The sequence below is a fragment of the Barbus barbus genome, assembly GCF_936440315.1.
Source record: "Barbus barbus genome assembly, chromosome: 37".
In the NCBI taxonomy this organism is placed as follows: domain Eukaryota; kingdom Metazoa; phylum Chordata; class Actinopteri; order Cypriniformes; family Cyprinidae; genus Barbus; species Barbus barbus.
The window spans coordinates 13,719,968-14,008,325 of NC_136715.1; the positions used below are offsets into that span (position 1 = coordinate 13,719,968).

Here is a 288,358-nt window from a genome sequence, read left to right on the forward strand (position 1 = left end):
CTACTCCTTACCTCAACTACTGGGCAACAGGGGTCAGTAGTGAGCAGGCGTGGGAGCGCAGCGTTCATCAACACTCTAACAGGGTGCTGCAATCCGTAAATAAGCGATCCGCTGAGAGCGGAACACTGGCTGCCGGGGCTGTCTGGCCACGTCCCCCTGGAGTTAAACTGACATGGTGTCTGGAAAGCTGTCACACATGAGGCCCTTACTACAGGCGTGACTCCTGACTGCTGAGTGAGACAAAGAGATACAAAGTAACAAACTAGCCTGGCAGGTTCCATAGTCAGCTCTCTCTTCTTACTGCAGCAGTTACATCTAATGAATACATTAACATGACACACGGCACTGCGCCACATGTGCAAGTCCTACTTTTTCTGAAACGTTATTTGGATTAGTGTTCTAAAAGTGAAAGTGACACGACATACGGCCAAGTATGGTGACTCATACTCAGAATTTGTGCTCTGCATTTAACCCATCCAAAGAGCACACACACAGCAGTGAACACACACATCGTGAACACACACCTGGAGCAGTGGGCAGCCATTTATGCTGCGGCAACCAGGGAGCAGTTGGGTGTTCGGTGCCTTGCTCAAGGGCACCTCAGTCGTGGTATTGAAGGTGGAGAGAGCTCTGTGAAAAGAGTGTTAGACTATGTGGAAAAGCTGCAGCGCATTGAAATAGATATTGAATGATATTTATATGATATGGTGTTTTTATACTTCATTTTTAGCTGCTGCCACGTTCTTCTTTTTCTGTCTTTTTCCTTTTTCCTTTTTTTTATTTTATTATTATTATTATTATTTTATTTTTTTTATTTTTTGGGGGCCATGAGTTATTAAGAATTAATGTTACGCATTGACGGAAATACGCGCGCTGAATCTTTTTGGCGGGAGCTGTTGCCATGGTGAATCGTAATTTCGGCGCTCTGCTAATCATGACTTTTCATAGTCGTGGTGCACGCGCTTAACTCAGAGTCAACCTACTTAGAGTTGAGTAAACTAACTCAGTTCAGCTGTTCTGTAACCGAAAACTCAGAGTTTCCCATCTCAGAGTAAGTCAACTTAGAGTTCAAGTTTAAACTCCGAGTTGGTTGAACCTCCATATTGAAACGGGCCCCTGGGGCCCCCTCTGAGTTGACCATAGCAACAGCTCCCGCCAAAAAGACAGTCAATGCATAGGCTAACCAGGTTAGGCTCACAGAGTAGGTTACCACGGTAACTGACTCTGAGTATAACCCAGCTAACAAAAATACATAACTGTTATGTAATCTGGTGATCAAAGTTACGTTGTGGCAACCGGAAAAGTGAAAGGTGCGTATACGTCGCCACAACGTAACTTTGTGACGTTGCCAGTTTGTAACTGCTATGTCGTGGCAACATCGCGGATCAATAGCTGTGTGCTGATAATCAGTTGGTAATTTTGTATAATTATTTATTTTCTATGGGCGGACATGCAGTAGTTTAACCTAATTTATGTCCTCATGTGCCCAAACTAATTTAAAGGCTGTTTCAACAGCTGTGAATGATGAATACAGCACAACGCACAAATATGAGCAGTAAAATACACCCAAATTATGAATAAAAACATAGGATATGCAGCGAAATATGAATGAAAGCATTCAGGACGTTCCGTGCTCAGCATCATTATAAACAGATATGCTATGGTAGCATAATATTTGCTAGCAGACATTTCAAATAAATCTTTAAAATATTGAAAATGTTTATAAAACAGAACAATGACCAATTGTAACCACATTTGAACATATTTCACACAAAATTTTTAATTCTATCATTAATTACTTACCCTCATGTTGCTCCAAACCCATAAGACCCTTTTGTGCAGAACACAAATGAAGATATTTTTAACAGCCTTGTGTACGCAAAAACAGCAACAATAAAAATATTATGTCTTTACTCACAAGTTATGTATATCCAATGCATTTTCACAAAAGCAGCATGAGATGGCCAGTTCTCACGCCAACACAACATTGATGCATCATGGTGCTCTCGTGAACATGTTATTTTGTAAATAAAAATGCAATGTTTTTTGTGCACACAAAACATCAGAATCAGAATCAGAATCAGAATGAGCTTTATTGGCCAAGTATGTTTACACATACAAGGAATTTGTTGTAGTGACAGAAGCTCCACAGTGCAACAGAAAGACAGCAACAGGACAGGACACAGATAATAAAAGAATAATGTACAAATGACCAAATAGGCAATGTACAAAGCAGCAAAAACACAAAATATAATATAGACAACTATGTATGTACAGGTCAAGTAATTGCAAATTAGAAATGAGAAAATAAAAATAAAATAAGTGAGTGTGGTGAATGGATAATGTATTATAGTTGTGTGTTCCACATTTATTGTTCAGTGTTCATGAGATGGATTGCCTGAGGGAAGAAACTGTTCCTATGTCTGGTCATTCTGGTGCTCAGAGCTCTGTAACGTCGACCAGACCAGGTAACAGTTCAAAGAGGGAGTGTGCTGGGTGTGAGGGGTCCAGAGTGATTTTACCAGCCCTTTTGCTCACTCTGGATGAGTACAGTTCTTGGAGAGTGGGGAGGGTTGTACCAATGATTCGCTCAGCAGTCTGGACTACCCTCTGTAGTCTTTTGAGGGCAGATTTGGTAGCTGAGCTGAACCAGACAGTTATTGAGGTGCAGAGGATGGATTCAATGATGGCAGAGTAGAACTGTTTCAGAAAGTCCTGTGGCAGATTGAACTTCCTCAGCTGGCAAAGAAAGTACAACCTCTGCTGGGCCTTTCTGACAATGGAGTCTATGTGAATATCTCACTTCAGGTCCTGGGAGATGGTGGTGCCCAGTAATCTGAATGACTCCACTGCAGTCACAGTGCTGTTCATGATGGTGAGTGGGGGGAGAGCAGGGGGGTTTCTCCTGAAGTCAACAATCAGCTCAACAGTTTTGAGCGTGTTAAGCTCCAGGTTGTTAAGACTGCACCATACAGCCAGCTCCTTAACCTCCTGTCTGTAAGCAGACTCGTCACCGTCCTGGATGAGGCCAATCAGTGTGGTGTCATCTGCAAACTTCAGGAGCTTGACAGAGGGGTCTTTAGATGTGCAGTCAGAGTCTTTAGATGTGTACAGGGAGAAGAGCAGTGGGGAGTATACGCAGCCCTGAGGAGCTCCAGTGCTGATGGTTCGAGTGCTGGATGTGAATTTACCAAGCTTTACTAACTGCTGTCTGTCTGTCAGGAAGCTGTTGATCCACTGACAGACGGAGGTGGGGACGGAGAGCTGGGTTAGTTTATTCTGAAGGGTGTCTGGGATGATGGTGTTAAAAGCGGAGCTGAAGTCCACAAACAGGATCCTCACATAAGTCCCTGGTATGTCCAGATGCTGCAGGATGAAGTGCAGTCCCATGTTGACTGCATCATCCACAGACCTGTTTGCTCTGTAGGCAAACTGCAGGGGGTCCTGTAAGTGTCCAGTGATGTCCTTCAGATAAGCCAAAACCAGTCTTTCAAATGATTTCATGGCTACAGACGTTAGAGCCACAGGTCTGTAGTCATTAAGTCCAGTAATTTTGGGTTTCTTTGGGACGGGGATGATGGTGGAGCGTTTGAAGCATGAGGGGACTTCACACAGCTCAAGTGATCTGTTGAAGATCTGTGTGAAGATGGGGGCCAGCTGATCAGCACAGGATTTCAGACAGGCTGGTGACACACCGTCTGGGCCTGGTGCTTTCCTTCTTTTGTTATTCCTGAAGACCTGGCACACATCTTCTTCGCTGATTTGAATTGTAGGTGTGGGGGAGAGGAGGGTTGCTGGAGGTGTTAATGGTTGTGTGGAGAGGTGTTCAGGGCGGGTGTGTGGTAATTTTTCAAAACGACAATAAAACTCGTTCAGGTCGTCTGCCAGGTGTTGATTCTCCACAGTACTGGGGGATGGTGTCTTGTAACTGGTGGTATCCTTCATTCCTCTCCACACTGAAGCAGGATCACTGGAAGATCATTTTTTCCTGAGCTTGTCAGAATAATTCCTCTTTGCCACTCTGATCTCCTTTTCCAGTGTGTATTTGGCCTGTTTGTACAAGATGTTATCCCCTTTTCTGTAAGCATCTTCTTTGGCCTGACGGAGCTGTCTGAGTTTTGCAGTGAACCATGGTTTGTCATCGTTGTAGATTAAACGAGTCCTGTTAGGAATGCACATATCCTCACACAAACTGATATATGATGTTACAGTCTCTGTGAGCTCGTCCAGATCGGTGGCAGCGGCTTTAAAAACAGTCCAATCAGTAAGGTCGAAACAGGCTTGTAAGTCCTGCTCTGTTTCATTAGTCCATCTTTTAACAGATCTTAATACAGGCTTTGCAGACTTAAGTTTCTGCCTGTAGGACGGAATAAGATGAACAAACAGTGATCAGAGAGTCCTAAAGCTGCTCGTGGAACAGAGTGATATGCGTCCTTTATTGTTGTGTAACAGTGATCCAATATATTACTGTCTATGGTGGGGCATGTGATGTGCTGTCTGTATTTTGGCAGTTCGTGGGAGAGATTTGTTTTATTAAAGTCCCCGAGAATGATTAAAACAGAGTCCGGGTGTTGTTGCTCACTCTCTGTGATCAGATCAGCGAGTTTCTGTAAAGATGTGCTCACGTGTGCTTGCGGTGGAATGTAGACACTCACGAGAAGGAACGAGCAGAACTCCCGCGGCGAATAGAACGGCTTGCAGTTAATGAAGAGCGTTTCTAGATCTGAACAGTACATCTTCTTTAACACAGTTACATCTGTACACCACCTCTCATTGATGTAAAAGCACGTCCCGCCGCCACGCGATTTCCCCGTTGATTCTGCATCCCGATCTGCTCTGATCAGCTGGAAATTAGGCAGATGAATCGCGCTGTCCGGTATGTCGCCATTTAGCCAGGTTTCCGTAAAACACAGAGCAACAGAGTTAGAAAAATCCTTGTTTGTCCGGGAGAGCAGAAGGAGTTCGTCCGTTTTGTTGGGTAGAGAGCGGAGATTCGCCAGATGGATGCTAGGCAACGCCGTTCGAAATCCGCGCTGAAGAAGTTTCACGAGCGCTCCAGCTCTCTTCCCCCACCGCCTGCGCCTCCTGTAGCATTTGACCAGAGCTACGGCTCCGCCAACTACAATGTCCAGCAAAACGTACGAAAAATCTAAATCCGGTAAAAGATTTTGTGGTGTGTTCTGCCGAATGTTCAGCAGGTCATCCCTGGTAAAACTGATCGTATTTGAAAAACAAAAAACAGGAAAAACGAACAAAAACAGTACAAACACTGGAGAGCAACGCACAATAGCGGCCATCAGCAGCGCCATCTTGGTTGATACATTGATACATCTTGGTTGAAACATTCACATCACTTCATAAATTGAGGTTAAACAACTGGGGCCTGTACCATGATGGTGGCTAAACAACCTCCGGGTTACAGGATTAGTTTTTTTGAGTTGACAAAGCCAAACCAGTCCAATCCGGCTTTGTTGGTACCATGAAGCTGATCATCAACTTCCTCTGTCAACTCAGGCTTGATCCTGAGTTAATGGAGTGCGTGCACATGAATGTGTGACATCAGTAATGAGCAGCCAATCACATGCCTTGAAACTGTGTTTCACTTCTCATGAGAGAGTCAGTGCGATTCACTACCAAAGATTAAAAGATTGAACAATATGAAAAATTTAAACACATTTACACAGCAAGATGAAACGATCAATCCATGAAAGAGGAAAACTTATCTTACCATATAAGTGCAAGTAAAAGTTGTAATATTTATAGATATAACAACACTTAAAAATCTAAACTCATATGTAGTCATGTTTACAGCTATTGATTCTAAAACGCATTTATATTGCATATTATCTATATGTTTATATTAATTTAAAATAAAAGCTTAATAATTACTATTAAATTAAGCTGGCTTGTGTAATGGATTAAGGGTATAATAATTATATAAATTGTATAATATAATATAATATAATATAATATAATATAATAGCTTTAGAAATGGTAAACGTGGTGTAGCAATAACAATGAAAAAACATAGATTAAAAACTAAGGCGTATAAATAGAGTTTCCCTGATTTCAGGGTTAACATACTCAAAGTTTTCACTTAACCTCCTTTCTGAAACGGGCCCCTGCTGTCAAACTGATGATGTTTTCTTGATTTGCTGGTGCTTTTTCTATTTGCATGTGTTTTCTGAAGTTGCAGCGCGTTGAGCTCTTTCAGCCATCGTAGTTTTATTATACAATTATATGTATGTCATTAAAGGAATTAATTAATCTGAGAACCATATCATTAAAGGGATGGTTCACCCAAAAATGAAAATTTGGTTATTAATTACTCACCCTCATGTCATTCCAAACCTTTAATACCTTTGTTTTTCTATGGAACACAAATTAAGATATATCTGATGAAATCCAAGAGCTTTCTGACCCTAAATAGACAGCAACGCATCACGTTCAGGCCCAAAAAAGTAGCTAGGACATCGTTAAAAATAGTCCATGTGACATAATTTTTTGTGCAGCATCATGGGTAAGGTTTTTTATTTTTTTGCCACAAATTCAGCTCTTAACATGATGTTTTTTAATATAAGTTTAAAGAATGCAAGCAGACAGCTTCAACAAAAGCATGCAATCAATCAACAACCTCATAGTTCACAGTACAGTAGGTCTGTCTTTAAAGCTTTATAAGTTATCGTAAAAAATCCATTTCCCTACAGAAAAAAAATTGAGTTTTTACTTCCGAAACCCAATGTTGCACTTTATATAAATCAGTAGGTAATTTGCTCTGTAATTTTCAGACAGACATATTCCATTTAGATGTAATTAAAATGACAAAGCATCACTATAAAAACTGCTCTGTCAGGTAAAAATAAAATTCTTTAAGCGGTAACAATGGTTTAAAATGGTTTGATTTTAATCAGTCAATGTATTTAATAAGTCTGAATCATTACATTACACAAACAAAAGTACATTTTATAGGTCAGATCAGGTAAAAATAGCTCTTTAAAAATAACCTCCTCAGGGAAGACTGTTTCTCTCTCATGAGTGCTTCAGTCTAATAATAATCTAAATATGTTCTCTATAGTCCAGTTGCGCACATATCTTACAATGCCTAAAATGGATCTCATCTCTCTCGCTCACTCTCAAACCCTTCATCATACACACACGGCTATCAATGGGAAATCATCGACAGCACTCCAGCCAATCTGGCGGCTGGGGAAACCCTAGTAGTGAATAAAAGCCTAATGGAGTGGACCCTTTAAAACACAAAGCATCGTCATTTGGGGAAAAATGAGCAATATCATCCTGGTGTTTGAGTTGTGTGCCTGTTTAGACTCACTAGGCTTCCTGTGGTGTTGATAATCTATTTGTGTGTGGTGCTGTGCCCATATCCAACAAAGCGTGTGAAATGTGTTGGTGCTGATGAACTCTGGGTATGTTGATTAAAACCACACAATACTCACCTTCATCTTTCCCACTCCTCCCATTTCACAGCCCTTATTTATTTCAGACGGATCACAAATGCCCTCTCTACTCACACCTTTCCCCCAGCACATTGGTTCCTGCTTGATCTCATTATAGCGGCAGCACTCATTCATTGATCTGCTCTCTGTGCTGGTTAAGCAAAGGTCAGAGTGGAGACTGTATGGACAGGCCCTTCACTGACCTGTCTACAGCTGTTCTCGCTTTCAGAAAAGTGCTAAGATACACTGGCAAAGAATCTCCACAAATAATTTACATTATACATCTCATATATATTGTCAAACAGTAACTGAAATAAGTGATGTTGCTGTTAACTTCTTAATGTATTATCTTGTGTTTGCTGAAATGGCTCAGTTTGATCCATTTTGCACTTTTAATGTTTTACAACAGTTTGACCTTTCTAAAATGGCAAGAAAGGTAAATTGTAACAGGGTCATACAGTTATGAAAACTATTTAAATGTTCAAGAAACTGTCTAAAGCAGAGGTCTTCAACCCTGTTCCTGGGGACCCACTATCCTGAAGAGTTTAGCTACAACCCGAATCAAACACACCTGAAGCAGCCAATCAAGCTCCTCAAGACTGCTTGAAAATTGCAGGCAGGTGTGTGTGAAGCCGGTTGAAAATAAACTTTCCAGGAGAGTGGGTCTCCAGGAGCAGGGTTGAAGACCTCTGGTCTAAAGCATTGGTCTTAAACTCAATTCCCGGAGGGCCACATCTCTGCACAGAACCGCTCTAACCCTAATCAAGCACACCTGATCCAGCTAATCAAGGTCTGCAGGATTACTAGAAACTCTTCCAAGCAGGAGCTGGTTGGAGCTAAACTCTGTAGAGCTGTGGCCCTCCAGGAATTGAGTTTGAGACCACTGGTCTAAAGGATATTCTAATTTAGCTTACATGAAAGAATTTGCCTTTCAAAAATTTGGGATAAGTAATATTATTAATATTATTAATGTTTTTTAAAAAAGTCCCTTACGCTCATCAAGGCTGCATTTATTTGATCAAAAATACAGAAAAAAAGTAATATTCTTATAGTTTAAAATAATGGTTTTCTATTTTAATATAATCAAAATTTAAATTTATTTCTGTGATGCAAAGCTGCATTTTCAGAAGTCATTACTCCAGTCTTCAGTGTCACATGATCCTTCAAAAATCATTCAAATATACTGATTTATTATCAATGTTGGAAACAGTTGTGCTGCTTAATATTTTTTTTTGAATCTGTGACATTTTTTTCAGGATTCATTGATGAATAAAAAGTGAAGAAATAACAGCATTTATTCAAAATATAACTTTTTTGTAACAACATAAGTGTTCACTATCACTTTTTAGCAATTAAAAATAAAAAATAAATAAAAAATGTACTGACCCCAAATAAATGCTGTTCATTTTAACTTTTGATGAAACAGAATTCTGACAAATATATCACAAGTTCCAAAAAACATTAAGCAGCACATCTGTTTCCAACACGGATAATAAATCAACATATTAGAATGATGTCTGTAGCATCATGTGACAATGAAGCTGAATTTTTAAACTTTTGAAAATTCAGCTTTCCATCACATGAATAAATTATGATTTAAAGTATATTAAAATAGAAAACTGTTGTTTTAAATTGCAACAATATATCACATTATTACTGTTATTTTCTGTATTTTTAATGGCAGTCTGTGTCAAAGAATCAGTGTTTTTGAATTATTTCTGAGGGATCATGTGACTGAAAATATAAGTTAATAATAAGAAAATATAGTTAATCTTAAAAAGAAAACAATTCACATTTTAAATGCGTATTTTACTACAATTGTATTATTTTTACTTTTTAGCAAATAAATAAAGAGACCTTTTTCAGTTTCAGAAATCATTCTATATTGATGATACTTTGATGAGTAACATTCACAAGAACATAATTTATTTGAAATAGTGTTCTTTTGTTTGCAGCTATGTAAAAGTATTGACTGTCTACACATATACATACACTTTAGGTAGAATCTGCATTCAAAACAAATCAGAAGATCGCCATATTTTGTAAATTAGATATGGAATTCAGATTAGATCTGGACTATTTAAACTGAAGGACATTTTTCATGATGTGCCCTTGCTCTGCCTTGAGGTAACTGAACTACACTTGACAGATTGAATCTGCAATCGAAAGTGAGCATCTGAGCAAACCCATTACATATTTATATTTTTCAGCATTTGGCATGCAAATCCTGCATTACCATTACTGGAGGAATCAAATTACAGTCGATCTCAGACAACTACATGTGTGGAAGTGAAGCTGTGATTAAGCTTCCCAGATGAAGTCAACTACACAAAGGTAAACAGATACATTCTGTGAAGGAAATCAAAGCACAATGAATAACCATTCAACCACCAACAGACATTAAACTACACATCAGCCTCCCTTTACAACACCAAGGGCTGTAATTCTGCCATGCGGCCTTTCCTTTTTATGGGGAACTGTTTAATATATGGCAGCCATCCCGACTTTGATGAAAGAGCGAATCCATTATTGTCATTGTCTTATTTTGCGTTTGATCATTTTGCAGTGTTTTGTGAGAATTCCAGAGTGAAGGCACATGGTCATTAGGGTAGAAGGGTCTACTGGACAGAACATGGAAGTTCAGACTTTGGTTCCCATGGAGACCACATTCTCTGAAAGAGATGTGGAACCAAGAAGGAATTCCATGGTGCCATAAAATGAGCCAGGCTACTCTTAAAAAGGGAGGGAAAGAAATGTCCATTCACAGGCAACCATCAATTACACTTTTATAGGCTGTCCACCTTTTGCTAAAGCTGCCAGACGACATTGGCAATGGGCTGGAGCTGCAGTGGGCACCCTGTTTTTACAGGTATGTATGTGTGTATGCTTACGTGTGTGTGTATTCCTTTGTGTCGAATGGGGAAAAGGTCACTCTTGTAAGAGGTAGATGGCGAATAATCCTTTCTAAATCACAGCTTTGCTCAGAGGGTCAGAGAGAAAACAAGTTAGCTGTAGTCATGTAGATTTTCTTATCCCAACTTGATTTGTGGCTGCTCTCTGTCAGTGTAATAACGTCCACAGTGTTTTCTATTCTAGTCACTTGCCTGGCTCTTTTGTGCATTTACATAGAAATTGCATTGGCCAATTTTTTTCTCTCTATTTAATGGCACACTGTTTGGTGCTGCTGCAGGAGTCTAAAGGCGTCTGGGATGATGGTAGTTGGAGTGCACTCTAAGAAAATTCTGTAAAAATAAGGCTCAATGTACTGTGTTAATGTAAATAATTTTTGGTATTGATTTTTTCAGTTTTTTTTAAGTCCTGGCGGAAAATTTCAGATTTTACAGTGTGGGGTACATTCTTTCTATTACTATGAGAGTACATTGCTATTTATATTTAAACAGAGCAATTGTTGTTAATTATCCCTTTTAATCATTAGAAATTCATTATGCAAAGTACCAGCGCCATGGGTGCAGTTTCTGGGCGCACTTTCTATTCTTACAAAAACATTGCTGATAAAGCAGTGCATATGTGAAAAGTACTTCAATGAAATATGCCACTAGAGCTGTCATCCATAGTCCAACAGATGATTTGATTCCAATTCAATTTAGATTCTTATGGGTATGATATGTTTTATTTTTCTTATACATGAAATTCTCTCTCCCATTTTATAGGCCAGTGTTTGGGACTGAAATACCAGCATCTTGCTAATTATTTATTAAAAGAACCGTTTGTTTCAGAAATCTGACTACATTGTTGCCACTGCATGTTTGATTTGTAAGTTGTAAGCTTGTGAATCACACACTGTTTGTTTTAGAGTCATTTTTTTCACGACTTGGTGTACACTGGGTCATGCTGTGTATTTTTAATTCAATAAAAAAAAACAAAAAAAAAAACAGCTCTTAAGAGTTATTCTTTTGGAAATATGACTTTGCTGTGCAGCCTGTAAGGATGACACAATAGAAAGATGTTTTTTACCATAATTTTGCGATACATAATCTTTTTTCACATTCAATGTAGGCTGCAAACCAACATTTATAACATATGTAAACCTGGGGCAGTAGCACGGGTATATTTGTAGCAATAGCCAACAATACATTGTATGGGTCAAAATTATACATATTATTTTTCGTTTATGCCAAAATCATTAGGATATTAAGTGAAGATCATGTTCCATTGAGGTATTTTGTAAATTTCCTACAATAAATATATCAAAGCTTAATTTTTGATTAGTAATATGCATTGCTAAGTTCTTGCATTTGGTCAACTTTAAAGGAGATTTTGTCAATATTTAGATTTTTTTGGCACCCTCCAGATTTTCAAATAGTTGTATCTCAGCCAAATATTGTCAGATCCTAACAAACCATACATCAATGGAAAGCTTATTTACTCAGCTTTCAGATGTATAAATCTGTATAAATGATTTATAAATCTCAGTTTCACAAAATTTACCCTTATGACTGGATTTGTGCTCCGGGGTCACACATGTTGTAAAAAATGAATTTATTTGTAATGGCACTGAAGATTTGGTATTTGTTGAAAATCAGTACAGAAAACATAAATTTTATGCAATAAACTACAGGGCCCAAATTACAAACACACAAAAAAACACTGCAAATAGGCATAGTAAATTTTGATCTTGTGATTTTAGAATCAAATTTTAAGATTTTTTTTTTTTTTAATGAAACTTTCATAGCAAAATCACTTTTGTAAGTTGTAACTAAATCGTTTTTCTGAAAGACGCAGTGCCACTTTTTTGGAAGTGATAAGATCAAGACCGAGAGTATGTGAAGCATTTTATTAGATCATAATGTTAGGTTGTCATCCCCACGGACGTTCCACCTGTTACAAAATGCAAAAAGCCACATGCTGATTGGAGCAACACCCAGTTTGCCTGGTGTGCTCACTAGCACAAAATAATCACAGGGCGGGACCGACATGTCCTCGCCAGCTCTTCTGTCCTTCTGGAGGCACAGACACACATATGCACATGCGTACATACTCTCAGACACACATATGCACATGCGTACAGTCTCTCAGGATAGGCATGCGATGCCGGGGGAGTTGCTGAAAGGTCATAGCGGATAATTGTGTTAGTTCCTACTGTGCACCTCAATGCCACTGAGGACTGATGAAGAACAGAGCACTGCCAGAGCACGCATGCTTATAGGGCTCAGAGTGTGACCAGTTCTCATTAGCTTTGCGGGTAGGAAGAGAGACAGAGAGGAAAGAAGATATGGACAGAGCAGAAGGGAATTAAATAAAGAGATTATTCATTTACAAAACAGCATGGAGGTCAAAGTAAAAGAATAGTTCATCAAAAAACTGAAAATTCTGTGATCATTTACTCACCCTCATGTTGTTCGAAACATGCGTTGTCATCATCTGCCAGAGCTTTCAAGCTTCAAGGATGCAAATACACAGTCAAAGTAGGCTATACGACTCATGTACGATGTTCCAAAAAAAGTCATCTGAGTTTTAATTTAATTCATTTATTCACTGGTAATATTCTAATTCAAGTTATTATTCACTGATAATCTGCCAGTGTGGTTTTGTGATTCACTGAATATTTATGGGATTGTTCACAAATCAGACCTCTCAAATAAAGCAATGAAAAAGGGGTAATACTTTATTTTAGGGATCAGTTCTTAAAATAAAGTGTTACCGCTTGACATTATTAACTAGTTGCTCATTAGCATGCGTATACTAGCAAATTGGCTGTTTATTAGTACTTATAAAGCACATATTCATACCTTATTCTGCATGACCATATTTAGATCCCTTAATTCTACTCCATACCTAAACTTAACAACTACCTTACTAACAATTAATAAGCAGCGAATTAGGAGTTTGAGAGAAAACTTCAATTAATATTGAATGTGTTCCCTAATCGAAAGTGTTACTTTTAAAAAAAATCATTAAATTAAAATTAAATTATATTTATAAAATTAAATAATGTCAAAATACAATAAAATGTAAATTTCAGAGAAAAGACAAGACAAGAAGAAGAAAACAGAAAAAAACGAAATATTGCCTTGGCAAATAAAACAGTTGAAGTCTTCAAAGTACTAAAACTAGAAAATTTAAAATTAAAATAAAGCTTAATAGAAAAAAAAAAAAAAATATATATATATATATATATATATATATATATATATATATATATATATATATATATATATATATATATATATATACACTGTATATAAAAAAATGACCAAAGTGCATATTACTAAAACTACAATTAAAAATTTAATAAAAAATAAAAAAACTAATAAATCTTTCAACATTAATAAACAATAGTATAAAAATACTGTTCTGCAAAAGAAAGTCATACAGGTTTGGAATGACATTAGGGTGAACTGTCCCTTTAAATCAGCTGAATTTTCCACCTCTCTGAGCTCACACATGTGAGCCTATATCTTGCATCCTCTCTCCCTGCTTCTTGTTGTTTTCACTCTCCTTTATCTCACCCCCTCTCTCTCCTTCTGTCTATCTCCCTCCCTTTCTTGCGCTGCTGCAGTCAGTGTTCACACGTACAGTAACTCAGCCTTAGTCACAACCAGCCTCCTCTCACCCCACCCCTTCTTACTGGCATGTTCTATTTATGCGATTTGCGTGCAAGCTTGTGTCTTGGTGTGTGAAATGTGATATAATTTTAATCATACTAATTAGAAACTACGCCAACATCACCCATTTTAATTCATTCTCTCAATTTGAACAAAACCATGGTGGCAGATTGAAGGGGGAGATCTAGCACCTAAAACCAAGCAGAGAGAATATGCACAAAATAGCTTCATTTTGGGAACATGGTGGGAAAATTTCTCTTCACAAACTGCACATTTGTGCTTGTGCCCGATGAATATCTCTAAACAAAAGCAAGGGGGAAATCCTAGAGAAAATGCCCAGAATGCTGGAGTGAGCACTTTTCATTGTTTTGGTCCTATCAGTTTGTCTTGAGGGTGGAATCAGGTGTCAGACCGATGACTGTGTGAACGCTGCAGAGAACTGCAGGCGTAAACTTCAAACTTTTGTTGACACCTCAGGAAATGGTATTTTAAATAAGCTTCATGTTGTTAAATCCAGGGGTCAAGGTTTGGCTGGTTAGCATGGGCCAATTAGCCCCTGGTAGATGCTGTTAATACATCTTATGTAGACAAAAGACTTCTTTTTCCTGTGGTAAAATAAGGAGTGTCACGATGCTCATTTTGTTTTTTGTCCTACCTGTAATGACTTGAAAACACATCCTCTAGGATGAGCATGTTTTTCATTTCTGAATTAAAATGTCAAAAAGATCAGGGTGATACTACTGACCCTGTATCACAATAAAGAAAAAGGCTTATTGAAAGTAAAATTGAGTAAAAGTAATTAAGTCAATACCCAGGAATATTAATGAAAATGTACTACATTAATGTATAGTGTTCTGCTAGTGCCATTTTTGAGGGCTCTCAAAAGTGTGAAGTGTGAAACGAGTTATGCTCTTATCGAGGAACTTCCATTAATATGAATGGGAATGCTTCCAAATAGCTTTCTCCTGGTATTACAGACTTCCTTGTGGTAAATCATACTGCAGTATATGTGGGGATTTGCATATCGGTTTTGGCTATGAAGGAAACAGTTGGGAGAGCTTTGTACGCAGCCATATACATAGCATCTGCAGCTGGTGGACAGGATGACACATTGAGTTGTGGTGCCTCAGCCTGAAGTAATAGCAGCACATGGGCCGTTAATCTGGGGATGTCATCAACAAGAGCAGGCTGGACTGTCCATCAGACTTTGCCCCTCACCAGCGGAAGCATCTCGTTCCAAGAACTCATGGAAGGATTTATATCTGCAGTGGTGTTGGAGGAGATTACGGAGAGGCTTTTCTAATTCCCCATCCTTCATATCAAGCCTAGGCTTCCAGCAGGGCAGAAACCAGCCCATATCATCTACTCGCTGCATGGTTCACAATGCTAATAGATAATAGATTTCTCTGTTCTTTTTGTATTTAGCATATGATTTTCTTTTTTTACTTGATTGCTATATTTATCCATAGTTCCCCATAGTGTACTAAAACAAAAATTACAGTTTGTAAAGGCCACAGCTTTCACTACTGTAATGTATAGAGTAGCAATTCTGTTCCTTGAGAGATGTTAAGAGGAACAGACTTTGATCATAATAACAAACAGCTGGTGATGGCCGCTCTGTTCCTAACCCTAATGAGCTGTCTCTGTAGCCAGAATTTGAAGGCATCACAGTCACTGTTCTTATTCAAAGGGTGTTTCAAAATATAACTTAATTAAGCCTCTGAATCCCCCCCCCCCCCAATTCTATGGCACATCACATACTTAAAGGGACAGTTCACACAAAAAATTTAATTCTGCCATTAATTACTCACCCTCATATCATTCCAAACCATATTCGGAACACAAATTAAGATATTTTTGATGAAATCCGAGAGCTTTCTGACCCTGCATAGACCGCAACGGAACAACCACGTTCAAGGCCCAGAAAGGTAGTAAGGACATCGTTAAAATAGTCCATGTGACATCAGTGGTTTAACAATAATTTTATGAACATATGAGAATACTTCTGTGCAGAAAGAAAACAAAAATAACAGCTTTATTCAACCATTTCTTCTCTTCCATGTCAGTCTTCGATGCGCGTTCACGACAGTACCATCACTCTTAGTACATCGTCTGCATATTCTGGTTCAAATAAGGCTGGGCAAAAATTTGCAAGTCATCATCTCAGTCGAAATCTTGTTTACAACATGTTTACGAAGACTGTTTTATGTACATCGTCTTCTGCTTGCAAACAAGGCACAGCACAAATGAGAAAAATACTGAATTGAAATTCCTGGGTATAAACTGTACTTTAACTAGAAAAGTAAAGTTAGAGACTTTGAAGACTGACTTCACAAAGCCTTGTTAGAAAGTTTTTGAAAAAGTTGAAAATCAACTTTACAGATAGATGGAATGATAGAAAGAACAATAAATAGAAGATTTCAACTTCTTGTTGGGTATGGTCAAATTTAATTAAAATTCCAACTTATTAATTGAAAGGTAGACAGTTCCTTCATTCTGAATCTGTGCTCCAATGACTTTGTTTCCATCGCGCATAGAAGGCAGCTGGCTGTGTAGGCAGAGCACAGCCGGGCAGCTCTCTGGGTTTTGGAACAGAGCTAATAACAACCACAGGAGATCTTTCAAAAGTATAGAATGTGTCAAACAATATACGTAAGACGATAGTGTTTTCTGGATGTATGTGCACGTATACAATATTTGTGCATGTTAGCCTTTGTGTTTATATACATTTTTGTGCGAATACTAACATATTTTGAGCACTAGACATATTACTTTGCACTCCTGTCTAGTGTTTGTTTAGTTTTTGAGTGTCTGGTGTTTTATTCATAGTACGAGGATACAAGCGTGCTCGAGAGAGAGAGAATGAATATATTATCATGAAAAAATGAAAACAATATCTCATTATGGTCATAAGAGGACCATGTATATATGCTACTGAATCCAAATCATATCTATCTCCTGAGATATTTACTGTTGTGTGAAGTGCAGGAGGCATCTTTTGATCTCTGTGCTTTCTCAAAAGATACACTGTGGTGCTCTTTAGATGGTGGTGGAATAGATTCGATTTAGATATAAATGTAAGGTTGATCGCCCCATCTGTTAGTGCTGCTACTCTGTCCTTATCACATTTCCCTGCTTTAATTTGGAAAGAAACACAGCTTTGTTATTTTGACATCGTGCTGCTGTAAAGTTGACAACAGTGTTTGAATCATGGAGGCTTACAGCTGAAGCAATTTGTCAAAAATACTGCAGGAATCTGAGCAAAATTCAGAAGTAAAATTTTATAGCAACAGTTTGGACAGGACCCTTTTCTATTCTAACATGACAGTGCCTCTGTGTATAAGGCACGGTTCAAAAAGACATGATTGATTGAGTCAGTGTGGAAGAACTTGACTGGTCTGCAGAAAGCCAAGTCCTGATCCCAGCTGAACACCTCTGATGTGATTTTAAATGCAGACCTTGAGCCAAAAACTCATCACCAAACACCAATGACTTGTACATAAGGGCACTGTCATTTTAGACACGTCCAAAACTGTTGCAACAGAGATGGAAATACAATTTTTAAATACATGAATTATGTTTCCATCTTTGTTGCCACAGTTTTGTTAGTGCCTTTTTCTGTTCTAAAGAAGGGGGTGTCCCAACACTTTTGTCCTTATAGTGTCTATACAAATCATTGGTGATTGGTGATGAGTTTTTGATTGTCGTCATCAGATTTTTCAAATGGACAGGTTGAATTTGTTTCAGCGCCATAGAACATCTACTTGTGTTATGGTTTTGACCTTTGCTTCCAAAACCCGATATAATGTCACAAATTATTGTGAGAATCTAGAGCCTTGCATTCATTCTGAAAGAGATGTAGGGAAGAATAAAAATGAAGTTAATGGGCACAGAAAATGAATTAAGTATTAGAAAAAAGAAAGGAGAGAGGAGGGGGAAGAGTCAAGGAGAGCAGTGTGTTAAGCAATCAAGCAGAAAATGGAGGAACCGATTTATGCACTCTTCCCTTTTCACATACCATTGCTCTTAATGAAGAAAGACCCCATTTCATCAGGTCAAAAGCTACATTTTACTTCTTGATGACTGCGCCTTTTGTGCTCCAAAGGCATTTTCTTCAGTCCCATAAAAGGTACATTATTTTTCATTTAAGCCAATGAACCAAACTGCTTTGATAACTTCACAGGCTCTTTCCATTACATTCACTCTGTGTGGGATCCACCATTTTGTCCAACTCACCATATATTTGTTTGGAAAAGTTCCAGCAGTATGTAGCTGTTAAAAATTTATCAAAGTGTATTTATTATTAATATGTAGTGAGTTAATTATGGATAAACATTCCTACAGAAGGCCTAATGATATTCAGTTGTGGTGATAATTAAGAAGGTTGTCGATTCTCTTTGACTGTGTCCTCTTTGGTGTTGTTGGGCACCTGCCGTGAGGAGTCTTCGCGCCTGCCAGTGAGAACCTCCATCCATCAGCTACATTGGCATTTTCACAAATGTCATTCTGCTTACGTTCTGCTTCTTTTCTTGCCTGTCTTTCCAGTTTTTTCCACCTCTCTCCCCCTTTCCCTTGTTTATCTTTTTTTTTTTAAACCAACACACACAAACACGCATCTTCAACAGAATGACATTTTCCTGCAGTAATCAATGAAGAATAATGTTTTTTGTTTTGTTTTTGCTCTTTTAGAGTAAATCATGCATGCCAGCGTTTGTAGACAGACCCTATTAAATAGATGCTGCAGTATCTGTTTAACACTCTCCATCTCTTCAAATGACAAAATAAATTGCAATCAAATACAGCTAAAAAAAAGAGAAAAAAAAGGCCATCAGGCATAAACTCAGGACCTCTTGCTCTTAAAACAAATTAACAACCCTCTGAGTCACAACAGCTCATTCTATGAGGTAAAACTATAGCCGAAATCCTAGAATTACTCCTGGGACCCTCTCTCGATGATAAGTTGCATTCATGTCAGATGGAATGTCTTTACGAGTTAAGTGCACATAAATGCCACCATAAAGATATCATTACCAGTAAGCAACTGCTGATTTTCCTTTAGTTTAGTAGTTTAGCCTTTGAGTCAGATTTGAAGAAATATTTTATTTAGCAAGGATGCATTAAATTGATTGAAAGTGACTGTAAAAATTGCAGTTCTTCACACACAAAATGCAGCTGAACTTTTGAATTTTATGTTCGTTGAAAATTTTGAAAAAAGAAAGTACTGGTATCACAGCTGGCACAAGAATGTTAAGAAGTTTTCAACATGATGATAATAATATAATAACAATAAGCATTTCTTTAGCACCAAATCAGCATATTAAAATTATTTCTGAAAGATCACGTGACACTGAAGACTAATTCAACTTTACCATCATAGGAATAAATTACATGAGCACGGTCTCATGAAAATGTGTATAAATAGTATTATTTGTACAAAAAACCCCCGAAAACTCGTGGTATTGATATGCAAAAATGGACTTCGGCGTATATGTGATATGAACGTGTTTGGCGTGCATATAATATGCAGTTTTTGCGTGCAAATGATACGAAATTTGTTGGCATGCATATGATACGCTGTTTTCGCTTACATATGATACGCATCTACCCCACAACCCTGGCTAATCCCATTGCGTGGCATATGCACGCCAAAGTTAATTTCTGCATATCAATACCACAAGTTTTCATTTTTATTTGGCGTACTATTTATACGCACTTTCATGAGATTGGGTTATCACATCGCATCATAATTTCCAAATACGAGGAAAAACTTAAAAAAGGGTTAGTTCACCCAAAAATTCTGTCATCACACCCTTATGTCATTCCAAAACCATAAGACCTTTGTTCATCTTTGGAACACAAATTAGGATATTTTTGATGAAATCTGAGAGCTCTCTGATCCTCCCATAGACAGCAAGGATATTACCATGATCAAGGCACAGAAACGTAGCAAGGACATCGGTAAAATAGTGACATCAGGGGTTTGATCTTAATTTTATGAAGCTAAAGGAATACTTTTTGAGCACAAAGAAAACAAAAAAAAACAATTTATTCAACAATTCTTCTCCCCAAGTTATCCGAGGGTGAGAGAGCTCTCAGATTTAATCAGAAATATCTTAATTTGTGTTCTGAAGATGAACAAAGGTTTTACGGGTTTGGAACAACATGAGGGTGAGTAATTAATGACAGGAACCAGGAACACAAGTGCAGAGTAGTCATCAATATTAGATTAAACGCCATTCTGTAAAATAGCAGGCAAGTTTAGGGTTACAGCCTTCCCTCTTGAATCCAAACATTTCAAACAGCTACTTTACCCTCTTCTCCTGTTCCTCCCTTCTCATTCTCATTCTCCTCTCCTCTCTCCACCCTCTCTTTCTGCACCACTTCACACAGACCTGCTCGCTAGCTATCCGGACACATAATCAATAGAGCGAATGCCAGGGAAAGAACTACTACATGGATTTCCAATGGGCTGCCAATGGCGTAGAGGAAAAAATAGATGGACAAAGACAAAATATGAGCACCAGAGCAGCACAACCACACATGCTCACCTTTCACTCTAATTGGGTTGAAAGGTAAACCGAGCTGCTCTCTTCTCTTTAGGGAGCAGTGGTATAGAGGTAAAGATATGAATACTATAGCAACAAGTGAAACTGGAACTTGTTCTCAGAGTGTGGTGCTCCATGAAGCTCTGCAGACTATAAACAGCCCTCAACAAACGGTTCAGTTCATCTCAAGAAGAGTTTCCTGCTCATTTAAATTGGTGTTGAAATAGTTTCTTCCATCAGGATGGTTTATATTATTGCATTGTGTTGTGGTTGGATGAATAGTTGCCAAACCACAAGTCCTGCAAGTGTCTTACCTGTCAGAGGCTAATGTGGATTATATGACTCATCAAGACTATTTAAATGGTTTTTAATGTAGACCGTGAGTTGTAGATGAGTTGTATTCCCACCACAAGGCAGATTTGAGATTGTTGATTGATTTGGTTGAGTAACATTCTCTTCTGACATGAGAGAACGTCAGAGAAGGGGAAAATAAGGGCAAGCAGATATGATCTGTTCCACCTTTGGATAGAACAATGCATGTATTTATGTATTTATATAAGCAACACCGGTCCGTGAGACTGTACATTTAAACTCAGCTTTAATATAAGAATCTTAAAGTCTACTAAAGAGGGTAAAATGAGGGGTTAATGCAGCCTTAAAAAAGAAATCACCAGGTTAAATGGGGTTTTTTTTTTGAAGATGTCTTGAAGATGATCAAGTTGCCATGAATCATAATCTGCCATTATTGAAATAATTACCCTAATTAGATTTCAGTTGCTTAAATAGAAATGCATACTTGTGACTGTTAAAAAAAGTAGATTCTACATAGTATCAATGTAATCCAGATTTACTATATTCGTCATGTTGTGGTTGTCACAATTTTGTATGATACTGTTGATGGAATAATTGGTAATACTTTATTTTAGGGTCTCTTAACTAGTTGCTTATTAGCATGCATATTAGCCATTTATTAGTAGTAATTAAGCACATATTAATGCGTTATTCTACATGACCTTATTCTGCATTACTTATTCTATCTTACTAACTATTAATAAGCAGCAAATTAGGAATTTACTGAGGGAAAAGTCGTAGTTAATCGTGAATAAGTGTACCCTATTCTAAAGTGTTACCGAATGATTAATTCTGGATAAAACTGGCAAGCGATGACACCATGTTATTTATACCCCAGTGCATGGACTGAACTACAAACTAGTTCCATTTTTAACTTGCATACTTGCAAAATATTATATAATCAAGAAAATAATTTTTCAAAAAGTAATAATTTTAATGTAAGTCAACATGTCACATTAAGAGAAGTGCTTTATGTATTTAAAGTTGTGGAACTGAACCATTGCATGCTCACTTTATTACACACAAAATTGCATGTTAAATAATAAGTGATTCAAGGTTCAGTATTGTTAACTGTGGATGTGATTTCAAAAATCGCTTGATATTTATGAATACGAAGTGCATCCTCATTATAAATTTACAGCAGTCTGATACATAAAAATCCAGCATATGCTTGGCTCCCACAGGCTTAGCTGGCGCCTTGAAGTGGAACTGCTGAACAAAATGTGTAGGTCCTTTTAATCTAGGTTGGGGATGAATAAATCTCTCTTTACAATTAAAAAGAGCAGCTGAGATTTGATTTCAACATTAAAGCACCCTAATCATTTATAACAACTTGAGCAAATGTTGAATTTTCATATTGTGCTTCATAGCTCTTTAGATACTAGATGCATTAAGCTGAGTATTCATAATATTTGAAAGGAAGGTGAATTGATTGCCACCTGATCAGTTGCTAATAAGACTTTAATAACAAATCAATACAAAATGCACACTGTGGTTTCTACAATCAGCTACACTATAGAAGTTATATCTCACAGGTAATTAAAAAAGAAATGCACAATGATAAACACACAACAGGGGGTGAAAACCTTTTGAACACAGATTTTAAATGAGCTCCCTTTTTCTTGCTCCACTGCTTGGCTATAATGATCCATATTTTCCTAGACCCAAAATGAAAGACTTCTTCCCCCAAGGCATTAGGCATGCAAATCAATTTATGCCGTATTTCTTTTATTGAGACAGCACAGCAATTTGAACTTAAAGGGGTGGTGTTCATGACAACAGACTGAACAGGGTCTCACAGTTTCTTTCTATATGTCATTGAGGCTTAGGATATTCATTTTTGATGGTGCTGAGGGAAAACCCTAGAAAACAGTGTAAATGGGTTCTGCATGCAAATGCAAGCGTTTAAAGGTAGAAAATGTGTGTCCAGCATCATCAGTTACCTGAGAACACTGTGCACAGAGGTTAAATAATATCAAGAACGGGGTTTCCTGAGGTATTATAGACAGCTGTCAAGCTACTATTTTGAATGTTTTTCATTACATATATATATATAGCATGACGGGGGTTTGTTTGCTTTTGTAAGTTAGTTCATTCTTTTTTGGCTTCGTCTTCATTTTGGACATAATCTGCCCTTTTGAGTGACCTCATTCCTAAAACATAGAGGCAGCTATACATGTATAGTCATGTAGACCTATTTATACATTGTTTCGCCATTGAAAATAAATCATGTCAAATTTTATGTTTGTTTTTTTGTGTATTAATTGTCTATAGATTTCTTATACAATTATGTCTTAAATTGTCTATAAATCCCATTTAAAAGACCCCTGATGTAAAGTTATACAGAGGAATAATGGTAACAAATTGTTCAAAACTAGCATGAAATCAGAATCTTTTAGCCAAATACTTTTAACCTTAATACTTTTAGCTAATGTCAAGAATCCATCTTACTTTTTCATCCCATTTAATCAACTGGCTTCATTCTGGTTAGCATGTAATGCCTACATTAGATTACAGGTTGACTGAATGCTATTTCAAGTTGACTTTACGCTTTAGACACTCCAAGAGTGTTTGAAAAAAAAAAAAAAAAGTTTTTGTTTTTATCATCTAAGAGTGAGACAGAACTTCTGTTCACCTAAATGATCAATACTTGCCAGTGTTAGATGTCAGCTGACATATTTTGCATTGATTTGTCCATTGGGCTTAATTCCCCCCATAGCTGATGCACATTGTGTCATCTAAATAAAAGTTGCTATTTAAAATACAGACTGAATAAATAAACTGACTAAGATCATCTATTTTATGGTTATATGTATCTTTCTAGCTCTGTTATACAATCACCTGAAGGGATTCCCAGCAGCTCTCATCTCTCTTGTTATCGTCATACCTCGGCAAGCGTTGGACCAGCTCCAGGCTCAAGGGACGATGACTCCCCTCCCCATGCTGACTCAGTCTGTTTCCTGGCAGGCTCGTTCTCTCTCTCTCTCTCTCTCTCTCTCTCTCTCTCTCTCTCTCTCTCTCTCTGGCACTGAGTGTCAACAGTTGGACATTTGGAAGCAAAACAGCTTTAGGACAACAGTGGGGCGCTGCGGACAATGTGACAAATACAGACTTCATATTGAGCTGCAGATTGCAGCGATGTTGAAAAGTAGATATAGTAGTATAGTAGAAGTAGATACCGATAATATTTATAAAAAATGACAGGGGAACCAAATGATCCTACAAAGCTTAGGGGCAAGTTCACTCGCTGGTGAGGTAAACTAGTTAGGTGCCATTTGCAGAGAAAAAAATCAATGCGTCACCAGAGGGGTCAGATTCTACAAAAGGTGCACCTGTAAATGGGTTTATTAATGTGAGGATTCATGAGCCAAAAGCACTAATGTAATTCAATAAATCCAACACTGCTGAATGCTAATGTCTGCCTTCGTCCAGTAACAATTTGCACTGTCACTTTTATCTAATTTTAAGCTTGAGAAGTAAACAGATGTGTACTGAACCGACTATTCTCTTTTGAAGTATACCCTCTGGTTAAAATTATCCAGTATACAACAGTGCGAGCAGTATTCGCTGACATTTCTGTTGTGTATAGCATACAAAGGAGTTTTATTTGCATCCATTTATTTATATTTTTTCTCAAGCTTACGTTTTTGTCTTGTAGAGACATGTTGTGCTCTACTGGAGCATGATTTTATATGAGCTTCATATGATCACAAATGTCAAATAAACAAAGCCATCCATCGGAACGCAATCTCCAATTAATGCCCTCGGTTTACTGCCTTTCGATCAAAGACATTGCGGGAGTAATTAGAAAATCTCATTTGCGGCTCACACATCAGCCTTGAGACTCACTCACTGTGGTGATGAATGGCCGCAGCCCTTTCAGGCCAGTGAGTGTATAATGAACGCCACAGGCGTGCAATGTGTCAAAGTAATTGATAGTCTGGATAACTGTCACTTCGCCTGTTCTCCGAGATGCCCCTGGTTTGTATCTGGCACGGAGTCATGGCATTACGGTTTCTCACACCTTCATGCTTACTGCAAGGCATGGCTAGACTTGAACTGAACTCTGATGAACACAATACAACTTGTATATGTTGGCTGTTTCATACGTATCACATTCATCTTGTTCTGCTTGTTCATGAAGTAAAATGCACCATTCAATAGGTTGAGCAAGATGTTTAGTTTATGTCTACAAGTCATCTATGTGTTAGTTTAGATTAGTTCACTTCCAGAATAAACATTTCCTGATAATTTACTCATCCCCATGTCATCCAAGATGTTCATGTCTTACTTTCTTCAGTCGAAAAGAAATTAAGGAAAACATTCCAGGATTTTTCTCCATATAGTGGACTTCAATGGGACCCAACGGGTTGAAGGTCTGCAGTTTGAAGGTTGAATGCAGTTTCAATGCAACTTCAAAAGTTTCTACACGATCCCAGCTGAGGAATATGTGGCTTATCTAGTGAAACGATCTGCCATTTTTATTATACACTTTTTAACCACAAATGCTCATCTTGCTCTAGTTCTACAATGCATGTCCATGACTTCACACATTATGTAATCATGTTGGAAAGGTCACACGTGATGTAGGTGGAAGTAAATCAAACGGCCTCAATCAAAAAAGGTAAAACAACGATGTTGGACAATTTTGAAGTCGGATGGAGTTCGGTACTACTTCTGTCTACGTCACGCGTGACCTTTCCAGTGTCATTACATAATGCGTAAAGTCATCACACAAAGTTATCACGCAAAACTTGACACAACAGGTGCGTGAACTCATAAATTTGTTCTTAACTTTGTTCTAATGAGTGAGTGCATTCCTGCAGTTAGTTGCATAAAATGTGCACAAACTATTTATATATAAGGGCTTTCCATAGCAACCTCACTCTCTCTAGCTCACTGGCCTGAAAGCATGCATTAAAAAAAGTTCAAATTAAATAAGTTAAATAAAAATTCAATAATTTAACAACACAATTGCATATTCATGGTTCTTTGATGTTTGTTAATAGACACATGCAAGTAAACAAATGAAATGATAAATCTCTCTTTTTAGTATGTAGGCTATTTTATTTAGTTAGTTTACATTTTCTATGATTTAATTCATTAGTAGCTTTTCATCTTCAACTTACAAACCCCCTGCAGTTCCTTCACGGACCTTAGTTTAAGAAACCCTATAATAAAGCACCATGGACAAATAAATAAATATGATCAACAGATCCCTTGGTGTTCCTCTTCCACAAAACATATTTTTGACTCATCCCGTTCATTTATTTGCAATGTCACAAGTTTGTTATTGGCTTACAATTTTGGTCCAGTAAAATTGTCCAGTAAAACATCTCTTCCCTCTGATACAATCTTTAACTCACTAGCAAACAGCAAACTCAAGGTTCAAGCCCAGAGGGCAATTTTTAGTGCAGCATCAATTTTGTTGACATATCTTACAAAACACACAAATAAAACAAACAGCAAAACACAACATTCTGACATCCTACAAACACAGTAAAGCAAACCATTTTCTGAGGTCTATTAGAGAAATCTGCAAGAGAAATATAGCTTCTGGAGGTCATTGTATATTCAGTTACCTCTGGATTTTGTGGGCTTATGAAGGCCTGTGAATTACTATGACTGGACTGAGAGAGAAAGAGTGGACACATATCAGTGTGTTTGGAATTGTGGGATTTTCTGTCCGACCTCAACAGCATTATGCCATACACTCTTGCGCCTTATCAGTAGCCTTCAGAAGCTGAACTTCCACTAAGCACATTAATCCACAAAGAGTGTTTCTCTCGCTCCTCTTTCTTTCGGTGTAAACACGAGAGAGACTGAGCCTTCTAAGAAACTCTTTCTGTAACCTCTTCTCCTCTCTAACTATCTTTCATGATGTACAGTTACAATAGAAGCGCTCTTTGTAAAGCAGGCACTCCTTTTCTCGCTTACACCTGAGGGCATCATTCTCCACTCTCAGACCAGTTCATATGACTAGGGTGATCTGCCAAGAGAAAATCATCAACACTAATCACGCACCAATGTTAATCTGTCATCATATCTGCAATAGACAGTGACCGTAAAACTGTGCAGTATTTATATTTATGACTATAACATACACCATGACAACTGGAGCAAACAGGGCAGCGACACAGTGGGCTTCCTGTGAGGCACTGAGCCTAGCATGCGATTCAGAGCATGCCATTATTTTGTTAGTCATGCATACAGGGCCACATGGATCACAGCTGTTAACAAGTTCCAGTGCTTGTGGTAACCCCCACAATATACTCTGTTACACAGACCTGAGCAGAACCATAAAAGTTTCATTTATATTATTGATCTGGTGCAACAGACAGAAGGTGAAGCGTGAACGGTGTGAAAACATTAAGACAGTATCGACAGTGCACAGCTAGAGACAGGAAATAAACATTAAAGATGCATGTCGACATGATCTACCCACATTTACCAGTACTTTAAACAAATACAGCACATTTTTGTACCTTATGACTAAAAAACAGATGCAAAAATATCATATTTTTAGCGACAACTAGTAGATACCTTTGATAAATTATTATTAAATTAGCCTAGCATGGAAAGGAGCTAGTTTAAAATACATCAAATATAATATGCTTAAAAAAGAGATTTTAGTCTGCCCCACCAAGGTACTGACCTTTTCGACTAAAAAATAAAACCATATAACGTAAGACTTTTGACATAATTATTATTAGGAAATTAATACATTTTCTATATTTTCTGTTGTAACGCCCAACAATTTTCATTTTAAATTCTGCAAATATTATAGTATCTATTATAGTACCCATATTTACAAACTCAAGCTTCAACACTGATACTGTAAGAAAAATGACTAAATAAATATTTTACTTTAATTTATGGTAAATGCTAACATTTGGTCCCAAACTAGCAACTATTGAACAACAGTTTCATTTAAGTTAAATATACAAGTTGTTTTATTTATATTTTTATTTTATTTGCTAGAATCACTTTTTTTTTTTTTTTTTTTTTTTTAACCATTGATTGAAATTTACAAAAAAGAGCCACAATTTTGAATCCCAAATTTTGGTAAAAGGGTTGCCAAAATGGCACGTTTTGAATATAGAGTGCTGCTGAGGTTATGAACCATGTAAATATGTGAAAAAATAGTAAGTGCATGATGGAATGGCAGAATGTAAGCACTGCACAGCGGCAGAGTCTTATTAGCATATAAAGGAGCTTGTGTTCTTGTGTCCCTCTGGCTGATATTGAGCGAGTGTTTTTTGGCTTACTCCCTCTGCACTGTGAACTTATGTTTAAAAGTAATTCTGCAGTAGAATTCTCTCCGAGCAGCTCCGTGAGAAATAGGCCACTGGCAAACTCAAGCATGTAAATGGTTTGGGAGGTACATTACATTTGTGAAAGAAAAGCACGATTCATGAAAATGATTGGAACCTATGTGTTTGTGTACTCAAATTTTGCAGTCGAGGCCACAGGCTGTTGTGGGTTTCGCAAATGGTCAAACAAGCATGCTTATCTGTTTTTCACGTGGATTTGGCTAATTGAACTTGTTTATATTTATGTATAAGTTCCTCATTTGCAAACATGCATTTTACATGTTTTGAATGCGGTATGGTTTTCCTAACTGCCTGTATCCTGGGCTCTGATGCTGCCGACTGCATGCGGACTGAAACTACACCGGTGTTTGAAGTGAAAGCCAGGGTACAGGATTGTACGTGTGTGTGTGTGTGTGTGTGTGGCTTGCATGCTAATGATGAGGCAGTGGTACCAAGCGTGGGAGAGAGGGAAAAAGGTCTAACACAGCCCACGTTGGTGACGTTACTCAAGAGAGGCTTTGCAGCAGCAGAAACACAATATCACACTTTTCTTTTAGGATTACTGATTTCAGAAAACATATAATTCAAACCAAATGTACCGTATTGCAAACACATTTTTCTTCAGCTATAAACCAGAGGATTTGATTCAGAATTGACAAATTATGATTGATATTCAGTCGTTTAGCCTGACTTGCCTAAGCAGTGCTTCGCGACAGCAACAGAGAACCATCATGTCAGAAATAGATGGATTCACTTGGGTCCCATCTAAGAGTGAAAATCTATATAGATGGATTCTCTTGAGTCTTCTCGCATTTCATAGTCCCAATCACTTCAATTTAAAGGCAGAATATGACTATAAGATTATCCATATGGAAGATCTATTGGGTCAGAAATGGAAAAGGTTACTCTCTTACTAGCACTAATGGTCACTTTTGTTTTCAGCAACTCATAAAACGAGAGCTAAGCTTGTCATAGATCACAAAAAATGTCTGTGCCTTTTCCTGACTGAAACATGACGGAAATAGTCCTGCACTCTTCTGTAGCTATAGTAACGCTAAAGTATCCAAATTCTTTTGTTCTCGTCGTTCCAAAACACATTCCTCTGAAAATGACAGTCATTATCAAAATGGCCCATAATTTTGTATTACTGCTTTAAAAAATGCAAGGTATTTCATATGTGAAGGATTTCTAATGCCAAAATATTTATTTACAATGTACTCAGTTTGTCTCTACTCATTTCATGAAATTGATAAATCATTAAAAAAAGGTATGTTTACGGCCAACATTATGGCCAAGAAGTTTTTTTTTTAAATTAGTAAATAAAACAAAGATCACTGGAGTTGTTCTTCGAGTTAATCAACTTTAAATTTTCATGCTTAATTCAAAGTTTCTTGCCATTTCTTTCTCCTTGTTTGTGAAATTTACTAGCTATTTAAAATGTATGACAACAGTATAATTTTGTACATGAACTTATGAGCTCACGCTTATGCTCATGACATGGATGGGTGGACAAACGCAGGGGCATAATTGTGGAGTCCTGCTGGTAGTGTGTGATGAGGTGCACTTGACACCCGTTGGAACTGATAAGAGAGGAGCGTACAAATTATTAAATTAGTCCCCGAAACACTGTCCCGACTGTAATCACTCGCTCATTTTCAGCCACACTGTTGGTGTTCTTCTCACGGTAGTTTGGCACTCAACAGTCACTGAACTGAAGAATGAGAGTGCATCAACTTAAAATTAGTGTTCGGCATCCTCACAAGGAAAGACTCAGAGACACTGTGGGATATAAAAGGTGGTGTTATGTGCAGAAGCTTACAGTGGGCAAACAATTATTTGATCCCCTTCTGATTTTGTATGTTTGCCCACTGACAAAGAAATCATCTATAATTTGAATGGCTTATTTTAACAGTGAGAGACAGAATAACAACAACAAAAAATCCAGAAAAACGCATTTCAAAAGAGATATAAATTGATTTGCATTTTAATGAGTGAAATAAGTATTTGACCCCTTCAAAAAACATGACTTAGTACTTGGTGGAAAAACCCTTGTTGGCAATCACAGATGTCCGACGTTTCTTGTAGTTGGCCACCAGGTTTGCACATAACTCAGGAGGGATTTTATATAAGCGGCATTCTCCTTCAGCAACGACCATTTCGTGCTGATCGACGAACCCGAAGCAGCTCGCTGTTGACACCTCACTGCGGATTAGAGCTGACTCACCGTGCTTCGCTGCTGATCCTGCCTGCTCTCCGAGCCGCTCAGTGCCGATGCAGATTTAGCTCGTCCCCTGCCACCATCCTCAGAGCCTAAAATAGCAAATTTCTACTAAAAGAGCCCGAGGCATTGTTGCAAATGCCGTGCCGTCACTGCATTGCGTGCAGAACTTCTCTACACACCGATGACAACCATTCAGAGTGTGTTTCCTGCCTGGGGAAGCCCCACGTGGAAGCCGCTCTGACCGAGATGGAATGTTCACTGTGTGAACATGAGTCTCGCCTCTCTGCGCGCTTGGATTGCTTTCTTTTCAGAGTGACTCTGCCCCTCGCGCCCTCCCATTTTCTTCCACCCGGGGACCTGTGAGGAAAAAACAGCGGGGTAGAGTGGTTCAGCGAGCACACGCCGGCTCAAACTCCACGTGCCGTGCCCTCGCCACGCAGAGAGGAATCCCCTGTCCTCTTTGAGCATCAGGACCAGCGTCCCTCAGCTGATGCGAGCGACATGGTTTCATTTGGTGTGATTGAGTACGAGCTGTTAGATGACAGCATGTCTCTAACTGCGTCAGATGCAGAGGAGATCTCGGCCTCGACTGTCATCCCGACCCCTTGCCATCTGCGGATCCCGGCGACACCAAAGTGGGGATGGACACCTAACTTTTCCGTGTCCTCTCTAAAGCGGTGGAGGAGCTGGGACTGGAGTGGTCTCTACGCCGGAGGAGCCCACTCGTAGCCACTCGTAGGTTCCTGCCGGGGCGCCATCAAGCCCCTCGCCAGTGAGCCTCGCCTTTTTTTCCTGAAGTCCATGACGAGCTCACGAAATCGTGGCGTGCTCCCTCTTCGGCTCGCCTTCGTACGCCCGCTTCATCCGCATTCTCCTCAGTGGACGGCGCTGAAGAGAAGGGCTATGATAAGTTGCCGCCTTTTGACGAATCGGTGGCTGCGCACCTCTGCCCGGCCACTGCCATAGGATGGAAGGCGAAAGTCACTCACCCCTCCAAGCCATGCACGACGACGTCTGCCCTCGCCGGACGAGCGTGCTCCTCTGCTGGGCAGGCAGCTCCAGCTCTACACTCCATGGCCATGCTCCAGGACTTTCAGGCCAAACTCCTCCAAGTTACGGATGAGTCTGGACCTGACCCCACAGCCTTCAAAGAGCTGTGCCGTGCTACAGACTTTGCCCTGCGAGCTACAAAACACACAGCACAAGCCATCAGGATGTCAATGGCCATCTTAGTGGTGCTGGAGCGCCACTTATGGCTAAACCTCACAGAAATAAAGGAGGCTGACAAGGTTCCTTTTCTCGACTCGCCGGTCTCCACTTATCCCGAGTGTCAAGTTCCCTCACGGCAACCCACCACTCAATCCAATCCAACCCCTCGCCACACGGGTTGAGGCCTGGCAGGCCATTCCCGGAGTGTCACACTGGGTTTTGGGATTATAAAACGAGATTACTCACTTCAGTTCATTCGATTCAGCAGCGTGGTGCCCACCTTAGTGCAGAGCACTAAGACAGAAGGGAGTCTGCATTCTGAACTACCTCGATGACTGGCTCATCCTAGCACAGTCAGAGGCCGAGCTAATGTCACACAGGTCCCTCCTTCTCAGCCACTTAAAATGCCTGGGACTCAGCATCAACTTTGCCAAGAGCTACCGCTAGTTCCACCCCATGCATGGCATCCCGAATGCCAACGTATCAAGGTGAGCCAGGCCTGTGTAATAGCTCTAACCCCTTGGAACAAACCCCAATGTTTCAAGCAGGGCGTGACCATGGGCGTAGTTTACAGAAGGAAGGTTGGGCAAACCGGCCTTCGGCTCTTGGTCGGACACAAGAGGCTCGGCTACACATCAACTGCCTTGAGATGACGGCAGTATGTCGTGCCCTTCAGACCTTCTTACCGGACCTGAAGGGACACCATGTGCTAGTCCGCGCAGACAGCATGACAGTGGTTTCCTACATAAATTGCCAGGGGGGGGCTCACCTCGAAACGCCTTTACGAGATGGTGAAACACCTCTTTGAATGGGCACATCTCAATCTGCGGTCGCTGAGAGTGACATGTGCCCGGCGTATTGAACCAAGGAGCAGACATGTTGTCTCTGAGCAATGTCCCCTCAGAGGAGTGGATGCTCCACCCACAGACGGTTCAGATAATCTGAGAGATCTTTGGCCAGGCAGAGGTCTATCTCTTCGCCTCAAAAGACAACTGTCATTGCCCAATCAACTTTTCGAAGAGCGAGGACGCGTTGGCTCACAATTGGCCCAACCGCCTCCTGTATGCCTTTGCACTAGTCGCCCTGATCCCCCATCTAATCAGGCGAGTCAGGGACAACAAGCACAGAATCCTCCTAGTGGCCCCGCTTTGGATGAACCAGCTTTGGTTCTCTGAGCTGTCGCAGCTGTCGATAGCAGCCCCATGGCCCATTTCCATGAGACGGGGCCTTCTCTCTCAGGCGAACAGGACGATCTGGCACCCAAGATCCGACCTGTTATGGACACACCGCAGAGCTCATGAATTTCTGAGCCTCAAAATCAGCCTGGCACCACATATAGTTGTATTGCCGGCAGCCAAAGGTTAGAGCAACAATTCTGACTGCAGGCCAGAAAAAATATTCCTCTGAGAATGTCATACTTCGAAGTTGAGTCAACACTGGAGATTGGGAAATATTTATAAAAAACAAAAACTTTTTACAGAAAAACACTAGATGCCTTATGGGCTACTAGTATTGATTCTGAATAATGCATTCAATCACAAACGACAAATACTTTATTCAGCAAAATTACACCATATTCACAGTTGTGAGTCATTTAAAACTGAACTGAAAATTACTTATAAATTTCTGATAAAATAAATAAATACCTGAAATCTAATTCACTTTGGATGAGAGTAGCAAACAAGAATGCAGAATTGCGAACATTTAACTGTATTCTTGTTTTTTCCCGTTAATTCATCATTTAATTTGGACTTCTTAAATCTTGAACATGCCTGTAAGTCTGAAGGTTCCAACTTTCAGTTTGTTGTGGCCAATACAAATTCCAACTAAATTGAAATTCTAACTCATCCCACTGTAAGAAGGTCAAAGTGAATTTTGCACATTAAAAGAATGGTCAAGAATGATAATTTGCTGAAAATGTATTCACCCTCATACCATCCAAGATGCAGAGCAGTTTGTTTCTTTATTGGAACAGATTTGGATAAATTTAGCATTACATCACTTGCTCTCCAATGGATCTTCTGCAGTAAATGGGTGCCATCAAAATGAGAGTCCACACAGCTGAGAAAAACATTCTGATGGCACTCATTCAATGCAGAAGATCCATTGGTGAGCAATGATGTAAAGCTACAAATCTTTTCCAAAATCTGCTTCAGTCAAGAAACAAACTCCTCTACATCTTGAATGGCCTAAAATAAAGTAAATTTTCAGAAAATGTTCATATCAATTTTCATAGCAAATAATAACATCTAATTATATTACTATTATAATTACTGAATGTTTTTGTGTCCATACCTTTTATTATTATACATGATTTACATTTTATATCATCACTTTACTAGATCTCATTTCTTGAGATAAACCTCAGCAAACATCCTGATATGCAATCATTAATAGGTCAAAGCGTGCATAGCATGTTGCAGGAGAGAAATATAGATTGCCTGTCAGAGTAGCCATGGAGACTACTTGCCGCACATGTTCCTGGGTCTGCATACTTACACCCACTTGTACACCGACAATTATAAACTGTATAATCACAACCATTGGCTCAAAATGTCTTTACTTGATTGATAAGGAATGATATAATGGGTGTTAGTGAAATCTGATGTATCTGTCAAAATCTAGATCAAAATCAAAATGTAATCTGACAAAAAATATGATCAGGGCCGTAGCTGGGGTTTGCGGGGCCCCGGTGCAGGTTGTGCCATGGGCCCTGTTTGAAATTGTGTAAATAGCACAAATAAATAAATAGAACAAAGATACAAATTAAACAATGTTTAAGTTCTTTCAAGTTTGTAAGTGTCCAGGTACAGAAACTGAATAATCAAATGTAAAAATAGCATTGCATAGTCTTCACTGTATAAATTAATGGATTAATTATTTTTAAAACTACAAAGTAAAGGGCTGTGAGTGATTTTCTCCCATTTATTTTCTTGGATTAACATTAAGGAAACCAACAGCTGCTAGTAGGCTAAATAGGGCGCAGTCATTTTAAGAGACAATGCATCCAATATAAAGATACACATTCGATTTCTTACGCAACTGTTTACTTTCACTTAACACATAACTGACCATTTTTTCGAGGATACTCACAAAGACAGGTATTGTGGATAATTTTGTATGTATTTGTCAGTTCAAGAGCAAGAAGAGGCAAAACTCAATGCTGTGTTCAATGTCTTTTTAGGCTGGCCTCGGTCAGTCGGTTGAAATGCCCCAGTTTGAAGAAAATCCGCACACTCTCAAACATCAAAAAAGTCACAAGTGAGAGGAAAGCATATTGAACAATTTACTGGATAAAAACACGGCAAACGTTTCGGTCACATGTTGACCATTTTCAAACGTTTGCCGTGCTTTTATCCAGTAAATTGCTCCATATGCTTTAATCTCGCTTGTGACTTTTTTGATGTTTGAGAGTGTGCAGACTTTCATCAAGCTCTTTACCTTTTGGGAAACTTTTTTTGGTCTACGCACCTCAGTTGGACAATTTTGAAGGCGCGGTGAGTCTCTAGCTGCTCCCCTATAATCGTCACCACCATTCACCCCACTAGTGACGGCCCTGTACATTTACAATAAAGTTTAATTTATTAACATCAATTAGTGCTTTAATGAACAGAATTTTTTTTGCATTTATTATGGTAAGGTCTAAGTGAATGGCAGTTTTGAATAATCATAAGTAACATACATATTGCTCGATGTTAATTCATGTTTGCTCATAATAAATTAACTAGCTTTATTCTAAAGTGTAACCAAATACAAAGCATTATCCAAAAATTGGTGTGAAGTGAGGGTGCGCACTTCATGCCCATTGGAACTGATAAGTGGAAGCTTTAAATTAGGAAATTAGTCTCTGGCACACTGTCCTGACTGTGACCAATTACTTTGGTGTGAAGTCCCTAGGTCCATTGCTACCTATTAGCAGATAATCTGATTCAGAGTGACATACATTTTTCATGTACATACAGCGGGTAAAATAAGTATTGAACGCGTCACTATTTTTCTCAGTAAATATATTTCTAAAGGTGCTTTTGACATGAAATTTTCACCAGATGTCGGCAACAAACCAAGTAATCCATACATACAAAGAAAACAAAACAAATAAGTTAAGAAATTAAAGGGATCCTATTATTCTCTTTTACAAAGTCTTCATTTTGTTTTGGGGGTGTACTAGAACATGCTCTCATGCTTTCTGTACTGTTCTCTTTATACGTTTTGCTTACCTAGCGTGTAATATAAATAAACAGCAAGCCAAACTCTGTTCAAGAGCCAGGATATGAGCACCTTGCTCCTTTAATAGCCCAATGTGTGGTTTACACAATCAAACTCTGCGGCCATTGAACCAAGTAAAACTGTAAATTAAATTAAATAAATATAGAAAATTAATTGTTAAAATTGTAACAAACTTATTATCAGTTTAACAAGTAAAATGTATAGGATACATCGCTAACTCAGAAGCAAGTTAGGAGCATTTCAGAAAATGATGGTTTACATCTCGCATAACACTAAAACCCATCAATTAAATCAATGTGAATTCTACTTACTTCACTTTAGGCCCGTAGTATTGCATCTTGTTGACTTTGATATCCCAGCACTCCACGCTACCTTTGCTCTGAAAAGACTGATTTCAAAAACATATGCAAGTATGAGTTTCAAATTAAAAAACGTGAGGATCAAATATCAGTCTGTAATGGTAAATAACATCAGAAATGCTCCTCGAGCCACTTTGTTTACCGGGGCTTCGGCTGCATTTGTAAACTTAATTAGCATCACATGTGCTCGATGAAACTGACTAAGCGGATCATAACAAACGATTAACACAAAGTTTAAAACTATTGTAATGTAATGAATGGCTGTGTTTGTCTTAACGTTACCTTTTATGTAGCTCGAGTGTCGGTTAGATCTGCCAGCCGTCCTCCTGGTTTAAAAGACAAAAATCACCAGACTTGTTTGTCTGTGTCCGACTGAGAAAGAATATCACAAAAAATTATTTTGTATTTTCCCACTGACAAACTGTGGTGTAAAACACTGCATATTTAACACTTGCTGTTGATAACTTTGATGTAATGGCGTGTTAGTTCCTCTTTGCATTAGCGTTGCTGAGCTGGTTAAAATAATAAGATACGAAAATAAATCATAAACGTTCAAAAGTACTTTAAATAGGAATAAAGAAGCTTGAAATTCTTACCTGTTTCTGTTTGGTGACTCTGAGTGAATGAGCTCAGCTGTGATTGGACGGGCTGAAGTCACGCGACTGACTAGAAAACGGCTGCGGGTTTTGAATCTTTTTAGGAAACACATTAAAAACATATCTATTTTTCCATAGCATAAGTAAAAGTTATTACGTTAAAAAGGCTTAATGTGATATGCAATATGAAAGATTTATGTACACTGAAAAAATCATATTTTTTTAAGCTAAGTGGTTGCAAACAATTTATTTTAGCTACATTTAAATAAAAATGTTGAAAGTTAGTCAACTAAATTTGTTTATTTAAATGTAGCTAAAATAAATTGATTGCAACCACTTTCCTTAAAAAACAAATTCAGTAAATTCAATGAATCACTTTTTCCCGAGTAAAATAGTAAATATTAAATATATTTACTATTGTTTATGTATTTATTTGATTAGCTTTTAATTAGTTGGAATAACCTACAGCCCTATATTATGGAAGCCCGTTCCCGCCACCTTAAGAAAAAATATAATTCTGTAAGTCATTATATTGAGAAACTTTCTCGTAATAATGACTTAGTTTCTCGTAATAATGAGATACTTTCTCATAATTATGACTTAGTATCTTGTTATATTGAGAAACTTTCTCGTAATAATGACTTAGTATCTCGTAATAATGAGATACTTTCTCATAATTATGACTTAGTATCTTGTTATATTGAGAAACTTTCTCGTAATAATGACTTAGTATCTCGTTATATTGAGGAACTTTCTCGTAATAATGACTTAGTTTCTCGTAATAATGAGATACTTTCTCATAATTATGACTTAGTATCTTGTTATATTGAGGAACTTTCTCGTAATAATGACTTAGTTTCTCGTAATAATGAGATACTTTCTCATAATTATGACTTAGTATCTCGTTATATTGAGGAACTTTCTCGTAATAATGACTTAGTTTCTCGTAATAATGAGATACTTTCTCATAATTATGACTTAGTATCTCGTTATATTGAGAAACTTTCTCGTAATAATGACTTAGTATCTCGTTATATTGAGGAACTTTCTCATAATTATGACTTAGTATCTTGTTATATTGAGAAACTTTCTCGTAATAATGACTTAGTATCTCGTTATATTGAGGAACTTTCTCGTAATAATGACTTAGTTTCTCGTAATAATGAGATACTTTCTCATAATTATGACTTAGTATCTCGTTATATTGAGAAACTTTCTCGTAATAATGACTTAGTTTCTCGTAATAATGAGATACTTTCTCATAATTATGACTTAGTATCTTGTTATATTGAGAAACTTTCTCGTAATAATGACTTAGTATCTCGTTATATTGAGGAACTTTCTCGTAATAATGACTTAGTTTCTCGTAATAATGAGATACTTTCTCATAATTATGACTTAGTATCTCGTTATATTGAGGAACTTTCTCGTAATAATGACTTAGTTTCTCGTAATAATGAGATACTTTCTCATAATTATGACTTAGTATCTTGTTATATTGAGAAACTTTCTCGTAATAATGACTTAGTATCTCGTTATATTGAGGAACTTTCTCGTAATAATGACTTAGTTTCTCGTAATAATGAGATACTTTCTCATAATTATGACTTAGTATCTCGTTATATTGAGGAACTTTCTCGTAATAATGACTTAGTTTCTCGTAATAATGAGATACTTTCTCATAATTATGACTTAGTATCTCGTTATATTGAGAAACTTTCTCGTAATAATGACTTAGTTTCTCGTTATATTGAGAAACTTTCTCGTAATAATGACTTAGTATCTCGTTATATTGAGAAACTTTCTCGTAATAATGACTTAGTATCTCGTTATATTGAGAAACTTTCTCGTAATAATGACTTAGTTTCTCGTAATAATGAGATACTTTCTCGTAATAATGACTTAGTTTCTCGTTATATTGAGAAACGTTCTCGTAATAATGACTTATTTTCTCGTAATAATGAGAAACTCGAAATAATGACTTACTCCGCGCATGCGCAATGCACGCTAGTGACATCTGCTGGTCAAAGCCATGCCGGAACACCGCAAACATCGCTTGTTCTGTAATCTAAAGCTGTATAATCTATCATTAAATAACGATTTCAGATAAATTATCTGCATGTAGTCTTGTTAATTTGTAGCACGTACCAGCAAGTTACTCTGCCACATAGTTACGGCTTCAAACATTCCAGACTAATATTTCAGTTAAGAAATACAGGCATTTTATGAAGAAATGAAAACCATTACGTATATAAACTTAATTTATAGATGTCTATTTCATTGATCTATTAGTTTTACTAGCTGTCCCTTTCATGCATCACATGCTTCATACAGTAAGCCATCTCATTTCAAAAGCACAAAGCATCATGTTCGTTACCACGGCAACCGCTTTGTCTTCAGCATCCCACACCGCTTCTTGCAGGACAAACGTTTAAAGTGAAAAATGCTTAACGTGGCTTGAAGTACAAAGACAGATTGAACCAAATTCAGTACATAACTTAATGATCATGCATACTGTATATACAGGCATTCAGGTGGACCCAAAATATGAATGCAACGCAAAATAGCAACTCTTATGCAGCATTTTTGAAAATGCTTAACATGCAACTTTGGGTGTTGTATTCAAATTCTGGGTTCTTATGCTTGCCTGTATGCATGATCAATAATACTGTATCCTGAATTAGTCATTGTACTTTAAGCCACATTAAGCATTTTTCCCATTCACATGTCCTGCAAGAAGCGGTGTGGGATGCTGAAGACCAAGCGGTTGCCATGGTAACGAACAACTATGCTTTGTGCTAGCTAGAGGAGATTGGGCTACTGTATAAACATTGTGGGCTTATGCATGTGATGCATGAAAGTGACAGCTGATAAAAACTAACAAATCATCGAAATTAACATCTATTCGTTAAATTTATATGTGTAATGGCTTTCATTTCTTCATAAAATGCATGTGATTTTTGTTGGAATATATTCCTCTATATTTGAAGCCATGAACTTCATTGTCTGGCAGAGTAACAAAAGACTACATGCAGATAATTTATCTGAAATCGTTATGTAATGATAGATTATACATCTTTAGATTACAGAACAAGCAATGTTATTATATTTTTTCTTAAGGTGGCGGGAACGGGCTTCCATACTATACTCTATAAACATATTTTCACCAAAAAAATCTTTAAAAAGTAAATAAAAGATAAAGGTTGTTTCCAGTCTGTTCAATGCAGTGATGTTTGAACGGGAAACCTGATATATATATATATATTTTTTTTTTCAGTGAGCAGAGTTCTTTATCATTCCTGTAATAACACATAACAAAAAGAGAAACAATTATGTTGTACAGTTAAGTGATGGAACATTCTGTGAAATTATGACCCTGGTGGCTTTCAAGTGTGAGGATGGGACATCTTCTGCATCCACCACAAACAGATTCTGTGTTTTAGCTAAAGAGCGTGCATGTAAGAAATTCTTTTTAGAGATGTTCAGCTATATATATCCTGAACAGTTACATAGTGTCTCATAATATATTTGCTGTCCATCCACAATCACTCAAATGGAAATGTGTAATTATTAGGTCTAAGAACAAACTGTATGTCATTCCACTTCCAAACAATACTGAAAGAAACTAAAAGCTAATTCCTGGGGAACTACTTCTGCAGCTTTATTCAGATATCAATGCCAATTGATTTTCAGCTTTATTTCTCCATACAATTTATAATTATATGTTATAATAATGCAGTGATATAATGTTAATGCAGAGTGAGTGAACTTCAGTTTTTGGCCTTGCAATATAGACAGTGTTTACTTGACTGTACACTTTACAATGCATTCACTTTATTTATTTGCTATATTTATTTGTTTTATTACTTTATGAAAGCAATGTATGTCCAAGTACTGAAGTGAATTCCAAGCATGAAGAAGTAAACTTAAAAATTACTCAAAAATGTGACTTAAAACATACTACAACTTCAGGTTATTTAATAATGTACTTTGAAAGTATACTTCAATGCATTGTTACAAGGATCATTTTCAGCACACAGTTAAAAAGTATTCATAAAATATATTTAAGTAAAGTGCAATAAAAAAAAATACTTATAAAAAAATAAACAGAACTTTCAATTCAAGTATATTTTTGTAAAATATATTGTTTAGAAAATATACTAAATTACAATTATTTTAAAGTGTGTTAAAAGTTGTATTGTGAAAATAGTCAAAAGCATGCTGCTAATATACTTTCTGTATATTTCAAAATAGTAATTTTTTTGTTAGTATATTTGCAATGTACTATTAAAACAGGGAATATTTTAATAGTTACAAATACAATAAAGTATACTTTTTTCACTAGGGTTATGCCACTGATATTTTTTTAAGTTGTAATACGAAGGGTTAAAAAATAATCACAACAATAAAATAATGAACTTTAAAACTTTTAAAATGATTTATTTTGGCAAAGATTTTATGAATAAAAACCATAGCAAACAATATATTGTAATACATGTCTGTCCCCTCAGCGCCCCTCTGTTTCTATCATTCAGGATGTGCCTGAAAGTGTCCTGCCTGCTTATTCAAGGGGACTGGGCAGGTCAAAAATTTTGGACACATTACTCTTTTTAATGTTGAAATAAGTCTCTTATGCTCATCAAGCCAGCATTTATTTGATCAAAAATACAGAAAAAAATGCAATATTGTGAAGTATTACAATTTAAAATAATGGTTTTCTATTTTAATATACTTCAAAATATAATTTATTGCTTTGATCAAAGCTGTATTTTTTCATGTATTTTATTTTCATGTCACATGATCCTTCAGAAATCATTCAAATATACTAATTTGATACTCAGTTATTATCGATGTTGGAAACAGTTGTGCTGCTTAATTTTTTGGGAACCTGTGATATTTTTTTCAGGATTTATTGATGAATAAAAAGTTAAAAAGAAAAGCATTTATTTATTTAGCTTTGCCATCACAGAAATAAATGATATTTTAATTACAATTTCAAAAGTTAAAATATTTTTTCTTTATGAATATACTGTAAAATGTAATTTTATTATTATTATTATAATTTTATGTATTCCTGTAATCAAAATTGAATTTTCAGCATCATTACTCCAGTCTTCAGTGTCACATGATCCTTCAAAAATCATTGTAATATTCTTATTTGCTGCTCAAGAAACATTTCGGATAATTATCAATGTTGAAAAACAGTTACGGTAAGCTCCTTAATATATATATATATATTGTGAAGCATTCGTATAGTTTGTATTTTTTATCTTCTATTTTTTAGTTTGTATAGGGTAATATTTATGTGAAGCATTCGTATAGTTGTATTTTTTATCCTTTATTCTTTTAGTTTGTATAGGGTAAATACTTATATATAGTATACTTATAGTTAAATCTGTCAGTAGGTTAGTAGTGTATAGGTTTATAGTGTTTTTTTACTTCATTGTTGTATGTCTGTATTTATGTAGCACCGTGGTCCTGCGAGGCACGACATTTCGTTCCACTGTATGTCCCCACATGTAGCTGAATGACAATAAACGCTCAACTTGAACTTGAACTTTAACTTGATATGCAGAAACCATGATATACAACCATTCAAATGTCTGGTGTGTGTGTGTGTCTATGTGTGTGTTATTTAATAGAAAAGACTGTCTTTATTTAGCAAATAAGCATTACATTTCTAAAAGTAAAAACATTTATAATATTGCAAAAAATATATTTCAAATAAATTATTTTGAACTGTCTATTCATCAAAGAATGTTTCCAGGAAATATTAAGCAGCAAAAACAGTTTTTGTTACGACTAATAATAATAATAATAAGAAGAACCATTACTGATAACTGAGCACCAATACAAATCCCGCACTAAATTAACATGTGATTTCTGAACTATGGTATACTAAAGACAGCAGTAATGATGCTGAAAATTCACAGTAATTAATTACAATTTAAAATATATTCAAATAGAAAATAGTTATTTCACATTGTAATAATATTTCACAATATTACTTTTTTTTTCTTTTTTTTTTTTGATCAAATATATGCATGCAGCCTTGAAGGTTAGCACTTAAACATTAACATTGCTAGCCCAACACTACCATGCAACAATTTTAAACAGTAAAATGGAATAGTAGCAGTTAAAATGACTAACGTTTAAATTAAGTAATTAAGTTCAAATTTGATGAAGGCCTCCCTTCCGAAAAAACGAAATGTGTTGTGATTGGTTAGCTTTCCCAGTGCGTTGTGATTGGACGTGTTTCAGTACTGCCCCGCCCCTTGCCAAAGCCGCGTGTTAGACCTCGAGGATACCGCAGAACCTTTGTACGCACGGGCATCGCAAGACATATTAGAGTGGTAACGTTATTGTTGTTGTTTTTTATTTTGGCTAAATCACGTTTTAGATAGGATGTTAACAATCGCTTAAAAATAACTGCATTTATTATGTACATATAAGTGCAACGGTAAAATGTATTATGTTTATTGTTCTTTAATTTTAGCATTATAACATGAATTGCAGTGAAACTCTTATACAGTTGAATTTATTTACACCATAGTCCAGTGTTACCCAGGCATATATATGCAAATGACTTTTCTGCCAGCAGGTAGCGCTGTTGCAGTGGTAGAGATAGAGGTTTCCCCGGTAATGCTGGATACAAAGCAGAGCTTTGAGATTTTGAAACGTGCAGTGCTCATGTTTATTCAACGAAGTCAAAGCCTATTGGAAAATCTATTTGTGGCGGTCAGTTTTGATATTGTGGCGGGCGCCACAAATAAATCAACGTATGGGAAATAATCTCATAATTTGAAGTGTAAATTCTACAGATTACATAATTTTGCTGTCAGCAATTTATAAAAACGTTTTCGTAATTGTAACATACATATTTACGTAGGCTACATAATTATTCAGGTGCATGTGTATTAACTTGCGAAAACTTTGAAAAGCAGCACTTGGTCGTCGTCTTGTGTGATGCACTCAATCAAGCGTTCTAACCACGACCTTGCCCCCCAACCACCCCCCACCCATTCCGCTTTGAGATATCACAAACAACGCTGTAGTCCAAACGTGCCGTTTGTTGTAGTTCTTGAAAAGGGACTTGTAACTTTAAGATTTAGTAACTTTGTAGATCTTTTTTATGCCCAAACATACACACTGCACTCTGATTAAAATGAAAAAAAGGAAAAAGCATAACAGGACCCCTTTAAGTTATGTGCAATAAAATGGAATTACACAGGGAAAAAGTATTGAACACGCTCACTGAAATGCATTTAATACTTTGTACAAAAGCCTTTGTTGGTTATGACAGCTTCAAGATGCCTCCTGCATGGAGAAACTAGTCGCATGCATTGTTCAGGTGTGATTTTGGCCCATTCTTCCACACAAACACAAACAGGCTTCAAATGTTGAAGGTTCCGTGGGCCTCTTCTATGAACTCTGATCTTTAGTTTCTGATCCTTTTAGTTCTTTGATTTTCTATTGGATTCAAGTCAGATGATTGGCTGGGCCATTCTAGCAGCTTTATTTTCTTTCTCTGAAACAAATTGAGAGCTGTGTTTGGCATTATAGCTGAAATGTCCACCCTTGTTTCATCTTCATCATCCTGGTAGGTGTTGGGACTGAACCAGCTAATATAGGGCAGGATTGCTTTCTAATTACTGATTGGCTTTCCATGCCTTTTTGCACCTCCCTTTGTTCATGTGCTCAATACTTTTCCCGGTGTCATTCCATTTTATTACACATAACTTAATTTCTGAATTTACTGTTTTGTTTTGTTTGCATGTATGGATTACTTGGGTTGTTACCGACATCTGGTGAAAATTTCATGTCAACAGCACCTTTAGAAATACATTTACTTATTTTACCTGCTGTACATCGATTGCAGTGACTCTTCTGCTGAAGGGTCAAGTGTTTAACACAAGGATATAGTTCACAAAGGTTTAGACATATCAAGCGTAGCGTTAGTTCTGGCAGGTCACGTTAGTCAAGCTCGCATCAGCAGACTCTCAGCTGATCCCCATCTACCTATAGAAATATGACACCTATCTAAGCATCCATATGTAAGGTATTATCAGCAGTTTTCGCATTGCTCAATAGCTAATTACCCTCCTCCATCCCCAACTCCTCCTCTGTCAGTCAGGATCCATCCTTCTGATTCTCTTTTGAATCAGACTAATAAAAAAATGTATACATAAAATTAATGAATTTTAACATATCTGCAATACTTTTGTTGGTTCTGTTCTGTTTACCCTGGGGGATTATTGCTGCTCTCCCTGCTCTCATCCACGCTAGGCTGCATGGATGCGCAGGGAGTTCTTGCCCAGAACAGAACCATACCGCCAATCGAAACTGTATGCTAATAGTCAATCAATCATTGACAATAGTGGTCCTGACAGAATTATATGATCCCATTCCTCATGAGTAACCCGTACTGAAATCTGCAGAATTCATGTTAGCAACCCAGATTCTTTATTCGCTTGGCAACAACTACCCCTGTGTATGTTTAATAAAACATTTTCACAATAGTCCCATGGTATCCCATAAAACTGTAAAATGACTTCAGTAGACTACAATACACTTTCATATGAAAACTGGATTTGAGAAAGGGTGTTAATGGAGACCTTGAAGCTTTCATGCCACATGGATGACACTCTTTGGGGTGTTAATCTGGGTCAAAACTAATATGTGTATCTATGTGCTTCACGCTGTGCTGCTTTAGTGTTAGAAGCATGAATTTGTTAGGCAAATAAAAAGTTGCCAAGAAAAACTGGAATGAATATGGCAGTATATGGTACTTTCAAGATTTCAAGGTTTGTGAAATAAATCTAGAAGATAAATCCCTCAAAAACAGAAGCACTATGAAAATAAAGATACACCTACAATAGAGAGACTGCAAATGTGTACATTTTTCTTTGAAAAAATGTGCAGAGATAATATACATTCTATTTGTGTGACTACAGTATGTTTACATTATGTAAAGCCATTCAGTATGTGCTAAGTGCTGTTGAGAGTGATTTGATGGAAACTTTAGTTCTAAAAGCTGACAGGTCTGCTTCATCAACCAGCTGATCTAAAACCATCATAGATACATTAGCAAAGAGCAGCTAAATGCCATGAACTGTCCTGTAGACATCGATGTATCTTTAAATCTAAGGAAACGGTTTCAGAAAACATTTTCAAAGCTAAGCTTTTTAGTTTTTCTTGGCAGCTTTCTTCAGTAGGGTGCCAGCTATAGTGAGACAAATCATGCCACAGCCTGTATGTGCATAGCGGAGGCAAAACCCTAACACCCATGAGCCCTGATTTCTGAAGACTCTCTCTAGAGAAAATCATAAATAATAAAACAAACTACAGTGCTTTGACACTGACAGATAAACACTGTGTCTGCTTTCTGCATCCAGCCTTATATTTGACACTGTGCATGTAAATTCTAACTCACTGACAAAATATGTAATGTGGGTCAATGACATGCTCAATTATTTTTTCATCTATTAATTTAATAAAAAATACAATAAAAATACAGTTCATGCTTTAAAGGGACTTGAATACACCTTATTTATAATGCAAATGCTTTTCTTTTTAGGGGCAGTCGTGGCCTAATGGATAGAGAGGTGGACTTGTAACCCAAAGGTCACTACTGAATACCATGACTGAGGTGAGGCACTGAACTCCCAACTGCTCCCCCTGTGTGTGTGTGTGTGTGTGTTTGTGTTTATGAGTGTGTGTGTGTGTGTGTGTGTGTGTGTGTGTGTGTGTGTGTGTGTGTGTGTGTGTGCGTGCGCGCGCACATACCTGACCCTGCAGAACCTCACTGTGTGTCAAAGTCAGTAAGTCTGGAATTTTCAATTTCAGCAGGCAACTATTTTTACAGAAACATTATTATTCCAAGCCACAATTACTCATAACAATACAATTACAAATGATTAAGCTTATAAGTTTGTTGTTTTACACACATGCACACAGACATTATTTCATACACAACATAATCGTGAGATGCATAAGAAATCTATAGACGCACTCATAACAACAAAAGACAATACTTTATTGAACCTTTTCTGACAAGAAGTGTGCGTTGCAAACGCGAGCATTTTGACGGTCGTTTCTGTCCAGTCCTCTGGTTTTATCGCGTTTTAATCACAGTCGTCCGTTTTTGTCTGGCAGCAGGTAAGCGATAAAATTTCAAATCAGAGCCTTTACTGTGTCGATTCTGGCACCCAACATCACAACAAGACTATATTTAAAGCTCCTTATGTTGCTGAATCTGCGCTGGTTTGAATGGGCCGCCTCCAGTTCTCCCTCTGTTTTGCCTCCAGCTTGTGCTGTGACGTAATCGTGACGTCGACTCAAAAAGGGTCTATAGTAATTAAGATTAAAATGTGTGTATACTTATGTATATACAGTAAGTATATACTGTATGTACAGAAAATATTTTGAAATTGTATTTAATGGTTACACCACATAAGTGAATAAACTAATCAAACATGAATACAAAAAGTACATTACTAATAACTTAATTTAATAAATTGGCACGTTTTACATTAGGCTTTGCATGTGACATTTCCTATGGAAACGCCAGTATACGTGTATGAAGAATTTCAGTAAACCAAAAATTGCCCAATCAAATCATTTAAATATTATAATTTTAGGCAGCCAAATTAATATTGCAATAAACCCACAGCAATAAAAAAACACCAAGGGAACATCATGGTAGAAAATACAGTGTTCATTTCAACTGCTCTGGATTTTATGTTCTGCTGTTCAGTACTTATGATCCTGCACTGTTACAGCACATTTTCTCTGTCTAATATTTCACAAATGAGGATGTAAAGGCAATATTTTAAAACACAAAGGAAAATTAAAATTGAGAAAAGCCGTTAAGGCTTCAGGCATTATCTCTCAGTCTGCAAGGACACATCTCATTTACCGTTTGCCTTCACTCTGCAACACTAAAATTTGAAAAGCAACCCAGACTATTTCTTCTCACTTTTCTCGGATTCCCGCAGCTTCCGCAGATCATAACAAAAATACACCCACTACTTTTATATTTTCATATTTGGGTTACTTAGAAATCTACAAAGATGTTTTTGAACTGCTCTCATCAACACGTTTGTCCTTTGGTGCATCTTAGAATCATTTGGGTGCTTTAATAGCGCAAGCAAAAGCAGGCTGTTTATTTGAGAGCTCTGTCTAAAAGACTCCATTAGAGATGAATATCATTACTATAACAGAGCGAAGACTGTTTGTCTTAATTGTTTATTTAATTGACCTTGCAGAGCTGGTTCATGAGACCTAAAAGTGGCAAGACTATTTTTGTGGCACCATAAGGTTTGGATGAATCGTCTTTTAGCCCATTAGCAGTGACGGGACATACATCATAAGAAAGCATTGCACTCGTCACTTTAAAGACAATCTATGACCATCTGCGCAGTGTGGCTGTACTGTGGCATTCATACATCATAATCCATCCCGTGTGTTTGGTTGGAGGACAATCAACGGTTTATTCTTGGCTGCCGGCTGCATTCTCTAACCTTCTGCCATCTACTGCTGCCACAACACCACTTGTATCAAATGTAAATATGCCATTCTGAAGTCAGACCCATGAGTTATAGGAGCAAAAACAAGACACGCATCATCCTTTGGGATGTCTCCCTACACTTCACACCATACATGTCAAGTTTCTGCTTTCCAGGGGGAACATTTGTGTTTTTGCACTTTCTTAATGTAGTCCTTCAGTTTTGTTGATACTCTGTCTGCATAAATATTGGTATTTAAAATAGTCTTGAGTAAGGACGTGAAGTGTAGACAAACAAATAACAGAAAATCAACATTACAATATGCCATTGAAGAAACACTGATATTAGTTTTGCAACTCTCTATTCGGCCTGTTAAAGTCCGTGTAAAGAGAATTCTGAGAATTATTTTTAAACACATTACAAATGTTAGAAATGCATTGCTGAAACACATTACAAAGACTCTGAACTATGTAGTACTGAATTGTGTTCGGGATTTTTTTTTGGGCGGGGCTAAAACGGTGGCTCGATGACGCAATGGAGCCACGAGCGTTAATAACGCCCCTAACGCTATAATAACTGTTGAGAGGTCAAGTTCTTAGTTTGTCTTTTTGAATGTCTGTGATGTTAGATAATACAGATTCTAGGCAGGGACGGTTCTAGGGTGAATGGATACCTGGTTCTTAGCCCAGATACATCAATATGTGGCAGAATACATACAATTTAAAAACATGGAGAGTTCACAATTCGCATCTAGAAACGCGAGCTGTACCGCTTTCTCTTCTTTCAAAGCGCAACGGAGCTTGCGCTCTCGTGGTGTTTGCCGTTGCTAAACAACCATGAGCCGCGCTCGCCTTGACGACGAGGAGGTTTTCAACTCACTGCAGCGCTGACGCGCGTTGAGCGCGCTTGCCGCACGTCTACAATTAAATAACGCTCAAACATGTATGGCTGTATAAATCCAATTAAGATACTAGAGGTAGTATCAGTAGCATCCATTCATGTTGTAGCGTATTTGACAGTTGAGAGAGACGGCAGCTCTCCCGCGACTGGGCGTGGTTTCAGCGCCGACAGCGGACACGCCCCCAGCGTTTGAGACCAGAGTCCTGCTTATTCTTCAAAGATTTTAATAACTTATTTTAGTTACTTGGCGGGTTTTTTTTATCATTCAATTTTTGCTGGGTGGTTAATGACACATTTTTCTGTTGTGTGACAAACTCAGAACACATATTTTAATATCACTTTACACGGACTTTAACTTCTAAGCGGTGCCTCAAGATGCAAGGAGAAGATGATTAGGACACATAGTTTTAGTTCTTCTTGACATCTGAATAAATTATAACTTTGCACAGTGTTGCGTGACTGATGTTGCAATATCATCAACCATGGGCATAATATAAAATCTTAATATAAAGTCTTAATATAAAATCATCAAAAGTAAATGTCTGTGCTGCACCAGTGCAACATTTTGACCTCTTGGTTTTCATTAGGACTGAGTTGTTGAAATTTGTTGAATATAATTTTGGAATAATGATATCAGTGAGAAGATTTACTCTTTTTAATCTATTTTGGTTGCATTGTGCCCTACCCTACGTGACATCTGAATTTCATATTCAATGTGACATTCAGGTCTAGCTGCTTCAATTCCCATCTTCTCTTAAGCATTCATTTTAAATTCTTAGCACTTTCATCTCAGAAAGGCAGAGGTTTTTCTTTTTAAACAGGATTACAGCTTTTCTATGTAAACCAAACAGTGGCAATAATTGTGAATCTCATAAGGCCTCAGCCTCATTATATAGTGCCACAGTCACAGAACTTTCCAAGGAATAAAAACATCTATGAATGTGCAGTCACGCTTTTAAGAGTATGTAATAATGACATAAATATAGGTAACCATGGCTACCAAACAGTAATGTGCCACCTTTGGGCTACTGGTTTAGTGAGGAAGCCAGTAGTTTCAAAATATTGATGAGATCGCATGTCTAGCTAGAATAAAAATGCTGTTTGTTCACCACTATGTAGGCCAGTTTGACTACAGTTCTCTTGTATCATGTTTCAATTCTCAGTTATCACGCCCTTACATTAGAGTCACAAAAAAAGAAGTGTGAAATGTGAGAGTTTAAAAAAGCCTACCTCCCATTCTCTTTTTGAAATATGTATTTTGAGCATCTGCCAAATAGGTCTTTCCAATGCCTAAAACTGTGTTGAAATAAACATACTAAATCCAAAATTAGATTTTTGTCTTTCTTCCTTTGCATTTATATTTAATAGACATTGGCAAACCAACTTAAGATACATTTCCGTCATCTACTGGACTGGAGTGATGTGAATTTTGAAGCCGCAATGCAAGTTGCTATATAAGGACTACAACTGCCCTCTGACTTCTCAAACTGGTAAACACACATACTTGTGGTAGTTGTAGTCCTTCTGTAGAAACTTGTAAGAAACTTTTTTTCAATAATTACAGATTTAAAATTCACATCTGAAGTATGTTGCTAATTTATGTTCTAGAACAAAGAAAGTGTTATTAAGTAGGGTCAAGCACAAAACTTTCTTATTATTATTTTATTCAATAAACTCAAAACTGCTGTAAAAATCTAAATAGTATAAAAATAAATAGGCTAAAAAAAGTCCTGCCTGGAAATGCTAAATCTCTTTTGATTTTAAGCACTACAAGTTAAACGGCTCTATTTTCTAGCCAGCACCGCTGGCTTTATGACTAAAGTCTATGACCCAGAGTCTTTTCCAATCCTTCTGTAAATATTTAAATCGTGTAAAAATATCCCTGCGCAGCTCCAGTGTCGTATAGCTACATATCTGGCTTTACAATTGACCCTGTCTAGCAACAAGAGGTGTTGGGAATTCCAGAATCTGACCATTCATTTGCTTCAGTTTTCCTTATGATCCACCTTAAATGACTGATCCCACACAAGTCCCTCCCTCTCCGCCGCAGCTCTCCCAACCCTTTCAGCCTGAATCTCTATCTTCCCTCTTTCGATTTCCAGCCTCGGCAACCAGTGATTTAAACTGTCTCTTTCGTTGCGCGGTGAAAGGTTGCGTTTATCCGCACTTTTCCCAGCGGTTAAACGGGGATTAAAGAAATAGAGCAGTTAACACGTAGAAAACAAGATTTAAAACCAAACAAAACTTGGATCTGTTGCGTTTGCGTTCCGTAACCATAGCGGAACATACCTCAATCCCTCTTGTGATTATTTCCTCTTTTCTCTGGACGAGAAAAGGCTGTTGGATTGGCTTCGAGCAGACTTCTTACTTCTGAGCGGCGTGATATAAGAAGTGTATACGTGTTTTTAGCCTAAACGCGGAGGTCACATTTTACATGTCGGAAAAGTGAATAACTTAATCCCATCCTGCTGGTTGCCTGGCACCAATTCTAAAGTTAGTTTCCAGATGCAGAGTAAACAAACACGGTTTTCAAGCGAAGAAAGACATTGCCTATCCGTGCAAGCGTTTATTTAGAGACCCTTTGCGTCTTTCTTCATTGGGAGTTTTGAGGAGCAGGGGTTGTTTCTCGATCCACTGAATGAGGAGGAACGTCCCATGTGCGGCTTGCACTCTTTCTGACAAACCTTCAGCCTCAAGGTAGGTTTATTTTTCCTGTTTTATTCTATTCATTTCCTTCTCTTTGATTTCCCTATCCACAGGTGTGCGTGTGCATGTTGCATCTTGTAAATGTTCATCAGAGCCACGCCGTATTTGCTCAGGAGACCGGTTTTTGCCTGTTGCAAGTAATCTTTTCTGCACAGCTTTTCAGTGAACGATTTAATCGTTTACAGGTATTACACTAGTTCACATCGCTTTTTTTGGTATCCCAGTACCGTGTTATAACTGCCTATTTCACGTAAACGCTACACTTATCGTTATTTATGCATGTATTGGCGTATTTTAGTGCCATTTCATCATTGCTGTCAGCGCAGTCACATAACGTTGAGGTGTGCAAACTACTGCTAAATAGGGGCTTTTAATGGGCAGAAATAAACGGGTACATTTGATGTGAAGAGTAAAGAGGCTCTCTTGCTGATTGATAAAGAGGTAATCAGTCGATCCCTCTGACGTCACCCCCTCGGGTAACGTCCACCGCGCCTCTCTCGCGCCTCTCTGGGTGTGTCCTCGCGCTATTGCGTCGAAGGGGAAACCCTGCAATTTCTACTCAGTGAGGAGCTTCGATTCTCTGACCTGTGAGGAGAGCAAAACCTGCCCAGTTGTGTCAGAAAGAGAGGAACACGAGGCACACAAGCTTTCTGGTTTGTCTATGAATATTAAATCAAGATTCATGTGCGATATCAACGGTTTGAAGTTCTCCGTCACCTTCAGGTTAGCCTCCGCAGGATGAGGAGATGATAAAGCGGCGACTGTAGTCGTGACAACGTCTCGAAACGTGAAGAAATAAGCTTTAAAATGTATTAAGCCTCCTTATACCATCAAGTTTTAGTATTAAACAAGTAATTCACCTATAAATGAAGGTTTAGCAGAACGTTAGGGACGCCTCAGTATTGACCTCCATTGGATGCCATTCTGACAAACATCCTTTGTGTTTCGCATAAGAAAATTGGTCAAAAAGGTTTTACACAGCATCAGTGAGAAATTATTTCATTTTTGGATGAACTATTCGACGTTGAAGTTGGTGTTGTATATTTTGTGTAAATGGTAATCTCGAGGGCCTTTTCTTAGGACTTTTGACCAAAGGTCAGGTTGTTTATTTTTTAGGTTTCAACATGTTTTCCCCCTGGCAAAAATGTTATCTAGATTTTTTGGATGACTGATAGTCCTGTGACAAATCATAGCAGTTAGTTTACAATGTCACATTCACAAAGTCTCCTTGTGTGGAAACTGGAAAGCCACCTTTTAGTTTTATGGCCCACAGGGGATGTTCACTATGGAATTATTTTTGTGTCTTTATTATTCAAACAAAAATTCTGTATTTGAGAGCAAAACTAATTATTTTGTAATTAAAAATTAAAAGTTTGCAAAAAAAAAGTATTCTTAATGTTCAAAATTAAAGTAATTGAAGGAAAAATAATTTGCAGTGCGTGTAAATCTTTAAAAAAAATTTTTTTTTTTCGTGCACTTCAAAAACTTTTCATCACTAATCCACAAATGTTGCTCTCTTTCCTGACTTCTTTTTTTGCGGGTCTAAAACTTTTGTTTGCGAGTTGAAAAGTTTTGCTTGCGAGTGAAGCTGTGTGTCAGTGGGCGGTCTCATACGCACCAGGAAAAGGCCCTTTTCTATTGGCCACTCTCGATTGAAGTGACAGGTTGACCACGCCCACTGCGCTTTCACGCCACTGACGCCAGTCTGACAGAAGAGGAGCAATGGCCAGCAACCGCTCCTTTACTGGGTAAGTTAACTAATTTAACATCTTATATTCAGTGACTAGTGAACTGAATTATTCTCTCTTCTCATGCTCCCCCACCTAAATACATAACGTTAGCTAAGCCTGTCTGTAGTTGGTGATGGCCAATAGAAAAGGGCCTTTCATCCTGGTGCGTAGAGACCGCCCACTGACACACAGCTTCACTCGCAAGCAAAACTTTTCAACTCGCAAACAAAAGTTTTAGACCCGCAAAAAAAGAAGGCAGGAAAGAGAGCACCATTTGTGGATTAGTGATGGAAAGTTTTTGAAGTGCACAAAGAAAAATATATATTTTTCAAAGATTTACATGCACTGCAAATTATTTTGTTTTCAATTACTTTAATTTTGAACCTTAAGAAGACTTTTTTTGCAAACTTTTATTTTTTAATTGCAAAATAATTAGTTTTGCTCTCAAATACAGAATTTTTGTTTGAATAATAAAGACACAAAAATAATTCCATAGTTCACAAGCTAATCTTCTGTTAGTTGTGAGCATTATTTATTTTGTGGAAATTTATGAGAGATGTTTAGTATGCCCATAGAATAATCAGAAAAGAAAGGTCAGTCATTATCAAATATGCTGTGATCACATTTAATCTTATCCCTGCAGATCCACTGTAATCCAGGAGAATCCATCCCAAGGCTGAAGGACTGTTGTTAACCAAATGAGAGTGATTGAAACTCTCAGAGAGCACGGTGTCATGCGATAGATTTGCAAACAGTAGCCTACACTCTTTGCGTGTTTAAATGTGGAGCGTTGTGTGTGTTTGTGCAAATACTGCTCATGTTTCAGGGGAGTTTTAGTAATTGCGAAGAACCTTCTTGAGGACATGAGTAAGCAGATATAACTTCTGAACAATACCACTTGTGTACGTGTTCATGTGTGTGGGTGTGCTTGTACATGCTTTAAACTTTACATAACCTGTAGGGTGGGGGTGTTTGGAGCTATCGAGAAGTTTTCTTCTCTAGTGATTACTCCAGCCAACTGATGCAATTTATTGTTGTGCATATCAAGCTGTTTACCCTGCAGAGCATCTGTTCCCTCTAATTAGGGGAGAATTGTACTGTTCAGCCTGCCTCCTCAGACATGATCTTGGGCGCTGGTGGTAACATCAGCCTATACAGTGACTGGTCTCCCTGGTGTGACTACTGGCTATAAATGGGAAAGCTATATCTACTAGCTCAGACTGTTGTGCCGAAAACACGCCTAGAGGCACTTAATGAGCTGTGGGGGATTGTTTAGTGTGAAACAGTAAGGGGGATGTACCTGTTGAATTGGGCTAAAATGGAAAATAAGGCCTTTGCTAGTAGGAGTAGCAGCTTCATGCATGCTTTTGCATAATGGTGAAATTTCTAAATATCCACTGGTAAGATTTCATGGAAGAAGCTGAAAGAATGCGTTGTAGGCTGTGCGATTTGGGGAAAATATCTAATTGCGATATTTTTGACATATTGCGATTTGATTTGCGATTTTAAATTTGCAAAGTCAAGCTTCAGCTTAATATCGTCAATGTGCAGCACAGTATGCGTATCGTTACCCTGCTAAAAAATCTAAACAAAAACAATGGAAACCATCACAGAAATTCTTACAGTTTCCATAAAAACCATTACAAAATGTTTTGTTTTGGGCATTATTCCAATAGGATTTACTGTTGTTCTATTGGTTGCCATCTGCTAGATTACATCCCACCAATAGAATGCATCAAATACTATTAAACCAATGCAATTCCCATCATAACCCTTAAATCAATTACAGTTTCTGTTGTGTTTGGGAGGGGTGTACTGTTTTTTTTTTTTTTCTGCAGGGAAGATTATAATGGTATTACTACTTTTACAGAATTACTGAATTTCACAGGAAAGATTTGTTTATTTTTTTTTTATAAATAAAGAACTGTATTTCTTTAGTCAATTATTAAAGTAGCCTATTACATGTTACACGGGCTGATTCATTCATTTTTAAGTATTTGGGATTTTAAGAACAAGTGGGAAATGTGCTGAATGTTTCATTTCATCCAAGTGAAATTGGCAAGTTATTTACATTGGTTTTAAACGCAGAGCCAGGCGTGAGTTGATGCAGATTGCGTGCGTGCGTAAGGCCTCGTACATATTGCCAGATGCACTCGTGAGAGACTTGCGGAGCAGAACCGGGCGCGAGACCGTGAGTATAAAAGAGCATTACGAGACAGGCTGCGTGTAAACGGCTCGTCCGTGAGACGCAGGAGACGTGCAGCGAGTATGAGAAGCATTCAGAGACACAGGCTGTGTGCGGTCTTCTGAATTGGCGAACATGCATCATAAACTTATTTCAAATTAATCTGTTGGGGAGATAAAATGTGTAAGCGCACGAAGTGCATGAGCATGTAGCAAAAGAGAATTTGAGTTTTTCAAAAACCCTAAAAGTATTAAAGTTTCAAGGACTAGAGTGAATGATTCGACCACCAACTCCGTGTCCAGCTCCACCACCGGCGACCCTTATGTTTGTGAATGTTATGTTTGTGCTGTGGGATCTGTAGGTTGTGGCTTACAAGCGGAAAATGGAAACATTTTTTTTGTTGTTCTCAGCGATACGAGTCTTCACCTTCTCCCCAAACAGCTTATAGCTACTTGTTAAAATAGTTCAGTTTTGTATGTAATGGAAAAGTGATTAGGCTATGTTTCGTTTTTTTTCTTCATAAAGTTAATTTAGAAAAACCTTGGGAGCATTTTTTGTTAGTTAAATGTTTTTTTTTCTTTCTTTTAAGCAAAGACCAAGCGACCAGCTTCAGCAGTGAGTTGATCGCCTATGTTTGATTAATTTAGCCTTATCAAATCATCACGACTTGACTAAAATGAAATCGATAGACAGGCCTATAAAACAGTTCAAGCATATCACGCAGTGTTAGTTTAAATGTTTAACCTATATAAACGTGCGCTGTTAGACGCGTATCCAACAGTTTGTGTGGAGAGTGGAAGCTGAAGCGAGTTTTAGGACACGGAGCTGGTCACTTGGATTTTTTTTCTTACAAAAACAACTTAAAATACGCTGTGTAATTTTTGCTCATAAAGTTAAGAGTAATATATAATTTGGAACTGTAAAGGGTGTACTTTTATTTGTGTGCATTCACAATATCAACATTGTGCTTTTATAAAATAGGAAAACAGAGAATGCGCTTTCTGCCGGTCTTGAACAAGAGCGCTTCAAGGGGAAGTCGTGGCCTAATGGTTAGAGATTTGGACTCGTAATCCAAAGGTTGCGGGTTCGAGTCCCCGGCCGGCAGGGATTGTAGGTGGGGGAAGTAAATGTCCAGCGCTCTCTCCACCCTCGATACCACGATTGAGGTGCCCTTGAGCAAGGCACCGAACCCCCAACTGCTCCCCGGGCGCCGCAGCGTAAATGGCTGCCCACTGCTCCGGGTGTGTGTTCACGGTGTGTGTGTGTTCACTGCTGTGTGTGTGCACTTTGGATGGGATAAATGCAGAGCACGAATTCCGAGTATGGGTCACCATACTTGGCCGTATGTCACGTCACTATCACTATTCAATGATGAACCGAAACTCGGCAACTCGAAACTGGCTCACAGATATGATAAACATATCTATAGAAAGCTTTAAATTACTACTTTAAAACGAAATAATTCAAAGCAAAGCAGAAACTCTTCATTAGCCTATGTAATCCGTTAAGATGCATATGTTTCTCTCTGCGCGTCCAATGAGGAGATTACGAGTCATTATTTCCCCATCACCGTCTAAAATATAAAAATAAGGGAAAGCCTAAAACAGGCCCGATTATAATTTGCATTTTATTTTATAATTGTATTCAATAATAATAATAAAAAAGTATGTGATATTTGTCCTTGAAATTTAAAGGATTTGCTTTTGTCTGACTGATAGGCCTGTGAGAATTATTTATTTGCCTATCTTTTTAATCCATGCAGCAAATGCTTTAAAAACAGCTTTAAAATGACTATTGCATTCCAGATGCTTTTAAATAACTTTTCACTATACATTTTAAGGGCTTTTAAGCTTGAATGTAGTTTGAATGTAAAACATTGTTATGAATTCATAAAACACCTTCCCGTGCCCCTGCCTACTAATAATAACATCTAAAAATGTATCTTTTATTCTCCAGTACTGAAAGCAGAACCGATAAGGGAGCTCTTGATATGCATTTGCAAATTACCTTTTTGTTCGTTGTCTGTCATTTCGAAGCTGAAGTTACATACGTTTTTCTTTAGTTTTAATTTGCCTAATTTTTAATCTGACCCCTTTTAAAAGGTAGGCGTTTACACAGTTGGCTAGAGCAGTGCTGATTGGGGAGAACGGAGGTGCGCTCACTCTGTTGGTTAATAAGACTGCCACTCAAGGCTGGCAGTCGTGCATATGATCTGGAACAGAGTAATTTCGCGTCCACATAGCAGGCTTTGCGATTAGCAAATCGCAACGTCTCAAATCGCGATTTCGATTAATCGCACAGCCCTAATGCGTTGTATTTTGCAATTTGTCTAAAAGGAAATCAAGCCTATTTTTAGGCACCCTTGTTTAATTACAAGTGATTACTGCTGCCCCTCAAATTCTAATTAGCATTGCATGTTTAAAGGTTTTATAATTTCCAAACCCATTGGAACCCAAATTTTTAATTGAATTCTCATTACAATTTATTTTTGTAAACCAGCATAAATTTCTGCATTGAGAATAGTAGGGGGTGCTTTAAAGTTGGATGTTGTAATCGTCTTCCATATTGTGATGTATATCTAAATAAAATGGCTTTTTAAACCGGCGGTTTCTCCATTAGGGCGATCGGGCGACGCACCACCAAAGCGGGAAAGGGAGGATTTTTTTTTTCTTTCACATACCTTAGCTTTCACTCCTCTATTCTTGAAATATAGTCCAATCAGGGTCGAGTCACGTTCTGTGTAGTACCGCCCCTTTTTGGGCGATTTCTGTCAGACTGAGAATCGCCCCGAGTGTTCCCATAGACTTCCATAGAAAGATTTTTTTTTTTCTTTCAAACTGCAGGCACCGCAATGCAATCTCTATGGGTTCCGAGAGGGCTAGCACTAGTGTGCTTTCATCATCATGCATAACCTTAGCTTGTGCAGCGATTGGTCGGAACAAACATACCGCTAGTAAGAAGAAAAATTAAGTCAGGACTAGTGTATATGGCCTAAATAAAGCAAACCAGTATCTTACCAGTGAAGGTTTGATGGATGACGATTGTAATGGAGGTAAAGACTATTATAGTCAGTGACATAGCCTACATGAATCGTAACTTATATTATTAGAAGCGTGCAAGTCCGTTATTATTAGTGTGCAAATAAACAAACCGTGTATGTGTGCTCTCTGATAGCTTTATGAGCACATTTCAGTATGATCGCATGTCTGGCAAGCATTTTATAAAAGACCCTCGCTGAAGAAGCGTGTTTTTATATAAGTTTGCTATGTACAGTGGTGTATAGGCATCAATATTCACTCTGACAGAGGAACTGTACACTGGTCAGTCATGTTGGGTGTGGTGATCTGAAAGCAGCTCAACAAATTCATAATGTTTTATATATATATGTATATATTTTAATTTGTGTTTTGCTCAGTTTAATAATTCTGAATACAGATCCGGGTATATTTATATAACTTTAAGGCGTCTGGGATAGTGGTCTGTTGGCGTCTCTGTGTGGTCCTACTTGGTACTGCAGCTTGACTTGTAGTTATTTATATATGTATAGAAAATGGTCTAAACAAATGTAACATTTATCTTTTCACAGATTTTGCTGTTGCACTGTATACATCAATTTTTAATTATTAAAATTAAAAAAAAAAAATTCACTTTTTGAAAAAAGCTTGCAGAAGATATAGTTTTGTGAGAATCATCCTCAATCTTGAATTTGGTAAAACAATTTTCTTTATTTAAAATGTTTCATGTCTTAATATTTTTCCTTTTGTTATACTGGGATAAATCATATCGAAATGCATGCTAAAATTTTTGGATGTGGCACCCCACCTAGAAAATTTTCCACCAGCTGGCACTGTTTTTAAATGCTAAAAAATGTGTGGCAGGTAGAGGGCTGCATTGGGATTGGGACCCGCCAACTCAAATCTCGCGGGAGCGGGCGGGTTTGAACTTTGCTGCGGGCGGGAATGGGCGGCTAAAAAAAAACACTGCGGGATCGGGAGGTAGCCTAGCGACATGATGTCATTGTCAACAAAATCAAAGTACTTGAAGTCTAAAGAAACGCGCGGTAGCCTAAGCGTTTTAGATGTCCCCGATAGCCCAGGCTATATTCATCTTCCCTACCAGTGCGTCAGAATACATGCAGGTCAGGGAAAGAAACAAACATGAATCTCTTTAATAATAGCAATACAATACGTTTTTTTTGTCCCCACGGGACGGGAGAAGACACAAAATCAATGCATCTCTATTATCGTGCGGGAATAAATTCTCAGAGTTTTGCGGGTGCGGGCGGGAGTGGACATGCATATTGCGGGAGCGGGTGGGAGTGTAACACACACGTTGCGGGAGCGGGCGGTAATGGTCAGAAATTCGGCGGGCGCGGGCGGGAGCGGGATGAAGAAAACAGTCCCGCGCAGGGCTCTAGTGGCAGGACCTGGTTTAGTCCATTGGGAGTTGATTGGATTGTTGGATCGTTGTTTGCTAATTGCTATGATCTCATGTGAGCTGTAGATTGCTGGAGGGGAGAAATGATTGTCCCACCTTTGCGCTAGTGCACACAACATCAAAGTGGACAAGAATTGGTTGTGAGAAGAGGACACTTAGGGCCTGTTTTTAGGGACACATCAATGTGTCTTCGCAAAACGGATATAAATCCGTTTTTCAGTTCCCGTGCTATATGCAAATTTGACGTCAATGGAAGCAATAGCTATGCACTGCATTTAATTCATTATCAGCTAATTTCAATATCAGAGACCGCAACAGGAGAGAGTGCGGCACCAGCACTGGAAAGATAGGTTATTCTTACTACTTTTAATTAAGATGATTGTGTGTTGCGCCTCTGCGACTTACTTTCAGTTTCATTCGCAGCAGTTTGCATGACGGATTTCTGAGGAGATACTCAGCTACTCATCCGCGGTGATGCTTGTTGCATTAGCGATTTCATATGTGACTATAATATGCCATATAGCCTATAAAACACTCTCACAGGTTTATTATTTTAATATTTTGGGTGGAGTAAAATTAGCATATGTGGTTTCAGCAACCAGATGCATTTACACTTGTCCAGTTTCGTCTGGAATGCGGCCCAGACCACCTCCTGAAGTGGTTTGAGCGATCGGATTTATATCCGTCTCGAATGCGTTTGCGGAGGGCAATTACATCTGGTCTTTTTACGATGGGATAGCTATCAGATCAGAGAAAACGCATGATGTGACCAGGTGTAAATAGCCCCTTAATTATCTTTGTTAAAGTTTGTGAGGTCATATGAATAAATAATGAAGTGCATGGATAAATAATTAATAATAAACAGTGCAATAATATTCAATATAAAAATAAGAATTGTTAATTCGCTTTGATTTTATGGCAAATTTAATATCACAATGCCATAGACAATATAATTTATAGGGCTTTTGATCAAAATATTTAATAAATAATAAATCTTGTGTAATTAGCAAAATGCAATGACACTTCTAGCATGAATTATGCAACAGTGCACTTCTCTTGGTGATTTGCTTGTGATATTTGATGAATGATTCAATTCTAAAGAAAATTCTGATGGAAGTTTTGACCAGACATTTTATTTCCTTTTGATTATTGGTTAAAAATTGATCCAGACATTTTCTTAAATGATTTTGTGAGATTGACGCACTAACTTTTATGTAAAACAGGCCGCCATTGAGACTTTAAATGAAAATATATGCAGTAATATATCTTTGGCAGCGGAATAAAAAAACAGTTTTTTTCCTTAGCATTTCTGTACAATTAGAGCAGACACTCTGTTGCCCTTCTATTTAACATTAACATCATTTTGGGTAAAAAAAAGTGGTTTCATGCATGCTGCTTTTCATTCCCTGCCAGCAGTATGTTACAAAGATTTCTTTTGCATCGTTTTCCCTGTAGTTTGTTTGTATTTAGGACATTAGCACTGCTAAATTGGAGAACATTTGTACCAGGGTTAAGTGTGGCAGTGTAATGATTACAGAGGTCAGGTGATTCTTAGCATCTGCGTGTTGTTTTCTTCTCCCCTGTCAGACAGCATGGCGTGCATGCTCAGGTTTGATGGCAGCACGACCAACGAGCCTTTCAGGGATGCCGTGATTCACATTGGCTTAGCTTGGGTGAAATGGTGAATGCGCAAATAAATGCATAAATAAGTAATTTTGCATTAGCGGTGGGGTTTAGTGGAGTGTGGATGTGAGGTTGCCCTACATGCGGTGGCAGGAGAAAGATCTCTGCTGACTGAGATAAAGAGAGGGGCCTCCCTGTAACAGATGCTCATGCTCGTTTGTCTGGAAAAACAAACATGCTTTTTTATTTGTACGTTCCAGTCACAGCGAGCTTCAACATTTGTGTTGATATCACTGGGAGCTAGTGAAGGATGGTTTCAGCCCCCCTCCCAAATCACCCATTCTCAAACTTGTAGTCTAAAGAGCTCTCTTGCTTTTTCATCTCGTTTTTTTCTCTTGCCTGCATTCACTCACTGCATTACTTTCTGTCTGTCTGCCTGTCTTTTCTGTTTCTATTTATCTTTCACCCTCCCACTTCTGTGTGATTTTTAAAGCAATACTAGGGGTGTGTTTGTGTGTACAATGATGTTTGAGTGTGCGTGATTGCTGGTGATTCAACAGTCTTTAACTGTGTTTGCAGTTGCATCAACATTAGCTAGTAAGCGAAGAGAGTGTGTGTCCTTAAGTGGGTGTTTGTGTACATGACAGATACCATTACCGGGTACCTGTGTGGGTTTCCATAGAGGATGTGTTTCCAGGCTCCGCTTCTGCTCTGCATGTAATCACAGTGCAACATATTGGCTGCTTGGGTAGGTACTGCATTACATAGCAAAGTGGTTGTCGTTCTTATCCGATGTAGTATGCCTGATCAAATCAGACCATGCAGCCTCACCTTAAAAGCTGTGCAAAATCTTTTGAATCTCCCCAAAAAGAAAGTGAAGACAGACACATGTTTGGGGTTGGTCTTTTTTTAATTTTTTTTTATCAAATTAATATTTTTATCCAGCAAGGAAGGATATATTTCATTTATCAGACATGACTGTAACGAAAATGTCTTTACTGTCACTTTGATCAATTGAATGTATTTTTACAAAAAATTCTGTTTAAAATAAATGCTGTTCTTTTGAATTTTCTATACATCAGACAATCCCGAAAGAAAATGTATCACTGTTTCCACCATAAGCAGCACAACTGTTTTCATCATTGATAATTAGGGCTGGGCGATATTGCCCCCCAAATTATCACAATACAATTTTTCATATCAGTTCATATTTCATTATCACAATAAATGTCACATTTTTGTTTCTTTCAAGTTTAAAGGCAGATCTTCTCCTGAGTGAAAGTTGAAGATTTTTTCTACATCAAAATATGCTTGAGTAAACTTGATTGTTCATGGCACAGTGAGAGACCGATCAGCGAGTAAATGCATCTGGACGTACTGTGCTGCCATTTGAGCCGAGCTGATAATTGGTCCCTGTGGTGTCACTTTTCGTTCTGTTTTTGGCGCATTAACAGTATATCGAAGATTTATAGAACATTTGTTATTGTTCTATTGAGGGAAAAATATTATTTATATAATATTATTGTGATAATTATAATTTTATCGCCCAGCCCTATTGATAAGATATGATTCTTGAGCACCAAATCAACATATCAGAAAATTCACAGTTTGTCCTCATTAAAATTACATTTTAAAATGTTATATACTGGGGTACTATTTTTACTGCATTTTGATCAAACAAATGCAGCCTTGGTGAGCATAAGTGAAATTTTACTGACCCAAAAATATTTGAACAGTAGTATGTAGGGCTGGGCGATAATTCGATAACGATAATTATTGCGATATAATTTTCCTCGATAAAACGATATGAAGAGTTCGATGAATGTTTAATATAATGTTTATGCGCCAAAAGCAGAACGAAACTGCGTGACTCATTTGAATCGTGCCACATGGACCCTTTATCTGCTCTGATCGCAATTCAAACTGCTGCATGGCGCAAGCTCACTTGAGTAGATGCGGTTACTCGGTCACATGAGCACCTAACAGCGCTGTGAGATCCAATGTGAAACGCTTGAATTCAGCGAAGAACACAAATGACTTTGTGATTGTTCTGTGAAAAGTGAAAAAATTATTCTGTGAAAGTTTAAAGTCAAACAGGAGAAACACTGTGTGCAACGAGACAGTCACACATCGCCATTATTTACCATGGATTTACTGTAGTAACACTCACTGCACCATGGTGGCAGAAATGTGGGACATTCACATTGAATTTTATTACAGGAGTATTGATATATAATTATAGTATATATGTGTGGTTAAAGGGATAGTTCACCCAAAAATGAAAATTCTGTCATCATTTACTCACCCTCAAGTAGTTCCAAACCTGTATGAATGTCTTTGTTCTGCTGAACACAAAGGAAGATATTCTGAAGAATGTGGGAAACAGAGCAGTGCTGGGGCAACATTGACTTCCATAGTATTTTTTTTTCCTACTATGGAAGTCAATGGTGCCCCAAAACAGCCTGGTTAGAAACTCTCTTCAAAATATCTTCCTTTGTGTTCGGCAGAATAAAGAAATTCATACAGGTTTGGAACTACTTGAGGGTGAGTAAATGATGACAGAATTTTAATTTTTGGGTGAATTATCCCTTTAAGATATAGTATGTGTGCATTTATACTGAATGTTTTTAGACTACTGTTTTTCATACAAATAGGCTACCTAAAAACAATATAGTTATATTTTTACCATGGTATTGAGGTGCTATATGTGTGGTTTTAACTGTGCTTATCATGATTTAAATGTAGGGTGGAGTTAGGGGGTGTGCCCGAAGCGTGAATCCCAGGGTTTCCTCTGGGTCTTAAGAAGACTTAAAATGTCTTAAATTTAGTTGTATCAAATTTAAGGCCTTAAAAAATCTTAAATTGTACAAGAAAGTCTTAATTATGATTTCAAGAGGTCTTAAATTTGGAGACGGAAAGACAAGAATTGCGATATGGTTGAATGTGACGATTAAACTTCAAAAGGCTATGATTTCATTAAATAAACATGAGCGCTGCAAGTTCAAAGTCCGGTGCTGTGCTGCTTTGTGTACTGCCTTTACCGGGAAAACCGTTATATTTCAGCCAAACACGACACCTGCTGGCAGAGAGTGAATCTAACATAGGTTAAACTAGTGCGCGTACGAGTTTCACTGCACGATTCAGTCTATTTAAATACATTTAGAATCATCACATAATTTAAGATATGGGGGCAGAAAATGTATAGCCTATATTTATATAATTTCATACAGTTAATATCACACGAAGAGTGCCATTTTTTTCCTCCAAAAATCCGCATGATTACAAATGTGATATTGATTTTATGCAACAGTAAACAAGTTAATATTAAGACACTTACGTTTTAGACACCATATTTCCTGCTTTTGCTCTATTTCTACAACAAAAATAATTCCAAACACAACCACAGCGCTATTTGCCTCTCTGAGCAGCATGATGGGGATTCGTTCCTGAATGAATCAAACATTCAAACGTTTAAATGATTCGGTTCAATATTTATCAATATTATTAATACTTTTGATGTCAGCTCAGCTTAATACTTGATGCCAGCTCAACATCGCAATGTCTATCAGCCATTGGCGATGGAGGATAACATCGTCTATCGGCCCAACCTTACTCTGCATCCTAATTCAAGCTACTATCAAATGTGCATTTCTAAGAGACAAAAAAGTGATTATTATTATTAATAATATCAGACAACCCAAACCTGTTTCTTGATTTGAAACGATATCACCCATTAGAACATGCAGAAACTAAGAAATACATTTTTCTATTTAGATATTTACTTTAAGGAAAATTAATGGTCTGATTTCTACAACTTTCACTTTGGAGCAAAAATCTGGCTTTAAACTTGAAAGAAATAAAGACATTTATCATGATGATTATCGATATCGACTGATATGAAAAAAATTGCTGTTATATTGGTGCTGTATCTTATAATTCACTGAGAGGAACTGGCCTTAGCTCAATTAAACAGCAGCCTTCCTGGCTTTATCAGAATGATAGTGCTGCTCCTGCTGCCCACGCAGCAATGGCAGTTACATAACGATCACTGATGTCTCCCTGCGCAACTGTTAGAGTCAATCGACAGGTCCCATGTTCAACCTCCACTGCTGGCCTTGTACCGTGGGCCATGGTGGGTGGCATAGTCAATAATTTGAGACTGGGTGGAAGATCGAATGGGGAAAAAAATTGACAACAGCGACAAAGGCTTGTAGAGACAATTCACAACCAGGCAGCTTACAGAGATTCCATTCAGTGTGTTGCTTTGAAATGCATCTGAAAAAATGTTTGGAAATGTATTTGAAATGCATGTTCCCACTTGTGGTATGTTTAAGAAAGTGAATGTCCTAATTGAATGGTGTATTAGTCTGGGGTAGGCTAGATAGTGATATGGCCATCTGTACTAACAGCCACAGATGTGCAAGAGCCTCAGAAGTAACACTCTTCAAGGGCAACTGAAACAGCCAAAGGCACTCTGTGTATTTATACTGTCTGTAATTGCAGGCCCAAACTGATGTGTCGGATTTAAGTCCGGACTTTGATTTGGCCTCTCCAAAACTTTAATTTTGTTTTTCTTGAGTCATTCAGAAGTGGACCTGCTGGTGTGTTTGGGATCATTGTCCTGCTGCATAACCCAAGTGCCCTTGAGCTTGAGGTCACAAAGTGATGGCCGCACATTCTCCTTCAGGATTTTCTGATAGAGTGCAGAATTCATGGTTCCATCAATTGGAACTCTCCCATGGATGGCATTTTTCGCAGTCTCTTTCTAATTGTTGAATCATGAACACTGATCTTAATTGAGGTTAGTGCGGCCTGCAGTTCTTTTAGATGTTGTTCAAGGTTCTTTTTAGTTATGTAACAATACCATTTTTTCAGATTCGATCCCATCCAGAAAATTCTGAGTATCACTGATTCCGATCCTATACCAGCGCAGTTTTTTTTTTTTTTTTTTTTAATCAATGTTGAATTTCTATACTTCTGTATGTTGACCTAATCACAATCTACTAAATAAGACAAATACATTTTAATGGAAAAAAAAATCGAATCATATTTTATATTATAATCGCATAAATATAATCTCATAATCCTGAGTATCGGATCGATGCAGCCCTAGTTCTTTTATGACCTTCTAGATGAGTCATCATTGCGCTCTTGGAGTAATTTTGGTTGGCTGGCCACTCCTGGGAAGGTTCACCACTGTTCCAAGTTTTCTCCATTTGTGGATAATGGCTCTGACCGTGGTTCGCTGGACTCCCAAAGGCTTAGAAATGGCTTTATAACCCTTTCCAGACTGATACATGTCAACTATTTTGTTTTTCATCTGCTCTTGAATTTCTTTAGATCGTGGCATGCTGTGTTGCTCTTTAAGCATGCTTCACTTTGTCAGACAGGTTCCATTCAAGTGATTTCTTGATTCAACAGGTCTGGCAGTAATCAGGCCTGGGTGTGGCTAGTGAAATTTAACTCTGCTTTCTAAAATAATGTGGTTAATCATAGTTCTTTCATGATTTAACAGGAGTGGGCAATTCATTTTTCACGTATGCCAGGTAGTTTTGGACAGGTTTTTTCCCTTAATAAATGAAATCATCATTTAAAAATTGCATTTTGTATTTACGTGCATTATCTTTGTGTAATATTATAATTTGTTTGATGATCTGAATCTTTGAAGTGTGACAAATATGCCAAAAAATAAATAAAACAGGAAGGGGGCAAAAACCTTTTCACGGCACTATGTACAAAATGATGCAAATTTACAGGGGAAATCAAACCAAGTTACATGCTAACCAGTATATGTAACTCCACTTGTGGATGTGCTCTTACCTTAATAATCGTAATAATAATAATAATAATTGAATAATTGTCTTATAGACAATTTCAATAAGTCTTTCTGCAATTGAAACACTGATTGAGTGATTACATGAGATGTTCATTCATGTTTATTTCACATTAAAACTAGTAATAAAGAGGAAGGGATGATCACTCACTCACGCTACACGCTGCCGTTAAATGCGCTGCTGCACTGTAACGTGCACACACGGAAATGTATTGACGACACTTCTGTGATTTCTCAATAAAATGGCTTCGAAACTGAAAGGTTCAAGCATATGTTTAATAACTAAATCCCACAGCTTCACTAATAGTAGAGCGACACTGCCAGATAGAATTAATTCACACACACAGTCGCTCTCACTAATGCATTCATTCATATGAATGCAATCTTTACTATGCTACTTATCTGTGTCTGATTTAGAATAAATATAATTGAATATAAATATAATGACCGAAAGACAAAAGAACTGATAAAAATAAGGTATTATAGGAGTAATAGCCATGTGGGCAGTGCTGTGTCATATGCCAAAGCTGTGCACAAGGTGTTTGTCACAGCTCCAGACTTATTCATTCATTAATGACGTCATCAGCAACTAGTCGACATTTATTAGAATGCATGCATATATATATATTTTTTTATATATATATATATATATATATTATTAGGCCGTGGAAATGGCTATTAAGCCTATAAGTACTTGTCTGCACTAGTGGTAATTTAGTGTCTTTTTTATTTTTAAATCAGTGTTTGCTTTCCTCCATTATGAAGCTTTTATGAATAACTTTCAAATTCTGTAATACTTAAAGCTTTGAAGTAGAGCCCTGAAGACTGTTTTCTTCATCCCGCTCCCGCCCGCCGAATTTCTGACCATTACCGCCCGCTCCCGCAACGTGTGTTACACTCCCACCCGCTCCCGCAATATGTATGTCCACTCCCGCCCACATCCGCAAAACTCTGAGAATTTATTCCCGCACGATAATAGAGATGCATTGATTTTGTGTCTTCTCCCGTCCCGCAGGAAAAAAAAAAACGTATTGTATTGCTATTATTAAAGAGATTCATGTTTGTTTCTTTCCCTGACCTGCATGTATTCTGACGCACTGGTAGGGAAGATGAATATAGCCTGGGCTATCGGGGACATCTAAAATGCTTAGGCTACCGCGCGTTTCTTTAGACTTCAAGTACTTTGATTTTGTTGACAATGACATCATGTCGCTAGGCTACCTCCCGATCCCGCAGTGTTTTTTTTTAGCCGCCCATTCCCGCCCGCAGCAAAGTTCAAACCGCCCGCTCCCGCGAGATTTGGGTTGGGTCCCGCGGGACCCGGCGGGTCCCAATCCCAATTCAGCCCTCTACTTTGAAGTGCTGGGAAAGGTTGTATGAAGCATTTAAAAACACCTGAAGACATTAGACCATTTCTGCCACAAGTTGTTCCTGTAGTTATGTTAAATCAACGGTGAATGGTGGAGATTTGTGTTTATTGAACGATGTTTTTCCTGGTTTCCACATCAGTGGCATTTGTTCTGATATGCTTAGCTTTAACAGAATTCTGCGCCGAACTTGAATGCTTCTCATAAGATTTGATTCTGCGGCGAATTCGACTACTTTCTTCACTGTATCTCCCAGTGCTGTGTCGCGTGATTGAGAGCAGCCCGGCCCGAGCAGACAAACGGTCTGCGCAGAGTAGCCCAAACAAGTAGCGCAGATTTGTTCCGCGTTCGTTTGTCTGATGTATGTCTTGTAAATCGGTCATGATGAAACTTTCTCTCACTGAATGCACGTTGCGATGACGTCACGGGATGCGTCTAAGCCCAAAATTTGCGGGAAAATCTGCAGAAATTATGAAAATTTGCAAGCTCTTGCGAAAATTGCGGAGTTTGCTTGATCTTGTAATAAATTCAGCAATCGCAAAATCCTGGAGGGACCGAGTAGTGTAACTAATTACTGTTGCTGGAAAGTAATAAGTAAAGTAACAATATTACTTTTGAAAGGAGTAACTAGCAATGAGTAATATATTACATTCTTTGAGTTACTAACCCAACACTGGCTATTGTTGTTCATTAAATGTAGGGATGTATCGGATCGGCTCCAATACTGGCCTTTTCTGTCGGATTGGGTATCGGTCAGACAAGACCGATCCAAATCTGATATTGTTCGTATACTATTGTGTGTTATTGTTGAGCCCCACGAAAGGCACAAAAACATAAAGCACAACGTTTTTGTGCACACTATTTCAAGTGTTCTGAAGCTGTTCCATAGTTCAATGTGAGGAACAGATGAATGTTTAAGTCGTTAAATTCAAGTTTACTTAAACTCTTCTCTCTGCTGCGGCTTCTTTCTGTCCTATCTATCATATGTTGCTGCCTTCATTACTGTACTATACATTTAAAAGAAATGTCTTTTAATTTTATAGTATATATTTATTTATATTTAAATGCATTTACTTGTTTTTTCATGGATGTATTTTACAGCAATACAAAGAACAATGTGTAACATTTAAAATAATTAAGTTGTTTATATGTAGTAGATTGTGATTAACACACAAAAGAGTGACGATCAGGTAAACACAGAAGTATAGAAATTCTACATTGATTAAAAAAAAAAAACTGCCCTGGTATCGGCAGATACTCCGAATTTTCAGGATCGGATCGGTTTTGAAAAAATGGTATCGTTGCATGTCTAATTTAAAGTGACATTTAACAAAAAAAGGCAGAGTTGTGCTTATTGTCACGCTTTATCGTCGATCGCTACTTTCCGGCATACCACCATGCCTATCAAGTAAGGGTACTGTTGGCAGTGGAAATGCTCCGTACCGCTTGGTGGAAACGAGCCATGCTTTCAGATGGAGCAGCATTTAATACACAGAGCCGTAGTTCACTGACAAGCTACGCAATATCGCGTTAATTATCGGCAATGTATCGCATGCGATTATGAACGCGATATTGCGTAGCATGTCAGTGAAATACAGCTCTGTGTATTAAATGCCGCTCCATCTGAAAGCAGGTGATGGAGATTTACTACTAATCACAGAGCCAGCTTTACTGATGAGATGTGCATGATCATCGCATTTGATTATTTGCACAGCCCTAATTGTAACCTAACAGAATTCAGGTTAAAGATGTGGAGGGTGGTCCTGGATTGAAGAAAAACTTGCTTATCCTTGCTTCATATATGATTTTTATAAATCTTTGCTGTTCTGTTTTTTGTCTATGACAAGGCAACATGTTATTTACAGACTTTTACTCTTATTATTTTTGTTGTTGGTGGTGGTGGTGTTCTTTGCCATGCTTTAGTTGTTTGTGCTTTAGAGATGCCTGGCAGAGGCACAGTTCTAATTTAGTTGCTGGGCGTTGTGCCAAGTGGGAAACTCTTGAGCATGATACCTCCTATGGAGGCCCTCCCTGATCTCTTTTGCGGGGTTACAGTGTTGGGATCTGTGTGAACTAAAGTCCGCCTTCTGACCAGTGCAGCTTGTTGATGGCAGTAGAAGCCTGTCCTCGCCTAGCCTCTCGTTAACAAAGCAGTTATGCTGCAAAACATGGCAAAGATGTCATATCATTAATTTTTTTTATCAATTGTTTTCCCTGGGGTCCACAGAGTTAGTATAACTTTTTTTTTTGTGCCAAAATAGTCTCATTTTATTTTTTTCATAACCTTTTTACACTTTACACTACAAAATAGCATGGACCATTTTTTCTTTTTTTTTTTGCTGTGCCTTTAAGACTAATGTAACAGTGCCTTTGCAATCCCTGCAATACATCGTGACAGAATTATAAAACAATCTGAGCTGAAATATGAACAAAAATGATCAGGGACTTAAAACTGTTTAAAAAAAAATATTCTGAAGGATATGTAGAGGTGCAGTATATCAGTATATAATTTAAAAGTGAGCTGTTTTTGCTGGTCAAGTTTGGTATTTATTTATTTATTAGTAAGTAAGTTTTTGCATTCTTCAGTCAGCGTTTTCATAATTATGGAAATTCTTTTTTGTTTTTTTTTTTTTTTGTTTTTTAAAGGGCTTTGAAAATACCAAATATGGCTATAAAGTTTGACTATCCTCAGGTGTGTGAAACTTTATCTGTCTCTGTCATCAAAACCAGAATTGTGTGAGACTGTTTTGTTTTGTTGATCTCATGCTGTTCCTTATGATGGATGCAAAATACTGTGTCATGCCTTCTCACAGCCTGGCCATGACGTACATTGCCACATCATGTTTCTCACAGAGATGGAATAGCTTGTTTGGTTAGTGGATGAGGGTGTGGCACATACACATTGTTCTTTTCAGTGTTTACAGAGGACATTTTCCTTTGAAACCTCATTGTTTGACAAATTGATGACAGGTAATCTCCACAGTAACAGTTTTTTTTCTTTCCAAAATTCAGCGGAGTGATGAATGGAATGTTTTTTTATTTTCCAAATTTTTTTCTTTCATCATATGATTAGCCACTTTCCTCTTGTGGTATTCGGGAAGTTTCGCGTCTATCTTAGCTCTGTCATGGGTGGAAACTGTTGTGATGTTGTTCCATTCAGTGTGACACACCCAATATATTCATGGTTTGGTAGTGAATGTAGAGGTTGTGGACAGCACAGGGAGGGTAAAATGGGTCAAATATGCACAATTTTCCGAAACCCACACACTGGTTCTACACACAAGAACCCTGAGTATTCAAGACAGGCTGTAGTAAGGACCATGTGAGTCTCAAGATTCTGTAGAATGCGTGCTCCTTCCCAACTTTTTCCACTGCTGCGTAAGGCCTACTGTTAAAGTGGTTTTGTGTGTGACCAGCAGCATAGGAGAATGTGGTAAGATACGCCTAGCGTTGGACAAGAATTTCTGTGTTTTTTCATTCCTCATCACCACTGAAAAAAAGGGGCTTTACAACAAATTCCATTACCCCATTAAAAAAAAGCCTCTTTATGGTTCCCAAATGTTCAGTGTTTGCGCAGAAGTGGTCAGACGTGCATATGCTAGCATCTTGTGACGTGCATTTGTGCAAGGGGAGCATCTCTGAGGGAAAAAGGCACCCTGTTCTCAACCAGATGGTTTATTTCAGAAATCTGAGCATTTATAACCTCTCCACCAAATTTGTGAAACCCTTTCCAATTCATTGTAGTGCAAATGATACATGTTTCATGTAGTTTTGTGTTTAATCTTATGCAGTGGAGCAAAATGTCTGCCAGAATGTGGACTGCTTTGAACTGAATTTCCTACAGGGTCATTGGCTGACATTGGGTGCGTCTCTGTGGTCAAGCTTCCTATCAGCCAATTTCCCTGCAGATGTCAAAGACAAACCCTGAAATGGATGGGAGCTCACGGGCTGCAGCTGGCCTTCAACTGAACAAGCTTAAGGTCTTTTGGAAGCTCCCTGCGGCTCAATCCCAAGTCATGACCGACATCAGATGTGTCAACTGTTGACCTCCTCCCTCTCAGGCGCCACTAGAGTGCATCTCCTCATGACAAAGTGGAGTGCCTTTACTATGTCAAAACAGACCAGACTTTCTTTGACAGCTATTGTGAAACTTTTCAATTGCTAAGCCATCACATCAAGCCAGCCTTTCAAATAAAGTCAGGCAGTGCTATTTAAAATGCGTATGCTATTATAAACCTGAAAAGAAATTCATAATATACGGATGCAACGATTACCGGTTTGACGACAAATCATGATAAAATTCCCCACTGTTACACCATATTCGATTACCGTGATTTTAACAACTCAGTCAGGATAAATAAATGCTATCCAGCATAAAGTACAGTTTTAAGTAACAGTCTCACATTTGCACATCACAGTAGTTTTGTTTTGTGTGAAAACATGGCAGAAAGCTGGGAGGTTTTAAAGTTATAAGGGAATTATAAAAATGAATATATGAATGAATGAATTATTTGATTGTAAATCTGAAGGTTCTGACTGTCTTCAGTAAAGATTCGATTGCATTTTGTTTTTATCTTCGTTTCATGTAATACCTCACAGGGCTTAGCGCTTGTCCGCTTGTCCGGGACAAGTGAATGTTTTGGTCGGGCAAGTGAAAGAGAAATGTACTTGCACAATCGGACAAGTAACTTGAAAAAGTCAATACCAAAAACAATAATAACTGCCTTTATTTATGATATAGCCTTTGTTATAGGGGTGTGCGATATATATCGTTTGAGATAATTACGTAATTGTTGTTTTATCGAGTGTACTGCAAGAATCAAAACACACAGTGCCCGCATACATTATGTAAAGTCGTCTAGGTTAGACTAGCTCACGTGCGAGTGCGTTCTTTCATGATTCAGTATTACCATGCATGAAGAATGATCAGAAAATTCAAGATATGGGAGAAGAAAATGTATATATTTATATAATTTCATATAGTTTCACACGAAGATCGAGTGCCTTTTTTTTTTTTTTTTTTCTAAAAACCATCATGATTACAAATGAACAGTGAACAGTTCAATAAACAAGAAGTTAACATTAAGAGACTTATGTTTTAGACTCCATATTTAGTGTTTTTACGTTATTTCAACAACAAAAAATAATTCCAAACACTGGATCTCTGAGCAACTTGACTGTGTTTCGTTCCTGAATGAATCAATCAATCATTTAAATGATTCGGTTCAATCGCAATGATTCACTTCTTAACAGTGACTTGATGCCACCTACTGGTGGTTTTAATTTCACATTTACAGTATTTTTACATTTTTAAAATAATTTCAAATATCAGTTTTCATCGTTTTATGAATCAAAACATTATTTATTCATTTGTAACTGCAGATTAAAGCATTCCATGTCCTTCAGAGCTGCATTAACAGTGGGTGTAAATATCTATTCCACTTCAGATGCCGTTTCTGTGTTTCCTCTACATTGTAAAGATGCATTTTGTTGATACTGATTTCATTTGTTTGGTAACAGCCCAAATGTCTTATACTAATCGTCTGATTAAATTGAACTCTAATTTAAAAAAAATAAAAATAAATAAAGTTTGAAAATTAATATATATATATATATATATATATATAAGCATTTTATTTTTAAGTTTAATATAAAATAATTGTATTTGTAATTAATACCCCCTTTTTAAAATATAACAGTATTATCACACTTTATTATTTTTTTTATTATTTTATTTAAAAAGAAAAATCTAACTAAATAAACTAAATGTGTTTTGTATAGCAACAATAAATAATTATATTTATAACTCAATTAAAATTTCTTTTTTTCTCTCTCTCTGGGCAAGTAACATTTATACTCGGACAAGTAAATGACAAATTTAACCACATTAGAATGCTTAATGTCAAGCCCTGCCTAATGAAAGTAGTGTTTTAATCGCAGTGCTGCTTTGTTCATGGAGGGAAATGGCTGTAATTCTGCTGTTCCAAAAGCACCACCTGCTGTCAGAGAGTGGATTTACAGAGACCTGCTTCTGGTTTGTTGAGGAGATGTGTGCTTAGTGATATGTGCTACTTTTCTAAGTGATTGGATGAAACGGATCAATTACCACTCACTTTTTTGTTCAGAAAATTTAAGAATCTAATAAGTTACTGTAGCCATATATGTTGCTGCTTTAGTGTTGAGTGTGTGGTGTTGGGTTTGCATTTTGGGTGTTGTCCATTGAGAGCATAATTCAAGCATATCTTTGTAGATAGGCCTGCTGAATGGAACAAAAGACAGAAGTCACAAGGGTGTGTGTCTGTCTGTGAGTCTCTCATCCGCTGATATTTGGTTTAAAAAGCCTCTGTCTCTGTGTAATAATTTGTAGCATAAAAGGGAGCCTCAGCAGGAGCTGCCTAGTCAGTGAAGATAATCCTACAAAGATTGCTGTGCGTTCGGATGGCTTTTCCCTCCAGAGCAAAATCAGCCTTACAAGCATAGGATATGACATCTGTAGACATTGTCAAGACTCCATCCATCCATCTCGGGCCCAAACAGACACGCTGAATTCAGAGAAGCTCAGCAGAGAAAAACTGGAAGGCAGGGAGGGTTGAACGAGAGCAGAGATGGGGGTGGGGAGATAGTTTTAGACAAGAACACATGACATTCCAGTTATTGGCAGAACTGTTGACGTGAACTGAGACACATTGATTGCACAGACAAATCCTAAGCAGTGTTGCAATGTGTTTAGACATGTTTTTGCTGGTGGTATAATTTTCACAAGCTGCAGTGGTCTCGAACTTGCTCTGCGTTGAGAGAGGGCATGTTAAGCTAGCGGAAGAGTAAGGGAAAGGCACATAGATGGAGTAGGAGAATGAAAAACATAGCTTTCGGGCTTGCATGTCACATTTTAGAGCAAAGCAAGCGATGTTTGTTCATCGCCAGTAAAGAGAGATGAAACTGCTGAGATGTCACAAATGGAATATTTTAGTTCTTGAAAAATCCAACGGAGCATCATGCACAATCTTTTTTCCATGATTCATAGCATTTTTTCTCATGATTATGAATGTTTTCTGCAGTATCTTCATTGTTGCCTTAGGACAGCTTTGGTCATTCAGTATGAGCCATCAACTGCTAAAATACCACTGTACTTGTAGAGAACCACTGATAGCACCCACTCCCTTATGAAGCAGTTTTGCCCATTAGTGGGACTCGTTTATGAACGTTGCATCAGTGCCTTCATTAAAAAACGTTATTGGACTACATTAAGTGATCATAATGACTCTGGGATTTGTTCAGCAGTGTTTCAGTGATAATCAGCATGTTACACTGAAGTGCAATTAGCAGAAAATGTCTGTAATTCCTGTCTGATTTTTGTATACTCAACTGTTTGTCTTCAGTGCTAAATGGTAGTGATTTGTGTTTGCTTTTTATAATGAATAACTTATTTTGCTATATCACTTATGTTGGGTAGATAAATTTGGAAAACCATTTATATCAGGGGTCCCAGAGTACCTGTGGTTAGAAGCCAGTTTGTGTTCTCTGGCAGGGGCCGGTTGAACGGAGTGCAGTTGTTCTTACAAGCGTGAGTTCTGAATTAAATATATTCACGCTATTATGGGTGCTTTTCATTGTTGTTTTCCTAATACCTAGTAGACTGTTCTGCATGTTTAGCAGAGTAACCATGCCTGAGATTGTATTGCTGCCATTTTTTTTTTTTCTTCTTGGATCAGATGGGTAGCAGTCCTGTGAAGAGACCAGAAGTGTCACACGCTGGCTTTGATATTATGGTTAGAAGATGTTAAATGGTCAGTTCACATGACATTTGTAAGTATTTTTTAATTGATTGATTTATTTTTCTCCAGATAGACAGGCTAAATGAAGTGCTTGGAATGCTGTGCATGTCAAAATGAAAACCAGGGTGTGCTGTCTACTGCTAGTTGATGCATTTCTAGTGTAGATTTCTTTATTGATTATAATGGAAGGGATCCAGTTTAGTCTTGTTGTAATGTTCTGCACACATTCTGGGTGCCTTTGGTACTCAACTTTGAGAATTCAACTGCCCCATAAACCTACTAGTAGTTTTGTGTCCAAAATGTACTTTAATCTGTGGGCACTCTCAGGTTTTGTAAATTAAAACATAACTAAAATAATTATAATTAATTCCAGACGGCAGTTCCAGGGTTCCTGCTCTTTTTAACCAATCAATTTACATGGATTTCCAGTTGTTTGTTACTGCGTAAGGATTAGGAATAAGGATTAAAAAAAAAAAGGTTTACTCACAATTTGTACCCAATAAAAGTGTGTAATGTCCATGGTGTTGTTTTAAGATTGTATTAATGTAAGTGATTTTTCCAGGTCTGAAAAATCATAAAATTATGTGGAATTTTTAGGCCTAGTTGTTATCTTGTTTTAATGATTTTATCATGTTTTATAAAAATTGCAAGTGTTTTTGCTGAGAACACATCTCCCCTAGAGGATCGTGGCCCCCTGGTTGAGAACCACTGATGCAGACATGCTTGTTTGGTCATGTGCATGTTTAACTCTCAGTATTTAATTATTATTTTTTTTTTGGTGGCTTCTTTGCCTCACGCCTTTCACAACCCCATAAATCAGCACATGCAAACTCACAGTTAGGCATCCGGAAGTCATTCCAGTGCATTTCAGTGTCTGTACTGACCCAACCCATGACCTGATTTAAAAAAAAACAAAAGCACAGACCACACAGTGAACACTGCTGTTAATTAACACAACTTGCCAATTAACAAAAACCCTGAAACATCACATCTGATGTTGCATTTCAAAGCACTTCACTTCAAAGCTCTCATAGTCGTCACTCAGGTGAGATGGCGCAGTGTCAAGCTGTTAGGAAAAGTGCCACACCGCAAACTAGGTCATGTTAGTTTATCCTTTTTGGTGAAATATGCAAGTCATCGTTAGTACTATTACCTGGGAGTTTAGAAGAGATTGGCCTTTAACTCGTATCCAAACACTTCCTGAAGTTCAGTAATGAATCCTTCAGCTGGTATTTGAGATCTTATAGCTCTTGAAGGCTTCACTATGCTCAGTAAACAGTTTCAGTTCCCATTTAATCAAATACTAAACATGCCTTTTATCTCTGCTTCTTGCCGAGGCTTGTTACTTGTGTGTGTTCAGTTAAGGGATAGCAGGAGTGCAAAGAAAGTTATGCAACATTCGTTGTGGCATTTTATTTTAAAGCTCAACTGCCGCTCAGCCCTTGCTCAGTGTGAATGTCAGCATGTGTGTTGATTGTTTTTTTGTTAATGAATCTGAAGTTCATCCACTCCGTCTGGCAGTCAATTTTCTGTAACAAGTACACATCAAGAAGGCACACTCTTGATGCAAAGGTCACAAGAGTGACAAGATGTTAATTCAATAAAAGCGACCGGGATGGCCGATCTGCACAGCGGGGTTTTTTTTTTTTCTTCTCTCTCTCTAGTGTCGAGCCTTGGATTGGGTTTAAACGTCCCAATTAGCATGGAGGTGGTTGACAAATATGGCTTTGGACAAGAAATATCACACAATCATTTCACTGCCTACATGAGAGCAGGGTGGTGTTTCTTTTCCAATGTATTTAAGTTTCCCTAAAGTCATTTGGAATTTTTCCTTTTCATGTCTCGCTTTTTTCCCCTTGGTCTGTAGGTAGTATTTTCCCACCTTCTTCCTTCTATCCTGAACATGCCTTCTCTCTTGCCGGCTGATTGTATGGAATAATTTTTAAATGGAGGCTGGGCCCATGCAGTCTTATAGGAGTGGCTATGGTATGAAAGCCAGACTGTAGAGAGGAGAAATGGAAAGGAGGGAAGGATGGAGGAAGAGAGAATGTTCTGGTGTGCGGAAAGTATTCCTCATCAGATTGTTAGGTGACAATTAAAAAAATTCTCACAACGGAGCTGCAGGAATATGTATTGTGTGCTTTGAACCGTTTTAATGGATAGTTTGGAATGGCATATGTCTGCTTGTCTTTGTGTCTGTTACTGTGAACTGCAAGACAGGACTGGAATGCCTGGAATTAAGGTTCATTTCAGTCTTTGGTTAGGTTCCGCAGAGCTGAACTCTTACATCAAATCCTCTCACGCACTTGTACTTGTATAAATTCCTATACAATTCCAGACTTGTTGAGTGGCATTCCAGGTGATTATGAGAGAATCCTGTAACGCAGATGCCAAAACATGCCTGTCTTGTTTAAAGGGGACATATTATGCCCCTTTTTACAAGATGTAAAATAAGTCTCTGATGTCCCAAGAGTGTATATGTGAAGTTTTATCTCAAAATACCCCACAGAATTTTTTTTATCGCTTGTTAAAATTGCCACTTTTAGGTTATGAGCCCAAACGCACTGATTTTGAGTATGTTGCTTTAATGCAAATGAGCTGGTGCTCCCGGAGAAGAGGGCGGCGCTTCAGGAGCTCAAGCTCCAGCATTAGCAGTGCTAGTCTTTGCAAATAAACATTCCCCTATTAATACAAGCCTGTTATCTTTACAGAAAACGTACTCTGTTTTAAAGTCAGATTATACTGTGCATAATAAATTTACGTTTATGAATTACACAGGACTTTAGCACTGGATAAAAATAACAACATGGCTGGTCTCATGCTATCACAAACTTTATAAGTCCCACTTCTGATTATGAGCTCGACAACTTCAAGACTCACATTGCTTTCAAATGCAACTTTTAACTACCAAATTCCTATTCACGATCATTCTGGTAGCGCTTGAAGGCAACATCAGTGAAAACGGGCAGAGACAATGATAGCTTTAGCAATTAGCCTTACAGAGTGCAAAGAAGCACTTTCAGAAAGGCAATTTGGAAAACAAACGCGTGATACTTACTTTCTCTGGAGCTGACATTTGCGCTCAAAGCATTGTTATTGATTTCTAAACATTTAGGGGACTTAAATGTTACAGATTTTTTTTTACGGGATGTTTCCTTTTGAAAATGAAATTTAACCACAGTGAGATTATGGCGACTCCTATGTTCATTAGTGCATCCTAAAACACAACACTTGTAAAGCCTCTTTGGCGCTAACATTGTATATATCCCCAGTAATGGCGGACCGCAGCTTCTCACTGTGTTTATGCTAATAGAGTAGAGAGCGTCACAAATAGGCAGGACTTTTTCCCTTCTGTGATGTGAACAGAGCGAAAATCTGAAACCGCTAGTTTCGGGAGACTGTTTATGATTTTATTGATTTTATTAAAAAAATGAGTGGGTGGATTTTTTATATTATTGGCTGATTGTTTTCACACACCGCAGCCACACAACTGTTCAAACACCTTATAAAATTAATTTTTACATAATAGGTCCCCTTTAAGAAGTGCATGAATGTCACCGCCAATTTGCTTATACTAATTATAATATTCTCCAATGAAAAAATACAAGGCTCAAAAAGACAGCACCAGTATTCTCAAGTCACCACAGCCAGCTGTTTTATTTCAGTCTTCAGACTGCATGTTCACACACCCATTTAATACTGAACATTTTCTGAGTTGCATGCACATACTTGTTGAAAAAACAGAAATGTTGGCAAGCTCATGTAGCGCTAGTCGTCCAGAGGCTGATGGGACACTAGTATTTGCCATGAATCATGCTCTGACTAACCCAGTGCAGTTGGTAATTGAGGGATCCCCTCCCTGTACACTCATCACTTTATTAATAGCTCACCTCCACCCCATGGATATGCCCCACTTCCCGTGACTCCAGAACAGGTGAAATGTCTGCCTTTGCACTTCCTTCCCGTTGCCCGCTGACTCTCTAACTGACATCTGATCAGTCTGACAACGTTGGGATAGACCACCTGCACTACTTGCTTTGTATGGACTGGCCATCTGTTGACTTCTGTGTGTATTTTGGATTTTCAGATGGTCTGGTGAGGCCAGTTTGAGACCAGAGCCTGTGTTCTGGGTAAACTTGACCAGCATTTGCTGACATTTCCGGTAAAGAGTATGCAAGATTGACTAAGATGCAACTGTACTGTTGTTGATATGTTTCACAATGACTTATTATTCAGTCACGGGGTGTTAGAAGCGGTAATTCCCTCTCTGCAGTATAGAGCTTAGCTTTCTCACATATACTCTTTGCTCATTTGCTTCTCTCAGCTTCAGTGACTGAAGTATTTATCAAATAGACATATGATCAGGGCAGTGGCACTGGTTTGGGACGGCTGCCCTGCAGTGTTCACACTGTGCAACTATTCTCGGTTTGTTTGATGTTGTTGACAGTCAGGGGGCTTGCGGGTGGGAAATACACACCGGTGGGCTGGTGACTAACCAGGGGAGTAGTTTGGACCACCATGTTTAAAAAAAACCAAAAACTACACATTACCGATTGTATACACATGATTTATACACATTCCCGATTGTAAAGCGATGCTGTCCCACATTTTGCATGAACATTTACATGGGCGTTTTCACTCTAATGCATAGCTATCCCCAATAGCTTTCCAAAAATATCACAACTGTTCACTTGTCTTTTAAAGGGATAGTTAATCCAAAAATGAAAATTCTGTCGCCAATTACTCTTTACCAAAAATCTGCCTTTAAACTTCATTGTGATAATTATCGATATTGACTGATATGAAAAACTTTATTGTGCTAATTTTTCTTTCCATATTTCCCAGCCCTAGCTGAAACCATAATGTATTTTATCAGTATTCATTGATGAATAGAATGTTTAGCCATTGACTGACCAGACCAAGTTGCTTTCTCATAATGGCCAAATATGAGGTGCTGTACCATGCATTAAGTAAAGTTATTTAATTTTCCTCTGTCAGCAGAAGCTTTTGAGGAATTCTCCTAATGATCGATATGAGATGGTGCAATCCAGAGCTCAAGGTTAAAAACATCTCTTAGTAATTTTGGATTTATGTTATCCTACAAAGAAAACTCGTAGCTGGAAGAAGCGACCACTACCGACTTACTACTTGATTTAGATGTATTATTTCTTACCCTCAGAACTAATCTCTGCAGCTGAGTGGAAAGAACTCAAGTTATCACAGAGTTGATTTCATTGATTATAGTCAGATGTTGATGCTCTGCTTCAAAGCGGACTTGCCCTGAAGAATACCCTGTTCCGTCCTCATAACGGGCTTCCTCTGAAACAAACCACACTCCCACATTCAGGCCTGATGCAGGTCACAAGCCTCATGAATTTGGCAAGATGCACCAGCGCTGTGTGCCTGCAGGAGTTGATGAACATGACTAATCTCCTCTGCTTCCCTTTTGCCTTTTTTGTACTTCTTATGTGGTTAATTTACAGAGGAGAGTATCCCACCAACAACCAGTGATGGTGTGCCTAGGTCCTCATCATCTGTGATATCAAAAGATGCCCAAAACATTGGCGCATGTCAGTGGCACAAACTATCATCTCTCCTGCTCTCAGCAGAATGGTGCTCATTTTCTCGAGGCCTGTTCTTCTGTCATTCAACCTTGTTTGTTCTTCCATCAGCCAGAGAATCAAGAGGGACCCGTGGCTCAGGTTGTATTATGTCTGTGGTTATAGGAGAAAAACAAGAAAGGACTTCAGTGTGAGAGCTTATTAGACGAGCTCTTGTCCTATTGTTGTGAAAATTAATACATTTTTATTTTGAGAGACCCTTGAATTCTGTGTAGACCTCTTCTCAAGGGCTGGGGAAGGGGTTTTTGTAGCTCTAGAAACAGAAACATATTGCAGACTCTAATGGCTGTTTTAATAAGGTTCATTACCACTAATGCTTCTAATGATTGTACATTACTTTCTCTTTTCACAGCATGTGCCCCTCTTCTCTTGCAAATGACAGGCTAACTTGTCTGGAAGGTCCATAGCTGGTGCATGAGGTTAAAATCTGTGTTACTCATCAGATGTGATGTGACAAAGTGACAAGCTTCTGTCTTATTCAGAGTTTTTGAAATAAATAGCTATGACTGTGATGAGCAACACTGTGTTTTGTCAGGAAGGGCACCACTACAGTTTCTGGGCCCTCTGAAAAGTTTATTGCCTCTGCTGGTTTAAATATCGATCCATTGCTGATTGTCAGCACCGGCCCCTAGTCTGATGATCTGCCCTGTTTGTCAGTCACTGGGTTTAAATTTTGCAGCATTGCCGATCCCACATTTAAAATATATTATTGAATTTAATATATAATATATCATTTAAAATATATTAAAGTTATTTTAAATTGTAACAATGTTTCAGAGTACCGTTTTTTTTTTTTTTTTTTTTTTTTTTTACCAAATAAATGCAGCCTTGGTAACGCAATTTTAATATTGGTGCATCCTAATCTCCGTACCACTCCTCATGCATAACATGGATGAGGAGATATTGATGATGGAAGCTGAGAAATGTTGGATGTTATATCAATTCAAGGTATTACACTTGGATGAGCATCATGGAAAACATTGATTGGGTCTTGTCACATGGCATTTTGGACCGATGAATTGCTTGTTGCTGAAATTTTAACATGTTGTGTATGGTTAAGACATTGTGTTAGACTGAGAAACAAATTCTTTTCTCAGCTTTACAGGCAGAGCGGAGTTCAGGATTGAAGAAACAGTTGGCGCCTTTGCCTTGTTTGCACCTGTATGCAATCCATCTCTCCCCTCCAACTACACCTCCACCCCCAGGCCTTTTGGCTGCTTTTATTTATTTATTTATTTTCTCTTCCATGTTTGATTTGTGCCTTTATTCTTGCGCTCTTGTGACATGATATCTCCTGCTACCCACGCTCAGCTAATGGTGGGTTTAATTGCTTTCTACCGACCTGCTTGTTTACACAAAGATTTGGTACAGCACTCGCTATCTGTGCTCGATGCCTCAGTGAATTCAGCATGTCGCTCATGAAATGATAAGAACACAAACGGCTCACTCTCTTCCTAGACACTCTCTGCATTCTGAATCTTTTGATGTAACTGTGCTCGGTTTTTTTTTTTTTTTCTTTCCTTCTCAACCAAACACCCTTAACCCCCCCCACATACACACACTCACTCTCTCTTTCTCTCCCATGTTTCCTTGCTTGTGTCTTTTAGGCGAGCTATGAGAGATTCTGAGATTGTGTAAGGGATTTCCTACTTCCCTTGGGTCATGTGACTGCAGACAGGGTGTGCCCTTTTCTAGGCAGCCGAGCTGTTTATGGCAATGAATCAGTGTTCATGCCAACCCCATCACCCCAGCACAGGCACACTCACAGTATGCACACAGAGAGAGATGGGTGTGGCCATTCCTCCCACCCCGTCCAGTCTACATAAACAGGATGTTGTCCATTTGTAGTGAAGGGAAGGTAAAAGAAAGTGAGTGCTGCTGGTCAGTACAAAACTTGCTAGGGCTTCTGGTTGTTGTTATTTTTTTTTTTTTAGTGTTACTATGCACTTGCTGGGGTGCTCGCTAGTGCATTGCTAACTTGTTGCTAGGGAATTCTTGGTATTTGGTGTGTGGTTGCATTCTCTAATCCTCACATAATGTTTCATATTTATAATTTACAGTTCAAAATTTGGGGTCAGTAAGATTTAAAAAAAAAAAAAATGTCTCTTTAATGCTCTCTAAGGCTGCATTTATTGATCGAAATAAAGTAAAAACAGTAATGTTGTGAAATCCTTTTACAATGTAAAATAAATTTTAAAATGCAATTTATTTTTATGATGGATTACTTTTCAGCAACTGCTACCCCAGTATTGTCACATTATCCTTCAGAAATCATTCTAATATGAAGATTTATCTTCTCCTCCTTTCACTTCTAATTTATATTATTTCAAGATTCTTATTTTAGGATTCTTTAAAGCAAGTTCAAGAAAGTTCAATTTATTTGAAATAGATTTATTTTTTTACATTATACAATATTCTGTACTGTCACTTTTTATCACTTTTATTCAGTATTTATATAAAAAAAGTTACTGACACCAAATTTTGAAAGGTGTGTGTGTAAAACTTCTATGCTATTTTGAGTAAATGTGAAATATAAAGCGAGCGAGAGAGTTTTAAACAAGGTTGAATTGAAGCTTAATGTGAGGGCTGTTTGTTGTAATTGAGCAAAAATACATTCCAGTTTCATAGGGAATGTGGTTGTACTCATTTACAAATAGTGCTTTGGCAAACATTTTTTCCTCGTTGAAGTCAGCCACTGTTTGTTGTTTTACAGCAACTTGGAGCATACTACACTCTTGTTCCTTGCCACATAGTTGCAGTAAACAACTTTAATATCCACCTTATTTGTTCCGTAGTTATGTAAAAGGCAAAAGTTTGTTTAGGATACAATTAGTCGCGATTTAATCATTTGACAGCACTAGAACACACTGGTTCACTGTAGTGCAAACAGTTTTACAGATTACCGCACTTTATTCTTCTCGTTATTTCCCTTCAGCGGCTAATGAACCAGAAGTCTCGCACATTCACAGAAAATGGTTTACTTCCACCCTGAAAAATAAGGTGAATTCTACTCCCTTGAATTATGGGCTACATAACTCAGTAAAGACTGTACAATGCCCTACTGTCTTAATGGCATGTCGCAACTTGGTGGTGGGTTACTTCCTTTCAGTTAATGTTTTTTTTTGTGTGCAGCAAGTGTGCGTGAGTCGGCTGGATTGTTGCAGAGCGAGCAGCTGGGTCCAGGGCTCTGCATTCTGCCGCTTTAGTATGCAAGGCAGGTGTGGCTGCAGTCAGAGGGAGGGTGGGCACAGGCCGACGCCTCGACACACAGACAGAGCGTTTCGCTCCCAGCCGCATCCGATTACAAACCCCCTATTACACACACACACACACACACTCACAACCCAGCACAATCATTGTCTGTCCTTTTTTTTCTTCCCTTTCTATACACCCCATCTGTCTGTTCAGCATACCTTCCTGTCTGTCTCACATACTGCTGTCTTCACCTCTCAGTCAAAATGTCTCAGTGTCTCTTGCAGTCGCTTTGCAGCCATGCATTCTAAAGAAAAAAAGACAATCCTTGTCTGCTTTGATGCACATCCACTATCATCCTTTTTTCCGATCAAGCTTCCTTGTTATCTATTTCAGCCACAGCTTATTTGGTTCTTGCGCTCCCTGTCAGGGACCCAGAGGCACCTGATGAATGAAAAGCTGAAATTTAGGAGCTGAGGGAAGCAAAGACGGATGACCTGTCTGTCCAGCAATGTACAGCCCCGGTTAGAAAGGGGAATAGGGATGACATCCACCATCGAGGTGCTATTGACCGGTCAACACTCGCTTTATAGGGTTAACAATTACTGTAGTCATTTCTGGGCATCTGTTGCTTTTCCAACATTACAAAATAAGAGTTCACTAGTTGCTGGCGTAGTTTGTTTATTTGCGCACCATTTGTCTCACTCTCCCCAGGGAGCTGCTGGATGTCTGTGAGCCATCCAAGCCATTTCCCTGATCCAAATAGATGTTTTTGTGTATTACAAACAAAGCCAATGCTCAAAAATAAATTGTCCTCCTTTTACTTCCTGTAAATGGCTTCCCCTCCGCCTTACCTGAATTGAACTTCATCCTTTCAGGGTTAATTTAATAGCTGTCTGCATCCGGTGCTCCGCCTTTAATTATTGGGAGTGCATCAGACTGTTTGATTCGCCCCTCCGGCATTGATGGCTTGGACTGGCCTACTTTGCTTCGTTGCATCTCCCTGTAGACATATTCAGTTAAAATAACAAAAAAAAAAAAAAAAAGGCTGAGACTTCCGTCTCACTCTCTACCACACACTTTTGATAGGTGAACTACATAGCTGCCTAATTTAATTCACTTCCTGATTAATGGCAGATAAAAACAACAACACTCGGTCTAAAACGATAAAGCAAGCATTATTGGGTTTTTGGTAATGGCTGTCCCTCGGCAGACATTTCAACACTGAAGAAGAGCATTATTGTAATTTTTAGACACTGACAGTATAAAACTGCTTTGTCTGCAGGGAACTGAGATGTTTTCTCTTCTTTTAGATGTGCACTAACTTGCATGTTTTACTCAAACTTTTGAGATACAATGTAGACTGATGACTCACTCTCATAAAAACCCGACAGACACAGTGAGAGGGTGGAGAGAGAGGAAAGAAAGAGACTGAAGAGGTGGCGAGGCAGTGCAGGGTTTGTGGTGTTGCAGAGCCCCGGTGGAGTGGAGGTGGATATGTGGCCTAAAGGCCTGTGCTGGCACCGCTGCTGCAGGACAGTGGAGGAAACAGATGTGGCCATAATTTACATCTGCTGCCTACCAGCGACTGCTTATACGCTTTAATCTCACAGCAATGCCTCGTTCTTATTTCCTTCCTCTCTCCCTTACTTTGGCATCTCACCCGGATGTCCCCACCTACTTTTGCACTCCCCTGTGTCTCAGCAGCCCCCCTCCATCACCACCGCAACCGCTCCCCACCCTTCATCATCCTCTCCAGCTCGATTCACACATTCAGCCTGAGCTCAGATGCTTTAATCCTCTCAGTGTCTTACCATCCTCCTCACACTCACACTGGGATGCGGAGTGTGAACTACTTGGTGCACCCTCTTTTCCATTTTACACTTCCGCCACCGCTGGGATTTTAAGCAGATGCCGACCTCTCTTTTTGTTTAACCGTGTGTCTGGTGACTGCTGCAGGGTGAAAATGCATTAATGTAGAGCATCACTACTCAAATGAGCTTCCAAATCTATTGTGACTCACTACAGTTTACTAATGAACTTTCTATAGGCAGTACTTTTTGTAGAAAATGTGGATCATTGCAAGAGGTCCTCCAGGACATTGTGTCGTCCTGCCAGAACATTATTCTGCTTTGCAGTCAGATGTTTGTAGCTTCATTCATCATGGAGGCTGCTGTCATAGTGAAGATGAACATAAATACTTATTTGTAGGAAGTGAGGTCACTCAACTCCTCCCTTGACATGTTGTTGCTGATGTTTTTTAAGTCAGACTTTCTATGCTGGATTTCCAGCATGTTTTTTTTTTTATGTGGAATTTGTGCCAAGGCATATTGATGAAAACAAAAAGGCTATGTCAGTATAATTGCGTAATCAAGAATGCTAATATATTTGAGTTTTTAAAAAAATACACGCATGGGTAGAAATTGATAAATCGATAAGGACTGAGTGTTAAATTCTAGTTTACTTAATTTTTCAGATTTATTTGGGTGTATTCTTGTTATTTGGTCTCTATTGCTTCTGTTTGAAGGCAATTCTCTGTTAATGCTGCAAATTGCGCAGGGCAATGTTTCAGATTTATTTTTAAAATATTCATTAGAAGAACTAGTCCATAAGAGTCATTCATTTTGTAAATCAGTCTACAATGCTTATGCTGTGTTTTTGATTAAAAAAAGAACAACAACAAAAACAGTATTGTGATCATTCATATAAAGAGAATAAATATTTAAGTTGTGCTCACGTGGACTGGCCCATAGTAGCCCTTTTCTTTTCACATATATTAAAAGCTGTCAACCGTGTTGTGACAACCTTTGGACCTGTTTGGTTGCACATTCACCAAATCTACACCCAGAACGAAAATGCTGGATATGTATGCCAGGCCTTGTTGCTCCAGCCTGTTGCAGTTTCATTTTGAGGCATGCAAATGGCTCTTTGGGCTGAGCTCATCCTCTAAATGCATTGTAGGAGAGCATTTAAAATGATTTGTTAAATGCACCTCAGGGACTGCATGATAAATTGCACTGTTCTTAGGCAAAAGTCAGTGCAACTGGACTCCACATAAAAGGTCTGTTCTCAGATTGATTTAGCAATATGACCTTGGCAAACGGGTAGTAGTTATCTTGTTGTATTTTTCATGGAATGTTGTACCACCCACTTGTGTAGTAGGATATTGTTGGAAACAGCCCTATTTTTCATTCTGGTTTTTCACAGGTGATGTCTCAGCGTAAAAAGGTGCCACGAGAATCTCAACAATGTTACATGGGCGATTAAAGGGTGGAGTGATTTGCATTGCTGTGTGGTTTTGGCACTGTGTCACTGGACTACACTGATTGCTTTACTACAGCTGGTGAAAATTGCAATTTGACAGCTTTATACTTCACCCTGGGTAGTGTTATTCAGTGCTTGAATTGAAGTATGCCTTTCCTACATAAGTGTGAAAGAGACCTTGTAATATCCTTGATTCACCGATTCTAGTGTAGAGAAACAAAAGAGCAAAAGCAGGTGTGGAAATGTTTGCCTTGGTTGCCGTTTTATTTAAAGAGTGTTTAAAGATTTCTGTTTTTTTTTTTTTTTTTTTTTAATTCACAGTCACATACTGTCACTTGAAATAGGCTTTTTATTTTGTCTTGTTTCAATTATTATTATTTTTTTTTGGAAAATAGCTATGCAAACACTAAGTATCATTTAACAGCATTTTTTTTTTACAGTGTAACAACTACTTGTAGTGCTGCCATATTAATCACAGTGTTGCGAGAAACATCTGAATTAGTGGTGTTTGCTAAGCCAAGCATCACTATTGCTATTGCTCATACTTGGGTTTAGGAATTTGAACAAACTCCTAAAACAGTTTATTAAACTTTGTTGTGTAACTCAGCCAAGGTGTTTGTGCTGCAGACATGAATGATGCCTCAATTCCTGCAGCTTGTTGAGGCGAGGTGTGCTATTGCTTTTCTAGTTGAGTCAGGAAGACTTCTCCATACCTTCACTACTCAACCAATTTAAGAACTGAAACTTGTGTAAATTCTGTACATATTTTAATAGAACAAGATTTTGTGCAATATGCAGACATTATTGAAGCAGGTGATTGGTTGATGGTCTAGGGCTGGTAAACATTGGGGTGAGTTTTTCAAGGTGTGAGTGCAGAAAAGGAATGAAAAGAAAGCTAGTTTAGCAGGATTAGAAACAGACTGTAGGAATTTATTGTGTGTCTGACTAAACAGATGAGTCTTCTGAGAATGTGTCAGAAGTTTGAGTCTCAGAGTTGGCTAGGTGGAGTTTTTCAGTCTTATGAACCTTGCCTGTAATAAGGCTGTGCAGCTGAGCCATTATTTGTATCTGTGACAATCTCAAAATTATTTGCATCTGTATTCGGATGGATCCGGAAGTGGGCCTGGCTTAAATATATGATTAAAATATATGAAAAAAATGTAAAATCACGTCGCTGAATAAATTAATGTGGCTGACTCGCAGCAGCTGCGAAACGCAGCCTCCACGCCTCTCCGCCATGTTGCCAGATCTAGTTATTATAAGCGTCGCTGGACTTGTTTTAATACTTAATGTAATTGCGTTAATAAAGTAATTAGGGCATTAATAAAGTGGGAAGATGAGGGCTGATGTTAGAGATTCTGTGTCCTATTTACAAAATACAAGATTTAAACTTAATTTGGTGCAGTTTTCAGGAGATTGTGTTTGTTTTTTGTAGCAATATCTGGCAACACTGCTTCGCCGACACTGACAGGCAGCAATCAAAAAAAGAGCACCGCGATAGTTTATTGCTGAGGAGACCACATTCGTTAGACAAACGCAATGATTACCATGATATTATCTGTACAAAACTGTGTCAAACGCTATCAAAGCAGTACTAGCCATTCTTATTGCACAAATCTTAACAACCGCAGACCTCACTAATGTAGTGGTGTTCCAGCAAACATGTGATGTTGAAACAAACAAGTCTGTAGAATATTTTTTCTGTTATTCGGATAAATTCATTATTCGTTTTGAAGCCATTATCCGTGCCTTTCCGAATAAGGTATTCAGCTTTGGGCACTTCCCTAGCCTGTAAGAAGATGCTCTTCCTCCTGTTGTCTTGGTACTATCAAATAATGAGAGTTTTGAGAACTCAAAGGGGATGGCTCACCTAAAAATAAAAATTCTGTCATTTATTCAAACGTTTGCCATTTCAAGTGTTTTTTTCAAATTCTTCTTTGTTTGAGAATTCATTAAAACATTTAAAACACATAAAAAATTTTAAGCAGCACAACTGTTTACAACATTGATAAGAAATATTTATTAAGCATCAGAACTGAATAGAATGATTTCTAAAAAATCATGCGACACTGCAAACTGGAGTAATGATGCTTAAAATTCAGCTTTGATATTACAGGAATAAATGACCTTTTCAAATAATAAAATAGAAAAGTTATTTTAAGTTGTACAAATATTTCACAGCGTTACCTTTTTTGATCAAATGCATGGAAAATTCAAGGTGATTATATCTGAGGTGGAAGCCCAAGCAACTACATAAGTTTTTTTTTTCCATTCCTGTTATCAGAGATGAACTTGGGTGGGTCCTCTTCAGCATGGCATGTGACATGATTTAGTTTTTTTTTTTTTTCTTCTCCACAGAAGCACTCAAACATTTGATGTGCTCTGCTAATCTGAAGGCTCGGTAATGGCCTCTCTCAATGCCTTGGGCAATGGATGACATTTGTTTGGAAACACTGTAGCTCTTGTTCATGTGGCATTTACACATTTCGACATTTACACACATCCGTTACATTAGTACTAATGTTAGAACTAAACTCAATAAGCTGTATTCTGACCTGACTAATGTGGTTTGCTCAAACACACACTTATACATAGAACATTGAATACATTTTTAAAATCAGAGCTCACTTAGGTACTTTAAACTATTATGAGACTGAGTGCCAGGGTTAAAATAATACTAAAGAGAGGTGAGAATAATTGACCTCAGCAGTTTAAACCTTTTGTCAGAATTGGGTCACTTTGATCAGAATACAACTACCATGGGCTGATGTCTCCTCCGTTAGGGGTTACACTGGTACAGTGAGTCTGAAGCTTGACCGACGCCGAAGGAAGAGTGGACTGTAATCCAATCTGGGTTAAAATCCACCTCAGGGCTTTCCACTATCCAGTGCTTCGCTTTTTATGGCTACCATCACTGACTGTACGAGTGTGATAGTGGGAAATTGGCCGTAGCGCTGGTAGATGAATCCCAGTCCAAAATTTCATCTCTGATCACTGCAAACACACATCAAAGAGTGACCTCTATTTTTCATATTTAGTGTGCATAAGAGTTGGAAGCTCCCCTATCTCACTTTAACACAGACCCCCTTATCACTTATTTTGAACCCAGTGCCCTCTCTTTTTCTCTTTCTACCTCTCTGTTATTTCCTCCTACCCCCGTCTGTGGGCTTGGAGACTGGCAGCAAAACAGTAAACACTTTAATTTGCTCCCAAACTATGGATTCCTCCGGGGTTAATTATTTATGTATGACTGCAATGGACAGAATCTGGGTCTGAGTTAAAACAATTCCATGCAAATGTCAACCTTACCATGAAAAAATGTAGTTTTTACCAAAAGAACAAAACCCTGTTTAAGTTGTGCGTTTAGGTCTGTATTTTACTGCATTAACGTGCTTTAATAGAAATTTTAAGGACATCGCTGTGCTTATCCGCCACATATGAGGGGTGGACCTATTGTAAAGATACATTTTCATTCGACTGTATTTCATATTTTCAAATGAGATATCAAAGACTGCCCATTTTTAAATTTGTCAACAGTAAGTATTTTGTAGAAAGATGGAGGCCTGTCTGAAAATTAAATACGCACACTTATGATTTTTGGATTTATAAGGTCTAGATTTATGACGTCAGGACGCTTCAGCGCTGTGTCACGTCCGTAACGTTTTAAAGATTAAGTTTATTTCATATAGTAATTATTAATGCAACTTGAAACTTTCTGTACAAAGCCAAATTATGGCCATGCTAATTATGATCAACAGCTCATCTCCATTATTTGCTCTTATCAACCATAATAATGCATTACGGAGTGACCGTTACGGACGGTTCATATTAACTCATATGCATACTGGCACGCATGTTTACCACGTTGCTGATGACTGGTAGCCTGTGAATGGCTATACTGTTGTGATCTGTTTCAGGTTTTCCATATCATAACATTTTAGAAACTAATTCATTGTAATATCTCAGAAATTGCATATTTAATGAGAACATCGCGGAGATTTAGACTGCTTTGCTATTTGGGTCAGAAATGCACAGGCGGACTGAAGGAAAAATCGCCAAAACTATTTTAAATGTCATATAATGTTCATTGTTAATATTATTTTATTTAAACTTTTTATGTGTTTCAAACAAACTTGTGTCGCTATCTGCGTTGCATTCATGCAGAGAGCAAGATTTTGTGTGTTCATGCGCATGCTGAGCTCACGCTCGAGATGCTGTGGGGTTACATCATTCTTATGTCTAAATAGTTTTTTCTTCATTACAAATCATTTGGTTTTATTTTCTATCATTGCAAGTTAAAATAATTCACTATGTTATGCAGATGCAAAATGCTAGACTGCGAATAAGATTAGCTACAGTTTCACATTTTATAAATATTTGAACAATATATTCAGCATATTTAACAACCTGTTTAGTATCTTTATTTAATGCATAAGCGATTTATTAAAACAAGTTTATGAGGCTATGCTCTAGACTACTATTCCTATTCAAGTGTTTGTGCGGAAAAGAATGCGCATGCATGACAGGGAGGTGCCCGCGCGATCACTTGCATTTTTTCCTGATAATGAAACAACTTATAATAATAATAATAATAATAATAATAAAAAAAGACAACTTAAAATTGGGGCGCCTCACATACATGAGAAATATATCTAAGTAAGGTCTACTTTTAAACAAACCAGTTCAAAATGAAATCAAATACTCTCTGATTAGGCTATGTAATCTGTGAATGCATTTCTCTCCAAAGGAACGTCCAGTGGAGATTTCGTGATTTCATCTTTGCAGCCGACAAGGACTCAAGAAACATTAGTATATTATTAAATAATTAAAATGTAAAAATTTTTTCATAATCGTTAGGCTATCGCCTGTGCTTTGTGGCAAACTCTGTGTGTGCTTGAACACAAAAAAACGAAAATTAAAATAAAATTGATATTTTATGCTTTGTGAATGACCAACTCTTCTCCATTCGGCAGATATTGTTGCTTCTGGTTTGTGCATTGTAAATCTATTGTAGTCTACGGACGCTTCATATTAAAGCATACTGGCGCGCATGTTTACCTCGTTGCTGATGACTGATAAAGGTCTACTGCTGTGACTAGTTTCAGGCTTACCGTATAACATTTTAGAAAGAAATCCATTTTAATAACATTTTAGAAATCACATTCTCTGCGAGAACTTGGTGAAGATAGCCTAAGCATTTGCATATAAATATGCACGGGCAGACTGTATAGCTGATGAAAGATCGCCAAATTTTTTTTTAAATATCATATAGGCCTAATGTTCATTGTCAATATTATCTTATTTAAACCTTTTATGTGTTTCAAATAACTATTGTTTGCTATCTGCGCTGCATTCATGTGTAGTGCAAGATTTTGTGTGTTCGGTGAGCATGCCGCAGTTAGGCCTATCTTTTTTTTATTATTATTTATTTATTTTTTCTGTCTAAATATTTATTTTTTCATTACAAATCTTGTTTGGTTCAATTTCGTATCATTGTATATTAAAACAAGTCACTTTGTTATGCAGATGTGACGTGAATCTGCAGTCTTATTCGCAGTCTATTTCATAAATATTTGTACAGTAGGCAGGCCTATTATATATTCAGCATATTTTACTTAACCTGTATTTTATCTTACACTGTAAAAAGTGATAAGTTGACTTAACTTAAAAAAATTGAGGAAACCCATTGCCTTAAAATTATCAAGTAAATAATAATAAAAAAAAAAAATAAGTTAAGTGAACCTGACAATTCACTTAAAAATATAAAGAAAGGGTTCAATATATTGGTAAAGAATACAATTTATGAGAATTTATATTTCAGGTTTTGACTGCGAATGTCACGTCCATAACGCTGGAATTACTCGTTAGAGATTCCCACTAGATGTGCAAACTAGGATCCTTTTATGGGTTGCATCTGTATATCTGTATATTGTTCAAGCGCATGAGGAAATTTGTAGAATTGGTGTGTGGGGAAAAGAAAGAAGTAGCTCTGTATTTCATAACATCTTGTCTTTTTCCCACTGTTTTATCACTATTCACAAGCACAAGGGGTTCTACTCATTTAGATGGTGTCAACATTTCCTGTCTGTTCTGTCACAAAATGTTCAAGCTTAGAAATTAAGCCATTTTTCCATTGATTTGCAAAATAATTTAAAGCCTGTCTGTTTCTCTCTCTATTTCAGTTTTTCTGTGGTGCGTCTTTGAGTCTACAGTACATCCCTTTAATGCCTTGCTCCTGCGATAGCATGTCCGACCTGGATCCTTCCCTTCAGAAACGCTTCCTCTGATGCTCGTTTGCTTTCAAGACAGTTATTCTCAGCGTTCCGACAAAAACACAAAAAGACCTGTTGAACTTGGGAGCACTGTAACACCTACCTGAAGCATTCCTGTATCACCCAGTCTTACGTTTACAAGCGGATCATCGGAAGTCTCACGTCCTGAGGCGTGACTGAAACTCGAGGAGTCAAAATGGCTAACAACACTGCAGACCACCCGCCGGGGAACTCGGTTGCCGAGGTCGACCACGAAGGGGACTTTGGCTGCACGACGATGCAGCTCCGCGAGCTGATGGAGCTCCGCAGTGGCGAGGCGGTCAACAAGATTGCAGAATGCTACGGAGACGTGCAAGGGATCTGCCGCAGGCTCAAGACCTCACCTATCGAGGGTAAGAAGCAGTCAAGATCTACACCTACACCTGCACGACCACTTGATGCAGTTGTTCCATATGCAGAAAGCATTGGTACATGTTGCAAAATCACTCAGACACATAGTCAATTGTTTATTTGAACTGAATTACATTACAGTTGTTTTGATAGTTTTACTGTATAGTTTATGTATATTAGAAACTGTTGCATATTTCAGCAAAGAAAGCTTTAAATATTTAGCTGAAAGGATCTCAACAGCATGACTCCACACCACCATACTTCACTGTAGGCATGGTGTTATGATTGTAGGAAGTGTTGTGCTTTACACCTGCTTTGGAAAAGATTTGACCACAAGTGTTTGACCACAACATTTGACCACAAGTTCTCTTCTTGCGTCACAGCTCGGTCATGTGGGCATTTGTGGCAAACTCCAGACATGCTTTGCACAGTTCCTTTAGAGTAATGGCTGCTTTTGTGCCACCCTCAGATACGTACCAGCGTTATGCAGAGCTTTTGAGATGGGTTGATTTATTTTGTTCTCTTCTACTGAGCTCTGTGATTGTTTGCTGCTTTGTGGTTTCATATCCAATCTGCTTTTCAAGAGGAAAGCCTTATAGGACAGGTTTTTCTGGGTATTGTTTTAGTAATTTGACGTTTCTGCTGCTGGATAATTCAGCGAAAAGTGTCCCCTTTTCGTCATTTAAGCATTTTTGTTGCTTTGTCCCAGACATTATTGGAATTTTCTTCACGTCTTAGGTTTTACAGCTGACCTTCAAATTCACTGCATAATTCATTTCTTTTGGGAATATTTTGGGTTGAATACAAGTTAAGCTCTCTTTATGCCACTTACAAAGTTTATATTTATTTATTTACTTATTTATGGATTTTTTTTATTTCTTAAATGATTTACTTTATAATTTATTTGCAATTTTTTTACTCATTTACTTGCTTGTTGACTGTATGCTTAATGAGAATAAATTTCTGTGGTAATTAACAGCATAACACAGAGGCTGTCAGTATCTTAAGTTTATCTTGAGTCTAACCCAGAATATACATTGCGTTATGTTTACTATGAGAACAGCCTTTTTGCCAACATGGAGGTGAAAGTCAACCAACAAACAAACAAAACACAGAATATTCTTTTCTTTTTTTCTTTTTTTTTTAAGCCATTACGACATGGTACTTTTTAGGCCTTTCTGACACATTGATTCATACAGATGGACAAGAAAGAGGGAATGGGATTGGAAAATGTTGCAAGCTGGATTCAAACTTGTCCCACCCGTATAAGCCTACAGCTTAATGTATGCTTACCACTAGACCAGGGGTAGGCAGCGTCAGTCCTGGATTGCCGATGTCCTGCAGAGTATCTCCAACCCTGAAAAAAAAAAAAAGACCTTGAGAGCTAAACTCTACAGGACAGCGGCACTCCAGGACCGACGTTGCCTACCCCTGCACTAGACCATGGCTGCAAATCTAGCTGTGACATTTTTTGGTCTCTTTTCTCCGTGTTAATTCAGGGGAATGGTAGATTCAGTTGCACATCTAAAGTATTTGAAGATGAAAAGCCACATTAAGTGTTACATTTGTACAGTATGATTTGAGTAATTATATCACTTGAAGTGACACTTGATGACAAGATAATTCTACACTCGGTATGCAGTCTTCTTTTGCTCCATGGCTCTGGAAGGTTGTTTACCATCAAACCTTGAACAGTTCTGTTGACTTAAGATACTTGCGTGGCACTGAAGGTGACATGGCTTATCTCAGAAAAAGCAGGACCATCATGCTGACCTTTGAAAGATATTCACATATGCTTACTGAATAAGTAGTCCAGTTTACAGTATGGCTCAACATTCCTCCTACCCAGTGACCTTGATATTGTAATATTTTATCATATACCAGTCTGTGACGACACCAAGGCAGTCTTATTTCACCTCCGTCAGCGCAAGGTGAGATTAGGCTTCGTTGTCGTCCCACTAAGCAAACATCAGCAGGCTTCAGCATATGGGCTCTGTTGGATCATTCTACCATTGAAATTTGCTCCACACCGTGTCCTTAATTACATTTTAGATCATCGCTCTGTTCCATTTAGTAATGAAGGGACAGCTGTACAGACTTCCCCACACAAGAAATGACTAATTTTATTGAAGGGGGCATAATTGTTTTCTCTTTCGCCTTTAAGTGGAAGAGTAGGTGGAAAAAGCAAAGTAGCATTTCTTTTAAAGGTGCTTTGGAGCTGTTTTGACATGGTTCTTGTCACATAGCCATAAACATGTTTTGTCTGGGGCGTGCGAGTCTGACTGCTTTTCGTGCAAAGAAAAGAGGCAAAAACATTGAAATTGACAGTAGAGGCGTATTAGCTTGGCACTGAACTCGATGTTAGCTCTTGTTGCATGCTTGGCTTATGAGGGAAAATGAATCATCACTTGTCTGCTGTAATATATTTTTCAAAATCCAAGCCTCTCTTTTTTGCATTACAGCATAACACAGACTTTTAAAAACAATACCATTATAGTCCATTCAAGAGTTAAAGGTTCAGCAGTCATTTATGTGTCCTCTTTATTGTCGATATATGTTGTGGCCTCCTAAGAAAACCCTAAATCACAAAAGACGTTTTTAACCTCATATCTCTGCCTTTAGACTTTACAGGTCCTACTCGACCGCTCCTCAAATTCCCCACTAAATCAATACAAGTTTTCATACCATGACTCTCAGTGGACCTTGTTCGACTATTTTTGAGAAATGTTGTCCGGTCGTATTGTTTTGGAGGGTATCCCTTGTTTATTTGGTTGAATGGCTAACATAGGCTTTTATCACTTCCTTTCATTTGTTTCCTGTTAAAATATACAATCTTTTGGCAGTTTTTTCAATCACGCCAAGGCCTGAACATGGACAACCTACTTATTTTGACTCTTGCAAAACAAGTTATGATAAAAGATTGATCTTTGAGGTATTGAGGTATGATATTTTAAGTAGGAAAATGTTGTTTATACTAGGTAGAATTATTTTTTTTTTTTATGTGCACTAACAGTTAGTATTATAGGAGACATAGTGTGAAGGTCTGGGAACTTTGGCCGCTTTGAATGACCAAGGCCTGCCCAAGAGGCCAGATGACTGACAGGTAAAGCAACCAATCATGGTTTCGTTTTGTGCCGCGTCACGTTTCGGGGCGTGGAAATGTTGCCACAATAACAAACTCTCGGACATATTTAAAAAATTCTATGCCGCGAACTTTAAATTTTTCACATACTTTTGAAAATTCAGCGTTTATTTGATCCTGATAAGCGTTTGTCATCACAGTTCTAAACACGATGGCTTTCTTCTTTCGTGAGGGAGTTTGGCGTCATGTCATCTTTGTTTCCAGGTGGAACGTTAAAGAACGCGACACACATGTCTCCCAGAAATCCTGTATAATCTAGCCAATCCAACGACGACTTCGAAACTCCTGAAGTGTTTCCAGATAAGTGTGCCATATGCATCAGATGTTTAGGCAACGTTCCATGGGCATGACGTCTGAGGCTGAGACTATAGGAGACATTACAGTTATAATCAAACTTACAGTTGGATCACAGTTGGTCTATTACGCTCACTATTGCTGCATTTATTTGATCCAAAATACAGTAAAAACTGTTTTTATTAGATATTTTAAAATGTTGTTTATTCCTGTGATGGCAAAGCTAATTTTTCAGCCATTATTCCAGTCTTCAGTGGCACATTCTAAGATGCTGTTTTCTTGCACTTCAACTTTTCTTATTATTAATGTTGTAAACAGTTGTGCTGCTAAATATTATTGTAGAAATATATTTGTAGAAACCATAATACTTTTTTTCAAGAATCTCAGATTAATAGAAAGTTCGAGAGAACAGCATTTAATTGAAATACGAATCTTTTGCAATGTTGTTTGCAACAATTTGCGTCCTTGCTGAATAAAAGTATTTACTTTTGAGCATATCATCAATGTATCAAGGCTATGATGTAACTCAAAAGTACGGTTAATATGTAAAGAACTTGCTCATTGAACATGTGGTACTGTGGACAAGGTCCTAGCTGGTTAACATGCCATTTGAATATAGCAAGTTGCCATGGCAGCAGAAGCATATCGCAGCCCGCTGTTAAGTCCAATTGCAGGTTTATATCTGCATATATTTACTTGGATGGTCAATTAATGTGGGTTAGGGCTGTAGCTATCGAATATTTTAGTAATCGAGTATTCTACCGAAAATTTCATCGATTAATTGAGTAATCGAATAAAAAGTACTTTTTCTTTATTAAAGAGCAATACTAAATATACAAGAGAAAATAAAAAGTCTCTTAAAATGAACAAGTAATTTGTTTCCTTTTTAGAAAAATTAACATTTTTATTGCTGAAATTGCATATATTAATAACTGTAAAAACTAAACCCATTTAGTGTATTTAATTGCCATATTACATTCAAAATATAAAAATCTATTTCAAATTACTTTAAAAAAGATAAACATAGCACAACCTAAAACTAAGGCATAAATCAAAATAATAGTAATAAAAAAAATGATAAAACCTAAACATTGTGCAACTTAACTTTCAAGTTTCAGCCTAACTAGCTCAGGCATGACTTGAGCCTTTGCTGTCTTCTTAGAAGGCTTTGTGGCTTTTGTAAGAGGCTAGTGAGAAGGAAGCTAATGTGGAACAAAAACAAGAGTCCCCATACACACAACATTTATTAACACATTTTTCAGCAACGTGAATTTAAAGTTATTTTGCGAATAAACCCTCTTAAATGTCTCTCTGCATACTGGTGTGTGTAATCCTTTAAAGGAGCATGTGGTTGCAAGCACAGTGCTCTGTATGTAGTTACAGTAAATGGCAGGGATGCACTGAAATGACAATTCTGGGCCGAAACTGAGAATTCTGGATGTGCTTGGTTGAAAACCGAAACTGAAAATGCTTTGTAATAATTATTAATTTTATTAAATAATATAAAGTAATTTTGTAAGACTTTTTAATTTAACAAAATTTTAATGACACAGAATTTGAAAAACAATAAAATAAAATAACCACACTTTTATTGAAAGAAAATTGGACAGAAAATATATTAATATTAAATATAATGTATTTTTATTCAGTTCTATGCAACAGAATCAGACATAACTACTGTTGTTGTTGTTGTTTTTGACTAATTATCCAAATAATATATAGTCCTGCAAACAGGGCTTTTCCTTTCTCAAAATGCGGTGGGGGTGGTACCAATCCTGATCATGTGCACACAATGTACCCACCCTTCAAGTGGCTGAAACAAACGCTTTGTACACGCAACATATTTTAGGTGTTATAATAATTATAGCTATAATTAAAGAAAATTGCATTATAAAGTTGTTTTGTTTTCTCTCACCTAATGTTTTATTGTTATTTATTCTTAAAATAGCCTTATGAAATATATTTCTGCTGCAATGTCTTCAAATTAAACCGGACTTTTATTTTTACGGGTTGCTGTGAATACCTTTAAATTTAAATTTGTGTGAATGTGATATGACCCTAGTTTTACTCGAATGAAATGGTGAAACGCTCATGAAGTGACTCCTTCAGAGCAGTTCTGGAGATGTTGTTCGTGTGTTTATGTCCTCATTTAGAGGCAGACGCTGAAATCACCGCCAGCGTCAGTGTGTGTGGTAAAGGAAAACGCGCGTCTCTACCATTCATTCATACAGAGATATAATCGCGTAATATGAGTTATAATGCTCATCAGATCGCGTAAATCAGTGGGAAATTAATAGAAATTATGATTCTGTGTAAAGAAATATCAAACAAACATGTATAAAAATATAAAAACCCTGGCAAAGCTATTATTATCAACGCATGTGAGCAGAGCAGCGAGGAGCAGATCAGTGAAGGAGATTTTACCAGCGTTGCCCAGTACAGCTGTACTACAGCATGTCACAGCACAGTAACGCTACTGCAAACAGGAACAAGTAGAAATTTCTTGTCAGCGCGTTATTTGAGCGTACTTAGCTTTTCCGGTGATCATGAACGGTAAATGAGTAGAATGCACATTGATAGAGCGGAATATTGAACGGAGAGTCACACGGCGCAGTGATGAGAGTGAAATCTGAACACTGCTGTGCTGTGCTGTGCGGCACGGCATATTTTTTTGGCGGCCGAAAATTCAGTGCATCCCTAGTAAATGGACTAAACGATTCTTCGAAGCACATAATTTTCCTCAATGATTTTTGTATTCGAGTTACTCGTGGAATAGTTTCAGCCCTAATGTGGATATTTTCTGCTCCTCTCTGAGTAGCCTGATGGATGCTTATGGCAGATACAATCTCCTCGGCGCTTTCCTCCCTTAGCTGTGATACGGCATGTGAGATTTGAGATTACAGCATGTCTCACATCCACCGTAATGTTATCTAGTTATATCTATGCAGTGTGCAGCACTATGATATGAAATCATTTCAGTTTCTGCAGATTTAATGAGACCTGTTGAGAGAGTGAAACTCAAGCAGCCTTTTCTTAGTCGTAATATGTTCAATAGGAATTAACCAACTGATTCTGTACAAAAACCTCCTGAGGTTCTTGCGTGCCAAGAGGAGAGTTGGAGGTGGTGTTTTAAAAAGGGCAGTGGAAGCAGGGGACAATGAAGTACCTTAAGTCTCCCATGCACACTGCAGGACCCCAGATCTTAACCATCTCCCTCCTTTTCTCCAGTGACTTGAGGATCCATCCATAGTAACTTTGTGGCATATTTTCTTTGTAGATTGCTGAATGAGGCATTAATGAACAAATATTTCTTTAGGACAACTTTTGTTTAACATGCCTTAGCATGAGTTGTGTTACAAAACAAGGCAGCGGTCACTAAAATCAAGAGTTGTGCACTATTCAGAGTGGAAATGCCTTTTAAAATCCTATTGAGTTCCTGAACTTAAATTAAGTTTATAAGTTTGAACTGAGGTAACGAACCAGATGTAGAATTCCAATTTGAATGTAAAGAATTCAAATTAAAATGATTTGAAATTTAAATAAATTCAAATAACTATTTTTTTTTTTTTTTTAAATCTTGGAAGTGTAAAGATTTACAGGCCAGATAGCATAGGTTGCGTAAGACTTTAACATTGTCCATCATTTTGACAGACAGGGTTGTAAAAATTCCGTCATAATCTATTATTAACCGTCATTTTAATTTTCATAACACATTTAATTGCTTTTCTTTTTGTTCACATTTTTATTTTTATTAATGAACAGGACGAGCATATAGGCTTATGCATTTATTTATTTATGAAGAGAACAGATGAACAGAGACTGTTGGGTATTCTGTAGTCTTAGGTACTACTCACCTGTGTGTAATCAAAGGCATAGCTGAGGCATGCCTTTGAGCATGCTGTAGTTATATCACCACACATGGGTAGTGTAGTACTGTCAGCTGTGTTTAACAGCTGACAGCTGACAGCTTGATTAGACCAAGATGGCGGCGCGAACACATCGCGAGGCTCAGCGTCTCACCAGTTTTTGCAATTTTGCAGTATTTTTCCTGCTCATCTCGGGTCTGTTCTCACTGAACAGCTTTGCCTTAACATCATACACCCGACAGGAGCTTTTGGATATCGGTCTGCACTTTTCCAACAATCTTATAACCAATCATCGACTCATCCCGGAGATCTCCAGAACACCCGAGGCAACGCACTCTGCTCGGCCGGGCGGAAGTGCTCACAGGAGGCGCCAAGATCGTAAACAAAGGCGGGGGAAGCGTGGAGGACTAAGAGCTAAGCTAAAGCTAACTCCGCACCGGCTCTCTTTACCCAGCATTTTCCTCGCTAATGTGCGGTCATTGGTGAACAAAATGGATGAAATACGACTTCGCATCACCCATAGTAAGAAACTTTTGGACTGCAATGTCATGATTTTCACTGAAACATGGCTACATAGCGACATACCCAATAATGCTATTGATCTAACCGGACGCTACACGCTCCGAGCAGATAGAACGGCAGATGACTCCGGCAAGACCAGAGGCGGAGGATTGTGCATTTATGTAAACAAAGCTTGGTGTACGAACTCTGACATTGTTGGAAAAAACTGCTCACCTAACCTAGAGTTTCTCATGGTTAAATGTAGACCTTTCTATCTGCCGCGGGAGTTCACTTCCACCATCATAACTGCAGCCTATATTCCCCCGGATGCTAATGCCAAGCTTGCTATGAACGAACTGCATGCGGCCATTAGTAAACAACAGACTGTACACCCGGAAGCTGCATTTATTGTTGCGGGTGATTTTAATCACTCCAACTTAAAGACAGTGCTCCCCAAATTCCATCAGCATGTATCATGCCACACTAGAGGAGAAAAAACTTTGGATCATGTTTACACAAACATCGCTGGAGCTTACATCGCGACTCCCCTCCCCCACCTCGGACAGTCTGATCACCTTTCTTTGTTTCTCACCCCCAAGTATTCACCCCTCATCAACTGTGTGAAGCCATCAGTGAAGACCATCAAAGTGTGGCCAATGGGAGCAGAGTGTACTTCAGGACAAGTTTCAACACACGGACTGGAGTATGTTTGCTTCTCAGGCTGCCAGTGGCTCTCACACGGACATTGACATCTATACCACCTCTGTACTGGATTTCATCAATACCTCCATTAACAGTGTCACAACAGAGAAACAGATCACAACGTACCCTAATCAGAAGCCATGGATGAACAAGGAAGTGCGGCTCTTGCTGAAAGCCCGCAACACTGCTTTCAGATCAGATGACGCTCAGGCCTACAGCATATCCAGGGCTAACCTGAAGAGGGGCATCAAGAAGGCCAAGCACTGCTACAAGCTAAAGATAGAGGAGCATTTTTTTCAACTCTGACCCCCGGCGCATGTGGCAGGGCATCCAGGTCATCAGTGACAACAAGCCATGCAACTCCACTCCAACGGTCACAGACGTCTCCTTCCTTAACGAGCTAAATGACTTTTATGCTCGCTTTGACAACAACAACAAGGAGACAGCCACCAAGATCACACTGTCAGGAGACCATCAGACCCTCAAACTCACCTCCACAGATGTCTGCACAGCATTGAGCCGGATCAACGCATACAAGGCTGCTGGCCCCGACGGCATTCCTGGACGTGTGCTCAGGACATGTGCAGAGCAGCTCGCAGGGGTCTTCACAGACATTTTCAACCTGTCACTCACCCAAGCAATGGTGCCAACATGCTTTAAGTCCACATCCATTGTGCCAGTGCCGAAACACTCCTCTCCAACGTGCCTGAATGACTACCGCCCTGTAGCACTCACACCCATTGTTATGAAGTGCTTTGAGCGACTGGTCCTGGCACACCTCAAGAACTGCCTCCCACCCACACTGGACCCACACCAATTTGCCTATAGAGGCAATAGAAGCACTGAGGATGCAGTAGGCACAGTACTGCACTCGGTACTCACACACCTGGAAAACAACAACACATATGCACGGATATTGTTTGTTGATTTCAGCTCAGCATTCAACACCGTCATCCCCTCCAAGCTGACCACTAAACTTGGAGACTTGGGTGTTAACACCTCCCTTTGCAACTGGATTATGGACTTTCTGACCAACAGACCTCAGCATGTTAGGTCAGGCCACACCTGCTCCACCACCATCACACTCAACACCGGCGTACCACAGGGCTGTGTGCTGAGCCCATTTCTCTACTCCCTCTACACCCATGACTGCAGGCCTGTGCATGGATCCAACTCCATCATCAAGTTTGCTGACGACACCACTGTGATTGGCCTCATCAGAGACAACGATGAGACTGCCTACACCTGGCTGCATGGTGTGCTGACAATAGCCTGCTCCTCAACACCAGCAAGACAAAGGAACTTATTGTCGACTTCAGGAAGAAGAAAAGTGGAACGCATGACCCCATCCACATTAACGGGATGGTTGTTGAACGTGTCCCCAGCTTCAAGTTCCTGGGAACCCACATCTCGGAGGACCTGACCTGGACCACCAACACATCCAGCCTAGTCAAGAAGGCTCACCAACGCCTCTTCTTCCTTAGAACACTGAAGAAGAACCACCTGTCTCCAATCATCCAGCGGAACTTCTACCGGTGTGCAATTGAAAGCATCCTGACCAACTGCATCACAGTCTGGTATGGGAACTGCTCAGCTGCTGACCGCAAGGCACTACAGAGGGTGGTGAAAACCGCCCAACGCATCACAGGGACACCACTCCCTGCCATTGAGGACGTCCAGAGAAAACGCTGTTTACGTCGAGCTCGCGGCATTCTTAAGGACTCCTCTCACCCTGACCATAGACTGTTTAACTTACTTCCCTCTGGGAGGCGCTTCAGGAGCCTCCGAACAAGGACAAGCAGACTCAGGAACAGGTTTTTCCCTACAGCTGTTTCCCTACTAAACTCTGCCCAATGATACCCCCCTCACACACCACTACAAACTCTTTACCCCTCCCCATCATTAAATCGATTAAAAAAACAAAACAAAAAAAACAACCAATCTACACACTGAGTACTATGTACTGTACATTTTTATTTCTATGCACTTCCAATGTTCATTGCACTAGTGTTTATATATCTCAATTTATAGCTTATTCATATCCATTTGTAATTATTTTCATAGTTTTTACTCATAGTGTACATACATTTACTGCACAATCCATCTGTATAGTATGTTCATATCACCCATCTGTATATCATACTGATAGTATTTAAAAACTTGTAAATTATGTCCATAGTACTACTGCCTTATCTGTATATTCTGTACATAACATATTGTAACATATTGTAGGCACTGTATATCCTGTACCTCTGCTTATTGCACTTCTGGTTAGATGCTAACTGCATTTCGTTGCCCTGTACCTTACATGTGCAATGACAATAAAGTTGAATCTAATCTAATCTAACACATTTTATCATGTTTAAAGCTAGTTTGCATATTTATAAGGATGAACTCAGAGATTTGTATTCATCTTTTTGAGGCTGTACACACAGAGAAAGACAAACACAATTAATATGCGCGCACATTTTATGGTTCGTCATTTGTTTTTGCCAAAAAGCAGCAGTGTATTGAGAGATTTCTATTCATAAATGCATTACTGGAATGCAATTAAGAACTAACAGTGCAAAGTATACATAAATGAAAACGGATTTGGAGGTTGTTTTCTTTAAGTGCATGTTGTCTGGGGTGTATTAATTGAGGGCTTTCTTCATGAGATGCGAGCTAGCTGGAAAAACACATTAAAATGACGTGCCTTTTTCTCGCCTTTTCTCCCCCTAGTTTTTCAACAACAAAAAAAAAGTTAAGGTTAATTGAAGACCAGTCTTGCATGACAAACTAAGACCTTTATTAAGCACACAACTCTTTAAATTCTCCTCAAAGTGTTCTCCACAGCAAGAGCGTTGTGTCCTGTTAGCATGGGCTATTGCTTTTATTCCAGTACACAGGCAAGTCGGGAGCCCTTACGTACCCATCGCATCATTAAGAGCTGATGAATGCTTCCTTAACCAGAGAGAAAGAAGCAGATTGGAAAATGTCCTTTCTTAACTATTTTGGTATACTTAAGCAACATGGGACCAAAGGCACCAGTCACAGTACTGTTAGATATGACATGACATTTATAATAAACTTCATTTAATTGCCCTTAGGTAGGCCAGAAAAGCATTTGAGATGATATCACACCTTGGAAATGTAAAAAAATATGCTGTTTTGTAATAGAAGTGATCCTTTCAAATAAGCTTCTATAGTGCCGTGCCTGTGGGGTGATATGATCAACTTTAAAAAAAAAAAAATGCTTTGTGATGTCATGTGGGAAAGGATTGCCTAGTTTGAATAACAAATTGATGTACATATATTTAAGCAGTTCAAAGACACAATGAAATAAGTCTCACACTGTGCAGCAGCAAAGAGATTTAGTGTAGTAGTTCAAGGTAAAACATTAAAATGATGCAATCAAGCTATGAATATGATACCTTTATCAAATGGTTATAAGTGGGCAATTAAAAGTGAAACGCACATGTCATGTTTTAATTCAAAACCTATCTATTGTGATTTTGTACTTTTAATTACTTGGTTTTTCAAGAGTTTTTAAAGAAATAAAAAGCCCATTCCCTGGGGAGCAGCAGAGAGATGAGCTGACAGGCGTTAAATATGAACTGATTTACCTGTCCAGTGTTGATGCATTATTTTAAAAGCAGAAAAAGCTTTTCCAAACCTTCCTTTAGTTGATAACAGAAAGAGATTTTAGACGGTGTTTATTTAGGTCCAAATAGATCCAGTATCTTCAATAAAAGTGTTAGAAAAATGCTCTGTATGACTTAAAGGGGTCATATGATGCTATTTTAAAGATCATTATTTTGTATATTTGGTGTAACAGAATATGTTGACATGCTTTAATGCTCAAAAAAACATTATTTTTCAATTACTGTACATTGTAGTTCCTCTATGCCCTGCCTCTCTCAAACGCGTTGTTTTCTACAAAGCCGCTCCTTACGACAAGCACAGTCTGCTCTGATTGGCCAACTGACCCAGTGCATTTTGATTGGCCGAACACCACAAGCACGCGCCGGAAATGTAACTCCCCTTACCATAATCGCGAGCTTCAGTTTTCAGTTAATTTTACCATCAGTTCAAGCCCGAAAAGGGAACAGATTTGTGTGACAGACACAGTGATGATGCTCGTATGTATTTGCAGTACACAAGCCGTGGTTAAGACTATTTCTGATGGGCTGTACACTCCGCTGTGATGTGACCCTGTTCCCCTCACACACACACACGACGCGTCACGCGCAAAACAATAGCAAATATTTAAACTAATAACAAAACATACTTGCAGTCGCTGATTCAGAAGCGCCAGATTGTCATAGCAAAGTCAGAAATGACCCTTTTCTTTTTTTCTTTTTTTAAATAGCCTTCGTGCACAGCCAGCCTTGTACTCTCCTAGGTTCGTGAAACTGTCGTCCATAAAACGCGTTGCACAAATTTGAACATTTGGGTTGTGCTGTTCTGTTGTAAATGCATCTTAGTAATGATTCCTAATTGCATCTACTTTCGGAAGGCCAAATAAAGTGCTTTTGCTTTCGCATAGAAGCACACAGCGTCTCCCTGACATGGCTACATCAACACTACTGCGGTTACTGAAACCACACCGCCTTCCTTTTGTGTGAACATTACGCAAATATTTCCACATCGTGACGTAGACATGTGGGGGCGTGTTTTAATGAGGCGTTTTAGCCCGGTCTGGATCTGCCTTCTCTTTTAGATAGAATAAATCCTTTTGTGGGAGACTTTGATCTTTGTAACTCTGCAGACCTTATACATGCACAAACAGCTACATAACACACTAAAGAAAAGGAAAACAAGAAATTGCATCATATAACCCCTTTAATACAAATGTATTGCTAGCATTTTGATAGCTTTATGTGAGGAAGAAAGCAAAATAAGTCATTCTCAGAGCAACACAGAAAATCTTCCCTTCCTATGTTCCTACGCATAGCTTAGACACATAAGATTCATTGTTTAATTTATTGACCGTGTAATTTTATAAACAAAACGTTAGTGGATTTGAAGTAAACTGCATAAGAAAGGAGGACATGGTGTGTTGTTCTGGTGTATTTACTGCTAGGCTGTGTGCTTCAGGTTGGCGGTTTTCTGAGAGAATGATGGCCATGTTGTTCAGAGAGAAAGAGAGTTGGTGTATCTGTAGGTGGTGTGACTGGCTCTCCTCCAGACAGCCACAGCCCTTATGCTGTCCATGTGTTCACGATCTTTCTCTCACCTGTCATCCTGGCCAAGAGAGCAAAACAAAATGCAGGATTTTTAAGGTGGAATTCAAGGTTTAAGGTTTGATACGATTTTCTTGCAGTAAATGCTAAAATCCAAAACAAATTGAGAGAAAATTTTCATTGAATAAGCAGACATAAACTATGCCAAAGTTTGGAGTCTGTTTGCATTTGTTGTAGATTAGAAAATTTTCCTAACACAGTCATCAAAATAAAAGATTTTTATTTGAATACATTTTACAATGTAATTTATTCTGATTAGTCAGGAGAGATGGCGGTAGCACGTAAGTGTTTGCTTAGTACTATTCTTCTGTTTCTGTTATTTATTTGCTGCTAGGAAGGATTATTTTGATTGAACAGTAGTGTACATTGTAAATGACTTAAGGATGAGTGAATGACGCATCTTTTTTTTTTTTTTTTTTTTTAATTTTAAATTTTTCTTTTTTTTTTTGCATTATCTGTCCAGTCACAAATTGGTCAATCTGGCAGTAACTGGGCACAATCTGTGCATCTGAAAATTTAAGAATTGAATCCCATAACACAGGCTGGACCAATACTTGTTAAAGTGATTGATTTATAATGTTCATGGCCGTCCTCTCCCCTTCCTCCCTATATTTGTGTGTTTGAACAAGAGTGATACTGCCCAAAGTGTTTGACGCCTCACATTGTTTTCATTTGTGGAGATGTCTTGTGACTGCAAATATTTGCTGACGACAACAACTCCAAACTCTTTCACGCATCTCCATTTCTGTTGCATTTATTGCATGCTAATTAAAACACCATATTCTGCAAACCAAGGCGAGTAGTGTAGTTTTATGAAGAATATGAACGGCTGCCCTATCTGTATGTCTTTCCCTCGAGTTGGAATGCAGCCTGTTGTGCTTGGTTGTCAGCCTGGCCCCGCTGAGCTCTTCGGCCCTATTAATGATCCCCTCCATTACCATCACAACCATCTCCCCTCAGCATCCTCTTTCAAAGCCTTTGCTTCAGTCACCTTGACACCAGCCCCCGGCAACAGCCTCCCAGCCATAGATGTGACTGCAGTTGTATGGAGGCAGTCAAATCTTGTTAGCCTGTAGCGTATAAACGCATGAATAATGTTTGGGTGCCTGTAGTTGATGATCTCTTGAATGGAGACCTCCATCTGTCAGTCCTTACATCACATTATTACGGTTGATTTTTTTTCTCTTGCTTTTGATTTTAAGGCATCACGATGGACAATTTCATCACACAGTTTGAGACCAGAGTGCTCCTCGACTTTCCATCCTTAGGCCACAATGGGACTTTTGTTTACCTGATTTGCATGACAGAATGCTCTCTTCCAAATTGAAACCATTCTGTTGACAGGGCCGGATGTCATCTTTGTTGACGTGAGTCAGGAGTTTTGTGGGAATACACCTGGTTTGTGTCCTGATTCCTCATGTTAATGTTGACGTGTATGAAAAACACCAGCCTAAATAAAGAACTCAAGATGATGTAGAAGATCCTCGAAATTCTTAAATAAATGCCACGTCGACTTTAAATTTCACACGGAGGGCCAGGATGCTTTCGGCCTAATTCCCAATCCCGTAAATGTCGACACACATATAAATCACTCACAGACCGGTCTGGAATGGACCGTTAGTACACCAAGACATAAATTGACGGGAGAAATAAAGAGAGGGGGCAATCTCTGGAAAATCAATTCTGACCTTCAGCTTGTTTAGAGTAGAGGGCAAACAGAAGGATTGCTTGATTACCAAAGAGGACCCCGTTGATTGAGAAATATTTGGACACAACGATGCTTATAAGCAGGCCCGGATGCAATCTACTGGCCATTTTAACTTTTTTGTTACTGATTTTTGTGGAGAATGGTTTTAAACCACTGCTTAATGCAGATGAGAGTGCTACACTAAAGGCAGTATGAAATTAAAATGTCCAGCTTTTTAATAAATGAATATGTAATGGACAAGTGGAAATCTGTTAAGTAAAAATGAGCTTGATAATTTACTCTCTCATGCCATTCCAATCTTTCATGACTTTCTTCTGTAGAACGTAAAAAGATTTTTCAAACTTTTTTTTTTTTTTTTTTTTAAGTCAGTGGGGCCCAAAACAATGTTAATATTTCAAAATAATAAATTTTCAGTTTTGGGTGAAGTATACCTTTAATAAGTCAATAAGGAACATCCTCCATATGGCCAAGCTCTTATTGTATCTATCCTCTGATTCTTGTGTAAAATCTCAGCTGCTAGCTTTCTGTTCTCTATTCCCCTGGTAGCCTTGCTGCAGTGTCAATCATCAACAGACTGGTCGGGGGGGTATAGACCGATAAGAGAGGAAAAACGACAAACTTGGTTTCTGTGCGAAATCCATTTAAAGACATTTGTATTTTGCCCAAACCCTCCCAAACCCCATGTACTAGTTTCTGGTTGATTAAAGCAAAGGCTAAAACTCATTCAATATTCTGGGTTTATCGGCTACAAGCACTCCAGGCTCTCAACACTGATTAATTGTTCCGCTGCTCTTATAAACCTTGACACACACATCCATGATAATCCACCTGAAATGCAGAAATATCTGACTGCTTTTAGTGTGTGTGTGTGTGTGTGTGTGTGTGACGACTCTTCCAACACCATCTACCACAGAAATCACTGATGAAAGTTGACATGGCATGGAGAACATTTTTGAATTCATAGGTGCCAGCCAGGCATGCTTAATTGTTTCCATATTAAATGAATCAGGGTGTGCGATTAGTTAACTTGCTGTCCTTGCCACTTCTGAGGTTGTTTTTTTTTTTAAGGATTGTTTTGAATTATGTATGCAAAAAAAAAGCAAATGGCACTGGCTACTATCAATACATCTCATTTGTCTGTGACCACTGTGGTCTAAAAGGCAAACAGGCTACAAATAAGGTGGCAGGTTGAATGTAGATTGGAAGGACTACTCGTTTCAACTCTGTACAGTTCAATCACCGATTCAAATAACTCCTTTGAAGGTATCAGAGAGAGAATTTTACTTCATATTGGTGACTCAGTGTATTTATAAAGCAGTGAGCCTTGTGTTCAGTAACAATTCAATTGCATAGAAATGTAGACCTGTTGCATTAATATTAATTCTGTTGAGTTACAGTAACATGCATAATCAAATAAAATTTCAGAGTCAAAACTATGCCTTTTATAATAGTAATAACTCTGTTTGTATATTTTGCAGGACTCTCTGGTAACCCTGCTGATTTGGAAAAGCGTCACGCGGCGTTCGGTAAAAACTTCATCCCCCCTAAGAAGCCCAAGACCTTTCTGCAGTTGGTATGGGAGGCCCTGCAGGATGTCACCCTCATTATTCTGGAGGTGGCAGCCATTATTTCTCTTGGCCTGTCCTTCTACCACCCACAGGGGGAAGGCAACGACAGTAAGTAGTTGCTTTAAACAGAGTTTTTAAGAAGTGTTTCAATATTGTTTGAATTATTTTCCTGCTCTCAAACTACCTATTAAAATTAAAAAAACTGAAATCATTAATTTACAGATGCTAATATGTTGCAAACATTTCAGATACAGACCCCCCCAGTAGTCAGTATGTTTAAAAGTTTGTTGGTGTTGGTAAGATTTTTCTAATGTTTTGAAAGAAGTGTCTTATGCTTACCAAAGCATTTATTTAATCAAAAATACAGTTAAAATGGCAATGTTTTTTTTTTTTTAAACAAAGGAAAATATTTGTTTTAATTAATTTTAATTTTAATTATTATATATATATTATTATAATGTTTCAAAATGTAATTTGTTCCTGTGACATCAAAGCTGAATTTCCTGCAGCCTTCAGCATCACATGAGCCTTTAGAAGTTATATTATGTTGATTTAGTGCTCAAGGAGTATTATTGTCAATGCTGAAAACAGTTGTGCTGCTGTGATGCACACAACTGTGATGCATTGTTTTTCAGGATTCTTTGATGAATGGAAAGTGGAAAGTGGACCTTTTTTGTACTGTCCAAAATGCAGTCTAGTGTTTTCATTTTGATTCCAACTTTATTGTTGGCTCAACATTTTGGCATCTTATGCTTTAATAATGGCCTCATTTGGGACTTTTGTTCAAAAGCACCGCTTTGAAAGCCGGATAACTTGAATTTGGCTGCAACTGCAGGCTTTTCCTATTACCCATATGGCTCAAACCACAAGGATGACCTTAGACAGTCATCAAGTTCTCCTAGAGGAAATTAGGTCAATAACGTGTAAATTTGCAATAAAACATTTTTCTGGCAAGAGGAAACTTTCCAAAGAGGAGACTCTGATAAAAACATGAGCATGTAGCTGCTGTTGTTATTGCTTGGACCCTTAATGGTCTCTAAAGGTTGTATGAACTTGTTTGAAGGTTATGTTTAGTTTAGATTGGCGCAATACTTTTTTTTTTTTTTTTTTTTTTTTTTTTATACACAGGATGTTGTAAGTGATTGATTTTCTCTTGGTGGTTTTATGTAATTCCAGGCTGTGGCCAAGCATCCGGGGGTGTTGAGGATGAGGGCGAGGCCCAGGCAGGCTGGATCGAAGGTGCAGCCATCTTGTTCTCAGTCATTATCGTGGTTCTGGTGACCGCCTTCAATGATTGGAGTAAAGAAAAGCAGTTCCGTGGGCTGCAGAGCCGCATCGAGCTGGAACAGAAGTTCACCGTCATCCGTAAGGGTCAGGTCATCCAGATCCCAGTGGCTGAAATCGTTGTGGGAGATATTGCACAGATCAAATACGGTGAGAGTTCACGACTGAGAACAGAGGAAATACGGTGTAAATTTGTTGATTTATCTCCACAGTGTGACGGAACTACAGTAGATGTGACACGTCACTGTATCCAGCGATCTCTGCCATATTTGTGTTTTATGAGTGCTGTGGCATTTAGTTTTCCCCCCAGAACCCTTTGCCTTTTTATTAAACCTAAGAGGCGAGTTCTTCATTGGATTCACCAGCGGTTTTGACGAATCATATGTGACTGCCAGTCTTCTCTAAGACACAAAGCATGGCTCATGACTCATGCTTACCGGCTTGCGTGAGTCACTGCGCTGCTGCTCATGGTGCCTGCAACGTGGGCGACGCGTGGGGTGTCCAAGAGCCACAGGAGAGATCTGTCGTCATGGTCGCCAAATCAGCCTCTGCTGCTCTCCTCTTGCTGAATGTGTCTTTCTCTTCCTCTGTCACCAAGTCATCCCACAGTCATTCACACCACATGTTTTTTTTCCATCAGGTGACCTTCTTCCAGCTGATGGTATCTTGATCCAGGGTAACGACCTGAAGATTGATGAAAGCTCTCTGACTGGGGAGTCTGATCAGGTCCGCAAATCTCTGGAGAAGGATCCTATGCTCCTTTCTGGTGAGATAGATTGCCGTTTTTCCTTGGTTACGTCCCCTTGTTAACTTTGGTTGTAGGGCGCAAAAGAGACCACAACCTTGGATTAAACATGAAAAAAAAAGTATTAGGATATCATTAAAAGCAAAAAAAAAAATTTTTTTAATATTTATTATTAATCATCGTTTTTTGCTCTCCTGTCAAATTATTATTCTGGTAATGTAATTTGTAATTTTGAAATTATATTAAATAACTTTTTGACCCCAATTCAGTGGAATAGACGTAAAGGCCCTACTCTTTTTACAAACCACTCAGCCGCTTTGCCTTTGTTTGAAGTGTTGTCATTTAGAATGTAAGCAGTCATTTAGCACATGCTTTTATCCAAAGCGACTTACAGTTTGCTACAGAAACAATCCCCTTGGAGCAGCCTTGGTGTTAAGTGCCTTGCTCAAGCACACAAACCACTTGTTAAGGAATGACGTATCAACCCTCTGACAATACTATTTATGGGTTCAAGACTCTACTCCATCTTAATTTGCAATACTCTCTCAACAGGTGTTGATGAGCACTATTCATTCATAGCACACCTTTAAGCTGAGCTTTTAAAAACTCATGGTTTACAGTACAGTGTCTGCGCTCATGGTATCCCAAATACCAATCAAGGTGAATTCTCCCCCTAATATATTATTTAGACCCGGAAACGTTGACTCATGATGTCAGACATAATACCTAACTTACCTACCTTGAGCTTTAGCCCCTAGTCCATACCACGTTACCGTGTTTTTTGTTTGTTTGTTGTTTTTTTTTAGTACAAAAATCACACAGTTTATTAATATTAATAAATGATAATTAGCTTTATCACTAACTTATGTCGAAAAATAAATTATTTACTTAATTTGAAGATGGTAATTGTGATTAATTCAGTTACTGCCAGCTTTTATTATGGTAGTTATTGCTATGATATTGAAATTGCTATCAAAAAAAATGAAAGTCCAGTCCACTGTTATGATGATGATGGGACTGTTGATTGGTATCATTACGGCTGTTCCTTCTGCTTTCTCTCAGGAACTCATGTGATGGAGGGATCTGGCCGAATGATGGTCTCTGCCGTGGGTCTGAATTCTCAGACTGGAATAATTTTCACCCTCTTGGGTGCCGGCGATGAGGAAGAGAAGAAGGTGAAGAAAGGTGAGAAATTAACATACTTTCATTCTCATTTGGATAACTCCCTTTTTCTTTGAGTGAGTAAACAGTCTACCTCTCTAGTTGGGAGGTTACCTACCATCAGCCTGCCAAAGGTAAGAGCTGTTCACATGATTTGCTGAATTGTGTTCCTCCCCCAAAGCTCCCGCTGCTCTAAAACCCTCTGCCAAGGTTTAAATTCGACTTTATTTTGGGAATAACCACAGTATGTCAGTGGAGACATGGTGTCCCTTGAATCACTTTCCACTCACTTTCACAACTCTTATCTTAACGTTTTTATTTGATATTATTTTTCTCACTTTTTCTATTAGCTCAGGCTTAGTTTGAGCTGATTATTTTTTATTGGCTGAATGTATTATTTAAAAGAGAAAATAGTTTTTGTAAATGTTACATGCATGACACTGACGTGATCATTATAATTGAACAGTCAAAGAAACAGTCGTGCCTGTCAAAGAAACAGTCGTGCCTGTCATGTTATTCCGCTTCCAATTTGGCATGTGGTATGTCCCTACTGCATGCACTGGCTCTCCTGGTCCTCCAGGGTATGTCCAAAAAAACCAAAAAACATCTACTGTCAGCTAACAATGTCTTTTTCATGTTTCTCTTTGTTGGGTCACCACATAATTCAGCAGTCAGACTGGTCTAAATGGTTTCTTCTCTCACTGCCTTAAAAGCTGAAAGAGCAGCTCTGAAACTGAATATTTTGATTTTTTGATTTTTGTTAGAATGACAATTGTGTCAGCTTTTAGTTAGATAATTGCTGTCATTTTTCCTTTCCACTGTTCCAAAAATATCTTTCTGTCCAATGTTTGCCAATGAAAATTGAGAGGACTGCTTTTTGGTTTTAGCCAAACCCTGTTGGCATTACCATAGTTTGTGATGTAAGCGAACAAAAAAAGGAAATTTATGAAACCGCTAAATCGTAATGAGGTTTTGTCAGTTGTATGCCACAGTCAAAAACAATGACCGAGCCGTCAGTGTACCCTGCATAAAGCCCCTCCAGTCCTTGTCTTTTTCTATAGATGACACATCCAGTCCCACATATACTCATGTAATGTAGTGTTACTTATCTAGTTTTTATTCTTTTGTTGTTGTTTTTCTTTTCTTCTTCTGTCTTTGGTTTATTTACTTTGAGCCATGTTATATCAGCCCTCCGCCCTCTCTCTCTCGTTTTAAACAGGTAAAAAACAAGGACCCCCTGAAAATCGCAACAAAGGTAACCTTTCCCACTGCCTCTCCCTTCTCCCCCCTCCCCATTCAGCAGCAAGTCTCGGAGTCTCGTGTCAGTCCCACTCACTCACTTGCTCACTTTCTCTATCTGTCTTTCACGCTGTTGCTTACCCCTTCCTGCTGAGCCCGGGGGAGCTTCTTGCCTCGCTTTACCTATCAAAGGGTGCAACTCTCACCTGCTGGAAACGGCACTAAGCAGCCAGAAGACTTTGCAATTCTACAGCTTCTCTTTATACAGAGTTTGTCAGTTGATTTAAATAACCTTAATGAATCTAAAATTAGTTTTCTTGAATTCGTTCTAAAATAAATATATATTTAAAAAAATACTGACACAGCGTTCACTTCCTAATTTATTTATTTATTTTCGTACGACATAGTGAGAAATGCATTGCAACAATTAAAGAGAGATTTTTAAAAATCTAGACAAACTAGTCAAAGTCGGTGACTAAAGTAGCTGATGGTTGGACAGCTAGTGGACCATCCTACCCCATCTCTATTATCTGCAATGTTTTCTGCTCGTACATAGTATTTTGGACACACTTTAGTATTTAATTTCCACCATAACTTCAAATGCTTTTAGTTTAAAGGACTGGGTTTGATAAACTCGGCATAAAACATTGTTTAATTTCATACGGGAATGCTTACATTAGCAACCCTAATGATTGCATGTATCAATTTTTCATTTGTAGATCTAAATTTTCACTAATGTGACATTTAGATGCCTCTCCTTTTCAGAAGGCAACTATCTCTATGTGCTTGGGTGGGTCATCATGAACATTTGTACTGTGTTTCAGAGTGTGCCCACTCTGCCCTAGCTGACCCCAACAACCCCTCCCCAGCCCAACCCCCTGTAGCGCTCGGGGACTGAGCATCTGCTCCAGACAGAACTGCTCATTTTGTCTGCACAGATCTCCTTCCTTTTGCCCTTGGTCTCAAGCACACAAGCTGGTATTGGTTTAACCCTGAGTATGTAAATGCAATGTCTTCCTCGGGTCTTTAAGTGTTAGCCAAAATGCTATTTTAGAAGATTTAATCATGTTCAGGTCAAGTCTGGATCAAGATACCATTTAATCAAGTCTTGCTCTATGGTATTGTCTTGTATGAAACACGCTTTTCACACTCTAATCAATTCTGGATGGATAAAATTAAGTCCAACCATTATAAAAAAAAAAAAAAAAATGATTGTCCTTTTTGTACTCTGAAATGCATAGAAAGAACAGAGTGTTATGAACAGGTTCTCATGTTGACTTATTGTTTATATGCATCCATGAGCTTTCGTACAGATGCACATTGCCCAGCACAATGTGTTCCCAGCCTCATAGGTGGTTTATGACGTGAATGTAATGCTTAGGGGCATGGCTTATGTGGGAGTTGCACCCTTGCAAAATGGACCGGCTGTGGATTGTTGTTTTTGTCCGTTTCTTTACTTTAGCTCTTTGTTTTTCTCACTGTTGCTTCTTTCTAGGGTGTGGCTCAGGACTTCATGCTGTCTTGTACACTCTTCTCTTGGTCAAAATTGGACCTTTTCTTTCTCCTTTACCCTCTTTCTCTGGTACCGCACTCTCTCTTTTGGGAGCGGAAAAATAAACCAGAATCTCTGATCTTTTTCGTCTTCCTCTTGGTCCTTGTTTTTCTCGTGGTGGTTGTATTTCTGGCTGTTTGGGCCGTTTTTCTGTTTTTAAGTTGATTGTAAATCACACTCTTGTTCGTCGTGCGTGCCTCTGTTCGTGTTGTCAGTCAGACAGTCAGTCCGTTCATCAATCCCCGATTCATGTGTGGTCGTTCTGGTCAGCTCTGTCAGTTCTGGTCAGTTGTTTGTTGTGACTGGTGGTCAGGTAGGCTCATGGAGTGTTTCTCAAACTCCACTACTACGGAGTTTCAGCCTGTTGCACGGCATGTTTGAGATGATACATAGGCTGACTGCAAAATGAAAATGACTTGGCCTCTTTGTATCTTTTAAAATGGAGACTTAATGGGAATGGTGGGTGAGGGATCAATGTCTATCCACAGAAAAGTGGCTGAATTGGATCTTCAACTCCATTAAGTTTCTATTTCAGTGGGAAATTGAGTAATATGTCATTTTATCCCTGCAAGTAGCATAATTGAATTAAAACTATCAAAGTTCCCAACACTTTTTTTTTTTACCTAGCAGCAGGTTTGCCTTGATAATGTCTTTTTTTGATAAATGTATAGTTCCAGTAGATATGTATCTATTCCAGTTTGGTGCAGTTAATTGTAGTACAATATTGCACGAGTCCAGTAAGTTGTTTTATAGTGAGTTGAACATAAACAGATGCAGCCTCCAGAGGAGCCATGATGGCGCACAGTAAAGTGACCATAAGAGAAATAAAAGGCAAATTTAATTTCAACTAATCAGCTAATAAATTAGAGAAGAGATTTTCATTGCTATTTTAAGAAAATATATATATAAAAAAGTTTATATTTTTTGAGGTTTACACACCTAATAGTTTATTTTATATTTATAATGGTATTATAAACGAGTAGCTCGTTGTCCAGTTCCAACATAGGGTCCTGTTTTATGGAAATGTCTTGTGTGCTGCTTGGGTCCTGCTCAATTCACCGTGCCCACCTTAACCTGCTGGGGAATGGCTCTGTGAATTTAGAGTTTTCTCTTTACCAGCCCAGATTCACTCAAGCAAAGTCAACTAACATTAAACAAGTGCTTCTGATATGGTTCTTCTATATAATTCTCTAGGAACCCACTGTATACTTGCCCTATAGCTGTTACTGAACTGCCCATTCTCTCCCCTCTTCCCTTTTTCCCCATTCCCCCTGCCTCTCATCTCCCTCCATCCTTTTTTGGCATGTTTCTCCCTTGTTCCCATAACCACTCCTTAAAAATCAACCTCCACAGCTAAGACCCAGGATGGCATTGCTCTGGAGATCCAACCGCTAAAGAGCGAGGAAGCTGCGGAATCAGAGGAGAAGGAGGAGAAAGAAGAAAAGGAGAAAAAGAAGGTCAACGTCACCAAGAAAGAAAAGTCGGTCCTGCAGGGCAAGCTGACTAGGCTAGCTGTTCAGATTGGAAAAGCAGGTTAGAAAACCGCACAACTGAGTGTCAAGGGTACCCGATAAACTCGTATACCATATACCATCTCTGTAATGGTTAAATATCACTTTCCCAACAGATTTTGTTTTATCATGCTTTGATTTTGTTGTTGATGTTTTGTTGCTTTAAACTTCAGTATCAAAAACAATGTTAGAGTTGGTAGGTTTGAGTATTTTTTTTTTTTTTTTTTTCCTGTGAATTATTTTCCTGTTTTCATTGACATTTATTGATTCACATTTTGAATCAACTAGATTGCTGTTAGGCTGAAATTATTCCTCCTAATATGTTGTGAAATTTAATGATTTAAAAGGCTCTAAGATACAGTATTGACATTTAAACATTTGTATACATATGTCTATTTTATGTATTTAGTTTAAAGTTATTTTCTAAACAGAGAAATCAAGAGAACTTTGTTTCAAATGATCTATAGCTACATCAGATGACTCTAAGATGACTGCCATATTTGCCATAGCAAACAAAGTGCAGCTTTAAAGCAAAATATTTATACTAATTAGCCATGTATTCAAAAGCACAGACATTTCTTCAGACGTCATTTCCATAAATGAGTTAATTTGGTTCACAAGGTTTGTTTTACTTACTGCCTAAAGAAACAGTGTCACCCAGTATGGAAACAGGCTTGTCCCTTTGGGCAGTGTTCCACCTAATTATTCTACTTCCTACAGTTACCCAATCAAATAACATTCAGATGGAGCACATCGGACCACAGCTGTTATGAACTCAAGTCAGGAGGCTTTGTTTCCCTTTGTGCCATATTGGTTTTGAAACCCCCTTCTCCTCCGGCAGGTCTCATCATGTCTGCGTTGACCGTCATCATCCTCATCCTTTATTTTGTCATTGATACGTTTGGTGTCCAGGGCCATGAGTGGAAGGCAGAGTGCACTCCAATCTACATTCAATACTTTGTGAAGTTTTTCATTATTGGTGTGACTGTGCTGGTGGTAGCCGTTCCTGAGGGGCTGCCTCTAGCTGTCACTATCTCTCTGGCTTATTCTGTCAAGGTGAGAGTCTCTGGTTTAGTTTGCCAAATCAAACCTGTAATTTGTTGATGTCTTAATGGTGTTCAGGTGGATATAAGTCAGTAAATGTTGCTTGATTCTTTACATTTGTGCTCATCTATGTTTAAGGGCTAAAGTACACTCCTTTCCCCAAGTATAACTGCATTAAGTCCTGTTTTCCTCAACAGAAAATGATGAAAGACAATAACCTGGTGAGGCACCTGGATGCCTGTGAGACCATGGGTAATGCCACAGCCATCTGCTCTGACAAAACTGGAACGCTGACTATGAATCGCATGACGGTGGTGCAGGCTTACATAGGTGACACACACTATAAAAGCGTTCCTGAACCAGAGGCCATTAATTCAGAGACTCTGGAGCTACTGGTGAACAGCATCTCCATAAACTCAGCCTACACTACCAAGATCCTGGTAAGAAATAGCCGTACGCAAATGAGATACAGATTAATAAATGAGCTGTTTTGTTTATTTATTAATTATAGGGTTGTCAAATTAGAATTCCACAGACAGCCCCAGCCAAAACACACTTACCAAGAGCAGACAGCACAAAATGACATTCATATAAGTCATGACATTCGTATGAGTCATTCGTATAAGGCATTTCCTTGAGTAAAGACGGCTAGACAGAGCATAGCAGAAAGGAACCAAACGCCAGGGGACTTGATGTACTGTGAAGGAAGTTGTACTACTTAGTGTGTTGTCTTAAATGTGGTGCAAATTACACTCGATGCAGAAAAACACAATGCCCATAGACATTAGTCCGCTTGTGTAGAGCAACAATTCTGAACCAGAGTTATTACAGTTAACGAAAACTACAGTCAACATTTGAAGTGGATCAAAACAGTTCATCAAAATTGTCCTAAGACAAGAACGTATTGTTTTGGTTTTAGGACAACTTTGATGAAAGGTTTTGATCCACGTCAAATGTAGACTACTATATTAAAAACATTTATGTTAACTTAAGCTGAAATAAAATATATTTGATGAAACGCTTCACAAAATTTAGAAAGGTTGCCTTAACAATTAACTTTGTTGAAGCACTAAATTTGGGGCACAAAAACTGGCCTAAAACTGAAATAATAAATTACCGAAACTGTAGACAGTAAAATAAAAAAATGACATTACTAAAAATTAATTGTTGTATATAAATAATCCTAAAATGACAGTAGTCTGAACTACTTCTTAGGCTTCATCAAACAGATTGACAACTCAAACCGTTAGCAAAGCATTGTTTGTCGTCAGTCAGAGAACAACTTATGTTCAAACAATATATGGACTTCTGCAGCCATTTATATGTCGTCATGTCTATTCAGTGCTTTGCTCTTCTGCCACAATGTTTCAGTTATTTAAATTTTGGGGTTTTGTCTCAGAAAACATCAATATGTGTGATTAAATGCAATTAATTTGATAAAATAATTGCCATATGTCATGTAATCAATTCCGTTTACTCACATTTTTTGATGGACAATATCTAATGTATAAATTGTGAACTTTTCTTACCTGTTATTTACAATCTAACTTTCTTTCCCATAGCCTTCAGAGAAGGAGGGAGGTCTGCCAAGGCATGTAGGAAATAAGACTGAGTGTGCCCTTCTTGGTCTGGTGTTGGACCTGAAGAGAGACTATCAGCCTATTAGAGATGAAGTTCCTGAGGAAAAACTTTATAAGGTTTACACGTTCAACTCCTCTCGGAAAAGCATGAGTACCGTACTAAAGAACACCAGTGGTCCCGGCTTCCAAATGTACAGCAAGGGCGCCTCTGAGATTGTCCTGCGCAAGTATGATAAATTCATTCTCAAGTTCTTAAAGGGGTCGTATCATAAGTAGTAAAATTTTACTTAATCTTTGTTTAGAGGTAAAGGAGTTTGATATAGTGAGAAACATGCTATAACTTTCAGTCCAAAAAATTTCTCCTCTGTTTTTTCCTTTGTTGCATCATCTTCCTGTAAAGCAAAATGTAGTAACTGTAGTTTGGAGTGATTTATTAAACTTTTCTCTTTTCTGTCAGGTGTTCCCATATCATTGATGCTTCAGGCCAGCAACGTGCCTTCAAGGCCAAGGATCGTGATGAGATGGTGCGGAAAGTGATCGAGCCAATGGCCTGTGTTGGGTTAAGGACCATTTGCATAGCCATGAGGGAATTCACAACAGAGCCAGACTGGGACAATGAAGCTGACATTTTGAATGACCTGACCTGCATCTGTGTTGTTGGCATTGAAGACCCTGTTCGTCATGAGGTGAGCGAAATTGTCCAGTTTTCTCTTGGCTAGTAGTGTTGCGCTTGTCCATAGTGCAGAAATTACATGCTTCACATGGGCTGGAGATTTGTATACTTCAGGCCTCCGTTCATATTGAGACATGACAAGCATTAGGGGGCGGCTTGTCAAGACTGGGGCAACCCACCACATTTCATGTAATGAAATTGTATTGACCGTGATTATCATGTGACGATTATTTGCAGAGTGTCAAGCACTATGTGAAAGTGTGGACATGAATAGCCTCATTGGTGGAGGGACAAACTGACCTAAATCCACTAAAGATGGTCAAATAAGTACATGACAGACGATCGTGCTGTTTTTGATTGTTATTGGATCAGTGCAGAATTGACGTCAGCTTCCCTCATATTAGGTGTCATATATAATTCTGTAATGGAACACATGACTGATATTCAGGTTAAAATGATTCCTGCAGGCTTTTTTGAGTGGTATGATCCATTTTATCTCTGTTCCCTTCTACGGTGTGATTAAAAATCATCCTTTCTATATGTCTACAGCTATATGGTTATTTTTATCTGTTAAGCATGTCAGCTTAGCACCAGCAGAGCAAGGGGTACAAAAAGAATAGCCGGTGAATTTTAGCCTGGGAATTTATCATGAAAAAGTCTGTCGTGAAAGTTAACAAAAAAGGTCAAGTAAATTTCCTTACTGAATATGTGTGTTTTTTCCTGTTGCTATGATCGTAAATATTTCATTGTGTAGAAATGAATTTTTGTGATTTCATATTAGATTATATTTAAAAGTCCTTGTCGAGTAATCATGAGTAATCATAAACAAATTGAAAAAGTCCTGGAAATTTAAATTTTTGTAAATTAAATGGTGCGTAGAACCGTTGCTGCTTGCTTGAATCAGTCATCGTCCTCTTTCCATTCACAGTACAGCCAGAAGCCCTGCTTTTAACCCAGTCTTAAATACTAGAGTCTATCTAACTTGCATAGTTGCTTCTCTTACAGTAAGCTCGCTTTGAGCTAATAAAAAAGCTTGTGTCTTATGGTTTGAGTTGATGACGAGGGCAATATTATGCTAAGGCATGACAGTGGCACTAGCCCATTTTCAGCTTTGAAATGAAATCGTGGAGCCATGTGGCGATAATGAGATGGGCTTGAATGTTTTTGTCTTAGTAAAAATGACTCTTGCAGTAATGATCAGAGCCATCTGTAGATTATTCAGTTTATTTCTGCTGTCGCAGGCGAGACGAGATTCAAGTCTAGAGTTTTTTTAATGCACACAAGTTTCTCTGAATCATACAACATGTTCTTTACATGCATCACTTGTGCAGCATTTCTATCCATGGAAACACTGGGAGGTTTTTAATTATCTTTAAATAAATGAGCTTATTGGTTCTAATTACGGGTATGGTGTGATTCATCGCAAGACTGAGTGTGGATAATTACATAGGACTCCAGCATACACACACACACAAAACCTCTGGATCCAGCCCCTTCATGTGTTAAGTCGTTTCGGTACCCCTTACCGCATAACACACACCATGAGCTGATAGGATGCCAAGAGTGATTGCAGTGTCCTCGTCTCTCGCTGATCTGAGGCCAGTAATGACACTGAGGGAGAAATTTGTCTTGCTTGTTAGTATATAAAAACACTTATTACATATGATTCATTACTGTTTTTTTTTTTTTAATGTGACGTTGTCAGATGTTGTGTTAATGAGTGAGCTAATAATTTAATAAACAACTTTAAATGATTCACTACAAGAATCCGCTCAAAATTGGTTGTTAATGAATCAGGCTACGCTAGTCATGAGTTTTTTTCCTTGCACCCGGTTAAAATGAAGTTAAAACCGTCATCTTAGTTTTCAGTCGGGGAAGTGGTTAAAGAGTCAGACTCGTAATCCAAAGGTTGCGGGTTCGAGTCTCTGGCCGGCAGGGATTGTAGGTGGGGGGAGTGAATGTCCAGTGCTCTCTCCACCCTCAATACCATGACTAAGGCACCGAACCCCCAACTGCTCCCCGGGCGCCGCAGCATAAATGGCTGCCCACTGCTCCGGGTGTGTGTTCACGGTGTGTGTGTGTTCACTGCTGTGTGTGTGCACGTTGGATGGGTTAAATGCAGAGCACGAATTCTGAGTATGGGTCACCATACTTGGCCGTATGTCACTTCACTAATTCACTAATCACTAAAAACGTTAATACAAAGATGGCATAGTCAACACATTATTTTACTGTACATAGTCCAGAAAACATTAATGTAATAATTTTAGTGACTATTATACAAAAAAAAAAAACATTGTCTAAGTTGTTTTTTTGAGTTTGTTTCATTGCCTGACTAAAAAAATGGGGGGAATTACATTATTAGCTGTTTATTTATCATATATTTTGCCGTTAAGTAATTGTTAAATCCTCTTGTATGGATTTTCTTACATAGCTTGATCCATTCCTATCCAGACTATTTTGCATTGATCTGTGTTTTATTTATGCATTTATTTATTTATGTTTTTTCCATTTATCAAATCTATTTATCCCCAGATTTAACACTGGAGTGGATACAGATATGGTAGTGGTTGTTACGCTACTCAGCATGCTTTGAATCAAGCTGTAAAGGATTAGCCCTTATTTTAATTTAGCTTTTAGGGAATCTATTCTTAAGATTCGATATTGATATTTACATGATTAATCGATATTAATCAAAACGTCTAACTTACACCTTGTTAACGATACCTCATTAACGACTTGTCCAGCAAGCGTTAAAATCAGTATGTTATCTCTTAACAATTCAGTGTTATTCCCGTGGCCACGATAATAACACAGAATTGATTAGGTAATTTTGAGCATAGGTCACGCAATCTTTGGCAAATAGTTTAAGACTTGAAAATCACTCAGCACCAGACAAAGATTCCTTTATAAAATCAAAGTTTATTTTACTACTCTACCATACTACTAAGCTAAATAACACAAAACAGAATACGTAAACACACACAAACACACACATCGCAGGCAATGAACTTGAAGAAAGCTTAAACCAGCACTCTTTTGCTAGTTACTGAAAACTTTGCCCTGAGGGAATTTCAAACAGAAAACTTGTCTGTCTCTGCTCTTAAATTACTTCAACCAGTTTCCAGCAGAATTACGGAGATTGGTTTGATATTACTTGCTTCAAGTTGAGTTTCCGTTCCTTTCCTGGTTGAGGGAACCCCGGGTGCTGATTGGCTGCTGATGTGTCGTCGTAGCGTGATGTCACGGGGAATACCCTCTTGCAATTGGTTGGTTTCTCTGTGGAGTGATGACGCTCTTAGGAAGTTTGTTTCCCTTTTGCTGTTTGATCCAATCACAAGTGTTTCTGTAGGGCGGAGCCCCGCCCCGCACGGCTCAGTTTTCCGTGAAGAATATGTCCTAGCAGATCCCTATAAGTGTTTTAATCACACATTATGATAAGTCAACTTTCATCCACACCAAATTATTGCTGATGCAACTAGCTTTCATTCAAACTCAAACAACAGGTATTTAGCATACACAAAGTACATACCTTAATTCTATATACTACATGGGTTAATGCATCGATTAACATGCTACCTTCTAACCAAGTATATGAAAGACATAAGATACAATGTTAGTATGTATTGTCTATTGAGTATATTGTTTTAATAGAAATAGGAATAAAGGAATATCTGTGGGCAGAGAGTCAATAAAAGTTTGGGTGTTCTTTGCACAAGGAAAACAAACGCATTCCTTTGGAATGCAGGGAGGACGAAAGGGGGAGCTGTCCGGGGGTCATGAGTATATCACGTTTGTGGAGATCTGGAGATTTCCTTAGCTCGGACGTCGGTTGTAAAACCGTCTCTCCTGGTTGATAACATAATTGAATTTATGCATTAATGGTCAGGAGATCAGGGAAGGGTCTGTGCTGGAGCCTTTCCAGATGCCAAGGTCTTCGTCCTGTTTCTGGTTGAATTATGCTTAAGTGATAAGAAACAACCGTGAAGTCCTGTTTTAAATACATTCCAGATTTTTCCACACCTATATCCTTTGTTTTAGGGGTCTCGTGAGACGTTAAGGAGCTGGTCGTTAATTAATTTTACAGTCCCAGATAGTGAAAAGAGCAAATTTCTCTGGAATGTGCTGTCCTGTTAATAGGTGTGTGTGTGTGTTCTTGTTTCGACAAAGTTCTACAAAGCCAAATAATGGTCCTTCTATTCTTCCCGTGTGCAGGTTCCTGAGGCTATCTCTAAATGTCAGCGAGCAGGCATCACTGTCCGTATGGTCACCGGAGACAACATCAACACAGCCCGTGCCATTGCCACCAAATGTGGAATCCTGCAGCCTGGAGAGGACTTTCTCTGCATGGAGGGCAAAGACTTCAACCAGCAGATTCGCAATGACAAAGGAGAGGTAAAGAGCTACAGAGCTTTATCTGCAGATGTCTAAGTGAACATGAAAAGTGCTTATTTCAGTGTTGCCTTTATCTTTAGGTTGAACAAGAGCGTCTTGACAAGGTCTGGCCCAAATTGCGTGTTCTGGCTCGTTCCTCCCCAACAGACAAACACACTCTGGTTAAAGGTAAGCTCTTTACCAATGGTTGGGTGAGCTTCTAGTCCACACTTTCACTGATAGCAAAGTGTTTGAAACCCCACTGGAGGGGAGCTGGTGTCTTCTCTCGTTATTGTGAGCCCTATGTCACTTATCTTTTGGTTTACCCTGAGGCAGTTCCTGTGTTGTTGTCTTTTAGGCATCATTGATAGCACAGTTGGAGAAACAAGACAGGTGGTGGCTGTGACTGGAGACGGCACTAACGACGGTCCTGCCCTTAAAAAAGCAGATGTTGGCTTTGCTATGGTAAATCATGCCCCCACTCCCACCCCCCCTATAATCGTACCACTGATGATTTTCTGACAAATACTGGTTTTATCCAAGCATTGTGCATATATAGTCTCAATTTTTTATTCTGTTTTAGACCACTTGGTTTTGCTTTTAAAATGGCTGTTTTGTCACTTTATTGTGAGAGACAGTTGCCAGATGAGTGTCCGGCTCGTTCGTTTTGGCAGCCAATGATATACTGTAGCATAAATAACTTTAATAACCGTAGAGGTTGCGTCCTAATCCCTGCCCAGTATCTCTTGCTCTGCACCAAGCCAGAATGCCTCAGGGCATCATTGCAACATGCTGTACTAGCTTATAAGTGGTTGACCCCTGCTTGTTGCTCAGATGACTCCACAACTTAAGCAATGATATAATTAATGTGCTTTCAGAAATTCATTTTATATGCAGTGAATTAAATCCAAGCAATTCATATTTCTCACTCAAACACTTTATATATCATCTAAATATATCATAGTGGCTGGTTCAAAAGCCAGTAGTTGGTGCAATTGTGCTAACTGACGATTGAAGGACATTAGGTTAGGATGAGGGCAGGCATAGTAAATTGTTTCATAAATAGACACCCTGAGGCTGTCAAAGATATGGTTTAATTTGGGTCATCAATTTACTGTGCTGTTTGCGCCCACATAACTTCCACTTTTGTCATTTCTCGGAAAATTCATTTATTTTAAATGTCTTAATATAAAACACATCCTAATCCAAGAAAAGGGCTAATTAAAATTCTTTTGATTTGTAGTTAGTTTTTCTTTTTCAACTTTCATTTTAACGAGAACCATTCCATTCCCAAGAATGAACCTGCATCTGCAGTTATTCATGAAGTAGACTGCTCTGATATTTATGAAGGCATTCTAAAAAGCAGTTGCTTTCTTTGTCTTACAGGGTATTGCAGGCACAGATGTTGCAAAGGAGGCCTCTGACATCATTCTTACCGATGACAACTTCACCAGCATTGTCAAAGCTGTGATGTGGGGGCGTAATGTCTACGACAGTATCTCCAAGTTTCTGCAGTTTCAATTGACTGTCAATGTGGTGGCTGTGATTGTTGCTTTCACTGGAGCCTGCATCACACAGGTAAATTTACATTGTTTGACTTAACTTCCTGGGACCCAGCAGATAGGTTTATGTTATCTAATTCTTTAGTGTTTTGATATAAGAAACATGAATCTTGAGGGGAGAATATCTAATAATAATTTTCATATTTTGACAATTTTGATATTTCATACTCTTATTTTGTCCTATTTAGAGCACATCAGGTCATTTATAAAATGCAAAAAATCAGGCTAGATCAGGGGTGGCAATTAATTTTCCCATGGGGCCACATGAGAAACTTGGGCGGTTGCAGAGGGCTGGAAGAATACACTTAACTCAGTTCTGCCCAATATATTTCCCAATATATCTCTTTATAAAAAAACAGTAAATGGAACATTACAATCATACAATGAAAATGTGGAGCGCACAATTATACCACTAGCTAATGAACAGTTTTGAAAAAAAATATATATATATATTTTTTTGCAGTGTTTCAAAAACTACCATCACAACTTTGAACAAAAAATTAAGTATTTCAAAGATTATGGACGTGACATTCGCAGTCAAAACCTGAAACATACATTCTCATACATGGCTTGAATTTTGGCGCGGGATTGTGGGGATCGCGCATAATTTAAACCATTCCCGCAAGTTTAACTTTTATAATGCGAGAAATTCCCGCACAAATATATTTGCTTCATCTCGGATTAAATACATCTACAGACGCGAAAAAAAATAAATCACTGGTTCAAACAGCCTGTCTTTTTTTTAAAACAGCGCTGCACCGGCCTTCTCTGTCGTTGAGTCCTGTAGCAGAGCATCGGCGTGTTCTCCGTGGCCCGCGTCGCACTGATTCACACAAGGCTGTGTAACGCGCTCTAATATTCTGTGTCATAATGAGTTGCTTGTGAAGATGTTATCGGCTTCCAAATTATATTATTTTAATCCCGAAATTCAAACATCAAATGCTGTTTTGCTCTTTATAGTGTGTGAGTGGATAGAGCGCGCCCGCCGACTCAACACAGCAGCAGCGAAGCGCGAGTAAATCATCATCTCCTTATCTTAAAATGCGCATTTTATCGAAAGTTAACATGAATGAACATAAGAAAATAGACTCCCGTTCACTGATCGTCATCATCTCTCACGTAACGACCCATGTTGCAATGGCGAGAAGACGGTGTATTTTGTATAAAGTTTTTTTTAAAAACAAAGAAATTGAACTGAAACTGGAATATACAAATACAGTGATTCTTAATATATAGTTTTAATACAGTTCTTAATGTCAATTTGAAAGAGAGCATGACAAATTTTTTTATAATTCTTTGAAAACCAAGATACATTAAAAACTGTAGACATAGCCTAAATAAATGAAGATGATTAATTTAGCCCGATGTGTCAATTTATTTGCCCCCAATAATCTTTAAATCCCCCCCCCCCCATGTGACCCATGTAAGGGGGGAGTTCCCCCCCAGTTTAAAAACCGAAACTCAGGCCCTGTATAAAATGTATTCATTACCAATAGCTATATTGAACCATATCTTTATATTTTTCTAAACCACTGAAAATAGAGTCCAGACATCAGTAAAGTATCCGTCTATAAACAATGAGGAAAATAGGATACACATGCGTTACGGACATGACAAAAAAAAAAAGACCCAAAATTTTGGGAGACAACGTATTTTGCAGACTTTCTGTGATTTACAATGCACAGCCCAGAAGCAACAATAGCCGGTCTGCAGGATGGAAAGGGTTGGCTATAGAGTGGGGGAACTATGACGTCACTCTGTAGGCGGATCGGCTGTTAGCATGAAACTGGTTCCCTCGACAAAAACCCAATAGGATTTCCCCATAGGCTTTTGGATAATCGCAAAAAATAAGCTCTGTGTTCAATCATAGTTCATGAAATTTACACGTTTTGACCATCGAGATAATCTTGACAAAGTAATACAAATTTTATGAATTTTGAAGCCTAAATACAAGCGCCAGAACTAAAAAGCTAACATTAGGCTATAAACGAACTACAGCACCTCTACAGTCGCTCTCCTTCAACGTCACCACCACCATGTTTCCGACCAATTTTAAACTTGTTTTTAGAAACATTTTCCATGATAATTATTTACTCTGGATGAATTTTAATCCAAAAGAGCACGAGACTGTAAAAGCGGGTTAGAATGAGTTCCTGCTCGGCGTGATGACGTTAAATGTCTCCGACAGCGCCTGTTGTCCCATTTAACAACTTGTTAGCAACCGTCTTTTTAAAGAAACGTAACAGCTTTAAAAAAATCACGAGTGGGGTGTAACTGGTGTGTTTTATGTCGTAGAATAAAACGTGAAAGTATATTGAGCCTGTGTAAACCACGGACCTTATTTAAGGGATTTAACCAAAATCCCATTCAAAAAACCCATTGACTCTGGGATGATGGAACCGGAAGTGCTAAAATGCTAACTCGCTTCCGGGTTTTCGCCTACAAAGTAACATCATAGTTCCACCACTCTATTCACACCATAAAATATAGCCTACATACTCTATTTACTTTTTTTATTAAATAAATTAGTTTTTGTTTTTAAGAGGAAAAATCAATGTTACGGACGGACAGCTCTCTGTTATAGACATGACAGTTCTGAAAGCGGAATTTATCCGACAATGGAAACGCGTAGCTAAAATGCTTTAAAAACTTTAACAGAGACGTCTAGCTGGTATTTAAAAGGGCTGCCCCAACAACTTAACTAGTTGTTCATTTAAGTCATTAACTAATCGCAAAGTTATATAATAGCTAATAATCCAATGAGCTTCAATATATTCAACGCTCAAGTACACGTATAAAGTTTGCCACCAAGCACAGGCAAAAGTCGCCTAATAATTATGAATGTGTTGGGGAAAAAGGAGATATTTAATTATTTATTAATTCTGGACATTCCTTTAGAGAGAAATGCAACCTTCATACAGATTACAACAATCAGGAAATATTTGTTTCTGTCAGGACTACTATCGTCAAAGATGATTGACAATTAGCGTATAGTTTGGATTGGCGGTATGGTTCTGTTCTGGGCAAGAACTCCCTGCGCATCCATGCAGCCTAGCGTGGATGAGAGCAGGGAGAGCAGCGATAACCCCCCAGGGTAAACAGAACAGAACCAACAAAAGTATTGCAGATTTGTTAAGAAGTTCAGTAATTTTATGTACACATTTTTGAATTTGTCTGATTCAAAAGAGAATCAGAAGGCTGGAATCAGAAGACTGACAGAGGAGTTGGGGATGGAGGAGGGTAATTTGCTAATGAGCAATGCAAAAACTGCTGATAATACTGACAGACCTTATATATGGATGCTTAGATAGGTGTCATATTTCTATAGCTAGATGGGGATCAGCTGAGAGTCAGCTGATGCGAGCTTGACTAACGTGACCTGCCAGAACTAACGCTACGCTCGATTTTGTTTTTAATTGGTTCGTTTAAAGGTAGACATTTTAAACTTTCTATAAATATAGCCTATTTCACATGTCTGTGAGGCAGCCGTACGCTGAGTTTCGGTTTTCTGATGTGCTCTAGCTTCAGAGATGGCAAAAAGCGCGTCCTGCTTTCATTATTTTACAAAAGCAATGTTTTGTTGTTTTTAAGAGTTTACAGAAATAAAATCAGTTTCAAACTGATTTTAAGTTGTTTCATTATCAGGAAACAAAGCTGTTGCCTTGAAAATAAAAGCAGTGCAGTTGTATTGCGTACACCTATTTGCGATTGACTTTTAATTCACAAATCACCTCATGCGGGCCAGTCAAGGATAGCCAGAGGGCCGGATGCGGCCCGGAGGCCGGTCTGGGCTAGATACTACAGGTAAAAGAAGTGCTGCTAATATAAATATAAGTATATGTAAATAGTAAATTAGTAAATAGATGTAATTGGTTTCTTTCCTTAGATATTAAGACAAAAAATTGTTATTTAAAACGTACTATATATTTCAGACCGATTTAAAAATCAAATGAGAGGAAGTTGTCCTGGCCAAATCACCAAAAATTTTGTCTTAAAAAAATATATATCATGACTTTAAAATTTGCATATGTAGTCTACTACAGAAGACAAAAATAAATTGCTGGGTTTCAGGAGTATAGACACAAGAGTATTTGGTGGTTGTGGGAGACAATTCATCATAATGTGCCATAATAACAGAACTATTTTATATTTACACAAACATTCTGAGGCTATTTAGTACTGGTGCCAGGCTTTGGCTAATATGGGGCCGACCAGACTTGTTTTGTCCCTGCCTAACTACATTACATATGACAATACTGTAGTGATGTCCTTTCTGTGGAGTCTCACTTCAGTTTGTTTTGTCTGCAGGACTCTCCACTTAAAGCTGTTCAGATGCTGTGGGTAAATCTGATTATGGACACACTGGCTTCTTTGGCTCTGGCAACGGAACCACCAACAGAATCGCTCCTGCTGAGGAGACCTTACGGACGAGACAAACCACTCATTTCCAGAACTATGATGAAGAACATCTTGGGTCATGCTGTTTACCAACTTGTCATCACATTTACTCTTCTCTTTGCTGGTAAGAGGCTTTATGTTGTCATTTTTTTGCTGGTAATAGGTATTCATGATGAAGTCCAAATAAATTTGGTTCAATAATAATAATAATAATAATAATAATAAAAAAAATTGAAAATAGAAAAAAACCCATAAGTTTTACCATGGAACGTCAGCATTGGATATTTTAGGGAAAACCTTCAAAAACTTCTTTTCAAATGCTTGTCTCAAATCTGAATGGATCTGAGTGTTTGTCTGAAAAAAAAAGCCAATCAGATTTTTCCATAGGCTTTTGGATTATCGCAAAAAATAAGCTCTGTTCAGTCATAGTTCGTAAAACTTGCACGTTTTGTCCATAAAGATAATCTTGAAAATAATATAATTTTGACGAATTTTGAAGCCTAAATAAAAGCGTCAGAACTAAAAAGCTAAACTTAGGCAATAAACGAACTACACCACCACGGTCGCCTGCCTTCAACGTCACCACCACCCCGCTCCCGACAACATTCTCAAACTTCTTTTTTACTTGTTTAGTGAAGAGGATTTACACTGTATATGAATTAATCCACGCTACATGAACCTTTTCATGTAAACTGAAATAAATACAAAACTAGAGCCAAACTGAAATGAGACATTAGTAATAAATAGTATAGTGAATAAATGAAATAATTTTAACAAAAGGACATTTGAAAGCACGTATTTCTGTACATTTTGAAATGAGGTGCATTAAAAGTCAATAAATCCGTGATTAATATTAATATTTAAATTAAAAACGTGTCTGCACATACTATTCAATAAAATTCTAGTGCATTAAATCTATTAAATAATAGCAGAGTGAGAGAGTTTTTGGATATGGTAAGATTAAACTTATTTTAGTGAATGAAGTACCACATTTCAGCTCTCATTTTGTTAGGGTGGTTACACAAATTGTATCATTGCTTCTAGAAAATCCTCAATCTATATACTTTAACAGCTTCATGTGGCGGTAAACATTTAATTTTAACGTGGCTTTAAGCACTGTGCATCATTAAAGGCGGGGTAAGCAATTTCTGGAAGCCAATGTTAATATTTAAAATCACCAAAACAAACACGCCCCTACCCCAAAAAGGGTCTTGCCCCTATTTTGATAGATCCGCCCCACATATACGTAGCCTACACAACCCAGGCAAGGATTAGTTCTGTGAAACATAAGCCACTTCTCCACCGAAATTACCTGGAACAGTATGTCCCATGAACTTTTTTCCCCCTGACCTGTTGCTGTCTGCGTTTCCATCGCGATCTAAACTACCGAGAAGCTTAGGCAAATAGTCTGGTGACGTAACGTTAGATCTGCACACGTTTCTTAATACCAAGTACGCAAATTTCGGACTTGCATCCTCGGTAGTTCAGACTTCACGAGTTAGACTCTGGAGTGTGAACTCCCGTGGACGGAACGACGCAAGTCCGGTAATTCTGCAAACAGCAGCGTACTTGATAACATCAGCTCGCTTTGGCTGCTCCAATCTTCCTCACTGTATTTACAGACGAAATATATCAACCACCATTGCCTCTTCTTTTTCATTTAAACATATTAATAGAACAATAGAATAAAGACCAAAGATTACCTGTTAGATTTACCCAAAACGAATTATGTTTATCCACTACAGAGACATCAGAGCCAGTGGCAAATGTCAGAAGGACTAGCCGAGGTTATGCTCCTCTCGTCAGGATACATGAGCACTGAGCGCCCGCTGACCGCGTGGAGCTCACGTCTCCGAAATCGGCGAAGCACATTTCAAATAGGCGCTGTTTTTATAAATAAACCACAGATTTGAGTTTTAAACAACTACATTCTTGCCTGAAATACACGCGTCCAGTGTAGGCAGGCTTTAGCTGTTGCAGCGCGGTGTGTCCGGTGTTCAGCCGTCAGTCTGAAGGTCTGGCTACGCGAGACTAGCTACACGTTTGTTTTGGGACTCGGCCTCGACTCGGTTTTCTAAAACGTTTTTTTAAAATTGCATACGCTGCCTTTTAAAGTTTCACTCTAACCACTTAAAGCCAGTAAATGTGGTGTTTTTACATAGAATAATCGTAATATGAGTTTACCTTATGGTACAAACCCAGAGTCTCTGTGTCAGTAAGCGATAAAATGAGCATCTGCCCTCCGAAGACTTGTCGCATTTCGGGGCAAAGCAAAAAAACATTGTCGAACAACAATATAAAATGCAGGAAACTATTCATTTGTTCTACAATTAATTGTATTAGAAATTACACTACAACTGGAAAATACTGTAAATTGATCAATTGTTCGGTGTGATGACGTTGAATGTATCAGAATGACAGCGCCTGTAGTCCCATTTAGCAACTTGTTAGCAACGCCTTTAAGCAACGTAACAGCTTAAAAAATCGCGAGTGTGGTGTAACTGGTGTGTTTTATATTGTAGAATAAAACCAAAATCCCATTCAAAAAAAACCATAGACTCTAGGACGATGGAACCAGAAGTGCTAAAATGCTAACTCGCTTCCGGGTTTTCGCCTACAAAGTGACATCATAGTTCCACCACCCTATTACGTACACTGTAAAAAAAAAAGAAAAAAAAAGTTGAGCCAACTTATAAGTTTAAGGCAACCAGCTTCAGCTGATTTTTGAGTTTTCTCAACTTATTTTTTAGGAAATTTCTCAACTTTTTGTTGTGTAAACTTAAAATAAGAAGTTGAGAAAAATCTGCTGAAGCTGGTTGCTTTAAACTTAAGTTGGCTCAACTTTTTTTTTTTTTTTTTTTTTTTACAGTGTACTGGTCCAAAAAATACCGGTTCTTGGTACCCATCCCTACAGTGCAATATAGATCACATCACAGACTACCTAAAGCATGTCACACTGCTTCAGGAGAGTTCACTCTAAACCTTCCCATGTTGTACTGCTGCCAAATGATTAGACAAGTTTATCACAAGTTTACAGTGCCCCTGGGTTAAGGAACAGCTGCACAGAAGACCCCATTCAGCAGTGTTTGAATACTCTGAATGTCTCAGTGGACATTACACTTGACTGTAATTTTTAATTTTAATTTTTTTTAACGAACAGTATCATGTATTTTTGGAGATCATATTGTGTTCCTCCTGACATACAATACTATGACTTTTTGAAATAGATATAAAACTTTCACATCACTTTTTTACAGAAAACTTTTTTCTCTGCCCAAAGGTGAGAAGATCTTCAACATTGACAGTGGCCGCAACACTCCTCTGCATTCCCCACCATCTGAACACTACACCATAATCTTCAATGTCTTCGTAATGATGCAGCTTTTCAATGAGATTAATGCCCGCAAGATCCATGGAGAGAGGAACGTGTTTGAGGGAATTTACAGGAACCCCATTTTCTGCAGCGTTGTTGTGGGAACCTTTGCTCTGCAGGTATTAAATTAAATTTAAATTAAATGTAGAAATATACATTACATAAAATTATCAAAGTGTCATCTCTCACAATGTCTTTATGAAATATGACTATACAGGTGCATCTCAAAAAATTGGAATATCGTGAAAGTTACTTTTTTTTTTTTTTTTTTTTTTTTTTTTACATTTCAAAAAGTGAAAATTTCATATATTCTAGATTCATTGCATGTAAAGTAAAACATTTCAAAAGTTTTTTTTTGTTTTAATTTTGATGATTAGAGCTTACAGCTCATGTAAGTCAAAAATCCAGTATCTCAAAATATTAGAATATTTACATTTGAGTTTCATTAAATGACCATCCCTACGGTATAAATTCCCGGGTATTTCTTGTTCTTTGAAACCACAATAATGGGGAAGACTGCTGACTTGGCAATGGTCCAGAAGACAATCATTTGCAGCCGTCTACCAGGAGATTTTGGAGCACTTTATGCTTCCATCTGCAGACAAGCTTTATGGAGATGCTGATTTCCTTTTCCAGCAGGACTTTGGCACCTGCCCGCAGTGCCAAAACCACTTCCAAGCGCTGACCAGTATTGAGTGCATAAATGAACATACTTTAAAGAACTTGAACATTTCTGTTTTGCAAATTGGTTGATTGATTGAAATTTTTTGATTGATCATGAGCTGTAAGCTCTAATAATAAAAAAAAGTTTACATGTAATGAATCTAGAAAATGCGAAAGTTTCACTTTTTGAAATGTTACAAAAAAAGAGAACTTTTTCACAATATTCTAATTTTTTGAGATGCACCTGTGTAATCTTCATAAAATGGGATAGTTTTGGCTTGTTCAAATCTTGTTGTAAAAAGAAAATGTTAATATGTGCAATCCTGTCACTGCATGTCGACTGAATTGTCTATTAATGTGCTAAGTTGTTGCTTGGCTACAATTAGACTCTTTCCACAAATAGGGTACAAAACTGGGGTGAAACTTTAGATTTTTTTTTTTTTTTTTTAAGAAAAAATTCCCCAACAAATGGTCAAATAAACTGCTTAACCTGCTGATTGTCACCCTCAAGATACAGACATTTGATGCATTACAGTGTTCAGTTGCATAAACACTGAACTAATCTGGTAATCAGTCTTACTTTTTGGGTTCAAATTAGACCAATCCGTTTTTACGTAACTGACTTGGAAAAAAAAAATCACCAGTCTTATAGAAACAATTAGACTACTAACTTGTAAGACTGGTCTGCGCAGTTTATGCAACCGGCCACTGATGTGTTTAAAGCTAGATACTTTTCAAGCAATGTTAATTTTATGTTATATAATAACGATCGTATCTAATGACTTTTAAATGTTTTTTTTTATTAAGAATTAAATTTTAATTGTTGCTGTTGCCATTTTATTATAAAAGTAATAATCCACCCAAGCCATATGTTGCAGCTATTTTCACTACAACTACACAGTTTTTAAACAGCACCCTTTAACCATGTAATCCAAGTAATCCAAACAGCACCCCTTAACCATGTTGAAATTGCTGTAACTCAGTCTCTCTTGGCTTACTGTATTGCTTTACTGCAGGATAGCTGGACTAATGGAATACACCTCGTTACAGATAATCATAGTGCAGTTTGGCGGGAAGCCGTTCTCTTGCACGGCCCTCACTATCGATCAGTGGCTCTGGTGTATCTTCATAGGAGTTGGTGAGCTGCTCTGGGGCCAGGTAAGGCAAATACTTACAGTATGTCGTTGTTCATCACTAATCGTTAAAAAAAACAGTGAGCTAGTTAGAGGAGCACATTTACAAATGACAAAGTGAGAAAGTTAGAGATCCACAAGCTTCAAAGTGATTAAATAATGAAAACATCACGGCAGAATGCACATGCGTGGGTGATCTGGAACATCTTTAGTTCTCTCTTCAATTCTTCTGGGAGGGCAGGGGAGGGGGAGGTGAAGCTGTGTATGATTTCAAACCTGTGGGAGGGAACGAGGGAGGTTGGCAGACACAATTCCAGAGTGCAGTTGCCGTCATCTCAAAGTTCAGCTCAGAAAAAGGGCGGAGAGCTGTGAGCTTTATCATCAACCAGGCAGCACAAGGTCGGTCCTCTGCCTCCATACCTACCATGCTTACGGTACGTTTAAAACTCTGTATGCAGGACTGATGCATCGTGTTAGGTCATCAAAAGGCCGGGGAAGTTATCAAGTACGGATAAAGCCTTTAGAGCCTGCAAGCCGTCTGCTCCTTCTGGCAGTTGCATCACACATAAGCCATTTCCTACTGGGTTTTTCAGCGAGTATTTGTTTGTGCATGTACATACGTGCAACCTCACAAACCAGATGCTGGGAACTTAAACATGGAGGAGAATCAGTGTGCATTCTATTCACTACGTATTAAGTTGTCTCGGTGATGTCTCATATCAAACAGCGTCAACAGAGGCACTTACAGAGGGGATTGTGCAGAAATAACTAAACTACTATAGGTGGTAGAGACTGGCATGTGTGTGTATCTGTATTGGGAATTCCCTTTTGAAACTTGCTTTAAAATTTAAAGAGGTTAAATTACTACTCTTTAAAACAAAGTATTTAGCTCCCAGAAAGGTTACTAATAAACAATATCTACATGTAAGCCATGGTTGGCTTAAATGTATGAAATTAAATATTGTAGATGTCTTTTGAAATGTATAACTGCATAATTTATTTCCTATCAGAGCAGTACTCATGTGGCGCAAAAATTATAAGGATCCCAATCCAAGTGGCGCAAAAATTATAAGGATCCCAATCCAAATGAAAACTTGAAGAGATAAATGATCAATTTAAATACGACTAGTAAAACTAGTTCTCTCTAGAACAAACACTAGACTGTGTTTGTTTGTTTATTTGACAAGTTTATAAACAACTGTACAAAATACATAGTATCCCATACACTTAAAAAAACTGTTGAGGATAAAAACACAAAACTAATCATTTCTATGCATAACTGCATATTATGTCTGTAACCCACACATTTGACTATCCTTGTTTTAATCACTCATTGTGTATGTCTTGCTTTTAATAAGTATTGAATGGCTTAAGCCTTAAAGGGTAATATTCATGTTTGGTATGTATGAGTTTGAAAATTCATGCTTTAAATGTTTCTTCCAATCAATTCTGCCAAATGTATCATGTTCAAAAGTATACTTTGCAAGAGCCTGTAAAGTTCGGACCTCTGACTGAACAGATAACATGTTGATTTATTAGTGGGGTGGAGAAACAAAGCAATACCCTGAGCAAGGACAGTATCTAATTGGTCAAGACGTCCAGATGGGACACTCTGAAAGCCGAGTTTAAAAACTCAGGACACCATCAAACTCTCTTCTTCTTAAAAATGCTCTCTTACAACCTCTTGGTCCTCTTCTTCTTAAAAATGCTCTCTTACTACCTCTTGGTCCTCTTCTTCTTAAAAATGCTCTCTTACAACCTCTTGGTCCTCTCTTTTGCCACCGCGTTTTGACGCTGCTATTTGAGCGTGCTCTGGCCCACGTGCCAGCTGCTACCACAATGAGAAGAAAACCACCTAGTCTCATTACCTCCTTTTATTTTTATTCTTTTACTTTAGTTTCTTTTCTTTCCGTGGAGTTTCGTGTTCTAATGTAAGTTTGCTGCAAAGTTCAGCTCCGACTGCACTCACTTCAAACTTCAACCAGACCAACTCCACATTTTCAGCCAACGCCCAAGGCCTCACTTCAAAGACAATTGAACTTCCAGCCAATCAGCAACTTCGGGGAACCCCTGTCTGCAACGACAAAGGAAACCCCTTAACACAGGCAATGCAAGCAAGTAACACCTCCAGGTTCTAACTGAATTGGTGTCTTTAATATAAATTTTAGCCTCATTGAGAAACTCAAAGCGAGGGTTAAATAAGTGAGTAAGGGTTGTTCAGGTCTATGCAATTGAACATATTGCTGTAAACTTGGGATTTCACATTTTCATTCTCTTAAACTCATCCTTTCCTTACTTTCTCTCTTTCTGCAACGTGTGAATGTGGGAGATTAGTTTGTCTTAGGTTTATATAAATAAAATCTTATTTATATTGAAAAGAGAAGTATCTTGTTACTGTGCTATTAAATAGTGTTTTCACTATATTTTGGATTTTAATATCCAGTGCAGAGTTTATACGGCTGGTTCAGTGATCAGCCGTAACAGTGAGTCTGTTCAAAATTCCCTATAAAATCATAAATGATTCCCTTTGAGCTAAATTAAACTATTTATTTAAATTACATATTAATATTACGTTTTTATTACGTTAAATCATACAAAATATTATTTTTATGGATATATTTTTCAGTTTGGTCATAGATGACTCTTTCCAATATCTTAGACATCGTGCCCAAAACAGAAACAGGCCTATAATTAACCATATTTAACTTACATCCCTTCTTATATACTGGCGTAAGTCTAGCACTTTTAAACTCCCTTGGTACCTTTCCTTGTTCAATTGATAAGTTTAAGATATATAATCTATAATAATAATAAATATAGAAGATACATAAGGGGCAATCACTCTAGCGGAGTCCCTAAAAATAAAATATAGCAGGAATATTATCTAAGCCAGAAGCTTTATATATTTTTAATTTATTTAGACATTTTAAAACCTCCCTTTCGGTAACTGGTCTCAACTTTAAAGAATGTTGAATAACTCCACGTTGCCCATAAAAAGATTTCACTTGCATTTCATTATAAATACCAGGCCACTCTGGAAGTTGGTTAGATAATGTATTAGCTAATGATATAAAATAAACCTTTCCTCCACCTTTAGATTAATCTTTGAAGACTTCACCTTTGCAGCATTCGTATAATCTAAAATCTTTAACACACCCCAACGTTTTTTTGGTTCATGTCTATTTTCATTTACCTTATTTTTAAAATAGTTCATTTTTGCTTCTCTTATGATATCGCTGACCATATTTCTTCTTAATTTATAAAGCTCAAAGCTACTTGCTTCCAAATCATTCTTAAACTTTTTAAAACAATCATTTCTTAATTTAATCCACCGTAATATATATCATTTATCCAAGGTTCTCTGATCTCTGTTTAATTCTTACTCTCTTATATGGAGCTACCCTATCCAGCACCTTACTAAATAATTCCTTAAAACGCACCCAAGCTTTATCAACATCCCTACAACCCAATACATCACAAAATAACTAGTACATCACAAGTACCAATGTAAGTCTTTACTGTCACTTGATCAGTTTCATGAATCCTTGCTAAATAAAAGTTTACTAACCACAAATGGCACCAAACCTTTGAACAGTAGTATATTAGTATTAATGTATTGGTGAATAGTTTAATCACAAAATTGGGGAAAATTTTGATGGTTAATCAGACAAGCTTCATGTTCTGTGTAGTTTGTACTCAAATTTCATTCACTAAAAAAGACTTTTTGCTTTTTAACATACAAAGAACTTGCGGTCAAATGCCATAACGATTTATAAAATCTTTGCATTTATTCACCACATTCCCAGCATCCTGTTCTCGGAAACCCATTCATAATCTCAACCGCTGTCCTAATGACTGCAGTTTCCATCACTTGACCCCATTTTTCCCCCTCTCTTCTCATTCTCCAGTTCATCTCTGCCGTCCCCACACACCGCCTCAAGTTCCTGAAAGAGGCTGGCCACGGCATCCCCAAAGAGGACATCGCCGAGGAGGTGCTAACTGAAGGTGCGGATGAAATCGACCATGCCGAGATGGAGATGCGCAGGGGACAGATCCTATGGTTCAGAGGACTCAACCGCATCCAGACTCAGGTAAACTGCTTTTTGCTTCTTCCTTCTTCCTTCCTGTCTCTTCCAGCAGGTGTGCCAAGTAGAAATGTAGAAATGGCTTAAATACAACAGCAGTGACCTATACACAACTCTGCCACTGTAGATGTTTAGAGAAAATGCCTTTGCTCTTGGGCAGCTTACTGTTTAAATGTGTGGTTTATTGATATTTTTGATCTGACTATTTTGATCCATTGTCAATATATTTAAGTTACTTTGCCACTTTGTTTCTTCACTTTAAATTTGTTAAAGAAAGAAAAAGAAAAATGTCAAGCAATTTTGTATTGATCCTCAATTTATAATTGGAATTATATTTTTATATATTTTTTTTTTTTATATTTTATAAATTATATAAACAGCAAGAGATTTGAAAAACTTACAGTAAATTATTTGTTTAGCTAAATAAAAGAATATAGTCTGTGGGGGTGACGTATTCAATCTATTATCAGAATTTTCTGACCTGCATAAAAAAAATGGGATGCAATCCTTTCTTGTATTTCATTGTTTGCTTTTAATTTGTTTGGAACAACAAATACATTTTTTGCCAGCTCCAAACAGCATGCACGTTGCTGAAAGCAGCATTATTAGTGAACATTCAAGATAGCCGGTGGTTGTTTTTGTGTAGACATCACCCTAGTGGCCTTCAAGCAACTCCATGGGTTCATTTGTGGAAAAGCTTAAGACTAAGCAGAGACTTGAGCCGCTTGGGTCTCCCAGGTTGAAAAGCAGCATGTGCCCTGGAGATGACACTCTTGAAATGCCAGTGGGGCAACCCATGTCTCTCTGACTATATGCACAACCTGCCTAGAGATAACTGAGCACTGTACTGCAACATTCGCTCGCTTTCATCAGAAGATGTGCAAGGAAACGACTGGGAACAGACTTTTTTTTTTTTTAAGATCTGTTGATGGAGGCTGTGTGGGAGGACCTCCTTTCACTTACCATTGCCTTCATACATGACGGTGTTGCAGCTCACAAACAATGAGTGGATTCAGTGAGAGCGTTCACAGATGTATTTATCTGGATCCTCCAGGAGTGTCTGTGTGTTGGTGGGCGATCTTTCTGAGAGGGCGTTCTGTGCCTATTAAGAATGTTCTATAGCAAACACTATGGTAAACCGCCCACCAAAGATTGTCAGTGTATTCCACAGGCACTGATTTATCCCTGTAGATTTGCTTCCTGTCACTTCTGAAAACAACATTCCAAAACATTTGGTTATTCCTTAATCTAATCGCCTCTAATTCACTTGTTGCACAAGTTGTTTTGAAGATGAGACAAAACATCTGTTTTGGAACACAAAGCATGTCAGTAATTAAACAAAAACAAGTTAATCATTTTTGTTACAATGCAAAAATAATTGTGTATAATTTGAGCATTTTAATGTATTTTTTAAAACAAAGATTATTTTTATTTATTTATTCCGTAGGTTTTGTGCTTAACACGAAAAAAGCTATTTGGCAATGGCACGAACCTTTTTTTAAATAAATTATTTTAAAATGTATATGATACATTTTTACGCAAATTTTATATATTTTTACTAGGCAAGACAAGTACTTGAGTATTTTTTAATTACATTTTATTTTAACTTGTTTTAATTTAACATTCTCCTATAGTATTCCCATATTAGCCTGAATTTTAACAGTCTTAAGTAGTGTACTTTCATTTTCATTGTATAGTCGTCTTTTGTCTTCTAAGTAAGTTAATTGAGCAGTAATGTGTGAAGGGGAGGAGAGTTTTAATGTGTGTGTGCCCTGGATACGTCCAGATCCCCTGTGGTTTCAGATCACCTTCCCTGCTAATTCTACCAGACTTCTCTCCAAGCCCAAATGAAAAAGAGGCCGAACAGTCTTCTCATCCTCATTCTCCTCCCCTCCTCTCACCCCTTCACTCTTATTCCTGATCACGAGCAGTTGAACTGACCGCAAAAACACTATTCAACTAATTAGCTTCTTATCTCTCCCCCTCACCCAAAGTCCCACCACCCCACTTTTAAAATCCTCATGGATTTCTATTTTATATCTGTCATGCATGGTTAGTGGTACACAAAGAAATAAATAATTGGCACATGTATGATTCAGACTCATCAGTACTTCATAGAGCTAGTTTCCTTTGTGCTCCCTTTCTTTTCACGGACGTCTTCACAGCATTTCCTTTCTCCTGGGAAAAAAAAATTGTTCTCCATATAAAACTTTCCTTTTTATCTTCATGTGCCAGCCCTTCTCCTGCCAGACTCACTCAGTACTAACTGAACTTTTTATTTGTGGGATAAGGGGATGTTCTCTTTTTCTCTTTCAAATAACAAATTTATCTGCTCTAACCTCACCTTTTGGCCCCTTGGTCTCTGTCTTTCTCTGTTTCCTTTTCTTCCTCTGTCACCCACCCCCATCCTCTCCCTGTTCTTTGCAGATGGACGTGGTTTATACATTCCAGACGGGCCAAACGGCTGTGCCTGGGGCCCTGCGTCGCCAGCCCTCCGTGGTCAGCCAGCAAAACGACGCAAAAACTGTTTCTAGCCCCACCCATGTAGGGATTTCCTCTTCCTCCCTGTCCGCCAACTCTGCTGCGGCTGCTGGGCCGCCCGCCCCTGCTTCCTCTTCTACTACAGGCAGTGAGTGCCATATAACACACAGGCAAACTAGCAGTGCTGTTGCATGATGGCAATGCTGAATGCTTTCATGGCCTGCCTGTTATCCTGCTGTAAATCAGTAACCACCCTTTTTTTAGACTGCTTTTCCTATCTCTCGTCCTCATTTTCATTCTTTTTTTTTCTTTTTTTTTTGTCTGTTCTCACAATCTCCCAACTAAAGCTCCTTCTACTCATTATTTCTGTCTCTTTCTCGTTCACTTTGCATTTCTTCCAATTCCTGAACTAGTGCGTCGTTTTTCTCTGCATGTGAGTTACCAGCGCCTGGACAATTTTAGATTTTTTCAGGATGGTCAGACATATCATTTCTTTCAGTAGGAGGAATTATTTTTATTTTATTATTTTCCTTTATTCTGTTTTATTTATAACCAGTTTACAGTAGCACTGTGTCCTTACTACCACTGACACAATGAAGGGTTAAACGATATATACCAATAAAAAAAATATCCTCCATGTAAAAGTTGTCCATCAACAATGACATACATCAAGACATTTTTTATGGATGCTAGTTACAATTTTTAATGCGTTTTGCTGTCTAATGCCACAGACGGTGCTATCTAATTGGTCAAAACAAATATGACAAGTAAATATCAACACATTTGGCCTACGATATATAACACCATACAGCAGAATTCATGAAACACAAGCAGAATAATTTCTGTGCAAAATGCTTGTAAAACATTTGCATAAATTGTTGCAATGAATTGTCACAGATTACTTAACAGAAAGAAACAGACTTTTTAATTCTGATTGCATTTCATGAATGTGTTGGAGCAAATAAGGTCAGTGTGCAGATATTTATAGATGTTTGCTGCAATTTGGGTTGGATGTGCACACTTTTCTATAATTTATTTTGAAGAAAAATTCAGTACAGCTCTAAATAGCTGCACTTTATACATGCTCTATGCTCTGTTTACGATTTTGTCACTGCACAGCATTTAGCTGTCAGCGATGAAAGAAAAATGACCTGAGATCTGAAACTCGACATGTCTCACCGAGTTGGGACGAAGCGTTAGATCTGAACATATGATCAGTTCAAGCCTGAAAACTGGTTTTAGTGCAGACATCAATTTACTCAATGAGCCTATTCCTATGCTAGAACAGAGTGGAGTTAAGTGCCACAGGACACAGTGTGCTACTCTGGTCAGTCATTTCTTTTTGATGTCCTTGGTATTTCCACAATTTTGATGCATCTCCACACAGCCTTTTATGTTTTTCATCTGCACGGCACGTTCACTGTCTGGTGAACCGCCGGACAGAGAGACAGATGCAGGCCATTCACGGTCCTTCCTGTTTTTTTCCCACTCATGCTTTGTACTTCAGTCACGTTACAACTCTTCCCTTCTCTCTCTTACTCTCTGCCTGTCTCTGGACGAATTCCAAATGAAGTTTTTTACGCCCTTGTAATAAAAGTGAGCAACTGAATTGCTTCACTGAGGACCCTTTAAAAGGCTGTTAGCAAATGGTGCATACGATAGAAGTAAATCTGAGGTTTTTAGACCTATTCGAGCTCTTATCTGGGATTAAGCATTCAGTTACTCTTTTTTTTTTTTTTTTTTTTTTTTGTACTAGTTAGGTTGATTCAGTTTTAATTTTATTTTAGTAGTTTAATAAACAGTAATTGTATTGTACCTTAAACACATTCTGTTTAGTTGACAAGGCAGCATTTTTAATGTATCTATTTCTATTTTTTATTCATTTATAAAATATTCATATTTTTTTTATTATCTTAAGGATTTCTTAGAAAAGTAACAGATTTATTTAGGGTGTAGCGATTGCACTTATGAGCCCTACACCCTTCTGAGTGCTCCCCATAGCGAGTAGGGGTCATAATGATGCTCCCTTTCCAATGTAATTCGCCCTCTTTTTCTCTTCTCCAGCGCGGTCTCTCTCGTTTTAACGCCAGGCCTCTCCCTCTTTTCACAACTGCTTTCACACACACTCTTCTCTGTCTGTCTTTCTCTCTCCTTCATTTGCAGCCCTACTCTCACTCTCATGCTTTCAGCGCCCTCATCACACCTTGTGTCTTCTGCTCTGACACGTTATACTCTGTCTCCATCTCTCTTCATTGATATTCTGGAAGGAACTATGAGTCATGGGCTGTTATTTCCTGCTTTCCTTATTTAGGTTGCATCAGTTGTGCTTTTTGCATTACACATCTGAAAGTGTGTGTTCATGCTCAAGGCAGATATAGGGTCAGAGGGTTCATTTCACCATAGATGGGAGCAATCTAAATATACAGACAGCTGGTAGGAAATTAAAGGTTCAATTAGGTTCAATCATTTTTCAAATAACCATGTGAAATTGGACAGATGCATTCCAGCTATATCCTGCCAAGCAGTGCATTAAAATGTTAACTGGGTTTTCTGCAGAAATGTGAAGTGTTCAGAGTGGTTTTTCGTGTCGATATGCAGTATTTAGGACGTAGGTAGGTGGTAGGCTCAAATCAGATTATATGAGAATTACAAAATATGTAATTAATTACTAGTTGTTGTAGTATTGCTTGCACATATGGTTATAATACTAGCCATAATAACCAATTATTATTGCCACCATACAAGTGAGCCCTTATAGTTTTGTACCATAGGAATATAATTTTAGGTCTACAGTCATCTTTTTAGTCATCCAAATTAGTGATTCAAGACGAGGTCTGTGAGAATTTATGAGGAGAGAGTAGATGCTTCACAAATGACTTCAGCCTGCTGTTCCTGCATTTTTCACAGGCTGATGGAATTTAGAAACTTAGCAGACATTCATTTTATACATTTGGTTCTTCTGATCACTTCCTCTCCCTTCTGTGTTGGTGCATTGGTATTTCATCTCTGCTATTTTAAACTAAGGCAGAAATAGTTAGATTAAAATAAAGGCTGTTGTCTTCCAGGACGCAGTGAGATCAGTTTCAGGTATCACAACACGATCTGACACGCAGCTTGGTTTTATGTGCATGGTTCACTGTGGCTTGGAGGAGAAAATCGGTAGAAAAAGCGTGACCGACATAGCTGCATGGTACAAGAATGAAAACCTGAGAAATAAACAGGGATTGAACAGACCAAGCCACTGCTGATTGGCTGAGCTAGCAGGGCAGAGGGTTCTTCAGACTTGTTTGTTACCAAGTAGAAAATCCTCCAGACCCTCGCAAAACAAGTTACTCCAATTCACATCTGTCTTTATGGTCGTTCTCAAGGTTGAAGCCATAAAAACTGCAATAGAGCAAGATTAGTTTCTGACGTTTTACCACACAGAGTCTCTGAGAGACCCAGAGCATATGTTTTGAAGAACTTGGATGCACATGCTATGCATTTTAATGCTATGTCTACTTGTACTCCTAAGAGTTTGTAAAACTCTAAAGTCGAGTTAAAAAAGCCTACCATTATACTGTTGTTGTTTTTTGGGGTTTTTTTAGTAAACATTTAAAAAAAAAATGGCTATGTGATTTCCACAATTCAAATTCATATCAAAATAAATGACATCAAGCAAAGGGAATGGTAACGTAACTACAGCTCTGAACAAGGATCCCTCTTATGCATGCACAATGGTCTGTCAAAACTCATTACCACAAACTGTTATGTTGGCATTCCTGCGTTTAAAGCAGCATACCTTTTAAAAGGACTCCGACGTCCTCTCTATTGGTCTGCATATTAAGTCTGTAGACTTTTATAACCATCAGACTCATTAGTAAGTGCTTTTATGAAGCATTAAAACCAGGAATTGGAATTGCGTTTTTATTATGCATGTGTGCGTGCATGTGTGTGTGTGCGCGTGCGTGTGCGTGAAATCTATGTTCTCTCCACCTGACAGTTCTTCTCTTCGCCTTGCCCTCTTGATTTCACCCCTTCACTGATCTTACCTCTCTCTTTTACAAAAGCAGAACACCTACTGGTAGGGGCCATTAAAGCAGAAAATGAAATTAAAATCACCATGAAAGTAGACCGTGAGACTACTTCTAAAGCCATGCCTTAGGTTTGTGTGAGGAACATTGATTTTTATGATGTTATTTAATTCAAAGAAAAAGTATTTGAAAATCCCATGAAGCATTGTGAATGACAATCAAAACAATGGGTAAATATAAAACAACTGACTTAAAGAGATTAATTGTATGTAAAACAATATATATTTTATATACTTTTATTGCAAAATACGCATTTGTTTGAAAGAATACAACAACTGACTTTGTCTGTTACTTTTTTGCAGAATCATGAGCAGTGTAGTTTTGACCAGGAACTCCCATGTTAAACATGATTATTTAAAAAAAATATGGGTTGAATGCTTCAACAGTTGTCTTTAATAGTTCAGAAGTGATTGTTCAAAATCAATTTCCCTGTAGAGAAAATACATGGGATCTTTTTCCTGGCAGTTGCCTTCTATTAAAAATGCACACTTTAGATGAGTTGAGGCACTTTTAATTTCCATTGCGATGCAACAATTAATTAATCAATTAAAATTCCTCAGCATTGCTTTTATTAATTCAAACAAAAATCAGCTAAAAGCAGTTCTGAAGTAAACTTTTTATAAACCCAGTTTGACGTTGCAGATGAAGTGTAGTGTCCTTTTTAGTGGCACTTACTGACTATAAATAGTCAGTTAATCCAGATATCATTTAATATTCACTGTAGTAATTCAGTGATCGTTTCTTGTCATGGTTGAAGAAAACCTTTGTAGGAAATCTTGAGTTAGCAACAGTAACTTCCCTTCTTTCCTTCCTGAATGTAATGTTATTTGGCACTTTTCATTTTTACTATGCCGCAGCGTTTTACACAATACTCTATTTCTGCAGTTGACCATTTCTACCAGTGTAGCACTCCGATTGCTGTATCACCCACCCCTACTCACAGGCTTTCATAAACCCAAAAGCGATGTTGAACATCTGCCATTTTTGGCTCCTAAATAGCTTTTTGAACAAACATTGGTTTGCATGTCCGTCTCGTCTTGCAGTGGTTCTGTGATTGTGGTCATTTAGTTTGAAATGTTTCGAAGCTTGTGATTGATATGGATGTGTCCCACTTACGGTTTTATGCTATGCCTGATTTCCTCATTAATTTGCCCCAAATAGGAAATTGCATCACAGTCGTGCTTTGTTCATTTTGTCCCCGTTTCTCTATTCAACAGTCTGTGCTGTTGTTTTTGTGTGTTTTATTTTTTTTGTTTGCTATTGTGGAAATGAAATCATCTCCCACCACTGACCATATTTTTGTTCCCCTCCAGATCCAGTGCATCCCGCTCTGAAGCAGACCCCGTGCCAATACGATCCCACTAATTCCTTTTTCTTTTTGTCTCCCAACTCCTCGCTGCAGATTAAGGTGGTGAACGCATTCCGTAGCTCCCTATACGAGGGCCTAGAGAAGCCAGAATCAAGAAGCTCCATCCATAACTTCATGTCCCACCCTGAGTTTGTACCCCTCTCCGAGGAGGAACCCCGCGTCCCCACGATAGACGAGGGCTGTGTAGAGATCGAGCACCTCCCCTCCTCTTCCAGAAACGGAGGTGGCGGCGAACCCCCGGGCCACTCTCTTCACAGCCATGAATTCTCTGTGTGAACATCCCATCGTTCTCCTGCCCCGAAATCATTGTTTTTTGTTTTGTTTGTTCTGTTTTTAAAACCTGTGCACCACTCCTCTGGTGGAGCCCTGCTGATGCACATCTGAGAGACAGCAGCACCTACAGCGGCCGATGGGGTGACTACGATCCCTTTCTCCTCTCCTCCTTCCTCCCCACCCCTCTGCCCCTCTTGACTTGCACTGTGTCGGCAGCAGCAGCAACAGCGCTCTGTAAGTACATGCGGCTGTGCTGCAGCCCATGTGACGCATGGCCTAACTTACACACTAGAGGGCGACGCTGCGGCAAACGCCCTCTCTCAGCCTGTCACTGGCATTTTTATCTCAGTTGTGATTTTTCTCATTTTTATATTGTCAAGTCTCTGGTCTTGTGTAATGCTGTAATCATTTTTGTTATTTGTCCCAGGACTCTGTTACATAGTTTTTTTTTTTTTCTTTTTTCTTTTTTTGCTGATACAGGCTATTATATTCATGCACTCAGTTGCTATTTGAATAGATTTCCCTCTCTTTCTTCTCTCTCTTAATTTTCTCTGTTTTAAGGTGGTTTGAAAAACATGGCAGTGAAGCTACCCATGTTGCTTTAGTTTTTAAAATGATTTTATTCTCTAATGGACATTTTAAGTGGTTCAGACACTACATTCATGCCATGTGTTCAGACATTGTCACATATGATGCTGTTAAGCTCATTTTGGGTGTTCGATCACTTTATATGTACAGATGTAAGGCTGCTATAGTGAACGTTAGCAGAATAAAAGGCTATAATAAACTTATTCGATAGCTGAGTTAAGAATACCTAATTGGCTCTTAAGGGGGCAGGGAGGGTCATCCTACACATCATCTCATCGAAATCACACCCAATGGGCATCTCTAGTCTCTTGTCAATGTTCATCTGCCCTGAAACGAATACCCAGCTAATTGACCAAGTACTTTATCGAAGGTACAGCACCTCATCATTGTGTGCATGTATCTGTATTTAGGTTCATCTGTGTCTGATTGTATGGGAATGGGAATTGTATTACTAACCTTTATGGGATATAACAACTAATAAGAGGATTTTCTTTTTTCTTGTTTCCTCTTTAGAAAAAAAAAATGCGATAGAGGTGATTCTGTTTGTGTGTACTTTCAAATCCAGTCTTTTTCCTCATCTCAGCTCTGCAGTTAGGTGTTCTCCTTGTTATCTAACATCAGGCTGTGCTCCACATAAGCTCCAAGTTACTCAGACGGCACTGGTAGAACTCCATCCCTGAACTTAGCCTGCGAGGGTAAGGATACTGCACGAAGTAAGCATGCTTTTGCTATTTAAAAAAAGAAAAAAGAAAGAAAACATACTCCAACACACAATAGCTTGTGGCAAGGGCCTCTGTTGGACCTTGTGAGCGCTGTTGAAACCTGGATGACAAACTAGATTGGACTGTTTTCATAAGAGTGCGGCCTCAACGACATGTGCTTTTTATCAGCCAAAACATACTACTGCCATAGACCGACCTTCCGCTCATACCAATCTAGGTTTGATGGATTCCTCAAATTACACCTTTTTCTACTTGCTCAGAGCCATATTTTATAGATTGTTCTTTTATATCCCATTGTTTTTGCAGTTTATTTTGTATTTCCAACCAAATTTGAAAAACATACGGAGAGTCACTGCCTAAAGAAAAAAAAAACCTAGATGGACCACTTTAATGTTTACGGAAAGGTTCCACAGCAGTCGGCTGATGCTGCAGTTCCCCCTACTGGCAGTTTTTGTTATTTCGCTTAAGTGGAACATGGTATGTTATTGTGGGGAAGCATGCATGAATTTCATATAAAACTCAATGTTTTGTTCCTTTTTTACAATTGTTCTGTATTTTTATATTAAGTACTTTTTAATATTTTGGGAAAATATATAAATATAGGTGTATAGGCCAGAGAGTTTGGTGACATGACAAATTAGCAAAATAAGCAGTTGAGTACATATTGCAGTTTATATATATATATATAAATATAAATATTTATGCCATGTTTGTAACCACATGCGGTGTCAGATTTAATGTCTGAGCTGAGAAAGTTAAGTGTTTACTGTAAAGGGGTCTGGTCGAGTTGTCAACAGAAGAGTGAGCATTTAATGGCCTTATCCCGAATAGCGTACTCCAAACCTGCAGCCCCAGATAGATGTGTAAAATATTATGATTTGCCTCCTAATTAGAATCTGTTGGACTACAGTGGGAAATGTTAATGAAAGGTTTTGAGGTTTTCGAACTCAACTTCTATGTTCTTTTAGATTGATAAAGCATAATTTATTTTCTGTGAGATTTCTGTATCACCCATTAAAGTGGCAAAGTGTCGGCTATGGAAAAAAGAGATTATTACAGTACGTATTCTCTGTGTTGTCATCATTTAACTTTGATTTGTCTTTGTGAAAACATTGTTGTCACACTCTAAAAAATGCTGGGTTAAATATGGACAAACCCAGTTGTTTTCAACCAACAGTTGGGTACCCAATCACTGGGTTTGTCCATATTTTACCCAGCATTTTTTTTTTTTTTGAGTGCATGCTTAGCTCTGGATATAAATGACGCATACATACTGTATGTTACACGAAATTACAAGTGTATTTGACTTGATGTGGAAGCAGTCGAACGGTTTCCAGATAGAGCTTTATATAAATTCTGCCAAAGGGTTGCTTTGTACAGACTTATGTCTTTGTTCTTGTTCATTTGGAATAACTTGCAACTGGATTTCATCCATATTTGGATATTTCTTTCTCATGAGGATCTAAAACATGCCCCCTTCACTTCTATTTTTTTCATTACTTGATAAGAATGGATGCAGAAAAAAAGGGGGAAACGATCAAAGCCATTGTCTTTAATTTTCTTTTCTGGTTCCCTTTAATACCTCTTTAGAACAATTTCTGTTTTTGCACATGTTTTTCTCTCTCGCATTGTGTAAACTGAGAATCGCTTCAAGGTGTCGTGCAATAACTCTGAATTTTAACGCATTACTACTCTGCTGAAGTTGTCTGACAGTTCTTGTTTGCTTGGTTGGGACGGGAGGAAATGATACACCACAGCTGTAAATAAAAGATTGTTTTAAAACTGGAATATAACATTAAGTTACAACCACTTATTTTGCATATATTTATTCCATTTACATCTGATGTTGAGTGAAATGACAATTGTATTTGACTGCGGGGAAAGCAGTCAATAGAACATCTGATTTCTGTAATTCATATGAAACAGTAATATATACTGATGTTATTTTTGTATAAACATAATATCATCGATGTGGCATGCATTACTTATAAACAAATTGGTGGTTCAAATCAATATGTACAACCTGGTGCGATTGATATTTTTAGTGTCCTGTGTAGCTTAAACCACGCTGTACTTGGGGGGGAAAAAAAATTGTAATTGTTCAATATATGTGTTCAATGTTCTGCATGATTACATATGGAATGAGGCATCCCCAAATGTTTACTTGTTACCAGAATGAATGTGACACACAAACACGCGCACGCACACTCACATCAGTAGACTGCGAAGGAAACACACACTGACTCGATGCAGTTTCAGAGAAGAATGTCGAAGAGATGAAAGCATCTCATTTCTTGTCTAGACGTCACGAGAGAGCACTACTCCATTAAATTTCCTAATTACTGGGGCGTGGGAATTGGGGGATGACTGCCAGAGTATGTGCTTGAACAATCTCTGGTCTTTTATTTTTCTCTGGTCAGTCGCACTTCGCTCTGGCTTGGTTTCATTACTTTTCTAGCCATAAGCAGTGGCTGTCGATTGAACTGCTTAATTGCTGAGTGGTACCAGCTTTGATGTTCCATCACCTTATTGTGTGGGTTACCGACTCCATCCAGACAGCTCTCTCTCATCCATGCATGATCCATCAAAGATGAAAGACGCTAGCGCAGTAAAGCTGAAGGACTTGCGTTTTCAAGGTAGGCAACAGTCGTACTTGAGTCCCCATTTCACTTTCCTGAAATGCACTGATTCCCTTTAATCTCTTTATTCCTACTCTTTTCCTCTATTTGAGGGCTTTGAGAGAAAGAGAGCATTGTTTAATAAACTCATACAAGCTAGGTTTAGTTATTTCAATTAGCCAATGAATGTGCAGTCATCAATCCAAAACCGCAGCTCTTTTTTTTATTAATGTGAAATACACTCTTAAAATTAGGTTATTGGTTTCTATGGTTCCATAACATCCATGGAACCTTTCCATTCCACAAAAGGTTCTTTGGATTAATAATGTTCTTCATACTAAGGGGCCGTTCACACAATGCGTCCATTCCACCACACTAATTCCCATTGTTCTTGTGTGTAAACTTGCTAGATGGTGTTATAAAAATGCAGTGCTAAAGTTAAAATAAGGGCCGGGTTCAACGACCCCTTTCATTTTCGCCATTCCACTGCATGTATCTCTCATTTTTCAAAGCTAAAACGCATTCTGTGTGAATGGCCTCTACAGAAGAAAATGATTCTTTTGAGAACTGTTCACTGAAAGGTTCTTCAGGAAAGCCAAAGTGGTTCTTTTATGGCAATCACTCTGAAAACCCCCCTTTGGAACCATTATTTTTAAGAGTTTAGATTAAAGCACATCATTACCATTTATTCTCATCATAAGCAAAATCATGCCATTAATGAATTCAGCTATTCAAATTAGGTTTCTGTTATTTTTAGTGGACAAGATCTCTTTGAAGGACAAGGGCTTTGCTTAGCGAGGGATAAAATGTTGGAAAACAATCTGTTTACAGTCACTTTACAGATACAGAAATGTAGTGTTTTGTGATTATAATTTTTCTTACATCTCTAGGATCACAGAAGTGCCAATGGACCACATGGACAACCTGCACCACTGTGTCTGATTGATTTAGTCCTGAGTAATTGATTAAAAATGAGAAAACTGTGTCTTTGATCATTGGTTTTGGGAAAGTGTGGTGGCCAACTGAAAGTGAATATGTTTTGCATTTGTTTTGCATAAATGAATTGAAAATGTCGACTGGTGAATTTAAAAAGCCCAATGTGTCCCTGTGTCATGTATGTGTTTACAGTCTCTTTAAGATGCCAGACAATATGTGCTCACCTAATGTAATGTAGTTTTAAGGGCTATAAGGTGACAGTAGGGGGATACACTGTTACCAAATCTTGTCTAATGATAAGTTGACTCAATGTTCTTGTTGGAAATAGTGTACACTTGATTTGTTTTCCATTGTCAGTGTGAGTTGAGCTCATTTAGATCCATGGTAAATTCATGTAAAATTGACCCAGCTGTGTCAATCTCAATGCTGCATGAATGGGAAAAATCACCATAAGCAGCTGAATTACCATTTCATTAATTGTCAGTGCGCACTTGGAGTAAACAGTTGAGTATGTTTTGGATTCAGACAACAAAGTATGTGCACGTGTGTGTGTGTTAGAAAATATCTTGATCTCACAGTCACGAACGGTGTCTGCAGTCAGTGTGTGTTTTAATTGGCGAAAGAAAAACTAGATTTTGTCGAGCCCTTTCATTTAGCTTTTGTGAGAATCGTTATCATGCTGAAATGGCAGTACTGCTTGCTTCGAACTATGCAACAGATTGATTGGATTAAAATATGATGAATTATTTATTCTTCCCTTAGCTGTCATAACAATGCTCTCTCTCTCTTTTCCTTTGTTTCTCTCTCTGCAAACTTTGTCGAAGTGAATTCAGACATGCCCATATTTCATTATTTATACTAACGCAAGTGTATTATCTATGTAATTCATGTGTGCGATGCGCACAGTCAAGTTTTCTTTACTTTTTTTGTAATATATGATCATGTGGAATGCCTTGTTCTTTGTCCTGTCGTTTAAATCTAAACAGAACAAAAATGAAAAAAGGATAATAAAGCAATTGAAGTCAACGTTATTATATAAACTATATATATATACAAATCTCTATATATAAATAAAGCCATTAGAATTTGAAATACAATGAGGCTCATGTCCTTGTTTCTTGTGATTTTTCTCTCTCTAAAATATGAGACACCAATATTTCAGGAGTTTATGACACTGAATAGGACACATGCTTATCCAATAACTATTTCCTAATTGGGTTTATGTATATGATATGCTTTATTTTATTTATTTTTTAAGATTAACTGTTTTTTTTATGTTTGTTTTTTCCCAAGGCATTGTTAGATGCCAGTGTTTCCTGTCATAGCTATGCAAAGATTTGGTTTCAAAAACAGTATCATAACTATTAAACTATATCTTATGATTTTAAATCTATATTTAACCTCAGATATCTCAAAGTAAAAAGAGATGCTGAAGTCTTTTTTTTTTTTTTTTTTTTTTTTTGGTGGTGGTGGTTGTGATTTAAAATTAAAGTATTATAATCTTAATTTTGAAAGTCTGACAATAATCATTTTTGAGTACTGTAAGGTAACCCTGCTTGGTTTAAATGCAAATGATTAACAGTTGAAAACATTAGAAATTTAAAAAAGTAATCATAAAGTAATGAAATGTAATCACATTTTAAATAGGGTCATTTTTAATGTGTAATTACATTTCAAAAGTAAGCTTCCCATCACTGCTTAATGACATATACAATACACCAAACATCGAAACAAAGATGCCCAGTAGACTTATATTTATTTACCTACAGGGGATTCGACCTCCGGGGGACGCATCCTTCTAAATGAGACACAGCTTATATAATCTAAAATAAGATGATCTTTATGATGTATGCAGCCTACAAATGCGATCTCCGGAGGATGGAGCCTTCTGTTTGAGAAACAGTCAATGAGAATATGACGTAACGCCGCGTTGAGTTCTGGGAAACTGCTTTGTTTATCCACCATACTTGCAGGATAAATGGGGTACCTCTCCTATTTCAATTGTCAAGAGATGTTCATCAGGGTTGCCCTGTCTCTCCTTATTTCTTATAGCTGCACAACTTCTTTTCTCCTCCCTTTCAAGAAGTGATCTACAAGGTATTACTGATGCCAGTAAGCATATACTTATTAGTCAGCTAGCTGATGACACTACTTTGTTTATTAAAGATAAATTACAAATTCCAGTCGCTATTGAACTCAAATGTTTTCAAAAGCTTCCAGATTAAAGCTGAATCTTGATAAATGTGAATTATTAGCTATTAAAACTTGTTCTTCTCCTTCTCTTTACAGTATCCCAGTTAAATGAGGACCTATCTTGGTGTGTCTATATGTAAGGATGATAAAGCCAGATGCAGGTTAAACTTTGACCCAGTTATTGGAAAAGCTAAAAGGAAATTCAGTTCATGGTTACAGAGGTTTATCATTAAGAGGCCGAACCCTCAAGAATGACTTACCCCGCTCTTTCTTTATGCGTAGATAAACCTGTATGTGCAGACATCGATAGAATGTTATTTGACTTTCTGTGGAAACATAGAAAATATTATGTCAAGAAATCTGTTGTTATAAATTTTTAGATTTTGCTTCTATATATACCTTTACGATAAATTGGTTAAAGCAGTATTTAACAAATCCTGATTCATTTTGGAATATTCTTCCTAATATTATTTTCTCTAAGATGGGAGGTCTTCCTTTCTTATTGTGATATAATTACAATATCACTAAGTTACCCCTTAAATTATCAAATTTTCATAAATAAGTGCTTTTGGCGTGGCATCTGATTTATAAACATAATTTTAGTCCTCACAGCTATTTTATTTGGAATAATGGTGATATTTTTATGAAAGCAAATCCTTATTTTTCCCAAATTGGATCAATTATAATATTATTCTAGTTTCTCAGTTATTAAACTATGATGGTTATTTATATTCTTATTCTGAATTCCTAAATAAATATAATATTCCTGTCACTCCTCGAGAGTTCTCCATTGTAATGGACGCTATTCCCTGTGGGGCCATAACGCTAGATCCCAGTTTTCTTTATCAGAGATTTGTCCCTTTGATACAGTGATTGGGAATATTTGCTTTTTATCTCCCTCTTCCGGTCGGAACAAAAGCATTAGACAACTGTTTCAGGCTGAGATAACTTCTCTCCCATATATTTTATCCCACTGGAATGGCCTATACGATAACATTCCATGGAAGAAAGTGTGGATTTTATCATCTAAATATTTAATAACTTATAAGGTTAAGGAGGTTTTTTACAAATTACGTCATCTTTTTTTTTTTACCCTGTTAAGCTTTATATGAAAAAAATGTTTCCAGATATTGATTCTTTATACTCCTTTTGTGAGGCTGAAGATGAATCTATGTCCCATCTTTTTTGGGAATGTACATATACTCATTTATTTTGGAAGGATTTTTGTATTTTTGTACATGCTCTTTCTTCACAGAGTTTCTTTTTGTTATATAAAGATGTCTTATTTGGTTGTCATAACTTTGCTAAAGAAGACGAGGACAAATATTATCTGATAAACTCTTGCAAAATTCTTTTTACACAAATGTAAGTTTCAAGGTGCCAAGCCCTACTTTCCTGTTTTCTGTAAGGACCTTAAATCTTACCTGGACACTCTTCTTACATAAAACAATTCCAAAGGTCTTAAAACTGTGTCATTGTGTCATTTGCATAATATTTTCATGATTTTGTAACTAATAACTGTAATGTATTCCTCATTGCACTCACCCCTGGCATTGATTATTATTATTATTTTATGTTCTTTATAGCATTTAATAAAAATAATTATCCGCCATACTTGCAGGATAGCGCTGCCTTTCCGCTATTGAGTTTAGGGAAGTATTTGTTTGTTTGTTTTCTGTCGTAATTGTGAAAAATGTCACAATTGTGCGTTGCATCGAGAATTGCAATAATAACTCAGATCATCGTTTTGAGAGAAAACTGGATAATGCACTGTTTTTTTTTTTTTTTTTATGTTTTTTGACTTTCTAAGAGTGGCTTAATGTACCAAGACCGTGATGAAGACAAAATTGTAAAGCAGATACTCAAATAAACTCAAAATGTGAACAAACGCGTTTATTTACGTTAAGCATTTCCTCTCATAAGAACACGCTTAATGCATCAAGACATTCTGTACACACCTTACTAATAAATCATAATATATGCAGAAAAACAGATGAGCCCAAAATATGAACATTAAATATCACCGTCTTAATCCATAAGCGCTTTCTACATTACGGTTTTCTAAAGGGAGGAAAACGTGTCGCGTTAATATTCTGGCTTTTAGCATCACTGTCTTCGTACATTAAACCAGCATTTTAAAATACAAGCTCATAGGGATTTGATTTTGCTAGTCATATGTTGAAATAAATATAAAAATTACAGTGAGTTCGTGACTGTTCGCTGAATGTGACTCACAATCTCTGATTCTCCTCCGTCACCATGGGAAAAAATAATATTTATAATGACAACAATTATACTTTGTCATTTAAAAGTTTGGCAGCTTCTCAGCTTCTCTTCCCTGCAAACGATACAATGAATAATGAACGATTATTGAACTTGAAGGCAAAAACAAAACAAAAGAATGAGCAGTGACCATGGGAACGGATTCTCTACATAGACATAAAGTTTCAATACTTGTTTCACAAAAATCACAATTATTTACATCAAAATTCAATTTGATCTTAAAAATTCGTTAGTAGGGTAAATCTCATTTAGAATCTCTTAGCTTTTGGAGGGAGGGGAAAAGATAAATAATTCATATATATATATATATTATATATATTTCAACCGTATTAAATACTTTAAACACATATTCCCGTATTTGTATTTATTTCTGAGGATGGTTAATGTTAATTGCAGTAAAGGTCACAGAAAAAAGGGAACTGCGTAAGGTCTGGCAACCCCGATGACGACATACACCACGTCAACTTCCACTGACTGCAACTGTTCAAAAAACCCCACACACCTCTCTCTCCCTTTCTTTACGCAAACGCTGATTTTTAAAAAAACTGGAAACCATGTAATCGTTCACAGATAACACGGTGAGTGTGAATGCACTACCAGCACGATCACGCGAGGTCTAGTTTAAACATTAACGTCTCTTTTGCTTCTAAATGTCGCGCGCTGATAGCTCGCGCACGTTAGCCTAGCATCCTTGTTTCAACCTCGGAAATTAACCCTGCCAACTATCACAGTTTACCTTGTTATCCAAATGCAAGAACTAGGATAATGGTAAGTAAAGTCATCCTGTGCGCGTGAAATGGTATTGAAATGCTTGCTTTTTATAGTTAGCTGACGGCTACATTGTGACGCTTTTAGGAAAATGCATTACCTTAATCTATTTGTTTTTCTTTTTTATCATAGCTAACACTCGAGTGCACTGTATATATATTATTAACATGCATTGTATTTCTATTGGGCTGTCAATCTCGATTTGAACGACATCTATGATGTCTTGGTAACGTTAGACAGCTCACTAGGTTTTGAAAGACAGCCTTTTGTTGATATAAAGACGTTGGCGTTGTTCTGAATATAAATATGCTTCCTCACAGCTCTTAAGTCAATCATGACCTCATTGTCATCACCATCATCTCAGTTAACGGGGTCAAGCTCTTCATGCAGGACTCTTCCAGGGGAAGGGACTCAGGTCAGCAACAGATAAGCACTTTCACTATATATTAAGTCTCATTCTTGAGGTTTCATAGTTAATCTACCCATGTAAAGCCTGACGTATGAAACGGTTAGAAGGAAAATCTTTTTGTTTTATTTGTTTGTTATTTTTAAGCAATGGAACTGTTCGTTGAGCAGGCCAAATCTATTTGTAAAAATGTTCATGCATATGTGTTTTATTTTTGTATCTTATTTGATAAGTCAGGCCTAGGTAGTAAGATATGAGAATATGTAGCTCTTATTCCTTAAAAAGTATGTGATTTGGGGGGATTCGGTTAGTAAAGTGAAATTCTGATAGTGATATAAATCAATGAGACTTTTATGCATATAAAATGCATGTAGTTATCCATTGTCTTTCTGTCTTTCTTATATTATGGCTTAAGATGCTTTATAAGTTAATTCCTCACAAGCCGGTTGTATCATATTTAGTATTAGTACATGATTTTTTCTAAAAAAAAAAAAGTATATAAATAATAATGTAGGGGTAATTCAGTACACCAGTCAGTAAATGTTCATTTTAAATTATTACTGACAAGTTATTCTTACGTTTACTTTATACAATTTCAAGATTTTCATACCTGAAAGTAGACATTTTTACACTTACTCTATTAAAGGCCTTTTACTTACTAAAAAAGTATTAATCTAAAAAGTAATTATCCATCATAGGGCTGTAGTAGGTTGTGCAACAGGTTTTGAAGCAAAGTTTTGATTATTTTGTAATTTAGAGGCTTTAGACGTTCATGTATAAAATATGATAAAGTAGGCTTCATACTGTTAAATATGTTGCTTTTTGATTCTGCAGGTCCACCCCAGAGCTCCTCTGCTCCAGATCCTGAGAGAAGCAGGTGCTCAGGAGGAGGTGTTTACCCTGAAGGAGGTGAGGAGCGTTTATGAGCTGACATCTGCTTATTGACGCATGCTTTGGATAAGAGTTTGAACAGCTTGATAAGGTACATTTAATAATGGCAGTGTTTTTAATTAGGTCATGCACTACCTGGGTCAGTACATCATGATAAAGGAGCTGTATGACAAACAAAGACAGCACATTGTTCACTGTCAAGACGACCCACTTGGAGAGCTACTGGAAGTGGGGAGCTTCTCTGTTAAGAACCCCAGGTGAGCTCATAACTACCAGAAAGGAGATTTACAGGTGCTGGTCATAAAATTAGAATATCATGAAAAAGTTGATTTATTTCAGTAATAAAAGTTCAAAAAGTGAAACTTGTATATTAGATTCATTCATTACACACAGACTGATATATTTCAAATGTTTATTTCCTTTAATTTTGATGATTATAACTGACAACTAATGAAAGTCCCAAATTCAGTATCTCAGAAAATTAGAATATTGTGAAAATGTTCAATATTGAAGACACCTAGTGCCACACTCTAATCAGCTAATTAACTCAAAACACCTGCAAAAGCCTTTAAATGGTCTCTCAGTCTAGTTCTGTAGGCTACACAATCATGGGGAAGACTGCTGACTTGACAGTTGTCCAAAAGACGACCATTGACACCTTGCACAAGGAGGGCAACACACAAAAGGTCATTGCTAAAGAGGCTGGCTGTTCACAGAGCTCTGTCCAAGCACATTAATAGAGAGGCGAAGGGAAGGACAAGATGTGGTAGAAAAAAAGTGTACAAGCAATAGGGATAACCGCACCCTGGAGAGGATTGTGAAACAAAACCCATTCAAAAATGTGGGGGAGAGTCACAAAGAGTGGACTGCAGCTGGAGTCAGTGCTTCAAGAACCACCACGCACAGACGTATGCAAGACATGGGTTTCAGCTGTCGCATTCCTTGTGTCAAGCCACTCTTGAACAAGAGACAGCGTCAGAAGCGTCTTGACTGGACTGCTACTGAGTGGTCCAAAGTTATGTTCTCTGATGAAAGTAAATTTTGCATTTCCTTTGGAAATCAAGGTCCCAGAGTCTGGAGGAAGAGAGGAGAGGCACATCATCCACGTTGCTTGAGGTCCAGTGTAAAGTTTCCACAGTCATTGATGGTTTGGGGTGCCATGTCATCTGCTGGTGTTGGTCCATTGTGATTTCTGAGGTCCAAGGTCAACGCAGCCGTCTACCAGGAAGTTTTAGAGCACTTCATGCTTCCTGCTGCTGACCAACTTTATGGAGATGCAGATTTCATTTTCCAACAGGACTTGGCACCTGCACACACTGCCAAAGCTACCAGTACCTGTTTAAAGGACCATGGTATCCCTGTTCTTGATTGGCCAGCAAACTCGCCTGACCTTAACCCCATAGAAAACCTATGGGGTATTGTGAAGAGGAAGATGCAATATACCAGACCCAACAATTCAGAAGAGCTGAAGGCCACTATCAGAGCAACATGGGCTCTCATAACACCTGAGCAGTGCCACAGGCTGATCGACTCCATGCCACGCCGCATTGCTGCAGTAATCCAGGCCAAAGGAGCCCCAACTAAATATTGAGTGCTGTACATGCTCATACTTTTCATGTTCATACTTTTCAGTTGGCCAACATTTCTAAAAATCTTTTTCTTTGCATTGGTCTTAATTGATATTCTAATTTTCTGAGATACTGAATTTGGGACTTTCATTAGTTGTCAGTTATAATCATCAAAATTAAAGGAAATAAACTTTTGAAATATATCAGTCTGTGTGTAATGAATGAATCTAATATACAAGTTTCACTTTTTGAATGGTATTACTGCAATAAATCAACTTTTTCATGATATTCTAATTTTTGACCAGCACCTGTAAATGGCAGAGAAAACAGAAAGATGCCTCTCATTTGTGTCTGGTTTTTCAGTTGTTGACAATATCTAGACAGGTAGTTGGTTGGCTGATGACCAATATAAATATATAATGGCCAATATAAATATATCACACCAAACACACATATGTTTACTTAAATTGCAGTTAAATAATGTACTGAATAATCATCTGAAAATGTACATTATCAGCTGATAAATTACCTTTGCAAATTGACACAAGGGGGCGCTAACACTTATTTACTCACTGACCCAAACCTGTTTGACTACTTTTGTGGAACACAAAAGAATGTTTGGAGAAATATCCATGCAATGGAAGTCAGTTGTGACCAAAACCAACATTCTTCAAAATATCTTTTATGTTCTGTAGAAGAAAGAAAGTCATGCAAGTTTAGAACAACATGAAAGGAGTAACTGGTGACAAGAGTTGTCTTTGTTTTTTTTGGATGAATTACCCCGTTAACAGCTCTGAATACATCAAGATAATTAACATATCAGGTATTTACGTCTTTCTTTTCTGCCTTTCATAGCCCTGTGTATGAGATGTTGAAGAGGAATTTGTTTATTTTGAATAATTCGGGTAAGTCCATTCGTCTTGTTGTTGAATTTGATCTCCTACAGATGCATATTTTGAATGATCTTGAATGACATGTCATGCTGTCATTTAGCCCTTTTACTCTCTTGCTTTCTGTCGTTTTGATTAGCCCCACCTTTCATTTTAAGGTGTGTATGTGTGTATGTCTGAATGTGATGTGTGTGCTACATTGGGTATGTAAAAACTTTTATGTTTTTCCCCCCAACTTTGTCATTGTATTATCAAGTTAGTGTACTGTGCAATCTTTATACAGAATCTTGACTTTACGTTAAATACTTGACTAGGTGAAATAAAAGATTAAATAAAAAACAAATATTTATTATAAACCCCATTTTCCACCACAGATTCAGGCATTACGTTTCGGCCAAGTGTGCTTGAGGTGTGCTTGGTGAATAAAGGGCAGGTTTTTTTCTTTTGTTTGTTTTGTTACTGTGTCTTATTTGAAATACAGATGCTGCAAAGAATCTTTCAGTCGGCAAGGATTCTAATGAGTCTCCAAGTGAAGATCCTGGTCAGGTAAAACTAAAGCATGGTGCACAGGAGAAACAGTGTCTGCTACTCCTTTTCATGGCAAACAATTGATCAGAAAATCAAATGAATCTTGATCATGATAAATCTAATTTATTGATTAATTCTGTTACTTGTGATTTCTTTGTAAAAGAAAGGCTGACAAAAGTGCTTTGTGCAGGGCATTTTGAGTAAAAAATGTGGTGTTTTTTTTTTTAGATGATTTAGGTCATTAAATGGGTGCTTTTTCAGCATACAATACTTACAGCCTTTTACATTTGTCAGCTTTTTCCATTTTTTTATGTGTGCTCTAATCAATGTTACTTGTATGCCCATAATGGTCTTCTCAAGCTTTCACATCTTTTCTTTACATTGTAGTTGCTCAGACTTTTGCTACAATGCAATTTTTGTGTGTAGAATTGCATCATGATCAGTAGCCTGTTTGCCACGAAGGAGAGGGCGGCAGCTGTCTCCGCCAGCCGTATCTGTACAGAGTGGCACCGTCTCTGTACTTCCCCACGGCCGGCTTGGTCTGGTGGTCCTTCCGGAGAAGCCACCAGCATGGGCCTGGCTGCTGGGGGACAGAGTACCTGTCTCTGTTTGTCACTCAGAGTTTCCTTCTCTGCATCGTTGCTTCTTTCGGAAGGACTGCAGCTTCCTTCTCAGTTCACTGGCCCTTTTCTCCCCTTTCCCCTCTGTCATACACCCATCCACATTTAACACCGTTGGCATGACGGTTTACGGTTGTGAGTTGGAGTTTGGAAAAGCAGTCTGGGAGGAGGTGCCTAGTACCGTCATGCGTTTGTGCTAATTTGTGCTAGACTTTAAATAGAAAGGCTTTGAGTGATTTGTTCTAATAATAACTTTAAAAGGTGTTATTTTGGATTGGGTTTTTTACTAGTAGTTACGCATTACTAGTATTATTGGTGAGATGTCATTTAGATACAAGGAGTCTACTTGGTTGTTGCTACTTTATTTGCACTTACAGTTGCAGCGGTGTCTAATATCTCCATTTGTGACCCATTCTAAGCAACCTTTTTAGAAACTTTCTATTTTTTTTCCCCTCCCACAACTTGTGAGTACTTAGCCTTTGTTGCCATACCCACGGGCGTCTGCTGTGAAGGAACTGCTGTCTTACCGAGTGTCATGTCATTACTGTAAGCTGATTCGATTTTTCCCTTACCGTGTAGGTTTCCAGTGGGTCGATTAGTTCTGGACCGGCTCTCATTGCTGGTAGTTCTAGCACTGATACAACGCAGAGCTGCTCGCAACGCAGGCCACGTGATCCTGATGAAGGTCAGCATGGACCACCAAACACATTTTAGACAATGTGTCTTTAGAGGTCATCATTATCCCTCATTTTTGCAATTGTAATTTGTATTTTAAGATCAGATATTGATCTATCCTTACAGACTCCTCAGACGGCTTGCCCAGGTCTGCTTGCAAACGGCCAAAGCTAGACTTTACTCTGGAAGAGTGGGACCTTTCTGGGTTGCCCTGGTGGTTTCTGGGTAACTTACGAAGTAATTACACTCGCCGGAGCAACGGTTCAACGGATATTCACACCAATCAAGTAAGAGGACACAATACCCAGAACATAATTCATACGGCCTTTATCATGAAGACAAACAAGAATGTAACCCCCCCCCCCCCCCCCCCCCCCCCCCCAAAAAAAAAAAAAACCTCCGTAGTCTTATTGGAGTTAAGTCATTGTAGTGAGACTGTCACACAACTAGACTGAGAGAACAGCTTTCTCCCGGACAGGACGAGGACACGGCCATCGTTTCTGACACCACAGATGATCTGTGGTTCCTGAATGAGGCAGAGAGCGAGCAAGTTAGTGTGGAGATGAAGGAGGCAGTGCTGGAGCAGGGAAGTGACGCGGAATCCCCACATGAAGAAGAGGAGACCGGGAAAGATGGTAAAGATGACAGGAAGGTAATGTTGTTTTTTCTTTATTGACCATTTCGTTTTAACATTGAGTCATCATAATCAGCTAAATGCAATTCATTTTCACTTTCAGATGCAAGAAGATCGGGATGATGACTCTCAGTGTTTAAGTGACGACACTGATACTGAGATCTCCACACAGGTATATGTATAAGAAAAATAGTACTTTTTCTGTTCTTTATTAGTGATCAACCATTTTTTTAATTGTTTTTTAATGGCCAATACCGATACTGACCTACCTACTTAAAGGAATAGTTCACCCAGAAATGAAAATTCTGTCATTTAGTTACTAGAGGTGTGCATCGGCACTGGTTTCACGGTTCAATTCGATTACGATTATCATGTCAATGATTCGATTCAATTCGATATCACGATTATATCAAATTTATTTTGTGCATTTTTATTAAATTATATAAGCATGCTACTTTTTAAAATAATTGTTAATTAATATATAATTAATTATTAAGAATTAAAAGTAAATATAGCTTCAAAACATACAAGCAAATATAAAGTAATAAAGGGACGAAAAGATGATTACAAGTGATGAACAAAAAAACACTTTCAGTATCTGGGAGTGCTTTAAGTATCACAAGTTTACGGAGTCCTCAGCATTATTGCCATTTGATTATTACTGATGAGATCATAGACACTGACAGCTTTAATAGACTGACTTCACACTAATGCACAGATCTATTTCCACATATCAGATGTTTTGGCCTGTTCTGAAAGACTGACTGTTTACATCAATTTCGTATCATAATGCAGTGCATTTAACCGGAGCCACGAGCTTCAGGACGAACAAACATCTTTCGTGCATCTATTACGTACTGCATTCCAAACGGCAGAAATAAGCATATCTAAAGTAAAAGACTAAAATAACAGCGAGTTGGAAGCACAAGCAATGCGAAGGTGTCTCACAGCGCATATTCTGTGCAACGAAGCCTGCCGCGTTTGTCTCTAGCGCGCACGCGGGAAAAAGCAGAGCTCAGATTTTAAAATAGAGCGTGCATTAACACTCGCGCGACAATAGGGCTGGGGGAAAAAAAATCCATCCATCGATGCATCGCGATTCTCTGTCCAACGATTCAGAATCGATTCTGAGCTTAGTTTTTAACCAGATGTGCGATGACGCTGAGTTTGCTTTAGAAACACCCGTATTCTGCTTGCTTCCAATTCCTCACACACACACACCACTCAAAGACATTCACGGAATTCATTGCACAGGATGCACTGAGAGACGCGCGCTTTGTTTGATGTTACACTTGAAGTGTGCGGTCTCGCCCGTCGGTATTTTCCTTACAAATGCTCTACGAAGTCATCATTTATGTGGTTGGGAATGCAGTGGACTTATATATTTAAAATATGAACCTCACTAACAGAAGGCTGCTTTCACTTTCAAATGCTGACGCGTGCTTTGTTTGTGTAGACTGCTCGCGCATGCGGCTGTGCGCGACTCCGTGGTTTAATGTATTATGACGCAAAATTAATGTAAACAGCCAGTTATGTTTTAAGGGATTAAACGGACAGAACAAACCACATTACTTATATTTCGAATGAGATCCATGCGTGAATGCAGCTTAATAGATCTCCCGCTGTCTATGATGTCATAGTAAAAAACAACAGAACCCTGCCCAACACAATAGAATATGTAATGGATTTAATGGTAAGTACATGAAGAATCGTTCTGGAATCGGATCGTGACTCCCAGAATCGGAATCGGATCAAATCGCGAGGTGACTAAAGATTCTCACCCCTACGCGACAAGCGTGTATGCGAATGACGTCGTAGGCTAATCGATTATGGTCCATTACGGCATCGATGCAGAATCGTTTACGTTCGCATCGCGATGCAACGATTAATTTTGACACCCCTATTAATTACTTACCCTCGTGTCGTCCCAAACCGGTAAGACCTTCGTTAATCTTCGGAACACAAATTAAGATTTTTTTTTATGAATTCTGAGTGCTCTCAGACCCACCCATAGACAGCAAGGATACTACCCAGGGCTCGCAAAATTTCTAAATCTCTGGTAGCCCTTCGGGCAGGTACTCTTAAGATTTTGGTAGCCCGAAAATTAATTTAACTAGCCCAAATAAAATAAAGACCATAAATGTAAATCAAAAACATTTTCTATACACACATATCAACGAATATCAAGGAAAGAGTTTTTTATTTACAAGGTATCTGCAGAATTCTTAATTTATTTAAGGCTATTTGAAAAATGATTTATTATACCATTTAACGTATTTAAAACTGTCTATGGCCTTAAAAACTCTTCAGTTTAGTTGTATCAAATTTAAGGACCCGTGGGAGCAATGTTCCCTCTATTTTTTTTCTTGCTGAGTAAAACTTCTCTATTGGGTGGACATTTCGGTCACCTGAGCAAAAGCATTCTTTATACCAGACCTGTACAGCACGCACACAAAAAAGTGTGTACATTTTAACTTCAATTAGCTATTTATATTTGATTTGACCCTCGATGTAACTAAATGATGTACATTTTAGGTTACCTGAGAACACATGTTTACTGAACAATACACTGCAGTTCAAAAGTTTGGATCAATAAAGTTTTTTAAAGAAGTTTCTTATGCTCATCAAGGCTGTATCTATTTGATAAAAACATACTGAATATTATTTCTCACAACAATATTGTGAAATATTATTGCAATTTAAAATAAATGTTTTCTATTTTAATATACTTTAAAATGTAATTAATTCCTGTGAAGCAAAGCAGTATTTTCAGAGTCACATGATCCTTTAGAAATCATTCTAATATGCTGATTTTTAATCAGTGTTGGAAACAGTTGTACTGCTTTTTTTTCTCTTTTTTCATATACTGTATTTTTTGGGACCTGTGATATTTAAAAAAAAAAAAGTTAAAAAGAACAGTGTTTAGTCAAAATATAGATTTTGTTACAATATAAACTATTCAAAATTGTGTTGTCAGAATCTTTTTCTTTCTTTTTTAAAGATACTTTAAATTTTTTTAAAGAAAGTTAAATAAACTTTATTCAGCAAGGATGTGTTAAATGGATAAAATTGATAATAAAGACTATTGTTAGAAAATATTTCTATTTTGAATAAATGCTGTTCTTTTAAACTTTTTATTAATCAAAGAATCAAAGAAAAAAGTAACACAGGTTCCATATAAATATGAAGCAGCACAACAGTTTCAACACTGACAATAAACCAGAATGTTAGAATGATTTCTGAAGGATCATGGGACACTGAGGACTGGAGTAATGATGCTGAAAATCCAGCTTTGACCACAGGGATAAATGCTATTTTAAAGTATAGGTATTAAAATAGGAAACCAATATTAGAAATTGCAATGTTTCACTATAATCACTGTTTTTTCTGTATTTTTTAAATGAATACAGCCTTGATGAGCAAGAGACTCAAAGTCAAAAACCTGATAAATAATTATCATTTAATATTATCATAACAAACTATTTAAACTGATAGAATAGAATAGAAACTGAAGCCAAACTTAAGCTGAGATCTGTAAGTTAAATATTAAAAAAATGTGAACATGAATTCTTCTATAGCTGTCTAAACATCGTTATGAAGTACAGTTTGTACAATACTCTTGTGTGTGACTGTTCATGTCTTTGTTACCGTTCTTTGCCCATCCTCCGCTATTTCCAGCACTTAATCGAGCCGCTCTTCTTTAATACATGAGGATGTTTTATTTCAGATGTCATTGGCTGTGTCCAAATTCAGGGTCTGCATCCTCCTTAGGATCCTTCCTACCCAGTTGAAGGAGGAGGGATCCTCCGACGTCCGCAAAACCCGGAAGTCGGTGTTTGTGAATTTGGACAGCCTACCCTTCTTTCAGTTCCCTCCCTTACCCGTTGCTCATATCCTGTCGCCTAGCAACCGTGACAGCGCCAAGCAAGAAGCGGGAAAATTGACAAACAAAGAGTTATTCTCCTCATTTTAATTCTTTTGGAAGAAATAAAGCAATTAAATAAATTAAATACTTTCTTTGCTCGTTGTCGGAGAGTTTTTTATATCAGACTACAAGACAGTCACATCCAGGTAAGCCATTATAGCCTATTTTTATTTGTTTTTAAGTATTCTACTAATTTCTCCTACAAATTCATTGAGCCGAAGCATAAACTTTAGCTTGTTTTGTCAGAGAAACTCCTCTCCCACTCCGCTACCGCTCGCTTCGTCCGCCATTACGCTCTGCCGAAAAGAATTATGGGATAGGTAGGACGGGAAAGGATCCACCACACCCATCCTTCCAATTCGGGGAAAAGGAGGACGTATTTGTGGGCCGCATTTGAAGGATCCTACGAATTTGGACAGCCTTCGTCGCGGCGCTGTGACGTAACATCCTTCAAATGAGTACTCCGAAGAATGCAGACCCTGAATTTGGACACAGCCATTGTGTTTGTGTTGTCTCTCGTGTTGAGCGCACCGTAACCATTGAAGTATTCAGTTTCTACAGCGACTCATTTGGTGCATATGGTTCTCTTTCTATGAAAACGGTTCTAACTCTGTCGTGACATCAGCTCTATAGTGGTTTGCCCGAGCATTGCTATTCTTTCCATTTTACTGGCGGCATTCAATCAAATGGCTTCCCAAATAATTTTTGTGTGCGTGAGGCACATTATTTCTTTTGAGCTGCCTTGGTGGAAGAAGAGAGCGGTCGCGCGCGCGCTCAGCTTAGAGGGAACACTGCGTGGGAGCCCTGTATTTAAGCTAGCCTGTCGGGCAGGGCAGTGATACATTTTGGTAGCCCGACTGGAAAACACAATAGCCCCGGGACGTCGGGCTAGCGATTTTGCGAGCCCTGCTACCACGATCAAGGTCCAGAAACGTAGCAAGGACATCGTTAAAATAATCCATGTGACATCAGTGGTTCAACCATAATTTTACAAAGCTATGAGAATACTTTTTGTGCGCAAAGAAAACAGAAATAACTTTATTCAACAATTCGTCGTCTACGCGTCACCCTTGCGCCGTTTTGGAGAGTATCCACTGAACGTAAACAACACTTTGATCTGAACGAAAATCGCGTTTCCGCGTGGTGCTGCATACGTTGTTTACATTCAGTGGATACTCTCCAAAATGGGCCCAGGGTGATGCAGAGGAGACGAATTGTTGAATAAAGTCATTATTTTTGTATTCTTTGTGCATAAAAAGTATTCTCATAGCTTCGTAAAATAACGGTTGAACCACTGATGTCACTTGAATTGTTTTAACAATGTCCTTGCTACAAGATAAATATGTAATTTATTCCTGTGATGGCAAAGCTTCAGCAGCCCTTACTCCAGGCTTCAGTGTCACATGATCCTTTAGAAATAATTGTATGCTGATTTCGTGCTCAAGAAACATTTCTTGTTATTAATATTATTTTAAGAAGTTGTGCTGTTGAAGTTTTTTTTGGAAAACAGTAAAACTCAATATTTTTCACGATTCTTTGAATAAAAATTTGAATAAGAACAGGATTACTTTCAAAACCATTTGCAACATTATAAATGATTTAACTGTCACTTTTTGCTTGCTGAATAAAAGTTTTATATGTACTCATCCCAAACTTTTGAACAGTTTTATATAATGAAATTAATATGTAAAGGGTAAGATTTAAAGAACTGTTTGTGTATATTTAAGTTTATCATCTTTATATTGTTCTGTTTATGTTCTAAAATAGTTAAATATACATGGAAGGCATATCTTATTCAAATGACCTCTTTTTCTGGCAGGATGCGTGGCAGTGTTCAGAGTGCCGCAAATTTAACACCCCTCTTCAAAGGTACTGTATGCGCTGTTGGGCTCTGCGGAAAGACTGGTACAAGGATTGTCCTCGTCTTGTGCACTCCATCTCTGTACCAGACATCCCTGCTTGCAGTTCACGTCCTGAGAGGGATGAAGACGAGGAGGATGATGATGGAATCGACATGCCTGACTGCCTTAGGACTGTGTCTGACCCCATCGTCCTCCCCTCACACCACGTCACTAGAAACATCCCCCCATCATCCACTTCCTCGCCTAAAGGAAAGGCTCCTTCCCAGCTTCACCACCACTTACAGGAGAGCTCAGAGGGAGACAGCCAGGACACGCTGGACATGGAGACGGAATGCCAACCAGAGGCCATACTGGAACCCTGCAAGCTGTGCCGAGTGCGGCCGCGCAACGGCAACATCATCCACGGCCGCACAGCTCACTTGATCACCTGCTTCCCCTGTGCCCGCAAGCTGCTCAAATTTCATGCTCCTTGCCCAGGCTGTGGCCAGGTTATACAGAAGGTCATTAAAACCTTCATAGCATGACTGAAACATCTTAAAGGCACGCATATATTATAAACACACTCGCATACTAGTTTTAAAAAATGTTCCCTTAAATGGAAGAAGGCAGGGAGACTGACAAACCATTTCTGGGCTAAAATGAAAGCACAGTGTATCTATGATGATTTATATTGTATGGTACAAATCAAGTATATATAATGTACAGAATGTAATTTAAAGAAACTGGCCTCGTATTGTTGGTTCGCCATTGTTTTGTTAGCTTAACAAAATGTGATCTCTGCATCTGTAAGGTGAAAGAGAGATTTAGCTGCCTTGATTTGCTACTGAGACTGGGAAGGTGCGAGTTATGGCTCAAATATTAACAGACCCAGAAGAAATGCATGGCTTTAGTATTTGTGCCTGCATGAAGAATTAAAATCTTAACTTTTACTACCATAAACAGAGAGGATAGTTTGCTATTGCGCTTTCAATGTACTTGACCATCTTTGGTTTTACTTTATTTAGAAGACTAGAATATATCCCCCCCCCCCCCCCCCCCATTGATTTCAGGCACTTAAAGACTAAAGCTCTAGGAATCATTGCTACGTGATATTTAGTAGGCCTGGTGAAGGGTTTTTCTTTGGACGTGCTTTAAGCAGATTATATGGCAATATTTATTTATTTATAAACTTTTGGTTGATAACATCAAATGGGGTTACATGTCATTCCTGTGCTATATTGAGAGAAACAGTTGTATTACAGATGTGAAGTATTAAACTTTTCTATTGTAGCTCCCATGCATGAAAAAAGTAGTTAGGCCAATGGTCATGGTTTTCACTTCCTAACCCTTCCTTTGGTTGCTGAAAATGCTCAGTTCTTTCCTTCCATTGTTTGTTTGTTTTTCTATACCTGAACAGATCTAGTGTATGATTTGAGGACAATTTGTGCTCTGTCTGTTCAGGCTTTTGCCTCTCATCCACACACGTGCCTGTTTTATGAAGGTTAAGGATCTGCCAGGTGAGGTGCCATTCATGGAAAAAGGTATTTTGAAAGCAAAGTCTACCATACTGCCATAATTTATTTATTTTTTTCTCAAAATGGTCATCTGTATTTTTAGCAGTGTTAAGTAAAATTTACCAGAGTTATATGGGATTTTAGGGTTATTATCCTCTGCTTTAATTAGTACTGTGTTGTTTCCTGTAACAAAGTGGATTCAGTCTCTGTTTTGTATCAAGCGTAGCAATTGAGGACTCTTTGACAAGGAACTCTATTGTCCTCAGCTATTAGATGGCGAAAGAGCTTTCACACACAGTAAACCAATAAGACTAGCTTTGCTTTTTTTCTAATACATGCTGTTATTTAAATTGAGTATGTCAATCTAAATTTATCTTGAACTTTTTTGTGTGGTACAAACACTGATGTTTCACTGCCATTATATGCCTCACAGTATGGAATCGAAAACAAATTCATCCTAAGCCAATGCAATTATATAATGAAGTCCATTTGGTTGTTTTATCCAAACCTGGTTTCTGCTCCGATTTAATCTTATTCTGAACAGTAATTTTTGTTTGTTTTAAACTGTAAAATAAATAATGTAACCAATGGAAATAAATGCTGTTTTTCAGTTTTACGTGCAGCTTCATTGCAGTATTTTCAGTTTATTTTGACAATGTATTTCAGAGCGAAAATCAACACTTTTGCACCAGTTGTTACTGTCATTTCAGTTACCAAAGAAAAAAAAGGTAAGTTTACTTTTTCTACCACAAGAGGGCAGTAACAGTCTTTCAGCTTGTAAAGAATCGTTTGAAATCATTTTGCTTTGATGCCTTTTGATTTTGGTCTTCGAATCTTTTGAAAAACCCTTCCTTTATTTAAACTGTTTATATTCTCAACATATAAAAGCCAGTTTGTTCATAATGCATATTGAATCCATTGTTCTTGTGTGTCTGTGATCATGTGAACTCTGCATGAAATTCTGCTTGTTTCTGTCTATCAGGCTTGTCCAATGGAAGACACAGTCCTGTAATTGGAAATCAATAACGGAAGTGTCTCGAGGGGTCAGTCTCATGCTGAGGGATAATTGGGTTCTTCCTTTAATCGCACCTCTAATCTCTCACTATCTCAGGTCTTCACCGTAAAGGGCCTACCATCAGGTTAGATCTGTTAAACTGACAGTAGTTGGTCATTGAGAGGTTCACACATAAAGGGCTCAATGTCCTCGTAGAAGGATGAGAGACCATTAAATGCCCTCAGTGTTTCAAGCTTCAGTTTTGCATGTTCTTTGTATTTGTCATGCATTTTGATCTCATGATGAAGAAAAAAACGCAGTTTGTGATTTATTTTCCTACTGTCTTTCTACGGTTTATTTTTTTACTTCTCCTTTACATGCTGTTTACACTGACAGTTTTAGTTTGTGTAGGCACCAGACTGACATTTATGTGTGCTCCTTTGTTTTTGTTTACAATATGTAGCTCTAACAAAGATGTGTTGATTGAGAAACTGGTATTGGCGATGCATGAAGGAATGATTTGACCACATGTGTCCAGGTTGCCTGCTAGCATTTTCAGGTTATTGCATTTTCTCTTTCTGGTGCAGCCAGGCTGAAATAGTCATCCATTGCTGTCATGTATACTGAGACAATAATGTGAATTTCATTAAGTAAGATTCCCCCAATGATAAATACTTATTAGAAATCCTGAAATAGCTTGATGCATTGACTGCTAATGGTACAGCTTAGCTCTGCATGTACAATGAGTCATATACCCATCACACAGGGGGAATGACAGCTCATTGTTTTCACTTATTATACTGTAGTTATGGCCAGACTATTTCAATAACTGAATGATTTTAAATGAAGTGGCAGTCACTTTTGTAGATGCGATGTGTTCAGTGCTGTCTAGATGCTCATTGTTTCATCAATATTGTGCGTTCACTGCTCTGAGCCTTTCTTCCAGACCGACTTTCTTTCCTTTCCAATAGAAGTCATTGACAAAATCTGTGTCTGTCCAATGATGTGGAACAGGAATTGTAAGATGTCTGGGGATTTACAACAATGCTGCTGCAGGTGATTAGAATCCACCTTTCACATATACAATGGCAAAAAAAAATATTGGATCCCCTGCTTTTGTATATTTGCCCACTGACAGAAATGGTCAGTCTATAATTTTAAGGGTAGGTTTATTTTAACAGTGAGAGACAGAATAACAACAAAACAAAATCCAGAAAAACACATTTAAAAAAAGTTGATTTGCATTTTAATGAATCAAATAAGTATTTCATCCCCTATCAATCAGCAAGATTTCTAGCTCCCAGGTGTCTTTTATACAGGTAAGGAGCTGAGTTTAGGAGCACTTTCTTAAAGGGAGTGCTCCTAATATCAGTTTGTTACCTGTATAAAAGACACCTGTCCACAGAAGCAATCAAGCAGATTCCAAACTCTCCACCTTAGCCAAGACCAAAGAGCTGTCCAAGGATGTCAGGGATAAGATTGTAGACCTACACACGGCTGGAATGGGCTATAAGACCATCGCCAAGCAGCTTGGTGAAAAGGTAACAACAGTTGGTGTGATTATTCACAAATGGAAGAAACACAAAATAACTGTCAGTCTCCCTCGATCTGGGGCTCCATGCAAGATCTCACCTCGTGGAGTTTCAGTGATCATGAGATCGGTGAGGAATCAGCCCAAAACTACACGGGAGGATCTTGTCAATGATCTCAAGGCAGCTGGGACCATAGTCACCAAGAAAACAACTGGTAACTTACTACGCTGTGAAGGACTGAAATCCTGCATTGCCCGCAAGGTCCCTCTGCTCAAGAAAGCACATGTGCAGGCCCGTCTGAAGTTTGCCAGTGATTGAGAGGAGAACTGGGTGAAAGTGTTGTGGTCAGATGAGACCAAAATTGAGCTCTTTGGCATCACCTCAACTCGCCGTGTTTGGAGGAGGAGGAATGCTGCCTATGACCCCAAGAACACCATCCCCACCGTCAAACATGGAGGGTGGAAACATTATGTTTGGGGGTGTTTTTCTGCTAAGGGGACAGGACAACTGCACCACATCAAAGGGATGATGGATGGGGCCATGTACCATCGGGGCCAGGGCATTGAAAATGGGTCGTGGATGGGTATTCCAGCATGACAATGACCCAAAACACACGTCCAAGGCAACAAAGGAGTGGCTCAAGAAGAAACACATTAAGGACCTGGAGTGGCGTAGCCAGTCTTCAGATCATAATCCCATAGAAAATCTGTGGAGAGAGCTGAAGGTTTGTGTTGCCAAACGTCAGCCTCGAAACCTTCATAACTTGGAGAGGATTCTTGGAGACGACTCTTTAAAATGCAAATCAATTCATTTTTTACTTTTTTTAAATGTATTTTCTGGATTTTTTTGTTATTCTCTCTCACTGTTTTTTTTTTTTCTCTCTTATACTTGCATTGTTGTATGTTTATCTTATGTTTAACTAGTATGTAGCACCGTGGCCCTGCGAGACACAACATTTTGTTCCACTATATGTCCACACATGTAGCAGAATGACAATAAAGCTCAACTTGAACTTGACTTGAAAATTAACCTACCATTAAAATTATAGACTGATCATTTCTTTGTCAGTGGGTAAATGTACAAAATCAGCAGGGGATCAAACTATTTTTTTCCCTACTGTGTTACTAAAACTTAGGGATCAATATGCTCACTATTCTTTATTTTTTTATTTATCATGCTGTCATACCGTATTTTATAGGAAATGAACAGTGACATAGCCTAATAAGTGCTGTAACAGACCCAAATCACGGCTGCATAGTTGAATTTTTCCAGTTGCCAAATATGTTAATGTAGTGATTACGTCCATTTCTGGTGCTATGGCATTTCTGCATGGTGTAGGAGTTGTTAGCGTGTCTCTAATAAGATCGGTCACAAACATGATCCCTGCACGAGCTAATGTGTAGCGTCATATTAACTCACTGTCATGCATTGTGTGCAACTCATTTCTTCTCCCTCTTCATATTTCGTCCATTTTCTCCGCTGCTAAAGAAACTCTTAAGCCTCTTAAAAGTCCTCGTCTGTACTCTAACAATTTTGGACCTTAAGACCTCTTTTAAAGGTTAAGATGCTTTCTGAATTACTTTTCTTTACTAGGATATTTTCTTTAATTTTAAGAGGAAACACATTTCTAAGAATTTTCTTAGAATTTTGTTACTTGGAGCAACTCTTAGCACTAAGATTTTTCATGAATACGGACCCAGTTTTCCCAGATAAAAACTGTGATTAAAAAAATGCTCATTTTGTTTTCTCTGGGTAAATAACAGCTAACTGATTTGGAACTGATTTAGATTGTGTTGATGATTAATTTTAGCATCAGCTGTCCTTTTAAAATGGATGAGTTAAAATGCAGAGCAAAATGTGGAGTGTTATTGTAGCTGTGGACCTCTCACACAGATGTATGTGCACGCTCTCATATCCCACCTAAAACAGCCCAGTTCTACTCCATTAACCAGTGTCACTTCCCATTTCTGGGCTCTCGCTCCCCCGTTCCATATTCCATTATCTTACTCACACGGTCTGCCTTTCTTCCTCTTATGGGGAAATCGATAGCCACACTAAATAGATTTCACAATCAATTTTTCTATCATCGTTGCACAAAACTGCTTCCTGGCTTTAAAAATGGGAATACTTTTAAGGAAAGGAAAAAGAGAGCAACAGGACGTTTAAAGTGCTTAAATTCCTGCTGGTCTTGTCTTGAACGACTGAGGTTAGGGTGTATTTTTCACTGTATGTAGTCTGAATTGCATCGGAAAAGTTTTAGGTGAATGGTGTGTGCACTATTGCAAGAAGTATTGCCATAAGCCAGTTTGCTGTCATGGCAGGTGTTTCTATATACAATACTGCTTAAAGTTTGGGGTTAGTTTTTTTTTTTTGTATTTTAATCTTTTTTAAATAAAAAATTACAACTTTCATTTCATCAAGGATACATTAACTTGATCAAAAATGTATTTCAAATAAATGCTGTACTTTTCAACTTTATCAACCCCCCCACCCCAAAAAAACCCCCACAATAATAATAAGCAATACAACTGTTTTCAACTCTGATAAAAAATAGTTTGAGCAACCAATCAGCATATTAGAATGATTTCTGAAGGATCATGTGACACCAGTGGCGGCGTTTCACAAAACCATAGGGTATGGCAGTGGCATAAATCGAAAGGGGTGGGGTGGGGTTTCAGTTTTGATAAAAAAAAATACCATGGCACATTAGTAAGCACTGAAATATAGGAAGAAAATATAGAAAAGGAATAAGCGTTTCTCTTTTAATAATTAAACACTGCGTCGTCAGAGTTGGTATGTGGCTTTATCAGACACTTGCACTTAACATTTGATGAAAATCAAGCTCAAATGGAGTTACGTGTTTTTGACCAGCAAATGACGGAGATCTGAGTTTTGTCTGTCATTACAACGGCAGCATCTGAAGTGCATCGCATTATACGTTTTCACCAACTTACAGGTTATTGTAGCTATATGGGCGCTTAGTTTTTCTTGTCATTTAATACACTTGGCCAAAATCTCATTATATAGACGATGAAGCGCTATATGCGCACACTTGCAAAGGATATTTAAAACGTACAAAAGTTGGTTACAACTAGATGGCAAAAGATAAGACTCTTCTCTGCTCTTCAAACAGACAAAAAACATTAGCCTTTACAGTGTTTTAGTGAAGAAAACGCTGTACTTATTCAAACATCAGTTACTTATTATTTACCCTTGCATTGTGAACAAGCCAAGATCCGACTCCAGGCTGCGCGCGCTGCGTTATACGAGGTTTTGCTGACAGTTTGAGGATCCATAGCTTTACAAAGTTTAGTGATAACGTCTTTTGAATGATTTTCATTGGTTAAATATTTCTAAACCCTCAAACAGACATAAGGAAGATCAATAGCAGTGATTTAAAACAATAATAACAAAATATATGTGTGACACTGGAGTAATGGCTGCTGACAATTCAGCTTTGTGTCACAGGATTACATTATATTTTAAAATATAGTGAAACAGGAAACCATTATTTTTAATTGTAATAATAATAATAATAATACTTTTTTTAAATTTATATATATAAAATAAATGTAGTCTGGGTCAATATAAAACTCTTACTGACTCCAAACAGCAGTGTAACTAACATGCATTCTTGCATTTCTTTGAGTTCATGAGAGCAACAGGTTTTTTTTAAACTGTGCCTTCTGATTGTTATTCAGTCGATTACTTTAAATGTTTATTGAATATTCCATCCATGACTGTATTTGAAGAGACCACATACGTAGACTGTGGGGGAAAAAAATGCATCTGATGTCATTAAAATTTCATTAAAAAATGTTCAAATTTGAAGCTGTGAAAAAAAGTGAAACTTGGAGGACTTCAACAAAACATTTGAAATAATATTTGAATCTTTTTTCTAAGTAAATATATCCTGATTTGTAACAATTGTTCTTAAGTCACCCTGTTTTTTTTTTGTTTTTTCTTCCATAGTTGGCCACTTTATCTGTGCAGAGATTGATGGACAGTCATTTTCAGGCAGCGTCTGTGTGCTTCCGCTTCATGATTATTTAACCAGCAGTGCCCGCTGGTTTGTCAATAAGTGAGTAATGATTCCTCAGCTGTGAAGTTTTTGTGCAGAATGTCCAATTATAAAACAGCTGTATCCTCATTAAAGAATTGTTTTTTTTTCATCAGGGTAAACCCGTAAGCTCGTGCATCACAGGGACTGTATATTTCTTTAAATGGAACATTTCCTTTTGTCAGTGTGCTATTTTTAATTCAGTAATATCAAGTCTAGCTAAAATGTTTTTGCAAGGGACTTACATATAAATATGTTTGACATTTTCCCTTAAGTTATATTACTATTAATCTTAATGGCTTAGCCAATTATAGGCAAATGTCACATTATATCAGGTGACCTGTGTACCATTTAATAGTGAATTATGTTTTTTGATTTGGGCTGAAACAAACCATTTTCAAGCTTGAGGCAATGAAATCAAGTGTACTTCAATCTCTCATTGATCAGGATATTGAATCGAGAAGGTCATTTATTAAATCGTTATTCAGCAAACCTACCATTTATGCACTTTGACTATAGATGCTGCAGTAGTGTTGTAGTTGAGCTTGCTTGGTTGTAATATTCCTTTGATCTTGCACTGTAAAAAGGTTTTTTTCCCCCTCCATTAAACGGCAAAGTTACGGTTCAGTGGTGCATTGAGCCTTATAGTTTGGCATTTCCAAGCTTGATAGATTCGAGAGGGTCCACTTGAGTGTGAAGGATGGCATTAAGTGTTACGAAACAGAACCCTGCCGTCCCACTTTCAGTATTTCTTGAAATAACTGTAATGTGCCATTATAGTCGTTCACAATTATGTATGATTTCTGTGGAGAAGCATAACGCTATTATGTTGCCTTCAATTCACTGCCCCCTGCCAAACATACGCGTCTCTCGCGCTTTTTTCTCTTCAGGCATCAATCACTTTCTCAAAGTTATGTTTTTAGACAACAGGCTCTTTGCGGTAATTGTGAAGTATGTAAGGAGGGCACTGGAGGGGGAGTACTGGGGGATGGATATACCACTTGCTGTTGAGAGGAAGAGCATCACCAGCCTGAGGCTTTTTTCTCACCGAATTTAAGAAGCCGAGGGCTGTTTTGCAAATCTCTAGAAACTGGAGTAACTCGTTGTGGTGATTCCATTTCAAAAGAATGAATATTTGTTCTCATTATAATTGGAGGATATATTGTTCCTGTTAACTCTAAGGCAGTTCTATGAAATTATGCCCCTTTTGGACCAATAGCATAACAACAGAAGGAAACATAACTCAAGACCCTGATTAAGAAAGAGCATGAATTAAAGGTTATATGCATTTTGGGTGATATATGACATCCATACCATTAAGAATGTTTACATGCACAGTGAAAAATTGTCCGTCCAATTGTCCACAATGTGTTTGAGAGATTAAATGCTTATCGCTCACTGTGTTATGGATTAAGCGCAAAATGATGAGGCTAATTTGCAGCCTGATTAATGTGTATACATGGGCGAAGCTGAGCTAAAAATTGTGTTGTCTTGAGATTTTGCAAAAACCAGAATGGTACTCTTTTTCATTTACATTATATCAGGTGACCTGTGTATCATTTAATAGTGAATTATGTTTTTTGATTTGGGCTGAATAATCATTAAAATAAGATGAATTATTGCTTTAGACTGACTGAAATCAAACTTTTAAAGTGCATGTAAACACACTTGGTGTCCTGCAATCGAGCAAACCTTGAGATCAGTCCAAAATGTTTTAATAATAGCTCAAAATAGAATTTAACACAGTCATCTAAATTATTTCAGAAAATGGTATGTTGAATAGGAAATTCAGATTGACTTATGTACAGCTTTGGGGTGGGGAAAAGACCAATGAGCAACAAACAATAATGAAAGAAAAACAACACAAAAACAAGACAGTCAAGTTAGAGAGAGATAGTCACTGAAACAGGAGGGAACATCAACCACAAACTTCCAAAAAAGAAAAAGAAAAACAAATTACTGTAAAATGACAGCCTGTAAAATTCCCTAATGCTGCTTTATTTCCTTTCCCGCATAAGAGGGGCACACTGGTGCCCTCTGACCCCTCTTTCACTGGGTATGTCTCTCATTAGTGTAGCTTTCCAGCAGTCAGAGCAGAGCTCATGTGCTGTTCATTGAATAGTCACCTGACAAACTGTTAAAGAAAAAGGCAATTTTTTCTCTTTTTACAGAAAGAAGAGTTGACGCTATCTTTCCATGAAGTATGTCCCATTAGCAGCCCACACTTTTCATCAGTATTGAAAGAGATGGGAGCTCTGACGTGCTTGCTTTGTACAAAACAGTGTGCATGTAGACGTGAACCTCTTTCTTGTCACCAAAGGTTTGCCGTCTTTGCTGGAAAGGATGCCATCATGGGGCTGTTCCACACATTTTCTCCATGACCCTCTCTTCTTTATTGACATATCTGAACAAATAGGCAGACGCATATGTCTAGGCAGTATGCCCATCAAGACTAGAACGTCTGTTCACTTGAGTTGTTTTTCTAAGCAATGGTCTGTCATATTTCAGGAACAAGGGGACCAAAATAGGCAAATATCCCATTCTGAGCATTTTAGGTCATAAGTTTGTGTCCCCTGTCAGATGTATAGATCAGTCCATTTTTGAGGGGGAAAAATATTTTTCTTTTATGCGCAAAAACATTCAATTTTTCTGGGATAGTCTTAACTTTGGAGCATTCTCTTGGGGTCCTTGTACAAAGCACAATTTAACACACTGTTAAAGAGAGTACATACAAGTTAAACAACAATTAAGACGCCTCCCTTTATATCAGCTCTTTTCATAATGCCTACTTTGAGAGTTTGGTTTTTCACCACAAAAACAAAAAGTGAGTTGTTGCCCGCAGCCTGCAAAATGCATTTCAGAAGACTTCAATTCTGTCTTCTTGAGTTCTTTAGAGGCTTCCTTGATATTTGTGTTCTTTGCTTTCCTGTGTCAAGTCAGTCTCTTCTTCAATATTAAAAATATATAAGCGCTTATCTTTCTACAACCATTTGGCCTGTTGTGAGACAGACTCGAAAAGTTGTGAGGTTGCATATAAACAGACTCTATATGAACTGTTATTTATGATTGGCAGCACAGCTTTAGTGTCCTAGTTTGATATACTGTATGTGGATATATGAACAAAAATGCTTTTAATGTACATATATTTGATGTATATTTTTGTTACAAAATAAATACAAATCTTTTTTTTTTTTTCTTTTTTTTTATACTATACTTTGAAACTGGCTCGCTGTTATGTGAAGCGTGTCTGCCACTTAAATGTCTAGTATTGTTTGTTTCAGAAGTTCAGTAGTTTTGACTGTCAGATCGGTAAAGTGAGCTTTGTGAAACTTATACTCCAGGGATTGTTTTTTTTTTGTCCATCCTCCTTGAACTCTTTATTCTGCTCAGCATGCCTCTTTTGTTAGCCCCTGAGCATCTTGCCCCAGTGAAGTATTTCTGAGTTCTTTCCCTCTGCCGTCTGAAAGGACTTTGTCTGGATCCTGCTGATTCAGGTATTTTACTAGTATTGGAGGAGTCATGAAAGCCTTTGCCTCCTGGGTCAGAATGGTGGTGTGGGGTTTCTCAAGCTCCAGCATGTGGTCTTTCCAACCGAATGAGGCTCCCCCATGACATGCTCTGGCCACAAATAAAAGGAGCAGAGCTGAAACTGCCAGCAAGACAGCTGGGGTCAGGTCTGGTAAAGGATCTGGCATGGATACCTCCTTGGTTCTTAGATGGACACACAAGGTATCATTTGGACCCATGTGTAGACAAACTTTGTAATGAGTGCCTGGTTGCAAATGGGTTAGGTTGAATTTCCTGGTGCCAGCTAGAACTCGAGTGCTGTGCCTATGATGGGCATCCAGACTGCCATTGGACACCCATGATAAATGTGCAGTAGGGACATTACGGCTTGCTTGCCAGGTTAGTAAGGCATACCTTTCTTTGACATCCTGAACTTCAAAGCTGTCCTCTGTCTTTAGAGTACTTCCACGGAGCAGTTCACCTCCCTCCACCTGTAGAGTCAAGCTTCTAGTATCAGCTCCCACTAGGTTCTGTGCGACACAAGTGTAAAATCCGGCCTCTTCAGCAGTGACTCCAAAAATCTCTAAAGTGCCTTCTGTGAGAACCTGATAACGCCTGTAGCTGCTGGATGGAGTCAGTCTCACACCTTGGGGAATGACCCAGTAGATACTTGGCTCTGGCTCTGCCAATGCTCGACAGTGCAAGGCTATATTGTCTCCATGTTTGACTTCAATGTAAGAGGGGAATGTGCTTGGGGCAATCAAGGGCAGGCAGCTGTCTGCCATCTCTCTGAATGAGACTTCTTTAACTCGTCGGGCTTTCAGCTCAGGAGGCTCAGAGCAGAATGTGGATTGAGGTTCAATGAAACGGACCGGCTTGTCATTGACGGCTCCCACCCAGCGGATCAGGCAGTCACAGCGAATGGGATTGGTGTGCAAGCTGATTTCTTGAAGGCTGGGCAGCGACCTTACTGTCTGGCTATGCAGGGCACTCAAGGCATTACTGTTCAGCATTAGACTTTCCATACTCGACAACTTTTGGAAGGCCTGAGGGTGGATATAGGAGAGCCGAGGATTGTTTGTGATCTCCAGTTTGGTCAGTTCAGGCAAGTTTTCCATTGCTGAGTGCTCAATAGAGATCAGCTCTTCCATGTTGTTTAAGCCAAGCTCTTTCAGGTGAAGCATATTTTGAAAGTCTCCCCTCTGCACTAGCTGAATGGGATTCTTGTTCAAGTCAAGGAACTTTAGACCCGGCAGCTTTTGCAATGCCTCCTTTGGAACTTTTATTAGATGGTTATCATAAAAGCTAATGCTCTCCAAATTTTTAAGCCCCTCTAGCGCTCTCTCTGAGATCTCACGCAAGCCCATGCCTGCCAGGACTAGACTGCGCAAAGAGCTCAGCGGTTTAAAATTTAGGCCCTGAATAGTGTCCACAGGGTTTCCACCAATCATGAGAACCTCCAATTGTGGCAAAGCATGGAACCAACGCCGGTCAATTACAACCAATCGATTAGAGTTGAGATGAAGCCTTAGAAGTTTATCCAGACCTTTGAAGGCCCCAGGGGTGATGCTTCGAAGCCTGTTGTGATTGAGGTACAACTCCTGCAACCTAGGGATACCAAAGAAAGCTGCTTCTGGGAGGTGTCTCAGCTGGTTTTCCTCCATATGTAGGCTGAGAAGAGCTGGCAGGTTAGTTATCCTTAGGTTGCGGGTACTGGTAAAGCTGTTATGGGAGAGATCCAACTCTGTCAGATTGACAAGGCCCTGGAGTTCACTCTGGTCGACAGAACTGATGAGGTTACTTTGCAGCCGGAGGGTTTGTGTCTCTTGAGGGAGGGAAGTGGGCAGCTGGATAAGTAGCAGGTCATTGCAGTCTACTGTAGGAGCCTCTCTGTACACCGACTGGGGAGAGTACCAGGGCTTGATTTGGCAGACACACTGGTGAGGACAGGGCACTCTCCAGGGCATGGACTGAATGATCAGGGAGCTTCCAACTCCGAGTAGCAAATGCGTGTGCAGAAGAAATATTGCAATCCGTCCCATTTTCATAATTAAACTGATATAATTTAATGCAGATTCACTGTGATGTAGACTATTCAGTCTCTTATTAATATCAGTCTCTCACTTATATCTTAAGTTCATGTGACAGGAGAACCAAGGGTTTAGTTGACTTTTGAAAAATAATTTGTCTCAAAGATGAAGCATGCTCTGTTTCTTCATATCCTGTCTTGTGAAGTAGTCACAGTATCTCAAAATCCCTTTTCTGTCTTCTTCAGATGGATGTAATTCTCTCCAGTGTCACTCTATTGATCTTACATCCTAGCACAGTAGAGTAGGTTTTATGATTGGTTTAGGAGCACACCTGGAAAAGGAAAAAAAAAATACAACACTTAGTCACAGGAGAGATTATTCAAGAATTATATCATGAAATTTCTTAACTACTTTCGTTAGATCAACGCATGCTGTGTATGGCGACTGCTGCTTTATTTATTCTGTCTCACTTTGTTTCCAACAACTTTGTTCACAATTGTCCTTTTTCAATAACCAAAAAACTTTACATGCCTCTCAGCTTGTATATTTCTCTTGTAAAGAGCTCCTCTAAATTTGTTCTGGGACATTCCAGCCGAATTTCACTTCAAGTCTCGTAGATGAAGGAAAATGACTACTGTGAAAATATGAGAGAAATGCAGGCTGAAATTTAGTGAGTCTAATTCATGGCATAGGATTTAGCTCTGCAAATAATCAGGGACATGGTATTACTCATATGCTGGACGCTTGTAAGGAATGGGGAAAATATGACATGTTTTTGGCTAAATTCACAAGACGTGGACTCAGAGGGGACATAAAAATGCATTAAGGGAGGAAACTCTGACTGTGGTCTAACCTACTTTGTTTAAACTTTGTGACACGGTGTGTAGAGGAAATCTTTCAGCTGTCTACTTTGGATTTAGAACTTCTATACTTTTGGAGAGGAGTTGAAACCTTTTTCGTACTTAACTTTCAGAACACCAGCTTGGGAGTTAATGCAGTATTATTATATTACTTTGAAATATTTTATTATATTATTATGCAATTCATGGTCTGGTTTAGTTCTTGTTATTAGTCTATGTTCTCACCTACACGCCATTCTGTATTTTGCTTCATTGGGTTTATGAGATCACATCACTTAAGTCTCGACAACATTACAGCAGTGATGCAATACTCATGTTTCAATTAGACACCACATTCACAATGTAGAATGACAGGTGTACTTGCTCTGATTGTAGCATCCACCCTTTTCCTCCCTTCCTCAAAGCTCTGCCACAGTAATCCATCCTTCTCCTGAATGCCCAATTAGTTCTAATGTTCTCTCTGTCTCTTTTTTGTCCCCCAGGGGTCTACCTGCCGGTTAAGAGACACTTTGTGCTTCCTCTCATATATGCGCTCTGGCGTGGAGGGATAGAAAAACGATCCTTAGCTATCAACAGGCCCATGTGAGCACAGCCCTGAGCTCTCCCCCACCAAGCCATCAGCATGTGCACTTCACCTTCAAGCTTCATTTACAAAGTGTCACCTTCTCAAGCAGAAGCTTGGCCCTCATGATGCACCCTGTTACCTTGGCCCAGCTGGTCCTGGGATGTGTTGTGTACCGTCAGTTCTTTGTCTGCGTCGTAATGAGTTGTGAGGGTGTCTTGAGTGCCCGTAATGTGAGGTGAATGAAGACGTTTGCATGTGGGCAACTGAACAATGCATTTGCTGAGGTTCACCAGCTAATCTGAATTTCGCTCTCACTTTGGGCAGAAAGAAGTGCACAAGGCAAGACAAAATAAGTGCAGGTGGCCAATGATGAGCACCTTCATTTACCTCCAAATGGAAACAGCTGTTGTGGTGCCAGGCAATAAGTGGTCCCATCTTGGAGGTACTATTTTTCGTCTCTAAATAAATGTGTGGCTGGGTAATGATAGTTTTCCTTATTCAGTTCAATTTAGTGCCACAAGCTTATTGATTCTGTCTCATTTGGGCATATTTCAGTTATAATATCCGTTTTGTTTATATATTAACATTATAACTGATTCTCTGAAATGGAGTTCATTCAAGGATATGTCTGACTTATTCCAATGTTAATTACTAAGTGATTCATTAAAAGGACTGGCTTAGAAGAATCATTTGTTTGTGACTGAAACTATCGTAGTTGTAGCTGTATGTTTTTGATTAATTAAAAAGCCTGCACAAATGAGAATTGATCTGACACATGCTTCTGTGTCACTCTGAAAGCTTCCAGTTCATAATAATAGTCTTTTGTTGACCTTAACAATGGATTGTGCAAGCTACTATCTTGGCAACAAAAATATAATGGCAAGACATGCTAAAAGACATTTTAACACCTGTCTGTGATTTGACCCATGAAACATAGAATCCTGTCACTATCTTGAAAAAGCTTTTTTCCTGTCGGGCTTTTTTCAAACCAAAATAAAACAGTGCTTTGTTTCGATTTAATCACAATTTATGTTCTTGATTTGCTTTGCAGATTACGGGGATTAACTGAATTTGCTGCTGTCAGTTTCCTCCAAGGCCTGATGTTCATTCATGGCATGAATGCTGATCTGGGAATATATGAGCCACCTCTGGCTGCATGCTGATGCCTGGATCTCTTTTGCCAAAGCTCCTCCTGTCCTCTCCTTCAACGACTCATTTCAGATCTTAACGGTGAGTGGAAAAGAAAAAAAGGTCTGTTTGCACTCTAGCAGTGAGGCCGATTTGCTAGGCTCTGTGAATAGTTCTTTGTGGTTAAACACACCTGGAAATGATTGCAAAGGTGGGTTCTCACATTGCATTAACGGCTGTTTTGTGTCGAACAGTATTTATGTTTGTTTATTCTGTGCCAAAGCAATAACTTCACACTTGCATTATTTATTTAATTCCTTTGCTTTTGCATGTTTTTGTCTCATTATAGTCCAGTAGATAATCCATACCATCACAAAAAAGTTTTGTCCTCTTGTATGACCATGGTTTTCTTCAAGACATTTTTCATTCAAACAAAAAATAGTGCATGCTCATTAATCTTTCATCAATGGACTGAATTGACTGGCAGTATTCATCATTTATGAAGCATGCTTCAGGTTATGAAATAAAAGGGAATATCTGAATCAATGTAGAATCCATAAATTGTTATGGGATTTTAATGCAAAGATGTAAATGGACCTCTTATCTTTTACCTGAATACAGAACACTCTGTGAAGAGTCAATGTGATGTCCTGTGCTGAATGGACCCGAAAGTCTGAAATAATTTAAAAACACTCAAAAAGAATACTTTACCACAAACTCCTGACCCTCAGATGTATTTGCATAAGTGTATAATATTTCTCAGAAATAAATGCCACTTGCTTATGTATTTTATTGTGCAGTGCAATGACTTTTATACGGTGCATAAGTGTGGCTTAAATGTCCAAATACTTTTGTAGGCCACTGAACATCAATTACAATGTTTCACGTTGCAGTGGTTGCAGCCACTGTTATCCTTGTAGCAGCACCTTTTATATAGAAAATACCTTTAACATAGTAGTTTGTCGTCTTGTGTGTTTTTCTGTAAGTGTGTGTCTGTAACATTGGAATTCAGTGAAAGGACTTAACTGTCAGTCTCCCTTTGCTTTCACCTGCACTGACCTTTCCAGGTTATTTTCTGCCAACTCTAATATCAAGCTCCGACAGCACAACCTGACTCTACTGCCACACATACTGTGTCTCTCTGCTTTTCAAAACGTCTGTTTGACCCTTCTAGCTTCCAGTGGCCATCACTTTACCTGAAGTCTATCAGCATCTCATTTTAAAGAGTTAAGGACACAGACATGCTGGTTATGACATCACAAAATTACATCATGGTCTCAAGTCATGAATGTTATGTTATTTATAAATTAGGTGATGCATATATAACATGATCTTTTACTGTTTTAATAGATCTGAAAATCAGAAGATAGATGCATTCTTATACCTAGCACTGGATAAATGCTCATGTTGGTCTGTTAGTAACATTTTCATTTTGACTGTGTGGATTCGGGTCCTAACCCCGTGTCTACACCAGATGCGACAAAAGACAGTACAATTCATTACAATGAGCGATGCAGCGCGACATGACAAATCACCGACAGTAGCTGATGCCTCGTTCCATTATGACGTACTTAAAGTACAAATGGTTTGCAACGGTCACTTTGTCATGTCCAGTGTAGACAGACTTTAGCTGTCGTGTCCGTTGTAGACATGGTGTAATTGGCCCTGATAGAACCTTTTCATTGTAAAAATCTGATAATGCAGCTGCACACGTTTTTGTTTGTTTGTTTTTTGCTGAGGGAACTGGAAAAGATAGATTGGAGTCTGACAGCTGTGTGCTCAATAGAACATATTGCTGCTGTTACTTTTCTCGACTAATAACAACCACACAGCATTACAAAATAATAAATTCCACCACTACTGTATATCGCTACTCATAAGACACGCTGATAAAATGAAACCTGCTACACAATCGGAGATGCTTGCTCTGTATTAGATGACAAAATCATAAATTCATAAAGTGGTGGGGACAAATCTTCCATGGCAAAATTTGTGTGGGCTTTAAATATCATCTATGCTAATGTCCTGTTCAAAATTGACCGGGTTTTCAATATTATCCAAAACTACTGCTTTTCGAGCATCTGTTTGTGTTTGTTTGGTTGCAAGTAATCCTTATTTGTCCCAGTCTTCGCAAGAGTTGTTTGTTTTCTATGTACGTGTGTGTGCACACACATAACTTATGCATACGCAAGCTTGGTTTATGGCAAAAAGTGAGATCCACACCTGGTTTCACTAACCCTTGAGACAAAGAAGAAAGCTTTTGAATAATAACAAGGGGAACAACACCTGAAGCTGCAACCACACAAGTTAATTGAATATTCCTCTTTCTTCTCAGAAGAGACTGGTACAAAACATGAAGAAGGGCCCTTGAGCGTGTCAGCATTGGATTTACCTAAGGCCGTCCAACGCTGGCTGCTGCCTCGTAAACAGCGACTTGGTTTGTGGTGACTCAAAGCCAGGCTAATCCGCCATTGCCACAGAAGGAATCTGATGGGGGATTTTCATCTTGTTATCTTTGCCTTCATCAGTGCGAGTCTGCCCTTCCAAGGCTTTGGGCAATTCCTCCAGGGAATGGAAGGGTGAGCACACTTTCATGACTTCAAAGGAACTTCACAGCCTGAAAGGGTCCTCACTGCCTTTTTTTTTTTTTTAAATAAAAAAGACACTCTGATAAGACCCACAACTTGGGATGAGGCACCTGAGCCCACCCGCTTTTGAAGAGAAATGAGTGGGCTGTTTTTTTTTTATAATGCTACATGGATGTCTTTGACTATGATGCATTTGTTCAGTTTCAGCTGTTTTTGAAAGTAAGAGCTCATCCTGTGCGAACAACCCCTAATAGTGTTTCGTAAGCCTCTTTGTGTAATTAGAATGCACCTGATGGAACACGGAGTCATTTAGACAGTGTATTAAACATTAGCTTTAAAGAATTGCGCACATTTTAGATTATGCTGGTTTGCTCATCAGATCACCTTCAAATCAAGGTGATGTAAATGTCAGCACATTTTATGCAAAAAAATAAAAATCCTCCACATTTCATATGCGACAGGTTAAATATATATTATAAGTGTATGACAGTCACACTTAACAGTCCATCAGTTAAAACCAACTGACAAGGCTGCATATTACCTGTATGAAAACTCATATGTCCATCACATTGCTCTTTATGAAGAAGTTTTTATATGCCACATAGATGTAAACTAGGATATGAACAAGAATTATTCCATCTTTACCGCAGCATCCCCCGCCTGCATCTCAGGAAAGTATCGTATATTCTCATTCACCTTCCTGAGGAATATTGACCTTTGTAATAATTAGATGAGTGCTGCGGCAGCGACTTGATAGCAGTGGGACAAGAAGCCGTTCACCCTTTACAGAGTGAAAGAATGTGTAAACTAGACCAGCCGTTAGTGTTTTGTGTTTAAATGCATCTTATGTTTTACTAATAAAAAAGTTGATATGTTTCTGTCTGTCTCTCTCTCTTTCTGTTGTTACTCTCTGCAGAGCCACCGTCATTTATTTCTTGGAAGGAGCTATTGCAGTGCTCGCTGCAGAGTTGCCATGGAGATCTGCCTCCGTGTTTCACAAGGTCAGTGTGAAAGTTGAAGGAGCTCTGCATAACAGGTTTGCTCCTTCACACATCCAAAACATTTGAACGCTTACTGATGTGTTTTGGTTTTAATGAACTGTCATACAAATGTAGTTTGATAAATCTTTTTAAGCATATTTATAGATGTCGGAGTTAGTTTTTTTTCTTCACATTTCTCTAACTTGAAGATAAACATGTTATTATAGTCATTATGAGACAGTTAGCAGATTTTGTCCATTTATAGCATTTAAAAGCTGTTCACGGGGGTCACAGGACATGAATTTTGTCTGTTACGGCACATTAATAGATTAGAAGCTGATTAAGTCCCCATTATAAAATTGCAGTTTTCAAAGTAGTTACAATTAAGTGAAGATTGATAATTTAATTTTTCTAAAATATTTGCTAGTAAAAGTATTTCTATTTGTGCCACATTAATGTTGAAAACACTTTTGCTTCATATTTTGTGGAAACCAGGAGTCACCTTTTTTTTTCAGGAGTCTTTTGTGAATAGTATTTGTTTGAAATAAAAATGTTGCAACATTATACATGTCTTTACGGTCACATTTGATACATTTTAAGAATAAAATCTAATGAAAATGCTCCCTTTGTAATTTTTTATGTTGATTTTAAGTTAACAGTAACCATACAATATATCATCTCACAGTAGCTTGATCCACATATGTGTCTACCTTGCTGAAACATTTAGATGTTCTGTGAAGGCCAGATTTCATGAAGTACTTCATACCTAACAACGTGTGAAGACAGAGAACTGACAACCTAAACTGCCATTTTTCATCAGAAGAACCAGTAGTATCCAAGCAGAAAAGAGGTAGAAATCTTGGATGGAGATGCAGAATGACAGTAGGGTTTATCAAACACGTGTTTTCCCCTGCAACTGTTTTAGAACAAAAAGATTTCAGGCAAAAAGTGGACAATTTATCCTATCAAAAGTACTATCACTTATATGAAAAGTAAAAATGTAAAACTGAACATTTTTCTGTAATTTTCTGGTTGATGAAACATGGGTTATAACTCTTCTCATCTCGTTCTAGTTCAAAGACATAGTGCTAAGTATTTGATTCTGTTACAAAAGAACGTTGGCCTGAGGTTTTTCATTAATGGGAAAGTCTTTCACACATGGAGTAAACATCAGCTCTTTATACATCTCTTGCTTTTCATCTTTTATATTTCAGGAAAGCCCTGCAGTGATTCCTGAATATGAATACTATGCACATTCTTGATCAGCATTTCTGTACTTCTTGGTTGTTTATTTATTTAATGTTGATTACAGTAACTCTTAACAAATGTGAATAGTGGCCATATGATGCACCGTGTATATCTGAAAATGTGTTAATGACTCTGATCTCATTTCATTCAGTCTGTAGTGTTATTGAGAGACAGATGGATATGCCAAAGAAAGTGAAATGTATATATAAAGGATAAATCAGGGGTTAAATTAAGCTGGAGTGAACCAGAACGGTGTTCAATCACCATTTAGTGGGTCTACTGGCTCAAAAAAAAAAAAAAAAAACCTTCCATTATATTAAACATTATGCCTCTAGTCGGTGGTTGTCAGTTTTCCATTCCAGTAAAATGGCAAAAAATGCCCCCATTTATGATACATCCACTGATTTGTAGCAGCAAGACAGAATATTGCTGCTAAATATTTTTGTAGAAACTGTGATACAATTTTTTTTTCAAGATTCTCTGATGATTGGTCAGTTCAAAAGAGCAGCATATATTTAAAATAATTTTTTAATGAATTGTAATACAAATGTGTTTTTATAGAATTTTTTTTTTTAGCATATTTATAGTCTTGTTTTTTTCACATCTCTGTAACTTTCAGATAAACATGTTGTTATGGTCCTTATGAGACAGCACATTTAGTCCGTTTACAGCATTTAAAACCTGTTCACGGGTTTTTCATAATCGGACATATTCTCAGAAAACAGGATATGCAAAAAAAAAAAACAAACAAAAAAACTTTTTTTTTTTTCAAGATTCTCTGATGAATAGTAAGTTCAAAAGAACAAGATTTATTAATATATATATAATATAATATATATATAATATAATATAATATATATATTTGTCCCATTATAAATGGGTTTACAGTCAATTTAATTTCTGAATAAAAGCAGCAATAAAAAAAAGACTTACAGACCTCAAACCTTTGAATGGATGTCAAAAACCAGAATCATATACACTACAGCAATACGCGTCATGTAAGCTTCAGTGATTTCACTTATTGCTTGTTAATATTTATATCAAAATCTCCATAATTTCTCTTTGTTTTTTCCCAGGACAAAGGCAGAACCGTGAGGAAAGGATAAATCCATCTCAAGCGTAAAGAAGGGGACAAATTAAACGAACAAACACTACGTGGCTGATACAATGTGAATTGATCAATCGAATGTGCAGCACAATTAAACAGCCATTACCAAGCCTCACCGAATGTGACACTTTCATTCTGGGCTGTTTGCAGATCTTTCAGAAGAAGAGGATATCCTCGTGCTACCTCAAGCGTCCTCTGAAACTAGCTATGTTTGTTAAGTCTTCTGGCTGGTGCCCTGCTGGTGGGAGGATGACTCATGCTCAGAATGACCTTCTGTCATACCGCCCTCAATAATATTGACAGAGGCTTGCCTGTGGTCCTTACATTCATCTTCATTAGCACTTGGCTTTAAGCATCAATGTCACTGTCTGCTCCTGGGAGGCCTTCACTGCTACCTCTGCCTCTGTCTGCGCCAATCGCCACATCTTTCATCCTCTTCCTACCATGGCTTAGTTTAGAGGGAACTCAATCAGACTATCATCCAAGACATGTTCGCCTGCAATCTGCCCTTTTTATCTCTGAAAACTAGGGCAAGGAGGAGGAAAACATTGATCTTGGAAGATAATTGCTTAAAGGGATACTTCACCTCAAAATTTGAATTTTTCATCATTTACTCGCCGTTTGACAAGCAAAGAACCGATGATGGATATTCTTCAGGGCCAAGATATTATTCAAATGAGTTCCAATGAAGAAACAAGGTCATACAGGTTGAGTAAATGATGACAGAATTTTCAAATAACTTTGTGTGTCAATTTTAAAAAGAGCAACACTCTATTTGATGTATATGCGTTTACATGGTTTGTTGCAGTTACGTTATCAGTATTTGTGTCCTATTCTGTGTACAGTCCATGTGTATGTGATCGTGTGCTGCACAGAAGGAGTCATCCATCCCCGGTAGTCAGCGTGGGACCTACAGTCTGTGACCACAGGCAGCAGGGCTCTGCCGCACATCTACGTTCCCTATCAGCTTCAGAGAGGTCAGAACTGAGAGAAGGGGTACGGATTATCTTTACTTCATGCTGGTAGACTCTCTTCCTCTTTACCTACAATCCCTTCCCTATTGCTGCTGTCACACCCAGAAAGACGAAACAGAAACGCTCTCCTTTGGTGCTTTAAATGAGCTGTGTGTACATCCAGGAAATGTGCACACCGCCGCCTGCCGTTCTAACATGAGCCTGCTGTGAGTTTAAACTGCTCTCTGATGACGGCTAGTCATCGTAGAGGAAGCACCCGGCAAGCAAACTCCATACATGTTATTATCTGTCCTTAATATAATGTTTTTATTAAAAATGAAAAAAGTCATAACAGTGCAGGAATGTTTTTAATGGGGTGGCACTTTTGCAATATATAATATACCTCTTTACCAATTCCAATTTGGTATTTCCCAAACAACTTAAGTATTTAGCAATAATATAAAACAATATTAGTAAAAGAAAGAGAAAATGACTTTGAAAGAACTATTTTATGCTCACCACTGCTGCATTTATTCAATCTTTTAGTCATGAAACTTTCTATACTAAAATGTGAAGACATTACGTTCATATTTTGGTTTTATAGGGTTAATTTTATTTTAGTCTTCTAATGTTTTTTGCACAAGTGAGAAACTTTAATATTATATCTTGTGTGACAGTTGGAAAAGTCACTTTCAGTCTCAGAAATAGTGAAATGCACTTAACACTTGCAGTGAGTTATTTATGATACTTTTCTGAAATGTTACTTTTCACACAGTTGAAGTTTGTTGCTTCATTTTTGACAATCCAAATAGGTAAACAGGATGTCATGTTTTGCTTACATCCTTTTTTTTACTTGTGTTTTTGTATTCTAGAACATTTTAAAAACACTTCACTGCAATGCAATGCAACATTGTGAAATACTGTGAAGGAAAAGAAAAAACAAATTGTGCTTGCTGGGTCATTCCACCACAAAGCTTCAGTCCCCACATTTCTCAAACAAACACATACACACAAAACACCAGACAGTTTTATATGAATGTTCAGCAGTTTTTTAGTTTTTATTCCCTGCTACTGCATTACTTTACAACTAGTTTTGGCTTCTGCCTTCCCATCTGATGTTATTCAATCTCTAAATATAGGCTACACAATGTCATTGCACCAGAGGCAAAATATGCATTAAATATGCAGAATAACATTAACCTGCTGAAGCTTTTTTTTCTGTGAGGGTCAGCAATGAACGAGACTGATCGATTGTTTTGTTTTTGTTTTTTTGCAAGTTGCCGGGTAAGTATTTATTTTTTCCTTACAAGCATAGCAGCATTGTAGATTGATTCATTTTAAGAGTGTTTCACCCTTCTTTGTTTCGCCTCCATGGTTTTTTTGCCAGTCATTTAGCTTGACGGATTTATTGCTGTGAGGTCTCAACTTCATCACCACCTATGAGCTTTACTTATATATATGCAGTGAAGCTTATATCCCTTCATCCACAACTTCACAAGCCCACTTTGTGCTCTTTGTTTCCATATTTATTTTCATTTTCGTAATAAAATCAGATGGTGCTTCCAGAAGCCACGGCCATCGATCGAGGCTGACACTGATGGATGACCTGTTTTTTTCCATTGTGCTGATGAATACACTAAAGCTCCTTATGGAGTTCAGTCTCAGCCCAGCAAAACCAATGGTCTCAGTGCAGGGGTTTAGGTTTGATTAACTAAAACCTCCTGCAGGCCAAGGAGAGCCAAACTCCTCCGCTACTGTGCAATGAACCCCAGTCAGCCATTTATTGACCTACACAATCTTTCAAACCCTTCAGGATGCTTGTGAGAGTTTGTGCATCTGTCTTGTTTTTACAACAATGACTGAAAACCACCCAATATATTTCACCTGCACTTTAAAATACGGCAGTCCGCATTTCAAACTCTAAGCTTGTATCATGTTTGCTTTGGGGGTTTTTTCTGGCCAGCTTTAGACTGCCTGTGCATACATGCCAGTGGCTGTGATATCCCTGGCAGTGTGTAGAAACACAATGTGGGTACAAGACAAAACTGGCTTGGAGAAGACCACTTTGGATGAGGACATATGAGATGCTTGGCTCATTCTGGATATCACAGTCTATGACTGAAACATGTTCTCAAAATTAAAGTGTGGTGCATTGATCTAATAATAAATGCATTGAATTGAATAAACTATCATAATACCCAATGTTTCACAAGAGCCATCTCAGATATCTCACAATTAAATTGTAATTGCAAGAGAAATTCTTTAAATTGCGAAAGTTCATGCTTCTGAAATTTGTGGATGATCCACAATTCATATTTTTATCTATCCACTTAAGCAAAGTGAGTCAATGCAGTTGTTTTCTTGCAGCGTATGTATTCCAGAATATAGGGTTTTATTGTGCCTTGTCCAGTGAGGATTATTTGTTAATTATATTTCGTGTGCCATTAACATACAGTGTTGTTGTTAATTTTAGGATCTGCCTTGATTTAAAGATGGTCTTTCTTTCCCTTTATTTTTTTAATAAAATGTTCAGTAAGTTTCAGTCACATAAATATGCATAATAGATTTGTATATTAACTGCTTAGCAATTGATTGTGTAAGTTTGTGACATATTATTATCTTTTGTGGATAAGTAGTAAATGTACATTCATTTCCTAAATGCACATTAATTAAAAAATTCAATTGTATTTTATTTATATATAATAAATCAATGTTCTTAAAGTAAAGCTGTGGTAAAAGATAAGATGGAAAAGCAAAGCTTAAACATTTAAAAGATAAAATTGTTGCTTCGGCAACTAACTGAAATAAAATATTTTAAACGTAAAACTGAAATTAAAATATAGCTGAAAATATCTGTATAAATGTCAACATATTACTATATTACTAAGATAATGTTATGTGTATATATAAAGAAGTAATAATATAACTAGTCAATCATTATGAGCCATTACTATTTTATAGTAGGACGTAACATGTTGAGGCTCATTAAAGCAGCATATGTGAGCCTGTAGAATACCCCATGTTTAGATGACGTGTTACTAGTGCTTGGAGGCTCCTGACTTCTTCTTTACCCTCTGTACTTTCCCTCCAGTAAATGACGCCCTTTTCTTTTTCAGTGCCCATTTGGAGTAGGCTACGGAGTGATGTGGCAATAATCCCAGCATGCAATATGGTCCTCTCTCACCTCCAGGCACTGACGCACAGCAGACACGTGCTATCACTAATAAACTTTTAATTAGCTTCAGAGGAGACAGCTTTCATTTACAACAGGGGATAGAATCTCAGAGAACTGCGACAGCATCACAAAAAGAGGTATTGTGCGATTGGAAATTTGCACTCATTTATCGCTTTATTTCCGATGCATCTTCAGAACATCACAATGACAATCAAGACCCCACCTTATGTTATTGTCTATTATTGATTAATTCGCTTTGTTTCTGTTGGCCAGAGCCAAGTTTTTCTCTCTCATAAATCTAAAATCACTGTGAACTGAAACCGAATCCTCCTTATGCCCTGAGAAAATCTCTTCATCAGTCCCCGCTGTGTTTGCTTGCTGCCCTCCTGGCAGTCTCTGTTTCTATGCCTCCTCTGAGACCAAGGGTGTGTGTTATCCTATCACCTAAGATAATTGAAATAAAGCCATCTATCAGCCTATTTTGGTAATGCTTTAAGGCTCAATTCTCTCTGGGCTGCCTTAAGGGGCAGATAGACAAGATGCTAGACTGAAGACTCACATTTGAGACAAAAAGCCATATTGTCAGTCGTCAAGCAGATGTTATATGATCATTGGCCATAACAGAAGAATGCTGCTCATTCAAGTAGTTATTTTCAATTTGTTTTGAGTTATCTCAGCTGTCTGAAATTACAAACTATCCATCCTGCATAGTGTGCAACATTTCCATTACTTGAAATAACAATGCTATCTCACGACCAATTCATACAGATTTTACGAGGTGGCTAATTCATACAACCTCACTCGTATGATTTTGTATGTTTTCTGTGAGGTGGAGGTTTTAGGGGTGGTAATTCAAATGAATTCCTATGAATTTGTCACCTCGTAAAATATGTATGATTTTTCACAAAACGTACGAATTCGTACATGCCAGGTCATACGAATTAGTCACCTCGTAAAATATGTACCAGTTGCCTTGAGATCGGGTTGGAAATAAAATAGAAGAAAAAAACTTGATTTCAGCTAGTTGCCAAAACATTTAGTTTAACTTGATGTACTAAAAAAGAATGCAATAGTATCATAAAGATTAGAGATTTTCCGATACCCCTTTTCCCTTCCCTTGGGTATGGGCTGATACCGAGTACTGATCCGATACCTGGGTGTGTATCTGTATATACAGCTAGCCTATATGTACTACTAGCCCTGTATGAATTGATAGAATTATTTAATAGTGTGCTTCAGACTTATCCCTTAATAAAACATGAACAAACACATACAGTGAACTAAAGTATTTTCATTATCTGACATACATTTGACAGTAATATTATTTTTCTTAAGTGAAAAAGAACTTCACTTTTCGCTTCACTTCACTTTTCTCAAAAGCTATTGGTCCTAAAGACATCAGACAAAGTGTGGACTGTTTAATGGGTATTCCCCCAAGGAATGAACATGCTTGTCTTTCTCAACAACGGAGGAGTGGTCGCTGGCATGCGGTGAATAGCGAAAAGTGTACAGAACAGGTTTAATCTACATCGTGTTCTTCGGGTTAAATTTGTTAATACTTGTACCACCCCTCGAAATTGCAGCATGGCATATGAGACATGTTGCCGTTTTACTGAATACTAAAATACTGCCAAACCGTGGACATACTGCTAACGTGTTTGTATTTCTTCTTCGCTAAGTAGTTGCTTGTGGCAACACAGCACAGCTTCCTGTGTTTGCATTCTGAGCAGCGAAGAAGATTTACAGCCAGCAGGCATAACTAGGTCTTGTTTAAGAAAATGGCATCGGATCGGTACATGGGTTCAAGTACTCGATACCGATGGCAGAATTTTGTGTGGTGTCGGTGGAATATCCAATACTAGTATCGGAATCGGAACAACCCTATTAAAGATACTAAAATAACACTGGTATCCACATTATATATTTTTTTTATTTCCAAATATTAATTTTTGTGATTTATACAGTGAATATTTAATTAAATGCTCTATATTTTATTCAAATGTTTATATTTTTTAAAATGTTTAATTAAAAATGCTAAAAATATTGTTTGTTGTTTGATTGTTTTTGGAAGTTGGGCATTTGCCTCCTTAGTATGCAAATTGTGATTCAGCCATGCATGGCTTTTTCCCTTCCTTTCTTTTTGACTGTCGATGTATAAGTTACAGAGGAAAAGATTCAGCACAGATAAAGGAAAAAGCCACAACATGGCAAATGTTTCCAAATGTTAATGCTTTTGGCTGTTGCATTTAGTGAAGACATGCCTTTGTTAATTAGATTGGCTCTTGAAGCTCTCCAGTAAATAACCTTCGCTTAGCTCACTGCAGAGTGATCTGCAAATGGGTCATCGATTGAGAAGCCTGACAGATAGTGGTCCAAACCCCCTGGTTAAAGACTGAGGGTCAGAGAGGGACCAGAAGATCTGACAACCCTTTGCCTCAGCCAAGGATGAATTAAGTTAGCTCTTCTAATCCAGGGCTCTCCAGATAGCAGCCTATGTGCTATAATGTTAATTAGAGTTAGCACATAAAAGCAGTGTCAACCCATGGGGGTCGATCTGTTCACTGATTGTTTGAAAAATCAATAATAATACCAGAGTGTGGGACTGGCTTCCATTTACTTTTCTCTCAGTCCTTTAACATCATGTTTGTGTGTAGAACGGCAACAATGCGTATTATACCAAGTACAAGCAAATAGGAACTGCATTTTGTCTTTTTAATGTATTCTGCAGTGGATCCCGCAGTATGCTAACAATAGCAGGCTCATAGAAACTAGAAGTGTCACTTATGAGTAAAACCACTTAGTTTTTTCCCGCTTATATTTATTTGATTTACTCCCTTGGTTGGTTTTCATAATGCATTAGATGGCTTGTGATGATGTGTGGTATTTCACGGCACCTGCACTAAGTAACTTCAGCGACTGGCAGTTAAAGGTTGACAAAAGCCTATGCTAGCCTTGGGGTAGTTGACGACTATAGCAGAGCGATTTAATTACGTATGTAGCTAATTAGCTTTCGTCTGCTCTGGCATACTTAAGTGTATATGATAATGGCTGATAAAAGGCCTGAAACATTATTCTGTTCTTTGAAAATGCATTTGTTGTCTCCCTTTTGAGTCAAGTGTTGTTTAATTAAGTGTATAAAAAGCGCAATAAAAATGCGACTGGATCTAAGCTTTAAAGATACGTTGTCAGTTCATGATATTTTTATTGTATTCATCAAGTCGTGATCCAAAGTCATACATTTTTTAAAAGGCTCATTGTTTGCTTTTCAGAACACTATTTACTGTTGTTTTTTCATTAACAGTATTAGGTCCTTTTCAGTGTCATGTGAAAAGCTGCAATGTAGCTGCACAGTGTAGTGCAATGTGAATATGCAAGTTTGGTTTATTTCATATACACAAATATTAAAGGAGTCATATTATGAAGTTGCCAATTTTTATTCGTCTTTTGAGATAAGATTCATTGTACTATTAAAATTATACTGTACATTTCTAAATTTACTGTAAATTGGGGGATAGTCATGGCCTAATGGTTAGAGAGTCAGACTTGAAACCCAAAGATTGTGGGTTCGAGTCTCAGGTCCGGCAGGGATTGTAGGTGGGGGCAGTGAATATCCAGCGCTCTCTCCACCCTCAATATCACGACTGAGGTGAGACCCTTGAGCAAGGCACCAAACCCCCAACTGCTCCCTGCCCACTGCTCCGGGTGTGTGTTCACAGTGTGTGTGTGTGTGTGTATGTTTGTTCACTTCTCACTGCTGTGTGTCTGCACTTGGCTAAAATGACGAGACTACAATAAGGTCAATAAACAATACCTGTTACTCTACAACAAGCAATATAATTGACGATAAAAGACAAGACTAAAATTTATTTTTAATTTAATATTTAATAATTTATTTTCTCCGAAATAAGGAGACAAAATATTATTGAGGATTGCTCTACAAGCTTCTATATGAGCTTTCATGTGTGTGGTTGCCAGATATCAAGAGTTCAAATCCACAAACCAGAGTTTCTCTGTTAAAAGGATACATTTTCTACCTGCTGTTTTGCATAATTTTTGCAATCTGGGGACCAAACAAAGTTTTCATTAACTAAAACTAGACTAAAATGCTCAGACATTTAGTCAACTAAAAGGACAAGGTTGAGTAAAAATGATAACTAAAAAGTACATTTGACACCAGGACTGAGACTAAATTAAAAATGGCTGACAAAATGAACACTAGTCCAATCAAAATGAGGTAATGAGGAACTAGGACAGATACTGTTAAATAAGTAGAATTAGGTCAAATTGTGTGCTTTTCCTGTTTTGTTGTTTTTTGTCTTTTTTTTTTTTAAAGCATGTTTTTCAAATCTGTCACAATGTTTCACAGGCTTTTTAAAGAATAGATCGGTTAAAACTATATTGGACTCATAAGTAAAAGTACAGTTTCTCATATTAAGGGGTTGTTTCTTAAAGGCACACACTGTTTAATTCTAACAGTCAGAAATAAGTTGGAAAATTGTCATGAAAACTAAAACAGGCACTCTGAGGTTGAAAAAGAGGTGCACTTTTCTGCTTCACAGACAGTAAATTATTTCCTGGCCCTTGCCTGACATGCAGCTTTCATTTTGATCATTTTTTGCGTCTCCAAAATCTGCTGATGCCAGTATAATTGCGAGCTCTCTCTGACAGTTCTGTTGCATTTTTGTTGCTGCTGGCTGTTAGGTGATTCGGTAGATTTCAGGGGCAATTATGAATTCATGTTCTTCCCTTCACAGTATATACCTTCTTGCTTGGTGCTGAAGTGATGCACAGTATCCCCTCTGAAATAGTGATGACGCGGCCTAAAGACATGCTGGCAAGTACATTGTTGTCCGAAATTGCTTTGCAATAAATCATGGCATCAATACCATTCATCTTCAGCTGTGCTCTAAACAGTTACTCTTGAGACTGCTTGTCACAGCCACAAGAAATCATGCATTTACTTCCATTTGGGGCTTTTAAATAGCTTTGGACATACGTGGTAATTGCATTTCATCAATGAAATGATTTATAGCCCCCATTAGATGCTGAATAAACACACCCTCTTTATATGTGAAACTAAAGCGATAGAACAGTAAACTAAGCAGAACTGAGACATTTATTTCTAACATATGAGTGTGTACGTGTGGTGCTAAACAGGCATGAATTTTCTTTCTTTAACAATTTAAAATGTTACATATTGTATCTGTTTTTCTGGACAAAAATGAGGTTGAGGAAATGACAGTTTTCATTTTGGGGTGAACTATCCCCTAACTTAGTAGTAACTATATTTTTATTTAGTTACTCCCCAAATGGCACAAATGCTTAAACATTTATCAATTAAACGTGTTCCAATATTTCTCCATTCATTTGCAGACAGATGCTCAATGGCTTTAACTGCCCCAGGACTAGCAGAGGAGATGAATTAGCAAAGGTGTCATTTCCTGTCTGTGCCATTGCCAAGGTCGCAAGATCACTCTCGCTGTTAAGAGAAGTACTGCTGGCTGTATGTGCTGCCCCGTCGGCCTAACTGGGCCAAAATTAAATTTGCATCAACCAGAAAATCCAATGCAGGGCTTACAGAGATTTCATCCCTCAAGGTGAAGGAGAGGTGAAGTGGGAAGATAGAGAGGGATGGTGGGGCAAGCAGAAAGAGATGGCATGAAGCCATCACTATCACCCAGTGGGGCTTTCTGAGGTGTGTTTACAGCTCTGTGTAGACATACATCCTCTGTGTGCGCACATGTCAGCTCGTGTTTTGATCTGAAATTAATGAGCTTTGCATTCTTGGTTTACCTTCAATACTATGCCCTGCTATTTACACACTATACATTTACAAATATCTGTGGACATACAGCTTGTGCTTCATATTCAAATTCTTTTGAAGCCATATGATCGTTTTGTGTGAGGAACAGACCCAAAATTAAGTCATTTTTCCCATGTAATTTTCCTGTCCACTGTAGCTCTTACACCTTTTCACTAAAGCTTGTTAAAGTTTAAAATAAAATAAGGTTGCACTGTTAGATATGATGTTGCAGCAGTGAAATATAAAGTCACATTTTGAGTTATAAAGTAAGAAATAAAGTTGTGTTTGTGAGATACAGTCACAGCACAAGATAAAAAGTGACAACTGGGAAATGCAAAATAAGTTGCATTTGTGAGATATAAAGTCACATCACAAGATTGGGAAATATGAAACAAGGTTGCATTGTGAATTATAATGTGTAAAGTATTGGGAAATATGAAACATTGAGGTCACATTGTGAATTATAATGTCACAACTGCGAGAAATGAAGTTGCGTTTGTGAAATTATGACGATATTAAGTTGTAAGTACAATAATTGTAGTTACAAATTTGAGATATACTGTAAAGTTGAAATAAAATAAAATCTCAATCATGAGATATAAAGTCAAAACGTACCTTTTTCTTTTTACAGAAGTGGCATCCATAGATATCTTTCTTCTATATTGGAATGGATGCAGATCCAAAAAAGAGATTTGTTTTTTGTTTTGTTTTTGTGAATAATGAACTCAATATCAGCCTATTAGCCTCACAAAGCAATCACATGGCTTCAGAAGACGTACAGCACACGTCATATGGATCACTTGTTTGGTGCTATTTTGTTATTTTATGGTGCTGTTTTGAGCTCAACAGCCTGGATCCCCATTTTCTTTTTGGGTGAACTATCCCTTTAAGGTCAACATGTCACATTATATATGACAAAGTGGCCCAATGTGACCCTCAATGCGGTGTATCAAGACATGCTGTTTATAAGACTCTGAAACAGACAAATGAGGAAAGGGAAAAGGATGGCCTGAAGTTGAGAAGAGATTGCAAAGATGAGAGAGAGAGAGGACTATAAATCAGACCCCCCCCACACACACTCAGAAAATGAGGGGGAAAAAACCAAGAGTGCAGCAGTAAAACCCACTGCTCAGCTTCAGTCATCTATCTACACAAGGACGAGGCTATTAGAGAGATGACAGAGCCATGGACTTGGGTGTAACCACTCTCTCCCTCTCTCTCAGTCCCCAGAAGTCTCTTCTGCAATGCTTATTCTTACCAGTAAACACTGTATAGGCCTTATATTGATTTAGGATATCATTCATTGAGAACAGATGGCACCACAGAAAGCCAGCAAGCCTAGTCATTACTGCATTCCCATCAAAATGCATCTGCTTCATCAGAAACGAGATGTCTTTGCTTATCATGTAACATCCATTAATCAGAGCTGAAGCAGCAAATGAGATGACTTGCACCCCTTTTGTAAGTACGACCTCGGCACGCATGGCCACAAGACCGTGACACATCGTCATTTGGCACATCTCCTCTGACAAGCATGCAATAATCTGACATGCAGGCCAGCTATGACCACACGGCCCAATTAAGCTTTGAATCGCGAGAATTAACAGAGCACGAGGACCCTCTGGCCTCGCCCCAAAACATGGTGACTGTAATTTTACCGAATATCCAGCAGAAGTGTTACGATGATGCAAAGCTGACATGCATACATTACTTATGTAAAGACCAGCTGTGATTTGGGCACTTCTGATGCATTTCTGTGGAACGCATCGAATACATAAACCAGCATGCACCGTAATAGCATTTAATGAGGTCTAAATTGGTCTGACATCTTCGAATAAGCTGATCCTATTAGCGACCAATAGCTTTTTAGTAGATGGAATTGGATTTTCTTGAGCAAAACAGTAAACCTTCTGAGAATTTTCAAGTCTTGGAGCTTGTAATATTGATAAGTCTCTGAGGAACGCAGGCTAAGAAGCCTACAGCCAACAATTTATTAAACATATTTGAATTAATGACGATGATTGAATTCATCTTTGAGTAAAGTGCAGTAATTCACTTTCATGAGATGTAGTGAGAGTTTGAGAGCATGTTGATTGGATTTGGGAGGAAGAGCAGCTGTACTGCATTGCCTCAGTGCTTGATTGTATGCTGTAGTCAGCTATGCTGTTGGCTAACTGTGGAGATAAAAGAGTGTAAGTGGTGATTAAAAGCATTAATCCAGACTCAGCAGGTCTGGGCATGAATATGAAAGGCCAATGCTGATATGTTTTGTAATGTAGCACAAAAATATATACTATTGACTATAATGATCGGCCTGTTTTAAACAGTAAAATGACTGTGGTAGGCCTACTATATGTAATTTATCATTGCTTTATAGCGGGTAATTGACCGAAAGATGCGTGAGAGGTAGCTGGAGGTTTCTAAAATATTAAATTTTTCTTCTGTAATGTAGTCTTTGCTCAAATACGGCAATTGCTATAAGCACTTTCTTTTTTTCTTTTTCTTTTTTGGTAACAAAACACATTAAATGTTTCTGCTACCTATTAAAAGATATTACTGAAGTAGATGATTCTTTAAACAGACAAAAATTCAGTGAAAGGCTGTCTCTGAACACCAATCAAATAGCTTAGCTAATCAGAAATGCTGTTTTTCTGTCAGTCATTCATGTTTCTGGACAACGGTTTGACTGACACTCTTTCAAAAGTTACTAATATGTGTACTTTAGGTACTAATATGTACCCTTTATGGGTACATAAAGGGATACCATTTGAAAGGGTAACGCTCCCAGTGACAGCTTTTTTGCATTTTCTTCTGAAAGTGTAAGGTGGGTTTTGGACAGAGGTTCATGTGTTTGAATGGATGGGGCAGTGCAAATTTTTGTCTCGAACAATTCAATCTATCCCTTGAGCTCAGTCTATCTAGGATCCCAGAAGATTGTTGTTTGTAATGTCTGCCCAAATAAAAACTAAAACATAAAACTGAATATTTGACAATGCAAAGTTAGGAGATTAATTTGCTAGCAGCAAGGTATCTGCTGCACAGTTAGCATGCAAAACTGTATGTTACAAAATGATGGAGAAATATAAAACTATTGATTTAAATGTTGATTATAGAAACAATATGATATTTATTTCAACATAAGCATATTATGCAAACAAAATTGTTCAATGGGATATTTCACCCAAAAATTAAAATTCTGTCATTAATTACTCACCCTCATGTCGTTCCAAACCCGTAAGACCTTCATTCATCTTCGGAACACAAATTAAGAGAGCTTTCTGACTGTACATAGCCAGCAACTACCATGATCAAGACCCAGAAATGTAGTAAGGACATGGTAAAATTTTACCATGTCCAGTAAGGACATGGTAAAATTCAGCCACATGATGTCACATGTGGCTGAACCACATGTGACATCAGTGGTTCAGCCATAATTTTACGAAGCTATGAGAATACTACTAATAATGTCGTTATTTTTGTTTTCTTTGTGCACAAAAAATATTCTCGTAGCTTCATAAAATTAAGATTGAACCACTGATGTCACATGGACTATTCCGTCAATTTTCTTTGTACCTAGATTTTCTTTCTGGAGCTAGAATGTGGTAGTACCCTTGCTGTAGTCTCGCAGACCTTCAGACTGACCGCAGAAGGTCTTATGACTGACAGATAAGGCAACCAATCACGTTTTGTTTTGTGCCGCATCATGTTTAGGGAAATGTGTGTAAAACTCTGACATATTTCAAAGATTCTATGCCGTGAACTTTACATTTTTCAAATACTTTTGAAAATCCAGCGTTTTAGTTGATCCTGATAAGCACTTGTCATCACAGTTCTAAATACGACGGCTTTCTTCTTTCGTGAGGGGGTTTGGTGCCCGCGGCATTTTTGTTTCCAGGCGGAACACTAAAAGAACGCGACACACACGTCTCCCGGAAATCCTGTATAATCTATCCAGTCCGATGACGACTTCGAAACTCCTGAAGTGTTTCCACCTAAGTGTGCTATATTCATCAGATGTATAGCCAACGTTCCATGGGTGTGACTTCTGAGGCTGAGACTACCCTTGCTGTCTATGGAGGGTCAGAGAGCTCTCAGATTTCGTCAAAAATATCTTAATTTGAGTTCTGAAAATGAACGAAGGTCTTACCCTTGTTACCCTTGGGACATATTATCAGGAGACATGGTGTTAGCTTTCACTGTTATGCTGAAGATATGCTCTATATTTCTTCACGGCCTTGTGAAACACACCAAATTGAGAAACTAATGGAATGCATGATCGATATAAAAAACAGAGGTGTTAATTATCGGACCTAAAAAGCCCACATGTAATAACCTATCTAACACTTGACGGCTGCTCTGTCAATTCTTCTTCATCAGTTAGGAACCTAGGTGTGCTGTTTGATAGCAATCTTTCATTTGAAAGCCATGTTTCTAGCATCTGTAAAACTGCATTTTTCCATCTCAAAAACATATCTAAATTGCTACCTATGCTAATGCATGCGTTTATGACCTCAAGGTTAGACTATTGTAATGCTTTATTGGGTGGTTGTTCTGAACGCTTGATCAACAAACTACAGTTGGTCCAAAATGCAGCAGCTAGAGTCCTTACTAGAACCAGGAAGTATGACCATATTAGCCCGGTTCTGTCAACACTGCACTGGCTCCCTATCAAACATCGGATAGATTTTAAAATCTTGTTAATTACTTATAAAGCCCTGAATGGCTTAGCTCCTCAGTACTTGAGCGAGCTCTTATCACATTATAGTCCTCCACATCCGCTGCGTTCTCAAAACTCTGGCCTTTTGATAATACCTAGAATATCAAAATCGACTGTGGGCGGCAAATCCTTTTCCTAAACTCTGGAACAATCTACCTAATACTGTTCGGGAGGCAAACACACTCTGTCAGTTTAAATCTAGATTAAAGACACATTTCTTTAACCTGACTTACACATAACACACTACTACACTTCTATTATTCAAATCCGTTAAAGGATTGTTAGGCTGCATTAATTAGATCAACCGGATCCAGGAACACTCCTCATAACACATGATGTACTCGTTACATCGTAAGAAGAATGGCATCTACGCTAATATTTGTCTGTTTCTTTCTTATTCTGTTTCTCAGTCCGTGTCCACTTCAGATGGTGGATCGGCGCCGGGAGATGATGTCTGCGGTTCTGATCGTCGGCGGAGGCCGGACACCTGGATGAGCCCCGGGGACATATCCCCAGTGAAGACCTCGACTAAAAATACAATAAAACTAAAAAATAAAACAAAATAACTAAAAATATAATAAAATACCTAACTACATAATACTATTATTGTTAGAAATTGCAACAATATAAAAATAGAAACATAATACATTTATTCATTAAAAATTGTAATTAAAATCAATAATATACAAATATGAAAAATTAATAAATACGTTTTAAAATAATAAATATTATAATATATATATATAATATAAACTATAAATTTACTTTAAAATTTAAACTATAAATTAAAATTATAATAAACAAATATATATTATAAAGGTAGACCAAGAAACAATAAATGCATTAAACTATACATTACAATTATAGCAAATGAATAAATCATATAAATGAAAAACTTCAAATAATGAATAAAACACAAATATAACACATACGTTAAATTATAAATTAAAATGCCCCATCGGGACAAGACCACGGGAATCAGATAAGCTGCTTGCACAATCTGACATGGCTGGGGTTGGAATTGAACTGTGGGGTTTCGCCTGGCCAGAGGAGAACTGGCCCCCCAACTGAGCCTGGTTTCTCCCTAGGTTTTTTTCTCCATTCTGTATCAGAGGGAATTTTGGTTCCTTGCCGCTGTCGCCTCTGGCTTGCTCAGTTGGGGACACTTAATTTCTAGCAATTATCGTCAATTTGATTTCACAGATACTATTTAAACTAAACTGAGCTAGACAATGACATCACTGAATTCAATAATGAAATGCCTTTAACTGAAAATTGAGTTTAATCTTATCATTATACATTACTGACACTCTATCCTCTAATTTGATACTGTTAAGTGCTTTGACACAATCTGTATTGTTAAAAGCGCTATAAAGGTGACTTAACTTGATTTGACTTACGGGTTTGGAATGACATGAGGGTGAGTAACAAATTACATAGTTTTTGGGTAGTAGTTGGAGTAGCATTTGAGTGGGTGGGCACTGAAGAGTTCTTTTGTCACATTTACTGATTGGTGTAGAATCATAGGTAATGAAGTTTTCCCCAGGAATTTCTGTTCCTAGATAATTTGAAATGTTAGATCAATGGCTTCAGCAAAAGCATACACCTCTGATTAACAAGTCATTTCACTTTAAAGGTTTATACGTTATCGTCTAAAATAACCAGACTGTTGCTCTCTATTTTCCAGCTCTAAACCCCTTAAACAGAAGTGATCAATAACATTATTTGTCCCCAAATCACTTTGGGGTTCCAAACTGACTTAACTCAATGCCCAAAGGAAGTATTCAGGACAACTCAAACAGAAGTTAGCAAAACTGGCTAAAATTGCTTATAGCACTGTTGCAAATCACATGAAATATTACTGATAAAATTTAAGTAATCTCAAAAAATGATATTGATCAGTTCTGTTTAAGGTGTTTGGAGCTGGAAATTGGAAGCACGGTGGCCTTCTGGCATGGTAGGAGGCCACATGGAATGTCACAACACCACTACGAGTTTGGAAAATGTCATCCTGGTTCATTTCAGGCGACAGGTCTGCAGGAGCTTTTGACTGCTTTGTTGTAAAGATCAAACGGCAAAGGAACAGTCCTGAGACTGAGTAACCCCAGCATGAAAGAGAGAAGAGCTTCACCTCGCTGTGACACTGTTGAGGTAAATCTGCTACTGCAGCATATCACATACACACATTTCCTACATTCGGCAGACTCGCCAGCCGTCACCTGGCTCACACAACATGGTCCGTGGAAGATTAATGAAGAAATCTGTCTGGGCCAGAGCAAGCGTGTTTATCAACTCACTAAGATATGAGGGCTAACCGTCAAAGGCTAATTAAACACAATTATTAATCATTACTGCACGTCGGGCTTTGCAGCAGAAATGTTCAACCAAGGCTGCTCTCGACAAGATGAATCAAATCCTTCCCACATCATGCTGAAATTACACAGAAGGCTGCTGGATTGCCGCACACGGCCCCTGTCTGAAGCCTCCAACATTTGACAGCACTACGTTTTACCATGACTGCCCAGTAATGAGCTGACATTCTCTGGAAGAAAGGAGATTAGTCTTAACTGCCACCACATAGAATGGTTTAAAGATAAAACTCTTTAAAACTAATATGACTTTTTGCATTTGAGTGGCAACACATTTTAAAATGTGCTCTGGAATAAAAAACGTGCCCTGCATTTATTTAATGGTAAGAAATCATTCTAATATGCTGATTTGATGCTTGTTATCAATAGTATCTGCCTGTTTACAACAACTCATAGCATGAAATAAACCTGAATGAGAAGTTATTTTGAAAGAAACTGGACTGCTTACTGTAATGTATCCACCAACATGTAATCACTGTTTCAAAGACCGTTCTGAATTAAGAGGTGTTGATGATTAATGATCCGTAATGTAAAGTCTTAAGACATTGATGTGTCACTGCTCTTTCAGTAAAATGGTTAACGCCCAGGGGTTATATTAGCCCAGAACGATCCAGAACAAGACTCAACTTGGATATGTTATAGTATAGAAGGAAAAATACACTTTGGTGTTTATTCAGCGAGTGCATTTGCTTTAGAAACGTACAAATTCATTATATTACATTATGCTTGCCTTTATTCAAGGGCAGATGTGGCATACTCGCCTGGAGCAACACAGGGCACAGCACATCCTTAACCCTGATGTATAATATGTATCTTTTGCATGCCATAAAAGCTGTAGGAATATGCGTCTATTTCCACACTTTTAGTTCTGCAGTGTGACTTGGCCGACAGTGTGTAATGGTACAGTTGATCAGACATTGTAACAGGCCGGCCTCCACTGAGTCAGCTTGCCTGTCCTTTCTCGTCGCCTTTAATCCCATCTTTTGGAGGAAAAGAAGGAAAAACCATTGGAGAAAAATCCATACCCATCCAGAAGGGCCATCCTCATGGCTTGTGCCTCAGAAGAGCCACAGGGATCGATGGCATTTGTGTAATTGGCTGGCCAAGGGTCTCTGGGACTCCTCACAGTGTAATTTCTGCTCTCTTTTTTATCTTGGGCAAATTGATCACCATGTCAGAAGATTCACCAAACAGAGTGCAAGAGGTGACAATTTGTTTCTTCAATGTGCTTCATTCCTTCATTCTGCACCGAGGGTGAATTTTGGAGGGTAGTGCTTTTAGAGAATGTGACTCAGAAAACACTATGATTTTAACCAGCCTCTACCTTCTGCAAATTCGCATCGATTAGAGCAAGATTGCAGGCTTTCAGTAAAAATAACATGTTTTAGCCAGAACATTCTTAACAGCAGCATCAAATTGGTTATGATGGTAAAAGCTTATAGATCGCATTTCATCAATCACAAGATGGAATTGTAAATTGGTTTTGCTGCACTTTTACTGGTTTTATATGTATGTATTTATTTACCATTCAGAAGTTCAGAATTTAAATTAATACTTTTATTAAACATGGATGCATTAAATTGAATAAAAGTGACAGTTTAGACATTTGTAATGTTAAAAAAATTCTGTTCCACATAAATATTGTTCTTTTGAACTTGATATTCCCTCAAAAAAATGTATCATGGTTTCTATAAAAAAACGCAGAAACTGTTTTCCACATTCATAATAATAATCAATGTTTCATAATAATAATTATGGTATAGTAATTGTAATTACATTAAATGAATAACACGTTGTATTATAATGATTATAATAAAGAATTTATTATTAAATTATAATAAATTAAATCATAATTATTAAAATGATCATTTGAAAAAATGATTTCAGTTATTTATGTTGAACAGTTATTTTAAATTGTAATATGTTATAAATGTACATAAATAATAAATTTAGCTTTGACAAGCATAAACAATATATAAAATCTACAAATGAATATATAGCTATATTAGTTATAAATGTTATATATTTTTTGCTCCCTATTCCTATTTTCCATTTCCTTTATCCACTATTTTCCACTATAAAAATTAAAAGAAGAGTTAAAGAGATTTCTAAAATGGATTTTGAGGTTTTATGGATAAATGTTTGTTTAGGAATCATACACCATGCCAAAGTGATCCCAAACTAACCAGGAAAATCAGATTTGTTATGCATCTACTAAACAAAATCACTTTCTGTGTTATTAAACTTTCCGTTTGCTCAGTCACACTTTTGATGCTGTTATTTGGCAATGATAGCCAAACCCTAGTCAATGTTCATCTGTTGTGCTAAGCAGCATTCATGTTAGAGGAGTTCTCATTGACTCTAGTGCTTATAGCTCTCTGTGCCACCTGCTAGCGTTAAGCATTGGAAATTTATTCAGTGCGATTTGAGTGGGACTCAACATGGAAATGAAGATGGCCAAGAAAAAAGGGGAGGTGAATGGGGGTAAGGCCGCTTTATGTCCGCAGCATTCAATTAAATGCAAATGTTCCTCTCCAGTGCTCGGTGAGAGGGGACACCTGAGGGCTCTCTCTCACTCACTCGATCTGCTTCTGTCTCTCTTTCTCTCACAGCGCTTTCTAGAAATGTCAAAGCTGTCACTCAGATGCTTCTCCATTCTCTGATCAGCTATTATGCGAAGGGACATTTGACTACTTTCCATTGGCCATAGAACAAAACATGCCAAAGGGAAGGTTTATAGAAATGTTAGCTCACAGAGGGGCTTCGTGAAGGCATGATGGGAGAAGGCCGAACGTTCAGAAGATTGCTGACTTAATAATGTTGCAAAGTGGAGTAATCCGATGGTAATATTTCCTATCTCACAGCATCCGCCCTGTTTTTTTTTTTATTTTTTTTTGTATGTGCATATTGTGTGCCACATAGATTAACCAGCATTACTAATATGCACAGTGCTGTAGTGTATGTGCTTTTTCAATCTGTTTTCCCATTTGATTACCCTGCTGAATAACTGCTGGCAGAAATGACGAACAGTCTGCTGACCTATTTCTCACTTTATTGAACCAATTCCATCAGCTCCTAGAAAACTTAAACTTGAAGAAAAATGGTTAAAACTTTAACGTAAAAGCCAATAGCTCATTTTCCATGCCTACTGCTTCCTCCTATATTATGGATGCAGTTTCTGGATTTAAAGAGGACACCAGTTTTAGTTCACCTTCTGTATGTGTGTGTTACAGGTGAACAAAACCTCGGGCACTGACCCGCCAGAACCTCACCGGTTAGTAATACTTTAACCATTTTGCTTTTAACCATGGCCTTCGTAGTAGGAATTTTTGATGAGGTCATAAGTCAGAAATGTAAATGGGAAGCTCTGATCTATATATGGAAGCTGAAAAAAAAGAAGTACTTTACACTATTAGGGTACAAAAATAGCACTTGTTTAAATAACATGCTTTTGAGTCTTTTTTTATTTTTATTAACAAATAGTCAGTGAAAGGGGTTGCTTATAACATTCTGAAAAAGCTGATTATTTAAGATATTTATTTATTAATATTATTTGTGTGAGAGCATTAAATATAATGTTTTGCTAATTAAAATGAATTAACAAATAACTTTTTACGATACTTATTGTAAAGCATAATATCAATTCAATAAATTGTCAAGATTCTGACAAAAACATTAATTGTTTGCTACAGTAAGAAAAGTCCTCCGCGCATTGTTACCGAAATTATTAAAAAGAAAAACTGAAATAAATTATATTTGATCTAATATTTTGGTGATTAAATTATCTTAATAATTAACAATTCATTCTTTATAATAATGAATCCAAAGCATAATATGAAAGATGAAAATGAGCCTGTATGGCTAAATATGGCACATTTACATGGAGTTGAATGCTCAGTTTAATTCATGTGCATTGTCCCTTTTTAAAAAAAAGAATATCAATCCAATAAGTTCTGTCAAAGTTATGACAAAAATAAATACAATTTTAATTGCTGGATACAGTCAGGAAGGTCAAAGACTTCTAAGAAATCAGTGTGGTTATTGCTAACTATGACAAACAATAATTGAAACAAAGCTGAAATTAAGCAAAATATAAATGTTAGATGAAAAACATAAGAAACCTGAATGAAAATCAGAAATGTAGAAACTAACTAAAATAAGTTAAAGTACTAAAATTATTTATACCATTTAACAAAGTGCCTCTTTCTTAGAGGACCGGGGTGCTGTGAATATGAATATGAATAGGAGCTGGAGGGTGTTTAATCTTTAAACAACCTGTAAATAAGAGGCAGCAAGGATCACAGTAAGATGCCTGGATTAGTTCATGATAAAGAGGGAGAGAGAAAAGCATGTGAGTCGAGACAGGAGTTGCTTTCTTATCATGGTGGCTTACAGAGCTGTGTATGTGTCAGTGTGTTTGTCCTCCTCCCCGTCTGCTGGTAAAGAAAGAAATAGCAGGCCTAAATAGCCATTAGTGTGCTAAGCTTGAGGGAGCTGCTTTTAAATATGCAGTGAGGAAAAGCCTCACACAGTGCTAAAACACGAAGGAGGGAGACTGGCAGCATCACTACAGCCTGATTTTGAGACCAAATCTTTCCCGCCATATGGTCCTACATGAATGGCATGAGTGCACATTTTGTCAGTAGCCTATGACTAAAAACTTTCTTTTAAACAGACAAATTGGGATACAATTATGCCTTATTTTAATTGCAATGCACTTTTCTGTTGCCATTGGGCTTTTTTTCTTTTTTTTCTCTAATATGTATACCTGAAGTTTTAGAGGGTTATTTCCAGAATACATTTGCGTAGCTTGCTAGGAAAAGTTTACATTATTCACTTCAGCAGCTTTATGTGTTAGCCTAGCATGAATGCTAATGCTAACTCTTTTGAAGTACATGTTTTCATTAATATATACATGCAGTCACAGGCTACGTTTTTTTCAGAATACATTTGCATATCTTGCTTATGAAAAGTTTATTTCAGTGGCTGTATACGCTAGCCTAGCAGGAATGCTAATGCTAGAAGTAATTGTTTTTTGCCGATTATACATGTAGTCAGAGGCTTCATTGTTTTTGAGACTTATTTCCAGAATACATCTTGCTACGAAAAGTTACTTCAGTGGCTTTACACTGTACATTAGCCTAGCAGGAACGCTAATGCTAACTCTCTAGAAGTCTTTGGTTAGTATTTGGTTTCTTTTCTCCTTTTTCTGAATGTATGGTACATTTCAATTGACAAACCTATGTATTCCTTTATTTTACAAAACACTTGCCTTTTACACGATAGGCCATTAAAGTGCCCGGCTCCTCAATCCTTTAGCATCCTTTTACATGTCCGGCCATAAAAAGGACAGTAAAATGCCCCGGCCCTGACCCTGCTTGTATTTGTCTACACATCAATAAAAGCTGGTTAGATCTCTGCCGACAGTCACATGGTACGAGCATTCAGTAAGATTTGTAGTTCATGCCCCCTGCAAAGAAAATGCTAACCTGTATTGCATCAGTTTACGTGTAGTCTTCTATCTTCCTTCCTTCAGTCTGACTGTTTTGCGTCTTCGCTCTAATTGCAGAAAGGTGTTTGGGAAATTATCTTGGCACAATCCCCAAATGACAAATTAGTTTGCATTAGTGTGTGGATCCATCCTGATCCTTCCAATTACTTCCTGTATGTAATCAGACTTATTACAGAACCCTGCTGTGTTTGAGGCGTTTTGCTATCATCTCAACATTCAAGGAGAAAATAAAGGTTTTGCGAAGTGTGGGAATACGCTGATCCAATTTTGGGCTTTTTATCGGCAAAGAGTCTCTGTAAATCAGAGGAAGTTTAAGAAGGGAACTGTCTGCTTTTAATAAATGGCCTGGCCATAACTTTTCTTTGGGAAACAAGCGTATTGAGGAACATAATTTAATTTCTCGTTTAAATGGCTCAATGAATCAGATAAGGGTAGCGCGCTCAGAGGCAAAGGATGGCACATGAAATTAAATGGAAGCGGAGGAAGGTGGGAGTGTAAAATAGGGGGACGTCAGCATCAGGCATGTCATTTAAATCAATGCACTACCTATCAACACCAGCACGCTTTGCAACCGCAGATGTATCGCAGTATCTCCCTTCATAGGAACTACTACACTTTCCTCTGTGGAGAACTGTAAAATCAACACTTTTTGATTAAAACTGGAACTCCACAGAATTGGAAAAGTCATCAAATTTGAAAACTCCCCTTTGCCTTTGGACATAAATTGATTATTTTTTGTTAATTCTTTTAGCTGCCAATAGGCTTGTCATGATACTTTTTTTTTCAAATATAAAATAGGATTTTGTTATTTGTATTTGATATGGTTGATGAAAATGGCTTAATATTTTGCATCAAAATACTTTAGTGTTTTGTATTTTTGTAGTTTTAAAATACTTTGCAAGTCTACATGATGACATCATAAAAATGCGGCCTCTGATTGGTGCCTACTCGGTAGTTTGCCCAGACTTATTATTACACTATTAAAGTCTATGTGTCCTCTATACTTCTGTGGCTCTCAATAGATTCAGTGGTTGGAGTTACATATCGATCATCTAATAATTGTTGAAATGCTAACATGTTTGTTTTCAACTTCCAAATATTCCAATGATTGATAAATAAATATTTGAATGCTTAATTTTGTACCCTAATTGAAGTAGCTGTTTAGTAGGATCATAATTTTGCACACCATTGCATGAATGACTGCCCGACATGTATATTATTATATTTATGATTAACAATCAAATTACTAACTCGTTGCTATGAAAAGAGGTGCCATCACTTGTCTTCTTATGAATTACATGTTTGTCATTGAGTCAGTGTTGCTGATGCAGGCCCTTCGTTACCAAACACCAAGTAACTAAATTAGCAAACAATTATGTTAACTGGTTGCATATGTCAGATTTATTGCATTGTGTACTTAATCAACTGAGTCTGTGTAATGATGAAAGGATAGATCAAATAGGCCAACTGATGGAAGGTTTACGAAGAAATTTCATGTTCCCTTGTAAAAGTATTTTTTTAAAATACAAAAATACAGTAGTTTATATTGATACATGGTGTGGCTGCTGTATTTTGTAGTTTATTTTTTAATACACTTAAAATTAAGGTATTTGGTATTTTATTTTAAAATACATTTTGGTGTATCTGTAACGTTTCCATCCTTTAAAGGAATCCAGGAAGCCAGAGATAAACAAAAGGTTCTTTTAACCTGTTACCCCCCCCCCCCCCCCCCCCCCCACACACACACACAATTTTGGGCCTCACAGGTGAAAATAACCTACCTAAATTAAAACGGTAACAGTTCCTGACAAAGTGTGCTACACAAACAAATTAGGTATCTTTGGAAAGAAGACACTCTAGGCTTTACTATCCATCATCCAGAGTTGATAATGCTCAAAAAGATAAAAAGTTATAGACACTGACGTGCCTTGAAAAATATTTTTCCACACTGAATGTTTTTTTATTTCATATACAAATACATGAAATAAGTCCTGAGGCAATCCAGAAAAGTAATGGATTGAAAGCCACGAGTTTATATTTCAAATTTGAAGAAGATACCATGAAAAATGAGATTCCTGCAATATTTTTTCTGAAACTATTTATAGTCCTCCCAGCCCCCCTGTTTGAGGAAAAATAACCACCAAATGTATTGCAGAATTATACAAACTATTTTAGTCATTATACATATTCCTGCATAGTTTTTCAATTATAAAATAATAGACAGAATTTTAGACATCATATAAGTGATTTATTTGAGCACTAAAAAATACAAAAATAATTATTTGAGTAATAAAAAAGGGGAAAAAATAGAAAAAAATGGCTTTGTATATAGTATGTATACTGAAGTATTCTGATTGCCAGACATAAACTGATATTGGCATACATGGTCATACAGTCAGTAATCACACGCTGATGTGCGTCCATACAGATGATAATCATACAGATGGGCCATATAATCTATAATAGCTGATCAATGAATCACAATGATAGCCATCATAGAGTCGGTAATAAACACGCTGGTGTGTGTCCATACATATGATAATCATGCAGATACGTACACAATACGTACACAATGCATACACAATACACACACACACATAGAAAAAAAAAAGAGTTTTTTATGGAAAAGCAGATCGCTAAGTTACGCCCCGCTCAGATGACAGCTGCGTCACAGCGTGCGTCACTTAGGAGAGAGCACCAAATTCAAATAAACTATATTCCGCTTATCTGAGACTTTTTTTCCGTGGACGGTCTCATTCTGTTTGTAAAACTGTATGCTACAGCACCGTGTTGTTTTTTTACCACCAAGATGCTGTTTTTGAGTGTAATTTATTCCATAACAGACGCGAACAATAACTCTCCCGAATAAATGAAATGCAAACAAAGGAATATTCATCCTTATTACAACATTATTGTTTCGCTGGACTAAAAGTGCTCGCTGGGATGTTGGCGCCCTGGAGGCTGGGGCTGAGCCAGGACACGGAGGAGACACGGGAAGCCTCCAGGGCAGGTCAGGTGACTCGGAGCGCCATGGCAGGACTGGAGACTTGGATGGCTATGGTGGATCAGGTGACTCAGGGAGCCATGGCCGATCAGGAGACTCAGGGAGCCACGGCGGGTCTGGATGCTCGGGGAACCATGGCAGATCACGAGACTCAGGGAGCCATGGCGGGACAGGAGACTCAGGAGGCCATGGCGGGACTGGAGACTCGGGAGGCCACGGCCTTATTTTTTCGGGCCGCCAAGACGGGTAGAGGAGTTCTGTGGCCTTGGCCCGGCCACACAGGCCGTGACACTATAGCACCCCCAAAAAAAAATTATTGGGGAAGTTCCCCTCTGGGAGCCATTGAGGAGGAGCGGGCTCTGTGGGGCGCTCTGGAGGAGCGGACACTTGAGGGCGCTCTTGAGGAGCGGGCACTTGGGGGCACTCTGGAGAAGTGGGCACTAGAGGGCGCTCAGGTTGCGCGGACTCTAAGGGGCGCTCTGGAAACACGGATTCTGGGGGGGGCGCTCTGGAAGCGTGGATTCTCGGGGGCGCTCTGGAAGCGTGGATTCTCGGGGGCGCTCTGACAGCGCGGATTCTCGGGGGGCGCTCTAGAAGCACGGATTCTCGGGGGCGCTCTGGAAGCGCGGATTCTCGGAGGCGCTCTGGAAGCGCGGATTCTCGGAGGCGCTCTGGAAGCGCGGATTCTCGGAGGCGCTCTGGAAGCGCAGATTCTCGGAGGCGCTCTGGAAGCGCGGATTCTCGGAGGCGCTCGGACAGCGCAGAGCAGGACAGAACCAGCGGGGACTCGGAAGGGCTGGACGAGACCAGCGGGGACTCGGAAGGGCTGGACGGGATCAACGGGGACTCGGAAGGGCTGGACGGAACCAGCGGGGACACCCAGGAGAACACCTGCGAGTAACAGACACTGGAGGGCACTTGCGAGGAGAAGGCTAGAGAGATACTAGAGGGAAACTGAGGACTTTAAAAGGAACCGGAACAAACGAGTAAACAAGATAATTAATTAGAACACAGGTGAAAAGACTAAACGATGATTAACTAATAACAGGAAACAAGAACAGGAAAAACCAAATAAGGGCAAAAGGGAACTAAACAGAAACAGACACGTAACAGTATCTTCGCCCAGCCCTGATCACATTCATGTTCTTTGAGTGTGCCGTTTCTGTTGTTTAATTCTGTACAGTTTTACAAATAGGAAGAATAATTGTTATATTACATTACATTATCAAATATGTAACCAAAACGTTGAAGTGAATGTACACTTCCATCCAAAAGTTTGGAGCTAGTAAGATTTTTATTTTTATTTTTTTTAAAGAAAGCTCTCATCAAAGCTGCATTTATTTAATCAAAATATATATAAAAAAAAGTAATATTGTGAAATATTAGTAATATACACTGCCCTCCAAAAGTTTGGAAACACCCCTGGCAAAGTGTGGTTTTGGACGATATCAGCATAAATCCTTATCATTTTTTGGTGCAAATGCATTAAAGTAACTTGACATTATCATTGAAGACCAGCAATAAAACATAATAATGGCAATATATACATGTCAAAGTCAAAGCCCCTTTGCCAGCTGTGATGCCTGGTTACTGGTTTAAACTTGGCCCAGGTTTTTCAAAGATTTTTGGGTTAGCACACCTTAATACTGTAGCTTCAACAATTGATTGCCAATTCAAAGTCAATGTTTGAATAAACTGAGAGCTCGGATGCCCAGATTATGCAAAGCTGTAATAGCTGCTAATGGTGGATATTTTGATTAATCGAAAATTTAAGTTTTTTCTATGTATAAACTGTTTATGTAATAAAATATGTTTTCGTAGTTTGTGTTGTCTCTCATCAGTGCAAAAGTATCACAAATTAAAAATTTGTCCAAAACCCCACTTTTGGAGGGCAGTGTAAGTGCTCCAGAATTTCTTCATATTGAAAATCATTGTGCTGCTTAATTTTTTTGGTGAATTTTTTTTTTCAAAATTACGAATTCTCAACGTTTTTTGTAACAATGTAAAATACGAATTTAACGATACTGAACTGTCACTTTTGGTCAATTCAATGCATCCTTGCTGAATAAAAGAATGAATTTCTTGTCTTTTAAGGAGATATGGCCTTATATCAGTGGCCACTGTGTCATCTTATAAGGCAGACAAGGAAATTAAAGCTGGCTGATTCACCTAAATATTTGATGAAAAATGAGATGCAGATGTTTGTCTCTGTGCTCCCTTGTAAAGTCCATTTCTGCATTTGTTCAATCATGCACAAACAGAGTTACGTAAGTTTGTTTACACTTTTGGCCCAGAAGCTTAATGGACATGCGTCTGATGGTCTGTGGGGATGTAAACACGCATTTGCTTAAGAAACAAGTGCTACTGCTCTTGCACGTAGAAGTCTCACTGAATGCGCAGCGACCCATCTCTTTCATTTCATCCATGCTCTTTGGCCACAAGGGGATGAGGGGTTGTGCAAGCACATGAGCGTGTGCGTGCGATGATGCTGATGGTGGTGATTAAAGGCTTCCATTCCTTTGGGAGATGCAGGGAGGAGTTCCACTTAGTCTCTCAGTGGGCACAGATGGCCCGTGGCAGGATGGATCATGTCACATGGTGCTGGGTGAAATGGGGGCAAGGTGTCCCCTCCCTGCTCTTCTCCACTTGTCGTGCGACCTGTCACCAGCCATCGATGTCAGGTGTCGCTGCAGGGATCGGACTGCTCATTAGGTTTGCCTCAATTTCCTCCACTTTCCTGCACCGAGAGGAACAACATTCAATTTGTGTCACTCATTAAGCGTTTTATTTCCACTGACACTCCGCAGAGGGTCACACTGCGAACCTGCTCGCAAAAATGGGAATTACTCGTCTTTATAAGAAAGATTTGTCTCGTTCCCAGAAGGAAATGCCACCCTCAATGCGAGGGGAATAGCATGTGCAAGAAGGTGAGAGCGTGTGGCCTCAAGTTGTTAACATTCGTTCATTCTGAGAGACCTAAGTATAACTGTCTGCCGTCTAGGGAGGCGTTTAGCACTGTCCACTTGGTTTTCATTGTGGTGTGAACATTTTTGCAGTGGATAAATTTAGCTGACTGGCTACCTTGGGGCCGCCAATGCAGCTTAAATCCTGTCTTTTGCTGTATTTGTGTGTCTTAAGCATGTCTTCAAGCAAAACCTTGTTTTAGAATTAGCACTCAGTTACAGTCTGATTGGTTACAGAAGGTTATTGTTTAATATAATAATATCTGGAGGCAGGTGGTGGGCTTTTTGTCAGTTTATAGACGCTATAAGATCAGCTGGCATATGTTAAGATGAGTTTATGTAAATGTCACAACATTTTAGTTAGACATTTTACGAAATATTCATTTGCAGAATATTTTGCAGTAATGCTTTTCCTGCTAAATGTCACCTACTATGGGGGAATTTATAATAAATACTACAATTATGTTTCTTCTCAGGAAATTAAGAAAAGCAATGGTTCACAAGAGAAAAAAAAAAAAATCCTTCTGATATCATAATACGCATAGCAACCTTGAAATGTGACTAACGCGGTAATGGAAAACTCGGCATGCCGAAGTGAGACTGGCCATCCAGCTTATGGATATCAGTGTGACCATTATGACTTAAATGGGCTTGGCTTGTGGGAATAATTGCGTTTCTATGGTTGAGCAAGGGCATGTCTGAATGTGGTCATAAACATGCATGTCTCCACTATGGCTCAAAAATAGGAGGGGATGTGAACGTTATGACGTGGACTAAAATAGCAGTTCTCAATAGTCATGCACGTGGCAGGATGGCATGTACGAATATTGTCATTCTGCGCCCTGCATATATAGGCAGAAAGATGCATGTTTTATTTAGGATAAGTCTGTACAAGTAAACTGCGTTTTATGCTTATACATTTAATTGCTGAATTTTGAAGTAGGACTACTTCCCATGAAGGAATGCAAATATATGCGTGTCTGTTCACCAGTGGGTGTTAAGAATTACTCTCTCTATGGAGGCCGTCACTGTCTTTTGCTCAACAGTAAGGATGGCCTGATGGTGTGTGATGGTTTCAGGCCACTTACAGGATGTGTTGCTTGCTGAGTTGACACGTTGTTTTAATGTCTTGAAAACTTTGATGATTTGCATGCAGTATGTCACTAAATCAAAGTTTATTTATTTATTTTGTTTGTTTATTTCAAATAAATGCCATTAACACCAGCATTTTTGCTAGAGCTAGTAAATATATTTGCATGGCAAGTAGACCACATCATGTCTGACCGAGCCAGCAGAAGACAAAAGAAATCACTGTCTTGAGCGCTGCTTTGCATAAGCCTTGATCTGCTATCATGTTGTCCTCTGTTTATGAGTCACTTCCTTTTAATTTAATATACCGGGGTACCTAATAAATAATTCAGCTGCATACCTTCTGATATTTCACAAATGCCTTGAGCCGTTGGAGCAGACGGCAGCCAGTCTCACTCTTCCATGTTAGGCCATTCTACAAGGAAAAGTCCATCTGTTCATTTAAGTCCTGGTTTGTTTCTGGAACTGGCACCTTAATGAATGTTAATGACAAATATTTTGAAAGCTGAAGGCCAAAAAATAAAACCAGGTTGCCATATCCACTCAAGAGTCCCACTTTTGTCTTTCTTCCCTTTTTCCTTTCTTTTGTTAATGCATTTCCAAGAAGATCAGTTGCTCTGACAGTGCAATCTTCTCACTCAGCCAGTCTGATGCTGTGATTAGCATTAATTGGGTCAAAAATGCAGCGATGACCCCGGCTAAGCTGCCTGTGAGAGCAATTAATGAGAAGAGATGCCTTAGTATTCATAAATGAGCTCGCTTGAGAAGAGAGGAATAAATTTTTCAGGACAAAGAAGACTGTTTTTTTTTTGTTTTGGTTTTTTTTTTTCTAGCGGCAGGCCTTTTTTAATTAACTGTTCTATTGCTATAGGCGAGCAAGGATATATTTAAGAATTTAGGGGAAAGTATGCATAATGTGGTTATTGAAGCAAGTTCTTTTGACTTCCTCATTAAGAAAGACACACATTTCTTTATTTAAAAAAAAATGTTTATCTCTGATCTGTGTGTCACATTGCTAAAGTATGTTCACACAAACTAAGCAGCCTTCATTTTTCTGTATGTCCAAATGAGTTCAGATGTAATCATTTCAAATGACAGTGTGAATCAGACAACAAGCATTGTGAGTTGAAAAGTGAAGTCATAAAAGATTTGATTCAACCAACAGCGAGAGTAAACAATTTTCTACAAAACAGCTCGAAATCGTTATTGCTTGCTGCAGTGCAGGATAAAATTAAAAACTCATTGTCAAATAAAAGTTTTTCAACCAGAGTGACGTATTCATTTCTACTTTGTTTTTTTCTTGACATTCATGCCTTTTGAGTCAGTGTAATGGGTGTGTTAACATCACACACTAAAAAATGACTTTTCAATTCCTTAAAAACAATGATTTACTGTCCTAATACTAAAAAAAGGGTCCCACTTTATATTAGGTGGCCTTAACTACTGTGTACTTACATTTAAATTAATCATTTGATACAATGCACTCATTGTGTACATACATGTTTTTACATTGTACTTATCTTTGTAAAAATACCTATATATATTTACATCTGTAATTAATTTCTGTAATTACATTTATAATTACACTGTTGACCCATCCCTTATACCTTAACCCACCCTTAAACCTACCCATACCACCAAACCTGTCCTTAACCTTACCCGTATCTCACCTCAATAGGAACAAAAGTGTTTTGCAATACAATACAAACACAATAAGTACATTGCACTTATTTTTTTGATGTAAGTACATAGTAGTTAAGGCCACCTAATATAAAGTGTGACCAAAAATTGTATTAAAAACATTTATTATTATTCAAATATATATTGAAACCATCAAATATTTTTAAATATACATACTAAAAGAGTAATATTTAATGACATCACATATTCTTTTTCATTGCAGAAAAAAAGAAAACGGTCCGATGAATAATAGTTGAAGTGACCCGAGGTTTTGCTCTTTTCTGGTAAGTCTACAGTGTACGAAAAATAAATTGTTGTGTTGAGCTACAAAATGAAATGTTAATGGCCAACTGTTTGATAAATCTGTTTGGTTTGTTTTACTGTCACAGTTTGCGTTCATCATCACGCTGCAAGATGGCAGACTGATGTGTTTGCTCATTCACAGATATGCCCTTGAGGCTTGTGAGCAGTGCTCTGTCTTCACCTCCTTCTTCAGATGTATCCGTACCACTCTCAGCACAAAACATGTTCATTTCTGACAGCAGTGTGTCCTATATGCTATTGCAGATATGATGCACAACATACTTGTTCTTATTTGTCTTTATGTAAGGTGCCTGTGAGGCCATGAATTCATATGAGCTACACAGAGGAGACATCACATCCCAGTCCTGTCTTTCACTTTGATTCAATTTGATTTCTTAGCTACTTTAGCTGATTTGTTTGTATATGTGCTTACAGAAATGCAGTGAACAGACAGAGCAGTGAGTCTGGGTGCATGTGCGGTGATGGGCTGTGTTGTGACAGTGCAATTTTTTCTTTCTCTTTGAGACAGATGTCTGTGATCTTTCCTGTCCTGAGTTCATCTGCCCTCTTCGGCGAGCACAAGAGGTGAAGTCCAGCAGCCCTTTTGACCCTATTACGCATATGCTCGTTCACATCCGCACATATACACGTGGCTCATTTGCTGTGCTGTTGTTTCCCAGCAGTCAGGAGTGAGCCCTTGCACATGGATGACTGAGCCAAGCCTGCTTTTTAGATAGAGAGAGAGAATAGGGAAGAGGAATGGAGAGGTGTACCTTAAGATGAATGTCTTGCCTGCTGTAATCATTCCATTCATTATTTTTTAGTACATCCCCTCCCAAAATTTCAACCAAACTAAACTCAACCTATTAGTACTATAAAGACATCTGTTATGCTCACCAAGCCTGCATTTATTTGATATAAATATAGACATTTTCCATTTTAATGTTTTATAATGCAATTTATTCCTGTGATGGCAAAGGTGAATATTGAATTTTTGTGTTAAATGTGATACTATTTTTGTTCCAGATTTATTTGATAAATAGAATATTAGTTTTTGAATAGAACATTTATTTGAAGTAGAAATCCTCTGGAACATTATAAATGTCTGTATATACAAACTCAAAACTAAAATGCTATCTTTTTACTTCCATGTTCAATAACCATCAACAGAATGAAATATGTGAAAATCATTCAGTTCCAGTATTGTTTAAAAAATGGGAACAGCTCTGAAAAGTTCTTTATTCCCAACCCTGGGGGAAAAAAGCCGCTGTGTCATCATGTACTACATATAAACTTTATATTTCTTTTTCAGGAGTTTTTCCAGTCTCCACATCAAATCCATTGCCCTGTGTTGCTATACATTTTTATTAAGGCCAGTTTAATAGGGATTATCTCAAATTGTTCACAGGCCAATCATGATAATAAAAGGGGATTACAGCAGCTAGATGGCAGGGATGTTCATGGAATAATGATAAGTTAAGCAAGACGTCACACGCACAAGTCTTAATTTGGTTTGAGGCTCTTGCGTGTCATTGTCAACCATATAGAACGCGAGCCATTTGCACATGGTAAACAGCACAAGACTGTTTCCATTGTGGCAGATCAATAAACATAATCGACCCTGCCGTTATAGTCAAATGGGCATGTCTTTGCAACAGCAGATATATCTGCTAAGCAGCACCTTGCCTGTCTCAGCTTCTTAATGTTGGAAACATCTGCCCTCATTGAAGACTCATCTGTAGGGGAACAGAGGGATGTGCTGCATACATCTTCTCCCATCACTCACCCTTTCATTCTCTCCCTTCCTTCCACGGTCTCGCCTCTGTATCTCTTTCTCGCACTCGGAGGCATCTGTTCTGTCACACCCTTCACCTCATTAGCGATGCTAACACGAGGAGGATTTAACAGATGTTTATGACAAACCAGCTCACATTTACCTGCAGGATGAAGACATTAAAAGACCTACAAGATCACAAAACACCTCCTAAAAGACCACACATGCCTCAAAGCCAGCACAAAGAGGTGGGATAGCGGGCCGAGGAGCTAGAGAGTTGAATTTGTATTTGCAAGGTAACCCTTAGAAATTGTTTGCAGCTGTATAGTCAGCCCCTAGTGTTTTCATTTTTATAAAGCAGAGCTGTGGCACCGATTCGCCCTTTGGTGGGAGCTCTTGTCTTATGCTCAACATGAAGTGGTTGTAAACAGTGTTCTGTCGGTCTGGACTTACACCGCTGTCACCTTTGAAAAACATTAGAATGGACTCTTTAAAAGGTGATCATGAGCGGACAGCAGTTGTCAAGTGTTATTCTGTAGGTGGAATCGGTAGGGAACATGTCAAGTAGGAGTGTTTGTGATTACGGTTTGTTCTCAGATTAACTGAACATATTTTCTTTAGAATCATATCTTTAGTATGATATGATCATATGTGTATAGAAAAATAGATGAATAAATGGATTGATAGTTTTTTTTTGTGTGTGTTAAATATTCATTTATTTATCAAAACACCATTTCTTGGCCAGTAAGTAACTCAAGAAGGAACCATTCCAACTGATTCAACAAATCAGCTTGACTCGAATCAGTAACCCATGAGTTTTAGACTAATTATGAATGAATTATAGCTCATGTGAGTCATTGGTATTTTAATAGGCAACTCTCCCTGTTTTCTTGCTACTTGTACATTATTTAGATTTAGAGTCACTGTTTGAATCCACTTTGGATCCATTTTTTCCTTTTCTAATAGAGACGGAGGGTATGAGCTGAGTTATAAATTGCCTCTCATTTAGATTGCCTTTGGATCTAGATGAGATGTGAAGCATGATAAAGGTTTATTTAGAATACATTAGATGTGAGCATTATGAAATCCAGACAACTGTGGTTTCAATGTGGATATGAGTTTAAGAAATTAAGTTTTCATAACAAGCAAAAGAACTTAAACTAAAAAAGAACATAATTTACTATCTACTGCATATAGAGCACATTGGGATTGTCAGGCTATAGCTAAATCATTAATTAGGCGCAATTCAAGGATTATTTCATGGTATTTTGAGCACTAAACTAAATTTCAAAAGCCATGCCTCAGAATTTATTGTTGTAGGTAAACATACTCTATTGAATTGGGTTAAGTTTGCCTCGTTAAAGGGATATATTGAGTAGTTTGGAACTATATAAAGCCACTAAATGATGAGGAACTGTAAAGATAATAATGTTTACAGTGATGCACTGTCAGAGACCGTAGAGCTCTCTCATGCAAGAAGTGTATATTTGCATTCAGCAATCATGCCCATACACAGCACTGAGGGCTAATCAACATTGCGATAAACAAACTATGCAATTATCTTTCCAGTCTAGTTGTCAGGACAAGTCATGTGTTTAATTTCTTGGTAAGACTTATTAAGAATTTATTCATTGATGTCTGGATGCATTTGAGCTGTCAGAATATTTTTCATCACAAATTGGATTGTGATTCACTGTCATCAACATCCCATGTCCAAAACTCATTTTAGGGCTATTATTTATTTATTTATTTTTAGGGTCACAGGGAAATATTATTGTATATAGCCTAATAAAAAAAAAAAGAAGAAGAAAAATAATTTATTTTAGTCAACGTTAACTTTTGTTAATGCACGTTCCTGGTCTCAGTTTGCACAATTCATTGGACTTTTTTTTTTTTTTTTTTTTTTTTTTCAAATGATATTATCTTTTAAAACATGTAGCAAATTGCCTCTGAAACTGAAACTGCTTTCATTTCCGACTGACGTCACTAAGTCCCTCGGTCCTTTTTATTTTTCAAACCCTCCTTTCCAACTTTTTTTGGCACTAATTTTCTTTTGCAAAGTAAAACAGGTTGCGATCTGCTTTTTATAGCTTTAAAAACGTGTACGTTTCCTTGGCGGTCACTCTAATAATTGGTTTAGTTAAACTCTTTATTTATCCACAAACAAGCAACAACCACACAAATATTCTTACGAAATACATATGAGCATCATCTAATGTATTTATCACACCCAATCTGTCCTCATTGCGCTCTCTCTCTCTCTCTCTCTCTCTCTCTCTCTCTCTCGGAGCCGCATAATGCACCGGACACCTGCCAACACTCTCACGTGTCGTTCCAGGAAGACACCCACACGCGCACGCTTCCTCCCCACACACGAAGAGGCAGAGAAGGATTAGCACCGTGAGCTGACACTCCTCAGAGGAAAGAGTGTGGAGGAATACAACAACAATAGGCTCGCTGTGGAGAAGCAGAGCAACTGCGACAGCCGCGCGACGCGCACATGGATAGCAACAGCAGGGAGGAGGAAGAAGAGGAGAGAAGAAGGAGGGAGAGTTACTAGATGCTGATCAGTTCAATGAAATGACAGATGCGTGCCCCCACATCCACACAAACGCGCACGCACACTGCGTTATGCTTATTTTCGCAAAGCTCTGGCTGTGGAATTTCAATGCGACATGAAGCGTCTCTCTCTCTCTCTCACTCACACACACACACACACACACAATCTCTCTCTCTCTCTCTCTCTCTCCTCGGCCAAGCTAATGTGTGAGTCAGTGCTACTCTATCCCGATGTGCTCTGCATGCTGACCATAACTGCCATGCAGCGTGGAAAAGTCTCGACCCGTCAGTGCAACGCACAACTTGAGCCGCGTTTCAAACTGTCGACACCAAATCTTGTGACACAACACCGCTCGATTAATTCTTAAATATCGAAGAATTACCCGCTTAGGTTAATTTCTGACAGGTTGTTCTCTGGTGGAATCATTGTCTGCCCTTTCTTGTGTCAACACCACTAGAAAAGCATCTGCAGTGCGCGTTCAAATGCAACGCGTAAAAATTTAGGTCTTCAGAAAAAATGATAAACTTCCCTACCGTTAAGAGATGGCCCATTTAAGTGTACATCTCGGTCTCTTCTTCCTCTTTTTCTTCTTTCTTTTTTGTTGTCGTCACGTTTTTTCTCGTTTTCCTTCTTGACGTTAGTCAATCAACCTGTATCCTCTCTTAGATTGTGTTTTAGCGCACCGCCCAGGGTCTCATGCAGACGCTTTGTACGCACCTGCCTTAAACTCAGCTCTATTTCTGACACCGTGTAGGCGATCTACAGAGGACGGATCTGTGTGTTCTCCGATCTCTCTCTCTCTCTCTCTCTCTCTCTCTTTTGTCTGTGTGTGGCTGTTGCTGTCAGTGGCTTGCGTACTTGAGCAAGAGAGGAAGTGGAGGCATCTCTCTCTCTCTCTCTCTCTGCTCTTACCATGCAGCCCCACCTCCTCCTTTTAGAAGTCTCCCATTCTTGCCCCCAACCCCTTTGCAGAGTGCTCTATTTTCCCTTCTCTCCTTCATTTCTTTCTCACAGTCAGAACAGTATATGAAACCTGTTATTATCACATTATATTATATATACCTGTTTTATCACTTGCCTCTTTATCGTGTAACTCAGCTGCAATAGTCACTTGCTAAGTCAAAAGTGCAGCTATAAGATGGTCTCCTGCCTCACAGCAGCCCTTGCATGTGAAGGACTGACTTTGATTTTGTTTGGTTAATGGAATGCTTTCATAGGGCTTGCAGACATCGAGTCACTGTTCCCATTTCCTGTGGACAAGGGATAACATATTTAATGGCCATATTGGATTGAGCACTACTGGGTTAGAGCTTTTTAAAAATCACTAACCTGGGAGCAAAATTGGTGTTTCTGTACAATCCCATTTGTGCATTTTTATACGATCTGCTCACGCCTCACTGAAGGTTGAGGTTAGGGTTCAGTTTTGTCTATCTATCTGTAGCAGAGGCCAGCGGGTAAGTGCTGTGCAGGTTAAACCTCACTCCCCGACCTCAAGTGGCAACTGACGCTAGAGGCCGTGGTCTTTAGCCTCCTTGTTAGAGCGCCCGCCTCCCACGCTGGAGACCACGGTTCGAATTCCGCTCAGAGCGGGGCGAGTAGGACCGCAACATATCTATCAAACTATCTATATCTGTCTGTCCGTCCGTCCAAACCTGTATGAACGTCTTTGTTCTGCTGAACACAAAGGAAGATATTCTGAAGAATGTGGGAAACAGAGCAGTTCTGGGACACCATTGACTTCCTACTATGGAAGTCAATGGTGCCCCAACACAGCCTGGTTACAAACTTTCTTCAAAATATCTTCCTTTGTGTTCGGCAGAACAAAGAAATTCATACAGGTTTGGAACTACTTGAGGGTGAGTATATGACAGAATTTTCAATTGTGGGTGAACTAATACCTTTAAACCTGTTCTGACTTAATTGTGCTATATCTTTTTTAATAATCAAACTTTTTTTTCCAGTGCAGAATTTCGTAATCACAAAAAATCCTGTAGACCTCCATTAAACATTTCTGATTTTTTTTCTTTAGGTAAGACTTTGTCAAGCCAATATTCAAAGCAAGTCTTAATGAATTTTCCTTTTCAAGATACTGTTATATCAGTATAAAGGCATGCCGACCAACTGTATGATTAAGCTTCAAATCCAGGCACTGGGTTAGTCTATATGAGCCATACGTAGCCAGTGCTACACAATATTTTCACCAGGAATGCTGTATTAAATTTGCAGTGTTGGGTGTAACGCGTTACTGTAATTAAATTACTTATCCACTGAAAAAGTAAAGTAAGGGATTACTGTTCATTTTTAGGTAATTTAATTACAGTTACTTATAAAGTACTTGCGTTACATACAGTAAATAATTTCGACAGTTCTAAAAGCAATATTGAATTTGAAATCTAAATTTACCGTCTAAAGATATTGAATGCAGCGGCTTTAACCCTCCGCGTGCGGGTGCGTTCACTTTCAGATTTTCCTGATTCACAGAGAAACCTTAAATACTCAAATCAGGGCCGGCACCAAGAGCGGGCATTCGCGGGCAGAGTTACGGTGCCCCCCACTTTCCATCCTCTCCCCTTCATGCTGAACGTGATCGTTTCGAAAGCGAAAGTGAAACCGGTAAAACAGCGCACATAAGAAAGCGATTGCACGCTTTAGCGAGCGTCAGAAACTGCACGCAATCACAGATTGCACGCTTCCCATCCCACCCCGACCCCCACCACACACACACACAAAACGTGATTTCTTGAAGTGTCTACTTGACACTTGAACGAATTCAAATTAAAAACTAATGTTTCTGATTATGCAATCCGTATGAAACTAAGGCAAGGTACAGTCTTTCCCGTGTCTGAGCTCATTATATGCAGTCACCTGCGCGCATATGCCCTCACCTAGATACAAAAAAAATGTAAAATATTAAGAAAAAAAAAATCATCTAATATTCATCATTTTTGAAAGAAGACCTGCTATGAGAAATTTACCTCATAAGAACAGCGCGATCTGACATTATTCAGCAGAGAAGATAATTTCTGTAATTTATTCTTTCCTACATTAGTTAACGTGTTATTTTGACATAAACCTGTACAAATTTTACTAGTTGGGCTTTTCCTCAACCTCTTGCCAAACTGAAATGTATTGTTTAACTTTTAAGCCTTTTTGTTATTCAGATATTTTGCAGAGTATTTCTATTTGTTAACCAAAGGTGGTTACATTTGGTGGTTTTCATAAAAATGTTTAAGTATTACAGTTGTTTTAAAGCTAAAAGGCTAAACTATTCTATGTTTGACTCGAATTGAAAGAATATAGAGTTTAATTTATATTAAGGTTTATAGGGATTTTAAGATGTAGCCTAATTAGCGATTTGAATAATTAAGTTACTTATTGAGTAACTAAGTTACTTTTCAGATAGAGTAATTAGTAAAGTAATTTAAATACAATATTGATGAAGTAATTAGTAACTGTAATTAATTACTTTTTGAAAGTAACTTACCCAACACTGTAAATTTCAATGAGAGAGTGGAGCCTATCTCAATTTAAAAGCATTTCACAAGTTTTCTTGTGATAACAACTTTTTATTGCCATCTCTGGCATGATGAATGTGTCTATGGCTTGTCGACAGGAATATCCATTATGCGGTGCTGTGACACAACGCTTGGATCCACGCTTTAGAAAATGCTCACATGACCAGCTTTGACATCAATTAAACAGTCTTACAGCTCAGGGGCATGTGGAGCAGCCAAACACTCGTCTCCGTGAGGACACATCACCCAGGAGGGCTGAATCAGAGCACGGGAGGGATCACAGTTCACTAAACGTGCTTAGCCCCTTTCTGTGGCCAAAATGGCACGATGATTTGTCCTGTGCCAATTTGAGCGTGAGTGCTTGATCTATAACCCATGCCTTGCCATCATTATTCTGATGTCTATTTGAATTGATGAGTGGAGGCAGGAAAAGAAAAGAGAACAGTGTGGTGGAGGGTGTAATATGAAGCGTGAGTCTGAAGAGTGTGGAAATTGAATAGCAGTGGATCCAGGGCCAAGCTCTTGAAGTGGCTGAGTTTTAACCCAGGGCTCTCCTATAACCATATGTCGTCTTGTTGCTTGCACAGATGCAGCTCAAACCAGTTATTATTTGACAAGTGCTACTGGCCAAAATTGACCAGCCTGGCCTTTTTGCCATTACATTTTAGAAGTGGTCAAGCGGCTGATCATGACTCTGTACAGGAGAAAATGATTTCTGGGGGCCAATGAGGCTAAGCTGCTGTCTGCGATCCTCACGGCTCCCATTTTCCATTGCTATCATCTCGAGCATGTAATTTCAAAACTTGTAACAACACAGTGGGCTTAGTAATCAAAGCTTTTACGGACGTAGCATGAACAGCAGATGAGGTTCCAATCTGTGCCAATTTCAGCACTTGGATATATATCACATAAAAACAATCAACAGAGCATTGTATATGACAGGCTGAGGCGACAATGACAGGGCAGAAAGCCATGCAGACATTAAATGAGAGATATGGTGCCCTAAGGAAGCAAAGCAGGCTATTTTTCAAATAGACAATTAAAAAGTGGGACTGAGCACGTCTTTGGAATACAGTTTTTCTTAATAGTCAAGTTGACCTTTGCTTCGCATGGGCACATTTCTAAATAGCTGACATGACAGAGATGAGAACATGGGTCATTTGCACAACAACAGTCTCAGTAAGCTATGGGAGAATAGACCTTTTTATGCAGAAGTGAACATCTTCAAAATACGCATATTTCCTGCTGTAAACAAAGTGGTGTAGAAAACATTTAACGTAGAAATTTCTAGTAAATTTCACAATTAATTACAAAGAAACAGCAACAACTAACACATTAAATGTGAAGCTTTGAAGTAGAAAGACTGAAATAGTATTTTCTTGTAAAACACACCAATAATTTTGGTTTTATTTACAACTTAACTACACCATTCCAAACTCTCGGGTTCAGTCTTAAATATTTATAGACAAATATTTAGAAAGAGAAAATTTTAAAAGAAAATTTTTTTTGAACAAAATTAACAAGTTTAGTGATGTGGACATTATCAAATGCGTATATTAGTTTGTGGCTAAACTTTTCCCTCATTTTTCTCTGCCTTTACAGGCATGACACAATAGTGAAAGTGTCTGGATTTGAATCTGCTCTCTCTGTTGACATTTGATTTTAAATTTTCTTCTGGGTTGGAAGGACAAGCGTGGCAGAGAGAGACTCCAGTGGCTGGAGAGCCCGCAACTTCTGCATGATGGATAAAGCTGCTTTTTCTCCAATCATCCTGGGTTGAGTGATGTTGGGTTGGGGTATAGGTTTGGTTCTGTGACTAAGATAAAAGAGCCATCTCATTTTAGTCATGACCCAGTTCAGATTGCATTTCCTCTCACTGAAGATGCATCCTGGGTTATGGCTGTTGATCGAACAGTGAGGAAGATGCTCTCGGTTTCACTTTCATTTTTCTTTTCTTTCAGACGAATACTGCAACCTTCTTGCTACATTGCAAAGATTATATTTTGATCCTGGCAAAGCTGAATCAATATACTTGTTAAAGACTTCTTATTGTGTATACACATTCACTGATGTCTGAAACTAAATATTACACTCTTCACACTTCAGATTTTGGGATGTTTCTCTATGTCTTTAAAAATTTCCATTTATCTGACACAGAAAGGAGATTTTGATTTTGTTTTTGGAACTTTTTCATATGTAAGTGATATTGTGAAAAAATATTCCTATTACAATTTAACATAACTGTCTATATATAATATATACACAAAGTTCTGGCATGAAACTCTAGATGCGCAGTCTGACAGATCTAACTCAGTATAACATAATGACATCATTACCACTATCAGCTGATTATCATCATTATCAGCTGATTGGTTCTCTCCTGTATCGGTAGCCTATGAGCTCGCTGCTCAACTGTTAAATACTTGGTGTCACGAATCCTGGCCATGCACTTCCACTCATTCACCACCAGAGGTCACCCGTTCACCACATGGACTTTTCACACTACACAACACATTGGACTCCATTTCCCACTATGCATTGCACAGATCAGCTGTCACCATTCACTCATCACACACACCTGATCACCATTTCACAATCACCATCACTCTATTTAAGCCTGGGATTGCTCTTGCTCACGGCCGAGTATTGTTAGCGTTTATCACTTATCTAGAGATAGCAACCTTACAGAGCCATTGTTATAGCCTTGCCTTGCCTTGTTTATCTTGCCGTGTCTGACCCTGCCCGTGTTTCCTGGATTTACCCCTTTGCCTTGACGTTTGGACTGTGTTCGCTCCCTGTTTGGATTATTGCTCTCGACTCTGGATTATCTCTCTGCCTTGCCCCTTTGGATACTGTTCGCTGATCATTGACCCACGCTTGCTCCACGGATTGCTGTGTCTTGCCTCTGCCATACCTGTTTGCCACTGTCTGACCCTGCCTGTTTTCTGACCATGTTTTTTAATAAAGCTTTGCATATGGATCCGCACGTCTCACGTCTCGTCAGCCCCGTAACAGAATACTCGGCCAAAAGAGGATCCAGCGGCTTTTCTAATAGACATTGGCCAGGTATGGACACTGCACGACTGTTGTTAACCCTCGAGCAGGGCTCGCGACCGCTCGAGGATTATATTCAGGAGTATTTAGACCTCGCCTATTTTTCTGATCTGCCGGACTACGCACTCATAGACTTTTTCTGTGAGGGCATTAATCAGCCGCTCAAGGCTCAGTTAATCCGTGAGGGTCCCCGTTCATCTCTTAGTCAGTTCATGGATTATGCTTTGAGGTGTGTGGGCTCTCCGTTCACTGTGGGTGTCGCGGAGGAACGCGGCACTGCACTCACTCACAAAATGGCGGCAGCAACAGCACCCCTTCACGTCTCCGCTGTCAAGCCAGAGTCTGCTCACGTCTCCGCTGTCAAGCCAGAGTCTGCTCACGTCTCCGCTGTCAAGCCAGAGTCTGCTCACGTCTCCGCTGTCAAGCCAGAGTCTGCTCACGTCTCCGCTGTCAAGCCAGAGTCTGCTCACGTCTCCGCTGTCAAGCCAGAGTCTGCTCACGTCTCCGCTGTCAAGCCAGAGTCTGCTCACGTCTCCGCTGTCAAGCCAGAGTCTGCTCACGTCTCCGCTGTCAAGCCAGAGTCTGCTCACGTCTCCGCTGTCAAGCCAGAGTCTGCTCACGTCTCCGCTGTCAAGCCAGAGTCTGCTCACGTCTCCGCTGTCAAGCCAGAGTCTGCTCACGTCTCCGCTGTCAAGCCAGAGTCTGCTCACGTCTCCGCTGTCAAGCCAGAGTCTGCTCACGTCTCCGCTGTCAAGCCAGAGTCTGCTCACGTCTCCGCTGTCAAGCCAGAGTCTGCTCACGTCTCCGCTGTCAAGCCAGAGTCTGCTCACGTCTCCGCTGTCAAGCCAGAGTCTGCTCACGTCTCCGCTGTCAAGCCAGAGTCTGCTCACGTCTCCGCTGTCAAGCCAGAGTCTGCTCACGTCTCCGCTGTCAAGCCAGAGTCTGCTCACGTCTCCGCTGTCAAGCCAGAGTCTGCTCACGTCTCCGCTGTCAAGCCAGAGTCTGCTCACGTCTCCGCTGTCAAGCCAGAGTCTGCTCACGTCTCCGCTGTCAAGCCAGAGTCTGCTCACGTCTCCGCTGTCAAGCCAGAGTCTGCTCACGTCTCCGCTGTCAAGCCAGAGTCTGCTCACGTCTCCGCTGTCAAGCCAGAGTCTGCTCACGTCTCCGCTGTCAAGCCAGAGTCTGCTCACGTCTCCGCTGTCAAGCCAGAGTCTGCTCACGTCTCCGCTGTCAAGCCAGAGTCTGCTCACGTCTCCGCTGTCAAGCCAGAGTCTGCTCACGTCTCCGCTGTCAAGCCAGAGTCTGCTCACGTCTCCGCTGTCAAGCCAGAGTCTGCTCACGTCTCCGCTGTCAAGCCAGAGTCTGCTCACGTCTCCGCTGTCAAGCCAGAGTCTGCTCACGTCTCCGCTGTCAAGCCAGAGTCTGCTCACGTCTCCGCTGTCAAGCCAGAGTCTGCTCACGTCTCCGCTGTCAAGCCAGAGTCTGCTCACGTCTCCGCTGTCAAGCCAGAGTCTGCTCACGTCTCCGCTGTCAAGCCAGAGTCTGCTCACGTCTCCGCTGTCAAGCCAGAGTCTGCTCACGTCTCCGCTGTCAAGCCAGAGTCTGCTCACGTCTCCGCTGTCAAGCCAGAGTCTGCTCACGTCTCCGCTGTCAAGCCAGAGTCTGCTCACGTCTCCGCTGTCAAGCCAGAGTCTGCTCACGTCTCCGCTGTCAAGCCAGAGTCTGCTCACGTCTCCGCTGTCAAGCCAGAGTCTGCTCACGTCTCCGCTGTCAAGCCAGAGTCTGCTCACGTCTCCGCTGTCAAGCCAGAGTCTGCTCACGTCTCCGCTGTCAAGCCAGAGTCTGCTCACGTCTCCGCTGTCAAGCCAGAGTCTGCTCACGTCTCCGCTGTCAAGCCAGAGTCTGCTCACGTCTCCGCTGTCAAGCCAGAGTCTGCTCACGTCTCCGCTGTCAAGCCAGAGTCTGCTCACGTCTCCGCTGTCAAGCCAGAGTCTGCTCACGTCTCCGCTGTCAAGCCAGAGTCTGCTCACGTCTCCGCTGTCAAGCCAGAGTCTGCTCACGTCTCCGCTGTCAAGCCAGAGTCTGCTCACGTCTCCGCTGTCAAGCCAGAGTCTGCTCACGTCTCCGCTGTCAAGCCAGAGTCTGCTCACGTCTCCGCTGTCAAGCCAGAGTCTGCTCACGTCTCCGCTGTCAAGCCAGAGTCTGCTCACGTCTCCGCTGTCAAGCCAGAGTCTGCTCACGTCTCCGCTGTCAAGCCAGAGTCTGCTCACGTCTCCGCTGTCAAGCCAGAGTCTGCTCACGTCTCCGCTGTCAAGCCAGAGTCTGCTCACGTCTCCGCTGTCAAGCCAGAGTCTGCTCACGTCTCCGCTGTCAAGCCAGAGTCTGCTCACGTCTCCGCTGTCAAGCCAGAGTCTGCTCACGTCTCCGCTGTCAAGCCAGAGTCTGCTCACGTCTCCGCTGTCAAGCCAGAGTCTGCTCACGTCTCCGCTGTCAAGCCAGAGTCTGCTCACGTCTCCGCGCTCCAGCCAGAGTCACACCACGTCTCCGCGCTCCAGCCAGAGTCACACCACGTCTCCGCGCTCCAGCCAGAGTCACACCACGTCTCCGCGCTCCAGCCAGAGTCACACCACGTCTCCGCGCTCCAGCCAGAGTCACACCACGTCTCCGCGCTCCAGCCAGAGTCACACCACGTCTCCGCGCTCCAGCCAGAGTCACACCACGTCTCCGCGCTCCAGCCAGAGTCACACCACGTCTCCGCGCTCCAGCCAGAGTCACACCACGTCTCCGCGCTCCAGCCAGAGTCACACCACGTCTCCGCGCTCCAGCCAGAGTCACACCACGTCTCCGCGCTCCAGCCAGAGTCACACCACGTCTCCGCGCTCCAGCCAGAGTCACACCACGTCTCCGCGCTCCAGCCAGAGTCACACCACGTCTCCGCGCTCCAGCCAGAGTCACACCACGTCTCCGCGCTCCAGCCAGAGTCACACCACGTCTCCGCGCTCCAGCCAGAGTCACACCACGTCTCCGCGCTCCAGCCAGAGTCACACCACGTCTCCGCGCTCCAGCCAGAGTCACACCACGTCTCAGCGCTCCAGCCAGAGTCACACCACGCCTCCGCCGAATTGCCAGAGGCTGATACCACAGATTCAATGTCAGTCCTTCGAGTTCTGATATCCAGTGTAATGGACCCACCACTGATGTCGGTGCGAGTGGCTGGCATTCCCAGGGCCTCAACCCTGGCTGTTACAGAGACCGTTCCCCTGACCTCAGTGCTTCCCATTATGGCGGTTGCCATTTTGAGTGTGTGGGCTGCACACTGTGCTCCTGAGGCCTCTCCTGTCCACGAGTCTGCTCCTGAGACCTCTTCAGTCCACGAGTCTGTCCTAGAACCTCCAGAGGAGGCGGCGTCCACTGCAGAACCACCAGAGGTGGCAGCTTCCGCTGCAGAACCTCCCGAGGTGGTGGCACCCACTCATGAACTCACTGTCTGCCCTGTCACGGCCACGGAGGCCGTCCCTGAACTCACTGTCTGCCCTGTTACGGCCACGGAGGCCGTTCCTGACCTCATGGTCTGCCCGGTCATGGCCATGGAGGCTGTTCCTGAACTCACTGTCTGCCCTGTCACGGCCATGGAGGCCGTTCCTGAACTCACTGTCTGCCCTGTCACGGCCATGGAGGCCGTTCCTGAACTCACTGTCTGCCCTGTCACGGCCATGGAGGCCGTTCCTGAACTCACTGTCTGCCCTGTCACGGCCATGGAGGCCGTTCCTGAACTCACTGTCTGCCCTGTCACGGCCACGGAGGCCGTTCCTGAACTCACTGTCTGCCCTGTCACGGCCATGGAGGCCGTTCCTGAACTCACTCTCTGTCCTGTCACGGCTAAAGAGGCCGTCTGTGAGCTCTCGCCCTGTCCTGTCACGGCTAAAGAGGCCGTCTGTGAGCTCTCGCTCTGTCCTGTCACGGCTAAAGAGGCCGTCTGTGAGCTCTCGCCCTGTCCTGTCACGGCTAAAAAGGCCGTCTGTGAGCTCTCGCCCTGTCCTGTCACGGCTAAAGAGGCCGTCTGTGAACCCTCGCCCTGTCCTGTCACGGCTAAAGAGGCCGTCTGTGAGCTCTCGCTCTGTCCTGTCACGGCTAAAGAGGCCGTCTATGAATCCTCGTCCTGCCCTGCCACGCCCTCTGTGATCATGCATGCTCTCCCTGTATTGTCTGTCTCTGCTCTCCCTGTGTTGTCTGTCTCTGTTTCTCCCAGATCTCAGACTCTGCCATGGTTTCCTGCCCAGTCTGCTTCCTGGCTAGGGTCTTCTGCTCGGGTCTGGTGGTCGTCTGCTCCGCCATGGGGGTCTTCTGCCTGGGTCTGGTGGTCGTCTGCCCCGCCGTGGTGGTCTTCTGCTCGGGTCTGGTGGTCGTCTGCTCCGCCGTGGTGGTCTTCTGCTCGGGTCTGGTGGTCGTCTGCCCCGCCGTGGTGGTCTTCTGCTTGGGTCTGGTGGTCATCTGCGCCGCCGTGGTGGTCCTCTGCTCTGGTCTGGTGGTTATCTGCCCTGCCGTGGTGGTCTTCTGCTCGAGTCTGGTGGTCTTCTGCTCCGCCCTGGTGGGCTCTGTTCCCGTCTGCTCCGCCCTGGTGGGCTCTGTTCCCGTCTGCTCCGCCCTGGTGGGCTCTGTTCCCGTCTGCTCCGCCCTGGTGGGCTCTGTTCCCGTCTGCTCCGCCCTGGTGGGCTCTGTTCCCGTCTGCTCCGCGCTGGTGGGCTCCGGTCACGTCTACTTCGCCCTGGTGGGCTCACGTGCCGTCTGCTCCGCCCTGGTGGGCCTCTGCTCTGTCGGTCCTGAACTGGCCTCTGGCTCCGCCCTGGTTTCCTGCTCTGCCGGTTCTGCCTCTGTCCCCGGTCTTCCCACTTCCTCAAGGACCTGGCCCTCCGTTCCCTCCCCCTGTTCCGCCTCCGCTCCACCACCCTCCTGGACTATATAGGAGCGTCTGGAAGCCGCTCCTTGGGGGGGGGCTATGTCACGAATCCTGGCCATGCACTTCCACTCATTCACCACCAGAGGTCACCCGTTCACCACATGGACTTTTCACACTACACAACACATTGGACTCCATTTCCCACTATGCATTGCACAGATCAGCTGTCACCATTCACTCATCACACACACCTGATCACCATTTCACAATCACCATCACTCTATTTAAGCCTGGGATTGCTCTTGCTCACGGCCGAGTATTGTTAGCGTTTATCACTTATCTAGAGATAGCAACCTTACAGAGCCATTGTTATAGCCTTGCCTTGCCTTGTTTATCTTGCCGTGTCTGACCCTGCCCGTGTTTCCTGGATTTACCCCTTTGCCTTGACGTTTGGACTGTGTTCGCTCCCTGTTTGGATTATTGCTCTCGACTCTGGATTATCTCTCTGCCTTGCCCCTTTGGATACTGTTCGCTGATCATTGACCCACGCTTGCTCCACGGATTGCTGTGTCTTGCCTCTGCCATACCTGTTTGCCACTGTCTGACCCTGCCTGTTTTCTGACCATGTTTTTTAATAAAGCTTTGCATATGGATCCGCACGTCTCACGTCTCGTCAGCCCCGTAACACTTGGCAGTGTTTGCTGTAGCAGTTAGCAGCGCACTTCAGAAACCCTCATCCTTCCCCAGTTCCACCTGTAGATCTTTTACGGAGTGATCATGTATGCTATGGGGTGATTCATATGTTATATGTGCAGCAGCACTATTTCTTACATGCTCACATCAGCATGTTGTGGATGTATTGGCAGTAGCAAGTCTCAGTACTTGCTCTGCCACAGCAGCAGCATAGCAGAGCTATTCTACCAAGACCAAATACATTAACATTATGTACATGACCATGCCAATCCCTCAGAGAGTTATGACAGAAATATATTTCTCTTTAGAAATCTTTGATGAATAGAGTGTGTAAAAGAACAACATTTATTTGAAATGCCAGTGTTTTGTAACACTAATGTATTTAATGTCATCTTTGATCATTTTATGTCATTGCTGAATCAAAAATTAATTTAAAAAATGAATGAATGAATGAAAATCTTACTGACCTCAGACTTTTAAATGGGGTGTATACATACTCTTTTTCTAGGGAGCAACTATTCAGAAATATTCAGTAGCTGTTTTGTAGTCCAGTCTGTAATGTATATGCCTACATATAAACCAATTTTAAAAAATAAAACTACCTTGAGAAATATAAGTGACAACAAGCTCCTCTACCCCAGACTGCTCTATTTGTCCGATTCGGCCCACAGCTTTACTGATCATGCCACTGTCGTTTTGCAGGGCTCATCTGCTGCCCCAAGGCATGTCAGCAGGCCATGCACTATTTCACAGACAGCACTTTAGTATCCTTCCAAAAGTAGCTTCCTCCATGTATTGCATGCACAATTACATGCATTCTATAAGCCCTGACAAATGAAACTGTGAAAGTAAAACCACATTTATGGCCAGCTAATGGTGATGAAAAAAAATGGTTCAAATGTTTTGTGGATATGAGGATATTGTACTGTTAACATCTTTCTGACAATGTTTTTTTTTTTGTTTGTTTTTTTTCCATACCTGGTCAGAAAATGCACACAGTGCAGTTACCATATGCATTACAGCATTTTTAGTGAGTTCAGGGTGTCACACATACTCATACTGTGCTACAGTAACTCAAGGGTTAGATTTTGTCAGCCGTTTGTAAAAATGTGATACTAATTTGCTCCTGTGAATCTAGGTGTTATCCAGCCTCACCTACAATAAGCATTACACAAAAAAGGTTGAGAGTGATCTGTAAATAGCCTATAGGCATATTACAGGTGATTGTGTAATAATCAACACAATGATCAGAATTCATCAAAAATATTCCTTGAATATTCTCAAAATAGTTTAATGTTTAATACACATCACATGCAGACCTTACACAGCAGATGTGGATTAAACATGACAGAACCTGTTGCATATGTATAATCCTATTATAGCATATTTATTTTTTATTATATTTATTTTTAATTATTTCTTATTTTAATTCATTATTATTATTATCATTATTAAGCATTGTGGAAATTAAAATAGCCTATTTCTTTCTAAAGACTTTTTTTTTTGCTTATCTAACACAATAATGACTTTAAATGATCTTTTGGAAAGTAATTTCTCAGCCAAAATTGATGTGTGGTTAATTTGCAATCAGATTGATTAATTGATCAGCACAGATTTAATCTCTTGACAGCCTTAATAATTATTGCATCTGACAACAGAGTTTATTTGTTGGTGCTGTCTGTAAATGTATTTTTAACGTGTGGTTTGCTTCACTTATGACTTTTCAGACTGTTCTTCCTCGCTTACTTACTTGTGTGGGCACACTTTGTTTTTTGGTCTGAACTTACAATTATTGTTTCTTTCTCTAAATTAGAAGAGCACATCAGTGTTTTTCATCACTTTCCCATTGTATTGCCGATCTTTTTGAAATGTGGTGATGTGAATAAGATGGATGGCATTTGCTTTGTGTGAATATGCTATTTTGTTTTATGCTAAATGTTTGTGCCATGCTAAATTTGTTCAGGAATGTGCAAGATTCTGTAGTGTGTTGTTATGCACAGAATGTGTGTTTGCACAAAAGAAGAACAAAGGCTGTGCAATTCCTGAATCCCGTAGGCACAAAATGTGATTGTCTCTACATCCATAACAGAACATTGAGAGCAATTATCCTTAAATTATTTACATGTTTACAATCGCTTGAGTGCTGCAAATATGCGGTCGATCTATATAGCAGACTCAGAGAGAACAGACACAAGGGTGCATTTTGCCTCCCCTGAGACGTGCTGCTTTCTTGATGTCAAACTAATGCCTCCTTTAAATGCGTATGGGTTAGTTTAGGTTGAGAGATGTCAAAGGACCCTTGAGTACATGGGTATTTGGCACATAAGGAGATATAGTAGGGCAACAGCAAACTTATAGTGTGAACTTAATTAATAGCAGGTTTAACGTTAGCTAAAGGACATTAGGCACATAAGGAGATATAGTAGGGCAACAGCAAACTTATAGTGTGAACTTAATTAATACCAGGTTTAACGTTAGCTAAAGGACATTATAGTGTCAAAAGGTTATATCATCATAGCATTACATACAGGTTACATCATGCTATGATGCTAGTAGCCAGGTGGCGACAAGTGTCTTTATGAGTGAGTCATTTGAATCATTCACTCAAGCCATTTATTCACAACCGCCGATTCATTCAAGAACAAAACAAGTGTGAGTGAGTCATTGGCTGTTTCTCAAACGGAAGGTTGCATCCTCCTGAGGTCACATTTGTAGACTGCATACGTCATCAAGCCTGGTTTATTTCAGTTAACTGAGCATTACATTCACTAGTCAAAGTTACATATTACAACAATTTACACTTAACTAAGAATAATGGTCAACTACAAAAGTTGAACTGTTAATATTCTAAAATAAGATCTTCTTTATGGCATATGCAGCCTACAAATGTGACCTCTGGAGGATGGAGCCTTCCGTTTGAGAAACGGCCATTGATTCATTCAGTCAACCAACTGAGTGACCTGCTGCATTTGGAACAGCATACTGGGGTACTGCTAAGAGAAGTATAACGTTACCTGGCTGCATCTGAAAGTTGGAAAATGTTACCTTCGGAGAATGTATTTCAAAGTAGGAAGGCATCAAGGCACATCCGAATCCAATGGCTTTCTCAGCGAGTGAGTCATTATTGATTCATTCACTCAAACAATTCGATCAAGAACTTCCGGAATGAATGTTTTTCTTGGAAATGCAGGTCGTGCAGCGCCTTTGTTATGTGTGCAGCTATTTTCATTGGCGGAACAAAGAACACAAAGTAAATAGCAATTTTGTATCTATAATTTACTCACTATTAACATCTTGTTTAAGGAACTGTTGTATAAAATCAACATCATCGATAAGCTACCTGCTTTTGTGATACACTGTTTAAACGACAGAGTACGTTGTTATGAACTTAATATAGTGTCTGCCACGACTATTTCAGTGAACACTTGTGTTTACAAAGACTTGACTATGGTGCTAAAGGTAAATACAAACAAAAATAATTAAATTAAATAAATAAAAGACAAAATATTTGTAATAGGTATTTTGAAGCAATGTAAATGTTTACAAACTTGATGTGACTTTGTTTTAATACATATAGCCTGTTTGCTTACTGATAATCTCAAGGGAAGGTAAATTATATTACGACTTTTACTTGGAAAGATGTCAAATAAATATGAATTTCCATTGGACCAAAAAGCTGAGACGTCTGCTAGTGATTTAAAAATGTGCAAAATGAGCTTTTCTATTTGTCCTTTATTGAAATCATATTTATCTCATCTGACATCTAGATTAAAAACTGGCCCTGACATTAAAGACTTTGAAATGTCCTATACAGGTGAAAAGCATATGAACTTTCTGAGACCTTAGGTGAGAAACTTTACATGGCTTTTTCAAGGCTTTATTGCTAGCTAAGGCCCAGATCTGGTCTCCTGACCTTTTGCAGTTTTTGGGAGTCCCTGTCAAGTGAATTAATTGCCCGGTGACACACAGTGCAGCTGGATCAGTCCCACGCCAGCCTAGCCCAGCAAGCTCCATTAATTACATTAGTCCTTTCCGAACTGTAGGTTTGTCGTTTCAGCCTCCTTCTCCAAAAAGAATGTGTGTCAGTGAACAGTTTTTCTCTTCTGCAATAGCATGTGTGAATGAGAGAGATATAGGTAAGAGAAAGAAGACTCTCAGTTGAGCCATTTCCATATGTATTTCAGAGGCTGGAAGGCACCCGAAGGATTCGCTCTTTCAAATCACCATCAGACCGAGCAGCTCAATATCAAGCCTATGCAGAAACCAAATACAGCCCTGGGACCTAAGTTAAGGTAACTAAGAGAAATATTATCATCAAAACACATAAGGAGTTTGGTTGCAATTAGCAGTGTGTTGGATGTCGAGAAACCCTGGATGTGTGCATTGCGTCCCGTCCTTCAGTTCTGCTGCTGTTCAAAATCCCTTTGAAGAGGACCTTTCCCTGTTGACCCGTTCATTAGACTAATGAGGGTAATTTTGTAGCCTTGACATCCCCAAAACAACCCCTTCCGTCATCCTCTGCTCCCACCCAGTCCCACCTCCTACTGTTTAATTGGCTAAGACCTGGTTCCAACAGCTTTTATGTTATCTGCACGTGGCTTGTATCCGTTGTTTCTCCACCAAGTCCTGATGTTTAAAACATGATGTATCAATGATGATTGATACACTTGATGATTCAAAATTCTACAATTTTTCTGCTCTTAAAAAAATGGACCATAGCTCTTCATGTTCATGCAACTGGATAGTATTTTCTTCTCTGATAAGGATAAACACTGGATTGTAGAGTTCTCTTGCACTGAAGTAAGTTTTCTGAGGCACTTGTGTGAAGTAGCCCAAATATGCCTCAAAATATCACTTATTACACAACCTCAAGAGATTCATACAAATAACAGAAAGAAGATACACTGACAAGGTCATCTCTCTGTAATTTTGCAAATGCTGTGGTATTTGCCTTTATCTGAAAGAACAAAACAAAAACAGCTATTTAGTTCTGATATGGGACAATATGATGAAGCAGACTTTGCTAGAATATGACTGTACAAAAGTTTCAAATTAAGTTTTTGATATTTATTCATCAGGGGTGTGTCACGACACAGGCTAGTAGACACAGAGGAATGTGGTCAAACAACGTTTTTTATTTAAGGAACTGAGGAGAGAAACCAGGAGGATTGCGCGAGTGAAGCCCAACATGACTAGGTGCTGATGGCTGGCCTTGCTGTGACTGACGGGCTGGGATCGCTAGCAGGAATCCGGGGAGCGGTGGAGAAACGGGAACTCTGAGGTAAGGAACCGCACAGGTAAGTGTATATAGGTCTGGCTTGGTTCTAGGTGTGAACGGTAGACCGGACGAGGAAGGAGTGTGGAGAGTGAGTAGATATGATGGAGGTTGATTGGCTGCAGCAGGTGCGGGGAATCAGACCGCAGGTGACTGTGATCTTGTAAACGAGGGTGGTGATGACTGCAGTGACTGTGGTGACAGAGACTCGCTGACAGGGTGTAATTAAATTCATTACAATATATGCTGATCAATTAATCACATTAAAGGATAGTTCACTCTCAGGCCATCCAAGACGTAGTTGAGTTTGTTTACCCATTAGAACAGATTTGGAGAAATTTAGCATTACATCACGTGTTCACCGATGGATTCTCTGCAGTGATAAAATATTACATAAATTCCCCAAGTAATCCACAAGTCATCTTGTCTAAATCAGGGGAGAAATATGCACATATCAAGCACTGTTTACAAGGGAAAACAGTCAAAACGGTTCTAAACATATATGTTGTAAACAAATATTTTGATGTGAGAGGAGAACAAGTGACTCTTATTATGTAATATGAACTATTTTCACCAGAAGCAATGGTTTAAAGTTGATGATGGATTTGTTTCTTACAAACACACAGCTTTTCATTTTACAAGATGTTAACTGATGGACTGAAGTTATGTGGATTACGTATAGATTATTGTAATGTTTTTATCAGCTGTTTGGATTCTCATTCTGACGGCACCCATTCACAGCAGAGGATCCATTGGTGAGCAAGTGATATATTGTTAAATTTCTTCAAATCTGTTCCAGTGAAGAAAAAAAAAAGCTCATCTACATTTTTGATGGCCCGAGGGTAAGCTACTTTTAAGTCAATTTTCATTTTTGGGTGATTACATTCTTACTTTGTACAAATATGTGCTGAGAAAAGATCTCGAATGGGGTTCATTTTAGAGAAATGTGGATTTGGGAGCCATTAACATTTGTTTTAATATAATAAACATATCCCTTACCTCTTCACAAAAGTTGCATTATTGTTTTTAGGCTGTGCTTTTTAAAATGTACACATGCAAATGGACTTGTATTTGCTGTTGCGTCACGTCTTGCTTGTTGTTTGTGATGTATTAACACATACACAGTAAAAAAATGTGTAATTTTAACTGTAAAATGTTGTAAAAACACTACGAGAAAAAAAAAAAAACTGTTAATAGGTTAACAGTAAGTTCCCGTACTATATACAGGGAAAAAACTGTAAAAGATCTAACCAAATATTTAATGTAATTTAAGTATCATGTGTGTTACCATGATGGTGTTTTGTGTTTTCATGAATGACTCTGTGCACCTTCTATATATTAGTACATACTTCTGCTCGTGGCGAAGCTACTTGTGATGAGATTTGATTCTTCATGTGGCTTTCTCTTTTACCAGCTGCATTATTATGGTGGATGCCAGTATGTTAAAGGTACAAAACATTTTAATAGCAGTGTGTTGTTGAATTTAGCGGTTTACATTCAAATTACACTCAAATTACAGTTTTATACTGTACACTTTACAGTTTTGTTCTGTAAATGTGATTCTGTATTTTTTACAAAATTTTTCTGCCAACCACAGCTGCTAAAATTTTGTAAAAACTACAGATTTAGTTTTTACAGTGTAATTATTTAAGTGAAGTGAAGTGACATACTGCCAAGTATGGTGACCCATACTCAGAATTCGTGCTCTGCATTTAACCCATCCAACGTGCACACACACAGCAGTGAACACACACACACACCGTGAACACACAACCGGAGCAGTGGGCAGCCATTTATGCTGCGGCGCCCGGGAAGCAGTTGGGGGTTCGGTGCCTTGCTCAAGGGTCTCACCTCAGTCGTGGTATTGAGGGTGGAGAGAGCGCTGGACATTCACTCCCCCCACCTACAATCCCTGCCGGCCCGAGACTCGAACCCGCAACCTTTGGATTACGAGTCCAACTCTCTAACCATTAGGCCACGACTTCCCCGGATTTAAGCAAACACAGTAAATGTACTACTCTATTATTTATTGATTATTTTTGTTAGATTAAACTCTAGCCCTCAGGCGGCATGAGGAGATAAGAGCAGTTTAGAATTATTTTGGACAAACTCCAGACTTGTGATGAGCATGTATTGCATCATGGATTAATGGCAAAACTTATGGTGATGCCACTGAGCCTCATCCTTGAGGGACCCAGATGTAAAAGGGACAAAAAAGACTGAACAGCTGAATCTGCCATGATTTGGCGCTCATCATAGCCCTGCCTAAAAATAGATCCCAAATCAGAATTTCAAATGAATCTCAGTGTTTGAAGATCAGTTATGTCCACAGGATACATTCTCCGGTTAATTCTCTCACTCTCTCATCCACTTTCTCATTTACATATGGCAAGTGACAAATGATTGCAGTATTTTTGTCCCTGATATGTAGTGCCTCTTTCAATTTAGAAAAATATACAACTCCAAATATACTACACAATAAATACTGAAGATAAACTTCTCTTGGGGAGGAAAAATACTTGCAGAAACACAAGTGGGTCAAGCAAAAGATGCAGCCTGAGTTTTCTGGCGAGAACTTTCTGTCTGAAAGTTATAGATGTAAATATAAAGTATAAAGTTGTAGGTGGTTTAACATTAATTTAATCTGTAGATTATATTGCACTACACATTATTTACACATAATTTACACCATTTGTTTTTTTGTGTGTGTGTTCCTGATACTGTTTGGTAGATTACATGTTGGGCAGGAACCTATATACAATTCCCCTTGAAGTTGTTACTATCGTGAGCGGTTAGCAGTCTCACTGGGAGATTTCCAGCTTTAGAAGGATGTCAGGAAATGTCACAGGGACACAAGAAAGGATAATACACAAAGTGCTGACACCAACTGTTTAATTATTTAGAAGCAAAATTTATACGATAGGCAGGATATATTGAGGATGACGGACAGTTTGCATCATATGCAAGGAAATCATCCTGTTCTGGGGACCGTGCCATCAAAAAGTTTGCTATAGATGAGTTTAGCGGACCTCCTTTGTAACAGGTCGACATTCTCAGTTTTCGCCTCTGCATTTCCTTAAGAAATAAAAGAACATTTGATGTTGCAATATTTTCATTTAGCCATAAGGATTTTTGATGCATCAAACCTTCTGCTTTGATCTGTACAGGAAAGTGCAAATTAAAAATGCTGTAAAATGTTTTACAGACTCCAGAAGCTAGTGCAGTGAAGTAAGAACTGCAAAGTTTGTCGAAGTTTTAAGATATAAGATGATGGGCAGTAGGGGGAATTCAGGCTCAACAGACATTAAAATTTTCCTTGCAGACAAGCAGATAAAGCAGCCTTCTTTAACACTAGGGGAAAAATCACCAGTCCAGAAGGAGCAAAAGAACAGAATGAGAGATGATATAGAAGAGATGTGGAGGAAGCCACTAACACTCACTGAGGATTCAGGACCACATGAATTATGCATTGCTCCATGAGAAGGTGAAATAATCCTCAGTCTCACTTTTTATAGGCTTTACATTGATAATCCCTCCTTTTACTTCAGAATGGCTGTCTTAGTCTTTCTTTTTCTTTATCTCTCTTCTGCTACTACCTTTGCCCTCTAATCATTATGGAATATGCGGGCTGTTTTGGGGCACCAATGACTTCCATAGCAGGAAAAAAAATACTATGTAAGTCAACGTTGCCCCAGAACTGCTCTGTTTCCCATATTCTTCAGAATATCTTCCTTTGTGTTCAGCCGAACAAAGACATCCATACAGGTTTGGAACTACTTGAGGGTGAGTAAATGATGGCAGAATTTTTATTTTTGGGTGAACAATCCCTTTAAAATGAATCCCTGGAACTAGATTAGGAGTGAAAATGTTTCTGGATGTACTTTAGTAATAAGGGCCGTTGGTCACATAACAGAGCTCAGGCACTTTCACATTTGCCAAATTTTCTATTTTTTTTGTTTTTGACATTAAAGCAGACGTTAAATCAAAATCAGAGTTTGTTTGGTTAGTCCATGTGTTCTACATTTGAACCCATGTATGAGCTAGTGTACAGAAATCACTTGTACTACACGGATTTGTGTCAGATACCCTCTAGCTTGACAATATGATGGTCCCCTTGCAAAGGACCCCATTCCTGAAGCTATATATATATATATATATATATATATATATATATATATATTTGCATTTAATAAAATGCATATTTATTTGCTTTTTCCCCTTACTTTTAAAATATATTTTATGATTTGTTTTTTCTTTTCAGCTGATCAAAGACATACCTGCAGCCCAGTGGGAGTGCCTGGACTAAAAAACTTAGTATATATAAGATATAAGCAATGCCCATTGTTTTTATTTTAGTTTACATTCTGTTCCAATAAGAATGTGTCAATACAAGAAAACTACATGTATGTTTAATTACATCATTTGCATAATTTCTCAGAAAAAAAACACAGTTATTTAATTTCATTGAACATGGTTTGATGTTCTTCTGACAGGTTTGGGCATCATTTGACAAGCACCCCAGGCCTTCAAAGTACAGAGTTTAATCGTCATATGTTCATTTGTGATGGCAGTGAAGTGATTGTTGCCAGTAGCTAAAATGCACGTGTTAATTGTACAAAGACAAGACAAACACAGTTAAAGACTAAATGCACAGTAAATAAGTTCAGAATATGTCAAAGTTTCCTTAAATCGTTTAGAATATCTGCAGAAAACCAGTGTGTGGAAAAATCTCCATAATCCATTGCACTAAACATTTTTTTCGTAGCAGATATGAATGGATAATAGCATTTAAATATTGCATTTTTAAAATGAAATATAAAAAACATTGTTTGGCATTTATCAAAATCCAGAAACGTGTAATATTGGGAGGATTAGCCTAAAACCGGAGAATGTTGCAAAATGAGCAGCAGAAAAGATTAGGAGTTGATACTTTTAACAGACGCATCTGACACATTTGCAAATCCTCATTCTTGCTTTCTATTGTTATCCTGAGCTCAGTGCAGATTGCAGTCATACAGCTCTCTGATGCTGCCCTTTTAGATCCAACAGGAAGTTATTACAAAGCTTCCCTAGGAAAGAATGACTGACACAATGACAGCATAAAGCAAAAGAGTTTTGAAACAGAAAGGGGCTTCAGAATTACTTTAAGGTTTGGAAATGTGCAAGGCTGTTTTTGACGAACGCATTTCTCTTCTCATCCATCAGTCGGTCTGGCTGTTTGAAGACTTCCCTCACTATTCACACTCCATTTGGTAAAGAAAGTGATGTAAATACGTGCTGACACTGGAAGCTCAGCTAAAATCGGTGAGGGTGGCTTCACAAATATGTTGGCAGAAAAATCTTTGTCGTTTCAGTCTACTGTATCTGGACAGAGGTTATTTTTGCTTGGAAAACTTTTCACCGGTCAAAAGCCATGAGGAAACTGCCTGACTAGCGAGCAACGGTAAGCAAATTGGAAAAGATAGGAACAATTTTTCTCTCCCAGCAGAAATTGCAGCAGAAGATTTTTTCGTTTTTTTTCACAGGTTCCTCCTCAAGTCATTTGTAATGAACCAGCAGTCATTAACTACAGTAATATCTAGCCAAGCACATCTCATGTTTCAAAGATTTAAGTTTTGATGGATAATATGGGATTATGTCGAGAGACAATCTTTGCTAATGCTTTTCATGTTTAAAAAGCTGTTCTTTGTTTGTTTTTGTCTTTTTAGAAGTTATCTCTCAGATGAGGAGCATTGTTTCAGCTCCTTCTGTTGTGGTAGGATCTGGCAAACCTGAGAGAACTCCTCATTGTTTTTTAGTTTTTTTTCGCATCCAAGGGAATCTTGCGTTGGTGTGAATTATGAGGAGTCCCAGCGTGCATCACTGCCTTAATTAAGACGCTTTGAGAACACTGTCAGCACATACATGTGCTTTGATCTCAGATATGTACAAATGACGTGCCCACGTCTGGAACCAAACAGCATTCCAAACGCCAACCCTTTACTACCAGTGCCAACCTCATTAGAGAAATCTACCTCTCCTCCACCACACAAATTGTAAACTTCAAGGATTTAGTGAAGAATTAAGCCCACAAATCATCTCTAGAGGTTTAATCTAATCCTTCCCATTTTAGCCATCATTCCTTTCAGTTCTTGCCTGGAGTCAGACTGTCTTACACTTTCCATTTGAAATTATCCAAAAACCGGCAGCGAGACTCTAACTGACCACCATCAAACACTTGTTTCTAAACTCAAGGACTACTTTTAAAATGTAATATTCCCTATTGTTTACACTAATTATTTAATTTGACCATTAAGAGAACTAATTAGCTTCTTGGAAAAGTTTCTTATTTTGCCGCTTAACATTAATTAATTTAAAATCAAGCCAGAACTTTAACAGCTCTTTTGGTTTTAATTGGGGTTATACAGATACTCAAGGTGAACTTAAAATACCCTTGTGATTTAGAGGGACATACTGAGGAACAATCTTGAAAACAGTATCAAAATATTGAAGAATTTCCAGCGCTATGCATTAAAGTAAGATTTCCTGGTTGTATTACAGTAATATCTGACTGATTTGACTACCTTTTTCACAACAAGTGATGCTTTGCCAGGTGAAATTCAGCATGTGACTGTTTTCACAAAAATAAACGGCTCATCCAAGAGTAAGGCTGTTGAAGATTTCTGGGATGTTTTTTTCCCCCTCAGGCGATCTGAATCACCAGACATGTCTTGGAAGCATAAATACACATGTGTATGTATAATTCTGTCACTAATTAATTGTGCCTAACTTCAGGCAATAGCTTGCTTTCTGCTTCTAGCACCTGCTATAGTCTGCATGACAAACTTGCTTAACTACAGTATTGGCTTGACAGGAAAAAGGAAAAAACAGCTCAATTTTAGCAATCCTATTTTTATGTAGTTGACAGTTTATGGTGATTTTATTTTATTTTTTCTCAGAAAGCTATTTGAGGAGTCTGCTGTCATTTTCTCATTTGCCATCTTCACAAAGATGTAAATTACACTCTGATTTTAAGGCATTAGAAATGTATTAGATCAACTCAGATCACCTCACACAAACCAAGTGCCTTTGCATAAATCAACCCAATTAGTGGACGGCTGCTCTCTCATGGGCTTTACTGTAACGACTGTAGCATTGAGAGTGAAACAGATTCAAGAACCAAGCACACATAGCACACTGAGAACAGTGTTCAGCCTTTCATCAGATGGAACATGTCCAGCAGGAATCCAACCTGTGGCTCAAGGGAAAATGGGCTGCCATGCACTTACTCGAACAAAGCTGTTGTCAGTACAGTGTGGCTGGCTGCCGCTTCCATTTTGATGATTTCATTCTTTGCCTCTTTAACACAGGTCATTCCCTTGGCATTCTGAGCTTTTGATTTCCAGATGAGTATAGCGGAGCACAGCAGAGAATTCGACCTATATAGCACGACTAACTTTCGCACCAGTTTAGCTCTTTCGGAAAAGGAGAAAGGAAAATGACATGTATTAGATAGAGGTGGGTTCTTTTTGCCAAACTGTCACCGAGCATTTTGTGTGATGTGATGATCGTGTCATGATTTGAGAGCGTCTGTGTCTATTAAATATTCCTCATTTTGACATTTTGAATCCCATATATGGGTTCAGACTTTGGACCGCACTGTTTCTATTCACGCTTCAGTGGTATTTTTTTCATTAGAATTCTTTGGAACATCCATGGATTTTCAGAGTATATTGAAAATCTGTAAACTCTCAGTGCTGAAGATTTGAGTGTTTTCAAGCTGTTTTGCCCTGTTGTGTTACCTGTACAGACAGAGCAGGTGGGACAGTACAGTGACTTCCCCCCGTGCTCCTCTTGTGGATTGGCATCCCCAGAGGCTTTCAATTATTCACACAGTCTCCAAGAGAGCAGTACCAAATCTTAACCATTTGAGCGGTTCATGTCGGCAACCGCTGCAAACATTTCTCTGTCACTTTACCTTGAATGACAGTATACCCAAACCTTCTCCGCATGGAGGCTGTAGCATTCACTTTGTTCCCAGATATTCTCACTTTCCATGGTTCGCCTTTTTGAAGTCAAGCTTTGACAACCCCTGGGATCTCTACTGTGTGCTGTATGTTTATGCTCTCAGCCATTCGCATGCCATTGTTGACAGTCTTTTGAACTACAGAATTGCACAAACTTTCTTTCTCCTATTTGTCTCACATTCAGAAGTCAAACAGTGAGCTGAAAATTAACTGCAGCACAATTTGAATCCAGCCAAAAATCTCTGGGAAAGATGCGCCTCTACTTAAGAGCTCCACTTATTGACAGATGGGAAAATGCTGCATGATGGTGAGTGAATATTAACATCATTGTTATAATCAAGTGAATAATTATGTTGTCTCTTCACTGGACGTGAAAGATTTTCTTTTGTGATCACACATTTCTTTATTTTGACTACAAGTAATGTTCTGACTCAAGCCGTAAATCAGTCCAGTTTTCACTCCGGTGTCTTTAATGGACCTTTTAATAATACTGTAAGATTTAATTTCTCTTGTATCATGGTGTTTGGTCAGATCATTTTCATATTGCGTGTGTTATCTATTAAAATGTATAATGGCTAAATAAATCAGTACTACTAACAAAAACCAGATAAATGTCATGACGGAGTACTGCAACTAATTAGTCAAACAAGTAAATAATGTTACAATTAAAGTGAGGTAGTCCTGGTTATTTCAGCTAATATTTCTTTTTTACATTAAAAAAATAAATCACTAGAAATGTATATCAATTTGAGCCATGTATCACTTGTAACAATATACGAATTCCTAATGTAAGTTTAGAAAAAGTTAAAGTAAATGGGTGCATTTTATTCCCAGGATGGAGCATTGCACAGGTACAAGGGAGATGCGAGGCTATTTATTTAATGCTGGTGAAGCCGCAAGCCTTCCATTTCCCTCATGCTTTTTTGGTCTTCTTTTTTTTTGTAACTACAGGGAAAGCACATCAAGTGTGTCAAGAAGGAAAACAGAAGGGGAGAGAAACAGCACCAGAGGAGATGGCTTCAGTGGCATGACAAGAAAGCATATTGATTTCTCTTTAGGGTCACTGAACTCAGTGGGACATTGCAGAACAGGAGAAAGAGGCTAAAACAGAATGAATGGGAAAAGCAATGCATTAGCAAAGGCAGCGGAAATGCTGTCTATTCAGAGTTTTACCCCCAGTCTTTCTCAATGGATGAGTTCACAGGAAAAAAAGTGCTGGGGATTATTTGATGTGTCTTGAAATGACAGGCTGCTTTTATGTGGCCTGCGACCTAATAAACAAGAAGGATGAAATGGATTTGCAGTCATTTCTAAGCTACTGTACATATGCAGAATTATTCAGTTTCCTTGATTATTCAGTACAGCAGCTCCATGACTCCTACACTGCCTCAAGCTTTTGAATAAGAAAAATGACTTTGAGTTTTTAAATGATGAGACCGGCTCTCTGAGATTCTTTGTGGTTCTATTTCACAGGTCCCTCTCTGTTTCACAGCGGATTGCCATGGTGACGATGCACAGGCTGTGCTTGGCCTTGGTTTGTATGGTGTGCCCTCATTTCCATCTGAAAGGTTTGTTCGCTTTCACTATCTCACCGCTGAAGCCACTTCAGCCAGCGATACATATCTCACACGGCTCTTTCTCACTTTCTCTCGCTGTTTTCACCCTCTATTTGTATTTTACGCTCCCTTTGATAATCCGTGGGGAGGTACTGATTCCCATTTTGAAGGTGTCTGACCCCTATTGAAAGGTCTGCGGGGCCAGTCATTCAATTTGCCCTGTAGGAAATACAGGACTAGAAGCTCTCAAAAAAATAGAGCGAGAGAACAATTTGCTTAAAAATGAATAAAACAAGATTCCAGCCTCTGTTTTAACTTGGTCTTCTGTGTCACCGAGCATATTTAAAAGCATATTGACATTCAGTCAGACAAAATAATTTTTTGCTTTTTATCTGCTCTTTTCAACTTGGTTTTTTTTTTTTATGTCTCTGACATGAAAGAGATATAATAATCTAAAATCGTTATGTCTCTGGCTCTTTAGGTGGTGTTAATGAGCCATGCTATTCTTATTTAATTTCTCTTGATCTTGAGCATTGCAGTAGTCACGTTTCTTCTATCCAGCCCTAATTGTGTAGCAGCCTGTAAAACCTAGTTTGGAATTTTGTACATTTCTTATTCTTTGATCGTAGTTTATGTTTCTTTAATTGGAGTGAACAGCTTTCTTTAAACTCCATCTTTTGCACTTTATATCAGGAAACTAGTAGTGGCTGGTGCTTTCTGAAGAGTGGGGAAGCGCAGATGTAAGTGGCATAAAGTATACTCCGATCTGTTTCTTTCCTGTCTGCAGGGTTGCTCATAAAAGTTGCTTCTCAAAGTACTACTAAGCACTGAAATTGAAAGCTATTACTCCAGTTTTCAGAAATCATTCTAATATGCTGAGTTGGTGCTCAAGAACCATTTATTATTATCAGAATTGAAAACAGGTGTTTATATAATGTAATAATTTTTAGTATATTGTAAAACAATCAGGATTCTTCCAATGAAAACTCAAAGGAACAGCATTTGAAATAGAAATAGTTTGTAATAAACTCTTTACTGTCACTTTTGATTGGTCTAAAGTGTCCTTGCTGAATAAAACTTGATTTCTTTTAAACAAAAAATCTATGCTACAATATATATGAGCAATAGTGTAGTTCAAAAATGCTTAATGTCGAGAACTAGATATTTAGGTATTACAAACATTAACCTCGTGAATTTCTGTAAAGCTGCTTTAAAAAATATGTATCGTGAAAGTGCTATAAATAAATACATAAAAATTACTGACTTGACCATATATATATATATATATATATATATATATATATATATATATATATATATATATATATATATATATATATACATACAGTATATATATATATATATATATATATATATACAGTATATATGTATATGTAAAATGGCAAAAATCCCCATTTTGCGGTGACTTTGATAAGGGGAAATGTAAAAAAAAATCTCACTGGTCAGTTGTGTACCATTGAATCTGCAATCAGTAAGTAAAGTATTGCTGGCCCACTGATCTTTAAAAAAGATTGATTTTCAAAATATCATGCATCACAGCTGCCAAAGAAGCATGTCTGATTGTGACGTTTACTTTGCAATCAAAAACAAACAATTATGGTTGTTCTTCAGTAGCACTTGCAAGTTGCTAAAGTATTTATGATAATATTGTTCAAAACGTGAATAGATGGATAAATGTAGTCACAAAGCAATCGTCAAACATCTAAACCAGGTCATCTGCTGTATGCCCTTGGTCCAACTGTTGATGTGAGGACGTTTGAACCACCTGGCTCCTGCTCAAGAATATAGCGTGAACTCTTTCCTTCTGAATGTGTGTTGTTCCTGAGGCAACAAAGGCCAGGATACTGACTTCTGTTGCGCATTGTGTGTCTCTAATGACTTTCTCCTTCATTAGCCTGATTCATTCAGGATGGAAGTGCCCCTGCCCCCACCAACACCGATCCTGGAGGCTAGAAAGCACTGAGGCTGAGAACTAGCATGTCGACGAGGATCTGAGAGGACATGTCTCCATGGCAACACTAGGGGAGCTTTCCTTTCTCAAATGAGAGAATGAGTTATCACTATTTCCCCTTCGTTTCCCTTCGGCTGTGCTTTTCCTCTCTTTTTTTCCCCCCGTCTCTCTCTGCCGACGTTAAGCACTTTGTGTTCTAGACTCAGCTAATTTCATTTTGTCCCTTTGCTGGAAGTTCTTGAAATAGATTTCTGCTCTTCATGAGTACACATTTCTTTATTGTAGAGAATGTTTGAATCATCAATCCGGGACATAAATCAACAAGTGTCCAGTTTCTATTCCCAAATCTTTAATGGCCCTTTTCAATAATGCTGTATGATTCAGTGTCTCGCATATCACTTTCTTTGATCAGACCAGTTTCACAGTACGTTTGCATTTAATATTCAGCATCTCTGGGCCATGTACTTTGTTTCTGGCAAGTTGTCATGGTTTCGCACTCTGGTTTTAATTGAATCCCTGATCATATTTCAAAGAAAATTCCTTGTGGAACAGGATATTGCAGAGAAAATTGGATCTTTATCTTTGTTTTTGTGAGGTGAGAGGAATTAATTTATAATGCCAGCAGTGGCCTCTGTCTCATTGAGTTGACGGGGCCAAAACATTTGCCGTGACCTGAGCAGAGGAAAGGAGTGGGGATTGAAGACCCAGGCTTCACAACACTGGTGTCATTCTTCTGAAACTTGTCATTTGGTCTCCCTGCAGTTGACTTACCTGGGTTTTTTTCACTGTCCCAAAGTGATTCCCTGGACCTCTCTCACAAAAAGTCACATTGCCTCTCCAATTTGACACATAATGGATCATTTACTTCCAAACTGACAGTTTGTCCGTTGAGAATCTACACAGGAGCATATCCTACAGCTAGTGTCACTTCAGGCAGAGCATTCCATCACCTTTGCTGGTTCTCTTATGTTAAAAAGGCAAACTCTTGAGCTTTAAGGAATTAGGGCTACTCATCATTCTATACTTGTCAAAGAAGTTAGAGTTGAGGTGGCAATGATCAGACGCCTTTGAAGAAGGCTACCTATCAAGCTTTTTGACTGAAATAGCGAGGAAAAAGTAGAAAAGAAGGTAGGCGACAGGAGATGCTGGCAGACTGCACCGCAGGAAGCCTGAATGGGGAAAGATCTGAGGCTCTCTGCCATCTTTTCAGGTAAAATGATACCATGATACTTCATTCCTATTATCCCATAGGCTCAGAGCACTTTCACTCCAAAAGAAATAGGGAGGAATCTAATGTGAAGACAACATACTCGGTGGACCATTACTGGAAGCTTTTACCCAACAACAAATTCCTGAGAATATGTAAAATCTTTAAAAATATGACTGAAATACGTTTTATCTTTACGTCGCGTCACGTGGGAATGCCTGCTGCTGCTGTAAACTCCCAAATGCATTTTTGGTAGATGAAGGAGCTTTGTTCATCCTAAATCAGTCATGATGTTTTGATCTAGTTTACAAGCCAGCCTACCTTGTATAGTGCAAGCGAGCAGTTCTTTAAGACGTGACTTTGGTTCCATTTACTAGTGCTGCTGGGATTGTTGTCCGCAGTCAGGTAAACAGAGTGACAGCTTAATCCGTTTCTGATGTGATTTCAAGCAGATGAAGGCTAACACTCTGTCAGCCAGAGATGAGACTATGTTTTTGGAAAAGCAGCTAGATGTATCTGCCAACCTTGTTTTACAACAGGAAAGAGATTCATTCTTCATTAATTATTTGTTTTCTTGACACAGATGACTAGCAGACAACACATGTAGCTGCATTTATAAGCTAGAATGTGTTCTTATAGAAAATGCAATTGTAATGTAATAATGTAATATTTATGTAATATGTAATGTAAATGTAATATTTCTTTTAAATTTTTTAATATTTGTTTTATTTTTATTATTACTCATTGCAGATAACACGCATTTATTTCTGCTTTAGCCTGTATACTAATCTAGCTTATACTGTAAACATGACATCGTGTATTATTGGCTCTTACGACAAATTGCTTCCCTATTTGCAGAGCCGGCGCCAGGGCACCTCCATCAGGGGGGCATTTACATTTCTAGGGGGGGCACAAATCACGTTGTGTGGGGGGGTGGGGTGCCCCCCCTTGGCGCCGGCCCTGCCTATTTGTAAGTCCCTTCAGATAAAAGCATCTTTTAAATAAATAGATGTAAATGTACTAATGTTGTTTGCTAAGGCGTAATACTTTATGGATCTGAACAAAATTCTCACCTTAATTTATCACATTTCAGTGTGTAATTGCACTGTTTGTTACCTCAAAATATGCAGCTTGAGGTATGCCATTTCTTTTGTAAGTGATCAAAATTTTTGCCCAGCAGACAAATAAAAATGGCCAAAAAAACAAAACAAAAAAATGCTTCAACTAGAAAGAGGGACACAAGCCACATCTAGTGCCCAGAATATCACAGACGTTCGATTTTGGCCAGTAAGCAACCAACACCCTAGCGGTCACTCATCTGTCATATTATGGCGACAGATTTCGCAAACACCACTCAAGTTTTCTTCTAAAATTTTTACAGGGAAAACTGATCTTTAGAACTTGAGCTGAAAAGGAAATACTTGAAAAGTTGTTTTTGTACAAAGGGCGAAGAGGACTTCTCTGTAATGCTTCGTTTAAGCTTGGAAAGATTCCGAGCACAACAAACAATAACAATCAAACACTATGGGCTACAAGAGAGTGTGTGAGAGGAGAGGGTTCAGTGCAGTGTAATTCCTTGCCGGAAGAAACAAAAAAGAAACGAGCAACAAAACTGCTCATCAGGGAATGTTAGCTGACTGATAGATGATTGTACCATTGCTTAATTGTGCCCCTGTTATAGGAGGAGCCCAGATATGCATTTGAGATGTAGTCAAAGGTTTGATGAGAGTGGCTAAGTGCCAGAGGAGTTGATTTCCAACAAAGCACAGAGAACCAATCAAATTAGGGTGAAATTAGAGAGAAGATATGTTAAGTTTCAGTCCTCCCCTATGTCTTTCTCTGAAGTGAAAATGAATGAAAGATTAGTTTCCTCAGCTACCACACAGAAGGTTTAACTTCTAACTAAGCTTCTGTCATTTAAAAGACATCTTTTTGTCAATGTAGATACAGTAGATATTTGTTACCTTCATTTGGGTAAAACTTCAATAACTTTTAACCTGTCCATGAACTCTGTCAATCATATAGCAGTGCACTGAACCCTCACCTGGGGAGGGTTCAGCATTAGAGTTCTGTGTTTCTGACCTTGACGCTGTGAGTGGCAGTCAAATTTGTCAGCAGCTGCCACTGTAGGGACTAGGGCTGTATACCTTGGAGAACCTGGCGATACGATACATACCTCGATACACAGGTCACGATTCGATACGTACCTCGATACAGAGCTGTCTCGATACGATTTGATACAATGTGACACGATTCGATACGATTCAATAAAAATACATGGGCCAGAGCCAATTAGTTAATGCTGAACACATTTACTCAACAAACAGAACTCTGCATTTTTCTTCAATTTAATGAAGACAAAAGTGCATTATAACAAAGTGCATTTTGCTTAAATATTTGCAACTTTAAGTGCTCTGATTAATTGTACACAAATTGTATTAATCTGGAAATTACCACAAGTCAACATTTAACTTTCCAAGGGTACAGTCTGAGCTCACACAAGCACAAAATCTTCTTCTTATTATTCTTAACTTCTTATTAAATCTTCTTATAATTCTTTTTGTGACACCATGAACTGCCATAACATATTTCACTATGAAATCACTTAAAGGTGCCATAGAATGCATTGATACAGTATTTTAAATTGTTCTCTGATATCTACACAGAAGGTATGTGGCTTAGGTAAGGGCAAAAAATCTCCAGAAACGATTTTACATGTCCATTTACAACCCTAGGATTTCTCCCTAGAATGAAACGGTCTGTTATTGGCTTATTTGGCAGGGTCATGAATAATAATGAGCTCTGCTCTGATTGGCTGTTTCACAGTGCTGCTCAATGTTGAGCTCTGCTCTGATTGGCTGTTTCACAGTACGGCTCATCAGCAAGAAGGAAGCACAGGGAGGAAAATATATATTTAAATACTTTCTCTCGCAGTTATATCGTCGGGTAATTATACTGTATATAAAACGCGGGCATCAGGGAGCCGTTATTAATATGCGAGGCATTGAAACTGCTTTTGAACGATCCATCGATCGCGTTATAGTTTAAAGAGACGCGATCACACAAACTATGTTTACATTATGGAGCAACAGTACTTACCACACATTTCACAAGATCAGATGCTTGTCAGTGGTGCTCAGGATCTGTAAGTCATTCGCCATCATCCTCATCTCTCCTTACTGAGAGTGAAATCTTATGTACTGTAACAGGCTACCGCTAGCAAGGAGCTAACCATGTCCCTTTAGTGGCTCGCATTATTTGCTTTCTGTGCCTTTCTGAATACAGACACCAACCCATCCCTGCACTTCACACCCCCTGCACGGCCTGGAACATAACATTTATTTTGTTATTTTCGCTGTTGTCCGCGCTTGTTTATTTACAATACCTGCAGAGCTTCTGATGGTTCGGCCGGCTTAGAACAAGTGCGGGTTTATGCAAATGTTGGGGGCGTAGTGATCCCGACTGTTGCGTCACATTCGGTGTTATGTTCTGATTCGCCTGTTTTTCAGAGGTCTTTTTTAATCACGAGATTTACATATGAAGGAGAAAACTATGGTGTTTGAGGCTCACTGTATGTCATTTCCATGTACAGAACTGTTATTATTTAAATATGCCAGGGTAAAGACAGTTTTTCATTCTATGGCACCTTTAAATGCTACATCTTGCTTTAACATTTTCCATGAGTTTTTTTGAAACTCGCGGGCGCCGCTGCGCCCCCTAATGGCTGGGCGGAGTATCGATACTTAGGGCTAGAATATTGATACTGTATCTTTTTTTATTATATCGGTATGTATCTAAGAATCGATATTTTGAGCACACCCCTAGTAGGGACTACATTACCAAACTGTGAGGTAATAGGGAGGACAGAGAAGAATGTTGGCCAGCACAGGGTTAGGGACAAAAGAGGGCTTTTGGCTGAGAATTTGGTGTTAAACCTTCAGGGCTCCATTCAAAATCGTTGAATTTGGATGAAGCTAACTCTATATTTGTCCTCCAGGGGCATGCCAGAGAAGAAAAACAACAGACCTCTACCCATTTTACCATCTGTGCTTTAGTGACCTCCATGTGGTCAAGCTGACACTGTCAGCCAGTGGAGAGAAGGGACAGGATGTAGGATCCACACACCTGTTTGGGATGCACTGCTGACTGGGCCAAATATAGGTAATTCAGCTCAGCAGCTGCAAATTGAAAGGAATAGTGAACCGCTCATTTTCATACTCCAAATTAATTTGTATGACCTTGTTTCCCTTCCATGGACAACACAAGAAGATGTTTTGCAGAATATCACGGATAATTGTTTCCATTAAACAAAATTAGCTGTCTTATTGGTGCATATCAACTAAAGAAAATTAATATGCTACATGATATCACTTTGCTAGACATTATAAACTTTTTAATTAGTTAGAGTGTTATACATTATCAGTGCGTTCCAAACGGGATATATCGCCCTCTGAAGGGCACTTCGGAGTGAAAACAATCATGGGCAGCCATATTGAAGTGTCGTTCCAAACCGAAGTGCTCAAAATTAGCCACTTCAAAGGGCCCTTCGGAATGACGGATTTTGAAGGGTACAACTGGATGGACACTTCGAGCCCCCATGATCCTTTGCGCTGATTCTTTGCATGATGACGCCGCCTCCGTATAATGACGCAGAAGGGCACTTCAAGAAACAGTTGTTTGAACCCCTACACCCTTCAACCCTTCGAAGCTCTCACTCCAGAGGGTAAACCCTTTGAAGGGATTAGGGCATAGGGATGAGCCCTTCCGAATAGAACGCAGGGATCATCCCTTTTTCACTGCCTAAAAAAGCACCCAACAATTAGCTTACAGACACAAATTTGTTCAAACCTTTTTTTGTTTTCTTTTTTTTTTTTGTAACAGGGCTGTTGTTCTTCATATCGTACTAAATATTAGATCATGTGTTATTTACAATTCAGAAGAAATTACCCCGGGGATATTGTTCTGTATTCATAAACATCATAATCAGCTGTCCTTTCCATAATAGCATTACTTTTTTGTGTATTCATGTTCAAGCACACAATAGGCATAAAATGTGTTTTTCTTATTATAATGACAAGGTCAATATATTGTGTTATTAATGAGACCTGATTATAAATTGTAATTGTGCTTCAGTGACTCATTGAGGTTCGATGTGTGGTCATGTGTATTTGTCTGTTGTTACATATCAAATTCTTTTGATTGTTCACAGAATAGTTCTGGCACTAAAGGTGTGTTAAGTATTATTCAAAACTTTTTTATTATGCAACATTTTATTATATTCATTTTTGTATGTATTGTAACAGTTTGAAAATTAAATTTCTGGTGAGTAGCACTAAAAAGTGATAACATACCACCTACACTAAACCTGACCCTAAACCTAACCAATAGCGTTTAACAAAAGCTTGCTTCTGCTCTTTTATCATAACTGATATAGGCTTGAATTCATAAACTCAACAGAATCGTTGTGTGATTGGTTACAATGTGTAGCTGTAAAAACGCGTCTGTCTCTGGCTCAGCACCAGCCAAAGCGTGAACGCAGTTTTGACTTAAGGAGTTGAAACTGTAACAATGCACGTTCTAATCACGCTAGTGTTATTGTATGAAATATAAAAAAATATTTTTCTGCTACTTTTGTCTTTTGGAAGCTGCATTCAAAATCCACTCAGTCTGAATTGACGTGACTCCTCTGAGGCCACAAATGTATTTTGCAAGGAACCGTGCAAAAAGTTATGTCTGTTTGATCATCATTTTTTTTTTTTAAAGGAATACAAGTTGTCGGTGTTTTACTGCCATAAGTGTTCATTCCAGTTGGAAACTGCGGTGAATTGTATGTATACGTCTTTGGAGTTTTGCAAAAAAATAGTCTTTTTTTTCTTGATTTTAAGCGATTCTCATTTTTGTGAACCAATATAGATTCTTAAATCCCAAGAATTGATTAGTCTTTCAGTTAATGAACCGAGAGCATCGTCACACACCTCCCTTTCAATAAATCGCAATATGCTTATTATGGTTTGTTACTTTTGATATGAAACAATGTCTCAGATTTCAAATTCTGTACATTTTATTTCAGCATTCAAACAATAAATGCTCTTTTGGTGCTGTTTAACATGGAGTGACAGATCGTAGGGCCTCAGTCGAAGACAAGCGGTAACACGAAGCCCACATGAACTCATCATCTCCTCCTCTTTAATACCAGTTTCAGCACGAAATAAGCGTGAATGAACATCTGAAGGTAGCCTATGTTAAAAGAAAGAGTACAACTAACTGAAATCTGTATAATGTCTCATGTAGTCGCTCAATCAGTGTTTCAAACGTGGAAATATGTCAATATAACAGCTTATAAACAATGTCACTTCAGGAAAAAAAAAAAACTAATTAGGTGACCACAAACTTGTTAGTCAGCTAGAAAATGAACCCACACATATGCACCATATAACATGTTCATTATAATTGTTCACTATTCTTCAATGTTTAATTCATGTTTGACTAAATCTGTCATGTTTTTATGACAGCCACCATTTAAATGTTTACATAAAAAAAAAAAAAAAAAATGAGTAGAAATATAATTAGGTCTATGTAATTGTAACTTCGGTATTATAAAAACTTAAATGATTTATATACAAATGCTTAAATTACACTCAGTTAATTTTAAACTTAAGTGGCTAAATTAAGCAAATTAGTTTTATAGCTAACTCTGGCACAACACTTTTGTTGTGCATTGTCCCTGTATAAATAAATGAAAGAAAAAAAAGGTATTATAGTAATTTAACTGTCTCTCATGTATATATTTTACAGCATTCATTGAGAGAATTTTTTTCCTTGAGAAAATTTGGCATGTACTGTACATGATATATATTTGGACACTGGCACAATTTTCATAATTTTGGCTCTGTATGCCACCAGAATACAATTCAAATTAAACAATCAAGATGAAATTAAAGTGCAGACTTTAAGCTTTAATTAAAGGGGTTGAAAAAGCTTAGGAATTACAACCATTTTTATACACAGTCTCCACATTTTCAGGGGCTCAAATGTAATTGGACAAATAAATATAATCATAAATAAAATGTATTTTTAATATTTTGTTGAGAATCCTTTGCAGGCAATGACTGCCTTAAGTCTGGAACTCATGGATATCACCGGAGACTGGGTTTTTTCCTTTGTGATGCTTTGCCAGGCCTTTACTGCAGCTGACTTCATGTTTGTTTGTTTGTGGATCTTTCTGCCTTTAGTTTTGTCTTCAGCAAGTGAAAAGCATGCTCAATCAGGTTGAGATCAAGAGATTGACTTGGCAGAATAATCCACTTTTTTACCTTCAAACACTCCTGGGCTGCTTTTGGTGTATGTTTAGGTCAGTGGTTCTCAAACCTGTCCTAGAGTACGCCTAGCCCTGCACATTTTGTTTGTCTCCCTCATCTATCACACCTGATTCAACTCATCATCTCATTAGTGGAGACTGCAAGACCTGAAGTGGGTGTGTCAGATATAGGGAGACATACAAAATGTCCAGTGCTGGGGGTACTTCAGGTACTTTTAGGTCATTGTCCATTTGTACTATGAAGCGGCGTCCAATCAACTTTGCTGTATTTGGCTGAATCTAGGCTGACAGTATATCCCTATATATTTCAGAATTCTTCAGGCTGTTTCTGTCATCACTAAACACCATTAACCCAGTGCCACTGGAAGCCGTGCATGCTCATGCCATCACACTGCTCCACCATGTTTCAAAGATGATGTTGTATGCTTTGGATCATGAGATGTTCCAAGCCTTTTCCATACTTTTTTATTCCTGTCATTCTGGTACAGGTTGATTTTAATTTCAGATGTCCAGAAGTGGTCTGGCTTTTATTAGATGTTTTTTGGCAAAGTCTAATCTGGCCTTGTTTGCACCTTGCGGTGAACCCTCTGTATTTGCTCTGGTGAAGTCTTCTCTTGATTGTAGACTTTGACAGTGACACATCTACCTCCTGGACAGTGTTCTTCACTTGACTGGATGCTGTGAAATTTTCTTTACCAAGAGGATCCTCCGATCATCCTGTTGTCCTCTGTGGATGCTCAGGCCTTTTTACATAAAAATACATACCTCTGTGCACTTTCTGTGCGACACCGTTTTACGTACCTTACTGCACGTTTTGCCGCAGTTTCAAAGAGAAATGTCCACTGAGTGGCGTTAAAATACACAGGTCAAATAGGTGAACCCTGGCACGTTTTTATTATGTTGATATAGGTACGTATTGCTGTGTTTTTTATTATGTTGCTACAGGTACGAACTGCGGCGGTTCAGAATTCAAATATCCGGGGTCTGTCCCTAAAAATGAATGCTCTATCGTGTTGGAAATATGTCCTACACCAAACCCAACCCTTAACATACCCGATAGTGTTAACAAATGCAAAACTGGTATAAAAATGTATATGTTGATGCAACCGTGCTATTTCAACTTCCTTTTATGCAGATTTGATCCGTTTTGTCGAACCGTGATTACACAGGATTTGAACTAGAGCTCCTCGCCTCCTAAGTACGTCTCCGTACTCCTTGAGCTACTGAACAAACTTTCTGTCTATGAAAACCCATTGATACGAGGCTGGATATGTGTGATGCTAACATTCAAAAGCATCAGTTTTAAAATCTCCCAGCAAATTAATATTGTTTTGAAGTTGTAACATGATATTCGTAAAGTAATTGTGCGAAAAATACGCTTTATTAATCAAAACTCTGTAAATTTGTGTGAAAAGGAGTAAAAGGTGTCGGAGTTTTACTGCCTCTAGTGTTTGTTTCTTTAGGAAACTGAAACTGCAGTAATATGTAGTTATTGGTATGTATTTTGTCTCTCGCTAAAAGGTGCACCCAGGTACGTAAATGACATGAGACTAGTTTGGCTTTTTATGTTGCTGAGCTCACCAGTGCATTCTTCTTTTCTCAGAATGTACTAAACTGTTGATTTGGCCACTCCGAATGTTCCTTAATTGTCTGGTTCACCTGCATGGAGAGTTCCTTTGACTGCGTGATGTGGGTTCACAGCAAAAGCTTCCAAATGCAAATGGCACACTTAAAATCAACTCCAACTTCAACTTTTACCTGCTTAATTGATGTAGAAATAACAAAGGAATAGCCTACATCTGTCCATGAAATAGCTTTTAAGTCACCTGTCCAATTATATGGTCCCTTGAAAAAAAGGGGAGGTACATAATAAAGAGCTGTAATTCCTTAACCTTTCCTCCAATTGTGATGAAAATACGTTCAAATTAAAGCTCAGAGTGTGCACTTTAAAGTCGGCATGAAACTGAAGTAGCGATTGTCCTTTTTTCTCTATTGTCTATCCGAGTGAAACGGCATCTGAAATGAGAAGGCGGGACTTGATTTTGTCCTTTGAGAGTTGATTGGATCATTGGAAGTTTGTTGCGTTGCTAACAAAATGGAGGCAGATCTGAATGCCAGTTTGCAGTTAGTTGTGGGGGGATTTCTCTCCACTGGATTCACCGCCGACACCCTTAGCACAGTGATGGGCAAACTTGGCCCTTCCAGGCCACTTTCCTTCAGAGATTTGATCCAACCCTGATAAAACTCACCTGCCTGCAGCCTTCTAGTAGTCTTTAAGACAATGGTTCAGGTGTTTGAAAAGGGTTGGAGCTAAACTCTGAAGGAAAGTGGCCTTGAAGGGCCGAGTTTGCCCACCCCTGCCCTAGCATGAAGAATTTTTTTATTTGAGGATGACGAGGACGAGGACGATCAATGGCACAAAACATGCCAGAGAGAGAGAGAGACTGCCTGAATGACTGAGCGTGTCCCCCATCAGGTTGTCATATTCTTAAAAAAGAAAGTTTGCGATTTCCTAAGAGTAATGTTGTGGTAATATCCTAATATCAGTTTTTAAGGGTATTGGACTCCCCCATGGCTCGCGTCAGCACTGGTCAATGCATTGATTTCTATAATGAAGCATCAGCTTCAACGTTTCCCCCTGACATTTATCCAGCGTTTACCCCTCATGTCACTAGCTCCGCCCTTGAGCCATAGCTCGTGACCGGAAGAGAAGATGAGTAGTTTTGAGGGGGAGGGGAGGACAACGTTTTTGATTAAAGATTACGAGGGCACATGAATTAAAAAATAAAATAAAATAATGAAGTGCACGGATAAATAATTTATAATAAACACTACAGTAGTCCATTAAAAAATAAGAATTTTCAATTTTGATTTCATGCCGACTTTAAGCCCATATTTTTTATATAACTGTAACTTGAAATATGTTTCGGTCAACAGCTAAAATAATAAAAATTGTGCCTGTGTCCAAATATATATGACTTAACTATATATTCAGAATAATTGATATTGAATTGAATCAAATCAAAAACTTGTGAGTCAGAATGAAATCAAATCATGAAATTTGTGTCAAAGCCTACCCCTTTCACTTACAGTGTGTTATGCTTGTTGCTGGCATTGGAAGTCCAGTTGGAAATGTCATTTTGGAAAGGAACAGATTAATGGATAAGGATTATACAGGGTCCATACTCACACACTGCAGTATCACTTTAGTTTGTGTGACTGTGTGGAGCATCACGGGGCTTCGTTATACACATGCTGAATGTTAGTATTAACAAATGCCCACATGATTTTACAGAATATCACCATTTCACACACACGCACTGTTCATTTTTCATGTCGTAGAAGAGAGAGCAAGGGTTTACAGTGCAAAGGAAAAGAAAATGAGTGAGAATCCGCTGCCATGGCGACTGGCCCAGCAGTATCTAATAGCAACGGGTTGCTAGGTAGCCGCAGCAGTTTCAGGAGGCTGAGTAGAATAGAGCATAATGCATGTGCTCATGGAAAATGACACAGAGAAATATGTACAGGGGTTGACATACAACCACAGAATCACTCTGCATGATTTCCTTTCATTTGATTGGCATGTTCAGTTGCGATGTATATGGACATTGTGCTCTTGAGAGGAAGGTTGGACAAACTTCCAAAGTGGGAGGTTTGTTAAGGACTGAAGCTTTTGTCTGTGCTAATGCTGAAGTGCAGCCCACACAAAATATTGTTTGTGCACCAAACGTTAACACCTTTATGCTAGTGGGATCGCTTGTGTTATGAAGCTTGAATTGATCTCAAATGGGAGAAAGGGCAAAGAATCAGTTGCTTTAGTTCATGTTATCATTGTAAATTTAATCTCGTATAGATAATTTTCAAGGTATTATTAAATTACAGTTTGTAAGTGTAGCAAGCAATGAGCTGTAATTAGATCCACATAGCAGAGAAATTATAGAACCCTTTTGTACCTGTTGTCAACCCAGCTTACTTTGCTTTCTGTGACACCGTAGTTGATTAATTTGACAGCTCATGAATGTGGGGAATGGGAATCCCTAATTAATGCAGACAAATTGATTAGTATCAGGTGAGGGAGAGGGTGTATGAGGCAATTGAACCATCGTCTTCCCTTAATGGAACAGACATGTTGTCTGCCTTTCTGCACAGAGTGTATGCTGGTCTTCCTTTTACATGTCAAGTTGAAGGGCAGGTCATACAGTACGCATACTGGGAGGAGGAGCCTGTTTGCTGTGGTATGTGTATTTAATTGTATTTATTGTGTGGCTTTTTAAAATACTCAATTCTGATTGAAATCATGTCTAGTTTTCCATGTAGGCTATTCTTGATCGTGCTGTCAGTAGTGTCTGGGTTTATTATGTATTATGTATTTATTATGTTTATTATTATCTATGTATCTTGCAATTTTCACTTTATTTCCTCTGAATTCTGAGTAAACTTACACTTACAAGTTTCTAACTTTCAGGTTCCAGTAGGGCTGGGCGATAAAATTACAACAATAATTATCGTGATAAAATTTTCCTTGATAAAATGATAACAAGAGTTTGATAAATGTTCACTATAATTTTTATGCACCAAAAGCGGAATGAAACACCGCTAACGGTGCCACACAGACAGTTTATCCGCTCAGTTCAAAGTTCAAATGGCAGCGCGGCGCAAACTTACTGGTGCAGATGTGCTTCCTCGTCACACGAGCACTAAACCTAACCCGAACTTCACTGAAGAATACAAATGACTCGGCAATTTAAATTAGTTTAAAGGCAGATAAAACAGTGCTGACAAACACTGCTCAACAATACAGTAAGAAGGCTTTTCAGTGTACAAATCACAATAATTTACCATCAGTTTACTGTAGTAACACTAACTGCACCATTGTAATGTGGCAGAAATGTGAGCTATTCATATAAGTTTTGTTATATTATTAAAGGCGGAATATAATTACATTATTTTTGTGATTAGCATTTTTGCATATTTAGTTTACTGTTTTTCATACAAATACCTAGAAACCATATAGATATATATTTTTACCATGCTATTGAGGTGCTAAATGTGTGGTTTAAGTGTGGGTATCATGATCTAAATGTATGTAACATTCGATTTATTAATTTTTTAATGCTTATATTGTGTTTTTATATTTTTGATGATTATTTGCACAGTAATAATACAAATTAATAGGTTTGACCAAGCGTTTGAGTGATATTGTTTCTAAATTCATCCTTTGAAATGAGCAATAACTCTGAGATGTACTGGTTTTAATGTCATCATAACATTCAGTAAAACGTTCATACATGTATTTATAAGATAGTTCTGAAGAATTTACCTCTCTTTGGTTCAGATTTATTTTAAAGGGAATTTTAATGGCGTTTCGAAATTAACCTTCCATAAAACTATGGAAGACCAATGGTTAATTTTAATAATAATAATTTTAATAATAGTTTTACCATATAAAAATTGAGGTTGTTGCCATTTTTACAGATGTTACTGTTTTTGATGATAAACATAAATTTACATTTGCTTCCCAACTCAAGCTACCGTCAAATGTGCATTTCGAAGAAACAAAACATTTAATATTAATATTGCAGCCTGCGCTGAAAACTGTGCTGAAGATACATGTCATCAAAGTCAGGCAACACAAACCTGTTTCATGATTTGAAATAATGTCACTCAGTAGATCATGCAGAAACTAAGAAATTAGTGTAGAAATAAAGTGTTTGTTCTCTTCTGACCATGAGTAGTTTAAAACCACAATTAACTGCCTGGTTTCTACAACTTTCACCTAAAAGCAAAAATCTGCCTTTAAACTTAAAAGAAATAAAGATTTGAAATGTACCATGATAATTATCAATATTGACTGATATGAAAAAAAAAAAAAATGTATTGTGCTAATTTTTTGGGCCATATCGCCCAGCTCTTGTTTCCAGAAACTCGTAATCGCAATAGTGTGATAGTGATCGTAACTGTTCTGTATGTAATCCTGTACTTGTATTATCTGAATTATTTGGTGGAAACTTTATTTTAGGTCACAAATGATTTGTGGTTCTATCATAATTTGTTGTCAGTGATATAAAACTTTGGCCATACTTGATACGGGTTGATGTACATACCTGTTTTCTTTAAAAGAAATGTTGAGAAATGTTTAATGTATAATCATGTTTTGTGTAGCGCTTTATCCTCGTGCCTTCAGGTTTGACCTGAATCCTGGTTAGCCACATTATAAATGAAACACTTACCTATAGGATCTTGTTGCTAGGACACATTTAATGGCAAGCCAAAGAATTCATTTTTAAAGAAACTTTTAATCTTTTGTCTGGCTATTTTTGCATTTTACTAGGATGGGATGTGCCTACGGGTGACCTGACTAAGCTAAATTTTAACTGGTGCTTTTGTAACAAAAATGCACTTTTTTATGAATCATGCTCATTTTCTTCTTTAATTTCCATAGACGATAATCTTGCATACAGTTTGCACTGGTTGATGAGTAAAAAAACAGTTGGCAAAGCCAGTCACTGTGCTGTACATCAAGGGAAGCAGTGCAGTGTATAAATTCAAGCATGCATGTCTCTGATGGTATTATTCAGCAGCATTCTGTATCTTACGGGCATGTTTCCATATTGCATGTATATGACCTCTTTGAGCAAATGACTCATGTTAAAAATATATTCCTGTGTGCTAGAAGAGACACCTTCCATGTCTATGTGAGCCATCATTCTTCTTTTCTGTAATTTCTGACATGCCCTGTGGACCCGCTGGACCAATCTTATGGTCTGCTTGCCTCTATCTTTACTCGCTTTTGTCTTTGTTTGTTTATGATACGATTTATATAATACAAATATAATTTGTATATTTCAGTCCAAACCTCAACAAGAAGAATCTGCTGTTTGCTGAATTTTGTTGAAGAAATAATTCACCCAGAAATTAAAATTTCCTCAATCTCAGTACATCCAAGATCTAGATGATTTTGTTTCGTCATTGGAACAGATTTGAATAAATTTAGCTTTGCAGCACTTGCTCATCAATGAATCCTTTGCAGTGAATGGGTGCCATCAGAAATGAGAGTCTAAATAGCTGATTAAAAACATCACAATAATCCACAAGTGATCCACATGACTCCCGTGAAGCAAAACGTTTTGTGTTGTTAAGAAACAAATGCATAATTAATACATTTTTAAACCTCAAACCGTCTGACTAAATATAAGTGTGGATTATTGTGGTTTTTAATCAGCTGTTTGAGCTCTCATTCTCACGGTACCCATTCACTGCAGAGGATTCATTGGTGAGCAAGTGATGTAACACTCCTAAGACATTATTTTTCATTTGTAAGCATGAGTAGAGGTTTAAGGTGTGGTCAGAGTTACTGTTTTCAAAATCCTGCTTTATTACCAGTGTGCCCTTGAGCAAGCCACATTAGATGTTTACATGGTTGTTACAACCTCCCACAGGTCTGTCCTTGTTATAACTGAGTCACCTCAGCACTGCTATGAGACAAGTAAATACACTACCAGTCACCAGTAGACTACCAAGTTTGAATAAAACAGAATCACGATCTTACAAAACTTTGAACTTTTAAAGCTAATGCTTAAATTCATTATAATGTTGTAGACAAACATGCTTATGAATATTTTATTACAGGATGTACATTCATTGTTAAGTTGGTTGTGGCTACTTTAAAGAAGCTAAAACATGAATTTAAATTTTCTCACTGCATAATTCATATGCTTATATTGTTTTTATATTTTTGATGATTATTTTCACAGTAAAATATTGCACAGTAATAACACAAATTAATAGGTTTGTCCAAGCTTTTGAGTGATATTGTTGCTAAATTCATCCTATGAAATGAGCAATAACTCTGAGATGTACTGGTTTTAATCTCATCATAACATTCAATAAAGCTTTCATACATGTATTTGAAAGTTCACCAATAGTTGGATTTGATTTAATAGGGGTAGAGTTCTTTGCCTAAATAATTAATTGTATCCTTATTGTATCTCAAAGAACTCACATTTTGAAACACGGAAGGTTGAAGTCTGTCAGTGTTCCATAAAAGTAACAGAGAAACAAGACTTCAGAAACTTTCATGCAGGTTTTTTGCTTTATCTTGAATTGAAACAAATTCTTATTTACCTCAGAAGATAAGCTCAGATCTAACCTCCTTTAGCTTTTAGACGGGACAAGGACAGAGGGGTTCTCTTAAAGACATGTATGCCCACAGGCTCCATGATCTGAGTTCAATTACAATTTCTATTTGGGTTATGATGGGAAGCCAGCAGGGATTAAGCAGACAGACACAAAGCAGCTTTATTGGTGACGGCTTATATAACATCAATTAATGAAATATAGCTGCACTAAAAGAGATTTTCACCTCAGAATACCTCAGAAAAAAAGAAGACACCCTGCTGTGTAAAATACCTGAGCTGAGATATTTGGTGACTGAACCAGCTTTATACTATATCAGGTTTAAGATTGGTGAGATGCTTAATACAGGTAATTTTTTGAGGAAATTAGCTTGGTCCATTCTTTGATTTACTAACCTTGATAGCTGAATGTTTAGTACAAGTGCAGCTACATGGATTTTGATGTAAAGCACTGAAATACCATGCCACTTTCCGGTAGATTAATAAAGGCAGATGGCTACTCTTCTGGGTCACTTGTCAAGTATGTTAGTTGTATATGACTCTTGGACTTTCCATACAAAATGACAAGACACCCTTGACCTTGTTTCCATTCATGTATAATATGTGCAGATCTGAAAAGTGCATTTGTTTGAATTTGAGAGGTTCAGACAGGGATCACTGACCTTACTTTTTGATTGTTTCTCTCTGCATTGCGCTAGATAGGTGGTTATATTGTGACGTGGTAGACAACTGGTCAATAAATGTATCCTTGCCTTCTCATTTTTGTCCCCTTAATAAAGTGAACTGACAGAGAATCAGAAGAGGAATTAAACTCTTTTAGGGAACAATGGCAACATATATTGTTGAGTTTATGAGGGGCATGAGGTTACGGTCTGAAACTAGGAAAGATTTCAAGGTACAGAGGCACAAGAGACATTGTCAGGCACAATGGCTGTGATTGACAGCTTGCTAAGAGAATACCAAGATGCTGAGATTACTTTGGAAGTGGAGGTTGTTCTGACATTTCCTGAACTTGGTGAGATGAAGTATCTGACATGTTCTGGTCTCTCCGACAGAGACAGCAGTTCGAGAGATGTCACAGGTCTTTATCTGTTTTGTAATTTCTTTGGGGAATATGTGTGTGGTGCCTTGTCTTGACTAGACTGTTGAGTCTTCAATAATTAATAGGTCTACTATTTCTATATGAGACCAGGCATGTTGTCACAATGGACAAAACGGCTTGTTTTAGATGTTGTAATATTACAGCTCTGAATAATTACCATAATGATCAATTTCTTAGCAGTTTTCCTTGATTTAATTACACAGTGTGTGTCTGTGTTTGTGCTTTTCAGCTAAAATAATCAGTTAAAATAATTATGAAACATTAAATAACTCATAAAACAGCTAAAATATTACCACCCTTCACCAAAATGTTCTCATTTAAGAGAGGATTTGAAATAGAAATTTGAGTTTAGTTACTTTAAGAATTTACCACTCTAAAGAAACGAACATTATTGCAAGGGTATTAGAAGAAAAACATTAAAGCAAGCTCACATTGTTCTGCGCTCTGTTCAGTTGTAAATTCACTTGTTTGTGAAAGCCAGGCCGGCATACAATTTGCTAACAAAAATACATTCTCTGCCAAATTTCTGTTGTACTTGCCAAAAACGATGTTTGTGTCTTAGTGTTTTTGTTATGTGTTATTTTTTGCATTTTTGAGCAAAATAAGTTGTTCATATTTAACATTCTGTTTAGAGTATCTGTTATGTAGGAGTTTTTGGGGTTATGATTATGGTGAAGAGTGGAACCTGTGCTCAGGTTTAGGGTGGGCTACTATACATGCAGATTATTCTATATGTTGGTTTAATTAGAGCGCATTTAGACCTATTGAATAAAAAAAAGTCATTATAATGATGAGTCGCCTCTTCCTTATGCTTCCCAGTAACTCCATATTTTATGTAGCTATTGTTTTTACTTTGTCAAATACGACTGCTTTGCATAGCTCACAGTTGAATTCACTGCAAAACGAACTATTTGTATTGTTTGGAACCAAACAGACAATTTTTTTTGTAGTGAATATTTAAATGATTATTTTAAGAGGCAAAATTAAAAACCACAATAGTTATTTTAGTCTACATGGTGCCTATAGCTCTCTGAGATTTTTAATTCCATCTCATGTCTGTCAATTTCAGCTCATGCAGCCGTTCAGTTTTGAGTGGTCTGTTATCAGTAATAGCCACTGTCCGCTGACCGTCATGCTGCACATTACCTGAGGGATGCAATTGAAACAATTATGGCTGTGACTGGGTTGCAATGGTTAATGCTTCTTTTTTTTTTTTTATTGAGGAAAACATCCCAGGATTTTTCTCCATATAGTGGACTTCAATGGGAGCCAATGGGTTGAAGGTCCAAATTGCAGTTTCAGTGCAGCTTCAAAGGGCTCTACACAATCCCAGCTGAGGAATAAGGGTTTTATGTAGTGAAACAATCAGTTATTTTCTAATATACATATATTAATTTTAATCATAGGCGGAAGTACCGACCCAGTGTTTACAAGTGTGAAGGAGGATCATTCAAAAATTGTATGTTGAATGAAGCATATTTACAGTAGATGGCTTTGTATCAATTTATTGTTTAAAATGGTCCGTTCATGTGCATATCCTGGATGTTTAAATCTTTTGAAAAATCTTTTAATTTCTTCCACTAGGAATAAACATGGCCTTTCCAACACGTTTAAGTAATGCATGAAGTTGTGGACGTATTTGTGGTTAAAAAGTATGTAAATGTGTTTGTTTTTTTTTGTTTTTGAAAATTGAACAATCGTTATTCAATTATCAGGAAATTAAAATTCTGGAGTGAACTGATCCTTTAATATAATATAATATTTGTAATGAATACATTTGTTTTAAATGATTGTGTTTGTGTTAATATTATAAACAATTATAAAAAACTGGCTTAAAAAATTCAAACTAGGAAACATTTGAACAACCCTCAATAGTATATGTCAACTATTTAACAGTTGCCATTTAAAATAGATTCAATTTAATTGACATTTTAATTGTATTTAAATTTGCAATGAGTATTGTATTACATTTTATTATACAATAATGTATACAGTAAAATTAGAAATGGTTACTTTTTAATGTAGCAATTTTTATTGCAAATTATAAAATTGTGAAATTCTTCTTATTAAACGTTTTGTATGTTTAATTACTTGTAATGAGGAAATAGTTCAGAATCTTAAATATTTCATATTCTTTTTCTATCATAACTTTTTTGTATACTTAGTTAATGAAGAAAAAACACTTTTGAAAATGTGGTCTTGAACTTTGAAGTTACAAATGTGTTAATGTGCATACTGCATACAGTATGTGTGCTTGGTTGAACACTGTTGATGCAAATTTGTCCTTATTTGCACATCCGTGCCACATGTTCCATTCGTGCTGTACGCCATTACACCAGAGTCAGTGTGTCACCTTTCTGCAGGCTATGTGCTAAACATACCCATGTGCAAACAGAGCCCTAGCTCAGTTAGATGCACACTTTGGCGTGTTTATCCCAGCGCCTCCTGTGCAGGTAGGTGCTCTCCTCTCTGCCTGTGCTGCAGTAGAGCCACCTCTGCCAGCACACTGCTCTCCTGGTGCCAGCCGGCCCACGGTTGCCAGGATACACCATCATACACAGACAGTCACAGAATACAAATGTACATGCCAGAGGAATAACTATACATTGTGGGCGATGTGAAAGCAGAGCTGACGAACACAGAGAAGTGCAACCTGGAGAAGAAAGTGTTAACATCCCACATATTTCAATACTAATTCACCTTAGCCTTTCGTTTGACCTTCCTTGAGAGGAAAATCCTCTGTTTTATGGGTCTAGCATGAATGAGTTTAAACTGAAACTTTGGATCGGTTATTACTAGGTGCTTTCAAAGTGGTACAATATGTATCTAGAGACATAAGAATGCATCCTAGAAATTTAAAGTGGGCATTACTGCTATAAATGATAAAAAATTGATTAAAGTGGAATGAAAGCTCCAGGCACGGCAGTACACGTGACAATCTGTGGGTTGCCTCGTGCTGGTTTCTTTCTGCCTGCCTAATCTAAAGGGAACCTGTGTGTTACCATTCTGCTGGTCTGTGTTTGGACCGGAGGTTGCATCCATTCGGGCAGCATGTCTCCACAAGCAGTCCAGAGCAGCTAATTATCTTGTTTTAGCCACATCTTTAGAAGAGCGAACTGATCTCACACTGTTTTCTGACTAATTTACTCTGTCCTACACCAAAGCATCCCTCTTTCTAGACAGCATATTGCATAATTGGAGTATTTGATTTTACTAATTTAACGCACTTAGAATATAAATGAATTTATAAGAGCATGTGAAACATTAAGCTTCAGGCAGGCCTTCAGATATGATGTTTTCCAATCCCATCAGTGCATGCAGCATCTTATTTGTGTTAATGCTTTGTTTACTCAACAATGTGCAGTAAGTAAACAAAATTTAAGGCCTCCATGGACGATGGATACTGCCAAATAATGGATACTAACAAATGTGTCAATGTGTATTATGGTGCTGCACACTAGATTATGTATATGCTAGAAATGTGCATGCATACTAACTTGTAGTGCAATATTTAGTGTGGAAAAAGTGAAGAAATTAGTAGAAATTAATTTATAATATAAATGTATATTTTATGTATTTATGAATGAATTTTGTATTCAGGGACAGACATGGTATGGTAAAGGATTGACACCAAAATAGATGATTGAGGAGAGAAAGATGTGACATAATGACATAATATTATTATGATTAATACTTTGAATAATAATAATTATTATTATTATTTATATCATTATTTATCGTCTTAGACTAATCTATATTTCCATATATCAATATTTCACATTTATTTCACATCTATTTCAGTGTATCTGTAAGATGAATTAAAATAAATAGCTGTGTTAAAATATAATTTATATATATAAAAAAAATAGTTAATTACATTATTATTTTTGTTTTATTATTGTCAGTCCTCTGTCGTGTGTCATGTGTTCCCGCCTCATGTTTCCATATTTGGTTTGTTTCCTGTCCTTGTTATATGTGATTATTAGTTAATTCTTGTCCAGCCGTGTTTGTCTCATTATCTATGATTATCCTGTGTATTTATAGTCCTGTCTGTTCAGTTTGATTTTGTCTGGTCTACTCGTTACTCCCTGGTGTTCCTGTCTGTGTCAGCCTTGCCTTGTCTTGCCCTGCCTTGATGTCTTCGTTAAAGACTGTTATTTTGAGTTACATCCTCGTCTGTGTGTGAAACTGAAAACTCTTCTTCAGTTATCCAGTGATAAAGGTCCTTACATAACATGTCTAACACTTTTTTTCTCCTTGGCTGTAAATGGCAGTTTAGCACTTTTTTTGACCGCTAATGGCTTTCAGTCACCACCGTCTGTTACATCTGAACATGTTTTATGAAGTGAACATTGCAAAAGACATGTGAACATATGGTTGCACATGCTACTATAAATCCAACACCAAACCAGTACAGTGGCAAACGAACACAACCACAGATGCCTTTGATACTGTACAGTTTAAGACACTGTTTAGTTCATTATGACTAACTCTGGGAGCAAAACATTAATGAACACAGTCAAGAAGTTACTGTATTATTACTGTACTTAATAATTAACCTACTTTTCTAACTTTTACTAAGATACAGTATTATGTTAAATTACTATAGTGTTGTCACAAGTATCCAGTTTACGGTAGTGCACCTGCATTGCTGTGCAACAAACATTGTTTTAAAATTCAGCACAGTTTGGGTTTAGGATGACTTATTGCTTCATGATGCTGTTCCTGTACAGACAGCACTACTTTAATCATTTTCATGCATCTTTTCCCTCATGTTGGCATATATATATATATATATATATATATATATATATATAGTATAAGCAAACACATTTTGGGTCAAGAAAAAGGCTTGTTATTCATGCTCCAGGCAAGAGAAGAGATTTCACATATCACGTTCTGATTTACCACAGAGCCCATGCAAAGCGTTTAGAGTGTGCTTCTTCTATTACATAGATTTGTGGGTAATTTTCCTGCCATTATGTTAGCCGTGAATCAGCGCTTACATTGTGATTTAATGCATGAGTTATACTGTGACCAACATGTGAACCACTTCATTAATAATCTGCAGATTCACCTCTCAGAATTCAGGAATGAGAATTTACACACAATGAGTACAATTACTTGATTGAGGCTATTTTCTGAATACATCAAATTTCATAAAGAATTATCAGCTTACTCCTGCTACCTTGTTTTAAATTCATACTATAACCATTCTAGATAATGGGTCTCCAATCTTTCTTACACCACAGACAAGTTATTGCAAATATCTAAAATCTATAGACATTTTGTGCATGAACAAGCTACATCCTTTTAGGTTAATATAATAGTTAATTCATAGTTAATGGGTTAATTTTATTGTATTTAGACAATGCGATTAATATATTCAATGGCATAACATTTATAGAATGTATTTTTAATACTTCATAAATGCTTTAATATTTATTATAATATAAAGTACTATTAGAATCAGAATCAGAATCAGAATCAGAATGAGCTTTATTGGCCAAGTATGTTTACACATACAAGGAATTTGTTGTAGTGACAGAAGCTCCACAGTGCAACAGAAAGACAGTAACAGGACAGGACACAGGTAATGAAACAAAATAACAGGAAATAGCCAATAACCAATGTACAAAGCAGCAAAAAAAAATAAAAAATACACAATATATAATATATAATATAGGCGACTATGTATGTACAGGTGAAGTATGTGCAAATTAGAAATGAGAAAATAAAATAAGTGAGTGTGGTGAATGGATAATGTATTAGTTGTGTGTTCTACGTTTATTTATTGAGTGTTCATGAGATCTATTGACTGAGGGAAGAAGCTGTTCCTGTGTCTGGTCGTTCTGGTGCTCAGAGCTCTGTAGCGTCGACCAGATGGTAACAGTTCAAAGAGGTTGTGTGCTGGATGTGAGGGGTCCAGAGTGATTTTACCAGCCCTTTTGCTCACTCTGGATAAGTACAGTTCTTGGAGAGTGGGGAGGGTTGTACCAATGATTCGCTCAGCAGTCCGGACTACCCTCCGTAGTCTTCTGAGGTCAGATTTGGTAGCTGAGCTGAACCAGACAGTTATTGAGGTGCAGAGGATGGATTCAATGATGGCAGAGTAGAACTGTTTCAGTAAGTCCTGTGGCAGGTTGAACTTCCTCAGCTGGCGAAGAAAGTACAGCCTCTGCTGGGCCTTCCTGACAATGGAGTCAATGTGAATATCCCACTTTAGGTCCTGAGAGATGGTGGTGCCCAAGAATCTGAATGACTCCACTGCAGTCACGGTGCTGTTCATGATGGTAAGTGGGGGGAGAGCAGGGGGGTTTCTCCTGAAGTCCACGATCATCTCCACAGTTTTGAGCGTGTTAAGCTCCAGGTTGTTGAGACTGCACCAGACAGCCAGCTCCTTAACCTCCTGTCTGTAAGCAGACTCGTCACCGTCCTGGATGAGGCCGATCAGTGTGGTGTCGTCTGCAAACTTCAGGAGCTTGACAGAGGGGTCTTTAGATGTGCAGTCGTTGGTGTAGAGGGAGAAGAGCAGTGGGGAGAGTACGCAGCCCTGAGGAGCTCCAGTGCTGATGGTTCGAGTGCTGGATGAGAATTTGCCAAGCTTTACTAACTGCTGTCTGTCTGTCAGGAAGCTGTTGATCCACTGGCAGACGGAGGTGGGGACGGAGAGCTGAGTTAGTTTATTTTGAAGGGTTTCCGGGATAATGGTGTTAAAAGCAGAGCTGAAGTCCACAAACAGGATCCTCACATAAGTCCCTGGTCTGTCCAGATGCTGCAGGATGAAGTGCAGTCCCATGTTGACTGCATCATCCACAGACCTGTTTGCTCTGTAGGCAAACTGCAGGGGGTCCAGTAAGGGTCCAGTGATGTCCTTCAGATGAGCCAGAACCAGTCTTTCGAATGATTTCATGGCTACAGACGTTAGTGCCACAGGTCTGTAGTCATTTAGTCCAGTAATTTTGTGTTTCTTTGGGACGGGGATGATGGTGGAGCGTTTGAAGCATGAGGGGACTTCACACAGCTCCAGTGATCTATTGAAGATCTGTGTGAAGATGGGGGCCAGCTGCTCAGCACAGATTTTTAGGCAGGCTGGTGACACACCATCTGGACCAGGTGCTTTCCTTCTTTTGTTTTTCCTGAAGACCTGGCACACATCGTCTTCGCTGATTTGAATTGTAGGTGTGGGGGAGAGAGGGGTTGCTGGAGGTGTGAATGGTTGTGTGGAGGGGTGTTCTGGGCGGGTGTGGGGTGATCGTTCAAAACGACAAAAGAACTCGTTTAAGTCGTCTGCCAGGTGTTGATTCTCCAGAGTGCTGGGGGGTGGTGTTTTGTAGCTGGTGATGTCCTTTAATCCAAGCCACACTGAAGCCGGATCGCTGGAAGAGAATTTGTTCCTGAGCTTGTCAGAATAATTCCTCTTTGCCACTCTGATCTCCTTTTCCAGTGTGTATTTGGCCTGTTTGTACAAGACTTTATCCCCCTTTCTGTGAGCATCTTCTTTGGCCTGACGGAGCTGTCTGAGTTTGGCAGTGAACCATGGTTTGTCATTGTTGTAGAATAGATGAGTCCTGGTAGGAATGCACATGTCCTCACAGAAACTGATATATGATGTTACAGTCTCTGTGAGCTCGTCCAGGTCATTTGCTGCAGCTTCAAAAACAGACCAATCAGTCAGGTCGAAACAGGCTTGTAAATCCCGCTCTGTTTCGTTAGTCCATCTTTTAACAGATCTTAATACAGGCTTCGCAGACTTAAGTTTCTGCCTGTAGGATGGAATAAGATGAACCAAACAGTGATCAGAGAGTCCTAAAGCTGCTCGTGGAACCGAGTGATATGCGTCCTTTATTGTTGTGTAACAGTGATCCAATATATTACTGTCTCTGGTGGGACATGTAACATGCTGTCTGTATTTTGGCAGTTCACGGGAGAGATTTGCTTTATTAAAGTCCCCGAGAATGATTAAAACAGAGTCCGGGTGTTGTTGTTCACTCTCTGTGATCAGATCAGCGAGTTTCTGTAGAGCTGTGCTCACGTGCGCTTGCGGTGGAATGTAAACACTCACGAGAATGAACGAGCAGAACTCCCGCGGCGAATAGAACGGCTTGCAGTTAATGAAGAGCGTTTCTAGATCTGAGCAGCACATCTTCTTTAAAACAGTTACATCTGTACACCACCTCTCATTGATGTAAAAGCATGTCCCGCCGCCGCGCGATTTCCCCGTTGATTCTGTGTCCCGATCTGCTCTTATCAGCTGGTAATTAGGCAGATGGATCGCGCTGTCCGGTATGTCGCCATTCAACCAGGTTTCCGTGAAACATAGAGCAGCAGAGTTAGAAAAGTCCTTGTTTGTCCGGGAGAGCAGAAGGAGTTCGTCCGTTTTGTTGGGTAGAGAGCGGAGATTCGCCAGATGGATGCTAGGCAACGCCGTTCTAAATCCGCGCTGACGAAGTTTCACGAGCGCGCCGGCTCTCTTTCCCCGTCTGCGCCTCCTGAAGCGTTTGACCAGAGCTACAGCTCCGCCAACTACAATGTCCAGCAAAACGTCCGAAAAATCAAAAACCGGTAGAAGATTTTGTGGTGTGTTCTGCCGAATGTTCAGTAGATCATCCCTGGTAAAGCTGATCTTATTTGAAAAACAAAAAACAGGAAAAACAAACAAAAACAATACAAACACCGAGGAGCAACGCACAATAGCTGCCATCAGCGGCGCCATTTTTATCATTATATGGCGGCGCCATTTTTATCATTATATAATGATAATACTTAATTTTAAAAACAACATTTATTAATCATATCTGCTTACAGTCATCTGGTTTTCATAGGTACATTTTATTCCTGTTAGTTGCTTCAAACAGGTTTTTGTTTTTTTTTGGTAAGATTTCAGTTTGAGGGGCTTTATTTGTTTCTATTTCTAATGTATTGCTGTTTGTTTGCTTCAACATGCATTGGAAATTTGTGCACCTCTAAACCATCTTGTTAATTTACAATTCAATTTCCAATTGTGTCTGCTAAGATTACTGTTGTAGATGTCTCATTCACAAATAACACATTCCCACTCTCAGGACAATGATGGAATTCGCTATGGCTTTAGTTGGGTGATTTCAGACCTTGTTAAAAGTTCAATCACCAGCTCCTCAGTGCATAATGGATTAATAGAACATTAATAGAACAACGCCCAGGGTCACAGATGCTATCAGGATAGGAAATGCCTCTGTGGATCCATATATGTGGGTTTGTTCAATAGAACAACATTAGATTAGTAGAATGAACATGTTTATTTTATTATGTATCTAGTTCAGCATAACATGAAGACAGATGAAAAGGTTATAGGATTGAAGAATTAGTTCACCCAATAATTAAACTTTGCTGAACATTTACTGACCTCAGGCCATCTAAGATGTAGATGAGTTTGTTTCTTCATCAAAACAGATTTGGAAAAATGTAGCATTACATCACTTGCTCACCAATGGATCCTCTGCAGTGAATGGGTGCCGTCAGACTCAGAATGAGAGTCCAAGCTGCTGATAAAAACATTACAATAATCTACACGGTTTTTAATACCCATTTTCAATTTCAACTAGTCCTCCATCCATAATATAGCTTTCTCCAGTGAAAAAGCCATCTCGTCCAAAACAGTTCTAAACAAAAATGTCGGTGGATTTTAATGTGAGAGGACAACCGAGGATGGGCTTTTTCATTGGAAGATTTGATGGACTATTTCGACCAGAATAGATGGTTTAAAGTTACAAAGGTTTGTTGAATTTGTTTCTTACAAACATGCACAAGACATTAACGGATGAACTGGAGTCATATGGATTACTTGTGGATTATTGTGATGTTTTTGTCAGCTGTTTGAACTCTTATTTTGACGGCACCCATTCACTGCATTGGTGAGCAAGTGCTGTAATTTCTTCAAATCTGTTGTGATAGACGAACAAACTAATCTACATTTTGAATGGAAATTTGTGTACCTCTAAACCGTCTTGTTAATTTACGATTCAATTTCCAATTGTGTCTGCTAAGATTACTGTGGGCCTTATTGGATGATGCCCAAGTGTTGGTACACTCTTAGAAGAAAAGGTTCAAAAATGAACCTTTTGAGGTTCCTGGAGATTGCAACTGTGGGGGAACCTTAAAGGTTCATTTTTGAAACTTTTGGAAAAGGTTCTAATTGGAACCTTCACTTAAAGGTGCATTAATGACCCTCATGGGTTCCTTTTTTAACCTTTCTCTAGATAGCAATAACATTATTATTATTGTTGTTGTTGTTATTATTATACATTACTAATCCAATTTCACTG

At 38.5% G+C, this 288,358-nt stretch overlaps 3 protein-coding genes across 9 annotated transcripts; 2 read left to right on the forward strand and 1 right to left on the reverse strand.

Moving 5' to 3' along the window:
• The first annotated feature begins 51,314 nt into the window (after window positions 1-51,314).
• LOC306857180 (plasma membrane calcium-transporting ATPase 2-like) lies at window positions 51,315-152,544 on the forward strand. 4 transcript variants are annotated; one of them, XR_013783075.1, is made up of 21 exons: window positions 51,315-51,945; window positions 95,164-95,645; window positions 112,560-112,757; window positions 113,826-114,083; window positions 114,574-114,699; window positions 115,741-115,863; window positions 117,059-117,094; window positions 119,984-120,163; window positions 120,983-121,197; window positions 121,383-121,625; window positions 122,748-122,992; window positions 123,223-123,451; window positions 127,654-127,833; window positions 127,914-128,001; window positions 128,171-128,277; window positions 129,199-129,390; window positions 133,683-133,896; window positions 137,030-137,264; window positions 138,859-138,966; window positions 142,850-143,032; window positions 150,983-152,544. XR_013783075.1 is itself a non-coding variant. In XM_079396956.1 (21 exons), exons 2-21 carry the CDS (start codon window positions 95,450-95,452, stop codon window positions 151,223-151,225), a joined length of 3,576 nt encoding a protein of 1,191 aa, XP_079253082.1. In that variant the 5' UTR covers window positions 51,315-51,945; window positions 95,164-95,449; the 3' UTR covers window positions 151,226-152,544. The 4 variants fall into 4 exon arrangements, 3 of the variants coding, with proteins under 3 accessions (XP_079253082.1, XP_079253084.1, XP_079253083.1); XM_079396956.1 differs by having other exon boundaries at window positions 137,053-137,264; XM_079396957.1 differs by lacking the exon at window positions 51,315-51,945 and adding an exon at window positions 52,481-52,607 and having other exon boundaries at window positions 137,053-137,264.
• An 8,465-nt stretch (window positions 152,545-161,009) lies between these two features.
• On the forward strand, window positions 161,010-175,449 carry LOC306857177 (protein Mdm4). Of its 4 annotated transcripts, none has more exons than XM_079396951.1 (11): window positions 161,010-161,330; window positions 161,651-161,745; window positions 162,571-162,645; window positions 162,751-162,884; window positions 165,051-165,100; window positions 165,567-165,631; window positions 166,813-166,918; window positions 167,035-167,195; window positions 167,372-167,560; window positions 167,646-167,714; window positions 173,287-175,443. In XM_079396951.1, the coding sequence occupies exons 2-11, from the start codon at window positions 161,665-161,667 to the stop codon at window positions 173,851-173,853; spliced, it is 1,497 nt and encodes a 498-aa protein (XP_079253077.1). In that variant the 5' UTR covers window positions 161,010-161,330; window positions 161,651-161,664; the 3' UTR covers window positions 173,854-175,443. The 4 variants fall into 4 exon arrangements, with proteins under 4 accessions (XP_079253077.1, XP_079253079.1, XP_079253080.1 ...); XM_079396953.1 differs by having other exon boundaries at window positions 167,387-167,560; window positions 173,287-175,437; XM_079396954.1 differs by having other exon boundaries at window positions 161,013-161,140; window positions 167,387-167,560; window positions 173,287-175,449.
• A 7,663-nt stretch (window positions 175,450-183,112) lies between these two features.
• On the reverse strand, window positions 183,113-232,155 carry LOC306856664 (leucine-rich repeat neuronal protein 2-like). Its single transcript, XM_079396034.1, has 2 exons — window positions 231,858-232,155; window positions 183,113-187,276 (listed from the first exon to the last, which is right to left on the reverse strand). Exon 2 carries the CDS (start codon window positions 186,961-186,963, stop codon window positions 184,795-184,797), a length of 2,169 nt encoding a protein of 722 aa, XP_079252160.1. The 5' UTR covers window positions 186,964-187,276; window positions 231,858-232,155; the 3' UTR covers window positions 183,113-184,794.
• Between the last annotated feature and the right edge of the window lie 56,203 nt (window positions 232,156-288,358).

Excerpts from the sequence above, each read along its gene's own strand:
- LOC306857180 (XM_079396956.1), top strand. The coding sequence starts at position 95,450 with ATGGCTAACAACACTGCAGACCACCCGCCGGGGAACTCGGTTGCCGAG. Across the intron at positions 117,095-119,983 it reads CCCTGAAAATCGCAACAAAG|CTAAGACCCAGGATGGCATT; the intron begins GTAACCTTTCCC and ends CAACCTCCACAG. Across the intron at positions 120,164-120,982 it reads TGTTCAGATTGGAAAAGCAG|GTCTCATCATGTCTGCGTTG; the intron begins GTTAGAAAACCG and ends CTCCTCCGGCAG.
- LOC306857177 (XM_079396951.1), top strand. The coding sequence starts at position 161,665 with ATGACCTCATTGTCATCACCATCATCTCAGTTAACGGGGTCAAGCTCT. Across the intron at positions 162,885-165,050 it reads TTCTCTGTTAAGAACCCCAG|CCCTGTGTATGAGATGTTGA; the intron begins GTGAGCTCATAA and ends TGCCTTTCATAG. Across the intron at positions 167,715-173,286 it reads ATACTGAGATCTCCACACAG|GATGCGTGGCAGTGTTCAGA; the intron begins GTATATGTATAA and ends TTTTTCTGGCAG.
- LOC306856664 (XM_079396034.1), bottom strand. The coding sequence starts at position 186,963 with ATGAAAATGGGACGGATTGCAATATTTCTTCTGCACACGCATTTGCTA.